Here is a 243,117-nt window from a genome sequence, read left to right on the forward strand (position 1 = left end):
TGTCTTCACTCTCCTTGTCTCAGTCCCCTAATTCTCCCACCAGAAAAACAAAAGAAGTTAATATACTCTCTTTGAGATATGTATAACCTTACCAATAGTAATAAGGACACTTAGGGTCTAGAAATAGGCTTCTAAATACCATTTGAGATAAACGGCTGGGCTAGCGCAAGGATAATACAAGATGAGCATCGAATAGCTTGTGGTTCCAGAAAGGAAAAAGTGCTCAAATAATTTGGGGAAAAGTCAGAAAAACAAAAGTTTGAATGGACTTCCACTAATCAGATAGCAGACAATATAATAATAGTAATACATTACAAACTACTGAATAAAATAGGAAACCTCGATTTTGTAACATGTAAATAAATGAATACACTGAATTTCATTAGTAACAGGATATTTACATGGTTTCAAATTACTTCACCATTAAAGTTACTAATTATAAAAGGAATAGATAAAATACAGGAAGAGCCTGGCAGACACCATCTTCACTTAAGATGATTCAAGTAATGTCATTAGCAATGGGACACATTGAAACATACATGATCTTAGTTGGCTCAGGCTGCCATAACAAAATACATAAACAGAGTGACTTAAACAGGAATCTACTTTCCCGTGTTTCTATAGGCTGGAAAGTCAAAGATAAGGGTTCTGGGAGGATTAGGTTTCTGGTGAAGGCGCTTTCCTGGCTTGCAGATGAACACTTTGTTCACACGTGGTATTTTCCCTGAGTGGGTGTGGATAAAGGTCTCTTCTTTTCTTCCTCGTTTAATAAGGTCACCAATTTTATCGGATTAGACACCCACCTAATTACCTACCTCTAATTAACTCCTAAAGGCCATATCTTCAAAGGCAGTCACATTGGGGTCAGGGCTTCAAGGTATGAATTTGGGGGTGGAAGGACCCAATTTAGTCCATAGAAACACCTGATAGGACACAAAGAAGGCAACATCACTGCTGTGGTTTCCTGACAGAGAGGCAAAACTGGAATCTAATTATGAGGAAGCATGAAGCTCAAATTGAGACATGTTTATAAAATAAGTGGCTAATGATCTTTAAAGTGTCAACGTTGTTTATGTCAATAAAAGACTGAGGAACCATTTCAGACTGACAAAGACTAAAGAAACGTGATGGGGCTCCTGCCTGGCTCAGTCAGAAGAGAATGTGGCTCTTGATCTTAGGGTTGAATTCAAGCCCCATGTAGGGTGTAGAGATTACTTAAAAACAAAATATATATTTAATTTTTTAAATATTTATTTTATTTTATTCTTGAGAGAGAGATACAGAGTGTGAGTGGGAGAGGGGCAGAGAGAAAGGAAGACACAGAATCTGAAGCAGGCTCCAAGCTCCGAGCTGTCAGCACAGAGCACGATGCGGGGCTCGAACTCACAGACTGTGAAATCATGACCTGAGCCGAAGTCAGACGCTTAACCAACTGAGCCACCCAAGCGTCGGATCCAGTTCTCAGAACCAAGCAAGGAACCATTATAAAGCTGTGACCTGAACCAATTGAAACACAGCAACTTCTGGACTGTCCTAAAATCATTTGGTTATATTTCTGAGAGCCGTAATACTAACATTTGAGGCTAAATCTAAGGTTGTGTGTTTCACTTCATCTTTAACCCAACCTAATTTTGATTTTCTGTTGCATTTTTGGTAATCGGTGCTCAACCCTGTGACAAATAGAAATTCCTTCTCCCAATGTCCTTTTGTCCACCCCACACATGGACTTCTGGAACATTGTACAGCTGGTAATTGGCTAAGGAGACATTCCCCACAGAGGCTTCTCACTCCTCAAATGGAAGGTCCTGCTTCTGCTTTTCTGCACAACCTTCTTCCCAACTATCACCTTAGTCCAAGAGGGCAGCCACCTTCCTCTGTACACCAATCAGGGCAAATTTGCTTCTGCCCTAGGTTGCGTGTTTTTTGACACAAGACTCACCTAAGATATGCAAGGGGTAGTTACCAAACGACTCCTTAATGTATATTGCACTCACATGAGAAATGAAAGGCAACCCATCCTCTCTCTGTAGCCCATCGATTGACAGAAACGTATCTTATGCACATAAACACTGGAGCACAGGGGAACAGAGAGCAAGGATAGGGGAGAAGCCAGAGAGGCAGGGAGAGATGGCTGCCTTGTCCACTTGAAAAAATGACCAACCTAGGGGTGCCTGGGTGGTTCAGTTGGTTAAGCGTGCAACTTCGGCTCAGGTCATGATCTCCTGGTTTGTGGATTCAAGCCCCGCGTCAGGCTCTGTGCTGACAGCTCAGAGCCTGGAGCCTGCTTCAGATTCTATGTCTCCCTCTCTCTCTGCCCTCTCCCCTGCTTGCACTCTCTCTCTCAAAAACAAATAAACATTTTTTTAAAAAATTTTTAAAAGAAAAAAATGACCAACCTGGATTGTCTCAGGTAAGAAATCAGTCCTTCTTTCCTATCAGCTAGTCATGTAAGCTCCTCATTGTGCCCACCAGTGTTACATTGGCTCAGAGGAAGGCAGATTTCTGTTGAGGGTCAAAGTCCAGGGTGCGCCTGGGTGGCTCAGTCGGTTAAGCGGCCGACTTCGGCTCAGGTCATGATCTCACGGTCCATGAGTTCGAGCCCCGTGTCGGACTCTGTGCTGACAGCTCGGAGCCTGGAGCCTGCTTCAGATTCTGTGTCTCCCTCTCTCTGACCCTCCCCCGTTCATGCTCTGTCTCTCTCTGTCTCAAAAATAAATAAACGTTAAAAAAATAAAAAAACAAAAACAAAAACAAAGTCCACATGGAACCACAGAAAAGGTTCCGCAGCTCTAGTAGATAGCTGCCTCTATTTGTATGAGCTAGGTTATGCTGCAGAAACACACGACACCAACACCTCAGTGGTTTAACAAAGGTTTATTTCTCATTCCCATAAAGTCCATCACAGGTCTGGGACATGCTCCAGAACAGCTCCTCACCAAGGGGCCAGGGGGCGCGGCGCGGCGCTCAGCATTCCAGACTACTTTGACCCTCTGGCCCCTTCCTGTGTGGGCTTCCACGATTGACGCAGAAGAGCACTACCGAGTCTTGCACCAACAATGAAAGGCTTCAGCCCACAAGTGAGGCTTCTGCTCACAACCCATTACCCAAAACTACCTCGTGACCCTAACTTCAAGTAGCAGAAAACCACAATCACTCTCTCTACTCTTCACTAGAATACGAGTCCCGTGAGAGTGGATTTCCAGCTCTTTTGTTCACTACTATCTTCTCAGTCTAGAACGGTGCCTGGGCCCACAAGAGATCCCCATCAAAGTGAATGAATGTAGCACCAGGAAGATGTCCACATGTATCCCGGGATGACACAGTACCAGTAGTCGAAGGATGAGGGCGTTGGGTAACAGCTATGCAGACGGGAGCTTCCGAGCTGGCTGTGCTTACGAAATCATATTTGAATCATCTTGAAGAAAATAAAGTCTCATTGAGGGCGCCAGACCATCACGAGACTTAAACCATAAAGCACTGGAGTCAAAGACCAAAGCAGCTAAGCACTATCACCACCAGCAGCGCTCAACTCCTCAAAGGAGATGCCAATAGCCATAAATGCACCTGCTTCCTAACCATAGTCAGTCTGCCCAGCATATCATGGGGAGCAGGGGAAAGGGAAAGAAACGCACGGTGAGCATCTACTACTGGCCAAGCTGTGGGGTGCTTTTCCTTCACCAGCCCCTCTAATCCCCAGAATAACCCTGAGTTGAAACACAGTTTTCTCTCTTTCACAGAGGACATGGAGACTTAAGTGTTTCAGTAACGAATCAAGCCACAGGAATGTCTTATAAGCTAGAAAAAGACACAACACATCATCCAGTCTGGCCCTGGAGGGATAACACACACATCCATCCTGCAAATCCTACCTTCAGGCCTGACTCATGCAACCAAGTGACAACCAACAGACTCACTAGCCGTAGGGTATCCGAACCTGAACTTCCTTATTTATAAGGTATTTAGAAGAAATCATTTAACCTCTTTCCTGACACCACCTAAAAGCTCTAATGGGAATACATGAGAGTTGTTGTAGATAAGAGCTCTAAGAAGATCCACAGCCTACAGAGATTTTCAGCCGTCTATCATGTATCACCCAAGGCTGTTGTTAGATGCTGTGCACAAAACAGAGACATATCTACCCTACCTGCTTAGTAACAGTTTACAGTTTAAGACATCCATCCGACGTGGATGTGGATTCATCCATTCTTACCCACCAGTCAGCATCAGTTCCCAAACGTTTTCTCTTGGGAACCCTATCTTCCGCCATACCCAGTGAACCACATCCTGCCTGCAGCACACATTCTAGTTCTAGTTTGTTCTTAAAAACAAAAGCCAAAGTACAGAGCAAATTAAAAAAAAACCTGAGAAGTTCATCCCGAACTTTCATTAATTTTCTTTAGGCTTCAAGAAAGTGCTAATTTTTATGCTTCATCATACTGAAATTATAAGAAAAGGACTAGTTTATTTCACTGCAGAAATATCTTTACATGTCATACACAATCCATGGCTAAACATTCCAACCCGTTTTCATATGATCTCATTAGAGATGTTTATCTTTTTTTCAAACACCACCAATGAGGTATAAGATAGTGCATCATTAATTTACCTGGCAGATTCACTAGTGGTGAAGTAAATAGCATTTCATCACAGTAAAACTGGCGCTAAAAGGATTCAAGAGCTAAAGTTGCTAAAATGTTCAGGAAGGAACTCAAGTGATGTCCAACTTTGGGAACAGTGTCCAATGACAAGGGAAAGGAAGAAAATCCAATTTAGTTCTTGGAAAACTTGACAACAGAACTCATTTTTCCCCACACGGGACTTAAAATTGTTAAGTCAACTACCTTGAAGGCAACTGAAGGCAATTAAATAAGCAGGTTATTGCTTTTTCTTTTGGGAGACCGTGCTACAAATGTTTCTGTTATATGTGTTTAAAAGTGACTGGGAATTCGATGCAAAATCAATAGAATTTACCCTCTGCTATCACAGAAGACGGAGTCATAGGCACATCTGCTAATTAAAGCTGGCTTTGTTACTTTGCCAGATACTACTGCAAAATGTTTCCCTAACTGAGAATGCTTTTTTCAATACCTTTCTTACTAAGGAATTCCCAGAAGGTCACGTGTAAAAATGTAAGTAGTACAAAACTACTTATAGAGATCCCTGCAGAGTCAACCTTGATTCCTTTCTGTGAAATGTGTTTTTATCAATTTTTCCACCGATGAAGAATTACTCGTGCTTCACAATTTTGTATTTTTTCATAAATGTCAAGGTCAACCTCTACTTGGTGAATTTCTTCACGCTGAGGACACAAGAAGAACTTCCGGTCAGCGGTGAAGTTTCTGGTGTCTAAGGAGGCTTGACCGCCTGCTGAAGTTTCTCCTGCAGGTGCTGCAAGTATATGGCTGCTCACCTGTGTGGGTTCTCCGATGCTTAATAAGGTGGGAGTTCTGACTGAATTTTTTTCCACATTCATGACATGTAAAGGGCTTCTCTCCAGTGTGAGTTCTTTGGTGTGTGTGTAGATTTGTATTTTGACTGAAGCTTTTCCCACACCAGGAGCATTTGTATGGTTTTATTCCTTGATGTGTTGTTAAGTGCTTATTAAGATCTGAACTCCATCTAAACCTCTTATCACACTGTTGACATTTATACGGTTTCTCTTCAGTGTGAATTCTTTGGTGCTTAATAAGGTCAGAGCTAACTCTGAAGCTTTTCCCACATTCTTGGCACTTAAATGGCTTCTCTCCAGCACGGGCTTTCTTGTGAAGATCCATAAGTTTCAGCAACTCTTGTTTCCAGCTTGAAAGTTTCTTTTTTTTCTTCACAGGAAAATCTCGATGCCACTTCCCTATCCTGTGTGTATCACCATGGTTTTCTTTGCCTGTTGTTTTCTGGGGAACTTTTGCTCGGGCCTTTTTTGATACTATGTCTCCTGGTGCTTGTATTTCTAAATCAGAAACACGTATAGGCTGATGGTTTTCAGTGTCACTTTTGTGCTTTATTCCTGTCAGAATAAACGTAACAGTCAGCCCACTGCACAGCAGAGCAAAACAACTACAGGAATGGAGAGAAAAATCCAATGATTATTGACTACAAAATACAGATAGACAGAATTGAAAACGTTAATCCCTGCAAAGGCTGCTATCAAGGCATTCATCCTGTCCCATGGTGTATTTACCTGTAGGCAGCTCTCCAGGACTGTCCTTGAGCTCCGTGGACCCTTGAACCCATGGCTCTTCCCCTTGCTCTAGATACGAGATCACCTTAGGTTTGGGGAGCACAAACAATGCTGTGAAATGCAAAAAGTGAGATCAAGGACTGGCAACTCAACACAGGTCCACCGACTCCGTACGACTCCAGGAAGAGTAAAGGGCAGTTTACAGCGCTTTAACCCAAGGGTCACATGGGTAGACTCTCACACCCGCTATCAGGTTAACATGGTCCTCCATCTGTGGGTGGTACACAAGTGGACACGGGGAAATAAACCTAAGCTGGCTCCACGGAAAGGCAAAAGGGCATGGGAATCCATCCACAACACCCCTCTCCTGCCACCGAGACCGCCCCATATTAAACAAGATGGCACCAAGCCCGAGGGGCTGCAGGGAATACAGATTCGTTCTATTAATTCTTTAGGATCGGCCCAAGTCTGGCAGAGCCAGGTGAAGGGCAGTGGGCTGCATTATCACACGCACCAGTGATTCCTGTCACGGGAACAGTCAGTGTTTACTTAGCTCTGGAGCACCACGCACCGGATAGGGAAGCTTTTTCCCACTCCTAGAGTTCACCAGTTCTTGTCCAGGTGGAAGAAACAGACCAGAAGCCCTCAGTGAAACTTTTCTAATTATACACTGCCAAACCGGGAAGTATGCATCACTCGGTCATTCAGGCAATGTGTACTGACTGCCTGTCGTGTGCCAGGCACTCTCCTTGGGCTGATGATACAGTGGTGAGTAAGTCAAAGCGCCCCGGACTCATGGAGCTTACCTTCTATTGGGAGAACAAGACAAGCAAACAGCAATAAACAAAGCGGTCAGCACGTGATATATGTTTTGGACAAAACTAAAGCAGAATAGCTCAGCATTTAAGAGTCTGCTTCTCTGGGGCACCTGGGTGGCTCAGTTGGTTAAGCATCCGTCTCTGGATTTTGGCTCAGATCATGATCTCACTGTTTGTGAGATCAAGCCTCTATGCTACCACAGTGGAGCCTGCTTTGGATTCCCTCTCTCTCTGCCCCTTTCCCACTCACACGTGTGCTCTCTCTCAAAATAAATAAACTTTATTAAAAAAAAAAAAAAAAAAGATTCTGCTTCTCTGAAGCTATTTGAGATGAGGTCGTATGGAAGGCCTCTTTGAGAAAGTGATATTGGACCAGAAAGGTAAAAGGGAGAGATTTAGTATGTGGCACAAAATGTGCAGAGAAAAGGGGAAGGTAGAAATGTGCGTAGCAAGTTCAAGAAACAGAAAGATCAGTGAGGATCAAGAGGGCTGAGCAAGGGCACAAGTAGCAGGAGACGAGGGCAGGGAGGTGAGTAGGGTCAGATCCTGGAGGATCCGAATAAGCACTTCAGTAAGGCTTGGATTTTATTCTGAACGTGATGATAAGTCATTATAAGGTGCTGACATGGGAAATGTCATGATTTGATCAGTTTTTAAAAGATTCTGGCTGCTGTGTGGAAAACACGGAGTGGGAGGGCAAGAATGGTGGCTGGCGACCCAGTCAGAAAGTACCAAGGTCAGTCTGGTTAGACATGCTCCTAGCTTAAACCAGGAAGCTAAGAGCACAAGGGAACGAGATGTGGTTGTACTCAGGCTACACTGCGAAGGTTGAGCCACAAGACAGTGATGCGATAAAATGGGGTATGGTGGCAAGATCACAGTCAAGAATGACTCTATGTTCCTACCTCTGAGGAACTGCGTAAATGCTCTTTACTAAGTTGAGAAAAATAGGACAGGAACAGATTTGGGGGAAAAAGAAAAAAAATCAATCAAGAAATCTAGACAGGGTATGAACACCTGGACAAAGCTCCCAGGTGATCCGGATGCACCTTTCCCCTGCCCATACACCATCTAGTTGAGAAACAACCAGTTACTAGAACAGAGCCTCTCACAGGAGTACATTCCGAGTAAGCAGCGACTATGACAGTTTACTTAATTTCTACCCAATGGGAAACGGAGATTCTTTACCTAGAGAGATGACAGTCTCATAGTTTTCCCGCATTACATCATTGTAGAGGGCCTCCTGAGTGGGATCCAGGAACTCCCATTCTTCCTGGGAAAAATACATGGCCACTTCTTCAAATGTCAACAAGCTCTAAAGAAGACAACGGGCTTCAGCTCAGTACTTGCCACTAGAGAAGCAGCCCTACCATCCAGTCCATGAACTACATGTTAGGTCAGGCAATGAACAAAATAAGAGCCAACATAAGTATACGTACATATATATATATGTGTACACATATATATATATACACATATGTATGTGTATATACACATACATATATATATACATATATGTACATATATATATATATATTTTTTTTTAAGTCAAAGGGGAGAAAGGAAAGAGGCAAAAGGATCAGCAAGAGAGTAGGAAGAGCCTGGTTCCCAGGAAGAACACTGGCGCCTGTGAGCACCTGCAGGGCAGTGTGGGTCATGGGCCCGGGGAAAGGCAGCCCTCAATGGCTGGACTGCACAGCTCACCTGGGACTCAGGCAAGACGAGCTCAGGTGCCACTGTCCAGTCTTTGGTGATTGTCTGCTCAGGAAAGGCTAGGATCTGGTGAGCAGGCACAGCTGTGGGTGGAAAAGAGCCAGAAGAAATGTCTCTCACTACTATGAACATCCTTAGCTTATTGCTAAAAGACAGACAATCCTGATTCTTTCATCAGAGATGTGATACCTTTTTTTTTTTAAACTTTTTTTTTTTTTCAACGTTTATTTATTTTTGGGACAGAGAGAGACAGAGCATGAACGGGGGAGGGGCAGAGAGAGAGGGAGACACAGAATCGGAAACAGGCTCCAGGCTCTGAGCCATCAGCCCAGAGCCTGACGCGGGGCTCGAACTCACGGACCGCGAGATCGTGACCTGGCTGAAGTCGGACGCTTAACCGACTGCACCACCCAGGCGCCCCAAGATGTGATACCTTTAAAACTGTTGCCTGTTACCTAGAAGTGGCCTTCTGACTGGACACAAGAACTGAACACCTACCGGCTTCTACAACAGGTTACCCAGTTGACGGTCTTTGGTTTGATGAGTGAAAGCAATAAAAGGAAATGTTTTTTGCCCTTATGTCATAAATTGTTCAAAATTAGGCCAAAACTAGAGGTTTACAATTGCAGAACTCAGTCCAGTGTGCCAAGGAATGGCAAGGGGAAAGTAAAAAAGAACGTGGTGAGTTCAAGAAACAGCAAGATCAGTGTAGATAAAGAGGGCTGAGCAAGGGCACGAGTGGCAGATGAACGGGTGCTAGATCTTGGAGGCTCCTGGTACCTTGGAAAAGAACTTGGGTTTTGTTCTAAATGTGTGAGAAATCATCTCAACATTTTAAACAGGGTAATCTCATGATCTGATCAAGTTCTTTAAAAATTTGGCTGCTGCGTGCAAAGTAGATTGTGGAAGGCTAAGAGCAGTGGCAGAAGGAGCCAGTTAGGAAGTACTGAGGTGAGCCTGGTTACACATTCCCCTGGATGAGACCAAGATGCTAACAGTCAGACTCAGGCTGTACTTGGCGTGCGGAGCCCGAGGACCTGGATACATCAGTAGTACGGCAAGAGAACAAGATCAGAGTAAAGGATGAACACACACGTTCTGGCCTCAAGTACTGGGTGAGTAGTGCTGCTCTTTACGGAGATGGGAAAGACAAAAGAAAAGCAGCTTAGGACAGACGGCAGGGAGCAATCACGAATTTTAGGGTAAGGAAGGAGCATATGCATTTGGAAAAGGCTCTCCAGGCAATCTGGATATGCCTTTCCCTGCTCACACCATCTAGTTGAGAAACAACCGGTTACTGGAACGCAGCCTCTCACTGAAGTCCCTTCCTAGTAAGCCTGGAACATGACAGACTACTCAACTTCTACCCAACGGGAGAGGGAGATTCTTTACCTAGAGAGATGACAGTCTCATAGTTTTCCCGCATTACATCATTGTAGAGGGCCTTCTGAGTGGGATCCAGTAACTCCCATTCTTCCTGGGAAAAATACATGGCCACTTCTTCAAATGTCAACAAGCTCTAAAGAAGAGAATGGGCTTCAGCTCAGTACTTGCCACTAGAGAAGCAGCCCTACCATCTGGCCCATGGTAGACCCTGGGCACTCAGCGAATTAACAGCATTTGATATTTTTTAAAGTGAGAGGGTGAAAAGAAAAAGGGCATTAGATCAGCAACAGACTCGGAGGTGCTCATTTTCACAGGGAGAACGCTGGGGCTAACATGCCTGTGAGCTGGGCAGTGTGGGTCATGGACCCGGGGAAAGGCAGCCCTCAATGGCTGGACTGCACAGCTCACCTGGGACTCGGGCAAGACGAGCTCAGGTGCCACTGTCCAGTCTTTGGTGTTTGTCTTCTCAGAAAAGGCTAAGATCTGGTGAACAGGCACAGCTGTGGGTGGAAAAGAGCCAGGGGAAATCTCTCTTGCTTCTGTCTATAAACATCCTCAGCTCATTTCTAAAATACAGATGATCCCGATTCTTTCAGCAGAGACAGGACACCCTTGCAAGTATATGTGGTGCCCTGGAGTGGTCTCATCATCATATACAAGAGCTAAGTATCTACCGGCCACTAGAATAGGTTCCTCAGCCTTCGAGCATGAATAAATGTAAGAAAAACCTTTTTTCCCCTCTCACGGTGTAAATTGTTCTCACTTAGGCAAAGTTAAACATATTTGAAAATGAAGTACTCAAGATAACCCGGTGTACAATAGATCTATTTTTTTTAGCATTTATTTGTCTCCTGGTACAAAAGTGTGTTCGTATTCTACCATCGCTTTCTAAAGAACAGAGTACTTGGTGTTATTACCAGGGTTCTGTAGTCTGGACGTTTCTGTATCCTGGGCCAACCCCCAAATTCACCCACAGCTGGTGCTCTACCGCCATCTAGGGGACATCGTAATTGCTACGTGGCTGAATCCGCCCATCCACATAGCTGGGCACCCAGAAAATGCTCACAACGTTCTGGTTCAATAAACTCTTATCATAGATCCCAATAAGGGAATTATCATGATGTGCCTTACCCCTCTCACATACAGGCTCAGATTCTTTATGAGTATTCCCGCTCAGCTGTTCTTGCAAACCTTGGTATGTATTCCAGAATTCTTCATCCTGGGCCAGGCCCACTGGCTGGGACTCTGCGGTTTCTCTCAAGAGCACTGCCTCCTTTCCCAGCTCTTGGATGGCAACCTAGAAATAATCCCCACCTCTGTTACCACAAAAGTTATTTTTGGTTTTGGGGTTGATTGTAGAAGGAGGAAAAAGTGAACAGTCCAGATGGTAGAAGATACACAACACCGAAGGAAATGACAAAAAGGCTTAAAGAAATAACGGGCGACCAATTTTTCAAAAAGAATTCTCCACAAAATGTGGCAATATTGGGACAAAAGGAAAAGAAATGTGGCTCAGGCCAGCCCTCCACCACAGCAGGCCCCACCCCTCTAAACACAGTGCAACTCAGACTACATAGGCCACCTGTTATCACGCTACTCTGACAGACCTTCTCTCTTGACTTTGATCCCTGCTTAATGTTTCTCTGTCTTCTCATTCTCTCAAAAGATTAAAGAACAAAGAAAACTGTCTCATCAACCAGATTATCCCCATGGCCAGGAAAGGCTTTCAGAGAATGGGGGACGAAATGGGAAAAGAGAGGGGAAGAGAGTTTGGCTCCAACCTACCTCCAGATCATTTCTGGCACCACACATATGCCTGCCTGTGTCTTCTTCCCAGTTGGCCTGACTGCCAGCTGGTGTTCTGCCACGTGGCTAAGAACACACCCTGGATTCCCAGGAACCAGCAGAGCCAAAGACCAACTGCGGAGGGCGACGTGGAGGCTCTCTCATTTGAATCAGAGGGCAATATCCCTCAATGTCTCTCTCCTCTCAGCTACTCTGCTAGGATTGCCAAATCTGTTTCCCTTTTTACTGCCTCCTTTTGTCTCCCTTTGCACTCTTCCTTCGATGTTTGGGTTTTCCTTCTCTTTACTATCACCACTCAACTTTTCGTTTCTAAGTGTTCTCCCTTTTTCAGGTCCTCCCCTTCCTCTCCAACTCCTTATTTCCTTTTATTCATTTGTAACTCAAAACCCATGTCCTCGGGCAAGCCATACTAGGCTTATGACTCTCCATTCACCCTGGCTCTATAGATCACAAATGCAGTCGTTCTGGAAGGCCAGGAAAGTATCTGTGAAACCTGAGACTACTGCTGTGGGTCTGTGGTTTCAGGCTTTGCCTCAGTTGTTCTAAAGGAACAATGGAACAGTGACCTAATTCACCTTATTTCTCAATGAAGTGCCCCCACCCAAATCCACTTGCACCCTATTTCATCACGGGAATCAGGAATCTTTCTTCTCACCCTATTCCTCGTTTGACCAGATTCCCTCTCCAAGTGTTCTACCAGGGTCACGGCCTCCTCAATGCTTTGTAGATGGTCCTTCCTTATCCGGCTCTGGGTGTCCGTGGGCAGAATGGTCACAAACTGTTCTAGCACAAGCAGTTCCAGGATCTGCTCTTTTGAGAGGATCTCAGGCCTCAGCCACTGACGGCAAAATTCCTGAAGCTGGCCAACAACTTCACGAGGTCCGGGGGCGTCATGATAGTGGAAGTTCCGGAAGTGCTCGCGCCAGCTTTCTGGACTGAGCCTGTCCGTTTGTGGGGTGTACTTCTTAATGTGACTGGCACTCTCTATCTCAGGTCCCTTGCACTCCCACAGAGCCCTGATCTGAGGGCTCAAACAGTCAGCCACCTTCAGATCTACCATCATTACTCTGCTGTAGGAACAGTTTTACTCCTGTGCTGGACACTCCGCCAGGACCACCTTCGGCAAACGAGGCCCAGTCAGCTCTGGAGCAAAATCAATAAAACGACCTTCGTCCTAGAGCAGTGAACAGAAAAAAGGTGCACGTCAGTGAGAGTGTCACAAGAACTTTGTTATCTCCTATTCACAACAACAGACAAATGAACAGAAAAATCCTGCCTTGCTTTCCCTTTAAAAAATCCACTGCCAAGGGCACCTGGGTGGCTCAGACAGTTAAGCCTCCAACTTCAGCTCAGGTCATGATCTCAAAGTTCTTGGGTCAGGCCCCCCCGAAGGGCTCTGTGCTGACAGCTCAGGGCCTGGAGCTTGCTTTGGATTCTGTGTCTCCAGCTCTCACTCTGTGCATGTGTTTCTCTCTCTCAAAAATAAATAAATATTGGGGCGCCTGGGTGGCGCAGTCGGTTAAGCGTCCGACTTCAGCCAGGTCACGATCTCGCGGTCTGGGAGTTCGAGCCCCACGTCAGGCTCTGGGCTGATGGCTCGGAGCCTGGAGCCTGTTTCCGATTCTGTGTCTCCCTCTCTCTCTGCCCCTCCCCCGTTCATGCTCTGTCTCTCTCTGTCCCAAAAATAAATAAACGTTGAAAAAAAAAAATTTTTTTTTTAAAAATAAATAAATATTAAAAAAATTTAAAAATCCACCACCAGACTCTTTGTCTCCTATTATTCAGGTGAAATAAGGCACAGCTCGTTGAGAGACAAACGTCCACTGAGGGCTTGGCCTTCCTAAAAATGGTCACAATTCAGGAAAGGTTGGACAGTGAGAACACTTACAGCTTCTGGCTGCGAGGAGCTTGTCCAAAGATTTCACTCTCGTGCTTCCTACCCCACCTTCCCCATGCCAAGGGGCCATCCGGAGAACATTCTGAGTTTCTCTTCAATCTTAACGTGTCATCCCGGTCTCCTGTCTATCGTAAGGGGGTACAACCTCTCTGACCCTTCATGCTGTCATGAAGATGGAAGCCCACAGTGCGTGGAACATTCCACCTTCTCAATTCCACCGTATGCCTACTGGCAGGAGACCTGGGACAGAGAAGCGACACCAGAGAAGGAAAGTAATTAGGGAAAAAGGAGCCTTAGCATCCCCCAATTAAGCAACTACACGCTCAACACTCTCCTTCGGCACCTCTTTGCAAGAACTGTAAAAGGGCGCCGTGCACGCGATTCGTTCCTGCATTTTTAAATCTCTCCCTACCTCACCCAGAACAGAAACGGCGGACCTTTGCTTACAAAATGTTTATCCAAAGGCAAAGTCGTAAAAGAGGAGAGGAGGGGAGTTGGGGGTGATGAGGGTGACCCTTCAGCCCACCTGCCCTTTCTTACACGGTCACTGAGACCTCCGGGCGAGGCTGGGCACAGTCTCGGGAGCCTCGCTTTCCCTGAGCGATCCCGCGGGAACGGCACCCAAATTCGTCCCGGAAGCCACGGTACTCCCCCGTGGACGGCTCCCGGCTGCCCAGCATGCTCAGCAGGCACGAGGACGCTCTGCGCAAGCTCGGCACCCGCGGAAGCAGCCGTCTCCGAGGCTGCACCGCCCGGGTGCCCGGCGCCCGGGGACACCGGCCCCCGAGGCGGGAAAGCCGGCTGCGCGCCCGCCCCGCTTCTGGACGCCAGGCCGGAAAGCCCGCGACCACAAGGCCCGCCCCGGTGACCGACGGGGTCCCAGCGCGGCCCCGGCACCGTCTGCGCAAGGGGGGACAGCGACGTGGCCTTTAGAGCCTGACGGCGGAGTTCCCCAAGACGGTCCGGCTGTCAGGCTCCCGCCGCCGGGCCCGCAAAGTGCCGCCGCCCTCGGACAATGGCTGTCTCGCCCCCGCCCGGCGCGCAGCGACCGGTGTCCCTCGGGAGCTCCGGGACCGACGCTCCCCCCGCCCCGGGCTCACCTGCAGGTCGCCGCCCTCCGCCCCGCGCCGCTCAGAGGCGGGCCCCGCGAGGCACAGGCCAGACCTCAGCACACGCCCTCAGGTCCCCGTCGCCGCCTGCCGCCCATTCGACCCCGCGCTCCGGCCGGAAGCGGAGTGACGCGCTTCCGGGGGAGGGGCTCCGAGCAGCCGCGCCGCGGCCCCGGGCCTCGCGCCGAGGAGGCGGCCTTCCGCCCGGGGCAGCCCTGGCGGCGGGAAAGAGTTAATGCTACCGAGTGTCCCGGCCCGCCGCGGCCTAGAGGGGCCCGTGCGCGGCTCGGCGAGCGGCTGTCGCCGCCTCGCGTCGCCGCTCCGGGAGGCGCTGCGCACCCGGCGGCGCCCGGTGCCCGGGAGCCCCTCCCGGCGAGGGTGCCCGCCCCTGCGCGCGCGGGGCCCCCGGCCTTCCCGGGGCTTCCGTCCGGGTCACGATCGGCGGCCCCCAGAGGGCTCGTCCCTTTTCCGGGCCGCGCGTCCCCCACGACGATTACGTTTTCCTCGTGAGGTAGGTTTCAGCCTGTGAAACGGGATCCAGGTGTATAGTTGTCCCTGACCGGGAAATGGAGGCGCGGCTCGGCCTGGGCCCCACAGGTGACCGACCAGAGCCCCTAGGCTGGGATTTGGGGCCCCTGCGGTCCTGGCTCCCGCCTGTGCGCTACGGCATGCTCCCTGGAGGCTGCGAACCCCCTTTTCATCTGGCCTCCCCCGCAGTCTCTGCCAGAGTTGCCTGGGTAAAATGGGCATTCGTTCCACGGAGAGTTCGGAGTTCGTGAATCCCACCGTTCAGGATCGCAGTATTTCGAGGTGTCGCTGCCTCCTAATCATCGGGGTTCTTGTAGTGTCAGCCTTCACCGGGCAGCGGGTTACTTACTAGGCGCACGACGTGCAGCCGGCGGTAGAGTCCGCAGGACCAGGTCTCTGATGCACGGAGTCTGGCCGAAAGACGGAGGCACTTTCGCGACCATCACTAGCTAGGAAGAGGGAGCCCTGAGCTGAGCGCTGCGGGATTCCAAGAAGTGAAAGTTGACCCGTGGTTGGGGAAATGGTAGAGGAAACGGGAAAAGGCTTGAGGGAGCTGCCCGCCCCAGGGAGTGGGGCCACGTCCACACAGAGGGAAAGGGAAGAGCAAAGCCTGGAAAGCTGGGAAAGATTGGGGTGTGCGAAGATCGGCAGTGCCTTTTCAGTAAGTGTGACTGGGCTACATTTGGAGGAGACTTGCCTTAGAAAAGAAGTTCTCGTGGACCTGCCGCGGAGAGTGCCTAGCACGGGAGTGGGGCGATGGCACTGAATAAAGTAACTCCCGGAGCATCCCCGCAGGCTTTCCGAGGGAGCTTCTTTCCGGGGCAGTTCGTCTGGAAGGAAGGTTATGGTGGGAATGAAAATGGGAGATCAGGTCCAGGCCATTATGTTAGTGGTGCTTTCAGATGGAATCGGGAGCCGCTCTCTGATCCTTTTTGTGTGAGAGAAAAGGATTAAACACAGGCGGTAAGAAAAGGCATCTAAGTCACTGGAATGTTTCAAAGCAGGTTCATTTCCTTGGAATCAGAGTCAGGTTGGGACTTAATTTTTTCAAAAGCAATTATTCTTCCCAGGCTTCCAGAACCCGTGGACAGCTCTGCTCTTAGTATTGAGGTCCTCGCCATCAGGCCCAAGGCTGAGCATATAATGGAACGTATTAAAGTGACTAAGTGAAGTTGTGCTGGCGGTGCCCTTGCACAGTATTGGCAGGTGTGATTCATATCATGGGTACGGAGTTGGTTGGGGAAGCTGGGGCGAAAAAGTGGGGAAAGAGATCCTGTGAAGCAGGAAGAGGAAACAAGGCACAAACTGGTGAACAGTGAACGAGGACCAGTAATGATTTTTGTAGTTTGGAGTCTGGGGCCCACGTTGCCCACTCTTGCTGCGGAGCAGCCCAAAGTCCCCTGAGATTCTCCTTGTGAAATCACATTCCCCTGTCAGTGCACCACCTGAAAAATGATGAGCGGGCAGCGATGACTGCAAATACATACACTTTATTCTGAGATACCACACAAGTGCCGTAGCGGGCTGAATGGTTTCGCTGGGTGACTGGCTGGAGTTAATAATGCTGCCACTGGCTAAAAAATTCTCTTTTTTCTCTTTCAATTTACAATAGCTATGGATGAATAGTTCCCTTACTTACTTACTTAGCCTTTTAGAAAGTTGCTTGATCTTAGTCTGCATTGGCCTCCACACTGATAACAGTCCTATTCTCTCATGATCCTCTCAGTGCTCCACAAACCAGTTGTCATTTCTCCCAACAAATGTTAGCAGATAACTAGCGGCCTGGACTCTCCTGGGTTTCTAGATGAGAAGCTTGTGATAATTCTTTGTGGTTGAAGAATGAACGAAAGCCAGTCGACCCGTGCCGTATAGGAGAGAAAAAAATGACTGAAATGCCAATCATTTTTCTCATTTCTCTGACATGCTTTTCTTTCTTCATAGCACCGGAAATGGATAAAAGTGGCAGTGTTTGTTACTTCTCATGAGTGTGTGTATCTGGAATGAAAACAATGAAATTAACCTAGAGTAGGACATTTGTAAGGACATGGAATGGCCCTGGGCATCGCCAGGAGGACCTGCAAGGAATATTTGAGTTCGCAGAGCTACCAAAGACTTTGCCAGCAGAAGGATTTATAGGAGACAGTTGATCAGAAACACCACAGAGAAACCCTTTAAATTTCTTCAAGCAGGGGAAAAAGTGAGTATTCGTTCACATTAAGCAAAATCTACAGTAAAGAGAAACCAAGTGAAGTCTCAAATATAAAAAATCTGTTACTAAGCACCCTAATATAAATCTAGAAAAAGAAAGGAAAGGTCGAATCTTTTAAAAAAATTTTACCTATGATATTTTTAAAACTTCTGGATTGATCTATAAGCAACGCCAGGATTCTGAAACTTGATAATTCTGAAAATGGAGAAGCGCCATTGAAAAACAAAACTTGTGAGTGTTCCAGATGTACACAAGGAAGGAGCTCTGAGAGTGGAAAAGTGCCACTCACCAGTTTTTACGTACTTGCAGATTGCCTTGGTGAACGTAGGAAGTTAAAACTCAGTCTCTGAGAATGCTATATTGAATGTGATAAATGTTGGATTTCTTCACATGGACGACGGAACCTCCTAACTTTCTTGTCCGCCCAAAGATACTGTACAGCTGTTCAGGAGCTTGAAGTCTTTATCCGGGCGGACGGACTGCTGCCGTCCAGTGAACACTACTTACAGAGCAACATGAGCACCGCTTTCTTTTCTGGCAGTGAGGTAAAAATCGGTCGTCCTGGAAGGGGAGAAGCCACGCTGCATCTCTGCAACACAAGACTGCTCTGTCTTTGCGTCTGAGGTTTTCCCACACCCTTCTCAAGCACCACCACTTTTTACGTAGACTTATCTCACCTGGGTCTCTCCCTGTGGCCTCAGCTCGCCTCTCCTCCTGGTGTCTCTTCCTGTGTTGAGTCAGGGAGAGTATTCCGGTATTCCTGTTATTCCTGACTGGTGCTGCTGTATCTATCAAGAAAGGAGGGTGGCGTTCTGAGAACTGATCACGGTCATTCTGAGAACGTGTTGCAGGAGCAGCAGCTAGATAGGGCTTTGACCGTGGTGGCTTTCTGAGTTCATAAGACCTTCTCTCTAGACTAGCACTTCAGTCATGAGCCTTTATCCCTTTTAGCCCGTCACCCCTCCGTACAAATGTCTGTGCCTGTGGGGGCTTTGAGCTAGTGTTTTGCTTTTAATTTTTTCCAGCTGTAAGGGTTTTTTTTCCCCTTCTTTCCTCCTGTTGGGTTGTTTGAAGTCAAATTCAGCATGAATAAAAGAGGGAAGTATACGACATTGAATTTGGAGGAGAAAATGAAGGTCCTCAGTAGGATTGAAGCTGGACGATCTCTAAAAAGTGTAATGGATGAATTTGGGATCAGTAAATCAACATTTTACGACATTAAAAAGAATAAGAAATTGATTTTGGACTTTGTACTGAAGCAGGACATGCCATTAGTAGGGGCTGAGAAGAGAAAGAGGACGACGGGAGCCAAATACGGTGATGTGGATGACGCAGTGTACATGTGGTACCAACAGAAACGCTCAGCTGGCGTCCCTGTTAGAGGTGTGGAGCTTCAGGCTGCCGCGGAGAGATTCGCACAGTGTTTTGGGCGCACGGACTTTAAAGCTAGCACCGGTTGGCTTTTTAGATTTCGAAACAGGCACGCAATCGGGAATCGAAAAGTATGCGGGGAACAAGTCCTAAATGCAGCTTCTGAAAACGTTGAGCCATTCCGACAAAAACTCTACACGCTTATGCAAGAGGAGAAACTGAGTTTGGCTCAGCTGTACAGTGGGGGTGAGACTGACCTCTTTTGGAAGTCGATGCCAGAAAACATTCCGGCATGCAGAAAAGAGATCTGCCTGCCTGGACGGAAAATAAACAAAGAACGGTTGTCCGCTCTTTTATGTGCAAATGCGGATGGAACTCATAAGTTAAAGTCCATCATTATTGGCAAGTCAAAGCTGCCCAAAAGCGTGAAAGAGGACGCGAGTACATTACCTGTGATATATAAACCTAGTAAAGATGTCTGGTTTACCAGAGAATCGTTCTCAGACTGGTTCTTTCAAAACTTCGTTCCTGAGGTCAGGCATTTTCAACTTAACGTTTTAAGATTCCATGAAGAGGACGTCAGGGCCTTGTTACTTCTAGACAGCTCTCCAGTTCACCCTTCCACTGAATCACTAACCAGTGAGGATGGCCGGATAAAGTGTGTGTTCTTTCCCCCTAACACTTCAACCTTGATTCAGCCAATGAATCAAGGTGTCATCCTGAGCTGCAAACGGCTTTATAGGTGGAAGCAGCTTGAAGAGAGTCTTGTCATTTTTGAAGAAAGTGATGATGAGCAAGAGAGAGGAGAAAAAGGAGTTTCCAAGATTAAAATCTACAACGTAAGAAGTGCAGTTTTTAACTGGGCAAAGAGTTGGGATGAAGTAAAACAAATCACCATAGCGAATGCGTGGGAAAATCTCCTTTACAAAAAGGAGCCCGAGTATGAATTTCAAGGCTTAGAAGATGGAGACGATGGAGAAATCCTTGAGAAATGTGGGGAGTTGGAAGCCACACTGGCCGGTGAGAGGGTATGGTTAAATGGGGATGATGAAGAAAAGGGTCATCCCCCAAAAGCAAAAAGTGAAATTACAAAGGAAGTTCCTCAGAAAGGAAGAGGAGCCAAAGAGCAGACTTCTGGATTTAAGTTATCTGCTGTAAGAGAGAGTTTGGACTACCTACTTGACTTTGTTGATGTCACACCTGAGTTTCAAAGGTTCCATTTCACACTGAAAGAGATGCAACGAGAAATAGTAAAAAAGCAGTTCCAGAGTAGAATCCATTCTAGAATTGGTAGCTTTTGGAAACCTAGACCTCGCATTATCAAGGATTCCTGCAATATGCCTTCAACCTCTAGTAATTAGGCTTTGTGTTTACAGATTTCTGTAGTTCTATGATGTTATACGATGTAGAATTGTTGTGAATTGTCATTGTGTTGATCAGCTGACCTCATTTTGCACAGCAATGCCCATTTATATATTGTTTCTAAAACATACGGTTTAAAAATAAATGTGTTTCTTTAAAGTATAAAAATATTCGTTAATCCATTTTTGCTTCTATTTTAGACAAGGATCTGCATAATAAGGAGTTTAGTGGTCCCAGATTATCTAAGGTGGAATGGATGGGAAAGCATTACATTCTGTCTCAGTCAGCACATATAACAAGGAAGGTATAGGCTATTTCTAGTTATTTTTAAAAAGACTAAAAAAGGAAAAAAGATAAAAGTAGATTTGGTTTTTAGTTTAATGGTGTGACATGCTCTGCTTTCTTTTTTTTTTATTTCTTTTTTTTTTTCAACGTTTATTTATTTTTGGGACAGAGAGAGACAGAGCATGAACAGGGGAGGGGCGGAGAGAGAGGGAGACACAGAATCGGAAACAGGCTCCAGGCTCTGAGCCATCAGCCCAGAGCCCGACGTGGGGCTCGAACTCACGGACCGCGAGATCGTGACCTGGCTGAAGTCGGAGGCTTAACCGACTGCGCCACCCAGGCGCCCCGACATGCTCTGCTTTCTTAAATCTGTACCACCTATTTAGTGTTTCCATCCTCTTGTGGAATTAGCTGATTAGAGAAGATATATATATATATATATATATATATGATGAAAAGCACCCAACTTCTATCAACTAATGATAGTTTAACATTTTGGTATATTTTACGTGTTTAAAAAATTGGCACATTACATTGTAAATACAATTTTATATCTTTTTGTCTGAACATACTTTAGGCGTACGCGTTAATAATACATTAGTGTTTGTTCTAAGCCTGGGGTAGAATGGATTGTGGAGGAGGTTGATGGGAAGGTCCGGTGAGCTTACTGTACAGCTTTTTAGTTCCTTTAAATTTAAGTGATGGCATCAAACGCCCCTCCCCCGTGGGTGATAAATTTCCAGAATAAGTGACCGGCGTTCACACCCTTTTGAAAAGTATTCACTAACTCTGGAAACGTCACGTTGCCTTTGCATGCTGTGTACCGAGCCTGGTATTGGGCATTTAGACCCGAATTAGAAACAAACCGAATAGGAGCACGGCCGCGTCCGATGTGTAAGAGCTAAGAGGAGTATGAAGAGGGCTTGGTGAGTGCTTGGGTAAAAGGGGACGCATCTGAGAGGGTCAAAAGTGTCACTTCTCAGCTGGGCTGTAAAGTTTAATGAGGGCAGGGGCGCCTGGGTGGCTCAGTCGGTTAAGCTTCGGATTTCGATTCAGGTCCTGATGTCGCGGCTAGTGAGTTCTCTCCCCTCCCCCCCCTCCCCCCCCCCCCCCCCCAGTCGGGCTCTGTGCTGACAGCTCCGAGCCTGGAGCCTGTTTCAGATTCTGGGTCTCCCTCTCTCTCTCTCTGCCCCTCCTCCCACTCGCGCCGTCTCTCTTTCTCTCAAAAATAAGTAAACATTTAAAAATAAATAAAGTTTAGTGAGGGCGGTGGCAGGGCAGTCCCGGCAAAGGGTAGCATGAGCTCAGGCTCTTCGATGTGAGTGCGTCCCTGGGAAGCTGCAAGGTCCCTGGATGATTGCCCTAGGGGCAGCTGGCAGAGAAGAGCAGGAAAGACAGGTCCGGGGCAGAGAGATTTTCAATGCCCTTCGGGGTCATCCTACGATTTTAGACTTCCTTCTGGGCCCGCCTGAAATCGGTTCTGCGGCCTAAACGGCTTACCTTTTGACTCCACTTGTCCCTTTCCGCTGTTCGGGTCCCGGCCCCGGCTGCCATCACCCCCTGCCTGGACAACTGCACCCGTCTCTAGTCTCTCTGCCCTCGTTTCTTGCCCTGTCCCCATCCTTTCTCAGCCGCTAGCCAGGGCGCGCGAACTGAAACCCGCGAGGCTTGAGGCCCTACTTGGGCTTCCCACCGCATTTAAGCAACGACGCCTCGCCTCGGCGCAGCCGGCAGGCCCGCCCTTCCCGGCGCCGGCACCTCCCCTCTCCCCGCGGCCACACCACCCAGGTCTGCGGTCGCCCCGCTGCCGGACGGCGGGAGCCGCGCCCGCCGCACACCTGAGATGCGCACGCACACCTGAGAGACCGGGGAAGTTTCGGGAGTGCGGTAGCGCCGCGGGTGTCCGCTGGGGAGGAGGGAGAGAGAAACCCTGCGGCCACTGGACCCGGCCCGGCCCTGGGGGCCGAGACCCAGCGGGGGAGCGGGGGTGGGGAGCGGCGCCGCGGCAGAGCGCCCGCCTGCGGGCCACGGCGGCCGGGACGGAGACGGGCTGCGGGAGGAGAGCGCCCCCGAGGGAAGGGCGCAGCCAGGAGCCGCCGCGGAGTGTCCGCCGGCGGGCCAGAGCGGCCGGGGCGAAGGGGGTGGGCGCGAGCGGAGGCGCGGCCCGGCGCAGCCGCGGAGCGACTGCCGGCGAGCTAGAGGGGCGCGCGCCCGCTACCTCCGGGGCGCGGTCACGGGCCCCAGGGCGAGAGCCGAGCGGCCCCAGAGCTTGGGCGCGGGGCGACGAAAGGTCTGTCGGGACGCGGCCGCCGAGCGCCCCCCCGGTCGGCACTGGATACCCCCGCCCGCTCCCGGCCCCGCGCGGGAGCGGGCCTCGATGGGACCACTCCGGCGGGGGGTTCTAGGGGCGCCGCGTCCCTTCCCCGAGGCGCGACGGGCTGGGCTTTGCCCAAGCCCAGGAAGGGACTTAGGTCTTTGCCTCTGGAAGTAACGTTTTCAGGATTAGAGCTCCTCCGAGAAACTCAGGCACTTCACCGCTGTTCCGGTGGCCGGGGCAGTCTTCCTAAACTTGAGCTGGCCCCCTCCCAGAAGAGCCGGGGCGGGTTGGGGGGGGGGGGGCGGGGAGCTCAAGGGCAGCTTCACCTTCGAGGTAGGGACTCACACGACGGTTCTAGCACGTTTTCCTGCCTTGAGGGCAGGTGGGGATGGAGAGGCAAACACGACTCCACATTGTGTCCAAAAACATACCAGGATTTCATTTTCTTTCCCTTCCCCTTTTTGCCTGGGGAAATCAGACGTGGAGCAGGTTTGGATCCCGGTGTGTTACCAGTTTTGACTTCTGACTCTAGCTTCTGGGACAGCTAAATTGAGGATGTTAACTGGAAGATTTGACCGAAGTTCTTGGTGGTCTGAGGGATTTTTCAATCAACCATTTTGTCATTGTTGAATATACCTCGACCATTCCCATTGTCTCCTAACTGCATACATCAGGCAGCACACAGCTCCTCTGGGTAAAAATTACACATCAGAAAAAGTTATCAGTCTCCCTTTCAAGAATGGGAGTCCATTCTTAAATCTAAAATCTAAATCTAATTCTTAAATCTTGCAAGCTAGATCGAAGGCTAAAAGGATAAATGCACTAATATTTTTTGTAATGAATGCACTTTTGCTTTAATTCACCTTGATATTTTTGAGCTCCTGACACCCAAAGACATTTGTTTACTAGCAGTAATATATTTGCTACTTTGTTTCTTGAAACACACATTAAGAACTTTTTACCTTAGTTGTTTCAAATGCTTGTGAAATATTTACAAAAATTATAAGTCTTGGGGCGCCTGGGTGGCGCAGTCGGTTAAGCGTCCGACTTCAGCCAGGTCACGATCTCGCGGTCCGGGAGTTCGAGCCCCGCGTCGGGCTCTGGGCTGATGGCTCAGAGCCTGGAGCCTGTTTCCGATTCTGTGTCTCCCTCTCTCTCTGCCCCTCCCCCGTTCATGCTCTGTCTCTCTCTGTCCCAAAAATAAATAAAAACGTTGAAAAAAAAAAATTTAAAAAAAAAAAAAAAAAATTAGAAGTCTTAAAGCAGTGGAGGGGATTTTGCACTTTCCAAAATCCTATCAGTTGACAGTGTAATGATTCACATAGTAAACTCTTCTTAAAAGGGCTGGGAGTACAAAACCTGGAAGTTCAGATTATGATATTGAGACCCATAAATTTCTTTACTGCAATAAAAATTCTTAGTGATTTCCAAGGAGTTTTTCTGGGGGAAAAAAATGTTTAGGGTTTCACTGTTTCCAGTCTCTGGCCTTACAAGCTTTGTCCTCAGTGACGTGTGGCCTGCTGCTTTTGTTGTTGCTTTAAAGCGTGAGCAAGCAAGAGAGCACGTGTGCGTGAGCAGGGCAGACGGGGAGAGAATCTTAGGCAGGTTCCATGCTCAGAGCAGAGCCTGACGTGGAGCTGGATCCCACAACTCTGGGATCACGACCTGAGCTGAAATCAAGAGACCGAACCACCCAGGCACCCCTGGCCTGCTGCTCTTAACCTGCTTCTGCCAGGCCTTTTCAGTGCTTAAATGTGGTACTGATCCTCCACCCAGGAGCCCTTCTGCTGGTCTGTGCTACCTTTGCTACAAGGACTGTGGCTAGTGCTCAGGGTCAGTACATTACCTCCCAGGTCTAGTCTGTACCCATACGGGCTGAGGGAGCAAGGGTCTTTATTGCCCCTGTGTCAGTCTCCCATTATCCTAAGAACCAGTTTGGAGACTGTTCTGGTTTCTTTTTCAAGGACTAGTGGGTAAGGGTCTAAATGTAAAATATGTGTGTGCAACATAAAAATATGAATATAGGGGCGCCTGGGTGGCGCAGTCGGTTAAGCGTCCGACTTCAGCCAGGTCACGATCTCGCGGTCGTGAGTTCGAGTCCCGCGTCGGGCTCTGGGCTGATGGCTCAGAGCCTGGAGCCTGTTTCCGATTCTGTGTCTCCCTCTCTCTCTGCCCCTCCCCCGTTCATGCTCTGTCTCTCTCTGTCCCAAAAATAAATTAAAAACGTTGAAAAAAAAATTAAAAAAAAAAATGAATATAAAAAGCACACACTTGGCCATCCCTTGCAGTGACCTCACGGGAGCCTATGCGGAGGACCTCTGACCTGCTGTGATACAACCACAAGGAAAGAAATCATCAATCCCGCCTCGCAGTTAACAGACTGCTCCCTGAAATTTCTGCCGGCAGGTCTTACGTTGGTAGTAGTGGCAGGGGGCTTAGAAGAAAGAGTCTTGCCAGGATTATCTGCCCACAGGTGACATGAATAGACGAGCACTTTCTATGTGCCAGATGCGGAGCTCAATGTTTTTACATGCCATATTCTGTGAGATCATCTCATTAAAACAGACAACAGCTCTGCTTGTGAATTTGTTGGAAGGGGAGCTAGCCTGGAGGCTGGGACTTGGGACTTTTCCTGTTGGAAAATCTTTTTAGTGCCAGGAGTAAACTCCTGGGGGCCCTCGCTGCTCTAGCCGGACGCTTCAGTGCTCCCAGTAGGCGCAACAGCAGGTGGACCACGTCGGAAGGTCTGCATGGGTGATATTACGGGAGAGAGGGGTGAAAGGGAGAGGTGCTTTCCATTCTCGTGAGACTGACAATCCACGTAAATGGCAACCTCGGCTTTTTTCTTTTGACAGAGTGTGCAGTGGGTACGTGTCTCGGGTGGGGGGGGTGGGGGGCGGCAGAGGGACAGGGAGAGGATCTTAAGCAGGCTCCCTGACCCACGACTCTGGGATCATGACCTGCCCCGAAATCAAAGTGTTGGACACTTAACCGACTCAGCCACCCAGGCACCCCAGTTGCAGTCTTAACCAGAGAGACTGCTTCGTAACATCAACCTGACATCACCCACCCAATTTCATGCCATCAGCAGCCCAGCAGCCCTGTCCTGCTCTTACAAGGGTCCTAAATTAAGCTCTCCAATCTTCATACTCTCCCCTGCCCCTCAACCCCTGCATTATCCCTGCCCTCTTGTGGAGAAAGGAGGAGAAATAACAAACTAAGATTTTTAAAAATCAGCTCAGGAAACGAAGGAAAAACTCCCACTAAGCTGAGGCAGGGCCGAGACAAGGCTGATACGGAAGTGCGGGAAAGGGGTAGGCAGGGTTGCTTCCCTCGCTTAAAATCGATAAATTTGGCAGCCAGTTGCCAGGTATTGTTCCATCTTCCTCTCCCAGAAAACAGTTAGCGATCTTCCTCCAGGGCCAAATCCTGAGAGGTTTTCCTACTCCTAGACTACTTCTGGTATCCTACCTCTTTCTTATGGCAACACACTCCTAGAATTCCCCGTTCTAAAACAGAATGCTTCCCCTAAAAAAAAAAAAAAAAGTGCCCTCCCCTGTATCTTCCCTCCATCAATGGGCATTAATTCACTTATATGCAGGCTCGGAAGAGCCAGATTTTCCTTCAGCTTCATCACAAGAAAGTAAATGCTCCCAACAAAGAATCAAAGACAATTTTACTGCTGTCCACCACAGAAAGGAAAGAAACCTTCTAGAAGACCCTTATGACCCCAAACAGCTACCAGGCGTGACCCTTTGTTACCACAAAGCGGTCCTCACCTGGAGCCCGGCCAGGGCCACGCCCTACCTTATCTGTCCTCGGCCAACCTCATCGGAACCTTCTTTGACCAACCCAGGAAGACAGAAAAAGCAGGTCCTCTAGCCAAAGCAGACAGGAGACAAGTCAACACTGGAGGCCAAGACAAAAGGTCCTCAAAGAAGAGTCACGCACTTTCTTATTTCCTGAAGACATTTATTACCGTCCAAACATATTTTCAACAAGGAAAAGCAAGATCCCTAATCTCCCCAGGATCCACACTTGCAAAGCCTCCCAGGGAACCCATCTTTCGTGGAACCCTCTGAAGACTCCAGAGCTCTGTTTCTTTCTTGGACAGAGGGGGGACTGAGTCTTAATCTCTGCAAGGGTGAACTAATCCACAGTCTGGCTTCCTCTGCCGACACCTGTGCCGAACTGCGAACTCCTTCTCACCACCTCCCTCAGGTCTCTGGTTCCTTTTTGCCTGAGGTGACGTTTACATGCCTGGCCTGGGCGAGGGCACTCCGGTCAGAGAGGCGCTGTGGTGACGGCCCCGGACTGCCCACGGCTTCCCAGCCAGGGCTCTTAGGGAGCCGCAACTCACCAACCAGTCTTCTGTTGCCTTGAGCTGGTTTCCAGAACACTCCGCCCTTCTTTTGTCCCAAGGGCCTCAGGAGCCCAAATGCCCCTGCTGAACATTCCAAGTGAGGAAGCAGCATCAGAAAATCACATGGATCCCCAAAGTTGCCGGGACGGACAATGGACACGGTAAGGCACCCAAGTCACAACCTAAGTATACCAAGGCAGTCAGTGTGCCCTGGGACATGAGACTTCACAGAGGACTCTGTCCGGAGCAGGTCACCTCAAAGACTTGACACCCTCAGGAGTTCGGACAGAATTGCATTCTAGTTCTATGCTAAGCCTTTGCTGCCCCTGCACCTCCCTCACAGTGACCCCCACCTTGATCCTCTTTATAGTAATTACCTTAAAAACAGATGATTTGGTCGGCTGGGCAAAGAATACCAGCTCTTAACAGGACCCTCTGAGTAGGCCACCTTCTCTGGGCCAGAAAGAAATGCCGCTGTTTCTATCCCGTGTGAGTTCTCTGGTGACTCATAAGGCGTGAACTCCGAGAAAAGCTCTCTCCACATTCAGAACATTTATAGGGTCTCTCTCCCGTATGGGTTCTCAGGTGACGAATGCGATTGGAGCTGTGAGAAAAACTGTCTCCACACTCATGACAGGTATAGGGTTTCTCTCCCGTGTGAATTCTCTGGTGCCTGATTAAGTTGGATCTATGAGAGAAGTTTTCCCCGCAAAGGTTACACTTATACGGCTTCTCCCCCGTGTGTGTTCTCTGATGTCTGGTGAGGTGCATGCCCTGCCGGAAGCTTTTCCCACAGGTCAAACATTCGAAGAGTTTTTTCTCTGCCTTGTGGGTTCCATGGTTGCTAAGAAAGAGGGTGCTGCCACTCACTGCTTCCCCACACTCCGAGAAGGGGTAAAGCCTCTCTTTCTCGTGAGTTCTTTCATGTATGACGAGGTGCGAACTGCGGGAGAAACTTTTCCCACACTCGGCACACTTATAAGGTCTCTCCCCCGTGTGGATCCTTTGGTGCCTAAGGAGGTTGGAACTATGAGCAAAGATCTCCCCACACTCGGGGCACTTGTAGGGCTTCTCGCCTGTGTGCGTCCTCTGGTGCCTGTGAAGGTTTGAGTTGCAAGAGAAGCTTTTTCCGCATACGTTACATTGGTAGGGTTTCTCCCCCGTGTGGGTGCGCTGATGGCGAGTCAGGTGGGTATTCTGACTGAAGCTCTTTCCACATTCCAGGCACTTATGCGCCTCCTCTCCCAAGTGTGCTCTGTGTAGTGACAGAAAGTGTGGGTTCCCACCAAAGATTTCGCCACACTCCACACCCACACACAGTCTCTCCGCCGCATGTATTCTCTGGTGCCTAATTAGGTTCGAGTTGTTAGAGAAATTTTTGCCACACAAGGGACATAAGTGGAGCTTCTTCGGCTGCGATTCCTTCGGTCGCCCCTGTTCTCTGCAACTTGTGGCCCCCACTAAGGACGGCTCCATCCCTTCCTCTGGGGGAGGCTCCCAGTGCCCTTCTGCCCTGTCCCGAGGCCTTCCCTGCTCAGGACTCCAGGGCACCTCCCCTCTGGCCTGGCCAGGCAGCAGCGCCTGCGGGTGGGCGCTCTCGGGGGAAAGGGACTGAGCACTTTCTTCCTGGTTCTCAAACTTCTCTTCTCCTGGCAGAGCGAGAGAAACCAAACCCCTACATTATTCCTACACGAGACAAAGGAAATCCCACAGATCTGCTCCTCCAGACGTCCAGACGTCTGGAGGGCAGACATCTAGAAAGGCTGGTTCTATCTCAGTTTCCCATTTTCCCCATGTAGGTAAAATACCCTAGAGAGGATAAAAGGTGGGGCCGTCGCAAAGGAACAGAGCTCAGACCAGTCCCGAACTCGCTTGTACAGGCCCCCGACTCCCTCTACAACTGAGCCTCTGGCTTCTGCCCTGTGGAAATGGGTGGGTTGGAGCAAGGCTGGGACTGGGGCGGGCCCCAGGAGTGAGTGCCCCCTTACACTGGGCACCGTGGGATGGAAATGGGCAGCGGGGCGACGGGAAGCAATGCATCTTCCTGGCAGCGGTGACGGGCTAGCCCTCCGTCCCAGTCCTTGAGGGCTTCCCTCCCAACAGTGGGAGTCTAGCTGGGCAGGCTGCTCACCTCCATTCCTTCTTACCTGGAGCTGGGCCTCTGGGACTCAGGCCTTCCTTGCAAGTCTGAACACTGGGATCCCATGGCTTTCCTCCTTGTTCCACCTGGGTACTTAGGGCCTCCCGACTGGGAACCTGAGCCTCTGTTCACAATGAAAGAAACAGATGTCTGTCACCACTCCCTCTACCAGGCAGAAGAAACAAAGATAATCTTGGCCCCTGCGCTTAGTGGACATATCCACACAAGGCACACGGAGTCTGACAGTAGTAAGTCTGACAATACACTAAACTGTTCACAGTGGTTATCTCCAGAGAAAGAAGTTGGAGGAGGGGGACTATGACTTTTTTTTCTTGTTACGCTTTTGTAGTACTTGGGATATTTTGCAGTGAGAATGTACACTTTTGTAATTAAAACAACCAAACATGATTAGAGTGATCAGTTCTTGAGGAATTAGTTTAATATTTAAAAGAGCCCCAACTCTCACAGATAAATATAAACTAGAACTACATTCCACAAGACAACTCCAGGATAAAATATAACGTGGTGGACCATCAGAAAGAAATCTGGGGTTCTGAGATGACCCGGAGGTTAAAGCCTAGAAGCGCCATTCCTGTGCGATGCTAAAACTAAAACCTCACACCAATCCCAACAAACTCGGACTTTAAACAGTTTAGTTCCAAGAACTCGTGACCCCAACTTCTCTTCCCATGAAGCACCGAGAGCTAGGCTCAGCTCAGGGCACCAAACCATGGCCTGGTGATGGACAGCCTGGAGAAGGTCCCAGTGAAGGGAACCAAACCCAGCGATGACCCCTATGCAGAGTTACTGCAAGTGAACTGCTAACTGTGCCTCTCTTTACAAAGACCAGATGTATGAAAACAAAGTGTGACTCTTTTCTACCACGTGTCAGTATGGCTACAATCGTAACGTACACAGAATCGCTGTTATTTAAGACTTCCTACAGCTTTCGGGGCGTCTGGGTGGCTCAGTCGGTAAAGCGTCCGACTTCAGCTCAGGTCATGATCTCACAGATAGTGAGTTCGAGCCCCGTGTCAGGCTCTGTGCTGACAGCTCAGAGCCTGGAGCCTGCTTCGGATTCTGTGTCTCCCTCTCTCTCTGCCCCTCTCCTGCTCATGCTGTCTCTCTCTGTCTCAAAAATAAATAAAAGCATTAAAACGAATCAAAAAAAAAAAAAAGACTTCCCACAACGTTTTAATGTTAAGAATTTTCATACATCCAACGTTGAAGGAATTACACAGTGTCTGTACACGCTCTACCTAGATCCAACTGTCAGTTTGTCATATTTCATAGGCATCTTTTTTAATCTCTGCATAACAGTTTAACACATAGATACATCTTATTTATCCCATTATATACGTGTGTGTGTGTGTATATATATATATGTATATGTTTATATATATATAAAAATTTTCAAATTCCCAAAAGGCCTCCCCCCTCCTTCCTGAATTTTTAAGGGCTGGGATAGCTGCTGAGCTGGAATGTTGATGCCAGTGCCCCCCGAAAGGTGGAGAAGGGCCTAGGAATACTAACGAAGCATAGAAAATATGAGTGGGACCAGAAGAATAAGCATCTCAAAATCGCAAGGCATCAAGAACGGAGAGTGTGTGCGATGGGGGGTGGAGTGGGGGAGGCTGAACGGAGAGTGTGTGTGACGGGGGGCGGGGGGAGAGGTTGTCAGCGGATTTGATTTGTTCTGCCCCGGGAAGTCCACTAAAACTCAAGAGTCCCTGCCTTTGGCTCTGGCGGCTGGGGGCCGTAAGTTTGCCAACTGTGCCAACCGCCAGATATTTAACGGATCCTCATCCGGGGTGCTTTAGAGAAAGGGAGGTCTTCTGGCAAAACTCAGAACCTATGTCCAGGAAGTGAGTGGCGAAGGGACATGCCCCTGGTCAGAAAGGGCGGAGTCTTCATGCCTGGAAAAAAAGTCCTTACCCAGTGAGTCCACATTCTCATAACTCTCCTGCACCGTGTCCCTGGAGAGGGCCCTCTTACTAGGATCCTGATGCCCCCACTCCTCCTGGGAGATGTACATAGCCACGTCCTCTAAGCTCTCAGGCAACTGAAAGAGCACAAGATCTCCTTTAGCCCTTGAGGCACCAAGAACAATTCAAGCAGAGTCATGAGTTACAGGGGCAAAACCCAGGGTGCCAAGGACACACTTCATGGGGGAGGAGGGTGCAGGCCCACAAGTGGGGTGTGGAGGAAATAAAGAAGGCGGGGAGGCGGCGCGTGGTGAGGGACAAAGGATCCTCTCCACGAGGCCAAAAAGACCCTGTCCCCACAAGAACAACCGGGGGGAGGGGTGCTGGGGGGAGACAACGAGAACTTCCACATCACCTGGGGCCCAGTCATTTCCTTGTCTTCCATGTTTCCTTCAGCAGGAAAGAGAGAAAGCCAGGGAGCAGACAATGCTGAAGGTGACAGAAATCATGATGAGAAAGGCATCTGTAATTCTCGGGAGCCCGAGGATTATTACAACGCGGTATCCGTTCCCCAACACCCAGTCTCCGCTCAGGATCGAACAATGAGCAAAAGGCGGCAACGGAGGCGTCATAAAGCGATATCCAAAATGGCGGAGGCGGGCAAAGAGCACCAGGCAACTTCCCCGCCGGCCTGCAGCAGTCAAGCCCTCGATCGTTCAAAGCTCGAAATGTCTCTGTTCTGCATACACAGGGGCTTACTTAAAGATCCCCCCGCCCCCGCTCCCATCCCCCAAAGAACCCAGACCACCATTTTTGGGTCTTTGACTCCACGCCTGGGAACCCTGAGGTCAGAAATTCCCTCACCTAGGCGGTGCTACTCCACCTGCTGGTGTCAGGGAACGACCCGGAAGCCCCTCCTCCCTCCCCCCAGCCCAGGTAACTGTTCCTCACCCCTCTCCTTTACAGCCTGGGGGTCCCTTTTGGGGCTGGGGCCTAGCAGCTCCTGCAGCCTGGGGCCAGGGCTTCGCTCAGTCTCCATTGGCTCCAGCTTGAAGCTCGGTGACTCTCGTGCTGTTTCCAGAGGCAAAGGCTCCTCCAAGAGCACTTCTGTTCCCCGCCTATGGTTTGTGACCTGGGAACCAACCCACATCACTCATCATCATAACAGGGCCCGAGAGGAAGGGAGATCAGTACAGAATTCTGAGGGCAAGCCTTCAACGGAGAACTACCGGCGATCCCTTTGGGTCCAGCAAGAGAGAAGCATGGTTTCCACTTAACGCTTTTCTGGTCCCATGAGTGCTGGAGAACATCGGAGCAGAAGACGTCCGCTCCGGGGGCACACCTTCCCCACACAGCTCTCTGACACACCTGACTCCCTCTTGCCTCCTCCCCCTGCCCCCATTGTATCTACAGGCTTCCATTCCTCACTTCAGGGTAAGTTCAACTTGACCGGCCCCAGGGACCAGTGCCCTCGGAGCCTCAGTGCCAAACCGTGTTTCTCAATCTACCGTTAACCCGACCGGGCTCCGCAGAGGGGACCGGGCTACTGAACTTAGCCTGACAACAGCTAACAGCCATGAAGCACTATTAGCCAGCAGTGGGGTCAAAACTACATGATACTCTCCCCGGAACCCTCAAAACAACCCTAGGAAGATGTTTTGCCATTCTCACTTTACTATGTGGCAAATCCGAAGCCTAAAGAAATTAAGTAATTTGCCCAAAGTCGCAAAACTGCTACAGACCAGGGTGAGGATTTGAACCCTGCGAATTAACTCCGGGGGGGGGGGGGGAATCACACGAATGCACACCCCCTGCCTCCATGTGGAAAGAGGGCATTCTTCACTGCTGGTTCTGTCCTGCCGGGGAAAACCTGGAGAATGAATCTTCCTAACTAAACTATAAAAAGACCTCTTGCCCGTGTAAAGTCTACTCAGGGCACCAAGTCCATAGGTATGGAGAACAGGGCGGCCGCGATGTCCTAGTCCTCGGGGCCAAACGAACCGAAGACAGCTCTCTCTCTCACCTGAAGTCTCAGTCTCCCAAGCTCTCTCTGCATGCCCTCCACAAGGGTGACCGCTTCCTCGCCGCTCTCCGGATGCAGCTCCTGCACCCTGCTCTGGATCTCCTGGGGCAGGATGGTCAGGAACTGCTCCAGCACCAGCAGCTCCAGGATTTGCTCCTTTGTGCGCAGCTCCGGCCGGAGCCACTCATGGCAAAGCTCCTGGAGCCGGCTGAGGGCTTCCCGGGGCCCGGCGGCCTCTTGGAAGCGGAACCTTCTGAAGCGTAAGTGGGAGGCCTCAGGACTCGGCCCCGGATCTGGCGGCGGCAGCTCCTGGCTCCAGGCGCAGTCCTCCTCCAGTTTCACTATCAGGAGCCCTTCCCGGTCTTGGGAGCCCGGGCCCGACGCCATCCTCAGGCCCCTCCGGAGCACCTTGGCCCCGAAACCAGCTGCACCCGCCCGAGAAGGCTTCCCGGGCCCCGCGGAGCCCAGCCTCAGCCCGGGCGCAGCCGGCTCCGGTGCCTTGGCCTCAGCCGATCACGGGCGCCGTCGCGCCGGCCCCCTGTCCAGGAACCGGCAAGACCACCCCACAGCAGGAGCTGAACACCGCGCTTTGACTCTCGTCTCCGACTCACGCAAGCCTAGGCGCTCGGCTTCACGCCGGAAGTCCCAGCGCGCTTAGGCGTCCACAGCCAACGGCGCAGGCTCAGGATCAACTTCCGGGCCACGATCTGCGAACTCTAGCGCCCATTGGGTCAGGTCTCGCCACAGACTTCACCGCCGACCAACCAGAGGGGAAGAGTTGTCTGCGGAGACGGGGCGAGCGACGGCCAATTGGAGAGGAGAGGCAGGGCAGCTAAGTTTAGAGGAAAACATGCCCGAGGCGGGCGTGACCGGCTGACTACCGGATCAGAATTCCCAGAAAGCTTACTAAAGTGAAAACCCGAGCCACGCGAAATCCAGCGCGTCAGTGTCGGGTGGGGCCAAACGACCCGAATTGTTAACAAGCTCTTCCCCCACAGGCAAGCTTGAGAATCACTGCCCGGTCATAACGGATTTAAAGGCAGTCCCCGCCCGCTCTGGTTACTTGGGCTGCACGAGAGAGCCCCTCCGGCCCGGCGGCCTCAGAAGCACGCAAGCCAGGGCTCTCTCCGCCGCCTCTCGGCGCCGGGTGGTCGGGAAGCGTGTAGACCGGCCCGGGTCAGCGTCGCTGCGGGGCTTGCCGGGAGATGTAGTCCGTTGCACGGCCCGCGCCTGCGCCCGAGGCCGGGGCCGGGAGCAGGGACGGAGAGCGGAGCGCCACGGCAGTGCTTCCGGCGCGCTGCTGGGGCCCTGGGGCTGGGCGCGCTTGGCCATCCCTTGCTCGGTCAGGGTCCTGGAGGCTGGGCGTCCACGAGAGCTCCTGGGGACCCGGGACGTGCTGCTTATTGTCCACCCCTGCGAGGGCGGGATCGTTATTCAGCTCCCTCCTAGATCTTGTGATGAAAGTTGTGAACTTCACTGCGAGCGGGGAACGGAAGGAAACCCGGAGAGTGGGCTCAGCTCCTCCCTTCCCTCTAGCGACAATCGGGCCCGTGGGCTCCGGAGAGTGTCGCAGGAGTGAATCGTGACAACCAGTAACCTTTTATCGAGCGCTTGCCTAATAGAGCTGGACCCTAACAGCACTCAAAACTGTTAGTTTGACGTAGATACTGTTATCATCCCCCTGTAACAACGGCACCGAGTGTCAGCGAACACCCTTGTCCAGGGTCACGCAGCTAGTCTGTCGCTAAAGTTGAGGCTGCCATAATAGTAAAAAGGGTGAAGTGGGGACAGAGAGGCCGGCTTTGGACGACTGGGTGGAGAGAGTCCTGAGTATTTCCATTTTTTCTTGTTCCACTAGAGGGAAAGGGCTCCACCGCTTTGTGGCAAATGTGACCTCAGCAGCCTCAGCACACAGGCCGGTATAGGTCCATCTCAGAAACCCTTGCTGAGACACGTGACCTCAGAGTCCTCTAAGGCCATTCTCCTGTTTTCGACATATTTCAGGAGACTACAGATTCTAACCTAAAAGTCACTTCGCTGGCATTTACTACGTCATCTCAGACAAGTTACTCAATCTCACTGACCCCCAAACTTCAGTTCCCTCATCTGTTTTGAGGGGATAAGACTATCTTCACTTTATATTTGGTGAGGATTAAATGAGCTAACGTGTAGGATGCTTAGAACGGTACCTGGCAATTAGTACGAACTCAGTGAATGTTAGTAATGCACAGTAAACTCCCGAAGTCTCACCCTATGTCACAGAAAAGCCACTTGGATTTTTATTGCAGGATGTGGGGGCATGAGAATGTTTGCGAAACTACACATACCTGGAGATGGGAAGAATGAATCATCTGCTAGGTTTAGGTTATTAATGGGGACTTGATGCAAGATGGACTGTTATTCAAAATTACTGTTAGTATTCTTCCTCCGTTTTTTGAGGCCTATCTATATTCAAACATAGAAAATAGCTGGTGTGTTACTAGGACTGGGGTTACAGGCCAGTAGATCTACAGGGGGTCATTTGGGGCAGGAGTTCTTAACCTAGAGTCCATGAAATTATAGAGCAGCACTGTCCAGTATAACTTGCGGGGATGCTGAAACGCAGCTCGGGTTGCTCAGTGCCACCTAGTGGCTACTGTTTTGGCCATCACAGTTCTAGAGGGTCCCACTGATGGATTTGGAGATCTTCTGAAGTTTCTGTTACTTTATACAATACTGCATGTATATGTGTATGTTCTAGGAAGAAAATCCATGGCTTCCATCAAGTTCTCAAAACCACCAAAAAGATTAAGAACCACTAGTTTAGGTCTTCGGTGAAAAGTAAGTTAAGGGAAGTAAGTATGCCCTCCAGTAACCATTTTACTTGCTTCTATTTTCTTGTCCTCAGTGATAGGGGGCTCCCTGACTATTACAGAGAAAACACATTTGAATCTCAGATAAAGAGCCCCTACTAATCCTGGCCTTAGCTCTCATGGGCACTAGATTCTGTCTCTGGAGCTGCTTTCAGGCCTTCCCTAGGCCTTCTAGATTCCCTTGCACTCAAGTGGGGCAGCTGTCTCTGTGTGTGGTCTGCAAACCGGTAAACGATGAAACACACAGTGTTAAGACTTTCCGGTCTGTGCTTGTTGGTGAGGGAGCCAACAGACAAGCAGCTCTTAGCAGTCTGAACTGCTTCTTGCCCTGCCTCTGGCCCGAGGGTGCCCTGGCCTCCAGGCCTCTGCCACCCTAAGCCTTTGCTTGCTATCTGCCACTCACCCTGGCTTTGGTTTCGTCCCACTTGACTAGACCACAGCTTTCTGTGATCGATGGAACGGGTGCACTTTTACGTATACCAAATCACTCTTTGATCTTAGTCTTAGCTTTGCAGTCCAATCATAAACAAAACGGTGACTTTAAACGGCATTTCATTTGAAAAGCATTTTCTTTTTTTGTTAATCTGAAATGTGTTGCTTCTCTTCATGGAAGTGTAAAATAAGGCATTTTGCTCCACTTCCTATATTTTGGTAAAGTGTTCTAGAATTTACATTTTTCTTCAGATTAACCTTAACTTGCTAATATTGTTTGGTAACATTAATATTTAAACATTCTCCTCCATGTGGATCATAAATGACTACTTACCAACCCACATTTTATTGCAGAGCAATAAACTTTGTTGGGGGGGGGGAGGTGGGGAGGGGAGGAGGGGGCACAGAAGAGGCGGCTCTCAGTGAGGGAAAGAGTGCTAGGATAGAGCAGGGAACTGAGCTGGGCACGATTTCACCAGCTGTCTCTGGACTGCCAGAAACACGGTTAGAGAGTTGTTTTAGTGAACTTCAAGATAACCCACTTCTAGGCTTCAGCTAAAAGAAACGTGTAAAGACGGCATTTGCCAGTCACCAGCCAACCCATCTCACATATCGATTTTTATTTGAAAATCTCTGAACTGAAATGAATCCAGGACTCAGTTCCCAAATTCCTGCTTTTACCGCTTTTTCTCTCTTCTCCTGAAACTCAATAAGAAAATGTTTCTCAGGTTTGACACAGTCAGAATTTTAGGAAGACTGACATCACACTTCAGTCCTAACTTCAATAATTCTCTTATCAAAGTATTCAAAAGATAACATAAAACTAAAAATTTAGTACACTGAATTTTTAAAATTTATTTATTTTGAGAGAGAGAGAGAGAGAGTAGGAGAGGGGCAGAGGGAGAGAATCCCGAGCAGGCCCTGCGCTGTCAGCACAGAGCCAGACGCAGGGCTCGATCCCACGTATCATGAGATAACATCCCGAGCCAAAATCAATAGTCTGCCACTTAACCAACCGAGCCACCCAGGCACCCTAGGGCATTGATTTTAACACAGAACTAATTCACTCCTTGTTCACAGATTGGAGGACAACAGCCTTGAATTGAACACAAAAGGAGTTTCCCTCGTTTTGGTTTTGTTTTAATATTGAAATACTGCTGACAGAGGCTTCAGGTGAAATGATCCTAAGAGGAAATGGATACAGAGAGGCCATCTGCCCTAGAAATCATCCTGAAATCACCCTCCCAATCAGTCGTGAGCCAAACTCTCAGGCTTCCTGTCTTTTTTGTAGTCAGGATATCCAGTACCAAAGCCTGGCCTGGGCTTCCCATGGAGCACAGAGAAGAGCCACAGGTGAAGGGACTGCAGAATTTCAAAGAAATGAGACAAGGATTTGGCTTCAAGATGAGGTGAGTGTTCACTGCATACAAGGGGAGAAAGAAAAGAAAACTTCGGACTCAATTGATGTAAAAAGCTTTGAGATGTACTTAGGACTTTCTGTCATCCCATTACTGGTTTAATAAACCCCTTTTCTCGCCCTCACTTTCTTTCCCCTGGGGACAGGGTGACATTTTCAACTTGCATTTCTTTCTCTCAGGTTTTAAGATCAGGAGAGAAGATAAAGAAGCTTCTTCAAAGCAGAAAAAAACCTGGAAACTCTGCATCCACTCACTGTAACTTTAGGGGGGAATGCTCTCCAAGGGTCTACTTTACAAAAAAGACTAAAAACCTTTAGAAAACCGATGTGGAAATCCTAAGACTTAGCAGAACTTATAGAGCATCCAACCACTCTATAGGAAGAAAGTCCTGAGAACTCCAACCAGGAAGAACCTCTCAACATTAGATTCTCTGAGCACCAGGGGACTTATTCAAAAAAGAACCTCACCGGTGCCTCAGTTGTGGGCAAAGCTCCCTTCGTTCAGACTTTTGTAAACGCTAACATCTCCCATCAGAGGAGAGATCCCGTGAATGCGCTACATCTTATGGAAAGCAGTGTGACTGTGTTTTAAGAATACTAAAATTTGGGGGTGCCTGGGTGGCTCCGTCGGTTAAGTGTCTGATATCAGTTCAGGTCATGGTCTTGCGGTCATGATATGGAGCCCCGAGTCAGGCTCCATGCTAAGCGTGGAGCCTGCGTGGGATTCTCCCACTCCCTGTCTGTCTCCCTGCCCCTCCCCCACTCATGCTCTCTTTCTCTCTCAAAATAAATAAATAAACTTAAAAGAAGCTTAAAATGTTTCTCCTCTTCATTTTTTTTTAAAGTTTATTATTTATTTTTGAGAGACTGAGCGAGTGGAGAGGGGCAGAGAGAGGGAGGGAGAGAGAGTCCCAAGCAGGCTCCGCACTGCCAGGGTGGAGCCTGATGCAGGGCTTAGAACCCATGAACTTCAAGATCATGACCTGAGCCAAAGTCAGATACTTAACTGACTGAGTCACCTAGGCGCCCTGTTTTTTCTCTTTATTATTTATTTATTTTGAGAGAGACAGCAAGAGCTTGTGAGTGGGGGAAAGGCAGAGAGGGAGGGAGAGAGAAAGAATCCCACACAGGCTTGGCTACGTCAGCACAGAGCCAGATGCAGGTCTCAAACTCCCACACTGTTTGATCATGACCTGAGCCAAAATCAAGAGTCGGATGCCTAACCAACTGAGCACCCCAGGTGCCCCTGTTTTTCTTTAATCAAGCAGTTCCACATCTGGGAAACTATTATGAAAGAGAAAAACAAAAGAGCAGCAACAAAAATAAAAGTCTTTACACACACATACACACACACCCCTCCTCCAGTGGTTCCCCACTGTCCTGATAATAAAGCACAGACTCCTCAACAAAGCTTTAAAGATCTTTGTGACACAGGCCCTGAACAGCTGATTCTGGCTCTCACCGCAAGTGAGAATAACTTTCTTCTGGGCTCCCAGGGTACTTTGTTTAGAACTTATTTTTAGCACCAAACACAGTTGACCTTAGCTGGGAGGCTTAGCTATAATCCTGCTCTGACCTGTGTCCTCTTCTGCTCTCCTGATATACCTACATCAACATCACACACATGACTGGGTCTTACAGGGTAGAGAACAATAAATATCAGTGTATTTTATTTCTAATCTCTGTTAAATGATAAAAGCATTTAAGGCTATGAGTTTTCCTCAAAGTACAGCTTTATTTCCCATAATTTTTACATACAACATTCTCTGTTGATCATTTCAAAATAGCTTGTCACTGCAGTTTTTATTTTACTTCCCCTTTAAGCCAAGAGTTCGTTAACTGGTCAAGAAAATTTTCCTTTTAAAACAAATTTCAGGGGGTGCCTGGGTGGCTCAATTGGGGAAGCATCTGAGTCTTGATTCTGGCTCAGGTCATGATCTCAAGGTTTGTGAGATCTAGCCCCATGTCAGGGTCTGCACTGTCAGTGTGGAGCCTGCCTGGGATTCTCTCTCTCTTCTTCTCTCTCTCTCTCTCTGCCCTGCCCCTGCTCGTGTGTGCACTCTCTCTCTCTCCGCACCCCCCCCCCCAGATTTTTTTCTGCATTGATTAGAACATGAGGTTCATTCTACTCTGCTTTGAAAAGTTCATATAGGTTTTCCTATAGAAAAGGCTTGTTAAGTGTCCCCAAAGCCCTAGACAAGAAGGGTTCTATTTGTAGGACACAAATGTACTCTTGGACCTCTCAAGTATTTTTGGATCTTTGGAGGCACGCTTGTGCTTATGTGAAGGGGAAGTGAGATAGAGGAGTTTGAGTGGCTTCCCATTCTGCCTCCCTGTGTGTGTGTGTGTGTGTGTGTGTGTTTACTTCCTCTTCCCTTGTTAAGAGGTTGTAAAAGCAAACAAAAACATTCTAGGGACTTTATATAGCAATTGTTAACAGCTTCCTAGGTATTAAAGGTAGCAGTGAGAACAGGAGGCCAAAGGGCCTTGGAGAGGCCTCATCCCTTACTCCAGCCAAGTTGTCTTCCCAAAGATGCCATAGCTGTTTATCTTCTAGAAAGCAGAAAAAAACCTGCAGGGACCACGTTAAGATTTTTTCGATTGTGACCTTCCAGAATCTGCAGGGATTCTTTCACAGTGTGTTGTCTAGGCTAAAATCAAGGAAATCAGGGAAGAGACTGGTGACTAGGCCAAGGGGCTCACGACATGGGAGGGGAGTGGCAAGAGACAGTACACCTGGCCCTCCTGCACCTGCAGTCACCTTCATGTTCCTCAAGAAAGGTCCAAAGGGCCCTCCTGGAAACTCTGTGATCTTTAATTCTGAAATGAGTACCTGTCCTGGAATCCTCTCTCCCTCCTAGCCTAGTGATCTGGGCAGAATAATCTCAGAAACACCCACAGCTCAGACTTAAGCTTCCAGGCCCAGCTCCATGCTTCCTCTCCCCAAGTGCCCGGTGAGGATGGAGAACAATGTGGAAAGGGGAGCTCAGCTCTTGGCCTCTCCTCAGCACTTAGGATCAGTTCCATCAGCCCCCAAGTCTGGGTGTTTGAACAACTCAGATGGGGGATTTTTCTATCCCCAGAATGAGACAGGTCCAACCTGTCTTTTCCAGTTGGTCAGACAGGACTTCTTAGAGGTCTAGCAAAGCCTATCCCCCCGCATTTTTCAAGGCTCCTAGAAAATTAAATATTATAAAAAGTGTGGTATAGTTTATGTGCTTGCATCTAGCATCTTTAACAGCCAACACAAGAACACAACTAGGTGTTTTGGTGGAAAGAACTTAAAAAGGTGAGACCTTTCATGAAGGTGAGACCTTAACCAAATGGCCCCCGAGAGGCCTGTCCATGCCTACTTTGCATTCTGTACAAACTCTTTCATCTCTCCCAAATGGGGGCCCTTTCCTGGGGGGCAGGGAGAGCAGAGGCCAGCAGGAAAGAACCAGTGGCCCCTCGCCGTGTGCTCGGGGATGGGGCACGCTTCCACTGCCTTGTTTCCTGGGACAATATAGTTCCCCCTGGGCAGGATGGACTCCCTCCTCTTCAAGGTTTCTCTCAGGGTTGTCCAAATGCTAGAGGGCCCCCAGCCAACCTGGTTGACCAAAGGAATGAGCTCGAGAAGCCCACGGAAGTAGTCTGGCTGCCTCAGGGCACCACATGTAGGCTCTCAACACGTGAACAGTCCGGAGGTGCCTTCTCACAAAATAGAAGTAACAAAATCAAGCAAGTAGAAATCACGTTTGTTAATTATGGGGGATGGTGACATCGGTATTTATGTTCTGTGTTATTAAAAATCTATCTATCTCCCAAGGTTATTCCAGCCAATCTGGCTGTTGGTTTGAAGCAGGGTGTGTGCTCCAGCCACAAGAAGAAGTCTCTTCCAACAACAAAGGGGAAGAAAGAAAGCTGTAGGTTCTGCTGCGGGGAGGGCGACAGGGAACACGAGAGGTGGGGACCCGGGGTCCTGGCCCTGGCACGGCTTCCTGTCCACCCCGCCTGCTCTGCGATGCTGGGAGTACCCCTCAGGCCTTTGTATTTTTTTTCAAGACCCTGCTGGCAGACAGACGAGCCATTCACATGAGACTTGTACTTCGCAAAGGCTCCCCTCTGTCTCCTCCCAGAAACTCAGGGTCTGCAAGTTCCCTCTGCAGTTCCATCAGGCAGCTCCAACAGCATAGAGCTTCCCCTGGGAAGCAAGCAGGCAGCTTGTGGGACTGAAGCTATTTCAGAAAGTGCCGTGCTTTCTGTCCTTACAACTGTTTTGTTCAACAAGGTCCCTGGGCAGAGGACTTAGAGAGTAGGCATCAGACCCAGCACAGACAGAAGCCGCTCACCAAGACGTTTCATCCTCGAGCTGGCTGTGGCCAGAGGGTGAAAGATGCAGAGCTTGAGCGGGCTCCGTGGCGCACAGCGCTCAGCCCTGGAAAGGGAGGACGCAGGCTCACTATCAGCCAAAGCTTCTCGCAATTCCATGGCCAGGTGCGTACAGCCAACCCATCGCTTTGCCAACGAGGACTGGTGGCTGACAAGTGCTAAGCAGCCGCTTCTGAAACCGCTGGTGCCGGGTCAGTTACTCACAGTCTAGACCAGTGGTTCCGATTCTTGTAAACAATGGATTCATCTGCAGAGCTTTAAAAACTTCTAACACCTGAGGGGGCGCCTGGGTATCAGTCAGTTAAGCGTCCGACTTCGGTTCAGGTCATGATCTCACAGTTTGTGAGTTCGAGCCCCGCGTCAGGCTCTGTGCTGACAGCTCAGAGCCTGGAGCCTGCTTCGGATTCTGTGTCTCCCTCTCTCTCTGCCCCTCCCCCGCTTGCTCGCTGGCGCTTGTGCGCACAGGCGCTCTCTCTCAAAAATAAATAAACATTAAAAAAAATTAAAAACTTCTGAGACCCGCTGTCTTAGTCCATTCGGGCTGCTATAACAAAATATTACAGCCTGGGTGTGTTATAAACAACAGAAATTTCTTTCTTTTTTTTAAAAGATTTTATTTTAAATAATCTCGATGCCTAATGTGGGGCTCAGACTCATAACCCCAAGATCAAGAGTCTCCATGCTCCACTGACTGAGACGGCCAGGCACCCCCCCCCAGAATTTATTTGCCATAGTTCTGGAGGCTGGAAGTCGCAGATCAGGGTGCCGGTATGGTCAGGGGAGTGCCCTCTTCTGGGTTGCAGACTGCTGACCTTTGGTACTCACAGGGTAGAGGGGGCTTGGGAGCTCTGTGGGGTTTCTCTTATAAGAGGTTTAATCCCATTAATGAGGGATCCACCCTCATGACCCAAGAAACTCCAAAGGTCCCACCGTCTAATCCCATCACACCAGGCATTAGGATTTCAACATAGGAATTTTGAGAAGACACAAACTTTCAGACCACAGCACCTGGGTGCCACCCCCTGGAGGTTCTGATGTATTTGGTCTGGGCATCAAGATTGTTTAAAGCTCTCCAGATGACTCTACTGTGCTGCCAGAGATGAAAACCACTGGCCTGGACATTAATTTGAGGAATGGCATAAGAAACTTCGAAGGAAGCAACAGGCCCAGTAGAGGATTTCCAAAGAGACTCCGTTTGCAGTGACTGGTAAAAAAAACGAAAGAGGTGGGTGTGCTCTGCTTTAATGAAGGTCACTATAAGTCATGGGTCACGTTGAATTTCCTGTTGAAAGTCTTTTAACATCACGTAAGTGTGGTAGGTTAAAAATGGCCGCAAATTCCTTATTACTTATTGACAAGGGGTGCCTAGACTGGCCTTGGTGACAAGCTTGGGCGACAGAATGAAGTGGACATGACCTTCTAGGCCTATCTAAGAAGTCTTGAAGCCACCACCTGGGGCTTCCTGGAATGCTACCTCTGAGAACACCTGCCGCCATTTAAGAAGGCTGATTATCTTGAGACCGCCATGCCGTGAGGAAGCCCAAGCTATACACACGGACAGAGACAGACGTGCAGCAGTCTACCTGTTCCAGACAGCCCAGCGCAGGCACGCCACATGCAGGTGAAGAAGTCACTTGGATATTCCAGTCCCAGCAGACACAAGGGGGGCAAGAACCAAGGAGTCACCAGCAGAGAGCCAGTACTGAAGCCAGAGATACATAACCCCAGTCAAGTATCCCATTCCTTTCCAGCAATCTCTGGACATGGGAGCCACCCCAGCTGAAGCTCCAGTCACGGAGCAGACATGAGCTGTCCCTGTTGTGCCCTGCTCAAAACCCTGACCACAAAACTGTGAGAGGAGAAAGGCTGTTTTTACACCACTAACTTCTGGGGTGTTGGTTATGCAACAATAGATAACCAGAACCACAGTAGTACATAAATAAACAGTCATTGTACACGATCCAAAGAATATAGATGTAACAAAGAAAATGGGGAAACTTTTCCATCACCCCCTCATTTCACTTTTTCTCCTTTTTATAGGTAACAGCTGACTGTACATCCTACCCATTTCCTGACGTGTTTACGCATGTATTTGTATGTGTTATGTGTACGTGTGATGCGATACACATTTTCCCAGTTTTTTAAAATAACAACAGTGCGTGTGGATCAAGATGCACAGGACTTGCATACTCTCATCAGATGCACGGTATGCCACAGGATGGGCATACCACACTTGTACTTACTATCTCTTCTACTGGTAGACATTTAGGTTGTTTTCAATTCTTGGTTTCATGAGCAATTCTGTGAGGGACATCTTGTAGTGCGACTTTGCATACATCCAGCCATTTCTTTAGGATAGTCCTAGAAATAGAATAACTGAATCAACGGGTATGTGCATTTTTTAGGCTTTTGGGGTGGTACAATGGAACCTAAAATTTACCATTTTAACTACTGTTAAGTGTACACTTCGGTGGCATGAAGTACGTTCACATTATTGTACAACCATCACCGGCACTCATCTCCAGAACTTTTTCATCATCCTGGACGGCAAGTCTAAGCACTAAATAACTCTCTACTCCCCTCCCCTCCCAGGCCCTGATCATGACTACTCTACTTTCTGTCTCTACGAACTTGAATATTCTAGGTACATCATATAGGTACAATCATACGTTTGCTCTTTTGTGTCTGGCTTACTTCATTTAGCATAACGCTTTCTAGATTTATCCATGCTATAGCATGTATCAGAATTTCCTTCTTTTTCAAGGCTGAATAAGTGGGTAGGTACATCACTCAGCCAGGGTCGCACAACTGGTTAACGGAAGGCACTGTATTCTCACTGAGGCAGTCTGGCCCTGGAGCCTGTGCTATGAAGGCATATGAGGCACTCACAGGATTCTTACATCACGCATAAATCTAGTGCTAATATACGTTAGCTTCAACCGTTAAGTGTCACCCGTGGCAGTTCCAAAGCTATGATTTTTGGTGTTTTGATACCCTCCTGCCACCACTAGATCAATCTTGGAAAATGTTCTGTGTGGTCTTTGATGTCTGATTTTAGCTTTGACTTACAAGGTTGTTTTCTCCTAACTACTGCCTGCAGCATTAAGAACTGTTTTGGGCGCCTGGGTGGCGCAGTCGGTTAAGCGTCCGACTTCAGCCAGGTCACGATCTCGCGGTCCGTGAGTTCGAGCCCCGCGTCGGGCTCTGGGCTGATGGCTCGGAGCCTGGAGCCTGCTTCCCATTCTGTGTCTCCCTCTCTCTCTGCCCCTCCCCCGTTCATGCTCTGTCTCTCTCTGTCCCCCAAAAAATAAATAAACGTTGAAAAAAAAAAAAAAAAAAAAAGAACTGTTTCTAACTGCTGTCTTCTGCAGATGGTCCTTGGGGTGGGGGTGGGAGGGGAGTGTCCACTGTGCTTCTACCGCCAGCCCCAGAGACCACGTGCGAGGGCACCCCCTCCAGGAAGCAGAAGTGCCACGTGAGCTTGGGGATGCACAGCTAGGTCACGCCCTGTGTGAAGGCTCTTGTGCAAATACTAAGACCTTCCTGGGCAAGTGGCCTTACCGTCATTTCAGCTCAAATTTTTTTTAATTGTGGCTTCTGTTGTGTGACATCAAGGGAGTCAAGGCTTGAGACCTTAAGTCTGTATCTGCATTAACCTGATGCCTGCAGCATGTGTGTGCGTGTGTGCGTGTGTGTGTGTTTAAGTTTAGAGGTAGGTTTGTGCTGTGCGTTTAACTTCAGAGGCAGGTCTGTTCTGTTTCTCCAGTATTGGCAAACCTCACATATTATTTGAAAATCTCACATATGTGTTTCTCTGGGGCACAGTCTGCATTTTAAAAATCATTTTCCTACTCCTCTGCATTGCAATGAAAAAAAAGCGTTCCAGTTAATGAGGTTTTATTTAAGTTTTTGTTATAAAGAATAATGAGCAGGGGCACCTGGCTGGCCCAGTCCTAAGAGCATGCAACTCTCGATCTCAGGGTCATGAGTTCAAGCCCATGTTGAATATATTTACGGACTATGTTTCAAGTGTCACAAAAAGTTTAAATGTTCATTGAAAACCACAAAAATGTATGGAGCACAGAGTGAAAACCACAGCCCCTGTCTCTAATTCTACTTTCTACAGGTGCCATGTTATTTCTTGTCTCCCTTCAGATACTGGAATTTTGAAAATATTTTTCATACTTTTTACAAACGTGGGATTATAGTGCCATATTGTACCACAAACACGCTTTTATTCAAGTTCTGTAGTGACCATCTCTGCACATGAGCACATGGAAAACCACGGCACATTTCCAACAGATGCAGCGCAGTCCATGGAGCAGATTCACCGAAATTTACTCGGCCAGTGGTCTGGTGATAGGCATTAGGTTGTTTATGACCTCTAACTAATTGCCAAGTGTGTCAGGCAAGGGAATGTTCCACAAGGTTGACGAGGATTTGAGTAAGAAGGTGCCCCTCACACTGATAGGGGAAAATCTGTTACTAGACGGCCGACAGGACTCACAGGGGAATTCCAGACCTTGCCCGAAGACTCTCCTTCTGGGTTCTTCTTCCCACCCCGCTTGCCCCGCTCCAACAGACTGTAAATTGTCCCCGCTGCTGATGCTCGGGAGAATGATCTCCTCTGAGCCTGCCGGTGTAAAATAAACCTCTGGCCTTCCAAGATCTCCACGTGCCGCTTGGTTCTTCCGCTGGTGATCCAGACCAGGTTATGTAATATTTGGTTCCCTGACGGGGAAACCCAACCGCGCTGGCCCACTGTTGCCACCGGTTTGGGAAAATGGAGAGGCGGTGACGGAAGGAGGAGCCGCAAGGGAGAAGGCGCACCCTGACTGGATTTCGGCAGTCTCCCGCTCGGGAGCCTCGGGCCAGCCTGCTCTGCCATTCCTGCCGGACTCGAGGAGACTTAGCAGGTGAGGCCCTGGACCCAAGGTCGAATACCGGAAGGCCTGGGACCCAATTCTGTCCTGTCCAGCCCACCCATAGTGGCGGAAGGGGAACCTGATCATTCCCCGGAGACCTCAGTGGTCTCACAGGGAGAAATTCTGTGGGAGGGAATGTAGCAACCTCTGGTGTGTACGTGAGTGTGAATGTGCGACTCGGTCCGGCTTGCCTGCTGAGTTCGATTCTGTGGCTCCACGGGCGGGCACCCTTAAGGTCCCCAAAAGCCCACGGAGTCTGAGTGGACCCCTCTGCAATTCCATGGTGAGCAGCACACAGTCTATGCCGGCATCGGAATAGTTTCCGATCGTAAGTCACAAAGCTGAGACTGCTACAGCTAAGTGTCACCCAAGTTCCTTCGGGACACGGCCAGACAGGCATCTGACTGGTCTCCTCATTAGAGGGGGCACCCTTACACCTCTTCTCACGGGAACATTATGGGGTCGGGACAGAGAAAAAAAGGTGTTTTCAGGAGACTATGGAATTAATATAACCACCGGCAAGTTAAGGACCTTATGTGAGTTGGTGTAGGATGGCCCTCAGAGGGAACCTTAGATGTCCCAACGGTCCGCCACATCTGGCATGTTGTCGCCACAGACCCAGGTTACCCTGATCAGCTCCCATATATCGACTCCTCATTAGAGACTGCCCAAACCCTTCCCCCTTGCGTGTGATCTACCTGCAACAAACAGGGACAGGCTAGGGTCTTCGTCACCTCGACAAAGTAGCTCAAGGAAGGTCAACAGAAGTCCCAACCTTCACAAGTTCTCACTGGCGATCCAGAGGAAGAACCAATCTTGCCCCCACCATATGAACCTCCCGGTTCCTGATACTCCACCGCCTTCGGTCTCCCCACCACCTCTGGACCCAGCAGATCTTCTCTCCCTTGGACCAGTGGCCAGATTGCGCCCTTGGCCAGGCACAGCACTCTCCAGGTGCCGGTCCACAGCCACCGGTACCAAGAGGCTCTCCTCCGGGGGATCCGAGCAGGGGCTAAGAAGCCCGTGAGTCTGCCCAGCCCAAGGGGAATCCCCTGGGGATTATTATGAGAGCCTACTCGAGGCTTACACCCGTTTGACCTCGAGGCACAAGAGAGCCACAACAAAAGGACAGGGAAGGTCCAGCTGCCAAAAGGGGGAAGCCCAAAACCTCCTTAGCAAGGGATCAATGTGCCCACTACAAAGAAAAAGGACATTAAAAGAATAAATGTCCCAACCAGGCAAAGGCCCTTGAAACCCAACCAACCGCTAGGCACAAGAACCCTGCGAAAAAGACTTCATAGGCCTGGCAGGAATAGATTCAGATTGAGGGGGACCAGGCTCACTTCTTCTCGGTCCCCATGAGCCCACAGTCAAAATAAAAGTAGGGGGCCAAACTACGACTTTTATGTAAACTCGGGGGCCACACGGTATGGGATGAGTTCCTCTACCTACCTGAGTGCCCTATCCCTCTCCTCGGCCAGGATATACTCTCAAAGCTGGGGGCTCAAATAACCTTTGGGCCAAAAGACGCACCAGCCTCCAACTGAATTAAAAAATGGAGGTTCTCCTGTGCCCAGGCCCAACCGAGCAGCCCACCTGAATTCAGGACCACCCTCCCCACTGTATGGGCCTAGGACAACCCCCGCCCTGCCCCCCACCGACTTGCCCACCAGCGGCCCGTCATTGTAGAATTAATCCCAGGGGCTCGACCGCAGAGACAGTGGCAATACCCCCTCCCACAAGAGGCAAGGGCAGGCATCCAAGAACACCTGACAAGACTCAAAGAAGCAGGCATGCTGGCTGAATGCCAATCAACCTGGAACACCCCACTTTTGCCAGTCAAGAAGCTGGGAGGAGGGTATCCACCCAGTTCAAGAAGTGACCATCCCCTTGCACGCAGTGGTCCCGAACCCATACCCCCTCTTCAGCCAGATTCCAGGCTCTGCCAGATGGTTTACCTGCCTAGACTTAAAGGATGTCTTCTTCTGCCTCCGCCTGCCCCCACCCCCTTCCCAAGCCAACCCTTGTTTGCCTTCAAGCGGACCGAAGCAGACACAGGGCGTCAGATGGAACTGACTTGGAGGTGCCTCCCACAAGGGTTTAAAAAACTCGCCTGCCCTCCTTGGGGAGGCACTGGCCAGAGACCTTGCTGGCTTCCAAAGGGAGGCCACACGCTGCACCCTTCTCCAGTATGCAGATGAGCTCCTCCTTGCCAGCAATACCCAAGAGAATTGTGCAGAGGGCACAGGGCCCTCCTCCAACTTCTGTCAAACTCAGGGTATCAGGTATCATGGAAAGAGAGCTCTAGAGCTAGAGAAAAAGAAGGTCATCACTTCCCTACCCCAGACCCAAACTAAGAGGGGGCTACAAGAATTCCTGGGGGCTGCGGGATTCTGCCAAATCTGGATCCCCAGATTCTCAGTAATAGCAAGATCCCTCTATAATCTCCTGTTAGGGCCAGATCGAGAATGCCCTGTCTGGCAGAGGAGGCCAAAGCTGTCTTCCTAGAGATAAAGGCCGCCTTGGGGCAGGAACCAGCCCTTGGCCTGCCGAATATAGAAAAGCCTTTATTCTCTTTGTGCAAGAGAAGGAAAAGGTCATCCTCAGGGTTCTCACATAGACTGCTGGCCCTGTCGAAGAGGATGGACCCAGTGGCAGCGGATGGCCACTATGCCTTAGGGCACAAGCGGCCACGGTTCTGCTCATTAAGGAGGCAGAGAAACTCACCCTGGGACAAGAACTAAGGTTCCCCATGCTGTCACATCTCTCACACCTCTCCAACTCCCAGCTAGCACAATAGGAGGGGCTCCTCTGCAAGAATCCACGGGTCACTCTCAAAACAGTGTGGACGCTGAACTGCACAACTTTCCTACCTTCCAAGAAAGAGAAACCAGATCGTGACTGCTCTGAGGTGACCAAGAAAGTTTTCGCAAGCCGCCCGTATCTGCGTGACCAGGCCCTAGAGAACCCAGACCTCACCTTGTTCAGGGACGGTGGCAGTTTCATCACAGAGGGCGTTCGAAAGGCAGGGTATGCAGTGACATGCCTTAATCCAAGCCCTCACCATTAGCAAGGACAAGCGAGTCAACTGACTCCCGGTACACCTTTGCTACTGTACACACACACGGGGCAATCTACAAAGACAGGGGCCTCCTCACCACAGCGGAGAAGGCCATCAAAAACAAGGAGGAAATACTAAAGCTCCTCGAGGCCGTCTGGCTTCCAAAAGAAGTTACAGTTCTACCCTGCAAAGGACACCAGAAGGGAGACGACCCTACAGCACGAGGAAATCGTCTAGCAAAGGAGCCAAGGTGGCAGCTAATAAGGAGGTAGACACAGCTCCCTCCCTTATCCGCGCCGCGACCCCCACCAGGAGTTCAAAGAAGAAATTGTCCCCCGGTTCGGCCTGCCGGCCACAATCCACAGTGAAAATGGACCTGTGGACATTATACAAACTTTAACCAGCTCCCTCAAAGCTTTACAATGCTTACCGGCCTCAAAGCTCAGGGAAAGTAGGGCGAATGAATCTCACCCTCAAGGGAACCTTAGCCAAGTTCTGCCAGGAAACAGACCTCCCATGGCCGGACCTGTTGCCCCTGGCCCTCCTGCGTGTCCACTGCACACCAGGAACTCAAGGTTTCTCCCCTTTTGAACTAATATACGGAAGGCCCCCTCCATGTTAGGGAGCCTCCCAGAAAGGAAATAAGAAAACAACTTCAAGCATTAGGGGCCACCCTAAATGAGTTTCAACGATACCCTCGAGAAAGCACCAATCTCTTTAGGATCCCCTGTACATCACTTCTCACCGAGGGACTCACTCTAGGTCAAAGACTGGAAAAAAGATTCTCTCAAACCACAGTGGACTGGGCCTCATACTGTTATTCTGGCCACCCCCAGTGCCCTCAGGGTCACAGGTATCACTCCACGGGCCCACCACTCCAGAGTCAAGAGGACCAATCCTGAGGAGCCTCAGACTTGGAAGAATGACCCAAGTCCGATCTTCAGCCCTGCTCCAGCCACACCCTGGAAGCTGGCTGGTCTATGCCGGGCAGAAGCTTGAGGACTCACCAGTCCTGTATAATAAATAGACTGTTCTTACTCCTTGCCATCAGATTGGCAGAGGTTGCCCCAGAAAGCTGGGGAAACAGTGAGAGGTTCCTGTCCGCAATCACCTTCCTCTTATGGATAGGCTGTTTTCTTGGTATTGATTGCCTCTAATCTGGGCCCCACTGTGGAAGAATCTGGGGGGTTTAAAAGCTTAAATGTGGTGTAACCTCCTTCAGTCTGCTGGTTTGCCTGCGAGTAAGGTTGCCAGTGCCATTTGGGGGAAGTGTTTGCACTAAAATATGTGCCTCGAGCTTCAGGAAAAAGAGATTAAAAGATTCTCAAGATAAAAGTTGGTGCTTAGATTACCCTTCAGTCTTAAGGCTTGGGCTAAACGAGCAGTGTTACTACCCGTCCTCCTAGGGGCAGTGATAGCCACGGGGATAGGGACATAGGCTCTTGTGTGGGACTAACGAGTGGCCAACTCCCTAGTGTCCCTACAGAGCCAAATAAGTTCCCTGGCAGGAGTTGCCCTCCAGAACAGACGGGCACTTGACCTCCTCACTGCCAAGAAAAGGGGCACCTGCATCCTCCTCAGAGAAGAATGCTGTTACTTTATAAACCAGTCAGGAACAGTCACAACCAAAGTCAGGGAACTGAGAGAAAGGACCAGCCTGAAATAAATAAAGATGATGCCCTCGAATACGGCCTATGTCCGTTTAAAGGGGCATCAAAGGGGGGAATGATAGGGGGAAACCTGTTATAAGATGGCCAACAGGACTGATAGGGGAATTCCAGTCCCTGCCACAAAACTCCTGTTCCGGGTTTTTTTTTTCCCACCCCGCTTGCGGTGCTCAAACAGACTATGAGTTGTCCCCGCTGCTTAAGCTCAGGACTCAGACCTCTGGAGAATGATCTCCTCTGAGCCCACCAGTGTAAAATAAACCTCCTGCCTTCCAAGATCTCCCAGTGCCGCTTGGTTCTTCTGCTGGGTGATCCAGACCAGTTTCCGTAACAACACTACCATGCAGGTGACAGTCTGGTTGCGCTTAACCTGAGACTAGAAAGTAGTCTCGATGGGAAGGACTTAAACAAATAGAATGTTGGAACTAGAAATACAGATACACCTAATGGAGTGTTCCTCTCTCGATTCCACTGCAGTACATACGGATCAAAGACCTTTCTTGAAGGTGAAATATGTAAGACAATGAAAAAGTACGGGCGCTCTGACTGACGTGAGCATCTATGCCTAGAGGTCCCTACTAGGTTCCCCCAGGTGGACTTCAGGAACTCCATGAACCCCCTGAAATGACACACGAAACTGCAGGTGCTGGTGTTTTCCTGAACAAAACCATTATCTCTATGGCTCACAGCACTTCCCTACATTTTTCAAAATGAATGATATAGAAGGGTTTAAGAATCTCTACCCTAGGGGTCTTGCTGTTTGAAAACCAACAGAACGGCAGTGCTGGCGACGGGCTGAGTGACCCATTCCTTTCAATGCTCCCATCAGGACCAGAAACGACGGTTTTCTCCCCTCTCTGGAAGCCAGGAGACAAGGGCCAGGGGCAAGGGTGCCCCACGACCTGCCCGTCCTCGGCCGGGCACGGCCTGGGGTACACAGTGGGCACTCGGTAAATACTTGCCGTAAACACGAGTGAACGAGGTCTACAGGCTCTTACAGAGTGGAGGGCTGGAGGAAGCAAAGGCCGCGGCGCAGCCCCCGCGCACCCACGTCCTCCAGCCTCGGGCCACCGTGGACCGCGACCACTGCCACTTCTCGGCGTCGTGCAGGGGATACCAGCGGCGACCGCCGCGCCTCCTTGGCGCTAGGCGCGGGCCGCTTCGGGCAGACGCAGGTATAGGCTGCTGAGGCCGCCAATCCCGACCACGGCGCAGTGCCCCAGAGCCCCCTGGGAGACGTAGGCCCCGTGAGCCCGCCCACCCGCCCTCCGATTGGCTTTGCGTACCCCCGGAGCCCCCTGGGAGACGCAGTTTAGGGCACGCTGGCCCGGCGCGGGAGACCCAGGCCGTGACCGCGCGGCCCGCGGGGCGCCAACCCCCTGGGCGGGTCGCGTCTCCTCCCTCCCGCTCTCCCTCCCTCGGGCCGAGCCCTCGGGGCCACGGCGGAGACCGCGTGCGGTGTGGTTCTCGCTCCCAGCGCCTGGAGCCAACACTTCCCTTTTATCCTCGGGCTGCTCTTCCCGTAGACACACCCCGTGCTGCCCAAGCAGCCTCCCTTGGGAGCGATTCTCCCACGGGGTTGCTGCCGGGCGTGAGACCCGCGGAGCGGGGTCTTCCTGCCCCCACGCGCCGAAGTGAGTGCGGCCGCGGGAACCGCGCGCCGTGGGCGGAGGGGGTCTCGGAGGTGATGGCTGTTCGGGGACGGGGATCTTCCGTCCGCCCCTCGGGCGCCAACCACGACAAGCCCGGCGCTGAAGGAAGGTGATACTGACTCACGGTGCCAGGCTCTTTTGCATACATTATCTCGCTGAAATTCCCAAACCAGCCATTTCACTTAGAGGAGACCAGCTCAGAGAAGTCGAATAACTGGCCCCGGTCACACAGGTCCTAGATCTTGGAGTCCCGTTTTTTCCCCCACTACTTTGTGCACATTGGAGACTCAACAACAGTTTCAATACAAGGTGCTGAATGACCGAAGCACTCGGGGCAGCTTGGCCGCGGGGAGGGGGGTGGGGTGGGAGGCGGTAAGGAGACAGGGAGGTGGGAGTGAGGACAGGATAATGTAAACCAAACCTCAAAGGATGCCAAAGAAGGGAGAGCAGTTGCCTTCCAGGCAACTGGGTTTTTCTCTTCACTAACCTGTAAGCCTTTGACGGTCAGGGACTGTACGCGCACAGCCAGCCTCCTAGTAGGGTCCCTAAAAATATTGTCAGAACAATTTTTTTTCAATGTTTTAAATTGTAAAATGTTTAAGTACAAAAAAAAATTGTAAAGAATAAAATGAATACCCTCTTACCCTCTATATAGATTTAACAATCAGAATAAATAATGTATAGCACTTTGTACCTTATGAAGCTTCTTACTTGGCATTAACACATTGCAAATGAAACTCATTGGTGAACCAACCAAGGAACTATTCGACACCACAACTGCACAACATCCACAGTTCAAGGCCACCCACAGTAGCCTACCTTGGGGATCTGGCTTGCTCTCCGTTTCCATCCTGCTCGGGAGGTTGTAGGCGGCCAAAGAACTTGGTTTGTTCTCAGAAAGCACAGTTACAAATATGTGTCTCAATGGGAGGTTCATTGCCTGGAAATTCACTTTGAACTTGAGAAGTTAGCCTCTCAAAGTCTCAGATTTCTCCCTTAAAATTTAATAGACTGGAGTGTAGGGAGAGTTGGGTCACAATGGGATCTATTCAGCATCGTATTAACACAGGAACTCACTCTTCCATGATCCTGCCAATGGTTCGTTCTTTTTCTCAATAACAGATATGTACCACATTTAAATACCATAAACCTTTATCATGATGGTTGGGGGGGGGGGGACAGGACTGATACCCCCTTGAAGGCAAAGCTAATTATAAAATACTTTTTAAAAATGTTTTTAATGTTTATTTATTTTTTTTTTTAATTTTTTTTTTCAACGTTTATTTATTTTTGGGACAGAGAGAGACAGAGCATGAACGGGGGAGGGGCAGAGAGAGAGGGAGACACAGAATCGGAAACAGGCTCCAGGCTCTGAGCCATCAGCCCAGAGCCTGACGCGGGGCTTGAACTCCCGGACCGCGAGATCGTGACCTGGCTGAAGTCGGACGCTTAACCGACTGCGCCACCCAGGCGCCCCGTATTTTTGAGAGAGAGAAAGAGATGAAGTGCCAGTGGGGGAGGGGCAGAGAGAGAGAGGGAGGCACAAAATCGGAAGCAGGTTCCAAGCTGTCAGGGCAGAGCCCGATATGGGGCTCTAACTCATCAACTGTGAGATCATAACCTGAGCCTAAGATGGGTGCTTAACCGACTAAGCCACCCAGGTGGCCCTCAATCAAACACTGTTTTTTTGTTTTGTTTTAATTTTTTTTTACATTTATTTATTTTTGAGAAACAGAGTGAGACAAAGTGTGAGTGGGGGAGGGGCAGAGAGAGGAGACACAGAATCTGAAGCAGGCTCCAGGCTCTGAGCAAGCGGTCAGCACAGAGCCTGACGCGGTTCCCGAACCCACAAACTGTGAGATCATGACCTGAGCCGAAGTCGGATGCTCAACTGACTGAGCCACCCAGGTGCCCCCCCTCAATTAAACATTGTAAAGACATTCCAAGAGGGGCGCCTGGGTGGCTCAGTCAGTTGAGTATCTGACTTTGGCTCAGGTCACGATCCCATGGTTCCTGAGTTTGAGCCCTCTGTGGGCGGGCTATAATCTTCTTTGCACGTTTTTTCATTAAAAAAAAAAAAAATTACTGGAACCTCAAAAAATGGAAGCTTAGTGATCTTCTCTTGACCTAGAGGCCTCAATGTCATCAAAACACTACCTTATAAGTCCATGATCCAGAAATGCCCGTGTTGCGAAATTATCACTGCAATTGCAAAATATCCTGCTGTGGACTGGAAAGCCCAACTTCCTACCCAATCCTGCGTATGTATGTGAGCCTCAGCTCAAAGGAGTTTCCCGGCAAGGGGAGACAGGGCAGGTTGTTGTACTATTTGGTTTCTGTCTCGGCAGGGGGAGGCTGCCTGCAACATAGCTGTGTTACTGCCTTCTGGAAGCTTGTACAGGTCCTGGTCCCAGAGATGCGCAGTCAACACCCTTCTTGCCCAACCTGAGAATATCACACATCTAACATTTGCATCACACGTATGCATTTGGATCCGTCCATTTTTTTAGAGAGTATGTTGGGTTTGGGGTTATTTTTCTGAGGAGGATCCAGAAAACCAAAAGCACTGGATACTCTGTAAAAATATGAAGTACGAGGACTGACTGGACAATAAGAAAAATTCAACTAAGCAGAACTCAATCTAAGAATGATCCCAGGCTGGTCACACACTGGCAGGTGACACACGGTGCTGTTTGTCCTGCCAGGCATCAGAATGTTGTAACGGACCTGTGGTCAGAATGACCATTTTGAGCCTCCTTGGTCATCTGGAAAAAGTGACATTACTGGTTAGTGAGGAATAGTAAAATAATAAATTATTATCATGCACGGGGCGCCTGGGTGGCTCAGTCGGTTGAGCCTCCGACTTCGGCTCCGGTCATGATCTCACAGCTCGCGGGTTCGGGCCCTGTGTCGGGCTCTGTGCTGACAGAGCCTGGAGCGTGCTTCTGCTTCTGTGTCTCCCTCTCTCTCTGCCCCTAACCCACTCGCATTCTGTCTCCGTCTCTCTAAAAAATAAGCAATAAATACATACATATATACATACATACATACATACATACATAAATATCATGCAGATGGACAATATTGCAAAGTGGCTAAAAGAGGGAGTTTGAATCCTGGCTGAGTCACTGGGCAAGTCGCTAAACCACTAATCCTGGCTGTAAATGAGGATGATGAATCCTGCCCTAAGGGGTGCTGCAGAGATTCCAGGAGATCATGCGTAGAAAGCAAGCCGTGCCTGGTACAGAGCACGCACCGTTGGAGGGGAACTGTGTTACCAACCAAACATCTGTAAGCCGAAAATTTCATGACAAAGACAGAAAGTTTAAACCAGGATTTGCAAATGACAACGACGAAGTGACAGAAAAGTCACCACTTTGCATATACCATTGTAGCAAATGATTTAGGAAAGGATTGCCGCCAAATGCCAAAATCATGGGGTGAAAGACATTTCCACACACTCGGGCTACTTATTAATTACAAAGAAAAAATAGAGACATCCCGGGGATGCCTGCATGTACCCTCAGTCTAGTAACAAGGAGACACCCAGACAGATCTAAACTGAGGGACATTCTGCTTGGAATGCACTTTTCAAAAACATTGTCTTCACAGAACTTTAAGAGGTGGGTAAGTGTGAGAGTGTTCTAGATACAAGCAGGCTACAGAGATGTGACACCTAAAAGTGATGCAGGATCTCTGATTCAGCCCCGGATCAGGAAGGGGGAAGAGCTGTCAAGGACATTATCACCATGGCAACTGAAGAAATCTGATGATGGATTCATTAAACTATGATAATGATGTTAATTTTGCAGAGTGTGATGACTGTATTCTGAGTATTTAAAATATCCTTGGGGCGCCTGGGTGGCTCAGTCAGTTAAGCATCCGACTTCGGCTCAGGTCACGATCTTGGAGTTTGCGGGTTCGAGTCCCATGTTGGGCTCTGCGCTGACAGCTCAGAGCCTGGAGCCTCCTTTGGATTCTGTGTCTCCCTCTCTCTCTGCCCCTCCCCTGCTCATTCTCTCTCTCAAAAAATAAATAAACATTAAAATAAATAAAATAGTATCCTTATATCCTCGTTCTTAGTACTTAGGGTATCTGGTATTTGGAGTAATATCTGATAATGTTTGAGATTCATTACCGAATGGTTCAGAGGGGGAAAAAATGAAAAAAAAAGTTCATGCATGTGTGTATGTAAGAGAGAGAATCACCAAGTACTGTAAGATGTGAACAGTTGGTGAATCCAGGTAACTCTTCTCAACTTTTCCATAGGTTTGAAATTTTTCAAAACAAAAAGTTGGGGATAAAAATCAGAAAGACAGAAGGCAGAAAGACAAGCAGTTAACTGTGGCAGAAGTCAGCTCACCACACATACGACTTGCGTTAGCTCTGGAGCGACTTCTAGAACCCCACACTGGGCCATGAGCTGCAAAGGACACCTATGCCTTTTTCACCCTTCTTTCTCCAGCATCCTGGCATGGTGTCCAAAATATGTGTTTAGGGAACCTGGCTGGCTCAGTCCATACAGCATGTGACTTTTGATCGCCGGGTTCTGAGTTCAAGCGCCGGTTCAAGAGTTCTAAGTTCAGCTGAGTTCAAGTTGGATGTAGAGCCTACTTTAAAAAAAAAAAAAAACTTGTTACACAAATGTGCATGGACCAGCACCCTCCCTCGGGGGTATGCCCTCAGGAAGCCGGGGCAGAGTAGGAAACAAATCAGTTTGACATTTCCACGCAAGGTGTTTTGAGGCCTTCACGATGCTGAAAGTACCAGACAGCTGGACCTACACCAGCAAGGGTGACACCAGGGCTTGTGTCCTGGCAGTGCCCTTCTGGCTTCGCCTCCTTCTTGGTGAGGGAAGGGCAAAGCTTGTGGGGCTGCATTTGTTGATTCCATCCCCCTCCCCCCACATTTGCTCTGGAGAGTCAATAAAATCCCAGGAGTCTGCAGGAGAACAACTGGCCAAGGGGACAGACCCTTTTCCTCTTCAGCGTGGGACCAGGGCTTTGTTCCTATTCCCCACGCCCGCCCCCATATCCTGGGAGGAGAGAGGGAAGCATCTGAGTGCCTGCTCAGGATGAAGGCTCTGGAATCCGATCCCAGACCCCCTTCCACGCGCACACATATTTACCCGATGCTCTGCAGGCCGGTATGTGGAGGTGAGGGGTGGGACATCTGGAGGACCATGTGTCTGGAAAGGCGTTGTGCCCTCCCAGCCCTCTCCAAACCTGTCAGAAAGAGAACATGAGCCAGTGATGACACTGGGAACAAACAAACAATGACACTCACAGATCCATTTTCACCAGAGTGCAGAGTGTTTCCTGTGCCTTTTCCGTTATTTCACAACCTGTTTCTTTTTACTCACCCTCTGGGCTCCAGGACAGAAGCTGTTTCAGACATCTGGCTCCGGCCTCTCCTGGTCAACACCATGATCAAGACCCCTAGTGACCATCTGCTGCACTCCCTGGAGGGGCTGGTGCCCAACGACTTTGAGAGGTTCAAGTTTAAGCTCCAGAACACCAGCCTGGAGAAGGATCAATCCCGGATCCCCCGGGGCCAGCTCCAGAAAGCCAGGCCAGTGAGGCTGGCCACCCTGCTGATCACCCACTATGGGGAAGAGTGTGCCGTGCGGCTGACCCTGCAGGTCCTGAGGGCCATCAACCAGAACTTCCTGGCAGAGGAGCTCCACAAGGCAACTGACCCAGGTAAGCAGGTCCCATGCCCTTGCACCCTGCAGCACGACTTCGGGCTGTTCATGGGGTGGGGCGGAGGTGCCAGAAAGAACTTGGGTCTGGACCAGTGTGTTGTGACCTGAGGATTAGGGGTCCCGGGTTTCCCAATGACCGCAGTGACACTGGCCGAGCATTTCCTTTCTGCTGCTCAGGTCTTTGGAGCTGGGTGAGCATAGCCAAAGCTCCCAAAGGCTTAAAAAAAAAAAAAAAAAAAAAGACTGAGATTCTGACTGTGGGACAGAATCAGAAGAGGCAGGAGCTAGATGCCTGATCTTAGAGGATCCTGCACTTCCTAAGTGCTTAACGCTTGTGGACCGACAAGTATCTTGGGGAGAGGACCCACCTAATTTCTTTTGAGCTCTCTGACCCATTTCACAACGGTATTCTAAAATTCCCAATCCTTTTTCTTCCTTTCCTCCATCTTTTCTCTTCCCTTGTTTTCCTCCCTTCTGCCTCTTGTTGTTCTGCTCCTGTTTGGTTGTAAGTTTCTGATTTCATTACACTGTGATCGACGAATGTGACCTATTTGATGTTTGCTTTTAAAGATTTTTTGTGTGTGAGATTTGGGGGGAGAGCTAATACGTGTTCGGCTTAAAAAAATATTCTTTCTCGCTTCTCAGCCTTTTGGCTAAGATCAAGTGTAAAAAAATACTCTTTAGTGTTTGAGTATTTCTTCTACCTCCAGACTCCAAGGACACATTAGAAATGCTTTCCATGTGTGTTTTTTGAGGTAGAAATGTTTAAATAACATGGAACTTCTTGCTTTTGAAAGAGTGATGGATTAAACCATAATCGGAGTCTAGTGTCATTTGATGAGAATTTTTTTTTTTTTTTGGATGAGGAGAATTTGTAAGTTACTTTGTTATGTTTTAAAACCTGGTTATTAGCATCTTAGCATCTTCAGGGCTTTCCCCCCAGTTCTGGAGCCAGTTCCAAGAACTTACCATTTTCCTAGGAAGCAACATGTTTTTACAACAGCCAAGTGTTTTTGTTTTTTTTTTTTCAACGTTTATTTATTTTTGGGACAGAGAGAGACAGAGCATGAACGGGGGAGGGGCAGAGAGAGAGGGAGACACAGAATGGGAAGCAGGCTCCAGGCTCCGAGCCATCAGCCCAGAGCCCGACGCGGGGCTCGAACTCACGGACCGCGAGATCGTGACCTGGCTGAAGTCGGACGCTTAACCGACTGCGCCACCCAGGCGCCCCACAACAGCCAAGTGTTTTAAACCACTCTGAGGTCATTTCAATAAGAGCTTCTTCAAACGAAATATTAAGGTGCTAATTACAAAAAATCTTCATTTCTTTACTAGAGTAGTGGTTTTCAAGTTACATCCCAGGAAGATGTTTCAGGGATTCTTTGGAATGTCAGCAAATACTTAATTCAAATTTTATTAACTTTTCTAACTCACAAAACCAACAAATTCATGTTAACATGTGTCATTAGGGGCGCTTGACAAACACCTTAATACTTCTTTATTGAGGGATATTATAAGTGAGCTTTGTACATGTATAATCATGCACACACTTATACAAGTAAACTAGGGTTTTTATGTATTTTATGTATTAAGAATTCTGTGTAAGACTTTATATTGGATGTTCTCCTGTCAAAGACGTTTGAAAAGCACCATTTGGGAAATATGTAACAACTAATTAGCATTTTCTTATTTAATGGTAATTGACTGCTGTTGCCTAGAACGCTCTGAACTTCTGTAATTTTTTTTTAGACAGAGCACGAGTGGAGGAGGGGGAGAGAGGGAGAGAGAAAATCTTTTCAAAATTTATTTGTTTTTTAAAAAGATAGAACACACGTGGGGGAGGGGCAGAGAGAGAGAGAGAGACAGGGAGACACATATTCGGAAGCAGGCTCCAGGCTCGGAGCTGTCAGCAGAGCCCGACGCGGGGCTCGAACCTGTGAACCACGAGGTCACGACCCGAGCCGAAGTCGGACGCTTACCCGACTGAGCCGCCCCGGCGCCCCAAAACCTCTGTAATTAAGAGGATTCCCCTTCTCTCCCTTCTCCCAACCCCTGGCCCCGAGCACCACACATTTTCATGCCTTTGCATCTTGCTGTCTTTGCAGAGTCTCTGATACAAGAAAGTGGCGCAGACGGTTCAGCAATGTCTTGTTCCTCCGGGGAGAATAAGCCCAAAGGCCTGAGGATACCAGATGTCCTGGAAGGTGATAGGCAGCGGCAAAGTGGTGACGGGGCCCCCAGTCTGCCATCCAGCCAGCCTGAGGCTGGAAGGGGGACCCAGAAGAAGCCTCAGGGAAAACGGAGAGATCAGAAGACCTCCGAAGGCCTGGATATGCTGGGCAAGCCAGGGGCTAGGAACGCGACTCTGTCCTCCAGGAAATGCCCATTCCCTGGCAAGCTGCAGGGGGACAGGGGGATCGATCCCAGTGTCAGGCTACGCAGGAATGCCAGCTCTTTAGGAAGGCTCCAAGGACTGAACTATGGGTCGCTTACTGGGTCCCTAGGAAGGACAAAATCCAAAATAAATGAAGCACATTTACCTTCTGGACAGAAGCGCCCCAGAAGTCTTGAAATGACCATTTTTTCAGGAGAGAGAGAAGTCCCCAATCCAGAAACTCTTCTGTCTCAAGAGAAAATGAGAAGTGACAATCCAGACTCAGCGGCCACCCTCAGTGAAGTGGCCACTCTGAATGTAGGGGCTACTGTGACTCCAGAGAAAGGCTTTAGGAATCCAGAACATTCCATGAGCCTGAAAGGGGGAGCATTCAGGAATACACTTCCCAATGTAACATTGACTAGAGCAAAGACGACCTGGGAGCATCCAGAATCTACAGGACTTTCTAAGAAAAACGGAATTGCGGGTCAAGAACCCCCTGAGGCCTTGACAGAGGTGGTAGGCAGTGAGTTCCATGAGCCTTCAGATCCAGAAGTTCCTCCTTCTTCAGGTGAGAAAGGACCCCAAAACTCACAAGACCTGGCATCCTTAGAGATGGTGACCAGTGCAGGTGTTCCCGCACAAACCTCCTTTTATCCCCAGTGTATTTATGTCACCAGATGCCTGGATTTCCCCTGACATCCCCGACCCTTTGGGAATCTGAGGTAGGATGTGAATCCTGAGAAAATGCACGTATGCACATCTTCACAAAATGCTGCATCAAAGTTCAACTAGTCAGTTCTTAGACACCCTGAAGTCCTTTAGAATTCCGAGGGATTCATGGACTCCAGCTTGAGCATCTGGGAAAGACTGGGTAAAAATACCCGCTTCTCACAATGACCCCATGGCAGTATGTCACGGGGCTGAGATTCTGCCATTCACCCCTCTCTCTGGGCAGCAAGGAGAGCTGCTGGCTAAAATGCTAAATGTCTTTCACTTAGGAGGCAGAAATTAGGATTATGTTGGGTTGTGGGTGACAGAAATGCCAACGTAATGCTAACTGACACAAGCTACAAGTTTGTTTCTCTTTCATATACGTGACTCACAGGTGGTTCATAACAAGGAACCAGGCTCCTGCTGCTTTACTGTTCCACCAAGCTGGCTTTCAAGCTCATGGTCTCATTCCGAGCAGCAGGGTGGAAGGACAAAGGAGAAGAGTATCACTTAGGCAAGATTTCCAGAAGTTTCTAGAAGCTGCTCGTGATGCCTCCATTTATATCCCTTTGGCCAGAAAGCAGTCAAATAGCCACACCTAACAGCAAGGGAGGCTGAGAAATGTAGGGGTTTGGAGGGAGGTTGGGGGTGGGAAGCAGCCATCAGTTGATGGGAAGCAATCAATTCTATCACTAGGGAAGGAGGGGAAAATGGTTACCAGGCAGGCCTCCCACAGTCTGGCTTACAGACGTGATAGGAATTCCTGGGACCTTGTGAGAGGGGGTGGGAGGGGACTGATGGATTGAGTGTGTTTCTGTTTCTTGTACCTCCTGTCATTTCTGCCTCGTGAAGTTGTGCTGTGGTCCTGGGGCACAGCTGGTCGCAGCTGTTTGCCATCATGGTGGGTTAAGCCCTTCAGCCTTATAAAGTCAAATCCCTTTCTTTACTTCTGCTTAAGACTTCCTGAACTGGATGGGAGGAGAGGTCTTTCATTGAACACACACTTCTCAACTCCTTACCATGTGCCATCGACTCTCCTAGGGGTCAGGCTGCGAGTAAATCCACGTCCTCAGGGAGATCCCGCTCACATCTTGAGCAGCCTGGGTGGTTTTCAGCGGCAGAGCAAACACTGGTCAGAATGTCTCGCTGCCTTTATATCACCTGCCAGATCCGCGTCTGTGTGGGAAGAAGGCATAGAATTTATAACAAAAGACCCTTCTTTAGCATAAATACCCAAGGATTGCAAGTCTCAGGACTGCCCTGAGATCTAGCCCTTAGCCCTCAGTTCCAGTGGGTGGTTGACTGCCTTGCTGGAGCGAAGTCAGGGGAGGACAAGCTAGAAGCGGCCACAGTCTAACCAGGAACTCATGTGTCCCAGGCGTAGGCTTGCTCCCTCTGCTGTGCTTGGTAGCACCCCTGCATCACACCTTGGCTTTGTCACTCAGGAACTTCTTCCACTGCCGTGTCTCCAGGGAAGCCACGGGATGAGGCTGTGTATGTCCTTGGCCGTGCCCAGGAAGGAGACCCGGTTGGTGGCACGCATGTGCGCGATTCCTGCAGACGCTCCGTGGCTTCCAGGGATCCCAAGACCTCAGACAGCTGCTCAACTAGCTGGCTCCAGAGCCAGGCCCCACTCTTGGTAAAGAACTCAGGAGACTGCAAGCAGCAGGAGGGCCTGCATATGACCAGCTTGAGCCCCAAGGCCCTGCCACAGTGTGAGCGACATATGAGACAGGCCCAGTTGCTCTTCTGCGAGGACCACAGGGAGCCTATCTGCCTCATCTGCAGGCTGAGTCAAGAGCACCGAGGCCACCGGGTGCGCCCCATCGAGGAGGCTGCCCTGGAATATAAGGTAGGGCTCCCTGTTGTGGCCGGGGGTGGGGGGCTTTCTCTGCTGGTCACTGGGACGTGCCAGGGCAGCTTTATTTTCCCAACAACCCTGGGGGGGTGATGCATTAACCAGCATTCTTGGGTTGTAAATGACAAAACACAACACAAACCAAACCAGCAAGGAGGGAATTTAGTGGTTCATGTAGCTGAGATCCGAGGGCACTGGCTTCAGGCATCGCTGAATCCAGGTGCTCACAAGTCTTTATGAATCTCTCACCACTTCTTGGCTCTGCTTCCCTTATGAGATGGATTCATTCTTCCTCTTTCCTGGGCACCCTCCCTATGCTCTTGGCTGCAGCACCATCCGCCTTTCTCCCTACAGCAGATTTTTCCCTCTAGAGTTGGCACCAACTCCAAGTTTAAACTTCACAAAGTGCCCCTTTTCCAGGAGCAAATTCAAAAGCAGCTGGAGTATCTGAAGGACTTGAGAAAATCTGGGGAGGAGCAGAGATCTCAGGGGGATAAGAAGACCGCGGACTTCCTGGTAAGGCCAGGGGTGTTCTGTGGCCAGTCCTTGCCTGGATTCACCCCTACAGAAGGAGGGAGGGGACCAAGTATGAGCAGGGGGGTCCCCAAATTATGTTCTGGTTCATAGGGAAACAGAACTGATCACATATTTCGAACCACCTGCTTTTGGGGCTCCTGGGTAGCTCAGTCGGTTAAGCATCTGACTTTGGCTCAGGTCATAATCTCACGGTTCATGGGTTCGAGCCCTGCATCGGGCTCTGTGCTAACAGCTCAGAGCCTGGAGCCTGCTTCGGACTGTGTCTCCCTCTCTCTCTGCCCCTCCCCTGCTTGTGTGCACTCTCTCTCTCTCTCAAAAACAAATAAACATTAAAAAAAATAGAATCACCTGTTCTTGACGGGGCAAGGAGGTGACAGGAATCCAAGGATGAGCTTGCCCCTGGAGAGGGAGACCCACCTCCAGCAGGGAAGGGAATCTCCGAGGACCCTGTGTTTCTCATACTCGCCGCAAAATGGTTCAGCGAAACTAACACCAGTGGCTGTTGCTGAGGGATGGGATTGAGGAAATGGGAGGTGATACTTTTCCATTTTGTTTTATTTTTTTAAATCTTATTTATTTATTTTGAGGGGGGAGGGGCAGAGAGGGGGGTAGAGAGAGAATCCCAAGCGGGCTCCAACCTGTCAGCGGGGGGCCCCACTCAGGGCTCAATCTCACGAACCGTGAATTCATGACCTGAGCCAAAATCAAGAGTCAGATGCTTAACCAACTGAGCCACCCAGGTGCCCCAAGACTTTTCCATTTTAAATTTTTTTTTTCAACATTTTTATTTATTTTTGGGACAGAGAGAGACAGAGCATGAACGGGGGAGGGGCAGAGAGAGAGGGAGACACAGAATCGGAAACAGGCTCCAGGCTCTGAGCCATCAGCCCAGAGCCTGACGCGGGGCTCGAACTCACGGACCGCGAGATCGTGACCTGGCTGAAGTCGGACGCTTAACTGACTGCGCCACCCAGGCGCCCCAAGACTTTTCCATTTTAAATAGTCCTCCTCATCGTTTTTATAATTGTTGCCCATTTTATTTTTTTTACAAACACCATATTGATTTTTAAAATTCAAATGGTTAAAGTCGACATTTTCTTTAAAACTGTCACTTTGTGGTGCCACGTATTTCAATAAATACACTTGTGGGCCTTCCTCTTTGGAACTTGGACACATAAGTTGCTTCCTTTTCCCTGCAAGCGAATTTGCCTCCCCCAATGAGCCTTAATTTGCCTGACGCATTTCTGTTGCCTGGACACCATCTCCTACCACACCACAATGGGGAACAGGCAAAGATAACAAAGGGCAGGAATGGGGACAGGCAATGGCATTGGCCCAGGTGTCTGACTTTTGGGAAACTCATGAAGTGTAATAAAAGAAAACCCTATAATCCTAAGTGGCTCGGAACGTGTGGGTGAAGGAGAGGTCAGGGATGCCCCTGTCATGAAGGTGAGGCAGAGCCTGGGTCGCAGGGAAACTCAGGTGGACAAGAAGGTCTGCCCTTCCCTTAAGACACTCACAATGACATGAGCCCCTGTAGAAAGGAGATGTTGTTTTCCCCTTCTGTTCTTCTTCCTTCTTTCAACAGTCAAAAAAAATTATTTTGTTTCATCATATGGAAGGGGGAAGGGGAAGCTCTTTTTTATAGCACAATGCCAGCTAAAACAAATATAGAAGAATAACTGAATTAGAAATTTTCCAGGGGCACGTGGGTGGCTCAGTCAGTTGAGCGTCTGACTTCGGCTCAAGTCATGATCTCACAGTTCATGAGTTCGAGCTCCACATCAGGCTCGCTGCAATCAGCGTAGAGCCCACTTCAGATCCTCTGTCCCCCCCCCCCCCCGCCCCCGTCTCTCTCTCCCCTCCCCCACACCCTCTCTCTCAAAAATAAACAATAAAAAACAAAACATTTCCATTATATGAGCACCAGTATAAGAATTGACACCAACAGGGATCATCAACAGATGCTAAAATTTTCAGCAGGAGATAGTAAGAGAACTGGATACTGACTCCTCCAATTACTTGATAATTATAAAGGAAATAATGTATATTTACAGTGGAGAGATGTGATAGACCCCTCCTCAACCAAGTGACCGATCTCAGTCTCACAATAATAGTGAGGGACAAAGTGGACACTCTGCCTCCCCGTGCCATGTGCTAGGGAAGCCAGAGCACTAAGTATATGGTATTCTTGTCCACGACATGTAGCCGAATTTAATCATGGGCAAAACTATCAAACAATTTTAGAACAGTAAACATGACAACTGGCCTGTCCTCTTTAAGAAAGAAAAAAGCCAGTGTTGCTACCATCAACAACCACCACCAAAGGTAAGGAGACATTTTTGGTTCAAAAGGACCAACTATGCTTTTGAGCCAAAAATGAAATGACTTTTTTTTAAAGTCCAGATCCTAGAGGATCCGAAGGGGCTTCTCTCTCCATGGAGGAAGGGGAAGGTGCCCTAGAGCCACTTCATCTCTCTGCAGGAACTCTCTAGTGATGAGGAGAAAGAGGGTGGTAGAATATGGACCAAGGGCTGACCTCTGTGCAATGGTAGTGGAGGTCAAGTTCACTTCACATGAATGGACGACGGCCTCCATTCAGAGCCACACTGAAGACCTTCTACATGCCAACACTTTGACAGGGAGTGAGGTCTCCCTCCTGGACGATTTGGTAGTTATAACCTCATCCATTTATGACCCCAGGGAGAGGCCATCCGCACACTGGCTTTCAAGGAAGAAAGAAGGTGATACCGGGTATCTTAGTGTCCTGTGGCTGCCGTAACCAAGTGCCACGGACAGAATGGCTTAAACCACAGAAATATATTCTCTACAGTTCTAGAGGCCAGAAGTCCAGCATCAAGTTGCTGGCAGGATTGGTTCCTTCTGAAGGTTTTGAGGGAAAGACACATCCCGGGATTCTCCCCTCAGCTTGTTCACCTTCTGCCTACGTTTCTTCACATGGCGTTCTCCCCGTGTGTCTGTGTCCCAACTTCCCCACTGCAGGATGACCTCATCTTAACTAATTGCATCTGCAATGACGCTGTTTCCACACAAGATCATATTCTTTACGTAGTAGAGGTTGGGATTTCAACATAGGTATTTGAGGGAATACAAATCAACCCATGATACTAGCTTTCAGGGCATTTTACGAGAGCCAGCCCCTGCCACTCTCAGTCTGTTCTGGAAGGTTCTGTCCATTTTGCCTCCTGCTCTGAAATGCAGGCCTCCAAGAAGCTGAGGAAGCCTGCCTCTTATCCATCGCCAGGAGGTGGGCTTCTGGGGATTCTCTGGGCACACACATCCAGCACACTGCACAGACCCCCTACACCTTTCTGTTCCCCAGAAACAAATCGAAACCCGGAAGCAGAGAATCCGGCACCAGTTGAAGCAGCTGTACCATTTTCTGGAAGAGCAAGAGAAGTTCTTCATGGCCTCCCTAGAGGAGCTGGGCCAGACCCTTGGCCACGTCAGGGAGTCATACAGCACCCGAGCGTCCAGAGACATCGCCCTTCTCAATGAGCTGATTGAGGAGATGGAGGTCAAACAGAGCCAGCCAGAATGGGAGCTCATGCAGGTGAGTGTGGTTGGACCCGGCCTTCCCCTGCCCGCTGTGCCCAGCAGGACGACATGGGCTCCCGGCACTGCAATAGTTCTACCCAAGTCAGTACAGGACGAGAGTCTTACGCCCAGATCCCCTTGATGAGCTCTCAAGAGCCCAGGGTGTCCCAGCATTCAAGGGATCCCCTGGCATCTCCGAGAAGAGAAAAGCAGGGCTTGGGTGTGGTTCTGCTGCAAGCCCCACTGGGCGATGAGAATTAGAACTGGGGAGAGGTGCCCACTTTTACTGATACCCTGGGGCTGAGAGATCAGGAGGAAGGGCCAGGAGTCAGCACAGCCCCTAGGAGACCGGTAATGGAGAGCTTCCCTCTTTTCTCTCCTAGGACATCGGAGTCACCCTGCACAGGTACCGAGAGGCTCCCTCCTGTTTCCTTGGGTGTGCTACAGGAAGCAGTTGGGGAGGCATTCCTAGGAGGGAGATGCTCCCAACCCCGGCTCTGTGACTCCTCCTGGGCTTCTCCCATCTCCTGCAGCTTGCAAAGGCCTTTTTGGATTTGTGTAGGGAAAATGGGAGTGTGATCAGGAGGAAGAGCACGGGCTGAAGACCGGAAGGAACAAACACAGCCTGTGGTGCTAACGGTGGTTCCTAAGAAACCTCCCTAAAGGCGAACTGCCTCACGAAAACTGTTCCTGCAGAAGTGCCTCCCTCCCTGAGCCCACAAGTGCTTATGGGGAGGGAAACCCCTGCTAAGGGTGGATATGCTAGGCCCAGCCCACAGGGGAAGGAAGAGAAAAGGAGAGAGGACGACAGGGGAGGGAAGAGAAAGGGAGAGAGGATGCTAGATGTTACAGTCATTCTGGGAGCTTAACAAAAGCCTGACATCCAGGCCCTGGCACACAAATTCAACCCAAATCTCCAAGAGTCTGACCCTGGCATCATTTTTCTTGTCCTTTCCCCGGTTTTTTTTTTTTTTTTTTTTTGGTGGTAAAACATATCTTACATGAAATTTACCACTTTAACCATTTTTAGATGTACAGTTTAGTGGCATTAAGTGCATTCGTATTATCATGCAACCGACACCACCATCGTCTCCAGAACTTTTTCATCATCCCAAATGGAAACTTCATACTATTAAACCTTAACTCCCCACTGCCCCCTCACCCAACCCCTGGCAACCACCAATCTACTTTCTGTCTTTGTGAATTCGACTACTTGAACTGCTTCAGAGAAGTAGAATCATTCCGTATTTGTGCTGTTGTGCCTGGCTTATCTCACTCAGCGTAATGTCTTCATTATAGGATGTATCCGAATTTGGTTCATTTTTTTAGGCTGAGAAATACTCCATTGTATGTCGACACCAATATTGTTTATCCTTTCATCCATCAGTGGACACTTGGATTGCTCCCACCTTACAGCTATTGTGAATGATGCTGCTACAAATACATCTGTTTGAGTCTCTGCTTTCAATTCTTTGGGACTTCTACCCAAAAGTAGAATTGATGTGTCATATAGTAATTCTATGTTTGGTTTTTTGAGGAACCATTATACTATTTCCCACCATGTCTGCACCATTTTACGTTCCTACCACCAATGCACAAGGGTCCCAATTTTTCCAGGTCCTTGCTAATACTTGTGATTTTGATTTTTTTCAAAATAATAATAGCCATTCTAATGAGTCATATCTCATTGTGGCTCTTTGTTCTTCTTATCATTTCTATTTCAACAGCAAAAGACCGAAGAAGTGTAATTAATTTGACCTAGCTAATTCTGGGCTGAACATTTCAATATCAGCACCATTTTCAGGCCACTATTAAAATTGATTGTGGTTTTGATATCAGCGTTTTTTAAAACCCCCTAGGTCATGCCAATCTGTGGCCAAAGTTGAGGACCAGTGTTTAAAACTCAAAGTCCAGAGAAGACTTTCTTGGCAAAACCCAGGCAGACTGGGTGTGCCCTGTGGAGGTTGCACCTTACTTCCAGCTCATGGGAACTACCCCTAGGCTCCTGCCTTCTCTGGCCAACAGTCTTTTTTTAATTTCAGAGAAAGAGAGAGTGCTCGTGAGGGACGGGCAGAGAGAGAGAGAGAGAGAGAGAGAGAGAGAGAGAGAGAGAGAGAGAAATCTTAAGCAAATTCCAAGCTCATTGTAGAGCCTGACTCGGGGCTCAATCCCACGACCCTGGGACCATGATCCCAAGATCATGACCTGAGCCAAAATCAAGAGCCAGACGCTCAACCAACTGAGCCACCCAGGCACCCCAACAATCTTTTGTCTCTAGGGCCAAGATGGTGACTGTCCCTAAGCCATGGGCCACTCCTCCAGAGGTGGAAAAAAAGATGCACTTGTTCTACCAGAAATCAGAGTTTGTGGAGAAGAGCATGAAGTACTTCTCGGGTAGGTGGGCTAGGAAGAAAATGGGAGGTACCTGCTGACTTCCTCCCTGAGATCCACATAGCCCAGAAGCCCCTGGCATCTCTTCCCCATCGCCCACGGCCATTCTGACGCCACCTTCAGCCTCTTCCGGATCTGTCCCTAGCCACGGAACCTAACTCAACCTCCCTTTCTTCTTTTAGAAATTCTACATTCAGAAATGGACACCATCAATGGTGAGTATAGTGGTGGTATAATGTGCTTGCCAGGGGCTACTGTGATATTCCCTACGCTTGACTTCTGGGCATTATTTAGAAGAGAGAGAAACACGCGTATCAAAGGCAGAAGAAAGCCCTCATAGGCTCTGTACTGGACTTGTTGGTCGGGTCGTCTCATCAGACCACAGAGTCTCCAAGGCAGACCCTGGGGTCTGGGAGGAATGGGGTTAATCCAAGCAAAGGAAGCAAGGTCCTGAGCTGGGATGGGGGTCCTTGTCTGTCCTGGTTGCAGTGACCAGAGTAGATTTAGCCTCTCTGAATTGGGATGCTCAGGGTTCCCCCCTCTCCCATTTTGTTTTTCTCTATAGTTCCAGAACTCATTTGCGCTCAGACACATGCCGGTAAGTGCCCAGACCAAGGCAAGTGGCCTTCACCTGCTGGGTCCCCGTGCTGACCTCCACTGAATTCTAGAAGAATGTCCCTTTGCATGTTTCCTGGAGGTGGGGAGGACCCTGTGGGGATGTTGCCCATGGACCCCCAGCTAGGTATTCTAATTCTCTCTGCAGTTAATGTGATTCTGGACACAGAAACTGCCCACCCCAATCTCATCTTCTCTAATGACCTGAAAAGCGTGAGACTTGGAAACAAGTGGGATCGTCTGCCTGACAGTCCAGAAAGATTCGACAGTTGCATCATTGCCCTAGGCCTTCCAAGCTTCCTCTCTGGCCGCCATTATTGGGAAGTGGAGGTAGGAAACAAGACAGGGTGGATCCTGGGTATCTGCAAGGCATCCATGAGCAGGAAGGGGAACATGACTCTGTCACCTGACAATGGCTATTGGGTGGTGATGATGACAAAGCGAAGCGAATTCCAGGTGTCCACCATTCCCCCAACGCGCCTGCAGATGACGGAACCCCCCAGACGTGTCGGCATCTTCCTTGATTACACCACCGGGGACATTTCCTTTTACAATGTAACAAACAAATCCGTTATCTACACATTCACCAGCTTCTCTTGCTCTGGGCCCCTTCAGCCTATCTTCAGCCCTGGAACACATGATGGAGGGAAGAACACGGATCCTCTGATCATCTGTCCAGTGGGTGGCCAGGGGCCTCCCTGAATGCCCAACACTTTGCATCTCTCTTCTGGCTCCCAGCCTTGTATCTTGAATCCGTATACTCAACTGTCATTATCGAACACTTACTGGGTTTCAGCTGCTGTGGGTAATATATTGAATAAGAGAATAGCGTCTATGTCCAAAATGCCTATGGGATGGTTGCAGAAATAAGCTAGGTACACAAATATTGGTAAAACAAGGGTGAAGAGAGCACATGTACTGATGATACCTCAAAGGAGGAAGTACATGGCTGTTGCTTAATAAAGCCTTGTATGAATTAGCACCCTAAGATGCCCCCGAGACAGAGACCTCACCCTCAGGTTCCCTCAGAACTCTATGGCAAAGATGTGTCCCTTCATTCCATCCGCCTCTTTTCTTGAGGACTTGGAAAGCTGAAAAATCAATCAAGCAGACTGGGCCTCATAAATAAACCGATTCGAAAATTTGGTCATAATTGCACTCGGTTTGCACTCAATTTGTTGTCACTTAGTCGATCACTGTGAGATCCCACTTCCCTACTGAACACCATGAGAAAGACGGAGCTGCTCGAGTGGGAAAAGAGACACACGTTTCAAGTGTCAGCTTTTTAAAAAAATCTGTCCTGATCCATGGAGAATCTGTGGAATATTGGGTGTTCTAGTTCAGGTACTCCCTCTGCCATCCCCCATTTAAAGAGATGCAAAGAAAAAGGATGTAAGAGGGAGGGAGAAAAGAATCAAAAGAATATTAGACTCTAAACCTCTCCTACTCCGACTCATCTTTCCATTTTCACGCTAGAACCTAGACTGGACTCAAGTTCTCCACAGTTGTGGCCAGAACATGAAACAAGGCCTTGGTTCCTTCCTGGAGTTTGGTTCTATGCACACAATTGATACTCCAACACAGTTCATGTGTTCTATTTGCTTAGCTGTTCCCAATTTCCCCTTGATGAAACCTTTCCGTGAACATCTTCCTGTATTTTCTCCACCACCTCCCCGTACATATATATTTTCTCCTGTTATTCATAAAATGGCTTCAGAATGTGAACTATTTGATGACACTTGTTACAGCTGGCCATACAACCCTTCAGAAAGATTAAATAATGTTTCACGCCCAAAGTAATGTTTGTCATTTAAGCATTTTTTTTTTGCGAACTCCGTAGAGATGTAATGGGGTTTTACCTATGTATTATTATGTATTACCTATGTATTATTAATGTATTTATTTCATTTATTTCATCACCTGTTAGTGAGGCTGTGAATTTTCCATATGAACTCCTACTTTTCACTTCATTCTACAGGAACAGCACAGTTCCTTTAACTACTTGCTATGTAGAATCTAGATAGGGAACTCAGCTGTCTGTAGTTCCATAAATATTTTTATGGAACTACATAAATATTTTAGGTACTAAACATTTGTATTTGTAAGATGAAAATTTCCCTTTTTTTTTTTCATTGAGATAGAATTCACATACCATAAAATCCACCCTTTCAAAGTGTATATTAAGGGGCACTTAGGCATGCAACTTCGGCTCAGGTCAAGATCTCACGGCTTGTGAGTTCGAGCCCCGCGTCGGGCTCTGTGCTGACAGCTCGGAGCCTGGAGCCTGCTTCGGATTCTGTGTCTCCCTCTCTCTGCCCGTCCCCTGCTTGCACTCTGTCTCCCCCTCTTAAAAATAAGCATCAAAGTATGTATTAAGCGGGTTTTAGTATATTCACAATATGTACAAACATCAGCACTAAAGCCAGAATATTTTCATCACCCCCAAAACAAGCCCTACATCCACTGGCAGTCACTTGCCATTCTGTCCTATCCCCAGCCCCCGGCAACCACTACCCACTTTTTGTCTCTGTGGATTTGCCCGTTCTGGACACTTCATGCCAGTAGAATCATACAATATGCAGGATTCTATGACTGGGTTCTTTCGCTTGGCATGTTTTCTAGGCCCATCCATGTTAAATGATGCGTTAGTAGTTCATTCCTCTTTTTATTGCTGAAAAATAATCCATTGTAGGGACATACTACATCTTGTTTAGCCACTCATCAGTTAATAGACATCTGGATTGTTTCTTTTCAGCCGTTATGAATAATGCTGCTATTCCCATACAAGTTTTTGTATGGAAATATGTTTTCATTTCTCTTGAGCTTATACCTAAGAATGGAATTGCTGGGCCATGGTAATTCTGTGATATCATTCTGCGAGACTGACAAACTATTTCCAAAGTGCCTAAGCTTCTTTTCAAATATTAATGGCCATTTACTTTTCGTGACTTCATAGCCTTTGCCTTTTGTCTTTTATCAGTTGGCAGGAGTTCTTTGTATGTTGGGAATGTCTAATTCTTTATCTGGTCTTTCTTTTACAATTGCTTCCCAGTCTATTCATTATTTGACTTTATTAATACTGTTTTTTAAAGTTTTTTTTTTTAATGTTTATTCATTTTTGAGAGACAAAGAGAGACAGAGCATGAGCAGGGAAGGGGCAGAGAGAAGGAGACATAGAGTCTGAAACAGGATCCAGGCTCTGAGCTGTCAGCACAGAGCCTGATGCGGGGCTAGAAGTCACAAACTGCGAGGGCCTGACCTGAGCCGAAGTCGGATGCTCAACCGACTGAGCCACCCAAGCGCCCCCAAAGTTTTTGTAAAATACAGTTACACAGGATTATATTTTACTTTAAGGCATTTCAGTTTCTTGTTTTGCGTCTACATTAACGTTCTTTTGTGTTCTTTTACTGGTTATTAAATTCCATTTTTTTGTGTACAGTATAAGGAAATGAGCCTCACTTTCTTTCCAGAAGAAGAGACAATTTTTGCTTAGCATCATCTATTTTACGCTAAGTTGAAATGCTACCCTTCATACAGGTTCACAGACATTCAGGTCAATTTTGGTATTTACTATTCTTTTCTACTGTTCTATTTATTGACTCCTAGTTCAAATCATACTGATATTATTTATTTTGAGAGAGAGACAGAGAGAGAGAAGGAACGTGAAGGAGGAGCAGAGAGGCAAGTAAAGAGAGAATCCCAAGCAAGCTCTGCACCGTCAGCATGGAATCTGATGTGGGACTCAAACTCACTAACCATGGGATCATGACCTGCATACTTTTTTTTTTTTTTTTTTTGAGGGGGGAGGTGACAGAGAGTGCAAGCACACAGGAGGGGCAGAGAGGGAATCCCAAGCAGGCTCCGAGCTGTCAGCGTGGAGCTAGATGCAGGGATGGAACCCACGAACCACAAGATCATGACCTGAGCTGAAATCAAGAGTCCCCCACTTAACTCACTGAGCCACTCAGGCCCCACCAGCACCCTTTTTTTTTTTTTTTAGTTTATTTATTAGAAAGCACACGCCTGAGCAAGGGAGGGGCAGAGAGAGAGGGAGAGAGAATCCCAAGCAGGTTCCATAATGTCAGCACATAGCCCAACACAGAGCTCTGCCTCACCAACTGTGAAATTATGACCTGATCCCAAATAAAGAATTAACCGACTAAGCCACTCAGGTGCCCCCAAACCATACTGCTTTGCTTGAAGCAATTTTTGTTGCTGTTTGCTTTGTTTTGTGTTTGATGCCTGGAAAGCAAGTATTCTTTATTTTTACAAAAACTTGTGGTAGGGGCGCCTGGGTGGCGCAGTCGGTTAAGCGTCCGACTTCAGCCAGGTCACGATCTCGCGGTCCGGGAGTTCGAGCCCCGCGTCGGGCTCTGGGCTGATGGCTCGGAGCCTGCAGCCTGTTTCCGACTCTGTGTCTCCCTCTCTCTCTGCCCCTCCCCCGTTCATGCTCCGTCTCTGTCCCCAAAATAAATAAACGTTGACAAAAAAATTTAAAAAAAGAAAAAAACTTGTGGTAGAACACAGTTTTGACACTACTCTGTAACATATTAAAAAAATTTTTTTTAACGTTTATTTATTTTTGAGAGACAGAGCACGGGTAGCAGAGGAGCAGAGAAAGAGACGGAGAATCTGAAGCAGGATCCCGGCTCCGCACTGACAGGCTGACAGCAGTGAGCCTGATGTGGGGCGTGAACTCCCAAACGGAGGGATCGCGACCCGAAGTAGGACGCTTAATCGACTGAGCTACCCAGGCGCCCCTTCTGTAACATTTTTTAAAAAATTTTTTTTCAACGTTTTTATTTATTTTTGGGACAGAGAGAGACAGGGCATGAACGGGCGAGGGGCAGAGAGAGAGGGAGACACAGAATCGGAAACAGGCTCCAGGCTCTGAGCCATCAGCCCAGAGCCTGACGCGGGGCTCGAACTCCCGGACCGCGAGATGGTGACCTGGCTGAAGTCGGACGCTTAACCGACTGCGCCACCCAGGCGCCCCATCTGTAACATATTTTAAACCATGGCTAAGTGAGTCACCTACAGTCAAGGTTAAGAAAAAAAAATTTTTTTATTTTTACTTGTGTCATCCAGCCGGAGGCTGGTGTTGCTCAGAGGAATAAGGCAATCCCTGCCCCGAGGTTGTCACAACCCTGAGCAGTGCCTCACTGGGGAATAAACCGAGTACAGGCACAACGCAAGGAGAAAGGATGCTGAGGCCTCCGTGAGAGGCTGAGCACGGAAACGAAGGCGACTGGAGAAGGACCACTAGGATTTCTCTGAAAACAAGATGACCCGTTCAGAACGCACAGTAGAAGCTGGCAAGCAGGGAAAGGGAGGGTCGCCCGGCTCTGACCTACGGGCCGCCCCCGTCAGGAGGGACAGCTGTGACAGGACCCGGAACCCGGTAAAGACCTCGACCCACCACCCACTCACCGCCTCTGCAGTCCTTTGACCCACACTGGACGCCCTGGAGGAAACAGCCGCCGCCTCGCGCAGATCTTCCGGTCCGAGAGACAGCCCACATCCGGCCGAGCCGCAGGGGTGGCGTGTGGGTGGGATGGGAGTGGGGCTGCCCCGTCGCAACCGCCGGGCCTGGCGGTCACCCGTTGGCTACTTGGAGCCGAACTACATTTCCCAGCAGGTCATGGAGCTACACCGCCAGTACCTGGAGAGGTGCCAGTCCGTCATGGAGGCCTGGGGCCAGCTTTCTGCCTTTCGTCTCCCAAACAGGGCCCCAGACACAGCGGCTGCCGCCAGCCTAACCTCCCTCTGTCGCTGAGAGGTCTGTCGCCGGCCTCGAGCCTCGCCTTCACAAGCGCAGACTGCTCGCTCCGAGCGGGGAGACCAGGCTTCCGCACCGGAAGCGAAGTACCGGTCGTGACGTAGCAGCTGCGGGGGCACCCGGTCTCCCAGAAGGCACAGCGCCCGGCCGTGCTCCTGAACTGACGGCGGCGCTCGCCAATAGTCGCCGGCGGCCTGTGAGGGCACTCCGAAGGGCGAGGGGAGGGCTTGGCCTCTCGCGCCTAGTTTCCCCGTGTCTCTGCGCCTGGGTCTCTGGACCGTCCCCTGCAAGCTCCCAGAGGCGGCACAGCCCCCGAGAGGTGAGGGGCTCCGCGAGGGCGGGAACCAGGCTGACGCGGTCTCTAGGGAGCAGAGCTTGGTCCGTTGCTGGGGGTGCCTGACCGGCTGGGGAGCCGGGAACATACCCCGGGCAACGCCGCTGGCTGGTCGTTGTGGTAAAGGTGCCCCTTGGCCGGTGGGAGAGGCTCCAGAGTGGGCCTGGCCTGCTGGCCCCTACTGGGATGTCCCTTTCCGCTCTCAACGGGGCTCTCACGGCGGAAGAGAGTCAGCAGGCCATGCATGGACAGCTCTTGGGGCCTTGCGATTGCTCCTTGAGCCATCAACTGCCCCCCCGAAGGGCATCTGAGGGACCCGGGGTCCTAGGTGCGCATTACGGCTTGATTCAGTGGCCAGGCCAACTTATAAGCAGATGCCCTTGGTGTCGGACCGCAGGTGTCCTGTCTTCTAGCCCATCGCTCTTCCTACCTGCTTGAGTTCACCCGCTCTTCCCAGTGGAGTTTGCATCTCCTGTTTCTCGGGAGGATGACCCTTGAGGTTTGGACATCGTCCGGCTTTCATTCTCAGATCTTCCTTTCAGGCCAAGCCTGTTAAGAGTGTCTAGTTCAGGGGCCTTCCGTTTCAGTTAGGAGTCCCCCCCACCCCAGCTTACCTTTCCTTCTGCTTTCCATTTCGTGTGGCCTCACTCTCCGGGCCGTATACTGGGGTGCAGGCATGCCTACCTGGTTTTGTGGGTAACCCATGGTTTCTCTTGTCTGCAGCTTGGCTATCTGACAGACTTCCTTCGGTAAGAGGGGACTCCTGAAGCTCTGCAAAACGAGTGTGGTGTGTGATTCCAAGGCGCGATGGCCGCAAAAGTGGTTCCAATGCCCCTAAAGCCAAAGCGGTCCTTTATACTGAGAGTTCCTCCGGACTCCAAGCTGGGCCAAGACCTACTTCGAGATGCTACTAGTGGGCCCAAGACCATCCACCAGCTAGTTCTGGAGCACTTCCTCACCTTCTTGCCCAAGCCAAGCGTGGTGCAGCCCAATCAGAAAGTCAAGGAGACTTTGGTTATTATGAAGGATGTGAGCTCAAACTTTCAGAACAGATGTAAGAAGTATATGCTGTTTCACTAGAAGAGAAGAGAATGGTATTGGGGTCTGAAATAGGTTTTCATGTTAGTAATGAATTCAGGTTAGGATATACTGGGGAGAGGGAGTATTTTTTTTTCTCAAGCTGGCGCTTGAGTGGATTGCTGGGTGTGAGTAAACCCATGGAATAAACTGTGTGTAACTTTCCATAGTGGAGGGGGAGTGTATATCTTTTTACCATAAAGAAATTTGGATGAATTGTTTAATTGACTGCCGTTTATGTGGAATTTTGGAAATTTTGTGCTTGTTATGGGCATCTCCAGACTTTACCCTCCCCTTTACCAGTGAAGAGAATTTAAAAAACCCTTAAGGGAATCATCCTTTTCATAATGAGGAGACCCTAGATACAGGTTCAAGACCCTGTGATTTATGGCTTGAGCTCTTCCCTGGGCTCACAGAAGCTGAAAAAAACCATGAGTTGCCTTCTGAGGGAGTGAGGACAGTGTGGCCCCAAGGTGTGGTTAGGGTTTCCATATTAGAGTCACTGACGTTTCCATTAACTACAGCTTCCTCTTTCCCCAGTGCAACCTCATCCCATAGTGAAGCTTCTACCCAGAGAAGGAATCCAGCAGAAACAGGACACATTGTCTCTGTATCTGAAAACTGAGCCTGAGGTGGGTTCGGTTTTCCCGTTCACTGTTTTGAGTACATCACCTTCTCTGCTCTTACAGCCCTCCCCGCTCAGTCAACGCATATATATATATATATATTAAACAAAAAAAGACATACCCTTGTAAGGAGAGTGGGCTTGTTTTCATTGCCTCTTTGGATGTTTCTCTTCTGCTTATCCTTTGGCTCCTGTCTGAGCCTGGGTTTCCTGTCTGCTGCATCTGCGTAGGATTTATAGGTCCCTTTCACCTTCCCTTCCCTGATCCTTGGGTTCCAGCCTATTTTACCAGCAAGGATGTCAAACAACCTCTGTTCTTAAGAGGAATGGGGTCTATTGCTCTTTCAGGAACTGGTGGTCTTTGAGGATTTGAATGTATTTCACTCCCAAGAAGAATGTGTGAGCCTAGATGCTACTCAACCACCCACCTCAGAGAAGGAAGACGGTGTTGGGGAGATGATGTTATTGGGTAAGAAATCTTGTGTGTTCATACTGAATGCTATGGAAAAAGCATGTTCTTCTATTTCATCAGACTTTTTACTTATTTATTTTTTAAATGTTTATTTTAATTTTGAGAGAGAGAGAGAGAGTGAGCAGGGGAAGGGCAGCGAGCGAGGGAGAAAGAATCCCAAGCAGGCTCCGTGCTGCCAGCACAGAGCCCGATGTGGAGCTCAAACTCACGAACTGTGAGACCATGATCTGAGCTGAAATCAAGAGTTACATGCTTGGGGTGCCTGGGTGGCTCAGTCAGTTAAGCGTCTAACTTCGACTCAGGTTATGATCTCACAGTTTGTGGGTTTGAGCCCCACGTTGGGCTCTGTGCTGACAGCTCAGAGCCTGGAGCCTGCTTTGGAGTCTGTCTCTCCTCCTCTCTCTATGAAAAATAAACACAAAAAAAAAAATTGGATGCTTAACTGACTGAGCCACCTAGGCACCCTTCATCAGACTTTTTAAAGACCTGATTAACACACCAGCTAACGTACATGTTCACACTCGTTTAATTTTTATTCCATGTGGCAGAGCTTGCACCAGCTGTGGGTGGCCATTTTTTGTGTATCTTTAGGGCAGCAATGGTGGAGGGGACTTCTCTTGGTAAGCAAGACCTAGAGCTAATGTACTGACATCAAATATTCAAACAGATAAAAAATGCAGCCAGGTTGTTTCTCAATCCATTTTCTGGATCTAGTGCTAATCTCCCAACATGTGTATTTTAAATTGTGTTTTCATTGGGTGCATGAGTCTTTTTTTCCTTGATGTCCAAAGGCTAAGAAGTCTACTAGTGTGAATGAAAATATATCACACCATTGGTAGAAATGATATCTAGCACTTAGTACTTGTGTGTTATTATGTACTAGGCACTAGTCTAAGTGCTTTGCGTGCATTTATTACCTCATGTATTTCTCACAATACTGTAGGACGTAGGAATTACTACTATTTTAAGATGGTGAAACTAAAGCAGAAAAATGTCAATTGCTAAAGGTCACACAGCAGTATTTGGCAGAGCAGGGATCTGGACTCAGGGATTCTAACACCAGAGTCTGCAGCCTTAGCCCAGAGTTGTACCACCTTCCTGATGCATTTCTCACAATTGTTTCAGTGAGTTTCCTGTATGGTTGGTGAATGGATCCTTCTTCATTTCTGCTTATTTCCCAGTAATGGTTAAGCAGCATTCGCAAATGAGAATACTGCATACGCACTCATGTGGCAGCAGTTCTCTGAAGCTGTTGAGAGATGATTCAGCCTTTCTCTACAAATACACTGCTACCCAAGAGTGACCAGCCTTCAAAAATCGCTTTGCTGAGCGCCTAATACTTCTTACTTTGCCTTCAGGGCTGCTTGCTTCTGAGGCTGAAGCAGAGCAGAAAGTGGATTTTGTGAGTTGCCTGGGGTGACAAAAATCCATGGCTGTTGAACTCTAGTTGTCTTATGCTGTATGGTCAGGGTAGTATTACATAGTGAGCCTGCTTAATTTTCCACAAGTTATTCTATGTAGTATTTTTTGTTAAGCATATACATATTTATAATAATAATAATAATAATTATTATTATTATTATTATTTAGAGAGAAAAGAAAGCTCACGAGGAGGGGAGAGGCTCAGAGGGGGAGAGAGAATCTTAAGCAGTCTCCATGCTCAGGACAGAGCCCGACATGGTGTTCAATCCCATTACACTGGGATCATGACCTGAGCTGAGATCAAGAGTCAGACACTTAACTAACTGAGCCACCCAGACACAGGCACACACACACGTTTTCTTAAAGTAAATTCTGTGCCCAGAATGGGGCTTGAACTTATGGCCCTGAGATCAAACATCGCATGCTCTACAGACTGAGCCAGCCAGGCGCCCCTGTTTTTCTTTGCTTGTTTTTTTTAATTCAAGTTAACATATAGTGTAGTATTGGTTTCACAAGTAGAATTTAGTTATTCATCACTTAGACATAATACCAGAGCTCATCCCAGCAAGAGCCCTGCTTAAATGCCCATCACCCATTTAGCCCACCTCCCCTTGACCAACCCTGTTTGTTCACTGTATTTAAGAGTCTCCTAGCATTTGTCTCCCTCTCTGTTTTTATCTTATTTTTCCTTTCCTTATCCTGTATTTATTTGTTTCTTAAATTCCATACGAGTGAAATCATATGATCTCTGTCTCTGACTTATGTTGCTCAGCATAATACACTCTAGTTTCATCCACGTTATTGCAAATGGCAAGATTTCATTCTTTTTGATTGCTGAGTAATATTCCATTATATATATTTAATACTCCTATATATGTATTATACTACATCTTCTTTATCCATTCATCAATAGATGGACATTTAGGCTGTTTCAATAATTTGGCTATTGTTGATAACGCTGCTATAAACATTGGGGTGCATGTGCCCCTCCAAATCAACATTTTTGTATCCTTTGGATAAATACCTAGTAGTGCACTGCTGGGTTGTAGGATAATTCTATTTTTTAACTTTTTTTTTTTTTTTCCTAAGTTTACTTATCTATCTTGAGAGAGCAAGAACACACAGGAGGGGCAGAGAAAGAATCCAAAGCAGGCCCCGCACTGTTAATGCAGAGCCCAATGCAGGGCTTGAACTCACACACTGCAAGATCATGACCTGAGCCATAATCAAGAGATGGATGCCTAACTGAGCCACCCACACGTCCCTGTTTTTAACTTTTTGAGGACCCTCCATACTGTTTTCGAGTGGCTGCCCCAGTTTGCATTCCCACCAGCAGTGTAAAAGGGTCCCTCTTTCTCCACATCCTTGCCAACATCTGTCGTTGCCCAAGTTGTTCATTTTAGCCATTCTAACAGGTGTGAGGTGGTATCTCATTGTGGTTTTGATTTGTATTTCCCTGATGATGAGTGATGTTGAGCATTTTTTCAGGTATCTGTTAGCCATCTGGATGTCTTTGGAAAAGTGCCTATTCATGTCTTTTGCCCATTTCTTCACTGGATTATTTGTTTTTTGGGTTTTGAGTTTGATAAGTTCTTTATAGAGTTTGGTTACTAACCCTTAATCGGATATATCATTTGCAAATATCTTCTCCCATTCTGTCGGTTGCCTTTTAGTTTTATTGATTGTTTCCTTCACTGTACAGAAGGTTTTTATCTTGGGGCGCCTGGGTGGCGCAGTCGGTTAAGCGTCCGACTTCAGCCAGGTCACGATCTCGCGGTCCGCGAGTTCGAGCCCCGCGTCGGGCTCTGGGCTGATGGCTCAGAGCCCGGAGCCTGTTTCCGATTCTGTGTCTCCCTCTCTCTCTGCCCCTCCCCGGTTCATGCTCTGTCTCTCTCTGTCCCAAAAATAAATAAACGTTGAAAAAAATAAAAAATAAAAAATAAATAAAAAAAAAAAAGAAGGTTTTTATCTTGATGAGGTCCCAATAAGTTCATTTTTGCTTTTGTTTCCCTTGGCTCTGGACACTTGTCTAGTAAAAAGTTGATGCAGCCAAGGTCAGAGAGGTTGCTGCCTGTTTTCTCCTGTAGGATTTTGATGGTTTCCTGTCTTACCTTTAGGTCTTTCATCCATTTTGAATTTATTTTTGTGTTTGGTGTAAGAAAGTGGTCGAGTTTTCCCAACACCATTTGCTAAAGGGACTTTTTTCTATTTTGTCAAAGATTAGTTGGCCATATGTTTGTGGGTCTATTTCAGGGTTCTCCATTCTGTTCAATTGATATATGTGTCTGTTTTTGTGCCAGTACCATACTGTCTTGATGATTATAGCTTTGTCATACAACTTGAAGTCTAGAATTGTGTTGCCTCCAGATTTGGTTTTCTTTTTCAACATTACTTTGGCTATCCGGGGGATTTTCTGGTTCCATACAAATTTTAGGATTGTTCTAGCTCCGTGATGAATGCTGGTGTTATTTTGATAGGGATTGCATTGAATGTGTAGACTGCTTTGGGTAGTATCGACAGTGTAACAATATTTGTTCTTCCAATCCATGAGCATGGAATGCTTTTCCATTTCTTTGTGTCGTCTTCAATTTCTTTCATAAGCTTTCTAAAGTTTTTAGTGTAGAGATCTATTACCTCTTTGGTTAGGTTTACTCCTAGCTATCTTAAGGTTTTTGGTGCAATTGTAAATGCAATCAACTCTTGATTGCTCTTCGTGATGCTTCATTATTGGTGTAAAGAAGTGCAACAGGGGCGCCTGGGTGGCGCAGTCGGTTAAGCGTCCGACTTCAGCCAGGTCACGATCTCGCGGTCCGTGAGTTCGAGCCCCGCGTCGGGCTCTGGGCTGATGGCTCAGAGCCTGGAGCCTGTTTCCGATTCTGTGCCTCCCTCTCTCTCTGCCCCTCCCCCGTTCATGCTCTGTCTCTCTCTGTCCCAAAAAAATAAACAAACGTTGGAAAAAAAAAAAAAAGTTTAAAAAAAAAAAAAAGTGCAACAGATTTCTCTACGTTGAGTTTATATCCTGCAGCTTTGCTGAATTTATGTGTCTGTTCTAACAATTTTTTCCCTGGCATCTTTTGGGTTTCCACATAGAGTATCTTGTTGTCTACGAAGAGTGAACATTTGACTTCTTCCTTGCCAATTTGTATGCCTTTTATTTTTGTTGTTGTCGTCGTCATTGTCTGATTGCTGAGGCTGGGATTTCCAGTACTACGTTGAACAACAGTGGTGAGAATGTACATAGCTGTCATGTTCCTGACCTTAAGGGAAAAGCTATCAGTTTTTTCCCATTGAGGATATTAGACTAATGTTTTCTTATTGTAGGGAAGAACATAAAGAGATCGGATTTATTACACTGACTTTTTCTTCAGTCTTGGGTAAAACTAGCATTTATTTTAGGTGACTGGTTGGTGGGTAGGTTGTCAATTCCAGGAACACTTTGGCCATAGACCTTGAGGCCCTGAGGCCCAGTTCTCACCCTTTCCATTCCCCTCCCTTGCCTATACCACAAAGCTGAAGATTTAAACTTAGAATCATTCACTAACATTTAATAAATGCTACTTGCTTTTTCCTTAGGGTTGAATTCTGGAGTTATCAGTGAGTTAAAATGATAGCACATAGTGTCCTGTGTCCAAAATGAGCACATAGTGCTCCATTCCTGCCCTCCAAAGCTTCCGGTTAAAGAATAAACTTATCTTAAAAGATAAGTCATTCACCTAAAAAGATAAGCAGTATGGGGGCACCTGAGTGTCTCAGTCAGTTAAGCGTCTGATTCTTGGTTTTGACTCAAGACATGATCTCAGTTTCGTGGGTTTGAGCCTTGCATTGCGCTCTGTCTGCACTGGCAGCACAGAACCTGCTTGGGATTCTCTCTCCTTCTCTCTCTGCCTCCCCACCTCATGCTGTCTCTGTCTCTCTCTAAATAAATAAAGTTTCTGAAAAATTAAAAAAAAAATTTTTTTATGTTTATTTTTTGAGAGAGACATAGAGTATGAGCAGGAAAGGGGCAGAGAGAGAGGGAGACATAGAATCTGAAGTGGGCTCCAGGCTCTGAGCTGTCAGCACAGAGCCCAACATGGGGCTTGAACTTAGAAACCATGAGATCATGACCTGAGCCAAAGTCAAACACTTAACCAACTGAGCCACCCAGGTGCCCCTAAAAAAATTTTTTTTTTTTTTTTTTTAATTTTTTTTTAACATTTATTTATTTTTGAGACAGAGAGAGACAGAGCATGAATGGGGGGAGGGCCAGAGAGAGAGGGAGACACAGAATCTGAAGCAGGCTCCAGGCTCTGAGCTGTCAGCACAGAGCCTGATGCGGGGCTGGAACTCACGGACCGTGAGATCGTGACCCGAGCGAAGTCGGACGCTTAACCGACTGCGCCACCCAGGCGCCCCAAAATTTTTTTAATAAAAAAAGATAAGCAGTGTGAAACCATTTTAAATATAAAGAGCTATAAGAAGGTCAAGGCCAGATTTGGAAGTAGGAATAGAGTTTAGAAAAAGATGGATTTGATTTTAGATGAGATTGAATCCATGATAGGAAATAAAATGAGATTATTTTCTGGGTACTTGAACATTAGAAATTGGAGGTCACATGTAGAGATCTGGGAGTCAGTAACATTTGGTCAGTTTGGAAAGGGAAAAGTGTAATGGAATGAACCTTGTGGGTAAGGAATCACAGGAGTGTCCTTGACCGAGGAGAACAGAATGTGTGTCTCAACTCAAGTGAGCCACATAAAACAACTAAAAATGTAGAAAAAAATTCTTAAACACATTCTCAGTGAGACAGTTCTTATGTTTGTATCTGACGTCTCCTGTGGCAAGAGAATATAAACCTTTTCAAGATTGTCTACTTACTATGGAAGAAAGAAAGATTCAGTAGATTCCAAAAAGTAGAAATAACACAGTAGGATCTATCACAATGTGATACAACTAGAAGGTAAAAATGAAACTTGGGGGGAAAAAGTCCCTTTCACCTAGAAATTTTAAAACTATTAAGTAACCTTGGATTAGAGGGGAAGTACAAATTAAAGTTACATAACGTTTGGAGACTATACTCTGTGTCAGCATCTACAGTATAACCTAAAGTGGCACTCAGAAGAAAATTTACGCCTGTATAAACACACACATTAAGTTAGAAAAATGAAAGTAGGGGCACCTGGGTAGATCAGTGGGTTGAGCATCCGACTTCGGCTCAGGTCATGATCTCATGGTTCATGGGTTCGAGCCCCGCATTGGGCTCTGTGCTGAACGCTTGCTCAGAGCCTGGAGCCTGCTTCAGATTCTGTGTATCCTTCTCTCTCTGCCCCTCCCCCACTCATGCTCTGTCTCACTCTCTCAAAAAAAATAAATAAATGTAAAAAAAATTAGAAAGAAAGAAAAATTAAGCCTCTGGTTCAAAGTTAGGAAAACAGTACAATGAAGGAAAACAGAAAGAAAGTATTAGTAAATACAAAATTGGAAATCAGTAAGTTAGAAATAGAGGCACTAATACGTAGAAAGATTTAAACAGAAGTAGATAAACCAGTTTCCATAGAGGAAGTTGGAATTGTCAAAAAAAACTAGCCCCCAACCCAGGGAAAGGACCCTCAGTTTCATAGGAAATTCTTACAAAGCTTTAACAATTGCACAATTTAAATGCTACGAAAATTTTCAGAGTGAAAAAAAGGGAAAACTTCCAAATTCTTCTTATGAAACTAGTGTGACAAAGATACTACAATCTGATAAAGACCATCCTGACCAAGGAAGATTTATTCCAGGAATGCAAAAGCGATTTAATAATAGAAAGCCTATTATATTTTATAGTAAAGGAGAAAAATCTTATGATCAATTTCATAGTTACTGAAAAGATATTTGACAAAATACCAATGCCTTGTGCCTTCTTCGCAAAAACACTGAACAAAACAGTAACTAATGGATACCTCCCTTATGGGATATGCATCCTTTCGGTCTGGAAGGACTGAAACACTGGAAACACTGGAAGGCATTCCCACTAAAATCAGGACAACAACAAAGCCCATTATCACTACTGCTGTTTAATACTGTGTTTTAGGTATTGGCCAGAGCAGTTAAATGACAAAGAAATTAAATGTTTAAGAATTTAAGAATCTATTACATATGATATAATTGTGTAACTAGAAAACCCCAGGAAGTGTCTGAAAATTATAAATAATAAAAGCATTCAGTAAGGCAGTGGGATGAAAAATTATTGTATGGAAATCATTAACTTTCATATATGCAGTCATTTAGAAATTATAAAAATAGGAACAAACAAGATTAAACACCTAGAAATAAACTGAAGAAACATGCAGAAATTATGAGGAAAACTTCAAAACATTTCTAAAGGGCAAAGAAGTAGATCTGAATGAATGGGAAGAAATACCATGTTGGCCAGGAAGATTTAACATTAAAAGGTCAGTTCTCCCCAAGTTCATTCATGAAGTGAAGGTAATCCCTTTAATAATGCCAGTACGATTTTTTGCCCTGGTACTGCACAATCTGATCTCTAATTCAAATGGAAATAAATAAATACAATGACCAGGAAAATTGAAAAGAGCAGCGAAGCAGAGGAGCTCATAAAAGGTGTTGGGGCAACCCAGCCATTTGGTGCATCATACTTTGTACCCCAAGAGAAAGACCAGCAGATTCGCTTAGGAATACAAATGACCCATAAACACATGAAAAGCTGTCCAGCCCAACTCATAATTAGAAATGCAGATTAAACCATTGCCAAATTACCATCTTTTTTCATCCATCAGATTTCTAGAAATCCAATAACAACACAGTGGTGGTGAGTGTGTTGATAAATAAGTATAATACTGGCCGACATGCAGAATGACTCCCTATATATGGCAGTCTAATTACCAGTATTAAAGATGCATTCACCGGGGCACCTGGATGGCTCAGTTGGCTAAGTGTCGGACTTCGGCTCAGGTGATGATCTCGCGGTTTGTGAGTTCGAGCCCCTTGCGGGCTCTGTGCTGACAGCTCGGAGCCTGGAGCCTGCTTCGGATTCTGTGTCTCTCTCTCTGCCCCTCCCCTGCTCATGCTCTGTTTCTCTCTGTCTCAAAAACAAAACAAAACCAGATGCATTCACCTTCGAAAACAATCCAGGTGTCTCTGGTTGAATATGATGTGTCCACATAGCATACCAAGGTAATCTCTATGCACTAGAATATAACGATCAAAATAAAGCAAGTACCAGACATATACACAGTATACTACCTTTTATATAAGAAAAGAGGAGAAAGGAAAATATGTCACCTAGATAAACAACGAAAAAATAAAAAGAAACTAATAAAACTGGTATCTGTCTGGGGGGCTGGTAGAATGGATGGGGATAGGGACTAGGGGAAGGCTCCTTAGCATACACCTTTTCACATTGAGTTTTGTACCATGTAACTATATTAGCTACTAAATTTTTTTATCATAAAAAATAGTACACTAAAGGAATATAAGATATATTCATTGACACTCTCAGGAAAATCAGAAAAATTTCTATGAGTTTTGATGAATTGTCTTCAAAACAGGTAGCCCTTTACTATAACATGACATTTATGGTCATTCATCAAACACTGATGGTAATTCTTTAAAAATGAGAATAACGGGTGCCTGCGTGGCTTAGTCAGTTACAAGTCCGACTTCAGCTCAGGTCACAATCTCATGGTCATGAGTTCAAACCCCACATCAGGCTCTCTGCTCTCAGCCCAGAGCCCACTTCGAATCCTCTCTCTCTCTCTCTCTCTCTGTCCCTTCCCAGCTCGCTCTCTCAAAAATAAACAAACATTAAAAATAAAATTATGAAAATGAAATAAGGAAACCTGCCATCACTATTATTAACTAGATAAGGCAAAAAGATAAGGGGTTAAGAAGAATAAATATTGGAACCAAAATATGGTTTGTATTTAGAAAATCTAAAAGGACCAACAAAAACACTATATTTAATAGTTTTAAAGTAGGTAAATAGGGAATGTATAACAATAGCATTCTTTTTAAAAAAAATTTTTTTTTGACGTTTATTTATTTTAGAGACAGAGCATGAACGGGGGAGGGTCAGAGAGAGGGAGACACAGAATCTGAAACAGGCTCCAGGCTCTGAGCTGTCAGCACAGAGCCCGACGCAGGGCTCAAACTCACGGACCGCGAGACCATGACCTGAGCCGAAGTCGGCTGCTTAACCGACTGAGCCACCCAGGCGTCCCAACGATAGCATTCTTAAATTAACAAAATGGGGGTGCCTGGGTGACTCAGTCGGTTAAGCATCCAACTTCAGCTTAGGTCATGATCTCATGGTTCATGGGTTCGAGCCCCTCATCAGGCTCTGCACTATCAGTGCAGAGCCTGCTTGGGATTCTCTCTGCCCCTCATGCTTTTTCACTCTGTCAAAATAAATAAATTTTTAAAAAAATTAACACGGGCACCTGGGTGTCTCAGTTAAGCATCCAATTTCATCTCAGGTCATGATCTCACAGTTCGTGGGTTTGAGCCCCTCATCGGGCTCAAAGCCTGGAGCCTGCTTCGTATTCTGTATCCTCCCCTACTCTGCCCCTCCCCACTCATGTTCTGTCTCTCTCAAAAATAAACATTAAAAAAAATTTTATTAAAAAATTAACAAAATGATGGAAGCTGTCGTTCAGAATGGCTATAAAATAGGAGTGAACCACAGATGTTTCATTGGTAAATATAAAAGATTCTTTTTTTTTTTTTTTAAGTTTCTTTATTTTTGACAGAGACAGAGTGCAAGATCATGACCTGGGCCGAAGTCGGATGCTTCACCGACTAAGCTATCCAAGTGCCCCTATAAAAGATTCTTAAATATCGGAGAGACACGGATGTAAATGGGAAAACAAATCGTGTAAAGATATTGGTGCCCTCCAAATTTATTTACACTGTAGGTAACAGAGTCAAAATTTTCAAAAGGATATTCTGGGTGGTTTTACCAATATTAGACATGTTACAAACAATAACATACAGTGTGATACTAAACTCCAAATGTATTAAAAGTTAACTGTAGGGATGCCTGGGTCGCTCAGTCGAATAAGTGTCCAACTCTTGGTTTTGACTCAGGTCATGATCTCACAGTTTGTGACTTCAGGCCCCGCATATGGCTCCACACTGTCGATGCTTGGGATTCTTTCTCCCTCCCTCTCTCTTTGCCCCTCCCCTGCTCATGCCCTCTCTCTCAAAATTAATAAATAAACTTAAAAAAAAAGAGTTAACTGTAAAAGTAAGTCATAAAGGAATGGCTAGAGAATAGAACATTTATCTGATTTTGAAAGACTGATACTTTTTGATGGTTTTAAGTTGTGGAGTTACAGAGGTAGGCTTCAGTTAAATAGTTACATTAGTAGTGACTGCCTACACAGGGATTAAGATTTGCAAAATGTAAAATTTATTTAAATTTATGAGTCTCTCAGCCCAATAAATTAGTGGTTTGTGGTAACAAAGTGCAAAATAAAGCTACAACGAGAAACCATTTTATACCTATTAAATGCTGACAAGATTAGGTAAAATTGATACCCATATCTTGATGCTTGTGCTGAAATTGGTACAGCCTCTTTTGAAAGAAATATGGCAGTCAGTGTCAAGGACTGTGATAAAAATTGCCATATGCTTTGACTCAGCATTTTCATTACCTAAGGGAATAAATGAAAAAGAAAACGTTAGTGTGAAACTACTAATCCAGCAAAGATTCATATCACAGATCTGTGGTTAGCTGTCTATCTAAGAGGTTGACTTAGCCCTTTAATATCCATAAGTTGCCCAGAGTTTAGGGGGTCCCTTGTTGCTCTACCTTTTCACAGCATACTTTTCTTTTTTTAATTTGTTACTTAATCTTTGTATGTTATTTTACACAGACTTCCTTCGGAGGTAATAAATACAGAAAACCCTACAGATCAAAAGTGTACGCCTCACAGCTTCACAAAATGTACACATCTGTCTGACCATCACTCAGACCATTCCTGGCATCCAAGAAGTCCCTTTTGTGCCCACTGCCCAGTTACTACTCCCCTTTCTCCCCCAAAAAGACCACTATGGGTTTCTACCATAGTTTAATCATTTGTAATCACCCTAATGCCCAAATAATCATCTACTGAGTGAACATGATAGGCCTTCATTATTTTTGGTCATTTGAATTATTCCCACTTTTTCCCTATTATATAGGATATTACAGTATTACCTAATTCCATACTATTGTAATACTTAACGTAGTGAAAACCTAGAAGTAACTCATCGTACCTTTCACTTACTAGCCTCCTAAAGAATGGGATGATGTACCCTTGAGTATTGATGTCTTTCATCCCCTGGTCCTTAGCTCACTGTTCTACACAGAATATAAGATCAATATGAACTTCTTGAGGAATTAGTGCTTACTCAGAAAGCAAACCTATAAAATCTTTCAGTGTAGTCCCCCTCATTTCATTAAAAAAAAAAAAAAGAAGAGGGTAACTGGGTGGCTCAGTCAGTTGAGCGTCCGACTCTTGATTTCTGCTCAAGTCATGATCCCAGGGTCATGGAATCGAGCCCTACATCAAGCTGCGCACTGAGCATGGAGCCTACTTGGGATTCTCTCCCCCCCCACTTTGTCCTTCCCCCACTTGAGTGCTCTCTCTCTCTCAAAAAAAAAAAAAAAAAGGACTGTGTGCTTGCAATGCATTGCATAGAAAGATTTATCAGTCATATATTCCATCCACAGAGTGGAAAAGGAGTGTTGGTAACAATTATCTGCTAGTCCTCAGATTTCTGATACTCAAGATTATTGTTTGATGAGAAATCCAACTTGCTTTTTTCCTGCGGTATCATATCCCTCAAAAGTTACTCAATTCTCTTTGTTTCCACAGACAATGACATTAATCCTGAGAGTGATGGTCTTCAGAAGGAACCTGGAGAGAGTGAAGATCATAGAGAAAAGACTTCAGATTGTGATGAAGTGGACTGTTCTATGGTCTCTGAGCAATCTCCATATTGCCATAAAGACAGACTAAGTACATCCACTCCAAAACAAAGGAAAGTGAGAAATCTTCTAGTTACTATTGAAAATGATACTCCACTAGAGGAACTCTCAAAGTATGTGGATATCAACGTGATTGCACTTACCCGAAATCGGAGAACGAGAAGATGGTACACTTGTCCATTGTGTGGGAAACAGTTTAATGAAAGTTCTTACCTTATATCCCACCAGAGGACTCACACTGGTGAAAAACCCTATGACTGTAGTCACTGTGGGAAAAGCTTCAATCATAAAACAAACCTTAATAAACATGAGCGAATCCATACAGGAGAGAAACCTTATTCATGTTCTCAGTGTGGGAAAAACTTTCGTCAGAACTCTCATCGGAGTCGCCATGAAGGAATCCATATAAGGGAGAAAATATTTAAGTGTCCAGAATGTGGGAAAACCTTCCCAGAGAATAAAGACTTTGTGCTTCATCTGCAGAGTCATGAGGCTGAGAGGCCGTATAGTTGCAAAAAATGTGGGAGAAGATTTGGTCGGCTTTCCAACTGTACCCGGCATGAAAAAACCCACTCAGCATGTAAGACACGAAAGCAGAAATGGGATCAGGAAAGGTCTGATGGTCCTGCCTTGACCTGAAATGTTTAGTAGGGAATTCTAAATTCCCAGGCTTCTGAAAAGATGCAGATATGTGAAAACCTCATTATAGTCAAAATTGGGAAAATACCCATCTTGGCTGAAACCTCAAAGTTTTAGAAAATTTCACAGGGAAGAAGACATTCTCAAGGGCTATACCTCAGTCAGCATCCACATTTTCTGGATTAAGGAGCTCTCTTTTGTGAACTTCTACAACAATGTACAGGCCACAGATCCCTTTTCCCAAAAAGGCTTTGAATAGGAGTCTGGAGGCCACTTACCTGCAAGGTGAACAGAGTGGCTCATGTGTACGGAAAGTGTATCCTTTTTCCCCCCACATAGGAATTCACACTTGTGAAAAAAAAATAATAATGATGATGATGCAAAAGTCCTTATCTGGAACTGTGTTCCCCTGCGAGAACCAAACTACTGATTTATTAAGCCAAGAGCTTCTATTAGCAGTTCACATAACCTTCTAAGAATACCCTGTTGAAGCTTGAGTGTTGAAAGGGATTGTTTACTTTGGAATATAGGAAAATAACAGCAAGTGAATGTCAAAGACTTACTCTGTCATTTGTATGTGATCTAACCATCGATGTGAGTAACATTTGCATTTTGCAGTGAAAAGTGACTTTTACAGGAATACTTTTCACAACATACTTTTAAAGTGTCTGTTGTTCTTACTGCATTTTTTGTCCAGCCCTTCGTCTCTTAGATAGCACTCATGCCTTTCCATTGCCAAAAGAAGTTTGGATCACTCAGGCCCAGCCACCCAGCCCTACTACTGGTAAAGCTCTTCAGAATCTTGTCCCTCTGCTGAGCCAAGAAGAAGGCCTGCTAGGAAGGAAATCCAAGTGCTGGAAGAGGAAGACGTCGGCTTGGACACATGACTGGCCAGTAACCTTACCATGTGCTCACTTCGCCTCCAAGCTGTCTTCAGATCCTTGGCAATGGGTGGTCACTACCTCACAAGCAAAGTGTTTTATTTTTAACAGTTGTCTCCAGTGGCTAGTTCACATTGCCCCTCGAGAGGCAAGATTCCAGAGTCTTCATTGTAGTGGATGTTTGTTCTCTTTGGCCTCCTGATACCCAGACTTTCCTGACGTGTCCACCCAGAGGCCAGGCCAGCGGTGCCTTCACGGGACCGATCCTGTGGTGTGTTATTTTAAAGATTCTTGATCAGTTTTGCTTTATTTTAGGTTTCCTGGAAGTTTACATTGGTATTTTGATTGAAATAGGTTAATCCTATAAACTATTTGGGAAAACTTGTTAGCTTTACAAATTTTGTTTCCCATGCCTTTATTAAAGTATTGTATTCCTGAGTAAATGTTTCTAATTTTCTTAACGTAAATTGTATACGACTTTGTTATTGCAAATAGTTTTTTTTCCATTGTATTTTTCTAGTTGGCTCTTGCTTTTACATAGGAAAGTTATTTTTAATTGTATATTTGTGAAACTAGCCACTTCATCGAATGTTAATTTTCAGTAATTTCTCAGTTCTGTTACAATCTGTGGTTCAAAATTATACCATCTTCAAATAATAGTTTTGTTTCTTTCTGCCTGTTGCTCTTTTTTTGTTATTTTGTTATTTTATTTTATTTTTTTAATGTTTATTTACTTCTGAGAGAGACAGCATGAGCCAAGCAGGGGAGGGGCAAAGAGAGAGGGAGACACAGAATCCAAAGCAGGCTCCAGGCTCTCGGGTGTCAGCACAGAGCCTGATGCAGGGCCTGAACCCACAAATCCCAAGATCATGACCTGAGCCAAAGTTGGACACTTAATTGGCTGAGCCACCCAGGCGCCCCTTTTCCAATTATTTTTTAAACCTAAACCTGTAGTTCTAAGTTTTGTTTTGGTTCAAAGCATACTAAAAATGAAAGACATCTGATGATACAATTCAGTCCTGAGTCCTAATTCAGACACTTAAAGGCCACACACACAAAAAACTGTCCTTTATTGATTTTGTATTTCAAGCCTACAGTACCCTTTAAAAACCAGGGACAAAACTGGATGCCAGCAACATTCTTATTCCTCAGGAAGACTGGCTGGGGTCTTCCTGGTTATCACACCTAGAAAACAAAGCCTAAGTGGCTGCTGGGCAGTAACTGGAGAGGGTGGGGTCTATGGGGCGAGACTGTCCCCATAGGGACAAAGGATGCAAGGGTCAGACCACACAGTACTCAAGGCCGGTGGGTGTGTGATACTCCCACAACGCAAACCCCTCCCCCCGGGAGCTGCTCTCTGCCGTGGGCTGTGGTGTAGGCGAGGGCCCAGCAGTCAAAGTCCTTGTCACCTACTGTCCCCAGAGGATGGGGCCTGGGCCGCCTGACTTCCCTACACCTACTCCCTGGACCCTGGAGGGTCTGGAGCAGAATGCTCCTCACCCCTGCTCTGGAGCTCAGAGGCAGGATGCCCAGGGTCCACACCCCTGAACAGGAGAGCACTAGGAAGCCACTTAGTTGGACGACTAAGTGCTCGATAAGGAGCTGACAATTAGTTCATGAAAATCAGCAAACACTCAACAACGAATGGTTTTCCAATAGAGCAGCAAGGGCCAGTTAGCACATCTGAAGGCCTAAGGTACCCGGGTGGCTCAGTCAGTTGGGTGTCTGACTCAGTATCAGCTCAGTGGGTTTGTGATATCGGGCTCCTCGAAGTGACAGTGTAGAGCCTGCCTGGGATAGTCTTATTCCCTCCCTCCCTCCCTCTCCCTCTCTCTCCCCTTGCTGCCTCACGTGCACACGTTCTCTCTCTCTCTAAATAAATAAATAAACTTAAAAAATCTGAAGGCCCAGATATCCAGTTAGAGTAGCAACTTCAAATTGAAGGCATGCATCCCCTAAAGACACAACACAAGGACCAGGGGTTGTAAAGGGAAGCAACGCACCCATGGAGTTTCTTGGGATGGAGGATGGGGAGAGGGGGTCAGAAATTCAATAAAACTAAAAAAACATATACAGCTCCAGAATGACAAGTGCTAGGAAGGGAAGAATTCTAGAAGGATGTTATAAGTGGATTTTCCAGGGAGGACCCTGGGGAAGTGGCCTTTAAACTGAGACCAGAAGGATGAGATAGGGGGAGGAAGTGGGCAGCGAGGGAACATTCCAGTAAGACATGAACAGATAACTGTTAGGTAAACTTGAATGGCTACAAGAAGTCTGAAAGAATGTTGAGGCTTACCAGTAATCTAAGAATAGTAAATTGAAAGAACAAGGTGTCAGGTGTATTAAATGACCAGGCTGTGTGTATGTGAACACGTAAATGTTTGGCTTGGCAAAAGAGGAATAATGGTATCCATCTATTGGGACAATCTTAAAAAAATATATTACTATTAGTCCCATCAATTACATTCTCAATACAGGCAAAAATACAACATTGTAATACTGAAAATTAAAAACAGCCCAAATGAATAAATATGTAGAATATTAGATAGCTAATAAAAAAACGAATGCTTTTCATCAAAAAAAAATTTTTTTTAATGTTTGTTTATTTTTGAGAGAGACAGACCCTGAATGGGAGAGTGCCAGAAAGGGAGACACAGAACTTGGAGCAGGCTCCAGGGTCTAAGCTGTCAGCACAGAGCCTGACGCAGGGCTCAAACTCCAGAACCGTGAGCTCATGACCTGAACCGAAGTTGGACGCTTAACCGACTGAGCCACCCAGGTGCTCTGCCCCCAGTGCTTTTCATTTATTTTTGTTGGTAGGGTGGGTCTCGTCCTCTCTTTCCATTCTCTCAAGCCCACACCGGTTTCACCTTCAATTCCAACACTTCCCTGAACATTTATAGAATATTTCATCCAAGAGCAGCAGAACACACATTCTTCTCAAGTGCACGAGAAACATCACCAAGACGGACTGCATATGGGCCATGAAACACACCTTAGCAAATTTTAAAAAATAGAAATCATACAGAGTATGCTCTCCGATCACAGTGAAACTTAACTAGAAATTAATAACAGAAAAGATAACTGGAAAATACCAAAATATATGTGGAAATTTAACAACACCCTTGTAAATAACAAATGGTTATTTAAATCTCAAGAAATGTAAAAATATTTTTGAACTAAATGAAAACGGACATACAACTTACCAAAACTTGTGGGATGCAGTGAAAGCCATGCTTAGAAGAAGATTTATAGCCCTGGATGCATATATTAGGAAAGAAAGACCTAAAATCAATCATCTAAGTTTCTACCCTGACATCTACAAAACAACAGAAAATTAAATCCAAAGTGAACAGAAGAAAACCCAAATAAAAATTAGAACAGAAATCAACGAAATTAAAAACAGGAAGCCAATAGAGAAAACTAACAAACGAAATCAAAAGCTGGTTCTTTGAAAAGATCCATGCATTTGATAAACCCTTAGCCAAGCTAACCAGCAAAAGAAGAGAGAAGGCACAAATACTACTGTGAGAAATGAGAAAGAGGTCATCGCTGTGGATCCTTTGGACATGAAAAGGGCACTAAAGGAATATCATTGTGAAAACTGATAAAAGGAAACTTCACTTTGAACGGAGTAGGGAGGCTTAACCTCCCCACTGTGTGAGAATGACAAGCTCTCACAAGCTGCCGTTGGCCATCAACCGTAGACCGCAACAGGAAGACAGGCCTCATGAGTAGATACCACCGCCTACCGCAGCAGGAGAAAGAAAGGTTTTGTCCTTGCCTAGAAAGAACCAACCCTTGGGGCGCCTGAGTGGCTCAGTAGGTTGGGCGTCTGACTTCGCTCAGGTCATGATCTCACGGTCCGTGGGTTCGAGCCCCGCGTCGGGCTCTGGGCTGGCAGCTCGGAGCCTGGAGCCTGTTTCGGATTCTGTGTCTCCCTCTTTCTCTGACCCTCCCCTATTCATGCTCTCTCTCTCTCTGTGTCTCAAAAAGAAATAAATGTTAAAAAAAAAAAATTAAAAAAAAAAAAAAAAAGAAAGAAAGAACCAAGCCAGTGACAATCACAACTCAGCCAATAAGGAAGCACGACACTTCAGAACGCCATTTACTCCAATGGACTTTTTGCTTATGACGGCCCCTCCCAACTCCCCATCTTGCTCTATACAAGAGCAGTCCTCTTTGTCTTCTGGGAATGCCTGTGGTTTCGTCATTGCATGCTCCTCACTAATTGCAATTCTCTACTAGTTCCAGATAAACCCATTTTTGCTGGTAAGATAACTGACAGTTTTATGTTTAAAGTCAACCATATGAACAACTCTATGCCCATAAATTTTATTTCTAGGCAAGGACAAAAAGGATAAAAGGACGAGACAGGAATAAATAAAAATTATAAACATATATGCATCTAACTACAGGCCACCAAAATACATGAAACAAAAGCTGGGGGATTCCTTCAAAATTTCAAGGAACAGGTACTTTCCATCTTATTATGAAGAATTCCTGGATAGGTAGACTAAAAATTGAAAATGTTACCATATATTCCATTTGGCAAACATATGGAGATGCAAATATGTAAATATAAAAATTACATGATAAACTCAGAAATACCCCCTGATTCCGAGTTCTGTCAGTGTTTATGCAAGATGTCATTTTGCCTCTCTCTCTGAAATGAAAGGAAACTACCCTATTTTCCTCTTCGTTCCTCAAAATCCAGAGCATCCTTTTCAGTGATGTTTTGACCAGTTTCAATATTGGTCAGGTTATGTTCTGCAATCACTTTCAAAATAAATTGAGTTATAATTTTATAATAAACTTTCCTTACGTTTTATTTTAGAAACAGAATTACTACTCAGCATATTTTGCTAGAACAACTTGATGGAAATATATCAGTATAGCAAAATAAAATTGTGGAGACTATACAGCAATTTTGAAAAGCTTTATTATAAAATTATAGTGGGAAATCAGGATACAAATTAGTAACTATGTAAAATATCTCAGCGCATTGACATAAACTGATGGCAGTGTGGAAAAAAGATGCAGTTCATTGACACAGTGGAGATTTTCGAAGATATTCTTGTGTATCTCACACTTATTCCTGCTGTAATGCTGTGTGACCCAGAAAGCTCAGATAAGAAAATAACAAATAATTAGCTTGAATTCGTGGCAGAATTAGGGCTTCTTGGAGCCCTAAATGAATCCTTCCCTTTCCTACCCCCACCGGTATGAGCTTCCCATAAGATGTACTCTTATCTCTGCGTCTCTGTTGTGAGAAAGACAAACCAGTCCTGACACCCAGGAGATGGCCTGGCACTCACAGATAGATGCCATGTTCTCAGGATGAACACAACCACAGTACCACACACGGCTGCTCTGTGACCATCATGGAGCAAGACAAAGAGAGACCACTCTGTAATCATGTCCGAACACTGTCCAAGCCACAAAAATGACCAAACTCCCCCTATGTTGGCTGATACGAATTAATGCTACTTCTCTGCCAATCACAGTCTTGCCTTAGTCTAGTCTTCCCTCCTAGATAAAATATTTTAAGATACTCCATCAGAATCATCCCTACTATGTGACAGTGTGAAATCCAGAGCACAGACCCATTTCCTTAAATCCTCACTAAATTCACCTCAGACAACAAGCCTTTTATAAATCCTGTCTAACACCTTCCTGCTAAGATGCCTCACAACTCCCGATGGTATGTATTCTCCCCTCTGAGCCTGATAAACCACACTCATTCAACAAGACTGTGTTGCTAGTGGGTTTTAGCTGCAGGGCACTAATAGGTGCAGTAAGTTATTTGGTAAAAGGATCTTGCTTTCCATCCTTAGCTGAAGAGACTGTATCAAATCTGGTCTCCCAAGACAGACACTAGATGATTCTCTCACACATGACAAATGGTGAGCTTTGCACAACAGAAAAAGCAAATATGGTCTTCTTAGAAACTAGTTCCCTGCCTGATTTTCTTAGCCCATTTGATTACCAGGTAGAAAAATATTCAGAGCAACCACTTTTCCAAGAGCCCCTTTTATGTCCTTGTTCCTCAGGCTGTAGATGAAGGGGTTCAGCATGGGGGTCACCACCGTGAACATCACAGCAGATGCTATATCTGCCTCAGCTGAGTGTGAGGCTAAAGGGTTGAAATACACAGCAATGATGGTGCCATAGAAGAGGGAAACCACGGCCAGGTGTGAGCCACAGGTGGAGAAGGCTTTCCATCTTCCCTTCGTGGACGGGACTCTCAGGACAGCGCGGGTAATATGGACATACGAAGCCAGGATGCAAATAAGCGGAGCGATCATGATCAACCCTGCTTCGATAAGAACCATCATCTCATTGAGATGGGTGTCAGAGCAGGACAGTTTCAGGAGGGGAGTCACATCACAGAAGAAGTGGGGGATGACATTGTCTGCACAGAACGAGAGTCGAGCCATCAGCAGGGTATGCAGTAGGACATCCAGGTTGGCAATGACCCATGACCCAGCAACCAGCAGGGCACAGAGCTGGTGGGTCATCTTTGTCGAGTAGTGTAAGGGGTGACATATGGCAACAAAGCGGTCATAGGCCATCACAGCCAGGAGGAAATTGTCCATGTCCATGAACATGAACACAAAATACATCTGTGTGAGACACCCAGAGAAAGAGATGGTCTGGGTCCCAAGGATGTGGTTGGCCAGCATCTTGGGGACAGTGGTGGTGGAGAAGCAGATGTCCACAAAGGACAGGTGGCTGAGGAGGAAGTACATGGGGATGTGCAGGCGGGGGTCCATGCTGATGGCCAGGAGGATGAGCAGGTTTCCCAGGACCGTGGCCAGGTACATGCTCAGGAAGAGCACAAAGAGGGTCTGCTGCTGCTGGGGCTGCCTGGAGAGCCCAAGGAGGAGGAACTCGGAGACACTCGACTGGTTTGCTCCTCTCATGGGGCTGGACTCAGATGCAGAGAAGAGAGGCAGAGCTCAGAAACCTAGAAGTTCTGGGTTTGGACACATCGATCTAAGCTCCATCCAGCCACATGGTCACGTTAACAAAACCTGCATTAGAATTGCTCAGTCGGGATCCACCCCTGGTCTCTACACCCTGAGCTTCCAACTCCCAGTACTAGATGATGCTAGTCCCATTGCACTAATCTTTAAAATTGTATCAAATATAAAAACAACAAACAGGCACAAACACAGCCCTTCTCTGCCATTATGTAATGTTTCTTCTAACATTGCCAGGCTTTCTCCCACTTCTTAGCAGCTCACAAAGATAAGTGAAACAGTTGATTATTACTGGGTTTATCTCAAGCTCCAGCTGATGGATTCAGGACTCTTTCTATTACTCCTTAGATCTGTTTTTTTTTTTTTTTTTTAAGTTTATTTATTTCAAGAGAGACAGAGAGAGCAAGTGGGAGAGGAGCAGAGAGAGAGAGAGGGAATGAGAGAATTCCAAGTAGGCTCTGCATCGTCAGTGCAGGGCCCGATGCAGGGCTACAACTCACAAAACGTGAGATCATGACCTGAGCCGAAACCAAGAATCAGATGCTTAACCTACTAAGTCACCCAGGCACCCCATTGGATCTGGAAGGTTTGATAAAGAAAGCTCTTCGCATTAGTGGAAAAAATACACACACACATACACACGTATATATGTATATGTATATATAATCTGTTATAATCCTACCTGGAAGAAGTTTGTACTGTTGTTATCAAGGGTTCTTTACCTTTGAGGAACCAACCAATGCTCCTCTTTAATATAAGGATTGGAAAGTAGTGGAAATATTGGTAGATCCCGAGTAAGTGAGAAGCGGAGGTTCACGGTCTGAGCCCTCTGTGTAGAGAAGGATGTTGGGGAGGATCTAGAAACAGGTATTTACAGTGGCTTCCAAGGCCATTGGGACCAGATTCCCTGAGAGCCTCGTTAGAGACAAGCAGAAATTAATTGTCCCACCTATTTCCTGGTCCCTGTGGACCCAACAGTGATGACAAAGTATAAGGATTTAACCCCTGGGTCAGAACTTGGAGACAAAACAATCTGGGCAGAGATAAGTCTCAGAGAAAATTCCCTGAGACCTCAAATTGCATCCCCTTGCTGATCTGGGCTTATGTCTGTGGATGTGAAAATCTTATTGTTAAAAGATTTTTCTTATTTTCGTAGGTCAGAAACTAGGGTTATTGCAGTGTTACCTGAGTGAACCCCTTTTTTTCTTTCCTATCTGGTCACATACAGATAGGGATGCTGGGAAGGGGTTCAGGGTGGCATTACGGAGTTGTACTAAATCCTTTAAAACATTTGGTATAAAGGATAACCTGTTTGTAATTGGGGGGTGGGGTGGGTAACAGATCTATCAGAGATGGCATAGCACACCATGACTGAGAAACCCCAGGCTCCTGGAGTAGATTTTTTCACAATGTATTCCCAGCTCACAACGGATCACCCTTTTCTGAAAATGGTCCCCTAATCCGAGCATCACAGGGGTGTGGAATCCAGCAGCCCAACACCTCCTGTCCAGTGATGATTCGTGAATGGATTAGGGAACCTGGAACTGAGACTGAGGACCTGTGGGTAATTCTCAGTTTTTCCTTCTTTTTCCTTTTCTCTTTTCTCTCCTTCCTTCCCTCTGTCCCTCCCTCCATCCTTTCCTTCCTTTACTTTTTCTCTCTGCCCCCTTTCCTTCTTCTTTCCTCCCCCCCCCCCCTTTCTTTCTTCCAGAAGTAGCTAGGGGAGGGAGGACTTGGCCTAAATATGTAAATCTAGAAGCTTGCAACTCTTTCCTGACTGCCTCACAGATGCAGAAGCAAAGTCTATAGAGAAGGGCAAAGAATGCAAACACAGAGAAAAGTAGAGATGAGCTGGAGAGATGGCTATCCAGCTCAGAGTTCAAGACCTTTTCTGATGATTGGCTACATCGTAGCCTTACTCACAGTTCTTAGTTGCGAATGACAAAAATCAAGTCTTACTGGGGTAATCAGAAAAGGATTTCTTGAATGGATATCCTTCAAAAACACTGAGCAGGTGGAGAACCAGGCCCAGAAGGTCACACACCAACTATAATGGCCCAAATCACACCACAGAACTGGTTTGATTAGCACGGGTGTTTCTGCTGACGCCAAGCCGGAATGTTACAGTTCACGGCTCTGACACAGCTATCACTGGACATGGGATGCCACCAGCAGCACTTGGGAATCCACTTCTGGCAACGACTGCCACTGCTGGAAAAGGTCCTCCTGGTCTCCCCTTCTTCCTGTCAGAGGCAGAGTCAGGATACCTGATGGGTAGTCATATGCCCACATCTTAGCTGCAAGAGCAGCTGGGAAATAAATTATTCAGGGTGTCCTGTTACGTAGGAAGAAGCTGGCTTTTTCTCAACCAGAATTATGAAGTGAGAAATTACCTAAGCTTGAGAAACGTCACAGAAGTTGGGAAGCCAAAAAGCATGATAAATGCCCTCTAGAATCCACCCCTCCAGTTGCACACAACATTAACACATATCCCTCTTACCAATTTATGCTTCAGGAGAAGAGAAACTATCTGGCCTAAACATAATGCAACTATACTGCTCACAGTATGGAAACAACTCAAGCCCATCAGTTACTGTATCCAGGCCCATAACGGGATCTCTGCTACTCCAATCATGTTCCCAGCGTGACATTCTATTACTTCTGAATCAAACTTGAAAGCTAACCAGTAACTACATATGCTATGTGTACGTAAAAGAGAGGAACGAAGGCAGAGAAAAGAAGAAGAAAGCCAGCTGGCAAAAATACATAGACGAAAACACAACACGGGAAGGAAGAAAATATGACTGGAAGTTGTAGTGTTCATTTCCACAGGTAGCCATGAATCCTTAGTTGATATTAGTAATTTTCCTTATCCACAATTTAATTCACGTTCCCTTCGTCTTTAGCCAGCATCTTGGCTGTTCAAGTTTCTAAAATCTGATACAGTAAAAAATTAAAATAATAAATAATATTAAAAAATAAAAATAAATAAATATAAAATAAAATCTGATATAGTCACCCAAACTTTCATGTCAGAGAGAGTTGACCTCTTTATGACCTTGCCCACACAAGATTATCTTAGTCTTTCATTAGCTGCCATCACACGTCACGGCAATTCCAGAATCCTCTCCAGGAGATCTTGCCATCCATATTCCTCTCTGCTACCATCGTGTAGCAGCAAAACTATTTTCTAGTCATCGTCAAATTCATAACAATATTAGAATCTCTTTCTTGGTCAGTTTATCCAGCAGCAAAATGAGTCCAAATTGGCCGGCAAGAAGTCTCTTCAGAGCCCAGGGTTGCTGGGATAAGAAGCAAAATTGTGCCAGGAGATCATCGGGTGCGAGTCTACTCCTCCTACCTCTTGTTTCCTTGCCCCATAAATTCCTGGTTGGCAGAAAGTTCAGCAGATATTGTCCACTGGGATGGAACTTACACTGTATACTGAAAAACAAAACATTTACCTTACACAATTCCTATAGGTCAGGAACCTGTTAATGGTTTAGATGAATGGTTGTTCTCGACCAGGACTTGTCATGAGACTGCAGTTAAGTTGTCCGTAGGGACTCAGTCATCTGAATGCTTGACTGTGGCTGCAGGATGGTCTTCCAAGGCGGTGCCCTCGTGCTACTTTTGGCAGGAAACTCAGTCCCTCACATGAACTTCTCCATAGAGACAACTTCATATGTCCTTGCAACAGAGTTAATCGGCTTCCCACAGAACAAGAGATTCAAGAGAGCAACATGGAAATCACATTATCTTTTATGATGGAGCTCTTACCATCACACGTCATCGTTTCCACAACATTCTGCTGTTTGCACGGTGCTAAGGGGAGAATGGTTATGTCCCCAGCAAGTTCATATACTGAAATCCTAGCCCCAAGGTGATGGTAGGGTCCTAAGGAGGCAGGGCCTTTGGGAGGTGATCCAGTCATGAGGGCAGAACCCTCACTAAGAGTATTAGTGCCCTTATAAAAGTAGGTCCAAGAAAGTTCCCTTGTCCCTTCCACTGTGTGAGGTTACACTGAAAAGAAAAGCCATCTAGAAACAGGAAGTGGGCTCTCACCACACACCAATGCACCAGCACCTGGATCCTGGATTTCCCAGCCTCCAGAACTGTGAAAAAAAAAATCTGTTGTTTATAAACTACCCAGTCTAGGGTATTTTGTAATAGCAGCCAAAATGGGTTAAGACACAAAGTCAGGGGCACCTGGGCGGCTCAGCCGGTTGAGCATCCTTCTTTGCCTCAGGTCATGATCTCACGGTTCCTGAGTTTGAGCCCCACTTTGGGCTCAATGCCGTCAGCACGGAACCCACCCGCTTCGGATTCTCTGTCTCCCTCCTTCTCTACCCTTTCCCCGCTCCCACTAAAAAATAAATAAACGTAAAAAAAAAAAAAAAAGACACAAAGTCAGCCCAAGTCAATGTGGGAAGGGACTACACAAGACCAGGATCACTGGGGGCCATCTTGGCAACTGGTGACCACATTCCTTTTATTATAAAGTGAATTCCTTGCCTAGAAACTATGTTTGTGGGACGCTAAGCAGATGGAATAGATTCATTCCTAATACACATCCTATCGGTCTTTAAACCTCAAGTTGACTAATGCCTCATTGTGTATATTAGTTTCCCTTTCCTGATTGCTTCTGTACACTCCCTGATACCTATGCTCACATAGGTTATCTACTTGTATCATATCACTTTCATTATACCACCTTAAGTGACAAGTGATACCTGGAATGCATAAAGGTCCTAAGTCTGACGCACAAGACTCACACCTTAACCTCTCCTTTAGGTCTGCAGTATAGGCCACCGTCCCCAGAACCAAACGCATTCATCAACATTGCCTTCTACACCAGAAATCATGCGAAGCTTAAAGCAGCAATTCTCAAACAGTAACGTGCACACAAATCACCTAGGCATGTCGTTAACGTGAAGATTCTGATTCAGGAAGTATGGGATGCAGCCTGAGATTATGCATTTCTAGCCATCACCCAGGCTATGCCTGGTCCTCGAAGAAAGAGGTGCCCTTACTCTGAGAAGGACCCGAGCCACCTGCACCCGTTCGTGCGCCGCTGGCTCCTCAGCCAACCTTGCCTTTTGAAAGGATATTCAAAATCGAAGTCAGACCTTGACCTCCCACACTCCCAGCCTGTGGAAGTAGGAGATAGGAGTCGTGAACACCTGTAGCCCATCCCAACTGGGAAGGGCAGACGATCCCGCACAGCCCTAAAGGACTGGCGCAGGTGGGCTGAGGAAGGCTCATGGAACCCGCCAGTTGCCCAGGTTTGGTAGGCACCAACCCCAGAGTACCTCTTCACGCCATTTCCGGGTAAAAGAGTCAGAGCCACTTACGGCAGCGCACAGCCCCCACTCCACGCTGGACTTGCCAGCCCGCTGCGCTTCGGAGAAAGACTACGCCGCAACTCCCCTCGGAGACTGCACAGAGCGGAGGCTGCGCAGAGCGGAGGCTCCGCCCCTCCTGTCTAATTGGGCAAGAGCCCGGGGGGCGGGAGCGACGCATCCTCTGATCGCATCCGTTTGAGGGCGTGTACAGCGCTTCCGGGAAGTGATACCGCCTGGTCCGCCTCTCCCGCGCTGCGCCTGCGCAGGGCCTAGGGAGGTGCTTTTGGCGCGCCTGAGTCTCCAGACACCCCGGATTGGGAGGCGGAAGTGCGGAATGTAAAGGGACCCAAAAAGTTTAGTAATCAAAGTAAATAATTCACCAGTGCAGTGTTGTTGTTTTTTTCCAAGCAAAGTTAATCGTCTAGCAAAGTATCAGAATTTTAAAGATACGATCAGTAAGCTGGCAGTTAATCTAATTTAAGACCTTCACTTAGTCAAGAGAAATTATCAAATAGGGCATTTCTCTCAGTTCAAACAGAGATAGACAAAGGTTTTGAAAGCTTTACTGATGAGTTCACCTCTACTAAGTTAGTGTCAAAGATTAACACAGCCAGGCATTAAAGCTGTGAAAAACGATTTTATTCAGTAAATACTGACGGTAGGAGAAGGAGCTGAGCTCCATTCCATTCTCTGCAGAGGTGATTGGACATTTTAAAGGGAGAATGGGGAAGTAGGGAGAGGGAATGGCGGGAGCTTGAGCAGTCAAGGAAATGAAAAATTACAAAAAGCTGGGTAACGGGGTTGGTCCTTGTGAAATCCAAGCGACTATCTTCAGGTGTTTCTTGAACTAGTTCATTCTTATGGCAGCCTTGATTTTTCCGAGGCAGGCAGTAAGGGTACCTAGGGTGATACTAGGAATGTGGCCTTGAGATGTTAGATGCTGTGTTAGTGTTTGTTCAAGTCTTCTAGGTCAAAGTTGAGCACAATCAAGGAGAGGGAGAAGTCTGACTGGAGTTTGGTCAAGGAGGGACTCTGTCCTTAGAAAAGTAAAATTGTAAAAGATACTGGTTTGGGTGTAATAAAATATTGTGGTTAAAATAATGTGAGTTTAGGGGCACCTGGCTGGCTCAGTTAGTAGTAAAAAAATTTTTTTAATGTCTATTTATTTTTGAGAGAGAGAGAGAGAGAGAGAGCTAGCCGGGAAAGGGAAGAGAGAGAGGGAGACAGAATCCAAAGAAGGCTCCAGGCTCTGAGCTGTGCTCTGAGCTGTCAGCACAGCTCAGAGCCTTCTGAGCTGTCAGCACAGCTCAGAGCCTGAAGTAGGGCTCGAACTCACAAACTGTGAGATCATGACCTGTGCCAAAGTCACGCTCTTAACTGACTGAGCCACCCAGGTGTCCCAGCATGGAGCCCACTTCACATCCTATGTCTCCCTCTCTCTCTCCCCGCCCCTTCCCCACTTTTGTGCATGTGCACCACACTCTCTCTCTCTCTCAAAATAAATATTTAAAAAATTAATATACCTACTTTTAACTTTTTCAATATTTTTTCAACCACTTTAAATGTAAACAATTAACCATTAACACCTTAAACCATTAACCATCGAAATACATTAAAACATGCATATCAGGCTTCATTAAAGTCTGATGTGATGTGGCAGAGAGCTGAGCCAAGCCCATCAACTCCTTTAGAAAACTTTTTCATCATCCTCTACAGTAACCTCCCCATAGTAATTCATTCATGTAATCATTTATTTGGGTAAATAATTACTGAGCAACTCCTACATTGCAGATACCTTTGAAAAACCTGGTCCCTGCACTCACAGACTACAGCCTAATTAGGGCAGGGAGAATAGGAAGAAAAACACAAAGTAATTCCCTGAGGGTACTGACTTTTGCTACTCATTATTCATGAAACATGCACTTTATATGCACCAGACCCAGGACCTAACACTGTGTATAAATGTGAATAATGAACCATTTCTTAATTCAAGGACCATATATATTCATGGTGGAAGACCCCAGAAGGATGCAGACACCTGCAGTAGAAGGTTGTACGGTCCTATAGGAAGGATAAGGCAAGCAGTTCGATTGTGGTGTATTGGTTTTCTAGGCCTGCCATAGCAGAGTACCATAAATTAGTACAGAAATTTATTCCCTCACAGTTCTGGAGGCTAGATGTCCAAAATTAAAGTGTTGGCAAGGCTGGTTCGTTCTGGAGACTCTGAGAGAGAACGTGTTCCATGCACCTTTTCAAGCTTCAGTGGCTGCCATCAACCCTTAGTGTCCCATCACTTAGGATTGCCTAGTGTCAACAATCCTTAGTGATGCTTGTAGATGTACCACTCCAATGATTGCCAGTCTTCACACGGCAAAGGGTGAAGACTTTTCCCACCCCCGAGGGTCTTTGTGTCTAAGTGTCTTCACATGTGTTCTCTCTGTGGGTGGCTATGTCCAAATTTCTCTCTTCTTAGGAAGACACCAAGTCATTGCCGCATGGCCTACGCCAATTCTGTCTGACCAAATCTTAACTTGATTACATCTGTCAATACCCTACTTCCAAATAAGGTCATATTCATAGGTACTGGGAGTTAGGACCTGAACATCTCTTTTGCCGACTGTGGGACACTATGGTAGGGAATAACATTGAGGAATGATAGGGAGGTAGAATGCAGAGGACTTAGTGACTGAATGGACCTGTGGGATTATGGGAAGCATAGGAGGGTTGCAACATTAATTGGGAACCATTCAGTGAGATAGGCAGTGCAGGCAGGAGAGAAATGTGTCTGTGCTTGGTGGGATGGATCATGGTGTGGAAACCACATGTGGTGCCCCATGGTGGCAGTGGAAACTTGATGGGTTCCACTTAGGAAATGTGGGATGTGAAGACATCCAGGTTGGACACTGGATACACAGGTCAAGGGGAGGTCAGACCGATATGGGTTCGGAAGTCACCAGAACATAGAGGTGGTTAGACACAAAGTAGATGTAATTTCCCAGGGACAGAGTATAGAGTGAAAAGAAACCCAAGTATAAAACCCAAGAGGAAAACAAATGCTTATGAGATGGTAGAAAAGGAGGAGGTGGCAAAGCAAAGGGGGCAAAAAGACACAGTCAAAAACAAGCCTTTTGGGGCGCCTGGGTGGCGCAGTCGGTTAAGCGTCCGACTTCAGCTCAGGTCACGATCTCACGGTCCGTGAGTTCGAGCCCCGCGTCAGGCTCTGGGCTGATGGCTCAGAGCCTGGAGCCTGTTTCCGATTCTGTCTCCCTCTCTCTCTGCCCCTCCCCCCTTCATGCTCTGTCTCTCTCTGTCCCAAAAATAAATAAACGTAAAAAACAAACAAACAAACAAACAAAAAAAAACACAAGCCTTTTAAGGAGCTAATGGAGTAGTGAGTTTTAAAAAGAAACAAATGCTAAACAAGGCCACATGCACAGAAAAATCAAGCAAAATGACTCAATAGCAACACTGTATTTTGTAAAATTATATCTTCAAATTAAAAAATACTAAATGTTTCAATAAATGGTTACTAATGTGGCAAATGGACTAGACCCTAGTGCTTAACCTTTTGTTACACAACATGGTAGATGTGTTCTTTTCCTTTGTTGTCATTCTGCTACAATTATTAAAAGATGTCTGGGGCGCCTGGGTGGCGCAGTCGGTTAAGCGTCCGACTTCAGCCAGGTCACGATCTCGCGGTCCGTGAGTTCGAGCCCCGCGTCGGGCTCCGGGCTGATGGCTCGGAGCCTGGAGCCTGCTTCCGATTCTGTGTCTCCCTCTCTCTCTGCCCCTCCCCCGTTCACGCTCTGTCTCTCTCTGTCCCCAAATAAAAACGTTGAAAAAAAAAAAATTTAAAAAAAAAAAAAAAAGATGTCTCAGGTTGGGTTCTCAGAAGGCACATGCTTTTTGTTGACCTATTCAATGTGAAAGGTTTGCTTGTGTAATATGTGTCAGGAGCCAAGATTTTTACGGTGTCCAAGGTGAATAGTTTCTCTATGTGATCCCTGAACATCCACAATTTTTAGAGGGCCCTAAGGGCAAAGAGGAAGGAGAGGAAGCAGCAATAAACAGACGACACAGAATCACGTACATAATAAGTCAAAGAGGAGTTTCCTGTGGGAACTCAGGAGAATGAGAATCTGAGCCTAGAGGAATCATCAAAGGCTTCCTAGGGGAAATAGCGACTTGGATCTTGAAGGTTCAGGGAAGGCTTGGCCCTCGGATAGAAGGACTAGGCGCCCTGAACAGATGACATAGCAAATGTTAATCTGTTTCTCCAAAATCAAAGGAACATCTCATGCTAAATATACTCCCATAAGGCAAGGCAACCAAATTGGATGATGAGACACTGACACAGATTGTTTCTACCCACCCCCCCCCGCCAAATTAATATGTTGAAACCTAATCCCCCAATGTGTAGTATTTGGAGGTGGGACCTTTGGGAGTTGACTAGGTCATGAGCTGCAGAGCCTTCATGAAGGGATGAGTGCCTTCATAAAACAGACCCCAGAAAGCTCCCTCACCCCTTCCACCACATGAGGACACAGAAAGAAAAACCAGGAAGCCGGCTTTCATCAGACATGAAATCTGCTGACACCTCGATCTTTGAGAAATAAAAGTTTGTCGTTTAAGCTACCCCAGTGTATGGTATTTTTGTTAGAGCAGACTAAACAGACTAGTGAGAGCACTAAAAATTATGAAGTGTTCTTTGGATTCTATGTGACGCTAAGAAATGTACCTTGAGCCAAAGGACAGGCTGTCTCAGCACAGGAACACTTGAGCCCAGAGAGAACCTCAGTGAGTGGTTTTCACCTCTATTGTTATTACCCTCAGTAGACATCAGATTTCCTTTTGGGGTTTCTAGGCTCACTCTTTTTTTTAAATGTTTATTTCTATTTTTGAGACAGAGAGAGAGAGAGAGAGGAAGCACAAGCAGGGGGAGGGGCAGACAGAGAGGGGCATACAGAATCCCAAGCAGACTTCAGGCTCTGAGCCATCAGCAGAGAACCCAACAATGGGGCTCCAACCCATGAACTGTGGAGATCATGACCCCAGCTGAAGTCGGATGCTGAACCGACTGAGACGCGCCAAGGCTCACTCTTGATAATGAGCAATCATACAGTAACTCCAAAGCAGCATGATGGTCAACTCAGAAAATTACACTAGAACCTCCTGCAGACATTAAAAGGGGAAAAAATACCAATGCCTGGATCCCACTCCAGAAAATAAGATTTAATTGGTCAAAGTAGGGCCCAACATCTGTATATATGCTGTCAAAGCTCCCCAAGTGATACTATCATGTATCCAAGACTGAAAAAACGCTGCCTTATTCTGAGAGCATTTCCAAAAAAGGAAGTGGGGAAAAAATTATTACACGCAACTTTTTAGCATGATCACCCAGAAAGGAAAAACTTGTCCTTAGGCAAAGCAATATGAAATACAATAATTAGAAACAAATAAAATTACCTATTTAAAGGAACAGGGTTGTACTTAAGTCTGAGTTCATTCATAACTGTGTACTGAGAGTGTTCTAAGTTCCTTGCAAACACTTTGATTACTACATTCAGTGAATTGGCAAAGATTAAAATGCTGGGAATGATAGGTCCATTCTACTGTCATCACTAAGAGCATGTCTTCCTGTCCACCATTTTTCGTAGGGCCCCCTTCAAGTCCTTGTTCCTCAGGCTGTAGATGAAGGGGTTCAGCATGGGGGTCACCACGGTATACATCACAGTAGCTGCTGTGTCCTTCTCAGAGGAGTGTGAGGACAAAGGGTTGAAATACACAGCAATGATGGTGCCATAGAAGAGGGAAACCACGGCCAGGTGCGAGCCACAGGTGGAGAAGGCTTTCCATCTTCCCTTCGTGGACGGGACTCTCAGGACAGCGCGGGTAATATGGACATACGAAGCCAGGATGCAAATAAATGGAGAGATCATGATCAGAGAACCCTCAGTCAGAATCATCACCTCATTGAGGTGGGTGTCAGAGCAGGACAGTTTCAGGAGGGGAGTCACATCACAGAAGAAGTGGGGGATGGCATTGTCTGCACAGAACGACAGTCGAGCCATCAACAGGGTATGCAGTAGAGCATTCAGGTTGGCAATGACCCATGACCCAGCAACCAGCAGGGCACAGAGCTGGTGGGTCATCTTTGTCGAGTAGTGTAAGGGGTGGCATATGGCAACAAAGCGGTCATAGGCCATCACAGCCAGGAGGAAATTGTCCATGTCGGCAAGCTCAAAGAGAAAATACATCTGTGTGAGACACCCAGAGAAGGAGATGGCCTGAGTCCCAAGGATGTGGTTGGCCAGCATCTTGGGGACGGTGGTGGTAGAGAAGCAGATGTCCACAAAGGACAGGTGGCTGAGGAGGAAGTACATGGGGATGTGCAGGCGGGGGTCCATGCAGATGGCCAGGAGGATGAGCAGGTTTCCCAGGACCGTGGCCAGGTACATGCTCAGGAAGAGCGCAAAGAGGGCCTGCTGCTGCTGGGGCTGCCTGGAGAGCCCGAGGAGGAGGAACTCGGAGACACTCGACTGGTTTGCTCCTCTCATGGGGCTGGACTCAGATAAATAGACAGCAGTGAAATCAGATACCTATACAGGGATCGTTAACAAATCAGACTCCAGGCACGATCACATTTGCAAATCAGTTCATAGAATCGCCAAAAGGATGTGCCCGTCCAACCCACACTCCCAACTTCCGAACAGAGTTCTGATGTTTTTCCTACTGGATTCACTAATCCTTACTTTGTATTGAGAAACACACAGTAGGGGTGCCTGGGTGGCTCAGTCAGTTAAGCGTCCCACTCTAGGTCAGGTCATGATCTCACAGCTCCTGAGTTTGAGTCCTGACTTAGACTCTGTGCTGAGAGCTCAGAACCTGGAGCCTGCTGTGGATTCTGTGTCTCCCTGTGTGTCCCTGTCTTGGGCATTCTCTCTCTCTCTCTCTCTCTCTCTCTCTCTCTCTCTCTCTCTCTCAAAAATAAATAAACATAAAAAGAAACAGAAACATTAACACTTAAAAAGAGACAGATATCCACACACCTGACTCTATGTGTCTCTGCTTACATTTCCTAGTTCTCCCCCTGACCCACTCAACTCCTATATAGTTCATAAAGAGATGAGAGAAAAAAACTGATTATTACTGGGTTCTTCCTAAGTAACATAGGATGCCACTCCTGGCATTAACTTCCTCTATTTGGAAGATAGAGGAAGTTTCTAAAAAAAAAAGAAAAATTTCTATCTTGATAGAAACCAATGTCTCTATTGCTGTCATCTTACCTGAGGGAGTTTGGGGCTATTGCTGCCATGTGTTATTCACCTCTGCATAACTGGTCAACACCTCTCTTCATTGTAGGGATTGGAATGTCTTGCAAACAGGTAGGTACTGAGTGACTGAAGAGCAGGGGGTTCATGGTCTTAGTCCTCTGTTTGGGAAAGATGTTTGGGGCAATCACAGAGCAAGCATTTACAGGAGCTTCACATCCACTGGGACCAGATTCCCTGAGAGCCTCATTAGAGAGGAGCAAAGAATGATGGTCTTGCCAACTTTTGGCCCTTTGGACGAAACAGTAATGACAAAGAATACTATCTCAGGTTTTATTGGTAACCCTCGAGACAGAACATGGAAGATACTAGAAATGAAACCAGCTTGATGGAGACAAGTCCCAGACAAAATTCTCCTGGATCTGAGTGATCTGGGCCTGTGCACATATATGTGTGAAAATTCAGTTATTAAATCCCTGTCCTTCTTACTTCCTCTTTTAAGACCCTGGGCTATTCTTTCGTTTCCATATAACTCTGGTTTTCTTAGGCCTACTTATCTTCAGAGAAGATGAGTGATGCCTGATCTTCTCCATTTTGCAGATGGGAATGTTGAGAGCACATTCCAGAGCTGAGCATAATCCATCATGGCATCATGGATAAAGGATAGCCTGATTCTAAGGGATGTTGTCTCCAGGAGAACTCAGCATGCTGTCATTTGCAAACTCCAGGCCTCAGGGGCAGATACCTTTGGGATTTCAATCCAACTTACATTGTTTTACCTTTTTCCTGAACAGAAGCCCCTAATCCAAATAGTAGTAACTGTGGGGCCCCAGACGCCATTTTTGTTCCATATGCCCTTTCCTTCACCATAGCTGATTGGACCAGGGTATTTGGAACTAGGATTGAAGGAGAGCCAGTCCATCCCATTATGTGGCTTGGCTGGAATGTATAGATCCAACCATCTTCTGCCTGCCCACTGCCATCTGATGGACTGAGAAGCAGAGAAGGGTTGAATAAATGAATATAGAGAAAGAAGACATTCATTGGAGAAAATCTTCATGGTGTTCCAATTCTGGGATCGAGCGTTTTCCTGACGATTGGTTACATTCCAGCATGTTTCACTCTGGGTTCTTGCTTGCAAACAAGAAACGGCAATAGTGGTTAATTTTAGCAGAAAACGAATATTGATTCCATCAGTGAATGAGTGGATAATCAACTCGTACTCTATATGACCTGAGCTGAAATCAAGATTTGGCTGCTTAACTAACTGAGCCACCCAGGCACCCCTAAGTGACATTTTCAAAGTATATAATATGCAATACAGCCTTGTGGTTGAGCATATGTGCTCTGGTCAGCCAACATGGCTCAGCCCTCCTTATTGTTGTCAGAGCATCATCATAATTAAAATGATAAATGAAGAAGTAGGAAACAAAAACATTCAGAATTCAGGTTTTCCTGATACTTTTTCTTTCTTCTTGATCATCTTCTGCATTTTCCAAAAACTTTTTTCAATAAGCAGTGTCAAGAACTATAAAGGGTCTGAGACTTTACCCTGCTTACAAGCTAACAAGCTAGTCTGCAAATTTCACGGAGAGTGGCAGAAGACACAAAACTCTTGGGTCCGAGACAAAGGACTTTATTACTCACATGAATAATAGGACCCAGCGTATCAGCATTTATACCAGTTCCCTAAGCCCCAGTTCCTACGGAATGACATGAATAAGGCCAGGCAGCACCTGTGTACATAGTGGGCGATTTAGAGGAGAGGACCCCCAACCTTAAAAAATCAAACCTTTGTAATTGGCAATAAGCCTTCCTGATGTTTCCCCAGAAGAAAACATTATATTTATTAGAGTGGACAGTGAAAAACCCTCCCTTTGCTCTGGAAAGGCACCATTTTCATCTTCCAAGGCCATTCATTATAGAAACATTCTTGAAGAGATTATATAGAACAGAAGCACTCACTGTCACTGCTCACAAAATGTACAGAAAAACAAGAGACCCATGGAATATTGTCTCGCATCAAACATGTATTAATTTTATACTCAAAGTTTTATTTGTTTTTTAACAGTGAATAGGAGACGGAGGCTTTCGTAGTTGAGTAATTTCAGGTGAACTATTGTATTCCAATTTTTTCTCATGTACCAGAAGAAAAAATAAATAAAAAGAACAACCTGACAAGCAGGGAAAGAATCCTTCATCCGAGTCAACTATTTCAGAAAGTCCAAGAGAACGAGCCAACACAGTCCAAGAAAAAGTAGAGATAGGGATTTCATATTAACCTTAAGGAGTATTTGATTAATATTAAAAGGATTAAAGAGAACAAAGACCTTTCTGTTACAAAAAGATACAATCCATAATAAAGGTACAACCTTCATGAACCTCTATGGCCTCCAAAACTTTACATCAAATAAGAAAAGTAAAAGTTATTAATAGATAGAAAAATAGTTGAAATGTTCATTATAAAGCCTTACAGATCAATCCATAAAAACACTAAGTATCAGAATATTATCATCTTCATATACACGTATTTGAATTCTATCTTACAGATATAGCTATATCTTAGAAACAAACCAGATTGAAGTCCATGTCATATAAAAAGACAGACCCCCCAAGGATTCAGAGAGGGTATCAAAGGTAGAAGGGTAAAGATGAGCTGGTGCTCTTGGTTGACACAGTGGAGCGGGAAGCCCCTGTGGGTGTAGTCTGACCATGGCCCAGAGTCAGACTTCAGTGGAGAATAAAGTAAATTTGTGCTCGGAGAGCTGCAACCTGAGGCCATAGGAGGGTGCAAGAGTTGCCCCCAAAGGGATGTGAGCCATAATCATCAATGCTGCAGCAAAAAGGTCTACAGCAGACCACACAAGACTGAGATTCAGGAGCTGCACTGTTTGCTAGTCATTCACACAATCATGCCAATGGACAGGTCCAACTTCTGGTTCTCTCTCTTCACCTGGGTGGGGAAAGGAGGACTGGCTGATCCCTCTGAATGAGCTTCTGGGTGCTTTGACACCAAGAAGGAAGGACTGGATACCCCTGATAATAAGTGACAGGTAAGGTGGGGCAGAAATAATGAAGACATAAAGAAGTGATGACCTTAATTTCTATTGCAAGCTGAAGAAATTGGTCAGGGAGGCTACATGTGGGATTAAGGGACACAAACAGGGAATTATGCACCAGGAACTATGTGGCAGCATTTCTTATAGTCCCGAAACACTTGAAATTGTTCAGAGTCAGGGAATGCATTCGTGAATGGATCAAGTATTACGTGGCCATTAAAATCACATTTCTAAGACTTCTACTGACATGGTAAGAAGGAAGTGGAAAATTGGAACACAAAATTATATGGAAAGATTTCAGCCAACTTTTCTAAAATTATATCCACAGGTGTATAACAGCAGCCATCTTGGAGCAGCAAGACTGCAGGTTATTTTTGCTTTATTCTTTATGATTTCTGGTGCTCCATATTGTGCAGGTATTACCTACACAGGTATGTTAGGTATTACCTAACATTGGTTTAAAATGAAGCAATTTTTAAAACTCCTACTCAAGAAATAATGTCCAAATTAAAAGCTAAGGCAGTATGCATTCACCCTTTTATTTTTTTCCTTTCAGCTAGGCTTTGGTCTGGGAGCAGTGCCAGGCACTGGGGTACAGGGCAAGTACTATGTGAATTGGGGTATGGAAGAGTTCATAATCTGTGGAAAGCACTTGTTGGAGTGGAAGAATAAACCAAAGGAAAAAAGAGAGAGCTCAATAATCAGAAGAGAGAATCAGGAGCCATCATGGATGACAAGGTGACATTTGACTTGCTTCTTGAAAGTGCAGGAGGGTGTCGTTAGGGGGTGTGTGTTCCTTCATGCCACAGAGAAGAAAGTAGGGGAAACTGGTCCAGGCAGAGGGAACAGGAAGTGTTGATTTGCTCCCCTGGAATCAAAGACTGCCCTACTGACCCCACGCTCCATGGTATGAAAGCCAACCAGGATCCTCACCATCGAAATGTTTCCCCATTCTGTGCTGCTTTGCCTCTTGAAACTCTGGGCCACATGCCCACCTGGGCCTCTGAGCCTCACCTGAAATTTTATTACCCACTTTAGTCCTCATATTTTACTCTATTCTTTTGTCTGAGTCTCAAATCTTTTTTTTTTTTTTTTGAGTAATCTCTACACCCACGTGGGGCTTGAACTCATGACCTGAGATCAAGAGTTGCGGGCTCTTCTGCATGAGCCAGCCAGGCATCCCTCAAAACTAATTTCTGTTATCATTCCTGTGACCCAATTTTTATGACTGACCAAGACAGAGGACATGTAAGGAATACAACAAGGACCAAAGATTCTCCACTCTGACTGCACATTAGAATCATCTGAGGCTTTTTAAATCTCAGTGTTGTGGCCCCACCCCCAGAGATTCTGATCAATTTGGTCAGTGTTGGAGCCTGGACATCAGTGGACTATAAAAGGTTCCAGGTAATTCTAATGTTCCAAAATATGTGTCACCTGTATCCTTCCAGACAGACCATTTAAAAAGGAAACACTTGACTTAGGTGTAAAAGAATTCAAAAGTTAGTCATTAAAAAAGAAATCTCATTACTGGTAGATGCAGCAGGAGTACAGGTGAATTCAGGCCACAGGTAAGTAAGTAAGTAACAATTGTCATCTACATTCCCCTAGCACAGACATGAATAAGTTTGTTTCCAGACTCCCTTTGACAAAACATCTGCTCTCTGATACTCAGTCGATTAAAAAAAAAAAAAAGTTTTCATGAAAATAAGATTCAGCTTTGATTCTCTCATCGGACAGAAAATGTCTTTCTTCCAACCACTTTTCCAAGAGCCCTTTTCAAGTCCCTGTTCCTCAGGCTGTAGATGAAGGGGTTCAGCATGGGGGTCACCACGGTATACATAACAGTAGCTGCTGTGTCCTTCTCAGAAGAGTGTGAGGACAAAGGGTTGAAATACACAGCAATGATGGTGCCATAGAAGAGGGAAACCACGGCCAGGTGCGAGCCACAGGTGGAGAAGGCTTTCCATCTTCCCTTCGTGGACGGGACTCTCAGGACAGCGCGGGTAATATGGACATACGAAGCCAGGATGCAAATAAATGGAGAGATCATGATCAGAGAACCCTCAGTCAGAATCATCACCTCATTGAGGTGGGTGTCAGAGCAGGACAGTTTCAGGAGGGGAGTCACATCACAGAAGAAGTGGGGGATGGCATTGTCTGCACAGAACGACAGTCGAGCCATCAGCAGGGTATGCAATAAGACATTCAGGTTGGCAATGACCCATGACCCAGCAACCAGCAGGGCACAGAGCTGGTGGGTCATCTTTGTCGAGTAGTGTAAGGGGTGGCATATGGCAACAAAGCGGTCATAGGCCATCACAGCCAGGAGGAAATTGTCCATGTCCACGAACATGAACACAAAATACATCTGTGTGAGACACCCAGAGAAGGAGATGGCCTGAGTCCCAAGGATGTGGTTGGCCAGCATCTTGGGGACGGTGGTGGTGGAGAAGCAGATGTCCACAAAGGACAGGTGGCTGAGGAAGAAGTACATGGGGATGTGCAGGCGGGGGTCCACGCTGATGGCCAGGAGGATGAGCAGGTTTCCCAGGACCGTGGCCAGGTACATGCTCAGGAAGAGCACAAAGAGGGCCTGCTGCTGCTGGGGCTGCCTGGAGAGCCCGAGGAGGAGGAACTCGGAGACACTCGACTGGTTTGCTCCTCTCATGGGGCTAGAAGCTGGTGCCCAGAGGCAGACAATGCAGGAAAAATTCAAAAGCCTTGAAAATGATGGTCAAGGTTGTGCAACTAAGAAGACTCCTGGGAGAAAAACTGAGTGACATAGGTGAGACATTAGAACCCTGCTCCCTGTGTGTTTTGGCCACTGATGGCCTTTTTGTGCGTGCATTCTTTCAATATCAAAATGAGGGCCATGCCTCTGGAAGGACATTGAGAGATTGGGACAATGGTTTTGTCCGGAAATTCTTTGTATGTTTGAGTTTTCTACCATGATCACGTATCTTTAAATAGTGTCATAAATCACTCAAGATATAAAAATATTAATAGAGACATTAATATTCATAGTACTGGAGAACACACGCTCTGTGGTTACCACAGAGACTGAAATATAGTAAGCATATGCCTTAATAGAGGATATTGATGTCTTTGTTGTCATTAGTGGTGTTGCCTTAGAGAACATTTTTCAGTTGCATCATCTCTAATCCGGACATGCTACACATTGTGAAGATGTTTCCTCTGTAGATGTTATCAGTAATCACTCAGAATGGTAACATTGCTGCCGCTTCTTCCTGGGCTCACATTTTCTGAGCAACTTATGGAGCTCTGAGCCAGTCCTTCTTGGTTATATCCACTGAGCTCCCTCTAGTCTAACTTGTAAAATGGAAATGGAAATAATCCAGACATATGGGAAGACACTCGGCCAATTGTTTTTCCTTACAGTTCAGGTCTCATAAACAGACAAGGCATAGATGGTCATATATGACCGCAAGGGATGATTGATGATCTCAGAACTGTTTCCTTGGCTCCACTTAAAAGAAAGATGTAGCGAGGCGTGCCCCTGCAAAGGCTTCCACCTTAACAATCAGTGATTGGTAAAGCCCCACTGATCTGACTCTTACCCGGAAAGAAGGGCAGTTATGACAGTCACCAGGAGTCCCAGGCTTGCTTCACTTTTCCAGACCTGGCCAGAGATTATTGGTTTGAGGGGAATGGACTTGTCACTGGGGTTTTCAGGCTAAGTCTGTATGAACAAGGGCTAAAGCACAGAGACTCAACCCTTGGTGCAGGAAGGATGTTTGAGAGAATCAGAGGGCCAGCTCTTTACGAGAGCCACCATGGCCACTAGGGCCATATTCCCTAAGAGACTCATTAGAGAAAAGGAGCAAGTAATTGTCCCTTTTTCTCCTCAGGCTCTTTTAGGTCCAACACTGGTAATAAAGACCTATTGTCGGAGTTATGTAATTACTGCTTTAGGGCTTGGCAACAATCTTGGGGGAAATCATCAGCAAGAACTTGCCTAGTAGAGAAAACTTACGGTCCTATATTTTATACTCCACTCCCACTGGGGTAGTGTCCTTGTTATGAAATATACATGATGCTACATATTAAGAGAATAAACTTTGAATTCACACAGCTGTGTCCTTAATTCCCAGATCTGCCATTACCAGTTGTGTAATCTTGAGAAATCTATCAACCTTCACAGAATCACAAAATAATATTCACCTTGTACAGTTGTGTAAATGAAGTAATTTGAGTTAAACATCTCATGACCCTTAACCTCATCGATGCACTGGGCTCGAACCATGTCCACTACGTAGAAGCTAAAGATGTTAAGTGATATTTACATCTATCGTCCTCTGCTCAATCATCTGCGTTCTGGATAAGTATCATTTGTAAACAGCGTCTTGTGTTTCTCTTCATATGGCAGTAGTCATTTTTATACAGGGTCAGCTGACAAGTTTTTTATCCTATATTCTATATTTTTATTATGTATTTAATTTGAGGTAGACTATGAACCATTTTTGAGTCCATTTATAAATTAATATAACATGGGTGCCAATGAGGAACACAGAATTTCTGAGTCCAGGAAGTATCACTACATAGCACTGAAGGCAAGATCTGGCTTTAAGGTGCCCATTAAGCTCTTGGTCTTATGCACTGTAAAATTTACTTTCCTAAGTTGATAATATTAAAGAGTTACTCTTAAAAACTATCCACCTCGGGGCGCCTGGGTGGCGCAGTCGGTTAAGTGTCTGACTTCAGCCAGGTCACGATCTCGCGGTCCGGGAGTTCGAGCCCCGTGTCGGGCTCTGGGCTGATGGCTCAGAGCCTGGAGCCTGTTTCCGATTCTGTGTCTCCCTCTCTCTGCCCCTCCCCCGTTCATGCTCTGTCTCTCTGTCCCAAAAATAAATAAATGTTGAAAAAAAAAAAACAAAAAAAAAAACAAAAACCATCCACCTCAATCAGAAGTGCCAGTTGAATCACTAAAAAAAGTCTTCTGGAGACCAGTGTTACTCTAAGTGATCTTACACTTAGGTTATTTATAAAGAATGTATTCTTCATGCTGATTATGATGTGTTAGTAAATATCATTCACTTGTTCCCAGTAACTCAAGGTAAGAACTTCAGGGCCATAGGAATCCCCATGTCTCCATAAGATACATGTTATCAGATATCAAGTTCTGTACATTCTATCTCCAAAAATTGGCCTAAAAACACCTCACCATGTGAATTATAAAAAATCTGTGGAGGAAGGGAAAGTAGTCACTGGATTACTAAAGACACTGTTTGCAAGCGACAGAAAACCAACTCCTACCAGTTTAAGAAGTGGAATCTATTGGCTGATGTAATTTCAAAGTCCAAATTTCTTGCAAGTTTCAGGCAGGGCTAGATTCAGGGACCCAAATAACGACATCAGGACATGTATTTCTTATCTCTCTATTCTGTTAGTTTCTGTTTGACTTTGTTCTACAGACTGTGTCTCTCCATGTGGCAGACAAGATGGCCACCAGTACCTCCAAACTCACATCCTCCTAAACTAGCAATCGCTGGGCACATAGAACTTCTCTCTGCCCATGGTTTTTTTTTTTTTTTTAATTCTTTAAAAAAATTTTTAAGTTTACTTATTTATTTTTGAGAGAGAGGGAGAGAGAGAATCCCAAGCAGGCTCTGCACCACCAGCACCAGAGCCTGGTGTGGGGCTCGAACCCATGAGCCATGAGATCATGATCTGAGCCAAAATCAAGAGTCAGACACTTAACCGACTGAGGCACCCAGGTGCCCCCTTTTAAAATTACTTTTTGGGGCACCTGGGTGACTCAGTTGGCTGGGTGACCAACTTTGGCTCAGGTCATGATCTCGCGGTTTGTGAGTTTGAGCCCCACATCGGGCTCTGTGCTGACAGCTCAGAGCTTGGAGCCGACTTTGGATTCTGTGTCTCCCCCTGTCTCTGCTCCTCACCTGCTCACGCTCTGTGTCTGTCTCTCAATAATAAATGCATGTCAAAAATTTTTTAAATTATTTTTTAATGTTTTATTTATTTTTGAGAGAGAGCATGGGAGCAGAGAGAGGGGGTGGGGGACAGAGGATCCAAAGCAGGCTCTGTATTGACAGCAGCAAGCCTGATACGGGTCTTGAAGTCACAAGATCATGACCTGAGTCAAAGTCGGTGCTCAACTGACTGGGCCACCCAAGCACCCCTAAAATTATTTTTAAAGATTTATCCCCTTTTCGGTGTAGGCACCGTGGAGTGGTTCAGAGGTTTGGAATGAGGCTTCACAATTTTTTTAAATATGGAAGCTTCACGAATTTGTGTGTCACCCTTGCACAAGGGCAAGGGTGGATCTCTGTATCATTCCAACTTTAGTATATGTGCTGCCAAAGCAAGCATGTGATTTTGTTTAGTAAACTCTACCCCCAACATAGGACTCAAACTCAAGGACCCAAGATCAAGAGTTGCCTGCTTTATCGACTGAGCCAGTCAGGTGCCCCTACCAGTGTTTATTTATAACTTCAGGTGAGACCATGATAATTTCTTCTTGGATCATATGCCCAAATCCGAACTAATCATTCTGGATGGGAGAGTAGGATGTTTTGGTAGTCTTGGGTCTTAAGCCCAATGCATTCCATGTGGGAATCCAGTGATGTACATTATCATCATGACTAAATGTAGGCAGGGAGGAGTTTCCCAAACAGATACAAAGAATGGGAATGGGAAGGAATGTCCTTGAACAAAAAATCTAGTTACTAAGATCCACTCTTTGCTCCAACAGCTGAGTTGTACAAAGCATTGGAGAATGAACACTTAAGACAAAAGGATAAATTAGTAAGCTGTTCTAAAAGGTGAACTAAACAAACAAAAAATCTGCAATTAATGATAACCCAGTATCAGTGAGCACTCCTAGCACCTAGATCTTGGCTTCTAAACACCATTTCCTATTAAAAAGAATTAGTATTCCATAGAGAAAGGGCTGATTGCAAGTTCGGGCAGGAATAAGATAAGGTGAGTTTAGGACATTATATGTATGTAAGTAAATAAGCAAATACTCAAAGTTCAATGAGAACATTTCTAAACTGCAAATGACTTTCAAATGAACCACTATATCCATACATTTTTCTTTTTCTTTAGGCTTGAAATTTTTCAAAGTAAAGATATGTGAATAAATAGAGATCTTTAAAAAGGAATAAAGATGTGATATTGAAAAGACTCCCCCCCCCCCACCACTGGCCAAATTCGAAACAATTTGGGCATCAAATAAATAAATAATAACTATAAGTAATTACAACACTTTAAAATATTAAAATCTAGGAATCAGTAATAATAGTATACAAAAGAGAAAAATATAAGGTAATTTGCTATAACTGGAGGTGAAAATCAATAATTAAAGGGAAAGAATTTAGCATGTACTCTGTCTTTTAAAAATGATCTGAAGTTCATGTTGGGTTCATTTTGGGGGGAAAGCTCTTCTTTACAGAATAATTCCAATTAAGAAATATAGAAAAATGAACCCACAAACATATGGCCAACTAATCTTTGACAAAGCAGGAAAGAGTATCCAGCGGAATAAAGACAGTCTTTGCAGCAAGTGATGCTGGGAAAACTGGACAGCGACATGCAGAAGAATGAACCTGGACCACTTTGTTACACCAGACACAAAAATAAACTCAAAATGGATGAAAGACCTAAATGTAAGACAGGAAGCCATCAAAATCCTGAAGGAGAAAGGAAGCAAAAACCTGTTTGATCTTGGCCGCAGCGACTTCTTACTCAACACGTCTCCAGAGGCAAGGGAAACAAAAGCAAAAATGAACTACTGGGACCTCATCAAGATAAAAAGCTTCTGCACAGCAAAGGAAACAATCAGAAAAACTCAAAGGCAACCAACAGAATGGGAGAAGATATTTGCAAACGACATATCAGATAAAGGGTTAGTATCCAAAAATCTATAAAGAACTTCTCAAACTCAACACGCAAAAAACAAACAATCCAGTGAAGAAGTGGGCAAAAGGCATGAATAGACACTTCTCCAAAGAAGACATCCAGCTGGCCAACCAACACATGAAAAAATGCTCAACATCGCTCATCATCAGGGAAATACAAATCAAAACCACAATGAGATACCACCTCACACCTGTCAGAATGGTTCACAATAACAATTCAGGCAACAACAGATGTTGGTGAGGATGCAGAGAGAGAGGATCTCTTTTGCGCTTCTGGTGGGAATGCAAACTGGAGCAGCCACTCTGATAACAGTATGGAGGTTCCTCAAAAACTTAAAAATAGAACGAACCTTCAACCCAGAAATTGCACTACTAGGTATTTATCCAAGGGATACAAGTGTGCTGTTTCAAAGGGACACATGCACCCCAATGTTTACAGCAGCACTATCAACAACAGCCGAAGTATTGAAAGAGCCCAATGCCCATCGATGGATGAATGGATAAAGAAGATGGGTTATATATATACAATGGAGTATTACTCGGCAATCAAAAAGAATGAAACCTTGCCATTTGCAACTACGTGGATGGAAATGGAGGGTAGTATGCTAAGTGAAATTAGTCAGAGAAAGACAAATATCATAGGACTTCACTCACATGAGGACTTTAAGATACAGATGAACACAAGGGAAGAGAAGCAAAAATAATATAAAAAAACAGGGAGGAGGACAAAACAGAAGAGACTCATAAATATGGAGAACAAACTGAGGGTTGCTGGAGGGGTTGTGGGAGGGGGGATGGGCTAAGTGGGTAAGGGGCATTAAGGAATCTACTCCTGAAATCACTGTTGCACTATATGCTAACTAACTTGGATGTAAAAAAAAAAAAAAAAATGAAATGACATGAAATGAAACATTCCATGTAAAAAAAATAACGATCTATCTTATGTTGTCTAATTTTACATTCACATAAAAATAAAAAAAGAAATACAGAAAAATGATAGAACTAAGAAACCTTCATTCTTTAATTCCCAGTGAAATAAGTGATTGATACAATGATTATGAAGGAATGTTAAAAGCAATATGTCATAGAGGCATTTGGGTGGCTCAGTCACTTGAGCCTCTGACTCTTGATTTCAGCTCAGGTGATGATCTCACAGTTCATGAGGTCCAGCCCCATGTCAGACTCTGCTCAGACAGCGCAGAGCCTGCTTGGGATCCTCTCTCTTTCTGCCCCTCGTCCACTTGTGCGCGTGCTCTCTCTCGCTCTCAAAATAAACTTAAAAAATTGTTTTTACAAACTCACTACCACGACCATCTTTCCCAGTGACGCAACCTTTACCAAGCTATCACATAAAATCACTAATACCTCCAATTCCAATACAACACCATAGGATTAATGGAAGCCTTCTCTTTCCCCATTTCCATCACTGAGAAATCTGGTTCCCATTAACCTCAATATATTAACTTATTTGTTTAGCTCCCTGTACATAGCCCATTTCCTGACCCCACCAAGCTGCCTTCTAGGTTGGCCACAGCAGGCTGATTTCCGGCCAGCCCTGTACCTGGCCCTGTGCCAAACTAGCTCTCCTGTCTGATCTCAAATGAGAACTGTTTGCACCAACTTTTATGGGCTTGATTCTCTAGACAAGTGGCTCACAACCATACGACACTGGACATAGGAGGGTATTTTTAGTTGTCATAACTATGGGGGTGCTACCAGCATCTAGAAAATACAGTGCAACAATGCTGTTAAACATTCCACACTGCACAGGAGAGCCCCCTACCACAGAGAATGATCTGGCTCACAGTGTCAAAAATGCTAAGGTTGAGAGTATAATACATCTAATTTAAATGATATAGGACTAGGCACATCAAAAGATCTGAGTCTTGCCAACTTAAGAAGTTTCATTCGAGGACATCTACTGGGCATGTATTTGAGGCAAGTCGGCTTTCTCGCCCTCCTCTGCTGCCTAGTGTGCAAGCCTAGGGACGTGGACATGCACACGGCCCAGCAGGATTCGACCCAGGTCTCCTGGTCAGCAGGTGGCTCAGGGACTCCAAGGCCCAGGATCCTGAAGCAAGGGCTCAACAACAAAACCCACCCAGCAGGAATACGTCCCCACGCTGAGAGCTTGTGTCTTCCATAAGCTGTAGGTCCCAAAGGTGCCCGAACATACCCAAAGCCACTCGGCTAAGAGAGTCTTCATGCACTCAAGTGTTTATTGAGCACCTACTATAAGCCCCTACTGGTAATACAGCAATTGGCAAAATGTTTTGTTGTTGTTGTTGTTGTTGTTGTTGTTGAAGTAGGCTCCACACCTGGTGTGGAGCCCAATGCAGGGCTTGAACTGATGACCCTGAGATCGAGACCTGAGCTGAGGTCAAGAGTTGGTAGCTTGACTGACTGAGCCACCCAGGAGCCCCCAAAATTAATTTTTAAGACAGAAGAAGAAAGGGAGTCGGATTCCAGATCAGAGGAAGTTGCTGCTTTTCATTTTTGTTTTCTTCCTCACCAGGCTCCAGGTCTGCAGCTTAAAAGAGCACACCCACATTTAACCTGAACACAAAACACACTAGTCATCTTCTCAGGGGCCATTGATTGTCTCTCCCCCGTTAGGATACTAGCCCTGCTCACTTTCATTATTTAAAAGGGGATAAGGGGGTGGCGCCTGAGTGGCTCAGTCTTTGAGTTCCCAACTCCGGATTTCCGCTGGGGTCATTGATCCCAGGATCGTGGGATTGAGCCCCTTGTAGGGCACCACGCTGAGCATGGAGCCTGCTTAAGACTCTCTCTCTCTCTCTCTCTCTCTCTCTCTCTCTCTCTCCCTCTCTCTCTGCCCCACTGGCACACTCTCTCTCCCTCTAAAATAAAATTAAAAAAAAAAAAAAGAGGAAAAGGAAAAGTAAAAGGAAAATGAGGGGGGAGGGGAGCACTAGAGGTGGCTAGTCTGAGATTCAATTCCGGATGGGGCACCTTAGCAAGCTCAAAAGCCTGGCGTGGTATTTCCGGGGACACGGGGCTCACACTGAGATTCTAACACTGAGGCCCTGGAGGAACTATAAAGAGTCACAGAAGTAATTATATTGAAACAACAGAAAGTCACGCAGAAAGTCACCCATAATCTTAACCCAGATCAAGACAATGTCATTGCTGGCCTGCATCACCTCAATTCTCGCCAAGCGCCCATTCAATTCTGACATTTATATCACAGGTGCAACGTCTGTTCTCCACATTTTCTGTGTACCTGTTGAGTTCCATACTCTGCATTTTGCTAGAGTCTCTTTTCTCTCCCCTCCCCTGTGTGTTTCTGCGTGGTCACCGTTTCTTTCTTGGGCAGTCCTGCAAAAGGGCTGAGGGTTGGGAGTTGCCATTTTAGGGAAATAGGATCACATCTCTCATCATACTGGAATCTTTCAGGCCCCTGCAAGTTTGAACATTGGAAGCATGAGTTGATTCCCCGATTCTCACCTCGTTCGGGATACGGTTCCTAGAACCTAAAACGTCCCTCTAACATGTAAAGGTTAGACCCACCCCACTACCCCAGGTGGGACTCGAACCCACAATCCCTGGCTTAGGAGGCCAGTGCCTTATCAATTAGGCCACTGGGGCAACCGCCAAGATGCTTGCTTAGTGGCTAGAAAGTGATCCAGTGATTGGTTTGGGTTTTTACTCAAAACCAGGCCGAGTCCGTAGTGTGTATTCCAGCCTCCAGGAAGAACCGCCCTCCTGGAAACAAGCTCCCCCTCTCCGCGGAGCTCCCGCGCAAGGGGGCGCAGTCGCCACCCGCAGCGCCCTCCTCTGCCTGCGTTCCTGCAGCTGCTCCACAGGCCTCGCGGAGTCTGGCTCTTCCGTTTGCTCCAGAAGGGGTCCCACGCTCAGAAACGTACTGGATTCTCCTTCGGATGAATGGATTCAGAGTGCAGTAGGGGGCTCCGGCTGGGTCAGACGGTGGAGCGTTGGGCCTGGCCACCGGGCTGTGTCGTTGACAAGTGTTCGGTCCTCTCCGGGCCCAGCGTGACCAATGACCCCGCAGAGCGCAGGGCTGGGAGGTAGACGGTGCAGGGCCGTTACAGCGTGCAGGGAGGAGGCGACCCTCCGGGCTCTCCGAGGCTCCCCCGCGGGCCGAAGTCAGAGCCTCCTGCGCTGCGGTCCCGCGCTGGGCGCCACACCTCCGGGCTTGGCTGACATCCAGGGGATGGAGACATCCCGGAAGATTCTACCCGGGACCTCACCTTTCCAGGCTCGCGCGCGAGAACTGGCACCGAGCGCCAGACCAAACCCCTCCGCTTAGGGCTGCCTGGAGCCGAAGGTCCGGGTATCGTGCACACACCCCCTGCAATTTTCCTCGCAACACTCCCCCCAGTTATTCACTGAGGCTTGTAATGTAGCCAATGATTTAAAAAAAAAAAAAAAAATCAGCAGAATCTGGAGCCGCTCATGATTCTCTCTCCCCATCGCCCTAAGATCTCCGGGACCTCAGAGCCTCCTTCGCCACACCTCCAAATGTATCCTTTATCATTTGTGCAACAAAATTCGGGGGAGAGGGGGACCTCGCCCTTCCGGTGAGAGAGGTCTCCGCACTCGCTCGCCTTTTATTTAAAATCATCTGCATTTTAGCAGGAGAAGGCGGAGGCCCCCTGAAACGCGCTGTCCAGCCTCAGCTGGCGGCCCGTGGGGGCGGGACAGGGGTCATCCATGCATTCTCCTCTCTCGGGGCCACAGGTTCAAGGCGGAACTCAGGAGCAAGTTCTGCTCTCTGCCTTCGCCTCGCCTGTTTGCGGAGATTGGCAAATGCTCTCGGTGCGTCCCGCAGGTTTGGGGATCCACGCAGCCCGGTGGTTTTCCACATCCGTGTAAATGTGGCCAGGAATTTTTTTTTTAACTCTCTCGAAAGCTCTTCATCGCTTTTATGTGTGTTTGTTTTGAATATCCAGCATTTCCCGTTGTTTTTAGCCAGTGGGTTGGTCCCCCCCAAATCCCGCCCATTTGTGTTACTGGAAACTCTAAGTCTCTCCTGGTGGTTTTCTTTGTAGCAATTTCCTCAAAACTACTAACAATTTTTTAGAAACAATAAATAAAGGTTAAAAACAAACCAACAACAACAACAAAAAACTTTGGGACAGGGATGACTCCCCCCAGCAAATCTGATTCGACGGACAGCCGTGGGGGCTTGCATGGGCTCTGGAAGAAAGAGATTTGGCCTGAGATCTGCCCACAGTTGCCCAGAAAGCGGGACCCTTCACCCGTGGTGGAAAGCAGCTCTCAGGGATTGGAACTCCTTAGGGGTCAAAGTCAAACCCCACCTGGGTCTCCAATCGCCTGGACCTCACAGCCTGACGTTCAGAGAGCAGCACAGGACCCTAGTCGTGACTGCACTCGGTCCCCTGGTGGGCTCTGGGACCAAGGCAGGGGAGGGACAAGGAAATGGAGGGAGGAGGTGGGGGAAGAAAGGAGAAGGGAGAAGGGCCCAAGCGCCTCCCCAAGTGCGCACCCCACTCTGCCCCCGCAGTCGTGCCGGCGTATGAAATCCTGGATGCTCAGCAGCGGGCCTCTGAATGCCACCCGGGCATTGCTGGCTTGAACCTCAAAGTTATGATTGTGGGGAGCGTTGCCTCTCACGGATTCCCCTCCCCCAACTACTGGCCTTGCACTAAACCTGACGCAGCCGCGGGAGGAGCGCCCTCCCCGGGGAGGCCTGCACGTCTGGAGCCCCAGGATTCCAATCTAAAAACTTTTAAAAAGCACCCGGGGTCGACCGTAGGCTTTCAAAGATTCTCTTTTAATTCTCTCTTGCAGTGTCCTGTTCCCACGCCCAGTGGCTGAGGTCCCGGGACAATTCCTCAATCTCTGAGAGGGCTTTGCACAAAAAAAAAAAAAAAAAAACCAGGGCTCGTCCGGGATTTGAACCCGGGACCTCTCGCACCCTAAGCGAGAATCATACCCCTAGACCAACGAGCCGCAGAAACGCTTTCCTCTGGCTCTCTTTATGACTTCGTGGCGACCCGGGGTTTGGGGCAGGCGGAACTAGGGAAGTGACGCGAGAAGGAGCTTCGGGTTTCAGACCCGCGGGGAAGGGCTGAGTTCAGAAGCGGGCCCCTCACGCCCCCCCCCCCCCAATCCGGTGGCCTCAGCGCTGACGCAGTAAGGAGCCCGAGGCCACGTAGACGGTCCGTGCGTCCCGGCGCCTCCCAAGTCACTTTGCAGACATTCCTCGCGGCCAGGAGCACCCTGACGGCACCCTGGGGCAAAAGCCAGAGCGGGGCTCCCGGTAGGAGGGGCAGCGTTGCGTGTCTTTCGATTCTAGGTCAGTGGGACACGTTGCTGGAGGCGCAGCCCCCGGTGTCCGTACGACTTCCTAAACTCCTCCTGCAGGGTTTTATGACCCAAACCAAGAAAACAAGCCGCCCAACGTGGGGCTCGAACCCACGACCCTGAGATTAAGAGTCTCATGCTCTACCGACTGAGCTAGCCGGGCGCCCCTTGGTCGTAACTCTAGATGCTAAAGTGATCTGAAGTTGATGGGAACCAGGTAAAGTAATGAATTGGACCTGAGCACCAGGGACGTTCAGTAGCCAAGACCCCCGGGCCCCACAGAAATTCCCCACTGCAGCAAGGGTGCTGCCAGCCCAGGACTTCCCTCCCGTCCTCGGGGCCTCTAGCTGGGGAACCCGCCTGGGCCCTGTGCCCGCGGAGGCCGACCTGGCGTCAGGCGCAGGAGGAGTAGCCCCCGCAGCTGAGTGAAGGGGCCGGAGCCAGCGGCGGAGAGAAAGCCTAAGACAGGATGTACCACAGTTAGTTTAAACACTGACCCCTTGAGAGACATCTGGATTATTTCCAGGGTTTTTTTTTGGGGGGGGGGGGCTGTTACAAACATGTAACACCCAAATAAATACCCAAAGGTGCAATCGAGGTCATATGGTGGTTATCTGTTTCGCTTTTAAAGACACTGCCACATTGTTTCCTAGCGTGGCCAGACCGTTTTCCTTCCCCATCGGCAGTGTATGAGTGGCCCAGTTTCTCCAACAAAATGTTCAATAGAAAGAGTGGCAGCATCCTTCTATCTCCAACCTCAAAGACAATATTGCCAGGGATTCACTATCAAGTATGAAGTTTGCTGTAGTATTTTGTAGATAATTTTGGTAATTATGGGTGTTATCTCCTTTTGCTAGTTTGCTAAGAATTTGTTTAAATATTTATTTATGGGGGGGGGGATGAGCAGGAGAGGGTAGAAAGAGGGGGAGAGAGAATCCCAAGCAGGCTCTGCACTGTCAGGGAAGAGCCCCAAGCAACATTTAAACCCACCAACCAGGAGATCTTGACCTGAGCCAAAATCAAGAGTGATACACCTAACCCACTGAGCCGCCCCTCCTAAGAATTTTAAAAGTCATAAATGGAAGTTAGATTGTATTGAGTACTTTTCCTTGAATTTGTTGCATACATCAGATTTGTCTAATGTCAAGTAAACTTCGCGTTCCCTAGGATAAACTTGACTTGGCCATGGAATATTATCCTTCTTACATGTCATAAGATTTGGCTTGCTAGTATTTTGTTTTAGAATTTACATCCATTTCCATGAGATTATAGATTATGTGCTTTTAAAATTCTTTTTCGTGCTGTTTAGTTTTCATATCAGAGTTGTGCTGGCCTCGTAAAATGTGTTGTGGGATTCCGTCTTCTACTCTGTGAAAGATTTTGTGTGAGATTAAAATTTAGTTTCTTGAATGTTTGGTAGCATGCCCCCACTGAAGCCATCTGAGTCAATAATTTTCTTTGGAGGATAATTTTTGACCATTGATTCATTTTCTTTATTAATTTAAAGGTCATTTACATTTTTATTCCATTTTGATCCCATTGAGGCATGTTTGTTGTTGTTGTTTGTTTGTTTTTTAAGAAGGCTTTCTGCCCAGCGCAGAGCCCAACACGGGGTTTGAACTCACAACCCTGAGATCAAGACCTCAGCTGAATCAAGAGTCAGATGCTTTAATTGACTGAGCCACTCAGGCACAAGGCATGCTTTTCAATTCAAAGAATTATGTATTTTTCTAAGTTTTCACAAAGCTGTTTAGCATATGCTTTTAAGTTATGTGATGACTGTGAAGTCATTCTTATCCCTGATATGGGATGTATGTCTTCTTCCTTTATTTTGTAATCAGTTTTTGCAAAGTTTTATCAATAACTTTTTTTTTCAAGATCTGCTTGAGGATTTGTCATTAATCTCTATAGTATGCTTGTTTTCTAGTTCACTGATTTCCTATCTTATTATTTTTTCCCTTGTTCTAACTTCTTTGGGTTTATTTTTGCTGTTCTTTTTCTAACTTCTTGACATTACTATTCAACCTTTCTTTTCTATTATATGCATCTAAGACTATCAACTACTGCTTTAGCTAGGTCTTACAGGTTTTGGTATACAGTATTTTCACCATCATTTATTTCAAAGTATGTATTTCTTTGAACTTTCTTTGTAATTTGTTCTTTAATCATGGAACTTCTAAGGTGTGTTGCTTAATCTGTAATCATATTGGGATTTTTTGGGGTTTTGTGGTATATATTTTGACCTATTTTTCATTTACTATTTCTGCACCTTTTTAAGCTGTTAGATACATCTATTGAATTTTGTTTCACTTTTTGTGTATTTTTATTTTTAGAGGAATTTACATCTTTTTCAATCTTCTAGAGCATTTTACATAGCTTCTGTTCTCAAAGATACTTTAATTAGTCTTCCATTAGTTTATGCATAGTAAGATTAGTTGTATTATGATCTGTGTCTTACAATCTTAGCATCTGAAATCTTGGCAATTTTATTTCCCTTGCTTGTTGTTCACTGGTTGTTGCTCATGGTGCCTTATTTCCTTGTTGTTCTTGTTTGTTTGGTGAGTTGCCCATTTCCCTTGTAAATTTCTTGATGTATGGAATTCTGTGAGACCTAGAATAAAAGTGTGTCTGCACAGAAAATTGTTGTTGATTTCTGCCAGGGGCTCAAGGACTTACCATTCATGGGTCACTTTAAATTAAATCTTCTACTTGAGGGTTTTGGGTTTTTTTTCCCCCAATCGGTCCTCAAGTACACAGAATTGGATTGTTCATGATCCTTGGTTCATAGTGCGCTCTCAAACTCACCATCCTCAACACAAAAGGAAGACCAACAGTTGTCCAACACCATGGTCCTCTCCACCGCCATGTTCTTTTGCTTCCTTCTCTCCGGTGTAACATCCTTCAGATCCTCTAAGAGGCAGAAGGTCCTGGCACACCATGGCACTCTTGTTTCCACACATGCTGAAGGCATCTGCTGGGAACTTGCAACTCCACAGAAGTGCTTTCCCTGGGCCCCGGAGCCCGACGACGAGCAGGGAAAGGCTGGAGGAGTTCATCCCTGTCCCCCGAGTCCCACTTTCCTTTCAGTTCCGGTACTGGGAGGAAAGGTGCCTTCCCCCCTGAGGGAGTGTTTTATAGGAATTTGGCACCTGGAGGCATCCCCGCCTCAAGGTTCTGCAGAACAGCGTCCACCCTTGTAGAGCTCTTGAACGTGGTCGGTCGGGCTTAGTCGCACGTGCAACATATTATTCTCTAATACAGTTTTAAAGTGTTAACATCTGTTTGACCTTTTAGCTAGTGGGGCAACGAGTTCACGGTCTCAGACTATGAGACCCACTATTCTTCAAATGCTTAGGTTTTCAAACTTCGTCGTGTTGGCAGGACCCGGTCGGTTTCTCACGCGGCGAAGGCGACCCCCATCCACACACAGCCGGAGCTGCAGAAAAGGGGGGAGGGGACCCGACCAAGGCAGGGACCAGGGCAGGGGCTGCGGGGAGAGCCCCAGGAGGCCACGCCCATGGGGGGGGGGGAAGGGCTCGGCGTCTGGGGGTCCCTCCCGCCACGCTGCAAAAACCAGAAGTCCATGGCTAGTCCTCAAGCTCCCACACTCCTGAGCCCGGGACCGCGCTGGGGGCCCCGCCTTGCCGCGCCAAAGGTGTCCCGGTGCACCGGAAGGACATCTTTCTCCCACCCCGGTGCCTCCAACTCCGACCGACAAAGCAGCATTTAGAGACGTGGCTCTATCAACGCTTTGGCGACTGGGCCCCAATTAAATTTTAAAGGCAGCGGTGGGCGGCACTGAGCCAGCTTGAGGCCTTTTTAAGCTTCCCTCCCCCGGTGGAGCCTGGCTCGGGGGTGGGGGTGAGGGTCTCGGGCCAGCTCTCCGATCCACGGGGAGACAAAAAGAAGGGCTCGTCCGGGATTTGAACCCGGGACCTCTCGCACCCTAAGCGAGAATCATACCCCTAGACCAACGAGCCCTGCTGCAGCTCGTGTCCAATCTCCTCTTTGTGACCGATAGGGCGTCCAGGGCGGGAACGGCGGAGCAGCGCGGGGAGGGGAATCGGTTTCAGATCCGTGGAGAAGGGCTAGAGGTTGGGATCCACGGCCGTGGAGGGAACCTAACACTCCCTGCGCCCACAAAGTGGGGAGCGGTTCCTGCGTGCCCCCAAAAAGGTGGCCTCGCCGATTCCGCTCCGCGCTCCGCCCCTGATGCGCAAGGGCGGCCAGCCGGGCAGGGGGTCCGTGCGTCCCCGCGCCGCCCTGCGGTCACTCTGCAGGAGCTCCTCCCGGCTGCTCTCCCCTCTCCCGCCCCTGGCAAGATCAAACCACGACATCGAGTTTCCGACGTGGAGCCTACAACCCACGAAGCTGACTAAACCAGGCGGCCAGCGACCTTCCTGCCCTAGGGTGACCTCGGCCCGGAGGGGCTGGCCCCTGGAGGGGGGTGGATCAGACCATCAACCAGACCCGCACCGGGGCGGCTCAGGGATGCCCTCCCCGGCTCAGCACGGGCGGGAGGAGGGTCTTCAGGTCCTCAGGTGGTGGGGAGGATGAGGACACTGCCCTTGGGGCAGAAGAACTGCGTCCAGGGATCGGGGGTCGGGTTCCCGGCACTCTGCTGTCTCTGTGTCCCTCCCCGTGTCCAGGCGCGACCCATCCCCCGAGGACCCGGCAGATGTGGGCTAGCGGGTTCGCTTTGTGCTGTCTGACCACCTAACCACCACCCCTCCCCATCCATGGCGCGCATTTCCTTGAGCTCTCATCTGGGCAAGCCCGGGGGAATGAAATTCTGCCCACGGAATCCGGGGTGTCGCTCCCTCTCTCCCCTCCTCCCTCCCACCCCCCTCAAAAAAAATCAAGTTAAGGGTAGGACTCACCTGAGACTCCAGCGGAGATCATCTGTACCCCCAGAAGAACCAACGATGCACTTTGCCTTACTTTAGATAACCTCCTCTTACTCCCCGGAGCGGTCTCCTTTAACCTCGGTGCCGCGGATTCCCAGCCACGGGAGATACAGACCACGGGCGTCTCACGACTCACGGTGCCCTAGGTCCCACGCGGGCTGTGCCATCGGGAGCCTCCGCCTGGTTGGTGGGTGCCGTCTCCGCTGAAAACGCGGACGGGAAAACGGAGGGGGGCTCGTCCGGGATTTGAACCCGGGACCTCTCGCACCCAAAGCGAGAATCATACCCCTAGACCAACGAGCCACCACGACGCGTCTCTCCCTCCTTCTTCTGCCGCCGACGCACGCGGAAGCGCTGAAATCACCCCGATAGCTCAGTTGTCAGCGCGTGCACCTGTGAAGCCGGCCCTGTGGGTTCGCGGGTTCGCAGCCTCTGTCAGATTTCGGACCGAGGGTTAGTTCTAGGCTCATCAACGGTCCACGAGCGGCCCCAGCGGCAGGAAGACCGAACCGCGGCCGCTCCCCAGCCCACCGCTTCCCAGCTACGCAGCTGATCGCCGCAGCGCGCAGGGCAGGGCTCGTCTCCGGCCCAGGCTTGCATCCGGCGAAGGAAAGAGAACTGCAGCTGTGCCCAGGGTGGACTGCGAGGGACACAGCTCACCCGCAGTTGGTCGCAAACCGGGACCGATGCTCTGCCTCCAATCAGCGGCGCCTGTCTTCCTGGGCTGGAGCGCTCTACATTGGCCGCGGACGGGAGTGGGCGGGGGAAGACGGAACAGATACTGGAAGTCACAAACTACTGATCATTGGGGCCCCTTCTCAGGGGCGGGAAAACAGGCCTGACCCCTCGATTCCTCATTCCCTTGAAATACTTTGCTGAACTCTGACACTGAGTTCGGGCTTTGAGATCCAGCTCCTTCGCAGGGAGTAGGGCAGAGCCAGGGTCTGCCAATTTGGGACAAGAGGCTGTTCAGGTTCCTGCCCAAAGGGGTCCGGAGGAGTGTGAAATGGGAAAGCAGAAGACGCAGGAAAGGAGGAACTAAGAGGGGCCTCAGAGAGAAAACCTGGGCTTCCACCAGCCGGGAGTTGCCCGGTTCAGTCAGGAAGGAGGACTGGGGCCGGCAAGCAAACTTGAAGCTGGGACAGGAGTTAATGTCTCAGGGCAGTGTTCTAAATACTTTACAAAAACAACAACAACAAAAAAAGTTAAGTAAGTTAATATCCCAAACAAATCTTTGAGTCATGAGCTGGGATTATCCCCACTTCACAGCTGGATAAACTGAGGTCCTTGAGAGGCTCGGTTTTGGGGGCCCAGATCTGTGGGGCCCAGATGGAAAATAGTGGAGTCTAGTCCTGTAGCTCTCCTGCAGCCCTAAAAGAACTGCCCAGAATGTGTGTTCTGCACGTTTCACATCTAGGGGAAGGCTCAAGGCCCCAGCCCACAAGCCAAGGAAAATCCCCCCACACACACACACAGGATCTCTCCAGAAAGCACAGAGTTCCCCTGAGGCTGAGGCTGGGGGTACAGTGAGTACCAACCTGCTAACAGTTTCCCAGCGGCAGGAGGGCTGTGAATAGGGTCTCAGAGACACTGGGAGGGGTCCCTGCAGGGAAGCACTGCCAGGCTGGAGTAAGGAAGGCAGGCACAGAGGGAGTAGAGCCACCTGCAGTTGGGTGGGGAGAGCAGAAAGCCCCAGAAATTGGCCCCTGTCACTGGGGTCAGGTTTAATTCTAAACGTGTCTGTTCCTCATTCCCTCTGCTGTCTTCACCATCACCTGGGCTCCTGGCTTTCTCTGTCCATCCCTGCAGGGCCAGGGTGTCCCAAAGGGCTACTGAGGGCAGGGGAGGCATCTCACTCCTGGGGGTCTGAATCGAATGTGTCTGGAAAGTGCCAGGAGGCCACATCTTGGCGTATCATCTGGGTTATTCTCTTTTATGGGTTCCAGGTTGGTCTGAGCCTCACAACAGATAGATGGTAAGATTTGTTCAAGCTGGGAGCCCCCAATGTCTAGGTGAAGGCCTCACTTACACCCACAGGTGTAGGGCTATAAAAGGTGGGCCCGGGGCGCCTGGGTGGCGCAGTCGGTTAAGCGTCCGACTTCAGCCAGGTCACGATCTCGCGGTCCGTGAGTTCGAGCCCCGCGTCAGGCTCTGGGCTGATGGCTCAGAGCCTGGAGCCTGCTTCCAATTCTGTGTCTCCCTCTCTCTCTGCCCCTCCCCCGTTCATGCTCTGTCTCTCTCTGTCCCAAAAATAAATAAACGTTGAAAAAAAAAATTAAAAGGTGGGCCCACGGTGGACTTCAGGCCATGTCCCTGGGATAAGAGCCTCACCTCATCCTCCTCAAGGACAGCAGACTGAATGGGGAGAAGAGTAGAGTCTGAAAGGAAGCAGAACCGTAAGCAGGGGGACCAGGGAGGATCCTCGGCCCCTTCACCTAGTTCCCACACTGTGGAGGCCTCCGGGATCGGTGTTCCCTTCCTGCCTGACCCCGTGCCCACTCCCCTTCTCTGGAGACAGATCATCTCTTGTTCTGGGTTCCCAGGTGCACAGATCTGATGCTTCCCCCTCCACTACCCCCATCTGGGCCTACCCTGCGGTCTGACAACCTCATCACCCACCCCTGGAGAAGGTGGAGGATGTGAGAGCCATCTGGGATGAGGGGTGGAGAAGGCCCCACGGACTGATCCTGACTGACCCAAAGCCGACTCACGCCTGTGAGTGAGGCAGGGGGACCCGGTCCGTAGGGGAAAGGACCTAGACCCCACCTATAGGGACCTGCCCCTGTAGACTTGGCTCTGCCTTTCTAGGCTTAAGCCACCACCGCCCCTAAAAAATAAAACTCTAAAGATAAAGTGCCTCAGAATGTCTCCCTTGAGGGTAAAGGTTACACCCACGAACCGCGTTCCCTTGTCATAGAATGAGCAACCAGAGGTTTGTTTTCTCAAGATCTCAGGGTGGGGATTAGGAGTTGTTGAAAAGCCTGCTGAAGCCCAAAAGGTACACCCGCCCAACGTGGGGCTCGAACCCACGACCCTGAGATTAAGAGTCTCATGCTCTACCGACTGAGCTAGCCGGGCGACAGGCACACACCCTGGGCGCTCTGTCCTTTGTATTGAAGCCTCCGGTGACTTGGCTGCAGAGGTTCTGGGGGTGCGGCGGGGCGAAACGGAGGAGCCGCCCCTCCAGGACTGGGGACGAGGTCCCAATCTTTGAACGTGAAACGACCCGCTGACGCCCCCGCGGTGAAGGAAACGAGCCACCTCCTGCGACCTCAGGTGGCAAGGCTTGGGATCTGGGCTCCCGGAGTCCGCAGGCACGGCGCCCAGAATCCGGGGGAGCTGCGGCCGCCTCTCCGGCAGCAGGGTCTCGGGTCCGAGTCCCGAGGGCGTTGTCGGAGGACAGGGGCCTGCGCGGGTCCGAGTGCGAGTGCGGAGGGTCCCGGCTCTCGCCCCACCTCGTTCCTTGTCCTCAGGTCCCGGGGTCCTTCCCAGCGGGGTCCCTCTGCACGACGCGGAGTGAGGGACACTTCTCCCCAGCAGGAGAAAACCGCAGCCACCACCTGTCCCTATCTGTGCTCGCACTAGAAAGGCGAGACACCTTCTTGCCCTCCCCTCCCCACCCCCCGGAACCAGAAGAATCTGGACACTCGGGGACGCCCAAGGCTCCGGCGCAGGGCCGCTCGTCCCCCAAACCAGCACCGTACCTCAAACCAAAGAACGAAGACGACGGGTCGGGCCCTTAGGGACTCTGATCGCCCACCTCGCCGCAGGAGAAGGGACCCGAGGGATGGTCCCCCCAAGTGTCCCCCGATACCACAAAGGGGAGGGGGGATTCGGCTCGGGCCTCTGCGGTCCATTCCCGAGATGCACGCGCGGGGACGCTTCCCTCGGCCGCCCGGCCCCCACCTTCGCCCCCGCGAGGCGCGGCGGGGACTCGGGCGGCTGCGGAGCGGGGGCGGCACCGGGACCCGACGGGACGGGGTGATGCCAGGACTCCCCGCCCGCTCGCGGCCCGAAACTAAGAAGCCGCGCAGCAACATGCGGGGGACAGACGTCGCCCTGAACGCGGGGCCTCCGGCAGCATCGGCGCGCGGGCACCTCCACGGGTCTCGCGCGCCGATGCTGCCCGAAGCCCGGCGTTCAGAGACCCGTGGAGGTGCCCGCGCGCCCGCGGGGAGTGAGGAAGGGGGCGGTGCTGGCCAGGGAGCCTGCGCCCCAGGGGCACGCCCCGGTGGCCTAATGGAGAAGGCACTGGCCTCCTAAGCCAGGGATTGTGGGTTCGAGTCCCACCCGGGGTAGGGTGGTCGTGTTTTTGACATTCCTGCGCTGGGGTGGTTTCTGTGGCCAGACTGTTGTCAGCCACCCCTGGGAGCGGCGCCTCCTAGGACCCCGAGGTCGGGGCACGGGTGTTTTCTTTAATACCCGTGAAGGTGAGGAAAGAAGGGACTGGAGCTAGCTGGGGGGCGGGTGAGGGGTGTCTCACAGAGCGGAAAGCACACCTGCGCTCAGCTGGTTTGGGTGCTGATGGGTGGGGCTGAGGGCAGAACTTTTTCTGGGCCACCACCTATTAGCCCTTTGGTTAAATTCCTCTAGCTTTCCTGGTAAGGGGGTGAGGGTGGTCCTGATCCCTGGAACCTGTGTGCGGGGTGGCTCTTCTTAGCTTTTGGCAGGGGTTGGGGGGAATGGAGAGCTGAGAAAGTCCCATGGACCATACCTGGCATATCGTCCCAATCTGGACCCACGTGCAAAAAAAGACAGAAACATCTAGAAGAGAACGATCACACATACCTTCAAATACTGAACCCTCCGGGGTCCGGGAATAACAATCCCAAGAGCAGAATCCTAGTCTCCCTTCCCCCAAACCCCACAATTCCTGGAGGAGGGGGATCCACCTCCGGAGGCAGGGGCTCTCTTCCTGGAGAAACATGACAACCTGCCCTGGGGGGGGGGGGGGGGGTAGGGGGGGAGTGTTCTTCCTCCAACGGCCTTGCCTGTTGGAGCAGGACCAGGCTCTAGCGTCCCCTAGCGGAGCTGTGTCCCTAAATCTCACCGATGGGGTGGGGTGAGGCCGTGGATGCCGAGGTCCTGAAGATGCAGATGTCCACTGCAGGGCAGGACCCCGACGGTGGCAAGGAGCAAGAGGGGAAAATGATATTTGATATTTTGATATTTCAAAAGAAGCCTGGAGTGAGTCATCCTGAGAGAAATCAAGGCTGGAACTCACACTTATCGTCCAGTTAATATGACTTATTTAAATCAAGTGTGAGAGTGGGAGAGCCTTCGTCTTTTCTTCACCTCGGGCCTGGGGACCGAGGTGGCCACAAAGCAGCCACAGAGCCCATCCATGAAGTGGATCCGAGTCCACCGCCCGAATGTCAGCACGTGCTCCAACCCTGTTCGCCCCCCTCACCGGACTCCCCGGCAGCTCCAGGCCAGGCTCCGCGCATCTCTGTCCACACCAGCCGCGGGTGGCCGATTTCCTTATACCTTGTCGGCGATGATGGGCATGATGGGAGGTGCCGGATAGGAGGTCCTAGAGCCACCTGTCCATAAACCCAGACCTTTAAGGCTGCACAGAGTGCGCTCTGTGCCTGGAGGGGTAGATCCCAGGACGGGCCACGCCCCACTCAGGGCCTGACTCAACCTGGACATTTTGGCGGCTCCCGAAGTCCTCTGATGGACTGGGGCTGGGGGTAGGGGGAGGCTGCTGAAGTTTCCTGGCTAGGCTCAGTAAAACCCTTAGTTTCAAGACTGTAGAACTGAGCCCCACCTTGGACATCAGATTTGCAGGGACGGTGCTGCTGATCAGCCGACGTTAAAGTTGATCAGCCCCCCTCCCCCCACTGCGGATGCTGACACCTTACATTTGGTGCTTCTGTGACCGACTGGATCCCCCTCCTGCGCGTGCCCCGGGCTAGAGAGGGCCTTCTGCTTTCCCCCCCACACCGCCAAGACCCTCACAGCTGGCTGAGGCCAGAAACGTTCACGTGGGCCTCTGCCCTTGGTTCATTTTATCCTGAACAAAGCCTACATTTTGAGAAATCTGACCCGGGAGAGGGTACACGAGGGGGACCGCACCGGCCCGGCAGTGTCACGAAAGCTGGCAGGATTTTGCATCCTCCCTGAAGATAGGGAGCACCGCTCTTGCTGGCTGTCAATTAGGTCCTCACGTCAAATAAATCCGGAGAGGAGCTGGGGGGCGGGGGCGCGGTGAGTGTGGCTTCTGCCATTGGCTGATTTTCTCGGCGATTCCCTAGCATTCCCGGCAATAAATGGGCCCAGCGTTGACACTGCAGATCTTTGTGCAGCTGCCTGGAACTGAGAACCCTTTCTGAGACAGGGGGACCTTTCTGAGGTTGGGCGAAATGGAACAGGCTGTGGCTAATGAGCCCAGGACCAAGGCCAGACTGGAGCTCCCAATCCAGACTGGGAGAGGGCTCTGTGCTTTGCCAAGTAAGCTAGCCAACACTGGGAACTTTCCGTGGTTCTCCAGGTCCAGGAGGAACCTCAAGCCCTCCAGGAAAGCAAAGTCCCGGAGTCAGACTCAAACCCAATACTTAGCCCTTAGCAAAGCCTAACCAGGGGACCAATTGTGTTTATGGGTGTTGAGGACACCTGCCCTCTGTGGACCCAACACTGAGTGTCTGGACCCCTGCTTGCTGTGGTTTTCATCCCTGCAGGGACTATGAAGTACCATGATACTAGCTGTAAAGAAAAACCCCCTCGTGGGCCAAGTCAGATTCCATCTACCTAACTGTAAAAGCAAGACCCCGGGGGTGCTTGGCTGGCTCAGTCCATGGAGCATGGGACTCTTGATCTCGGGGTCATGAGTTCAAACTCCATGTTGGGTGTGGTGTGCCTAAAAAAATAAAATCTTTAAAAATAAGTAAATAAAAGCAAGACCGCCCCAAAATAAAACTGTTTCCAAGAAATTTAACCACACATCCTAGAAAAATGTCCAAGAATGTGTATAGGAATACAAAAGTATCCAGCACCCCCCAGAATAAGATTGTAAACATCTGGCATTCAATTAAAAATTAGCAGACATGAAAAGAAGCAGGAAAATATACCCATAGTCAGGAGAAAATAATTAATAGTGACTCAGACATGAAGCAGATAATAGCATTGGTAGACAAGGATATTAAAACCCTTATATATTTTTTTTTAATTTTTTTTCAACGTTTATTTATTTTTGGGACAGAGAGAGACAGAGCATGAACGGGGGAGGGGCAGAGAGAGAGGGCGACACAGAATCGGAAACAGGCTCCAGGATCCGAGCCATCAGCCCAGAGCCCGACGCGGGGCTCGAACTCACGGACCGCGACATCGTGACCTGGCTGAAGTCGGACGCTTAACCGACTGCGCCACCCAGGCGCCCCCAAAACCCTTATATATTTAAGAAGCTAGAGAAAAAACTGAATATGTAGAGATGTGGAATACACAGAGAAAAACAGCCAATTTAACTTCTATAGATTAACTACAACAGTTGAGGTAAAAAGTACACTGGGTGAGATTAGTGGCAGATTAGACATTGTAAAAGAAAAGATTAGTGAACTTGAAGTCATAGCAATAGAGATGATTAAAAATAAAATCCACAGAAAGGAAAGACTGGAAACATAACATCAGCGGCTTTGGGACGATTTCGAGGAGACTGATACGTGCACAGTTGGAATACATGCAAATGGGAGAAACAGAAAAATATTTGAAAAAATGATAAAATTTCCAAATTTGACCCAAACTGTAAATCCACAGACTCCCCCCCCCCCCAAAAAAAATGAACAAACTTCAGGCATAAGAAAATTTGAAGGAGGAGCTCCTGGGTGGTTCAGTCGGTTGAGCACTGACTCCTGATTTCTGCTCAGGTCATGATCCAGGGTCGTGGGATCAGCCTTACCTCAGACTCTTCCACGTGGATGATGGAGCCTGCTTAGGATTCTGTCCCTCTTTCTCCTACTTTCATTCTCTCTCTCAAATAAAACAGATAGATGATAGATAGATAGATAGATAGATAGATGATAGATAATTTAAACAGAAATATGAAGGAAACTATATCATGGCATATCATAATCAAACTGCTTAAAATGAGTGATAAAGAGGGGCGCCTGGGTGGCTCAGTCGGTTGAGCGTCCGACTCTGGCTCAGGTCAGGATCCCACGGTTTGTGAGTTCAAGCCCCGTGTCGGGCTCTGTGCTGACAGCTCTGAGCCTGGATCCTGCGTCGGATTCTTTGTCTCCCTCGCTCTCTGCCCCTCCCCCACTCACATTCTGTCTGTCTCTCTCAAAAATAAATAAGTATTAAAAATTTAAAGAGGGTGAGGGGCGCCTGGGTGGCGCAGTCGGTTAGGCGTCCGACTTCAGCCAGGTCACGATCTCGCGGGTCCGTGAGTTCGAGCCCCGCGTCGGGCTCTGGGCTGATGGCTCGGAGCCTGGAGCCTGTTTCCGATTCTGTGTCGCCCTCTCTCTCTGCCCCTCCCCCGTTCATGCTCTGTCTCTCTCTGTCCCCAAAATAAATAAACGTTGGAAAAAAAAATTAAAAATAAATAAATAAATAAAGAGAGTGAGAGACAGGTTCCATCTTGTTCCGTAGAACATGCCTGTGGGGGTTCCAAAGTTGCCAGGGACAGAATTCAACTAGCCTGGAGTTTCCGCGCTGTGAGGAAGGCCAAGCCACATGCACAAGTCACGTGTAGAGGTCCCATTCCACAGTCCCAGCTGATCTGTTCATATAACAGCCGTGTGAGTAAGGGGCCTCCAGATGCTGTTAGACACGAAGTCGTCCCAGGCAAGCCCCAATTTAACAGATACAGGTTATGCCTGCCCTTCCCTGTTGAATTCCTGACCCACAGAATTGATAAGTATAAAACCATATTGTTTTCACGCCACTAAGTTTGGCATTGTTACACAGTGACAATAGCTGTCGAATGGTAACTATTAAAATAAAAGGCGGCAAACATTCAGTAGAAGAATTTGGGGGCCGCCGGGGTGGTTCAGTCTTAACCGAGCCTGGAGCCTGCTTGGGATTCTGTCTCCCTATCTCTCTGCTCCTCCCCTGTTCCCATTCTGTCTCTCTGTCTCTCTCAAAAATAAATAAACATTGGGGCACCTGGGTGGCTTGGCCGGTTGAGCGACCGGCTTCGGCTCAGGTCGTGGTCTCAGGGTTTGTGAGTTCAAGCCCCCGCATCGGGCTCTGTGCTGACAGCTTAGCATTCTGTGTCTCTCTGTCTCTCTGCCCCTTCCCCACTCATGCTCTGTCTCTCTCTGCCTCGGAAATAAACATTAAAATAAATGTTTTTAAAGGTATAAATAAAGATCAGAAGTAATTAAGTGATACTGCCATTATTCACAGATGACGTGCCTGAATATGCAGAAAATTCTGTAAATTAGAGATGACACGAGTTTCACAATGTTACTGGATCCAAGACTGATACGTAAAAATTGGTTGTATTTCATACATATCTGCAAAAAATCACACATTCTATCCAAAGGGATGCCATTTACGATAGTTTCAACAACATCAAATACGTAGCAAAACTTCTAATGGAAGATATGCAAGACGTATCTCAGAAAAATATAAAACGCTACTGTGAGAAGTTAAAGAAGACCTTAATAAATGAGGGGACATCCCATGTTTATGAGTTGAAAGACTCAATATCGTAATGGCGTCAAATGACCTGGAAATGCCCTACGGAATCAAGGCTGTACCAGTCAAACGCCCCATCGCCATTTCTGTGTAAACTGACAAGCTGATTCTCACACTCACGTGGAAGTGCAAAGGGCCAGGGATCACCAAAACATATCTGAGAGAGTCACACGCCTGGATACCAAGGCTTGCCCATGAAAGCTAAACTGGGTTGGGCACGAGAGTAAACAGACCGCGGTAGGAAGCAGCCAAGTCTTAGAACCACATACACTCAGACTCTTGATTTGTGAAAAAGTGGACGCTAGGAACCAGGGGCGGAAAGGACGGTCGTTTAAATAAATCGTTCTGAATCAGAACTGTTCCCATTTCACAGATGGGGGAAACAGCGTCTGCCTGGCCGAGTGTCTCGTCCAGGGCCCAGAACCCAGGCGGGGAGGGACGGCCACCCCCGGCTGCGGTGCCGAAACCGGAAGGGAACGTTTTTTTTTTTTGACCATCAAGAGGTCGATCCGCATTTGGAGCTAGGACCTCTGCGTCCCACAGTGAGAGTCATGCCTCTGGCCCAGCGTGGTGCGTTCTTGCCGGCCACAAATACGAGCCACGCCTGCCACTTAAAATGTTCTAGTGGCACACGAAAACGCACAACAGTAAGTGAAAAGAAATAGGTAAAATTGATGGAGAAAATATATTTTACGTAACCTAATATATCCAAAATGTCACTGCCACACGTAGTAAGAGCCCTTACTTTCCTTGAGACACGTCAGCGCATCTCAGGCGGGCCCGCTGGAGGAAACAGGTGTCCCGCGGGGGCGGCAGAGAGGAGAGCAGCTGGGCTGGCCACCAAGTGGACTGGCCGACCGCGCCCCCCTCCGCGCCCCAGCCTGCAGCCCGAAGCCCCGCCACTCTCCCCCCCCAACCCCCAAGAGCACGAGCGGCCCAGCCCCGCCAGGTCCCCGGGAAGGGCCTGAGCGGAGCGCAACACGCTTCCTGAGCTCCATATTCCCCTTGTAAAAGGGTAGAAAGCAGAGGCGCGCGCCCTGGGCTCGTCCGGGATTTGAACCCGGGACCTCTCGCACCCGAAGCGAGAATCATACCCCTAGACCAACGAGCCTCGCACGCATGGGAGGCTGCTTGAGCTTCGCACACAACTGTTCGCGTCGCGCGTGACCCCCCCGGTTCAATCCCAGGCTGGCTGAACGGCGCCGTCCCAGGAGGACGGCTCGGCTGATCCCCCGGAACCGGGGGCCGATTCCTGCCCCCGGGGGAGTGGGGAGCATACTGTGGGGGAGGGGAGGACGAGGGGCTCGGGTGAGCCGGAGGGCCCGTGCGGCAAGAGCACTCGCTCTGCGGGGGACCCCGAGGCTTCAGGCGGCCACGGCGGTGGGGACTATGGAGGCTGGCTGGGGGGCAGACGAGAGGAAGGGGACCGGCACCAAGTAGGCCTGGTCCGGTAAGACGGGGTCGAGGAGGAGGAAGAGGCGAAGGAGGAGGTGACCGGTCCATTTTATGCGCTCAGCGCCAGGGAAGCCAGTCTGGGCGCGGGAGAAGGGAGTGCCCGCAGCGGACCCCGCTTCTCGCTGCTGATCCTTAAGCCCCGCGGGGTGGGCGACGGCCCCCTTGGGGAACTTCCCGCAGTTCGGGGCGAACCGTTTCGGTGGGAAAGGCAAACCAAGGCAGGGTGAAGAGTTGCGGATCGGCTAGCTTGACTAATTCAGTGAGATGGGGGACGCAGGGGCTGTCCCTCGTTGTCTGGTATCTGCTGCGGGTGACTTAGGGCGGGGGTCGTGCCAGAGCCGGGTGAGGAGGTGGGTAGGAGTTTGGACGCAGCGTTGGCTGGTTTGCCTACGAAAGGCCTGTTGGCCGGCAAATTGTTTCCTCTCTCTGGGAACTAGCCCTGGGTGGAGGGGCTTCGCCTCAGCCGGCAGGGCCCCCAAGAGGTCAAACCGTCATAAAATACAGAAACCAGAAACCCTGATTAATACAGGCGTGAATTGAATCCGGGCGCTTTTACCAACATTTCTGAAGACCACGTGACTGTTCTTGGTCATTCCCTCAACATGAGTAACTACTTCGATCGATCTTGAACATAAAACCAACCCGGGGCGCCTGGGTGGCGCAGTCAGTTAAGCGTCCGACTTCAGCCAGGTCACGATCTCGCGGTCCGGGAGTTCGAGCCCCGCGTCGGGCTCTGGGCTGATGGCTCAGAGCCTGGAGCCTGTTTCCGATTCTGTGTCTCCCTCTTTCTCTGCTCCTCCCCTGTTCATGCTCTGTCTCTCTCTGTCACAAAAATAAATAAACGTTAAAAAAAAATTAAAAAAAAGAGGTAAGGGAATGATGGTCCTTTCTTCCCAGGACATGCCCAGATACCCAGGCTGGCTAATTTGAGACGGGGAGGGGCGGCGGCGAGGGGCGGCGGCACTGACCTCTAGCTCTGCAAGTCTCAGAGGCCAAGGACACAAGCGACCCCCCAGCTCCATTCCCCATGTGCTCCTGTGACACAGGGTCACGCAAGTTTCCTCCTTGGTGAATTCCAGGTAGAGACTGTGCTGGGGGGAGGCGGTCACACAAGGGGAACTTGATTTGCAGCAAATAAGGAGATCGTGGGGAATACTTTGCAAAGCTGTTGACTCCCCAAGTGGGGGTGAGCGGGTTTCTTTTGTTTAGGGTTCGGATGACTACTCAGAATGGGAGTTTTGTCCTCGAAAGTAGAGGCGGGGGGGGGGGGGGGGCGTAAGTTTGTGTAGGAGTGAGTACCCAGAAAATATGCCTATGTATGTGTCCTGCGTTCCGCTAACGAACCTTGCGCTCCTCGGGCGAAGAGTGTAACATTCTAACGAAGCACAGGTAAATGCCAGACTCGCCAGGCTCCATCTGCACAGGTCACACGTTGGCCGGGGACGGCTCCGTTGGGTATTTTAGAGGGACTGCGCATGCCGCCTGGGTAGCGTGAGACAGAGAACCTAAAGGGACCCCGTGAAGAACTGCCTTTTTTTGTTGCTCCTTTTTCCGCTTCCGTTCCCGCTACGTCCCACACCCCTGCCTCACACACACCTCACGGACACAGATGATGTATGTCCTCCTGGTAAAGGTCAAGGGATTAATGGTTCCTTTGGAGTCTTCCAGCAAAACAGATGACATCTAAGGAGTGACGGGGCGGGAGTCGTCCCGAACGTTTTCCAAGACCACCGACTCATCAAGACCCCTGGCTCAGAGCAGGGACTTAACGGCGAACACCTAACCCCTCTCTGTTCTGGATGCCTCGGAAGACACGTGCACCGAACCGCCACCCTCCGCAAAAACCCCAGGCCCCAAGCAGACATGAGACTCTTGTTCCCTTTCCAGGCCTCCTAGACATTGTCCGCGTCTGTCTGTACGTCCTCAACAAACTGTGCCCACTTCCTCTCCACTCACGCCTGATTTCTCTGCTGCATGAGGCCCAGGACCCTCTTGGCTGGCTGGTCCTGTGGGACCCCTCTGGGTCCACCTGCCGGTAATCGGCTACACCCGCACACAATGACACGCCCGGCTGTCCACAGCCCAGGTGCCACGGCAAGGACCACCGCCCGAACGGCGAGGAGGTTAGGACTGAGCCAAACTTGGCTTCTAGAGCCCTGATCTTTCTTTCAAAGGCAGCGGATCAAGATTCGGTGCTCTGTCCCCTGAGTTCGCCGGGGACTGTGGAGCAGAGCGGAGGTGTTCTGTCCGTGCTGATCCAGCTTCTGCTGAGCGAAGCCCCTCTCCCTTCTCTGAACATCCCAGCTGCGCGGCCACCTTGGACACCAGCTACCCTGGGACTGGGTCTCCTGGGGCGGAGGAGGAAGTTCCAAGACTTGCGCTAAAGGAAGGGCTCGGGGTTTCTTCTCCCAGTCTAGGGATAAGCAGACAGACCCTCCCGGGTGCAAAAACTCCTGTTCCCTCCTCCCCCCCTCCCCGCCCCCCGCCCCGTGGGCTCTGTTCTATGACCCTGAGCCTGAGAGCTGGTGTGGCACTCTCGCCTCCATAGCCCCAGCCCCTCCCCCGTCTCTCCATCCCATCCCCACCACCTAGTGTCCTGGAAAAGCCAGGCGCTTATCCTTGGTCCCGGCTGGGAAGGACTCCCCTCGGTCTGTGAGTGAGACTCAAGGCAATTTTCACAGGATTGAATTCCTGGCTCTTCTAAGGGAATCGGGAGGAGGAGAGAACTGTAGCCCGTGGATCTCTCATGAACTCAGAAGCCCGGGCTCAGGAGGCGAGGGACCTCACTCCTTTATCTTGAATTCACATCGGCACGCACTCTGGGAAAGTCCAGGGCGTCAGATGCGAGGACCACATCCACCCCAGGGGTCCAGACAACCGGGCAGTCCTGGTGTCCTCAAAAGAGTTAGGAAACATGCTCAGAGTGTGCTGCGTGAGATCACAGAACTGCAGGAATGACTCCCCTGAGCTATGCTACTCCTGCCCCCGTCTCCATGGACTAGATACACATTTAAATCCCAAAATGCAAAAGCAACTCGGTCCACCATCTCTGTTAGAAGGGACTAGACCTAGAGGTAGAGGCCTGAGCAACTCTAATGCGTCCCCTTCTCCCGTCCAGTCTTCCCGCAGCTCCAAATCCAGCACAAGGATGTGGTCTTTGGGTCCCCCTGAGAGTCAGACCCTGAAACGTGAGTTGTGGTAACTGCTTACTCTTAAGGGCGGGAAAGCATTCATTTTCTTCGCCCAGGCTTGTAAAATGCACGCCCAACGTGGGGCTCGAACCCACGACCCTGAGATTAAGAGTCTCATGCTCTACCGACTGAGCTAGCCGGGCATGGCACCTGCCGCCTGCTTCAAAGGAAAAGGGAGGCAGCGCTGGGGCAAGACGGCCTCCCCCTCGTCGCAGCCCCGCCCCTGTGACCAGTGCCGCCTCCGACACGATTCCTCTGTTCCAGCCCGAAACTGACCGAGAACCTCAGAATTGAAAGCAGCAAGGGAGGAAGGGGGGGTGGAACCCGAAATTCAAGGCCGCGGGCAGGGATCGGGGACACTCTGACCCAAAAGGACAAACAGAAGGAGGCCCAGGGGGCCCGGGCAGCGCTGGGAAGCCGGTGCCACGCAGGCACCGAGTCCCTGAAACCCCACGGTCGCTCGCCCCGGGAGGCAGCACGCAGGCCTCAGCAGTGCCAACCCGCCTCCTTCCCTCCCAGCTCTGGGATGGGAACCGAGGCTCCTCCCCCGAGCCCTCCCGCCCTCCGTCCCTCGGGACCCTTTTGCAGACTGGGAGCACGGGATCGTGGAGGTCAAGGTCACTGGTGTTGAGTGGGAAAAGATGGCCCTGGAGGATGAGTCCGCTGCGCCGGCGAGCGCTCGGGGTCCAGATCCCCGACCGGTCTCTTTCAAATTCTCAACTGCCCCCACGCCGCGTACCCTCCACCGCGTCCCACACCTCGCTTTAGGGCTGGCGGCGCGGCGTGGACGGGGAGACCCAGAGAACCCGCCGCAGGACGGGAGGGGGACCCCCAGCGCCCCGGGGGCCCCGCGCAAGGTCGGGTCGGGCCACCTTCTTCCTTTCCGGTCGGTTTCTAGAATCGTCGCCCATCCAGAAGGGAAGATGAGCGCGGCGCCTCGAGGCCCCGCGCGCGCGTCCGTCCAGCCCAGGGATGCGTCCGCGGGACGGTGCCCGGCGCCGCGCCGGGGCAAAGGGGAGCTTCGTGAGACCCAGAGTCCCGCGGGGGCTTTGGGGGTTGGGCCCAGAAGAGGGCGGGCTTGGCCGAGGACAAGAGCCTCTGGGTCTGCCCCGGACCCTAGTTCCCCTTTCCGCAAACAGAGGAGACCCGGCTTTGGCCAGAGGCCCACGGCCCGGGCTGGGGGGTTCGAGGCGGGAGGCCCTAGTCTCGGGTTTGAGTCCCCTCCCCCCGGGAACCCCCCACGCGGTCCTGGAGCCGGCCACAGTCCAAGGCAGGAGGGAGGTCCTGGTGACAGAGACTGGACAGAGACTGGGGGGGGGATTGACCCCTGAGCCTCTAAGACCCCTAGTGTCGAACCTCACGACTCTCTGGACGGTGACCCAATCCTCTTTCCTTGCGGTAGGCATCTGGGACACCACCGCAGCCTAAGGAGGGGGAAGCCAGGGGACAGAATTAACAAGACAGGGCAGGGCCAATTTGGCTCGTTGGTCTAGGGGTATGATTCTCGCTTTGGGTGCGAGAGGTCCCGGGTTCAAATCCCGGACGAGCCCGTGTCTCTGTTGTTTTTTTTTTTTTTTTCCTTCTCCAGATGGTCAGGTTATTGCTGACAAAGGGACCAAAGTCCACTCAGGGCCAGGAAAGAGCAGGGACCCAGAGACCCATCACTCCACATGACAGTGACTAAAAGACCTTCCAGCCTTCAGAGCAGGCCTGGACCTGCACTCACTCTCTGCTTAGGCTGTCCTTGTGTCCTCTGCTGTGCCCAGCACTGGGGGCCCCTTGGGGGGACCCGTCTGAAAACAAGGTCCAGAGTTAGCATCCCAGACTCCAGGTATGAGGGCATACTCCTCCCTGGCCAAGGGAAACCGAGTCAGTGCGTCAGGCAAGCGAGGGAGAGAAGTTGGAGCCACCAAGGATCACCAACCAAAGGGACTTTTTTTGGCCAAAGGATGTTTGTCTTGCTTTAGATGTGAGGTCTCAGATTCAATCCAGGAGGCCTTTCTGAAGTAGGCGGTGTGGGGCCTGGCTGTGCTGTCTTTTCAGACCAAGAGAGAGGGATACCCCCGGCCGACCTGGGGTCTTGAGCCCTCGGTGTTGCGGATGGTTGAAAGGCTGGGCTGGGTCAAGGCACCACTCAGTCATAGACAGGACCCTCAAGTGGGACTGGGCTCAGGGTACAGCCACTTCCAAAACAATCACCCCCAAACCTCCGCCCCGAGGAGCCACCAGCATGAGTTTCCTGTGACGCCAGCGACTTCTGCTCCTAAAGCACGCAAAGGTGGTGCTTCAGGCTTGAGTCTGCGATGTGCGGAGGCACCTTTAGAGTATGTAAAAATGCCCAGGGATATTTAAAAGTTTTGAGGGAAATATCAATCCTCAACATCCATCAGACACCGCACTCTCTGAACGCTGACTTTGAACTTTCGACGATGCTGTATTTTTGCAACGTTGGATTTCCCACAGTATCTGCGCGAGCAGGGCAAGAGAATCAGTGTGGAATAGGAACCGTGCGAGGCAGTACGCAATCTCATCCCAAGGTTGGAGAAGCCGTACAGGGCCCGCCCACTGCACATATCCCAGTAAAAAAAGAATTATTATTTAATAAGAAGATAGGGCGGATGAACATAAGGGAAGGGAAACCAAAATAATATCAAACAGGGAGGGGGACAAAACAGAAGGGACTCATAAATATGGAGAACAAACTGAGGGTTATGGGGGGGGGAGGGGGAGGGGCTAAATGGGGGAGGAGCACTAAGGAATCTACTCCTGAAATCACTGTTGCGCTATATGCTAACTAATTTGGATGTAAATTTTTAAAAAATAAAAAATAAAATTAAAAAAAATAAAAAGAAAATGGGGTATCGGGCTGGCTCAATGGGTAGAGCATGTGAACTCCTGATCTTGGGGTTGTGAGTTAGAAAACTAAAAGGAACATAAAATTTTTTGGAAAAAAAAAGAGTGTTGAATGGTGTCCCCCGACTACCGTGGCCACCCAGAACCTCAGGAGGTAGGGTCTTTGCACATATAATTAGATACAGTGAGATCCTGGAGTAGGGTGGGCCCTGACCCAACGACAGGTGTCTTTATAAAAAGATTATATGAGGACACAGAGGCCCGTGGAGGGAAGAAAGCCATGTGACAGTGGAGACACAGACCGCAGTGATGAGTCTAGAAGCCAAAGTTGGCCAGAGCACCAGAAGCTGGAAGAGGCGAGGAGGGGTTCTTCCCTGGAGCCTTTAAAGAGAGTGGAAAAAATAGCCAGCTGGCACCCTGACTTTAGACTCTGGTCTCCAGAAGCGTGAGAAAATATATTTCTGTTGTTTTAAATCGCTCAGATTGTGGTAACTTCTTTTTTTTTTTTCAACGTTTATTTATTTTTGGGACAGAGAGAGACAGAGCATGAACGGGGGAGGGGCAGAGAGAGAGGGAGACACAGAATCGGAAACAGGCTCCAGGCTCTGAGCCATCAGCCCAGAGCCTGACGCGGGGCTCGAACTCCCGGACCGCGAGATCGTGACCTGGCTGAAGTCGGACGCTTAACCGACTGCGCCACCCAGGCGCCCCAGATTGTGGTAACTTCTTACGGCGGCCACGGGAAGCTAATAGAGACACTGAGTTGGTAAGAATTTTTTCCAAGAAGCGACGAAGGTGTATGGAGCTAAGTCCCTAATAAACTGAGTTTCCTTTTCCCCTAGGAACACCAGGAAAGATTACTGAGACTAAGAGTGCCCTGAGTGAGAAATAGAGGGGGCTCTGGCAGAACCCAGGGTCCAGAGGAGGGGTGTCTCCCAGCGTAACCTGGGTCCCCACCACAAAAGAAAGAAAACACAGTCCTGTCAAACACTTAGCAGGGTCTTTTCACGAGCCTAAACCGTTGCAAGAGAACACAAGAAAGTCAGCTGATGGGAAGGGAAGCGCAAAGCCTCCTTCTCCCTCTTCCCCAAAATAGAAAACGAAATGCCTCCTGTCTGTTTCCCTTTCATTGGGGAGAAGTGAAGGAAAGCGGACAGGCCACCAACCTCGGGGTGGGGGTGCGGGTGGGGGAGGGAAGTTCTGCGCAGTCCCTCCTCAGGCACTGGAGTGGCCCCGATCAGGAGCCTCCTCCTGGGAGCCCCACTCGGGACCTAGAGAGTCACCCCCAAACCCACACAGACACCGAGCTCTGGGTTTGCACCCTGTTCCCCAGTCAAATGTGATAGCGCAGGTCACTGTCGGGTTACTAATCTAAGAAAAGATACAGCTATGTGTCTTCTTGGGCCAGCATCCAAAAGCTGGCTGGTAGGCCCAAATATTTACATTGCTTCACAGGAGCACAGAGACCGTGCAAGGCTTCGGAGGGCCACGCAGCCACGCGGACGCCTCCCTGGTAGCATCTACCTGAGATCGTTAAAAGCCTCTTTAAATGGCGGATCTGCGACATACCTTCCCTGCGTTGAGTTGTCTTTTGGCCTCTTTATCAGGCAAAAGCGCACGCCCGACGTGGGGCTCGAACCCACGACCCTGAGATTAAGAGTCTCATGCTCTACCGACTGAGCTAGCCGGGCAAGGACAAAAACTGGTCCTACCTCCCTGCTACTCAAAGTATTAAAGGCAGGTGCTACAAGCCGAGGCAAAAGCGCATCTTGCTTCGGGAGAGGCGGTGCGGGCATGGCTGCCCCCAGAGAAGGAGACCGCAGGGAGGTGGGCACCTAGGGCGTGAGGATACTAGAAATAAGGAGAAGTAGACAGCTACCAGGGGTGGCTCGTTGGTCTAGGGGTATGATTCTCGCTTAGGGTGCGAGAGGTCCCGGGTTCAAATCCCGGACGAGCCCCATCCTTTTCCTTCTCCTTTCTCAAATCCCCCCAGGGCCCTGCTGAAGTTCTGGGTCCCCAGCCCAGAGCCACGTGCAGGAACAAACGCCACCTGATGAGCTCGACATCGAATTGAGGGAGCTGGGGCCTACAGAGAGAGAGGTCCAGGAGCAGCCGCGCCACACAGACGTGAGAGGCCACGGCTTCAGCCAGGGACTCGGCCCTTCACCGGCCTCCAGCCGCTCCTGCACTCCCAGGTGATTCTCCTCCCGGCCGCCAGGGGGAGCGCTGAGCCAGCACGGCGGCTGGGCTGGGTGGCCCGGGTCCTGCGCCCGCGGGAGTGGCAAGGGGACCCAGACCCGGCGGGGAAGCCCCGCCCCCCAACTATGTTCCCGAGGAGCCAGACTCTGGCTGACGGCCAGCATTGCTTCTTCTGTTAATTACCAGGGCGGGCCCAGGGAGCCTCCGGGGACACTTCCGACTCCAACCCCCTCCCCCGCCTCCCTGCGGTCACCCTGCCCAGCTCTCGAAATGGACACTTTGACTTCAGCCCCGGGTTCCCCTCACCTCCCTTTTCCCTTCCTGGGACTTGAACAAAACCTGCAGGGCCCAGGACCCAGCAGCAGCCCCGGAAGCCTTGCTTTACTAGAGCCTCTAACGTTGCTCCAGCCTTCTCTTTGTCTGGTGGGATGCCCCACCTCCCCCCAGCCAGGGGGTGACAGCAGAGGCCTGGTGGGGAGCCTAAACTCTCGCTCCTGCCCCGCAATAAGGACGCCCCACCTTGCGTGAACTGCGCCCCCCAGGCAGCAACAAGGTAGAATCTTCTTTTCCCATTGGGGGGGGGGGGCGCGTTGTCAGAGGAGCCCGCTGAATCAGAAGATGTACATGAGATCTAGGGTTTCAAAACATAACACCAAACTTGTCCAAACATGACGGAGCTGCAGACCACTGGTCCTACTAGGAACCAGGAAAATCCCAACTTGAAGGAGAAAAGATGAGTGAAAGACAGGGACACAGATTCTGGAACCATCTGAAAAGGAGAGGTAGAAGGCAGCCATCCTAAAAATGCTGGAAGGAGCTATAAAGAATGCACGTGAAACAAAATTAAAACTTGGAAGTCTCAAAGATATAGAAGACATAAGGAATAACCGCATGGAAAACTTAGAGCTGAGAGATGTAACAGCTGAAATAAAATAGCGTAATGGTTGGGCAACAAATGAACGAACGAGACGGAGGAAAGACTCACTGAACAGGAAGATAGAAAGGGAGGGAGGGAGGAAGGAGGGAGGGAAGAGGGAAGGAAGGAGGGAGGAAAGGAGGGAGGGGAGGAAGGAAGGAAGGAAGGAAGGAAGGAAGGAAGGAAGGAAGGAAAGAAAGAAAGAAAGAAAGAAAGAAAGAAAGAAGCCTTAAGGTTTTGCTGGGATTTTAACAAAATATCTAATGGAGTCATTGGAGACCCAAAAGAGAAGAAATATGGGGCTAAATGCATTAGAAGAAATAGCAGCTCAAATTTATCTGTGTATTTTTCATTCTTATTTCTAACTAGGCTCCACACCCAACATGGGCCTTGAACTCACAACCCTAAGATCGAGAGCCACATGCTTTACCAACTCACTTAGCCAGGCATCCCTGTTTATGCCTTTTTTTAAGAACAGACTTTATTTTTTAGAGCAATTTTAGGTCCGCAGCAAAACTGAGCAGAAATACAGAATTCTCAAACCTCTCTGCCCACACCCCCACACAGCCTCCCCCATTTTTGTATATTTTGAAAACCTGTCCTCCTCCACTTTTTAATTTTAAAGCACATACCGTATAGCCTCAACCATAAAAGCTTTTCGTTTTGGGGTGGGGAGCAAATACCTCTGCGAGTAAAGTCCTTTTGTTTTCAAATACCCTCAGTGCCTTGCACACACCCAACACCATTACACCATGCACTCCGTGTTCTGTCTTCCCCAGTCTGTGTGCCAGCTCCCTGCTGCCTCCTTCCTCCTGTCTACACTGGTGAGCTGTATTCAGGATGCGGGCCAGATCCGCACACGCAGTTGCGGTGTGGAGCCTGGAATCTCAGTGGATCCTCAGCAGAGTCGCTGAGCCACCCCGACTCCAGAGTTTGGGGCGGGGGACGAGCAGAGAACTGCTGGGTCCTACTCCCGGCCTACTGTTTACCTAAAATTCCTCCTTGCTCTGGAGAGGGGGGTGCGGTGGGGGCTGCCCCAGCCCCAACCCACCTGGGGCTCAGGCATGCAGACACACTAGGACCGAACCTCTGCGTCCAGGGACACCTTGCTCTTGGCCCTGAAACCTGGAGACTGGATCCGGAGGCAGCGAGCAGGAGGCAAGCATCCTGGGGTCTCCCAACACACTCTCCACCCACCCCCACCTGCAGCCGACCATGGTGGGGGCAGATTCAGCAGCTCAGGGTTGCCCAAGGGCAGACCAAGAAGGTTTGGGGGCAAAATATATATATTTTTTTAATTTTTTAATAAAAATAAATTGATTTTTGATAATTCAAAGGAAGCATAGATGGGAATTTTCCCGCGAATGAGTGGAATCTGGTGGGTCTAATAATTATTTTAAGTTCGCAGGTTTGTCTGATTACGTGAGGGAGGACGGGGCCCGCTGTCACCTCCCCATTTCCTGCCGCCTGTCCATGTGTGGCGGGGTCAGCTGGCTCGGGTCCGCTGAGTCCCGTCCACGCCTCAGGGCTCCCTATGGCTGCCCGCCAAGCCCATCTATCTGTGGGGGGGGGGGGGGGGGGGAGGGTCAGGATGGCCCCTCAGCCTCCACCACTCGGCTCCCCGCTCCCCACGCCAGGCTGGGGACACCGCCCTTTCTGAGCAGTTCCCACACGCAGAGTGCCCCGAGGGACTCCAGAAGTGGCCACGTCCCCATTGTCCCCAAGACCTGAACTGCTTAGCCATTTTGACTTACTTGTCTGCAGCCCAACAAATTCAGAAACTCAGCCGCAGCACCCTGGTTACAGCTGCCTGGCTAGCTCAGTCGGTAGCGCATGAGACTCTTAATCTCAGGGTCGTGGGTTCGAGCCCCATGCTGGGTATCCTTTTAGAAAGAGACCGCTGAGCAATTCCTGGCATATTCAGTTTAGGTAAAACCTCTTGGACGCACCAAAGCCATCAGAGGTGATGAAGGACACCCACTCCTTACACCGGCTTCTCCAGCCGCTTTATTCCTCAACTTCCTCTTTGAGCAAAGCAATCTTAGAAAGCGGTTCTTCAGAGATTTGGACCTGGCTACAGGAGAAAAACCACCACGGTCACAGTTTTCTCTCGGGTTTAGTCAAGGGAAGGAGCCACAGCTATCACCTGCACGGCCGAGGGACGCCACGGAGGATGCCACTGCGCAGTGGTGACAAGCTCAAGTTTTGGCTAAGTTGTCCCTTTGGGGGTCAGGGTGTACGTGGGACTCCAGGGCACGATCATCACTCAGTGGGGAGGCGCTCAGGGCAGAGGGCCCCGGACCACTATGAGTAGGGGAGGGTGACAGCCTGGGGGGGCATGTCCACGCGTCCTGGTGATTGCAGCGCGCCCACTGCCAAACACTCTCAAAAGCAGGGCTCGGGTAGGATTTGGGCCTGGGACCTCGTGCACCCTAATGGAGAATCAAAGCCCTAGACCAAGGAGCCACCCCTCTGGCTCTGGCTTGTTGGTCAGGAACTGTCCCCACTTCCTGTGGGTGTCAGAGAAGGGTTTGATTCAGGTCTCTATGGACAGGAGAATGGCAGGGGGTGGGGGGCAGCACTGCCACACGCTAAGACTCCAAGGCAGCAAGTCCCAGTCTGGGTTTTGGGGTGGCCGCTCTTCCTGCCAATGGGAAACTGAGGCTATCGGCTTGGGAAAGCTCCCCCAGACCCCCTTTCTGTCACCACGCGCAGGGCCGGGCTGTGGAGTGGAGCTGAGGACAGGTTTTGGACCCCGCACCCCTGGAGCGGGACCGTTCTCTCTCCCATGGGGCCCCACCCCTCCCAAGCCATACACTGGAGGGACCCACCGCTCTGACCCAAGTGTCACCTTCTGCCCCCAGGCTCCAAGATGTGCATCTGCACCCCGCTCGGACCCAGATGGAAGCTGAGTGTCTATAGGTGGAGAAAGGATGAGGAAGGACGTTAAGAAATTTGGGGAGCCCTCAGGGGAAACCGCTGCCCGTAACCAGGGTCCAGGCGTCCCCTTGTCCACTGAGCACACCTGGACACTGGCCTCGGGGCCCAGACCTGATCCGGCCATCGGGGTCCAGGTGCGCTCTGGGTCTGCCGCGCACCGGGCCCGTCTCTGGTCCGTCCCTACAGGGATCTGCTGGGGCCTCCGTTCATGCCCTGAAAAGACTGCCAGGAGGAAAGTGTGGAGTCCTCAGGGACGTGAAGCAGAAGAGAGAATGTGCCCTCCTCCCCAGGGACCTTCCCCGCGGAGCCCCGGCCAAAGCTGCCTCCAGGCCTGGGTGTGAAGGTGGGGGGCAGACCCTGAGCACTGGAGTCAGGAGGGGTTAAGGCAGGCCAGAGGGAGGGATGCTGCTGTTTCCGAAAAGAATTTGGGGGAGGAGCTACTGGGCCGCTGGGGGTGGTAGTGGTTTCCCCATAAGCGACGGGAGTCTTCAAGGGTTCTGGGCCTGCTCCCCTCAGGGACACCAGCAACAGGGGGCATAAAAGGGGCAGCCAGCACACACCGCCCTGGGGCTTGCGTGAAGAAAGCAGAGGCTGCCTGGGTCAAAGGGAGGCCCACCGGTCTACACATGCAGAGGGCCCTGGCCCCACTGCCGCTCGCCTGGTGAGGGCTCCGGGCCACAATCCCCAGGCCGGACTTGATTGAGATCGGGAAGCTCTTCCCAGACTGGGGGGCCGCTGAAATGTCCACCAAAACCTCCCGCCCTGCCTTTATTAACCAGGTCTCTTCTTTTCTATATTCTGAAACTTTGACGTCCGGGGCCTTGCTGACCCTGGCGGGATTTTTCCTTCCCAAGGTCAGCCAATGCCTAGAGATTAGCAAACGACTCTTAAAGGGTGCATTTCTGACGCAAGCCAACTGGAGACCACAGCGCCCCCCCCCCCCCCCCCCCCCCCCCGCTCCGTCGCCTTTTGCATGGGGTTCTCAGACTGGGGGTTACTATGCACCTTCCAGAATCACCCCAAGGCCAGGAAACAGACAACTAGGGACAGCGCCTATGTCCCAGAGGCAGCTGAAGTTAATTCAAACCAGCTTCACCGAAACCAGGAGAAAGGCTCTTGCCCACGCGTTCTCCTCACTTCCTGCGCTGCCTGACTACCCGGTGCCTCCCCTGTGCTGTCCCCACGCCCGGGGGCCAGGCGTGCCCTTCTCAGGAGCTGTAGGGAATAACCCGATTTTTCAATGGCTGCATGCGCCGGTCCCACCATACCTGAATGGGGTAATAAAACCTATTGAAACCCTGCGGTTCTTCCAACGTGGCGGAAGTGCCTGTGGGGACCCGCATGGGGATCCGAGGCGTCATGTGCCCCGCATGGCCCCACCACTAAGGCCCAGCCCCTCCCCAGGCCCAATTTCCACTGTGGTTTCCTTCCTTCCCTTGTCTGTGGAAGGGCCTTCTGGTAGCCCCTCAAGAAAGAAAAAGATGTGTGCAAACAAGACCTTTCACACGCCAAGGCAAAAGGGAAGAAGGCGCCCAGACTCAGTCGGGTCCTCGCCCCCCATCCGGGGACTACCTGGCGTGTGCAAACACGCACAAGCACGCACACCAGGTCTCCTGCTCAATGACAGGTGAGACTGGCCTGGGGGGAGGTGAGAGGGCGACCGGTTTCTCTGATCCCGGACCTCCTGAGGCTTCACGCATCGTGACCCTCCGAAAAGACAAAGACGGGCTCGTCCAGGATTTGAACCTGGGACCTCTCGCACCCAAAGCGAGAATCATACCCCTAGACCAACGAGCCGTCCCATGATGCAAGTTGTGAGGGCTCTCCCTGGAGGCCTGTGTCCTCGGCTCCGAGCTCCCGTCCCACCAAGTCTCGGCTTCTTGGTCCCTCGGAAAGGTGCGCGGGGCGAGGTTTCGGTTTCGATTCCGGAAGGGGAGAGGGTGGGGCGAGGAGGGAGCGGGGGACCCGCCGGCCCCCGGACCCTCTCCCCACCTCCCCTCCCGAGCACAACGGCCCCGCCCCTGCCAGCCCCCCCCCCCCCCGCCCGGAGCCACCAGAGAAGCGAATCTGCGGGGCCCAGGTGAGCACGGCGATGTCTCACGTGGGCCCCAGCCCAGAAATTTCCCCCAACGTGGGACCCAAGTCCGGGACCCTGCGAATGAGGCTCGGCCGGCCAGCCCCGCCAGGCCTCCAGCCGCTCGGGAAAGGACCCCGGGGCTCCTGTGCTCCGCCGAGCCCCCTCTGGACCCGGGCTCAGCCCCTCGCAACTGGGGAACCCCGAAGCGGGGGTCAGAACCAGGGTCGCCGGTCACTTCTTCCCATCTGCAGGTGCGCGAACGCTCCCAACTTTTCTTTCCTCTTGCTCTAACACGGGGTCCAGCACCCACCTGGGAAAGAGGGTTTCCCCGGCTCGTCCCCTCGGCGAGGCCCCGAAGTCTTCCCGATTGCTCCTTGCCACCAGCCCTAAAAAGGGCCGAGGGTTTCAAAACGAGGGAGCCTCCGTGATTGGAACCTGGCAGCTCTCCACCCTAAGCGAGGATCACAGCGGGCTCCTTACCGGCCGTCTCCAGTGACACTCGTCCCATGCTCTTGCTCCAGACTTGCCGGCTCCCCTGAGCTACTGGGCCACACAGACGCACTGACAGGACAGGACGGCACACGGTGACCTGGCGGCGGCCTCGCTCCTGGCTGAAAACAATCCGCCAATTCTGCGTTCCACTGCCCGGGGTGCAGCGCGCAGAGGATCCAGAAACTGTCCTTACCAATTTTAGAACAGGAAAGTTCTGGAGTACCTCAATCAGCCTGTGGAATAGTGGCCCCTTATGGCTGCCCGGCTAGCTCAGTCGGTAGAGCATGAGACTCTTAATCTCAGGGTCGTGGGTTCGAGCCCCACGTTGGGCGCAACTTTTGTTGAGCCAGCTTGACACAACAGAAACAGGTGACTGGGTCTGGTCTGTATAATATAAACTAAAACTCTTCCAAAGTGGAACATGCGGATGGCCCGGGGAGGCTAGCACAGCAGAGGGACCACGGAGGAACCTCACAGAGGCAAGATGCATTCGTGTTTTATGTTTTATTTATATATATATATATATATATATATATATATATATATATACTATATATTTATACTATACTATTTATACTATATATTATATATACTATATATATTTATACTATATATATAGTATATTTATACTATATATATAATATATATATTTATACTATGTATTTATTACTATATATATGTTATAGTAATAGTATAAATATATATACTGTATATAGTATAAATATATATACTATATATTATATATAGTATATATAATATATAGTATAAATATATAGTATATGTAATATATATAGTATAAATATAAATAGTATAAATATATATATATAGTGTGTGTGTATATATATAGATAGATAGATATAGATATAGTAATTTTAAAAAGTTGCCATTTACACAGAAGTTCCATATACAGCACACACAGCGGGGAGAGCCTCTCTCAGTAGTTTCCCTGCTAGGAACCTCCTTGAAGTTTGGAAAGATCTGGGCAAGGGCTAACCAGGCCAAAATAACATAGCTCCCAACCTAGGACTCGAACCCACCGCTTAGGAGTTTAAGTCTCAGCTCTAAAGGCTGAAGGAGAGCTATGAAAGAGTACTTGGAGTGGATTTCCAGCTAAAGGTGGAAACTCACTGACTCTGGGCCTGAATGGAGGCCTGCATGGGGCCCCCATTCTGTATCCCCTCGAGGACCCTCCCTTTCTCCAATACTGTGGCCCCTGCCTTCCGAGGCTTTCCCTCCTGGTGCAGCAGGGAAGTGACAGGGAAGAGACCGTCTGTCCAGCCCTGTCCCAGCTCCTCTCCCCTTTCTAAGGTAGAAAGAAAATTGGAAATCGCGGGATACTCCGAGTCCACGTCGGTGTCCGGCTCCCACCAGAGCAAGCAGCCAGGGAAGAAGTATGGCTTCCCTTCTGTGAAAGGGTAGCAGAACCCAAAGGACTGACGATGCCAGTCCTGATCACCACGTCGGGTCGTCTGGGTATCTGGGGTTTCCGGGGGTCCGTTCCTCCGGGTGCCTATGCTGCTCTGGCATCCAGCCACCCCAGGTCCTGGCTCAGGAAACCGACGCTGCCGTGGGGGGTGGGGAGTGGGCCGGGTATCACTTGGCGCCGGGCTGGGGCGCCCTACCCGTCCCAAACAGACTGTATGTATCAGAGTTCTCCGGGGAAACAGAACAGAGTGGGGGCGGGTGGAAGCCTGGGCCCAGAGACTTCCAGGTTGTCCACGCACCCACCCTCAGCTACCCCCACTCCAAGTCTCTGGGTCTCACGTCTTCCCTCCCAGCACTCTGACATTGGCCTAGGAGGGTCACCTTTTCCTCAAGATCTGCTACTTTCACACGGAGGCCCCCAGCCTGCTCTTGGGCTTTGTTGGCCGAAGGGCACGTGGGTTGCTTTGGGTTCTGCCCAAGTGCTTTGAACGGGTGATTAGTTGACATGGGTCTGTCGTTCTTTTGTGTCCGTGCGGTAAAGCTACTCAACAACAACCTAACCGAAGAGGCGAAAAGACCTGGAGTCTGAAAAGTATAGAACACCGATGAAAGACATTCAAGATAACACAAAGAAATGGAAAGAACTTCCATGCTCCTGGGTAGGAAGAACAAATATTGTTTAAATGTCTATACAGCCCAAGGCAATTGACACATTTAAGGCAATCCCTGTCAAAATACCAACAGTATTTTTCATAGAACCAGAACAAAGAATCCTCAAAATCCTAAAAGGCTCTGAATAGCCAAAGCAATCTTGAAAAAGAAAAACAAAGCTGGCGGCATCACAATTCTGGACTTCAACTCATAACACAAAGCTGTAGTGATCAAAACCATATGGTACCGGCATGCAAGTAGACAGAGATCAATCAAACAGAATAGAAAACCCGGAAATAAACCCACGATTCTATGGTCAGTTAATCTTCGACAAAGCAGGAGTGGATATCCAACGAGAAAAAGACTGTCTCTTCCACAAATGGTCTTGGCAAAATTGGACCACTTTCTTACAGTATACACAAAAATAAATTCAAAATGGATTCAAGACCTAAATGTGAGACCCGAAACCATAAAAACCCTGAGAACACAGGCAGTAACGCTTTTGACATGAGCCGTAGCAATTTCTTTCTAGATACATCTCCTGACCAAAGGGAACAAAAGCAAAAATAAATTCTTGGGACTTCATAAAAATAAAAACTTATGCATAGCAAAGGTAACAATCAACAAAATTAAAAGGCATCCTATGGAATGGGAGAAGGTATTTGCAAATGACATATTTGATAAAGGGTTAGTATCCAAAATACATAAAGAACTTATACAAGTCAACACCCCAAAACCAAATAATCCAATTAAAAAATAGACACAGGGCAGCTGGCTGGCTCAGTCAGGGGAGCTTGCGACTCTTGATCTCAGGGTTACGAGTTCTAGCCCCATGTTGGGGGTAGAGATTACTTAAAAAACAAAATCTTTAAAAAAAAGATTTTATTTCTTTATTAATAATTAATAAATTAATACATTTATTTATTTTTTATTTTTAAATTAAAAATGGGCAGAAGACATGAACAGACATTTTTCCAAAGAAGACAAAGACATGGCCAACAGAGACATGATGGGATGTTCAACATGACTCATCATCGGGAAATGCAAATCAGAACTGCAATGAGCTATCCCCTCACACCCGTCGGAAGGGCCAGACTCAACAACAACAGGAACACCAGGTGGTGGCAAGAATGTAGAGAAAAAGGAACCCTCCTGCACTGCTGGTGGGAATGCAAACTGGTGCAGCCGCTCTGGAACACAGTATGGAGGCTCCTCAAAAAGCTACAAAGAGAACTACCCTATGACCCAGCGACTGCACTACTGAGTAGTTACCCAGGAATACAGGAACGCTAATTCAAAGGCATACATGCACCCTGATGTTTATAGCGGCGTTATCTACAACAGCCAAATTATGGAAACAGCCCAAGTGTCCATTGATGGATGAACGGATAAAGAAGACGTGGGGTAGAGGCACCATGGAATATTACTCGGCCATAAAAAAGAATGGAATCTTGCCATTGCAATGACCCGGATGGAGCTCGAATGTATTACGCTGAGCCAGATCAGCCAGTCAGAGACAGACAAATACCGTATGAGTCCGTTCACATGTGGAATTTAAGAAACAAAACAAGCAAAGGGAAAAGGATAAGAGAGAAATCAAGAAACAAACTCTTAATTATAGGGGACAAACTGAGGGTTACCAGAGGGGAGAGGGTGGGGGCACGGGGCGGGGGGGGGGGGGTAGGTGATGGGGATTACCACGCGCACTTGACCTGATGAGCGCAGGGCGATGTATGAAAGTGTTGAATCATGATATCGTACACCTGAAACTAATATTACGTTGAATGTTAACTAAGTGGAATTAAAATTGAAACTTACCAAAAAAGACAACAACAGCCGCATAATCCCACGGTCTCGACCAGATCTTTCCCGCTGTGTCTGTGAGGCACCCGGAGACATGGGCAGTTCACTTCCCAGCTCCTCTGGTCTATCCCCGGTCAGCACAGGCCGGAAGTCTCGACACCTGCTCTGCATTTCTCAAAACCCTCCCACCACGGGTGCTGTGTCCTCCGGGCCAGGCGGCCAGCGGGTGGTTCAACTTTAGAATCTCATTCTTAGAGTCCGGCTCCAACCGTTGAAGGACAAGTTTCCCAGAAGCAAGCCCAAGGCAGGGATTTCTGAGTAATGGGTTCATTCCTGAACACCTTCAGGAAGCAGGACAGAGCAGGTGTGCCGATTAGAACGCTGCTATCGCCGGCTTCCAACTCACCCTTCCAGACCCTACTTGGTGATTGCTTTAACAGCCGATCCCTGTTAGCTTTGGCCCACAGGAGGCATAGACTGGAAGGCTGGAGGAGGAGGGAGTCCCTACTTCCTGTTTTCTGTTCCCACCACCACCACCCGTTCTATCCAGGCAGCAACGGTTCATTCCAGGAATAACAACTGAATCCAGTTTGACATTTCCCCACACTCACAGAATCAGCCTCGTCACGGCTCATTAGAGACTCCGGCACAAGCTGCCTGAGGTCCACAGGACCCTCCTCTGAACTCAGAGACACCCATCCCAGCTGAGAGGCACTGTTTCTCCAACACCTGCTTTTCAGCTCCTTAAGGCCCCCTCCAAGCTTCGATTTTTAATAATCCCAACCTCTTCCCTTGCCCCCCACCCCAGCCCTATAGGTGGCAACTGCTTTCTGCCTTCTTTACTGCCCCATTAGCAGCTCTTTATATCTAGTGAATCATCATTCATTCAATCATGGTTCATTAAAATAATAGATGGCTTTTCTCCCCAGGTTCGTTGAGATATCATTGACAAAAACCGTGTATACTGAAGGTGTCTGATGTGATAGTTTGATATGTGTATACATTGGGAAATGATTACCATAATCAACACAGGGTAATCGTGAATGAACACATGCATCATCTCACGTGGTCACCGCGCGCGCGCGTGTGTGTGTGTGTGTGTGTGTGTGTGGTCAGAACACTGAAGATCCACTCCCTTACAAATTTCAAGCATACGATACAGTATTAACCATCATCGCCATGCTGTATATGAGATCGCCTCACCCTATTCGTCTCACAATGGAAAGTTTGTGCCCTTTAACCAACCTTCCCTCTTTCTCCCCAACACCCACGGATGGGTTTTCTGACTGCTGCCTGGACCCTGATTTGGTAGTGAATTTGGGCTCAAATGCCACTGAGCTCCTTGCCGACGGGAAAGGGGTTGCTGGTAATCCACAGCATGTGGTGGCATCGAGATCGAGCCGCACGCCACCTGGTCGGTAGTGATGGCGTGCTGACCAAAGCATCGCCCTGAAGGACCCTGCGGCTGCCGTCCTATACTGCCGTGGCAGTAAAGGTGATTATGAGGATAGTGGCGTGAAAGGGGTTCTTCCGGGGGCGCTGGTTGGCTCACTGAAAGAAAATGACAAAACCAGACCTTTCAACCTTCAGCCCAAATCGTCTCTTACAGCTGCAGGGCTGACTGATGATGGCTAAAGATCAAACACATAGGTTGCAGAGTGACAATGGGAGTTGGGTTCCCAGCCTCCGGACATCTGTTGTGTGAAAGAAATGGCGACGGTGATGCAGAAGTGGAGCCCAAGGCACGGAGACCTCTGGGGGGTCTCGAATGCCCCCAGCCACTTGGAGCTTCCTTGCCAGCAAAATCAGCCTGGAATCTGCGGAGAGTAGCCTTCCTGCGCTTGAACGTGCTGTAATCATCTCAGCTGGAGCGGCGGTCTCGCAAGGGGAAGCCACGCCTCCGCCAAGCCCACGCCCACCACCCTTGTGAGCCGGGCCCCATAACCGCAGTCAGACAAGCACGCTGTGGGCGGTGAGGACAAGAGCTGACCCGGGAGGAAATCCCTTAGACACCAAAAGAATTGGCAGTGGTGTTCCTTTAGGCCAGCAGAAACCCAGGGGATCTGTGTGGGAATGAAGCTAAGGGTGTTGGAGCGAGCAGGATGAGATCCGATTTGGCTTTGCGGCTGGTGAATTTATTGACCTGGGGGGGGGGGGGGCACTTCCCAGAAAGCCTGTATTTAACACGTTACCCTGTGCGGCTGACTGTGGCTCTCTTAGGTTTCTTGGTTGGTTGGCTCAGCGTTGAACTCCGTGGTAGCCTATGTTTAAGGAGACACGTGTGAGAACTTCATCAAGCAGAGAAAGGAAGCCAAAGACAGGGAGACGGCAGTGCTGGCGGGGATGTGTCACACACGACGGGCACAGCCGCCCCCCGCCCCCGAGCGCCCGGAGAACATTCCTCTCAGTAAGGCATTGAGAAATGTCAGCGAGGGAAGCGGGAAGCAGCAGCACCCTCGGATAGCTCTGTGGTCCCCATTCTCCTCAGGTCGCCCTCGATGATGGGAGACACGGCACTGAGATGAGGTCCTTGACTCCAGTGGGGACAACGGGGCCCCGGGTGTTTGGGAAAGTGGAAGAAGCAAGGCCGAAGCTGGATGAACAGAAGAGTCTCGTTCGTGGTTTCTAAAGGCAAAAGAGAACTGTATTTTATATGTGTTTATAAAGCTCCAGTGGTCATCCTTTCTACGGGCACGTGGAACAGGAGGCTGATGTTACTCTGCTTCCTGTCCCGAAGCTTGGGAGATTCTTACCTCGGGATGAAGACAGAGAGTGCATGGATTAAAAGGAGAGAAAACTTCATTTTTATCTTTTTTTAAATGTTTGCTTATTTTTGAGAGATAGAGACAGAGCATGAGCAAGGGAGGGGCAGAGAGAGAGGGAGACACAGGATCCGAAGCAGGTTCCAGGCTCCGAGCTGTCACCACAGAGCCCAAGGCGGGGCTTGAACTCACGAACCCTGAGATCATGACCTGAGCCGACGTCCAACGCTTAACTGACTGAGCCACCCAGGGGCCCCGAGAGAGAAAGCTTTATTATGGTCTATTTCAAACATGCACTAAAGTAGAGAAATAGTATAATGTGTCCTGCCCCTCAGTTTAAGCCATTATCAATTCACAGATAGGCTTGTTTCGTCTACACCTCCATCCAACTCATTATTTTTGCCTAGCTTTATTGAGATATAATTGACAAATAACAATGAAATACATTGAAGGTGTACAATGTGATTGTGAAATATTTACCAATTATTTACCAATACGCTTGTGAAATATTTACCACTGTGAAGTCAACACATCCATCAGTTCACATAGTTACTTTTTCCGTGTGCATGGTGACAAGGCTCCAGATCTCCTCTCACAGCAACTTTCAGGTATGCGGAACATATTACTAACCATAATCAGCACTCGGTCCGCTGTTTTAAAGCACAACAGTTGTCATATAATTTAATCTCTAAATGATTGGATCTGTTTATAAAAGATAAGAACTCTTAAAAATATATGAAACCACAATAAAATTAATACACCTGGGAAAACGAACAATTATTCCTTTATATTACGAGAAAAGGATGCTAGAATGGATGGTTATTTGAAAAATTTGAACGACGCAAAGTATTCTTTTGTGAAAGCTGGAAACGCGCACCCCTTATTAGAAAATAGAGTTGCAGTGAATTGTCAGTAGCTTAGGTCTGCGTCTGGAAAAACTCCAGGAACTTGCTTCCTCCACTAGGGAATCGATTCGATTTTTTCTCTGGCAGAGGTCTAAAATCTAACCCTTTGTACCCCGGGTGGGACTCGAACCCACAATCCCTGGCTTAGGAGGCCAATGCCTTATCCATTAGGCCACCGGGGCCGGCGACAGGTCTGTCGTAATGGTCCTAAGCCAGTCTCTCGGTCACCTCCCCGTGGTTCCCACAAATGACGCACAGCCTCCCCGCTCCGTCCCGGTCTCCGTCCTGCCCCTCAGCACCCGCATTCACCCGGCGCTCGCCCGCTCCTGAGCGTCCTGGGACCCCGGAGGGACCGCGCACACGCAGATGGAACCTAAAGAACCGGGGCCACAGGTGTCAGCTCAGCTCTTTGGCCTACGGTGTGATCCTCGCTTAGGGTGCGAGAAGCCTGGGCATCAAAGCCTGGGCGAGCCCTTTCCTTCTCCTTGCGGGAGAATCCGGGCTCGTTGGTAACTATCTATTAGCAAGAAGGAGCTGGCTATGCAAAACGTCGGAGAGGAGAGGACGGGGGGTGCCAGCCGGGAGAGTGGGAAAAGCGCCGCCCCTGTCCTTGTCCTCCTCCCTACACTGGCCCGCAGACAAGAGGTGTTCCTGGGCTCAGGTCTCCACGGTTTTAACAGAGCTCAGTGGCCTCCCTAGTGGCCCCGTATCTGATCGGCTGGCTGTGCCCGTGAGGATGAGAGCCCAGCGTTAGCTTTCCCACCAGAGGATGGGTGTTCTTTCTCACCTCCAAAATGTTGGTCCTAAAGAAGCTTCAAACCACCGAAGCACCACAAACACGGTAACACCCCACATGACCCCAGGGTACCTGCGCGCACCTTCCGGAATGTGGGCTCCGGCTGCCACTGCCCCAGCGGTCACCAGGTGGGAGGAGGTCAAGTCACCTAGGTGAGCTGGCTTAGCCAGAATCCTTTGGCGAGAACACGGTTCCTCAAGTGGAGACATTTTTTTTCCCAGGTAAAATGATAACCCAACCCTGGGCATATGGTTTATATTTAAACGTTTAAATATACACCCACACTAGTCATTTAAGGGTACACTATCATTGCAAGAAATCCAAATAATCTATTAGATTTTTAAAACATTTTATTCTGTTAAAAATGTGTATATAACGCTATAGCCAATTTAGCCATTTTTAAGCGTACAATTCAATTCAGTGGCATCAGTTACATGCACAATATCATCCAACCGTCACCAGAATTTCCAAAACTTTTTTTTAATCACGATAATCTATTATAGTTTGGAACGCACTTGTCTCCTGGGCCCTTGGAACAATCCCCGCGCCTCCCGCGCCCCCCGGTCCAACCTCTCATCTGTTACAGCTCTGGTCCTCAGGACTGTATTCGTGCAGCCAGTCCCTAGTGGGCCCCAGGACTCGCGGCCGGTGGCTTCAGGTTCCGGCCACCCGTGGGCCTCGCAGCTCCTCGGGGGCGCGGGCGTGCGGACCAGGCGCTGGCTCCTGAGCTCCGCCCTTGCAGGCGCGCGGCGGCTGCCGAGGTGCCGGAGGGCGGGGCAGCGGGCGGGGCACGGCCTAGGCGACCTAGGGTTTCGCGGAGGGCGCAGTCCCGACCGAGGGAAAAGGCAAAGCGGAGGGAGAAAAACAAGCTGCGTAGCGACCACGAAGGGACTCGAACCCTCAATCTTCTGATCCGGAATCAGACGCCTTATCCATTAGGCCACGCGGCCCCGCCGGTGGCGCTCCCACCGCGTTTCTCTTAAAGCTGATTCAGGCGTCTGCGTGTTGTACCGTAATACGCATGCTCCTACTGGCAAGGAGCTCCGCCCCCTCGGGCTTTATGTGGGCGGAGCCGGGGCCCGGCGCCGAGAGGAGCCCAGGCGGCTCCGCGAGAACCGCCGTCCCTGACTTGTGCTTACGAGTTCGAGCCCGGGTGAGGCCGCGCAGGCCCTTCCTGCCCTAACAGGCGCCTTTGGAACTCTTCCCCCACGTGGCCCCGGAGCGCGTTGAGTCGGGAGCTGCCCAGCGCTCCCCAGGCCCTGTTTCCCCTCATTCACAGTACCGATCCACCTGCCAGGCTCGGTCCAGAGTGTCATGGCTCCAGACTAGACTCTGACCGCGTCTCCTGCATTTCCGCGGCCTCGGCGCGGGGCGCCGCCGGGGTGCGGGAGCTGAGACCGCGACGTGGGCCCCGGCTGCCCCTGCTCGGAACATCCAGCCCAGCCTGGCCCGTGCTGGGCTCCTCAGCCCCTCCGCCCGCAGGAAGGGGGCCCAGCCTGGCTCCCGGGAGCACAGATGCACCCTTACCGGGTGCCGAGCACCCTGCCTGCAGTGTCCCGCTGCCCCGCCTCCCTGCGAGCGGACGCATTCTCGGTCATGCACAGACGCTTCTAGCACGCCGGCCGAGCCCCGCGCCCAGGCTGTCTCCCCCACTGACAGATGAGGAACGGGGGGCCGCGGGTGGAGTCGGCGGCGGCGCCGGGCTGTGGCTCCCACCGGCCGCACCCCCGGGGCAGCGGCGCGCGGTCAGGCCTGCAGGCAGAGCCGGCGCCTCAGCGAGCTGCGGATCTCCAGGCAGGCCTTGCGGCGCTCCGGGCAGTCGGGACCCAGCACCTCCAGCTGACACACCCGCCGGTTGACCTGCGAGGCCCACGCCAGTCAGACCCAGCCACGCTCCACTTGGCCTCAATCTGAGGGGCTTCAGGGGCGCCCGGGGGGTTCAGCCGGTTGAGCGTCTGACTCTGGTTTCCCCTCTGGTCATGATCTCACGGGTCCTGAGATGGACCCTGCGTGGGGCTCTGCGCTCACAGCTCAGACCCTGCTTGGGATTCTCCCTCCCTCTCTCTCTGCCCCTCCCCCGCTCGCTACTCTCTCTCTCAAAATAAATACATAAACATGAACTTTTTTTTTTTTTTAACCTGAGGGACTTCAGTTCCCTGCAGGTAGTGAAATTATTCAAACAAGCCAATCAGCTCCTCCTGCAGGAAGCAGGGGGCACCCCCCCCCCCATAAAGCCTGCGGCCCACAGCCCCTGCAGGTTCACTCTGCGCCTGACTGCAACTCCCAGGGGCCCCGCGTGACAGGCAGGTTCTCTCCACCGTCTCCTCGGTGGCGGAAAGGGAGTGTATGTGGCTAATAACTGCCGTCCATCTCGCCCGGCCAGCACCCAGCACCGAGGGGCGAGTGTGGCTGACGGACAGAGTTAAGAGATGGTGAGAAGGATGAACCCAGCCCCCCTCCCCAGGGCTCTGCCTCTCCCCCGACACACCTCAGTCAGCAGCTCCAGAACTTCTCTCCCAGGGTCAGCTCTGAAGACCTCCACCAGCGTCTGGATAAAGTCTGAGCCTGTCTCATCCCGATAGGCTACACAGCCTAGGCCAGAAGACCAGGGTCAGAGTGTCAGACTCGGGACAGGACCGCGGCCTTCCAATCCCCAGGGGCTCTTTGTTGGGGGAAAAGGCAGGGGGGGGGGGTGGCAAAGAGACAGGACCCCAGGGGTCTGGCAAGGGGATGGTGCAAAGAGCAGGAACTTCTTGCTTCTGGGAACAACTTGTCGCTTGATATTTGTGGACCGAATACACAATTGCATTGAACGTGGAACACATATTCACTGTGAACCTACCACCTTCTGGGCACCGGGCAGAGCCCTCACGGAACCTGCAACCCTCCGTACAGTCAGCTCTCAATATACGCTCACCATCATTACTGTTATTATAAATAATAGACATGGGAGGAAGATGGCCTAACTGAAAAGGGGCTAGTGCCCCTGTGCCCCAACTGCCACGCCCTGGCTGTCCCTCAAGCCACTCCAGATGTCCAGCCAGGATGCAGGGCCCCGTGTAACAGGGCTTCTTGATGACCCGTCCCCTTACCCTCGGCAGCTGCATAGACCGTCAGGATGTCTGCTTGGTCAGAGCTCCCTGCAGTGGGGAAGGGAGAGCTGCCTGCAAGAAAGACCAGCATTTACCCAGCACCCTGGGACTCTACCAGCCCCGGGGCTGCCCCCTCAGTCCGGCTCAAGGACACCCAGGGCAGTGGAATGAACACAGGGCGGAAAAGGCAAATCAGAACTGCAGTCTAAAAACAACCAAACAAAACCTCAAAGCTCAGCCCCATCACGTATCGGCTCTGTGACCTTAGAAGAGCTATTTCACCTTCCTGACTCCGAGGTTGTTTCGAGGCTCAAGTAGGGGAAGAAGCCCTCGATTTTCAAAGGCCCTTGCAGTTTAGGAAGGTTTTCCTTCCCAACCTCTTGGCAAAGCCAAGAGAATGCTGGGGGCAGCAGACCCCCAGCTCAGAGCCCTGGAAATGCAGGCCAGAGAGGCCACCCAGTAGCCCCTGGCCAAGCCCAGCCTCCAGAAGGAAGGCACGCCCACCTTGGGCATCAGCATAGATCTGGAGGACATCGGCATGCGAGGGGGTGGTGGGTGATGCCCGAAGCCAGCGCCGGAACCAAGGGAGACCTGTGGGCCCCACACCGGCGTCCCTATGCCCTGGAAGAGGAGGGGACACACAGGCCCTTTCACTGAGCAGACACCTGGGGGGGGGGTCTCCAGGGGCCCATAGCCCACCCCCCAGAACTCCAGGGCAGCCCCATGAGACTAGAAAATCCAGAGCAGTGAACAACGAGAGCTGAGGGTGAAGTGCTCAAGTTGGTGGACTTGACTTCTAGGAGAGGCCCGGAGAGACCCGGAGATGGGACAGGTAAAGCACCAGCGCTCAGGCTTCCTGAAGAAGGTGGACAGCAAGTCCTGGGTCGCCGAGGGCTGGGTGTGGGAAGCTAGGACGGGAGGAGGCAGGTGGGGGGTAGGACCCCACTCACCCCCACGGCAAGCCTGAAGCAGAAAGATCTTGGGGCAGCCGCACAGGGCCCTGCAGCGGCTCAGCTCCTGCACCAGGGCCTCTGGCCGTACCTCCCGCCCGTCGGCCCCCAGCAGCTGTCCCTGTGGCCCCCCGTGGGCCATCAGGGCCACAAGGGCACAGCTCACTGGGGCCCTGTGGGCGTCTAGGCACTCCCGGAACTGGGCCAGCTCCTCCTGGAAAGCCTGGGGTGGGGACGAGATTGAGGCCTGGGCCAGGGCCATGGCCTCCCCAGTACCTGGTGGCCCTCCGGGGAGGCTTCTCCAGCCCCCGCCCACCCTACTTACCACCTCCTGCCCACCTCAGGCCACAGCGGAAGTTCTCTTTCTAACCCCCCACTGCAACACAAGGCATGGCCCAACTGGAGGTGACGTGTGGCTCTAGCCTCTTACAGCTGGGCCTTTGGCCCCAATGGGGAAGCTGCTCCAGAAAGTTAAGACGCATCAGGGGCAATGAGCTGACGGGTGTCGGGGAAGGAACCCGAGACCCTCCCAGGAAAAGCTTGACAGGTGCAGCTGGGGCCTGGAGCAGAGGAGTAGAGGGTCAGCCAGTGTGGGAGGCTGCAGGAGCCCTGGAGACGGGGCGCCCAGAGGCAGGGGAGTGAGCTCCCCACGCACGCAGCAGGAAGGACTGAAGGCAGACAAGGGGCAGGGGCCAGGGAGAGAGTCGCTGGAGTCCTGGGGTTGGGGGCGCCCTTCTTTTAGGGCACCACCAGACCTCACCTGGGCCGTGGGGTCTGTCCTTAGCGTGGTCTTGAAGCTCAGGGCCTGGCACAGGGCCCCCAGCGCCTCCACATCGTGCTGGGCCCCGGGCCGGCCGTGGATCACGGACAGGAGGAGGGCAGCCCTGGTCCCGGACAGGTCATACCGAGCAGTGGGGCTGGGTTCTGGCTACGGACAAGCACAGGAACGTTCGGCGTGGTCTGCGAGCTTCCAAGCTCCTCACCTCCCCCACCTCAGGTCTCCCGGACCCTCTCTCCCACTCGTGACTGCTGCCACATGGTTCACCCCACGCCGTCCCCCTCACCTCGGGCCCCCAGGGCTCCACATCACCCAGGCACAGTGCACCTCGCAAGGAGCTCCGAAGGACTGGACAGTAGGTGGCCTCGGACTCTTCAGCTGTCCTGCAGAAGACCTGGGGGCGGGGGTGAGGCCAGAGAACGCCTCAGGGGGCTGCTCCACGGGGGCACGGTTCTGGGAGGGAACAGGACGCTGGCTTCAGGGAACAGCATGGCCGGCTCGCGGCTCCTGCAGTCTCTTTGGGGTCCCCTACCAGAATTAAGGGAGGAAAAGACAGACAAAAGAAAGGGAGGGCACAAAGGGGAGGTCCTAGTTGAGGTTCAACATCAGGGGCGTCCTCAAGTGGAGAGCGGCCGTGCCATCCACGGCACCACTCCCGGCCCAGAGATGGGTGCTCTCTAGAGCAGGTTGGAGCCTGTCTGGGAAGGCTCACCGTGGGGAGGTACCACGTGGGGAGGGTGCCAGGCAGGGGGAAGCTGTGGGGCAGAGCCAGGGGCCACGCCTCACCTCCAGGGTCACCCAGCGGCTACCCAACTGCCCAGGGAGACCTTTGGGCCTTGAGCCCAGACCAGACCTGGATCATTCCCAACTCTGGCCTCCAGGGACCCCCAGTCTGACAGGACAGTCGCTGTGCGAGTGTGAACAGGGGTGGGCAGAAGTGCAAGCCAACTGATCTAACAGGCTCAGGACAGTACAGCAGAGCCAGGGGAAGTGACTGGCATAGCCCCCCTCCCAGGGACTCCCCCTCCTCCCGACCTGGGCCCCCCGACCTCTGTCAGCAGCTGCAGCAGAGACCAGTGAGGAAAGCGGCCACACAGCTCGCTCAAGCCAGTGAGGAAGGCTCCGGGCTCGGGGGCAGCTGGGTGGAGAAACAGCACGTTGGCCTGAAAGGTGGGTCTCGGCCCCCCTGCCCTCCCGCACCTCTGCTTTGCGCTGTCCCGCAGCCAGGGTCCCTGCCCAGCCCACTCACCCCCAGGAGCACTTGAGAGCAGAAGGAAAACTTTGGGGCGGCCCCAGAGGGCCCCACAGCGGCTCAGCTCCCGGACCAGCTGCTGGGGCTGCTTCAGCTGCCCACTGGGGGCCACCAAGGCCACTAAGGCACAGCCCACAGGGCCCCCGAGGGCATCCAGCTGCTCCCGGAAAGCGGCCAGCTCCCCAAGGAAGCCCTAGGGCAAGAGCAAAGGCCGGGCCTGAGTCCAGGGAGGCCCAGCAGCAGGGGTGGTGGTGGTGTTGGGGTGGGAGTGGAGGCGGGAGGCAGGTGAGGACTCACCTGGACAGAGGCCTCCCTCCTCTGGCAGCTCTCAAAGCCCAGGGTCCGGAACACGCCCTCCAGGACAGCGACTATAGAGGCTGAGACCTCAGGGCTGCTGAGGGTCAGGGCCACCCTTGGGCCCCGCATGCTGTACTTCCCCTGGGGAGGCAAGGCCAGAGTTGCACCGGGGTGGGGCTCCGCTGAGAGCCAGGAACACGCTAGGCCAGGCAGTGCCCCGGCTACCTTTCTTCCCAGGCTCTCTCGAGCATCTGCGATCTGTGAGGCCACCTGCAGGGTCCCAGCCACCAGGAAAGCCATGGGGGCCGGGTGGGGGCTTCCTCTGAGCACAGAGCTTACCCCCTGCCCCCCATGCCAACGCCCTGGCTCCCAATCCTTGCCCTCCCCCCTCCAGCCCTGTCCTATCAGCTCTGTTTATGAGCTGAGCCGGACTCTGCCCCTTTCCCTGGAACCCTGGCTCTCGGGCTCCACCGCCCCAGGGCCTGCTCTGTCCCCTGGCCCCAGGGGGCTCCTCTCTGGCTGGCATTGGCACACCCTCACCTGAGCCGGGAGCATATGCCCAATCCTATTCTTAGCTCCTGGCCCACCTCCTATCTGATCTCGTTACATGGGAGCGTCTCCCTTCGGAGCCAGCCACCAGCACCAAAAACGTCCATGCCCGGCTTCCGCCAGCCCCCACTCTCTCGTGCACAGCACCCACCCACGTGCACACTGCAGCCTTGAGCACAGGGGTGGGAGGAGGGGTGAAGGGCGCCGTACCATAGGGAGAAAACTCTGACCGGAGTCATGGGCCCACCGTGAGACTCCAGTCGCTTCATCTGGGAAAAGGGGTCCATCGCAGTGACCACAGGAGGAAGCAAGTGTTACATGGGCAGCTGGCTGAGGAAGTGCTCTCGGGCCAGAGGGGCTGGCACACAGAGTAAAGGACAGAACATTCTGTCTCCGCCCGCCCCCACCCCCTTTTGGGAGGGCTCTGCTGGGGTAGGATGACCTCTGACTGTGCACCCCCCACTTCTGTGTGGGCTCCAGGCTAGGGAGGGGAAGGGTCAGATGTCAAGGGCTGGGTGGGGAACAGGCAGGGCCCATTCTGACCCAGCAGGCCCCTCTCACTAAGGGATCTGAGCACTGAGACGGCTTGAGTCCTGCTTCCCCACACACCCCACTGCCTAAGCCCCTTTCTTCATTTCACCCTTGAGGCCTGGCGAAGACCCACTCAGCTCCCCCACTGTCCTGCTGGGGTAGTGGGGGGTGCACGTGACCCCAGTTATCCCATCCTCATCTGTCCCCGGTCTAGGGCAGGCGCTGCCTGATGAGGGATGAGAGTCCGGACACTCGTGGCTGTAATTTGGGACCCAGCCGTCCCGGAAGCCAAGAATGTGGCTCCACCTGGTGACCACCCAGTACCAGTACCACCAGGACAACTGAGCCAGGAGGCCCAGAAGTAGGAGTTCCAGGTCCCCCCCACCCCTAACAACCACATAAACAACAGAACAGTCTGAAGGAAGTTTCCACATTTATTCAAAGTCCTCTGCTGCCCTTTTGAGAACAGCAGGGCCCAGCTCCTTGAGAGAGCCTGTGGTCTGTCCCTGGGAATGCCAATCTGCAGACAATGCAGGTGGCGCCGTGGAATGCAGTGCTTAAGGAGTCAGCGACAAGTGCTGACAGAGTGCTAGTGTTAAGTATTACAAAGCCCACACCTCTGGAGAGGGGAGCAGCGGGGAGCAGCCAGCCTCCACAGGCCCCGTCCTTGTCTATACTGTCAGCCTCCTGTCCCTGAAGCCACCACCACCCTCACTAGATTGGCAGGGGGTGGCCCTCAGGGACTCACTGGGGGCAAGTCAGCCAAGTGCAGAGGCGGGCAGTTCCCCACCTCCGGACAGGCAGTGGTCAGGGCCTGGCCGCGGGAGGGGGTGTAGGGCCAAAAGCCCCTGCGGCCACGCCGGGGACCCAGATCCTCACAGGTCTGGGCTGTCCCTCCCAGAGCCTGGCAGCACCCTGTGGGTCAAGGCTTGTCCTCTGCACCCACCGAAAGGCACAGCTTGGCAGGGCAGAGGGCCAGGCCCAGGGCCCCAGCAGGGTGCAGGGAACATGAGTCACGGGACAAACAAGGCTGGGGGGCGGGGACCCAGAGCCCTGCCAACGAGGGATGTCCTCACACATCCCTGACACCCTGGCCTTCCGCCCCCGCCCCCCACCAGGCCAGGGGCCGGGAATGTGCTGGGGCTTCAGGAAGCCAGAGGGGCAAGAGAAACCCCAGGGGCGAGACAGGGAATGGCCAGGAGGTGACAGACAGGGGAGTGTCGGCCAGGCCCAGGGGCCGAGACGAGCAGGGGCGCAGGGATGGCGGCCGCCCACGCCCACGGGTGGAGAAGCCCGGAGTGGGGGGAGACACCGCCCCGTCCCCGGCCGGGCCACGCGGCCCCCGCCAGCCCTCAGCCCACGGGCTGGGCCATCTTGGCGTGCAGGCTCTGGTGGGCGATGAGGTGGGCGCGCTGCTTGAAGCTCTTGTCGCACTCGCCGCAGCCGAAGGGCCGCTCGCCCGTGTGCACGCGCCGGTGGTCCAGCAGGTAGGAGCGCAGCGAGAAGCTCTTGCCGCAGTCACTGCAGCCGAAGGGCTTCTCGCCGGTGTGGATGCGCTGGTGGTCGGCCAGGTAGGCGCTGCGGCTGAAGCTCTTGCCGCACTGGGCGCAGGAGAAGGGCTTCTGGCCCGTGTGCACGCCCTGGTGGCGCACCAGGTCCGAGGAGCTGCGGAAGCTCTTCTCGCACTCCTGGCACTTGTGCGGCTTCTCGCCCGTGTGCGTGCGCTGGTGGCGCGCCAGGTCCGAGCCCCAGCGGAAGCGCTTGCCGCACTGGCCGCAGCTGTGCGGCTTCTCGGCCGCCAGGTCCCGGAACTGCCGCCGGCGCGTGGGCGGCCGCCCCCTCCGCGCCCCCGCGGCCCGCCCCAGGGGCGCCCCCGGCCGGGCCTCACCCCGCCACGTCTCGGCCTCCTCGGGGCTCCAGGACACAGTCACGTCGCCGCCACGGCCCCCGCCACCGCCGGCCTGGCCCCGGAGCGCCGTGGCGGCCTCCTCCAGCCGGGACTGCTCGCTCTGGCTCTCGGGCCCCAAGCCTGCAAGCCGAGAGGGGGCGGCCTCTTCGGTTCCACTGGGTTCTGGGACCAGAGCTGGGGCGAGGCAGAAACGGCACTCAGGATCAGAAAGCCCTGGGCTACAGAGACCCAAGCCTCAGTTTCCTCGTCCATAAAATAGGGGCCTGATAAAATGCCCGCAGAGAAACACTTCGGAGGCAGAGGCAAGGAAGGAGGCCGGCTGGGCTGATCTGCCTGCAGAGACACTTCCTGATCACACCCCTGACTTTTCCACCCCCCCGTGTCCGCACTGGGGCCCGGTGTCCCACGGTCTGAACCCTGGCTTTGCAAACTCTAGAACTGAATCGATTTAGGTAGTTTGCAAATTATCCAAGCTCTCAGGGCTTCTTACCAGAAACTGAGGAACCACACGGGTTCGGCCTATGTGGCTGCTCTCACCCCACCAGCTTTTGTCCCTTGACTCAAGAACAGAGTTCAATAGGGAGTGATCCTCCTCTTCCCATGGGGTCAGGTGGATTAAATGAGATGATCCCCAGACAGTGCTCAGACAGCCTCTAGCTTGGAGAGGGGCCCCAGGAGGGTGGCCCCTGAAGGGCGGGGCCCAGGCGTTGGCACATATCCGGCAGCTGCTTTCGCTGTCAGCACCTCTTGTGGGGCAGGCGAGGGGACCTCACAAACTACTTCAGAGTCCCTTGGCCTCTCTGAGTCTCAGATCCCTTGTGTGGGAGCCGGGACAACACTTCTATGCACCAGGCTGTGAGAATCACAGGAAAATGCCCGTATGAGAGCTCAGCACAGTGTGGGCACGCTGCAAGCACCCCTCACATGGTAACACACCCTCACAGGCAAACAAAAACGAACATTAACACAAATAAGAAATCATCCAGTGTTCTTGAAAAGACCCAGGAAAAGCCCACTTTCGAGCCAGCTCGAAGACTGGTGTGGGAAAACTGAGGATTCCAGCGGGACACACGGGAGTGTGTGGCCTGCTTGGGCCAACCATCCAGTGCTGGACCCCCCAGGAAGGGTGCTGCCTCCAGTTCAGAAGAGCCAAGGACCCCAGGGATCCTGGCTGCACCTGCTGCTTACCCAGGGCAACATTCCGGGAGTTTTCCCGCTTTATGTCCCAGAAGAGATCCCTCTGAGCAGGGTCCAAGGACCCCCATTCTTCCCGGGAGAAATAGAAGGGAACATCTCCAAACGTCACAGGTCCCTGGAGTGAGGTGAGAAAACCTGGCTCGGCACTGCCACTCAGGGCTCCCCAGGCAAGCCATGGGTGGGGACAAGATGGGAGCTGGGATGGGGAACAGGACAGGTCCAGGCAGGACCAAGATGGATAGAAGAGGTCTTGATGAGAAGACGACGCTCATTTTAGGGACGTGACAGCACAGAGGGCCTCAGAGGGGACACAGGGACTAGTAACTCACGTGGACATCAGAGGCAAAGCTGGTGCCGGTGTTCTCTCCGCTACTCCCCTCTTTAAGACCAGGCAGCTGGGCTGAAGAAAAGCAGAGACCCTCAGAGAGGCCAGCCCAGGCCAGGGTCCAGATCTCGCACATGTACACACACACACACAAGCACCCTTTCCTAGGCTCCTTAGAACAGAAATAACCTTCCCGCTACCCTCAAGGCAACAAGCGGGAAGGAGCCAGGCCCCTGCCCAGCCACCTGTGGCCCACAAGCTTACTCACCGCCATGGCTGTGCTGCTCCCAGAGTACAGGTGGCCAGCTTCGTGCCCCCACTTTCACGGGAAGCCCCTTGGCCGGGGGTCCCTGGACTGTGGCCTCGGGTTCCACCTCCTCTGAGGGCACTTCCTGTGCAGGAACCACAACATGCTCATCAGCACCGAGATCAGACGGGGGAGACAGAGCTTAATCCCTGGGAAGGAGACACAGGACACGTCCCTCAGGAGGAAGGGGCGTGGGGAAGGAGATCAATATGGGTCCCGGGAAAATCCAGAGGAGAATGTTCTGTGTGCCCGAGGGCACTCCCCGATCAAGCGTGAGGCAAGAACGGCCCCCAAAAGCCAAAATCACAGAACCACTTACTAAGGGGATGTGGGGGCAGATCTCCAGGCCAAGGGCGAGCCCCACACCCCAGCCACTCATTAGCACCTCCCCAAGGGTCAAAATCGAACACCCCCCAGACAGCAGGGTTCACACGGACAGCTAGCTTCTCACATCCACTCTGGTGCTGTCATGACACATACCACTGTACCCCCAGGGCCCGGCCGACAGCGGAACACGGATGAACATTTGCAGAACCTGTGTGGAGCTAACATCTGCCTTCCTGGAACACGCCCACTTTGATCCTGCCACCGCCCTCCAAAGCCACCAAAACTAAACGACTCATTTGGACAGTGTCTTTCAGAACCACAACACCTGTTATGATGTACTCCTGCGGATGCTCCCTCTGGCCCCGCATCCCTACCACCCCTGGAGGACTCGTTTCCAGGGAGGACTTCCTCTAGGAGAGGAGACGGCCACCTCCCTTCAGCCAGGAGCCATCCAGGGGCCCTGGGTGTGGGAGGGGCCCCTCACCTGTGGCCACGCTTTCGCCGGCTGCTTCTGCAGGACCTCCACCAAGGCGACGGCCTCCTCCCCACTGCCGGGACACCGCTCGCGCACCCAGTCCTGGACGCCTCCGGGCAGCACGCTCAGGAACTGCTCCAGCACCAGCAGCTCCAGGATCTGCTCCTTGGTGTGCAGCTCGGGCCGCAGCCAGCGGCAGCAGAGCTCCCAGAGCTGGCTGAAGGCCTCGTGGGGCCCGCCCACGTCCCTGTAGCAAAAATGCCGAAAGCGCTGGCGGCAGGCCTCAGAATCCCTGCTGTCTTCTTGCGGGGCGGAGTCCTGCTCCCACGAGGAATCTTCTACCTTTACGATCAGCAGCCCTTCTCCCTCCCCAGGAGCCTCATCCTGAGGCTCTGGGGGTGCTGCCATTCCCCTGGCCTAAGGACTGGTTGGCCTCAATCTGGGCCTGCGAGCCTGCCCCTCAGTCTCCCAGAGGAATCTCCTGTGGCAGCCGGGTGGGCATCTGGACGAGGACTCCTGGGGAAAGAGCAAAAAGGAGGAGGGAGGCAGTTCATGAGCAAACACCAGCCTGCTCCTGGCCTTTCCTGGCCTTGAAATCTTTTTTCGGCTGTTCTTGATCTCCTTGCTCCTGTGACTCTCTTTTTTTCTGCCCAAACAGGTCCATAGCTCCTTATCCTCAGCTCTGAAATCCCAAGCTCCCAGGCTTTTACTCCCTGGCCTACTGATATGAGCGTATTTATAGTCTCCATTTATCTCACTAAATGGAAATGTTCATATGTTTTACAGCAAAAACATTTTTGTATGGATTCAGTTTGTAAATATTCATCAAGCTGTACGAACCATGTGTATTTCTGTAGGTGTCCTACACCGTGAGAAAAAATGTAATTAATACGTTTGATTATTATCTATTGCTGCAAATTTTGTTGGTGGGGTCACTTGATATACCATGTGTACTGTATTATCGTTCTCAAATTTGAAAACTTCCGAATTCCAAAACACATCCCGGACTTTGGGTGCCAGCGAAGAGCTCACAGAGACACCTGTCTAAGCCATTTATCCACAGGTACGTATGAATGAATGACACAAATTTATCCCTTACATCACTACTCTTACAATACTCCCGAAAAGTATGGATTTTGAAAATTTCCTTAATTGCTCTCTGAACAAAAAAATGTGACACAGACCATCGAAATAAAGGGGGGAGGGAGATTTAAACAATACAGAAACACAAAAAAGAGAAACTCCCGTAATTCAGTTGCACCCTCCCATCAACAGCATAACATATGACCTCCCAGACTTTCCCCTGTCCATCTACTGAAAAGGTATCTATAGAAACGGGGAAAACCAAGTGTGTGTGTGGGGGGGGGGGGGGTGTTTACATAAACGAGGTCTTAATGCACATACTATTTTGCAACTTGCTTTTCCACCTAACAATGCTTCTTCGTTAGCCGCTCTGCGAGATTCCACGGTACGAATGCGCTCCAGTAAGAGATTCACGTCGTTTCCAGTCCTCTACTACACGCTAAGCACTTTATTTACTTTGTTCTTACACTCCTCGCAACGCCACTGAAAGGTACGCGCTCCATCCTCATCCTCCAGTGACCATGGAGAAGGCTGCGCTCGGAGAGGGCCAGGGACTCACCAGGGTCGCTCGCAGGACGCGGCGGGCGAGAAGGCGGACCTGGTCGGAGCCCTGCGCTCCGACCCCGGCGGCCTCGCCTGCGCGCAGCTGAGAGGGAGCGGGCGGGTAGTGGACACAGGCGCGTCCCCACCCCCGGCACTTCCCAGAGGCACGCGCCCCCTTCGGCCTCCGTCTCGGGACGCCGACCCCGGCCGCCCGGAGCCCCGACGTCGATCTCGGAGCTCGGCGGCCCGCGTCGCGGGTCCCGCCCCCGGGCTACACACCGCCCACCACCGCCCAGGGTTCCTAGTTCCGCCGCCAGGTCCCTGCGCCGGAAGTTCGCGCGGGGCTCGCCGGGAAACAACAAGGCGCATGCGCCGCAACAAGCCCTCGAACTACACGCCCCAGGAGGCCGTTCGCCCAATTGAGTCCGCCTTCTCCCCGATGGATAGCCAATGAACGGGGAGAATTTCCAAAGTTGGCCAATCAGGAGGCGGTGGCGCCCTGCGCCTCACCACCAATGCCCCCATACTCGGGTCTGTGTCTAGATTCGTGCTTTCAGATTTCTCTGAAAATCTAAAAGGCCACTTAAGGGCGAGAAGGGAAAGAAAAGCCCGGTCTGGTGGGCCGAGCCGGCGTCTGGCCCAGCCACGAGTAGAGCTCCTGATCCGCCGGAAGGGATCCCCTGAGGACGAACTCTTCCTTCCGCCCTCCTTGAGTCAGACGAGGGCGGAAGGCTGAAGGCCCGCGCGCGACCCAGGAACTGGAGCTCGGCCCCGGGAGACTCATTTCCAGCCCCTTGGGTCCCGCCCTCGCCTCAGTCTTTACCGCCCCTAGAGAGGCGTGGAGCTTCCTGGGAAATGCAGTCCAGTGAGGGACGCGGAGCCTCCTGCGGCGATTCTCTCCCCCCACCGTCCTCCCCCCGCCCCCAACTTTAGCCTGGGTTGTGCAGCGGGACGCGGCAGGCGGGGACGCTGACCCCGGGGAGCCCCGCCTCGCTTTCCCACCGGCAGCTTCATCTGCGGGGCAGCGGGGTCCTCGGGGAGGGGAGCGCTGGGTTCTTCTTTCCATATATTTGTACCTGCTCCTACACTCTACGTCTCTACCTGGAGATCTGAGGCTCCAGATCTTTTCCTGAAATATAAAGAGCTCTCTTGGTTTTTTTTTTGTTTGTTTGTTTGTTTTTTGTTTTTTATTTTTGGGACAGAGAGAGACAGAGCATGAATGGGGGAGGGGCAGAGAGAGAGGGAGACACAGAATCGGAAACAGGCTCCAGGCTCTGAGCCGTCAGCCCAGAGCCCGACGCGGGGCTCGAACTCACGGACCGCGAGATCGTGACCTGGCTGAAGTCGGACGCTTAACCGACTGCGCCACCCAGGCGCCCCAAGAGCTCTCTTGTTTTGATTTGTTTTGATTATGCAAGTGTTGCATGCTTAGTGTAGAAAAAAGAAAATAAAGTATGAAAAATTATAAAGTTATTTATATCCACAAGGCTAGCTCCCGCAATCTGCTCCAATGTCACTCCCTCCAAGTGGCTTCCCCTAATCCTATGTAAACAGCACCCCCGCCATGCTTCTGTCCTGCCTTGTTTTTCTTTTATCGCTGCCTGACAGACTTGTGTAATATTTGTCTCCCAGTACTCGAGTATAAGCTCCGTGAGGTCAGAGTTTTCACTGCCCTACTTCCAGCACCTGGATTTGTGTCTGGCACAATATTTGTTGAATAACTGAGGACAAAAATAATTGAAGGTGAAAAAATATTCCCAATAAGGCCATTCAGAAGGGAGTATCATTAATATTTTAGCCTGTTCTTATACATCTATGGATATCTGTACTGTAGATCCGGAATCCTTCTATGTAAGTATTGTAGGTTGACTCAAAAATCCATCAAGGATATCTTTGCAGGTCACCCTATGTAAATAAAATGCATCTCTTTTGCAGACTGCATAGTATTCCATAGCATGCAAGTTCCATATTTTATTTTAAATCGCTTCCTCTTGGACAATTAGAATTTTTCCATTTTTCCGTATGTGCAGATCGTTTATGCAAACACCCACCTTCCCCTATTTGCTTGAACCATTTGCTGGAGAGCAAATGCCAAGCCTGCTCTGTGAAGGCTGCTAAAGTGGCTGCTGCTGCTGCTTTCTTCCCTCCCTCTACTGGCCCCGTGGAAAACTGCCCAGGGGAAAAAAAACTTGAAAGTCCCCTTTTCTAGGTGTGGATTTGGGATTTACAGTGTTCTTCCATCGCCCTCTATTGGCAAAGACTAGCATCAAGTTGACTAGCGAAGTAGAAAGGTCTACAGGCTGTAGTATCTCAGCGGGTGACAAAATGTGTGTGTTGGGGGCTGAGAAACAAAACACTGGCACATTTACCGTATATATTATCGGGCATTGCTGGCAGATGACAAGTCATTTGTATACGATTACATTGAAATTAATCACCCAGTAGCACTTCTTTCTAATTTTAGTTTATTTTTCTAGCTAGGAAGTATAATCTATAAATAATGAAAAAGTCAACATTCTCTTTCCAGAAAATTTATATTCATTTCCGGAATTTATACTCATCATTTTCTCAGTCTTAGTCCAGAACCCTCGAAACAGTGTCAAAAACTGAGGACAGGGGCGCCTGGGTGGCTCAGTCGGTTGAGCGGCCGACTTCGGCTCAGGTCACGATCTCGCGATCCATGAGTTCGAGCCCCGCGTTGGGCTCTGTGCTGACAGCTCGGAGCCTGGAGCCTGTTTCGGATTCTGTGTCTCCCTCTCTCTCTGACCCTCCCTCGTTCATGCTCTGTCTCTCTCTGTCTCAAAATAAATAAACGTTTAAAAAAATTAAAAAAAAATTGAGGACAGTAGGCATCATTGTCTTGGTTAATAAACAGTTTTGTGATTTATAACTGTCCATTGTTTGTCTCTGATATATATTCATGCTCATACTAAGGAGCATCTATTCTCATTTGCAGCAGAAAAGCTACTAGCTGTTCCCCAATATCTGTTTTCTCCCTCTATAGTAAGAATTTGGGGGGCACCTGGGGGGCTCGGTTAAGCCTCTGGCTCCGGTTCAGGTCATGATCTCACGGTTTGTTGAGTTCAAGCCCGTGTCAGGCTCTGAGCTGAGCCTGCCTCAGATTCTACCTCTCTCTCTCTCTCTCTGTCCCTCCCCCGCTCACGCTCTGTTGTGGTCTCAAAAATGAACGTTAGAAAAAAAATTAAACAATTTTTCAATGGGCACATGGCCGTTCAGAATAAGGAGTATACCTTCCCAGCCTCCCCTGCAGCTAAGTATGGCCATGTACTTAAACTGAAGGCAAGGAGATGTGAGAAGGCACGATTTTTTTATGTATCTTGTTCGAAAGGGATGGGTCATGTCTTCCTATTTTCTTTCCCCCAGCTGCTAGCAGAAACTTGGACCTAAAGGCACGGGCCATGCCAATGAAAGTAACCCCCAGAGGTATCAAAGCAATGAGATGGAAAGTGTCTGGATTCCCGACGATTGTGGAACGCACCAAACTAGCCCTAGATTTATACCCAAGCAGCGATGTGAGAAAGAAATAGATCCGGCGTTTAAGCCATTATTGCCTACTAAGAGGTTTTTTTTTTCATTAAAAATAGATGATAAAGGAGCACCTGGGTGGCTCAGTCAGCTGAGTGTCCGACTTCGGCTAAAGTCTTGATCTCTCAAGTTGAAGCCCTGCGACGGGCCCTAGGCTGACAGCTCGGAGCCGAGAGCCTGCTTCAGATTGTGTGTCTCCCTCTCTTTCTGCCCCCCACTCACACGCATGCGCGCGCACACAAACACCTCTCTCAAAAATAAACACACACCAAGAAAAATGTTAAAGAGATACAAATAAAAATACTTATTTTTATTATTTCCCCTATGGGATACTGGCTATTCAGAATTTCCATGTCTTCCTGCCTCCATTTTGACAGTTTTTAAAGTTTCTCTAGGAAATCATTCCTTTCATCTGCAATTTGTACATGGTATTCCCATTTGATAAAAAATGTTTAAATTAGCATGTATTGGGGCGCCTGGGGGCCTCAGTCGGTTAAGTGTCTGCCTCCAGTTCAGGTCACCATCTCAACGGCTGGTGGTTTCGAGCCTGGCATCAGGTTCTCTGCTATCGGTGCACAGCCCACTTCGGATCCTGTCTCCCTCCCTCTCTGCCCCACCCCCACTTGCCTGCAGTCTTTCAAAAACATACATAAAAACATTTAAACATGAGCATGTATGGTTCAATGCTACTCCTTGTTTTGGGATGGTGAGGTGAGGGCCTGGGTCCGTGCTGGCTCTGCAGGCTAGGCCCGCCACACTCGTCCTGACGTAGGCTGCCTACCTCCAGCCCACCTGCGCATGTTATCGTGAGAAATACACTTACATCTTGGTTAAGATCTTGCTCTTTTGGATCCGTTATTCGTAGTTGAACTGAATCCTAACTGATTCACTACCTCCTAAGATTGTGAAAGGATTAAATAAGTAAGAGAATATATATGTAAGACCACTTAGCCCAGCACTAACTTTTAACACACAAGAAGTGCTCAGTAAAGAGTGGTTTAGTCCCAGGGAGTTCAGCATCGCCAGGAACCTGTCACCTGGGCATGCCCACAGGAGTGTGGGGTACTTAAGAGGGTGCAGGATTTAGGCCCTCCAGGCCTTTTTTCCATTTTCTCCTTAAGATTTGAGCCAAACTTGTTCTGGTCAGTGGCCTGTGGGGACTGTAGTACTGATCTTCATGACTAGTCCAGAACTTTGTTAGTTGAGGAGAGAAAAACAGGTGCTCTAGGAGGTGACAGAGGTGCAGGCCACAGAGTGCTGTCTTTACAACCCAGGCAAGGGATCGTGTCTGACCACATCCCACAGGACGGCCAGAGGAGGAAGGGTGAACGATCCTCATAACCTCCTTTCTCCACCCTCTGCCACACGCCAAGGAGAAACTTCAGACCACAGTCCTGGGCACTGTCACCTTCTAGCCTCCCCTCCTGCAGTCATCTCCTACCTTCCCTCCCAAGAGAGGTGTCATTTCAGTCTCTTCCTGGTGGCCGGGCCTTTATTCATTCTGTTTCCTGTGCATGAAGTTCTGCCCCCAAATCCTAGTAAAATGGCTTCTTGTCTTTTCCAAGTCTCAGTTTAAAACTTCCCTCCTTGAAGAGGCCCTTTCTGACAATCCGTTCCTAATATTGTTTCACCCGTTCCTTTCTTTCTGATATTTGTCACTACTTGAAATTAATGTTTGTGTCACTTATCTGCATGTCGGTCTCCCTCACTAGACCGGAACCCCGAGAGGGCAAAGATCTTCTCTGGCCTTTTCACCGCTTATTCCTCAACGTTTAGCAAAGAACGTGGAACACTCGCGTTCATTCCGTATCTGGAAAATGAATGAGTGAATGCAGCAAAGCCCCTATTTAACGTTTCCCCGCCCTTTACCTCCCTCCACACAGCACCCAGAGCCACACCCACACCCCTCGCACTAGCCACCTCAGTCTCCCCGGCTCCCCCCGGAAGAGGACTGAGCTCTCCTTCTAGGCCGTTCCCGCCCCCGCGCCCGGCTCTCCCTGGCAGCACCGTCAGGCCCTGCTCCAAGGCTTGGAAGGTGCTAGAGCGCCGGCCGGCGGGAGGAGCGCAGGCGGCCACCGAGCTCCAGTGCAGGGGTCGTAGGTGCCTGATGAATGCGGGGTCCCGGAGTCTCCCGCCAGCAACGAGACGAGAGGACTGAGGGCGCCAAGCCGGAAGTGGCTCTGGCCCAGGCCCTCAGCCCTCTGCCCACGTCCAGTCTAGGACCGCAGGAGGCTTTGCATCTCGGTAAGCCCAGGCCGGCTGTGAAGTCTCGCGGGTTGGCGAAGCCGGTAATCCAGCACCCGGTCGCTGGACCCTTCTGAGCCCGACGCGTGGCAGAGAAAAAAAGGGAAATTGTCAAAGCGGAGATTTCCGGCCATTACCTGGCAATCTTGCGGCCCGGGGAGCGGAAGGGTGAGAGAGACGGTCGTGATTGGCCGGGTCCACCGGTGCCCGCCTCTTGCCCCGTCCAGACGTCTGATTGGCTAAGGGCAAGGGTGGGGGCGGGACATTCCGGAACCCATCTTCCTTGCTGTGAGGGCGCCCAGTGAGCTTGTCCCGCTTACGAGACCCTCGCACGCGTCCCGCCTCCCTACCCCGCGGAGTCACCCCAGCAAGGGAAGAAATGCCCCCAGACCGAGCTGGGCCCTGAGCCCCTTCGACCGGACTGGGCCTTGCCTTCGGGCCGCACAGGAAGCGGGTGGGGAGCCCACACGGAATATTCCCCGCCTCCGCGTTCGCCCTTCTTTTGACCGCGCAGGCGCAGGTAAACGGTGAGCACCCAGGTGGGGCTCTCCCGAGCCGAACCGAGCAGCTGGGCGGTCAGGTGTGAGCAGAAGCCAGAAGGGAACAGGCCACATCCGAGCGGATACCCAGAGACACGAAGGCCCTTCCCTGGCGTCCCCCCGCCTGGCCAGCTGCCTCTCCCTCACCAAATCACGAACACCCTTCGGCCTGACATTCTAGGCCCTTCCAAGATACCTCAGCTGCCTCTGCCGTCTTAGTTGCCCTTGTCAAATACCTAAATTGCCAAGTTCCACTCTTAAAATGTTCCCGACAGCTTTGTCCCAGAATGGTGGGCCTCTGGATGGGTCTCTAGGGAGAAGTGGACTGAGACCCACGGAGCCCTTGGTATCATGACCCTCCACATGGTGCTGTGAAAAGGGGAAACAGTTTCTCCTGGAGAGCGTGGCGTCCGAGTCCCTCAGAGGCCAGAGTGAAGTCTTTAAATGAGCCTCTGGCTCACTCAACAGATCTGAGTGGTTCAAGTCCTGGCACACTGGTCATGAAGCCCCAGGAAGCAAATAAATATCCACTCTGTGCTAAGCTTGCACCAAATGACCCACGCTCTCAATAGCGTTGTAGTAAGTGTCTTTCCCGCCTCTCTCTTTCATCAGAAAACTCGTTCCTGGGAGCAGCAAGTCTGCTTTATGGGTACAAGTCCCTCTTGCCCCTTACACTGAGCCAAGCGGAGAAATCCCATTTATGACTGAGCGACCAGATCCCTGAAGACAAGCTGAACGGAGGAAACAGCTTTCCTTGTCGCCTTTTCAAGAAAGAGCCATCTAACTCAACCAGTCCCGTAGCAACCCAACCCTAGATCCCACGGAGACCTCCCAGACACAACCAAGTTCTGCCTGGGCCTCCGCTAGTCAGCAGCTTTCTGGCATGCCGCTGATTACCCACCCCCCCACCCCACTTGCCATCTCCAGCTGGGTTCAGCACCCCTGAAAGTCAAGTTTACAGTCTGTCTTACTCTTTTTAGACAGCCCTACCTCATAACATGCATTAGACAGTCAGTAGTTGTCAGGGTGCATGGAAAGAGGAGTATTCTTTACACAACAAAATTCCTGGACCTGAACCCCAGCTCCCAGCTCACTGGTTGTTGGCTAAGTTATTGGATTTCTCTCTCAGCCTCAGTTTCCTCATCTACAGAACTGGGATGGAATCCACTGCTCAGAGCTATGGAGCGTAGAAGCGACATACATACACGGCACTTGGTCTCACACCTGGCAGGCAGCCACTTAACTGGCAGCTATTACTATTCTCAGTCCAGTCTCCTGTCCAAGCTCCCCTAGAGCTTGATCCATGGAAGCAGGTGGAGCCTCAACAGCCTCCCTCAAGCAGATGTCCTCAAGGTCAGCTGATGACAGAAGTGAATGTTATCTTGGGAGCTGAGCTGCAAATCTTGGATAATAAGTGGCTGAGCCCACTCCTCCCCGGGGGGGGGGGGGGGGGGATAAAGAATGGGAAATAGAAGCTACAGAGGTCAAAAACCAGAAGGCCAAGAGTAGAAGACCCAGGCAGAGGCAGATAGGGCAAATTATAAAAGACATGTACGAAGAGGCCAAGGAGGTGAAAAGTAGCAGAGGGAGCTGGCGGCAGCCTTTGAAGGCACCAGGAGGACCAGTGGTCCCTGTTAAGGGAGGAATCCTCACTGGATTGCGGCTGGGCCCCAGTGGAAGCAGATGGAAAACGTTCAGTCACAAAACAGGCTTCCGGTGCCTGAGACAGGAGACAGAGCACCAGACAAGGAACAGGAGTTTCCATGCTGGCTCAGCCCTGCTCCAGCTCCCAAAGAGAAGAGCCGGGGGAGGGTCCAGGGCTCAGCAGTCAATGTGCCTGGGACAAGAGTGATGGCAGCAGGAGCAGACCGCCCTGGCAGGGGGACCCACGGTCTCAGAAGTGGCTGGTTGGCTTCAGGTTTCTGTGCCCAGAAGCCTTTGCTTGTAGCCTTAGGGTCCTGATGCTTTGGAATGGCCCCAAGCCAGGTCAAGGCTGGGGACGGGAGTACCCAAGCCCCACAACCAGGATTTCAGGGACGCCTCAGCCACGTTGGCGCCAACGTGGCTGACCCGGGAGCCCCGGGAGTCGGCGTCACCACCGGGGCCCCCACGAGACAGAGCATAGGCAGTGGCTGGAACTCCAAGGCCTTTAATTCGCAGCTAGCTAGCGTGCCTGCGCCTCGCCCCAGCTCCTCCCCACGGTCATGCTCCGCCCCCATGCCAGCACCTCCCTCTCCCTGCCCACACCCCCTCTCACGCAGCCCCCGCATCTCCCCCACGGCCACCCCCCCACCCCGCCTCCTAAGTGGGAGCCGGCGGGGGTGCCGCCAGGGCCCCCGCCGCCCCCAGCATCAGCACGGCCAGGGCTTTGGGCCCCGTGGTGTGGATCTTCTCGTGCCGGTGCAGGTTGGAGCGGCGGCTGAAGCTCTTGCCACAGAGCGGGCAGGAGTAGGGCCGGACGCCGCGGTGGGTGCGCTGGTGGGCGGTGAGGTGCGAGCTGTGGCTGAAGCTCTTGCCGCAGTCGAGGCAGTGGTAGGGCTTCTCGCCCGTGTGCGTGCGGTTGTGCGCGATGAGGTTGGAGCGCTGGCTGAAGCACTTGCCGCACTCGGGGCACGGGTAGGGCTTGACCCCGGTGTGCGTGCGCTGGTGGGTGACCAGGGCCGAGCTCTGCGTGAAGCACTTGCCGCAGATGGGGCACTTGTGGGGCTTGGCGCCCGTGTGGGTGCCCTGGTGGGTGACCAGGTCCGAGCGGCGGGTGAAGCGCTTGGCGCAGCGGTCGCACACGTAGGGCTTCTCGCCTGTGTGGATGCGCTGGTGCTGGATGAGCGTCGAGTGGTGGCTGAAGCTCTTCCAGCAGGACGGGCAGGTGTAGGGCTTCTCGCCCGTGTGGATGATCTGGTGCTGGATGAGGTGCGAGCTGCGGCCGAAGCGCTTGCCGCAGTCCGTGCAGGCGTAGGGCTTCTCGCCCGTGTGCGTGCGCCGGTGTGTCACCAGGTGCGAGTGCCAGCTGAAGCCCTTGCCGCACTGCTCGCACGTGTACGTCTTCTTGCCCGCGTCCCCGTCGGGGGCCAGGCCCTCCTCGCTGCCCTCGGGGGTGGCCGTCCGCCCCTCTCTGGGTTTCTCTGGGAGGCGGCCCTCCGGGGCTTTCGCCAGGCTGGCATCGGGCGGGGCCGGTTTCGCCGGCCTCTCGTCTGGGGGGCCCGGCTGCGCATCGTCTCTGGCTGCCCCTGAGCTCTGGCCGCTGGCCACCTGCTGCCCGCGCGGCAGGCCGTTCGCCTGCGCTCTCCCCACCCTGCTTCGGAAGGACTTCGCGTCCCGGAGGGCTGCGGGGGATGGGGCCGGCTCCTCCTTCCCCACCTCAATGGCTCCTGGAGAAAGAGGGTTTCCGGCAAGAGAGAGACTTTGGTGAGGGACCCAGCGTGACTCTGGAGATGGAGGTAAGAGCAGGGATCCTGGAAGTAAAAGCCACCCCCTGGAGAAGACGGGGAGCTGAAGGCCCTGCCCTGGAAGGGCTGTGTGCCTGAACCCCAGGGGAAACGGAGAGTCCAGGCTGAAGAGGGGCACCTGGGAGTGACAGCAGTGACCCCACCGCCCCGCCCACCTGCCACCCCTGCACGCACCTGTCTTCTCCTCCTCTCCCATCTGCCGGCAGGAGCCCGAGGCCTCACCCTTGCCCTGTCCTTGGGAGGCCCAGAAAGGTCTGCTGAAGGGAAACCCTGGCCAAAAAGAGACAAGAGATGCTGCGCTCAGTCACCAGGTGGCACAGCAGGGGACACCCCCTCCCCACCCCCACCTGCCAAGGACACAGCTCTGCACAGGTGGGGTGAAACTAAGCGAGTTCAAACATCACTTGGGGTCGGGTGTCCACCCGTCTCTAGGAAGCAGGTTCTGGGGTAACTGCCAGACACACTCCTCTCAGGGCTGAGCTGGGCCCCATCCAGTATCCCTGAACGAGCGCCAGGAGTAACGGGAGACGGGGTGCGTGAGGCCAGCTGCCCATGACCCCCTTATGGCACACAGGCCCCCAGCAGTGGCCCAGCAATGTTTCCCGCTCCTGCACCTTCCCGGACCGTGAGCAGAAAGGGGTCCCGGGGGAGGGGCGGTGGGGGACAGGAAGCCAAGTGGGAGGGCCTGGGCGAGGAGGCCGGCTGTGGTGACCACCCAGAAGTCAGGGACCAAAGGCGAACTGGCCAAGTCTCCTGGGGCGTGAGCCTGGGGATTCTGGTCAAGTCAGTAAGAGAGCGGAGGAGCCCAGCCTCCACGCCCTGACCCCAGCCCTGCACCGGGGAAGGAATGCGTTGGACCAACCAGTGGGTAGGGCATCTGTGAGGCTTGCCATGGGCTGCAAATGGGTGCTGGGTTCCCTGTGATCTCCCAGGACTTGCCTGGACCTGCCGGTCTGTGCCCCGGGCATGGTTAACAGTGGGTGGTGAGCAAGCCTGAAATAATTAAAGGACTGAGCTGCCCAGACCCAGAGGCCCACCATCAGAGTCAAGGGGGGATTCCCAAGCCCCTAGCTCCACTGGACTAGCCAGTGTGCAACTGACGTGTACTGACAGACAGACAGACAGACTGGATGAATGAAAGAATGAATGACAGTCAATGAACGGGTGCTCTGAGTTTTCCATCCGACCTCGAAGAATTCTGCCAAGAAAGCCAGAGTCTGAAAAAAGTGCTGGGACTTTACTTACCGTGAGAAAAATGTCCTCTCCAAGAGGACAGGCCCCTCGGGGTGGATGTGAGACAGCAAGGGGTCTGGGGGCCTGGAGAGAGGAGCTGACCGTGGCCCGCCCCACCCCGCCCCGGCCAGCAGCTCCCGATGCGGAGCCCAGACACCGGTGTCCGCGCAGACACCTCTCACATGGGGCTCGGAGGGGCAAAAGCTGGAGTGGAGCGAGCACTTCCGAAGAGCCAGGAGCAGAACCCCCAGGTCAGTCCTCTCCCCCCCCCCCCCCCGTGCAGCCACTAGCCAGATGGGGCTACCTCAATTCAAGTTTGTGCTGATTAAAGTGAAATAAATAAATAAATAAATAAAAAGTAGCTCCAGCCACATTTCTCGTGCTGAGCGGCCACATCTGGCCCAAGGGCTCGTGGCTACCACGTCAGCACAGCTGGAGCGCACGTCCTTCACCAGGAAGATGCCGTGGAACAGCACGGTCCAGAGGAGCGGCGAGAGGGACTTCGTGACCTGGAAGGGGAGGAGGAGGCAAGGGTGGGAGGGCCCCACCTCGGGCACGACCCGGCCCTTACCCAAGGACAGCCCATTCCTCTTCTGCAGGACGTCCCTGTAGAAGTTCTGCTGCGCGTGGTCCAGCCGCCCCCACTCCTCCCGGGAGAGGTACAGGGCCACGTCCTCGAAGGTCACCGGCATCTGCAACAACACAAAACGCCCACTCTCCAGGACACGCCAGGACCCCCAGAGGGGCACCATGGCTCCAAGAGGAAGGCGACCCGGCTCCCGACCCACTGCCCCGAGTGAGCCCCGCCCTCGCGTCTGCTGGTGAAGCAGGACGGCCGCCCGAGGGTGGCTTCGCGGGGGCGAGAACGAGGCGGCTGTGTACAACCCGGGAGACAGAAACAAGCGTCCCTTTCGGGCGCCGCAGCCGAAGCTTGGGGTCTCCACGCACGCTCCCCTGCAGCCCCCACCCTCCGGGCTGGCGCTCGCATCCAGGGGACGATGTGGTTCCTCCACATCCCTCTGCTGTTCCTCCAGCCCTGGACTTGGACGGAGACACTCACCTGGGACCAGGCGGTGAGGAGCGCCGCAGCCATCTGCCGGTCTCTGGTCCTCCCCTCACGAGAGAGCACAGGGATCTGGGGGGAGGGGAGGGCTGAGAGAGGACAGAGGTGCTCAGGGCGGCCGCCTCGCCCCGCCTACCAGGGACACCCACCGCTGCCTCAAACTGCACCCCGACCTGACCCAGGAAGAGGGTCAGTAGCCTCTGTGCAGTCAGAGGCTCCGAGGCTGTGCGGGAGAGGCGTGTCGGGGGCAGGTGCGCCCACGTGCAGGCCTCTCCGTGGCAGGAGAGCTCGTGCCCTCCCCGCCTCTGCACCAGACTCCACCTCTCCCCACAGCTGCCACCGAGAAGGGGCCCCTCTCCGCGCCCCTCTCCATCCCTTTCCTCACCTCCTCCGGGCAGGAAAAGAGCTTTGTCCTTAGAGCCCTGGCTTAGGGACACCCAGCCCTGCTCTCCTCGGGCCCCGGCCCCCTGCGATGCCCCCTCAGGCTGTGGCTCTTCCGGCTCTGTCTTGATGTGGGGAGACTCCTGAGCAGCTCCCAAAGGCACCGTCTCCTCTGACTCAGAAAGCATTTCTTGACGAGGATGCCCATGACCTGGAACCTAGGAATGACAGCCCCCATCAGCACCTGGGCAGAGAATGGGAGACGCAACCGAGCCCCACACCCGAGGGGCCTGGCAGCGGCCGACACCCAGGTGGCCAAACACACCCGAATGCAACTCACTGCTGGCCTTGCTTCCTTCTCCCGGCCCTGGGGCCCCGCACGTGCCTGGTTCGCCCCCACAAGGCCGGGACAACACGGGAAGGAAGGGAGGCTCAAGGCCGGGCCAGGGGCGGGCTGGCCAGGTGCCCACAGAGCAGGTGTCTCCTCCCCGTTCCAGCCTCGTACCTCCCACAGCTGTGTGGATGGTTCCTCTTTCATGTTAGAGGACACCAAGTGCAGTGGGCTGAATGGTGTCCCCCAAATTTCACGTCTGCCTGGAACCTCACAATGTGACCTTATTTGGAAAAAAAAGGTCTCTGCTGATGTAATCAGTAAAGGATCTTGAGATGAAATCATTCTGCATTTAGACTGGGCCCTAGATCCAACGATCAGTGTCCTTAGAATGAATTCTAGTTGTTTTATGCCATCCAGACATAGGAAACGAACACACCCAGGCTCAGAGATCGACCATGGCCCAAGATTACAGAGCCTGTGAATTCTCAGCCAGCACTTGAACTCCGAGTGTATCTGATTCACAAGTCAGCCCCAGAGCCACCATTTCCTGAATATGACAGGGAGGTATCATGTGGCCCTGGGCCATTTCTAGCCTGACTCAATTTGGTCACAGAAGTTGGAGGTTTTTTTAGTTTGGAGAAACAAGTCCAAGGGTACCTCTAACTGGGCCGAGGCCTGTGCCCACCTTCGTCTGACAGAAGGAGACCTCCTCCCGGCTCACCCCTGCAGCACCACCCACCGCAGCTCGTCCAGGGTTCTCCAGGGTCCTCCTAACTCGTCCCTTCTTCACATCAACCTCGGGTGGGAAGGTCAGGCAACCGGGGCTTGATCCAGACCAGCCCCTCGCTCGCCGCTCAACCCTGAGTGGGCACCGCCTTCCCACAAACCTCGAGAGCTTTGGGAAAGTCACTTCCTTTGCATTGGGGGGCTCCTGGTGAGGCCTTATCATCACCCACAGCACAGGGACTGGCCAGGCTTCTGCTGAGAACTCAGACTTCTCTCTCCACACCGCCCCCACGTCTGTGTATATCAGAGCCCCAAAGGGAAGACCCTCAGGCCAGGAGTTGGAGGGACTGGGAGCCACACGAGCCAGGCAGCCTCCAAAACTCAGCTACTCTGCCTCACACACAGATCCCCTGTGAGAAAGAGCTGCCTACTCTGGAACATTCTGGATAAACACAGAGCGGTGCCAGAAATAATTACTATAACTGTACTGTGCGAGTTGACAGAATCCAGCAGGAGAGAATGTCAGGGGCGTGCGAGGCCCAGTGGGTGTTACAAAGGCACCGTGGAAGCAAAAGCACGCAGTGTTGACACGTCTTTGTACCTCCTACTGTACGAAAGTGCGAGACGTAACGCAGATGGTCCCTGACTCTCAACAGCTCAACTTAACGAGCTTTCGACTTTATGATGGTACAGAAGCGGCACACATTGGGTAGAAACCACACTTCGAAGTCTGAATTTGCCCCTTTCCCTGGGCTAAGCGATGTGTACCACGGTCCTCGCCCAGGACGCCAGGCGGCAGGAGACATGGCTTCCGGTCAGCCGCGTGGTCACGAGCGTCAATGACCACAAACTGGTGGCCATTCTGTTTTCCTCCTTCAGCACGGTGTTCAGTACATCACGCGAGATACTCAGCACTAAGTTACGAGATCGGCTTTGTGTTAGGTGGTTTTACCCAATGTAGGCTGCTCTGAGTGTTCTGAGCACGTTTAAGGTAGGTGAGATTAGGCTCTGATGCTCAGTAGAGCATGTATTCAATGCATTTTCCACTTAATAATATTTTCAGCGTACAGCGGGTTTATCAGGATGTAAGCCCATGGTGAGCTGAGGGAGATCTGCTCTTGATTTGTGCTTGTCCTTACACCTGCTCGCTGAGGCGATCTGTTTCTCTGATCTAGGTTCTGGTTGCTGTGGGTGTTGTTATTGCATATGTTACAATAACGATCTGGATGAGACAGGTGGCAGCAGCAGGCAGGCACAGGGTATACATTTTATGGACGACACACCTGCTTCCCAGAAGCCAGGGGACTTGCCCAAGGTCACACACCTGGCTGCAGCTGACTCATATTCCTTTGATTCCAAGCTCAGGGGCCCAGGTCCTCCCGCAGGGTGTAATTACACACATAGGCAACAGGTACAGGAAGGAGACAAGGTGCTCAGACCCAGGGAGAGAGGAGATGGGGTGCTAGGCAGGAGGGAGCGGAGGGTAAACCGAGGCTCCCCCACGTGCGCTGGGCACAACCTCACCAGTAGGATCCCCACGCAGGCTCCCCGCTATTTCATGTAGCCTTTGGCCGACAGACTCGTGAACTCAGCAGGCAGAGCCGAGCAGCTCTCTGGCTGTCAATTCCCAGTGGAAGAACTTTCTCGTCATAGCACCAAGTCCTCCCATCACCCCCATCCGCCCCAGTGAGTCTGTCTTCCACTGGCGTAGACACCCTACCTTGAAAACCCCCTCCCGCTCCAATCCCTTCCAGGGCATGCATCCCTCGCCCAGCGCCCCGTCCATACCTCTCGGGCTCTCTCCTTGTCCTGGGTAGCCTGGGCGGCTCTGCCGTCTGCAGACATTTCTATCTCAGAGGTAGAAAGCACAGCTCCGTCGTTTCTCCTTCTTATTGGCCAAGCCCCCTCCAGCTTCTGGCCGGGAGCCTACCAGAGCAGAAATGTAAGTCAGCCATCGTCTCCTGGACACCTCCAAAGCACCCTGGAAATCCCCACGCAAGCCCAGACCCACGCTTGGTCCCAATCAGAAATAAAGCCTCCGCAGATGCCCTCCGGTGACCTCATTCTCTCTGGTGTGGTTTGGTCCCTCACTTGACAGAATGCTGTTTTGTATCATCCCCTTTGTCGCTGAAGCCAGAACTCTGCATCTCAGAGCAACCAGTTAGGGAAAGCCAGAGCTGACTCGGCATCTGGATCTCCTGTCATCAGGAGCCGAAAGGTCTGCAGAGACTGTACAGAACAGGTGCTGGGTGTGACCCCACCCCTCACAGCCGGCTCAGCTGAGGAATCTGGGCCCCCCTGTCTCCCAGACGCAGGGCACACACAGCCTGCGCTCAGCCTGACTCCGCCGCCTGGGATCCAGAAATTGAGCTGCCCGGTCTCAGCAGCCCTCCCTGCAGCGGTAACCACCCGACGGGGACAAGAGTCCATCCTGTTCACGGGCCTGGATGGCCCACGTCCTTCCCCTTCCCGAACCTGGGTCCGGGCCCCCTTCTCTCCCCACCAGCCTGAAGCCTTCCACCTTTGACCCCGTCCTCTCCCACCAGCTGGCCACCCGCGTGGATCTCGGGATCCAGGCGCCCTCCCCAGCGCCCCTCTCACCGAAGTGGAGGTGGAGGGGGCACCTCGGGCGCTGGGGGCCCCCTCCCCCGGGAAGGGAGACTCCACAGCCTACACCGGGCCGGGGAGCCGGGTGGAGACTGGGATTAGGGACAACAGGAAGTCCCTCCCATATCCCGTTCCCCACGCAGCTGCAGCCCTACAGGGTTCCCAGCTTCGAGCGTTCCGGGGCTGGGGTCTGGAGCTGGGCTGCACCTGCGCTAGGCAGGGACCTGAGTCCTAGATCTGCACCGCCAGCTGACGATCGCTTTACCTGGTACGTTCTTGTGCTACCAGTAGAGCAGGATGCAGAGATGGGAAAACAAATTCTGTGGAAGGACCAGATATTTGACGTTTCAAAGAAGGCACTGCGGCTGTCCTCACAGGAGTGAGGGCACTTTTCTGCTAGAGGGGCACGATGGTCCTTCACAACACACAGGGCCTCTGAAGGTCTTAAGGTCTCTCACGGTCCTGGATTTCACGCAAGGCGCCCAGGCTGGTGAGCAGGTCAGGTCGTCCGGGCTCTCCCCAAGACTGGCACGGAGTTCTCTCTCCCTCAGAGCAAACTTAGGAAATAGATAGGCCCAGGAACTCTCCTCTCCACCACCCCCCACCCCATGCCCCACAGCTTGAAAAGATGTGGGACCAATCTGATTTTTCTAGATCTGCTCTCCCCCAGCTCCCTCTCAAGGCCAGGGACAGCAGGGGTAAAAGGGTCTGACCCAGCTATATCGACAGGGGCCCGGACTGCATACCCCACCACTTAGTCTCTGTTTTCCATTTGGACCTGAGAACTAAGGCTCCCAAAATGGAGGACAGAGACTGCGCTTCACTTTCTAGGGTGAAGAACCCATCTCTCCTCTGAGCAGGGCACATGGGTCAGAGGAAAGGAGTGGGGCCAGCTCTGGGGTCAGATTCCAGGAAACATTTCCATGCCCGTGGCCTGCGGCCATCAGAGTCCTCTGAGACGCGTCCTTTCATCCAGGACCAGGCACAAATGGCCCCTGTACCAGCCTGTAGGCGTGCTGTGGGCTCACAGGGGTTTAATTTCCTTAAAACTTTGTTTCTAACATTTAAAAATGAGTAGAGTTCTCATAAAACCGATTTTCTTGAAAACAAGCAGATCATTGGGCAACCCTGGACTCGTATTCCCCACCTTCAGGGCCTGCTCTCATGTGGCTGCATTTCATCTACACTTGCCTCCGCAGCATTTTGAATTTGCAACCCTGCTTTTGGAGTTAAATGTGTTTTAGGACTCTGATCTAGTCTACTGTCACTCTGATAAACAAAAATGTTACCCCTGGGGTTTGTCTCTGGTCATTATTTCCAGGCATCTTAATCTTCAAGGTAAAGAGGGATGTACGCAGTTGTAACAAAAGCCAGGAGTATTTTCAAGCCAGGGGCCCCTGGGTGCCCCAGTCGGCTAAGCGTCTAACTTCGGCTCAGGTCATGATCTCGCAGTTTAGTTTGTGAGATAGAGCCCCGCGCTGGGCTATCTGCTGTCAGAGCGGAGCCTGCTTGGGATTCCCTCTCCCTCTCTTTCTGACCCTCCCCTTCTCGCACAAACATGCATTCTCTCTCTCTCAAAAATAAATAAACTTAAAAAAATTACTATTTTCAAGCCAGCGAGCTATAAACTGGAAAGTGACAGGGGGCTGTGGAAAAGATGAACTATTCATTCTGTGAGTGTTTCTCCATCAACAAGGAGCATGACAAGCACCCGGAGTAAGGGAATTCACTCCTGAGGCCATGTCAGTGGCAGTTCCAAGAGTGCACTGAGTCCCAAAAATGTGGATACGTCTTGACTCTTGGGCAAATGTTTCTCTACCAGACAAAAGGGGCCACTTCAAGGACTCTGGGGAAGCCGAGCGGTTTGGATACTACCACGGGCTCACGTAAACTGGACCAAATGAAGTCTCAACATTTATTTAACGGTTCGGAAAATATTTATTGAGCACCTACTATATGACAGACATTAGCCCCTTCTTGAACGGGAGAGGAAACGCTTCCACAGTCTAGGCTCTAGGATTGAGCAGGTCTAGGGGGAAGCAAATGTCATATTTGCTGTGTGGGAATTGAAGTCCCTAAAAGACTTCAGAAAAGCACCACGGAAAGGCGGGTCAATAAGCAAAGCAGAGATCAAAACTCTAAATGCCTCCAGCAAGCAGGCAGGACAGCATATGACGAGTGGCTTGGATGGAAGATGGCAGTCAGAGCCTCAAGAAATCATATTGTATTCAAAGGGAGCAGTTGGGGGCTCAGCATTGCCAAAGCTTAGAGACTTTTTAAGAGAAGCCGAAAAAGAATTAGATTTCTATGTGAAATGTCCCAACTTTTAAATGTTCATGATTAAAATAAAAAATTTAAGAACTCTGTACAACCCCAGCAGAAAACACCTGCTGTCCAGCTCACAGGGCACCAGTCTAGAGATGTACTCACCTCAGAAGCCTGTCACAAGGATAACTACCATGGATGGAAGTGCTTATCTGAGCTTCAGACAGGGAAAACACTCAAGGAAGGCCAACTCCAATGTCTGGCGGCTTCACTGAGCTTATGAAGAGGTCACCTTCAGCAAATAAATCATGATCGACCTTCAGAGATTGGCCTGAGAACTGACTCAGGTCTTACAAAAGCACTCAGAATAATAAAAACTAGAAAAAGAAATCATCTGAAGTAAGAAGAAAAACGTTTCGTTAAAGGAAAAAAAAAAAAAGCTTGTACTAATTAAGGCTGATAAGTCAGGCTGGAGACAGGGTAATGGCTAGATCAAGCCTTAGGAAGGAGAGAAGATGGGGGGTGGGGGTGGGGGGAATAAAGGAACGTGAGAAAGGCCAAGAAAAACAGGAATCATCGAGTAAACAACACAGCAAATGTTAACCATTGAATAAGAAGAAAAGGAAAGCAGATAGGTGGGGCCCCAGGAGTAAAAATATTTTAAAGAAGAAAATAACGAAGAACCCCCAGGGCCACTAAGAGCAGGGCGTGGGCGCTCACGCGGCCAGCGGCCCTCTCACCCCCGGAGGGGCGGCGGCACGCCCGTGACCCCGTCCCTGGACGCGAGGCGGCCTCACAGGCACTCGTCCCAACCAGCTGGAGGCCCAGGAGCCCCGCAGTCTGCGGAACACTGACGCCGGGAGCCCGTCGCCGAGGCAACGACGCCGCCCCGCCCACGCGCTCACGGGACACACCTTTGATTGGCTGGTTCCCGGTGGCTCCGCCCATCATGCTCCCCAGGGCTCCGCCCCGTCGCCTTACCCGCGCGCTCCCGTCCGCGCCCCCGAGGGACTGGCCTGCGGATGGGGGGAGGGTCACCCTGGTGCCGCCTGCCCCTGGCCGGTGTGCCCGCATTTCCCGTCCGGCTGCCCCATCCCAACTTCCGGTTTCCCGGCTCTCTGGCGGCGCCCGCCTCTGGGCACCGTGCGTGGGGACAGCCGGCGCGGGTGAGGACCGCAGGCTGGACACACACTGCGGGGCGGGACACATACGGCGTCCCCTGTGGGGAAACTGAGGCTGTCTGTGCGCAGGCCCTTGCTGCTGACCCGCTCCCTCTGTGTGACACATAGCTCATTAAATATAAAAACACAAAGAAAACATGCAGCGCATTAGCACCAAACAACCATTCATCAAAGGAGGGGAAGCAGGTTTCATTCGGTAACTGCTGACAGCAGGAAAAAGAGCTGAGCTCCCTCCGACTTGTGCAGAGGTGACCGGGGTTTCAAAGGGAGACCGAGGGAGGGGAGAACAGGGCTCACTAGAGTCAGAGAAGTGAACGATCACAAAGAGCAGGCCAGCGTGGGTGCGACTAGGCCACGCGTGTCCGCTGGCAGGTATGGAAGTCAGGAGTCTGGTATTTACAGCCCTTCGTCCTATGGCAGTCTCCCCCCTCACTTCCCAGCCCTCAGACTCCCTCCTCTGCGTGCCACGTGGTCCCTGCTCAGAATCTTTTACATTCTTTTTACTTCACTTTGTATGAATAAAATGTAGAGCTTCCATTTGTTTTTACTTTATCTCATCCTTTTAAAAATTCAATTTTTGTGAATGCTTTGTTTTATTTATTTAAATTTCAAATCCAACTTAGTGAACATAGAGTGTAATAACGATTTCAGGAACAGACTTTAGTGATTCATCACTTACATGTAACACCCAGTGATCATCCCAAAATGTGTCCTCCTTAATGCCCCTCACCCATCCAGCCCATCCCCCCACCCAACACCCCGCCAGCAACCTTCCGTTTGCTCTCTGTATTTAAGAGCCTCTTATGCTTTACGTCCCTCTGTTTTTATCTTATTTTTGCTTCCCTTCCCTTATGTTCTTCTGTTTTGTATCTTAAATTCCACCTATGAGTGAAATCACGTATTTGTCTTTCTCTGACCCATTTCGCTTAGCATAAGACACTCTAGCTCCATCCATATTGTTGCAAATGGCAAGATTTCATTCTTTTTGATTGCCGAGTAATATTCCTTTGGACGTATACACCACATCTTCTTTATCCACTCATCAGTCCATGGACATTTGAGCTCTTTCCATACTTTGACTATTGTTGATAGTGCTGCTATAAACATTGGGGTCCATGTGCTCCTTCGAATAAGCACTCCTGTATCCTTTGGATAAATACCTAGTAGTACAATTGCTGGGTCATAGGGTAGTTCTATTTTTCATTTTTTGAGGCGCCTCCATACTGTTTTTCAGAGTGGCTGCACCAGTTTGCGTTCCCACCAGCAGTGCAAAACGGGTCCTCTTTCTCCACATCCTTGCCAACGTCTGTTGTTGCCTAAGTTATTCATTTTAGCCATCTGACAGGCGTGACGTCGAATCTCATTATGGTTTTGATTTGTATTTCCCAGATGATGAGCGATGTTGAGCATTTTTTCGTGTCTCTTGGCCATCTGGATGTTTTCTTTGGAAAAGTGTCTATTCATGTCTTTTGCCCATTTCTTCACTGGGTTATTTGGTTTTTTTGGGTATTGAGTTGGATAATTTCTTTACAGATTTTGGATACTAACCCTTTATTGGATATGTCGTTTGCAAATCTTGTCTCCCATTCTGTCGGTTGCTTTTGAGTTTTGCTGATTGTTTCCTTCACTGTACAGAAGCTTTTTTATCTTGATGAGGTCCCAATGGTTCACTTTTGCTTTTGTTTCCCTTGCCTCCGGAGACGTGTTGAGTAAGAAGTTGCTGCAGCCGAGGTCAAAGAGATTGTTGCCTGTTTTCTCCTCTAAGATGTTGATGGCTTCCTGTCTTATGTTTAGGTCTTTCATCCATTTTGAGTTTATTTTTGTGTATGGTAGAAGGAAGTGATCCAGGTTCATTCTTCTGCATGTTGCTGTCCAGTTATCCCAACACCATTTGCTGAAGAGACTTTCTTTATTCCATTGGATATTCTGTCTGCTCTGTCAAAGATTAGTTGGCTATACATTTGTGGGTCCATTTCTGGGTTCTCTATTCTGTTCCATTGATCTGTGTGTCTGTGTTTGTGCCACTACCATACTGTCTTGATGATTACAGTTTTGCCATACAGTTTGAAGTCCGGAATTGTGATGCCTCCAGCTTTGGTTTTCCTTTTCAGGATTGCTTTGGCTATTTGGGGTCTTTTCTGGTTCCATAAAATTTTAGGATTATTTGTTCTAGCTCTGTGAAGCATGCTGGTGTTATTTTGATAGGGATTGCTTGTGAATGCTTTATAGTGTAGGGGGGAAAATCAGCTAATGATAAGAATCAGGGCCCTTGGAAAAAATGGCTGGTCCTAGCACCAGAGCAAGAAATAGACAAGATGAATCTATAGATGGTGGGAGGGGAAACCGGACAGGCTCTCTGGAAGTGGCAGAATATTCTAAAGCTGAAATCTACATATGCTGTGACAGAGCGATTCACTCCTGGGTAGAACCCAGCAGTAACTCACATTTATGGTCACCAGAGACATGTAACTCCAAACCAAAACCCACCAACTGTCTAGCCACAGTAGGATGAACAAATAATGCACCAGGAAATACCGTTCAGGGAAAAAGCAAAAACATGGATTGAGTCTCCCACTGTGGAGTAAGGCCAGATGAAGAATTCCTTGGGGCACCTGGCTGGCTCAGTTGGTAGAGACAATGTTGTAGGGTCAATGCGACTCTTGATCTGAAGGTTGTGAGTTCGAGCCACGTGTTGGGTGTAGAAATTGCTGAAAAATAAAATCTTAAAAGAAAAAACTTCTTATTGTGTGACTTCATTTACATGAAGTTCAAAACCAGACCAGACAAACCTGCTGTGGTGGGAAGTCAAGATGATGATTATGGGGGAGGGAAGTGGCCAGGAGGGCTGGAATGCGAGGGCTGTTTTCACCTGATGCAAACTCATGACACTCTACATTTTTGGTTTGGGTACATTTCTGTACGTTACACCTAAAATTTTTCTTTAAAATAAAAACAAAACCAAAAACAAAAAACGGGAAAATGGGTGCCTGGCTGGCTCAGTCAGTGAAACATGCAGCTCTTGATCTTGAGGTTGTGAGTTCAAGCCCCAGGGTGGGTGTGGAGATTACTTAAAAACAAAATTATAAATAGGGGCACATGGGTGGCTCAGTTGGCTGAATATCCAACTTCGGCTCAGGTCGTGATCTCATGGTTCATGAGTTCAAGCCCCACATTGGGCTCACTCCTGTCAGCGCACAGCCTGCTTCAGAGCCTCTGTCCTCCTCCCTTTCTGCCCCTCCCCGACTCAATATAAATAAGCATTAAAAAATTAAAAAATAAAATCAGGGCACCTGGGTGCCCTGAGCCACCTGGGTGGCTCAGTCGGTTGAGCATCTATCTCTTGATTTCCACTCAGGTCATGATCTCGCAGTTCCTGGGTTCGAAACCACACTGGGCTCTGTGCTGACAGTGCAAAGCCTTCTTGGGATGCTCTCTCTCCCTCTCTCTCTGCCCCTCCCCTGCTCGAGTCAGCTATCAAAATAAATAAATGAACCTAAAAAAAAATGTAAATGAGGGGCACCTGGGTGGCTCAGTCAGTTAAGCATCCGACTTCAGCTCAGGTCATGATCTCCCTGCTGCCCCCCCCCCCCCCGACCCTGCTCCCGACCCAGTTTGTGAGTTCGAGCCCCGTGTCAGGCTCTGTGCTGACAGTTCAGAGCCTGGAGCCTGCTTTGGATCCTGTGTCTCCCTCCCTCTCTCTGCCCCTTCCTCCACTCATGCTCTGTCTCTCTCTGTAAAAAATAAATATATGTTAAACAAAAAAAAAGTAAATGAAGCGAAACCAGTTAGGCCATTGCTATGGTCCAGGCAAGTGACGATGGAGGCTTGGACTCAGATGACAGCAGCAGAAGTCAAGAAACGGGCAGATTTGGAAAACGCACAGAACTTGGCGACCGATGAGATGTAGGATGGGGTAACTCAAGGGGATCCAGGATAAATCCCAATTCCTGGCTTGCGTGACCAAACGGGCTGTACTACATTTACCGAAACAGAGAATACCAGAAACAGAGATCTGATGTGAAAGACGCATCGGATCCACATTTAGTGAGGACGCAGCGGAGCATGACAACAAAGCCACTGTCGTGGAGCGTGCGTTTCAGTGGCCGTGTGAGTTTGGCCTTGAAAATGAAGACTTTGGGGGCATTTATGAGACACCCAAAGAGTTGAGAAATAAAATATAAATACAAGGATATTGGCATTGAGAATGGTTATTGAGGCCACAGTGGCTACGAAACCAAAAAGGGAGGTATATTAGTTATTTATTTTTGTGTAACAAATGATCCCCAAACGTGGTATCTCAAAATAAATACTTATCATCCCATGGTTTCTGTACCCTACAGGGCTTAACTGGGTGCCTCTAGCTACAGGTCAATAGCTATGGTCAACTTGTCTGCTTGACTGTGAGGAGAGGGTCCAAGGTGACTGGCCTTGGTCCCTCACCACAAGGGCCTCTCCTCAGACATGGCTCCCCCAGGGTAAGCAAGCAAGAGATTGAGAGAGCGCACATCTGAGGGCCCCCAAGACGAAGCCACGGTCTGTTTACAACAGAATGTCAGAAGTGACACCCCTCCCTCCTGCTGGATTCGGTTTCTTAGAAGTGAATCACTAAATCCAGCTCCCCCCCCCCACACACACACACAGGCAGTGGATTACACAGGGGTGGGTCAGAGCAGACCCAAGGTCACCGGAGGCCCCCAGGCCGGAGCCGTGCAGAGTGCCAATATTTAATGCTCGGGCAAAGAAAGCGAAGCTGGTGAGGAAGGCTGAGAGGAGACAACGGGAGAAACAGGGAAAACAGAAGATAGAGGATAGGTAAAAAGGAAGGAAGACAGAAGATCAAATCCACTGAGCAGTCAACTGGGAACCAGTGACCCGCTGAGACACGCTGTGTGGCTGACAGTCCCGTGCGGGGACAGACAAGAGCCAAGCAGACAGAAAAGCAGCAAGTGAATCACAGTCTGTGGCAGGTACTGGGAAGGGAACAGAGCGCGCTGGGAGGAGACACTTTAACAAGGGTGGTTTCCACGAGGAGACGGCCGTTGAAGATTGAAGAGGAGGTCTTTGCTGAGGGTCACGCTGAGCTGCGAGGCGCTTCGGGGGTGTCTTTAGGACTCAGCACCACGGCAGAAGACATCAAGACCAAAGTCAAGAACGACCAGACCGCCCCTTTCGACAGCCGCTTCCCCAACCGGAGCCAGACCCGGAACTCCTGGCAAAACTACCTAGACTTCCACCGCTGTGAGAAGGCGATGACTGCTAAAGGGGGTGAGGTCTCCGTGTGCGAATGGTACCGGCGTGTGTACAAGTCCCTCTGCCCCATGTCCTGGGTGGCAGCCTGGGACGACCGCCGGGCGGAAGGCACGTTTCCCGGGAAGATCTGAACTGGCTCCACCCACCTCTCCTCCGTACTCCATCCTTCTCCCAGGGCAGTGAAGGGGGGACCTGGGTACATGGTGATCCCCACCCTGGGATCCTGAAGCATGGCTTAACTAATCATAAATACTCGCTGGAAAAGTTAAAAAAAAAAAAAAAAAAAGGAAAAGAAAAAGATTGAAGAGAAGCGGACAAAGGGCGAGGGTGGGAGCCTCCTTTCCAGGCCAGCATGGCGAGGTGGGATCGAGCTGGTGTGTCCAGAAACAGAAAGGCAAAGGAAAAGAGGGCAGAGGATGTGACCATGGTAAGAAGAGGTTTTAACAGCCATCTTTCCCTGAGCTGGAGAAGGATTTCTCCCCTTTGCCCTGAATTATTCTAACTGGAGGAATCCTACAGAAATAGAAAATACAGGAAAACGTGTCTTTCTTCTGCAAGCTCTGTCTCTTTTTAATGGTTATTTATTTAGTTTTGAGAGAGAGCAAGCGAGTGGGGGAAGGGCAGAGAGAGAGCGGGAAATAGGATCCCAAGCAGGTTCTGTGCGGTCAGCGCAGAGCCCGACATGGGGCTCGAACCCACAAACCGTGAGATCAGGACCTGAGTGAGAAGCAGATGCCCAACCGAGACACCCAGGCGCCCCTGAAATCTCTTAAAAGATGAGAGAGGAAGGTTCCATCAGTCAGGCGCTCTTACTGGCCTGGCTGATACTAGACCTGAAGTCTTTTTCACATTTAATAAGAAAAGTTGTACACCTGAAACTGATTATAACACCGTGTGTTAACTATGTTGGAATTAAAATTTAAAAACGTAGTTAAAAAATAATTATTAGCGGCATCTGGGTGGCTCAGTCGGCTGAGCCTCTGACTTCAGCTCAGGTCATGATCTCCCCATTCGTGAGTTTGAGCCCCGCATCAGGCTTGCTGCTGTCAGCTTGTCAGTGAAGAGCCTTCCTGGGATCCTCTGACACCCCCCCGCCCCGTCCCTGCCCCTCTCCAACTTGTGCTCTCCCCTCTCCAAAAAATAAATATTTTTTTAAAAATGTAATTTGGTGTGAACTTTAAAAAATTCCAAGGTAACAACTAGAATAGTTTATGTGTGCATTTTCAAGATAATTTTAGGAGATATTGAAATATACCCCAAATAGGTAGATTTTCATTAAAAATCTCTTTTGGAGGTTTATCATTCACTAAGTGGAAATAGGTAACAACTCAGCAATTTCACAAGAATTTTCGTCTATTACTGAGTAATGCTGGGAGAGGGGAGTGTAGGGGACTTCAACGTTCAATAAGCCCTTTTTTTCCTGCAAAGTAACTTTAGTTAATGAGAGGAGTCCAAGGAATCCCAGCTTTGGTGACCCGGCGTTGCCCAAACTGTAAGCCTCATGGGGGCAGCACTTGTCTGTTTAACTCGGCACTGGGTCCCTGGGGTCAAGGACAGTACCAGACACAGGAGGGAAGCAAACATTTCCCGCAGGAATGAATGAATGAATGAATGAATGAATGAATGAATGAATGAAATGGTGCACAACCGCGATGGGCCAGCAACAAACAGGATTGTTAGCCAAGCCCATACTCGGCCACAGGTTTAGAAATGGAGCTGGTCTCCACCTCTCTGACATATTTCCAGGAGAGGTAGCATGTCTGAGTCGGAGGCCTGAAAGTCAGTGCTAACAGCGAAACCCGAGCCTTCCGGCTGAGCCAGTTCCCCAGGCCCTCCCTGCGCGCCCCGATCCTTACCCGTGGAGGCCACGTTCTAGCAGTTCTTCCCAATCATATCCATACAGGCCCGGTTGTCCCCACACCCAGGGCTCAGACATGGCCACGTCCTCGAAAGCCACAGCCACGGGGAAGCAGGTCAGTGTTGGGGGAAGGGGCAAGGCAGGGACGGCCGGGAGGGGTCCAGATCTGGGTGTGGGAGGTGCCTCCACCCGGGGGTTGGCTTTTGCGGCCCCTGCCCAGGAGGTGGAGTTTCTGGGCTCCTCCCTGGGGTGGGGTTTCCCGACCTCTCCCAGGAGGTGGGCGGTCGTGGAGCTCCCGGCCCCGCCCAGGAGGTGGAGTTTCTAGGCTCCTCCCTGGGGTGGGGTTTCCCGACCTCTCCCAGGAGGTGGGCCGTGGTGGAGCTCCCGGCCCCGCCCAGGAGGTGGAGTTTCTAGGCTCCTCCCTGGGGCGGGGTTTACCGACCTCGCTCAGGAGGTGGGCTGCGGTGGGGCTACCGGGGCTGGGCGCCTGCACACTCTGCGTGCTGTGGGTCTCGCGGGCCGCCTCCTAAGCCATTTCGTCTGTTTGGACACGTGCCAGCTCTGGGCCAGGTGTGGAGGACGCGGAGCAGATAAGGGAAACACCACTTGTCCAGAGGGAGCTTGTAGTCCAGTGAGGCCCACACTAGACAGTGAAAATAAAGGAACAAGATTAATCCCAGGTGCTAAGTGCAGGAAGACAACCACCTGGCTGAGGAGCCAGAGCGAGCTCAGGTGTCCCCGGGTCCCCAAAACAGGGCACCTCGAGAGTGCCCGCGGGCTCTGAACCGCAGGTTCCTACGAGGAAAACGCCCTCCGGGCTGCGGCCGCCCAAGAGCACGACCCAAAAAGACACCTTAGAGCAAACGCAGTCTTGACTTTGGAGGTCGAGTTGGGCTCAAGGCCAGTGGTGAGGTCACTTCCCTTCCCGGAAGCCCCTGCTTCGTGTTTGGGAAACCTGGGATAAAAGCCACCCGGCAGGATTCTTGGGAAGATCTTTGTTGGTGTCGATGGCGCCCTTTCTTCCCCCATCACGTGATCCTGTTGTGTTATTCTTAGCCCGGGACTGCTCGGCACACGGGCGTGTAAGCCCTCTGAACTCAGGGCCGGTGCCTCCAGCTTACCCCAGCCCCTGCAACTGTGCCTGGCACAAAACTGGCCCTTGGCAAAGATTTGTGGCGTGAATGAAATGCCCAGCAAAGAGCCCCACGACACAATAGGCATTTTAAAATGGCAGCTCTGGGGACGCCTGAGTGGCTCAGTCTGTTAGGCTCAGGTCATGATCTCACGGTTGGTTGAGTTCCAGTCCAGCGTCCAGCTCTCTGCTGTCAGTGCAGAGCCCTCTTCGGATCCTCTGTCCCCCCTCCCCCTTTCTGCCCCTCCCCCGCTCGTGTTCTCTTTCTCTGTCTCAAAAATAAATAAACATTAAAAAAATTTTTTAATAAAACAAAATGGCAGCTCTGGTCACCTCAGAAAATACAGGGTGACAGACACCCCCAAGAAGAACAGGACAAGTCCTGATGAGGGGGGGTGAGTTCTTACCTGGAGGGGGAGTTAGACTCTCCTCCTCAGTCCCAGGTTGGACTCTGGATTAGCCGCTAAATCCTCATTTCTCTGGCCCCTCCCTCTCCCCACCCCACTCCCAAACTGGGAGGTTAAGGGTTAACTCTAGGAAGCCCCCTCATTACCTGGAGGGGACCAGAGCTGGGAACTTCCTGTTCAATTTTCCGGGAGCCCTTTCCCAGTCTGGCTGAGGCTGACTCTGGCCCTGGGGCCCTCAAAGAACCCTTAGCAACCCCCCCCCCTGGAGTGGGGACCCCGAGTGGTGAGTTGCAAGGAAGCCTGGGGTAAAGGCTGCCAGGACAGACACAAGGGGTTCCTAGCAGCTTGGAGGGAAAAGAGGGATCTGGGCCTCAGCGAAGGGATGGGGGATTGGGAAACTGGAAAAGAAAAATGTCTTGGAAGGATGTGGGTGGTCTATGCTGGGAGCCCAGTGCCAGCCAGCTCTGGGGCCATCGAGGAGGGTGGCGGGACTTCCTGTAACATGGGCTTGCTGTACCCACTGGGGAGGGGAAGGCAGGCAGGCTCCATGTGCCCCCAGGTGGACGGCCGGCCTCCTGGACTCAGCTCACCACCCGGAGGGGAGCCTGGCCAACAAAAAGTAGCCTGTGACTCTCCTGCCAGCTGTGTCCAGGGAGAAAGGGAAGGTCCCCGGCCAAGGATCCGGGCTCGGGGCTCTCCCGTTGTCTGGGTGGGTCCTGCGGCCGCACTGCCACCCCGGGCTGGTCCAGCCCTTGCCTCCCACCTCGCTGCGCTCCAGATTAAGCTGGTCGAATATCGGAGGGTAGCTGGAGAGCTCTCACCCCCCACAGATGCGCATATGAACAGAGCTTTTGTCCTGGAGACTGGGGGGTGGGAAGGTGAGGCTCTGCAGCCAAATTCCCTTAAATTCCTCCTCTTTCAAGCCTTACCACCTCACCTGAAGTTTCCGGGCACCCCTGCCTGTGTCTAGGCCTGAGGGCTAGAAACTCAGAATCTCATTTTTTCTGAATCGCTCCGTGATAGTCTGGCTAAGACGAGGCAAATCGCCCCGGGAGGGAGGGGAACTGGGTCCTCTTCTGTTTCCGAGCTTTTGCACCCTGGTCAAGATCAGTGTTCTCACCCTAAAGAAAATCTTGGCTCCCCCTGCTGTGACCTTGAGCAAGGCACCCGTCGGCTCCCACTGTGGCCTCTGCGCTTGTCACATGGAGAAATTATAACCCACCCCCTGGGCTGGGGGTGGACGAAGCAAGCCTGAGTTGAGAGCCCCTCCAGATCAGCACTCAGTACCTGCCAGCTATTATCACGAGGCTGCTGGTCACACGCGATCGGTTCTATCCTTTCGCTCCCGCTGCCCAAAGAGTGAGGCAAAAGCCCATTCTCTTCAACACTTATCAGAGACTTTTTCTGCACCAGTTTCGAGTGCTTTCCTCAGTAAGTACAGCTGCCGGGCGGCCATCCTCGCTGTGTTACTTCTAACACACACGGAAGCCGCTTCAAGCACGAGGCGAACGGTTGTGCTCGAGCCGCAGCGCCTACTCGCAGGCGGAGGGGAGAGAGACCCTCAGCCGTGATCGTGGCCCAGCGTGACCACGGACGGGTAGATGCAGGTTGCTGGTGTGTCGGGGGGGGGGGGTCCCTGAAGAGAGACGTCAAGGGGTGAGAGGCGCCCCGTGGGGTCGAGCGAAGGAGGGACGGGAAGGGGGGCTGGAGAGAGGCTGGAGCCACCATGGCTGCCCCGGGGCAGGTGGCCAGGATGTAACCCTGGGCCTTTGTTTCAGCATCCCCGGGCTCTCCCTCTCTGAGGTGGAAGCGCTGGGCCGGGTATAAAACCCGCTCTTCCTCTGTTCTGTCACACCGCGCCTCACTCCCCCCACCAGAACAGGAGGTCCCTTCCGCCCTCAGCCCCGCAACAAGGAGGCTCCTCCACAAACCGTCCAGAGCTCTTGACGAGGCTGACTTCCCCCCCGCCGCATTGCCAAGGCGGGCCCGTGACGGGAATGACTGTTAGCTGCGCTCACTCGTGGTTTTGCCCAGCAGTAACGAGAACAGCAGTTGTAGCGCCCGAGCACCCACCGGGTGTGGTCTGTAGGTGGCGGGCACCTCTCTGCTGTCTCTAGGTGGTGGGGAGTGATGTCCCTCTGCCTGGGATGTCCCTGGCGTGGGGCTCGGGGAACAGGTTTGGGAGAAGCTCGTCATCGGTAGCCCTGAGGCCAGAGAGCAGGGAGGGCAGGCGGATGTTGGGACTTGGGTTTTTGTGTCCGTAAAGTAATTGCAGCCCAAATTAAGAGAGGAAAGTGCTTCAAAACTCTGGATCCGAGGTGCTGGCCTGTGCCGAACGACGTAAGCCTTCCGGGTTGTGCTGAAGGACTGAACTGAGTCCCCTGGGGGTGAGGCTGAACTTGAGGCATCTCCCTTTTCGTAGATCTGGGTGACCCCAAAAGGAAAGAGTGGGCGGCCCTACAGAACCCTCTGGGCTGAGAGGAGAGATGGGCCCGTGGTCAGTCCTGTGGACCCAGTGCCCCCTGGTGGCCAGTTAGAGCCACTTTTTATTGCTATTTGGGGATGGATACCTTCCAGAAGGGTAGACCAAGGAAGAATCCAGAATTAAAAAAAAAAAAATAGGAACGAAAGAAATGATTGCCTCTCCTGCCCATCACCCAGCTCCCAAGGGTGTATCCACTAGAGGTCTCGGAGGTGGACAGGGCAGCTTTGATTGGCCTTGCAGACCCATCTGTCACCGATCTCTGCAAGTTCTCTGCAGATCTCTGCAAGCCTTAGTCTCTCATCTGGAGACCCACGCCCCCATCTCACCTCTCTGGCTCATCCTGCCCTCAGTCTCTGGTGGAACCTGGGAGGGGAGGAGATTGGTACACCAAGTGGGTGCTCAGCCCTGCCCTGATCAGCTGGGTGGTCGTGGCCTTGACCGCTGAGAGCCACCCCCAGAGCCATAAAGTGAGAGTCAAGATGTCTGGTCAAGGAGAAATCCCATGCACGAATTCCCCACTCCCCACCCAGCCCCCACCTTTTGCCTTTAAAACTGCCAAACTTCCGGAGACTTTGAGAGAGCAACGCAGTGGACGTCAACACATCCATCTCCCAGATTCAAGAGTTCTTTTATTTTCCCCATTTGCCTTTACTATCCCTAAGTATGGCTGAACCCTCGGGCCCCCTTCCTTCCAAACCCTTCAACATCTCCCCCAAAGAGAGGCATTTCCCACAAACCACAAAACTGCAATCCTTTCTCAGAAATTAATGGTCAGCTGCATTGCAATCTAGTGTCCCATCCATATTCCAATTTCCCCAGCTGACTCCAGAATATCTTTTAGAGCATCCCTACTTCCCCCTCCACCCATCCCCTCCCCTCTTTAAAAACATCGGGCTCCAGTCAAGGTTCCTTCATTCGGCCATGGGGCTGTTAGTTTCCTCTAGAGCCGTGCGCCCCCTACAGGTGCTTTTAAAAATAATGCTGAAGGACGGGGGCCAGTTTGTGAGAAATATTCTGCATTTGTAATTCGTTCCATTGTTTCCTTGAGGGATCATTTCACTTGTTTTTTTTTTTTTCTTTTAATTGAATAAATCTGACGTGTGACATTGTGTCAGTGAAAGGCGTACAGCATGTTACTTCGATACGTTTGTATATTGGAATACGACTGCTGAGGCAGTGATATTTATCGAATTACATAATTACCCCGCAATAGTATTGTCTATATCCATTATACTGTGCATTAGATCTCTATGGGTTATTCACTATGAGTTACAAGTTTGTCCCCTTAAACACCATCGCTCTCATCCACTGCCCCCCCAACTCCCCCGCCTCCCACTCACTCTTATTTCTGCAGTGCAAAGTGGGGTCTAAAGGCTGGATAGCGTTGCGATGGAACGTTTCTGCCAAGAACCCCTCTTTGGCGGTGCCGTGTCCTCCCTGGGGCCTCAGGAGGCGGGGAAACCAGGCGGTCCTGTCTCAGAGATGCCACTTTTGATCACTGGGGTGAAGTGACGTGAACTTCGAAATGCTGCAGGAAGGAGTGAAGACACGGAACTATCAGTTTTCTCTGCCTTTTAGCGTTTGGGGCTGTCCTGCCGTCCGAGCCGTTGCCTAGGACCAGCGAGAGAAACATGATCCCTCCGGAGGCCACATCTTTAGGCATTTCTTAACACCGCAGGTGTGGGAGCAGAGCGGGAGAGACCTGACAGTGGGACCAGCTGCAGTGAGCCGTGCCCCGCCGCCCCCCCCCCTTGGCTGAAGGATGCTCGAAGAACCCGTCCCGGCCGCCCGAGAGCCCGAGCAGCTCGGAGCAGTCAAACTGGAGGAAGAGGAGGCCGTCGGTCAGGAGGACCTCAGGCACACTGAGGCCAGGCCCCGGCCCGAGGTGGCTCACCAGCTCTTCAGATGCTTCCAGTATCAGGAGGACATGGGGCCGAGGGCGTCCCTGAGCCGGCTCCGGGAGCTGTGCTGCCGCTGGCTGCGGCCGGCTCTGCACACCAAAGAGCAGATCCTGGAGCTGCTGGTGCTGGAGCAGTTCCTGAGCGTGCTGCCCCCGCACCTGCTGGCCCGGCTGCAGGGCCAGCAGCTCAGGGACGGCGAGGAGGTTGTGCTGCTGCTGGAGGGTGTCCAGAGGGAGTCCAGCGCCGTGGGGCCACTGGTAAGGGGGAGGGGGGGGCGGCCGGGCGGCAAGACAGGGACTCGGGTGCCCCGTGAAGACATCACCCGACACCCCATTTTCCTCCCTCTGACAATTGCTTCTTAACCTCCTAAGTCCTGTGACCCTCCCGTTTCCGCGGCCCCCTTTCCCTTGGGAGTGAGAAGGACGCGCATTGTCCCTCTGCCCTGTTCGCCACCTGACACAGATGCATTCTGCACAGGATTTTAGTTTTAATGCTGGCAAGAATTGTCCCCGTGCAGACGTCACTTCGGAGGACCAGGGGGGCTCTTCCCAGGTCTCCAGCCACAGCCCCAAAAAGGAAGTGCCTTCAGAAGGACTCCCGGCCCCGGAGCCAGCCATGGAGCCCCCAGCATCCCAGCCAGGGCCCTCCAAGCCTGCTGAGCTGGGGACCTGGAGACATCCCCCAAGTTCAAAGCAGCCACCGAGCCCAGGCCCCAAGAGGACATTCCAAGCCCTGCAAGAGTGTGGTGAGCAGCTGGTACCCGGGCAGGTGGGAGCCAGGAGGCCTGGTACGGGAAGACGGGGTGAGACGTAGGCACCCCCCTCTTTGACAGGGATGGGAGAGCGCCGAGATGTCTCTCCCAGGGCCCTGACCACGGGTGCGCCCCCCGCACGGCCGGGGGAGGGTAAGTCGGCCCCCTAACGGCTCTCTCTTTCTCCCCCGATGCTGCCAGCCCCCCAGGGCCCTGTCCTGTGGCTGGAGGAAAACTCCCGAGATCAGGAGCTTGCAGCTGTGCTGGTGAGCTGGCTCTCTGCCCCTGCTGTTGTGGCAAATCTGTGTCTTCCTTAATTTAAACCCTCAGAGTCTTCCATCCCCCTCAGCTCACAGCCCCATTCCTCTCTCACCAAGGGTCTGGCCCATCCTTTTGTTACAGGAGTCCCTGACCTTCGAGGATGTCCCAGCAAAGAAGGCGTGGCCTGTCCACCCCCTGGGTAAGCGGCCCTTCCTGCTGGGGACCACTGAAGGCTCTCTCCTTGTGTTTCCAGAGTGGTCTCTAAAGCTCCAGACCCTACCTGACTTTTTAGCCTCTTTGGCTAAAAATGGGCTATGTTAACACGAATTCCTTCCTTCCTTCCTTTCTTCCTTCCTCCATTCGTTTACTTATTTTATACTTTTTAAAAAATGTTCGTTTACTTCTGAGAGAGAGAGAAAAAGCAGGAGCGGGGGAGGGGCAGAGAGAGGGGGACGTGGGGCTGGAACTCACAAATATGAGATCATGACCCGAGCTGAAGTCCGACGCTCAACCCACTGAGCCACCCAGGTGCCCCTTACTTACTTATTTTATTTAAAAAAAAATTTTTTTTAAATTTTTTTAACACTTATTTATTTTTGATACAGAGAGAGAGCATGAACGGGGGAGGGTCAGAGAGAGAGGAAGACACAGAATCTGAAACAGGCTCCAGGCTCTGAGCTGTCAGCACAGAGCCCGACGCGGGGCCCGAACCCACGGACCTGATCCGATCATGACCTGAGCCAAAGTCGGACGCTCAACCGACTGAGCCACCCAGGCGCCCCTAAAAATTTTTTTTAATGTTTATTTATTTTTGAGAGAGAGAGAGATAGAGCGTGAATGCAGGAAGGGGCAGGAAGAGAGGGAGACACGGAATCCGAAGCAGGCTCCTGGCTCTGAGCTGGCAGCACAGAGCCGGACCCAGGGCTCAAACCCACGAATCGTGAGATCTTGCCCTGAGCCGAAGTCAGTCGCTTAACCGACTGAGCCACCCAGGTGCCCCTCTTTTTTACTTATTTTAGAGGCTTACTGTGTTCGATGTAATCATCAACCCCGTTAACTTTGAGCTTTTAAAATGGGTGGTCATGGGAGTGCTTGCTAAGGGGTTTGGGGTTTCCATCCAGGGGAAGGACAGAGTTCTGACACTAGACAGACAGTGGTGACAGTTGTGCAACACTGGGAATGTACCTGATGGACCTGAACTGTGCACTTTAAAATGGTTACTACAGTAAATTCTATGTTTTTTACCGTCACCTTCTGCCCCCCCCCCCCCGCCCCCCTCCCGGATTTCGGGATCCTGGGTTTCTTTCTGCTTTGAGGCAATGAGGCCCTGGCAATTCCTGGGGGCCTCTAAGAATAGGCCTGCCCACATACCCCCCCCTTTTCCTGCTTCTTCCTCAGGACCCGGAAGCAGAACCCCAGATGAGGAGTTCAAAGAGGAGCCCAAGGCGGTCGCCTGGCCTGCGGCCCTCTCAACAGAGCCTGAGGCAGACGGTCCTGCGGCGGCGGAAGAGTCCCAGGTCCAGGTGCTGGGGCCTGGCCCCGAAGTGAGTGGCACCGGTGGAGGAGGGTCCCCTCCCAGCAGGAGTGACATTCTGGAGGTCAAAGTGGCCGACGGGCCTCCCAGGTCGGAGGCAGAGATGGAATTCATCTGCACCGACTGCGGGGTGACTTTCCGACAGCTGGCCCGCCTGGAGGCGCACCAGCTGCGGAGTCACCCGGGCGCCCGGTCCTTTCCGTGCGAGCGCTGCGGGAAGAGCTTCGGCCGCAGTTCCATCCTCAAGCTGCACATGCGCACGCACACGGACGAGCGGCCACACGCCTGCCACCTGTGCGGCCACCGCTTCCGCCAGAGCTCCCACCTGAACAAGCACCTTCAGACGCACTCCTCCGAGCCCGCCTTCCTGTGTGCCGAGTGCGGCCAGGGCTTCCAGCGGCGCGCCAGCCTCATGCAGCACCTGCTGGCGCACGCCGAGGGCCAGCAGTCGCCGCGCGCCCCCGAGGCCAAGCCCGAAGCGCGCGAGCTGGCCGTGGTCCTGTGCTCTCACTGCGGCCAGACCTTCCAGCGCCGCTCCAGCCTCAAGCGCCACCTGCGGATCCACGCCAAGGACAAGGGCCACCAGTGCTCGGAGTGCTCGGGCAGCCTGCGCTCGGGCCCGGAGCGCAGGCCGTACGTGTGCAACGACTGTGGCAAGGCGTTCCGGCGCAGCGAGCACCTGGGGGCCCACCGGCGCGTGCACACGGGCGAGCGGCCCTTCTCGTGCCAGGTGTGCGGCCGCAGCTTCAGCCAGAGCTCCCAGCTGGTGTGCCACCAGCGGGTGCACACGGGCGAGAAGCCCTACAGCTGCCCGCACTGCGGGAAGCGCTTCGTGCGGCGGGCAGGGCTCGCCCGCCACCTCCTGACGCACGGCGGCCCGAGGCCCCACCACTGCACCCAGTGCGGCAAGACCTTCAGCCAGACGCAGGACCTCGCCCGCCACCGGCGCAGCCACACGGGCGAGAAGCCGTGCCGCTGCAGCGAGTGCGGCGAGGGCTTCAGCCAGAGCGCCCACCTGGCGCGCCACCAGCGCATTCACACCGGGGAGAAGCCCCACGCCTGCGACACCTGCGGCTACCGCTTCCGCAACAGCTCCAACCTGGCCCGCCACCGCCGCAGCCACACCGGCGAGCGGCCCTACGGCTGCCAAACCTGCGGCCGGAGCTTCCGGCGCAACGCCCACCTGCAGCGGCACCTGGCCACCCACGCGGGCGCGGGGACCGAGGCGGCGTCCAGGCCGGCCGAGCCCCCGCAGGAGTGCCGGGAGTGCGGCAAGAGCTTCAGCCGCAGCTGTAATCTGCTGCGCCACATGCTGGTGCACACGGGGGCCAGGCCCTTCTCGTGCGCGCAGTGCGGCCGCAGCTTCAGCCGCAACTCGCACCTGCTGCGCCACCTGCGAACCCACGCCCGCGAGACCCTGTACTAGCCTCGCGCAGGTTCCGCCGGGCCCCGCTCCGCCCCTCGCGCGCGCGCGCGCGCGCGCCTCTGCGTCGCCCGTGTCCTGGGCAACCGAGGCCTGCGGTGGGCGTCCCTGGCCTGGCCCCGCCCCGCTCCGCCCCGCCCCGCCCCGGCCTCCCTCTGGCTCCGCCAGACCTGTGTGTTAGTTTTCCCCTACCCCGGAGGCAGGTCTCCCTGGCTTCAGGGTTGTATTTCAAAATCCTAAAGTAAAACAGCTTTCCTGAAAATGACTCTGCTTAATTTTTTTGTGAGGTCCACCAAAACGCTGTTACCCTCCTACTGTGACAGTGACGCCTTTTTCCCTTCCCTTCCCCAGCACCTTCCATAGCAGGCTGGGGGGAGCAGGCCCAAGGACGGGCCTCCTCCCCCACCCGCAACACACACACCCCGAAAGGGCCAGGGTTGGGGGGGCGACAGAGGGGTGCCATCTGTCCCAGTCAGCTGTGAGGAAGGCCCGGGAATCTCACCCGGAATTCTTCCTTCTCTGGAGTCTGCCCCTAACCTGTGCTGTCCAGTCCAGTACCCTCTAGCTGTATGCGGCCGTTTAAATTAATTAAAATGGTGGGACGCATGGGTGGCTCAGTCATTTGGGCGTCGGACTTCAGCTCAGGTCATGATTTACAGGTTGGTGAATCCAGCCCTGCGTCGCGCTCTGCTCTGACAGCCCAAAGCCTGCCTGGGATTCTCCTCTCTCTGTCCCTCCCCTGAATTCTGTCTCTCAAAATAAATAAATAAAAACCTGAAAAAAATAATTACTTTAATAATGGAATATAATTTAAAATCCCAGATTCTGGGTCATTCCAGGAAACCTTGCTTTTGGCATGTAGGTAACTGATTCAAATCGAAGCTGCCAGCAGATGAAACGAAACCTGCCTGATGGCCAAGACAGGTTGCAGGCTGGGGACCCCTAACGACCCATAATCCTGTAAACCCGAAGGTGGTTTGGGAGAGTGCCCACCTTCTCCGACCTCTCAGGCAATCTTGGCAATCCGGTGGACAGGTTTCGTTTTCTCCCAGTCTAGTGGACAGATTTTTAAAATCATGTGACTTGTGGTAATACCGCAAAAAAGAAAACAGCCCACCCCAGCTGTAGGGCGTGTGCACACACACTTCCTGCTCTAGTCCGTGGCTTGTTACCTACAACCTTTCGGGTTGTCTTTGTCCCTCCACCAGCCTGACACACGACTGCTCTTTGGCAAATGCTTGTGGACATACAGTGAACTTGTCAGCCAGCGGCCAAGGGACTTGGGAAAGATCTGTCCCCAGATCTAGAGGAGGTCCGTGTTTTGGGGGGTTGGGAGGAAGATGAGGTGGGGTACAGAGAGTCACCAGATGTCCCAGAACAAATTAGAGCCTTGGAAGACCCCCCGAGGAGAAATTTTCAAGAAGGAAGCTTTTTTGATCAACTAAATGAGTAAGGAAGTTGGGAGAACCCATAGCATTTGAAGGGTTTATTTCTTGAGCACCTACTATGTACCGGGGAACGTGCTGGGCTATTGCGGAGAACAAAGTTGAAATAGAAGAGGGAGACCACCTCAGAAGAACCGGGGGGAGGGCACCCTCATTGGAGGGAACAGCAGGTGCAAAGTCCCTGAGCAGAGAATACTGTCCCTGAGGGAGATCTGTAGGAACCTGATGACACAGACACAGCCTCAGAGGCCCAGGTCAGAGTGTATTTACGATGGGAAGATGGGAGGGTGTTAATCAGGCAGTTACTTCATTTTGCCATGACATTGATTTGACCTCGGCACTGGAAAGATTTGGCTTGAAAGAGGCAAGACCAAGGCGACCAACTAGGTTTGGGATGACGGTGACCTTGATGGGGCCGTGGGGTCATGAGAGCCCCTGATGGCTTCAACAAGGTAGGCAGGTTTTCTCAACTTCTCACCGGAGTCAAGCGCAAAGGCACAAGGAGAAGTAAGAGACAGTCTGACCACAGGGTCACGTGAAAATGCGGGTCAGGGGTCTAAAAGAAACTGAATGTTGACTGGCCACGGGAGGAGAGGACACGACGTCCAGGGTGTCAGGCCCTGGCGGGGGACGGCCCCTTGGAGCTGGGGACTCAGGCCTGAGATGGGCCTCCCAGTGTAAAAGGCTCTCAGAGAGATCCCCTGGGAATGAAACAGGCTGTGGGCCAGCACAGGGCTCCCCAAAGTCCACTCCCTCACCGGGCAGGGGCAATGAGCAAGCAGGGCCCCTCAGGATGACCAGGGCCACCATCAGGGTCTGGCTTAGCCCTTGCCCACTCCTGGTGGACTCACAGCTGTTCCCCAGGGAGGTGATTTTTCTAAGAATTAAGAGTTCATTCGTATGACCCAAAAGGGTCTTTAAGAAACTGGCAGATGGCGGGGGGGGGGGGGGGGGGGGGGGGCACCTGGGTGGCTCAGTCAGTTGGGCAACCGACTTCGGCTCAGGTCATGCTGTCCCAGTTCGAACCCCGAGGCCAATGTCGGGCTCAGTGCTGATGGCTCGGAGCCTGGCGCCTGCTGCGCATTCTGTGTCTCCCTCTCTCTGCCCCTCCCCTGCGCGCGTGCGCTCTCTCTCTCTCTCTCTCTCTCTCTCTCAATAAACATTAAAAAAAGAAAAAAGAAAAAACAAAGAAAACGCCACAGGAGTGAGTGATAGAAATGCCCCCAGCTGTGAGGCCTCCCGGCTCCCAGTCACCTCCCCACATCCCTCTCACCCCTAGGCACACCTCCCTGGTCCGGAGCCTCTCCTTTGCTGGCGTGTTTTCCCGCACCCCACCCTCACCCCACCCCACCTGTCCCCTTTCCTGCTCTGTCCTCAGGTCAGGGCCCCGGAAAACGCGCCCCCCCCCCCCCCAGCTCTATCTCAGCAGCTGCCGTTTACGGCTAGACACCCCAATGCAAAAATCTGTGTGCAGCTGCAGGAAGCAGGAAGTCAGTGGGGGAGGGGGGAGCTTCAGGGAAGCGGCCTCAAAAATGGTGAGCTGGGCCGACCCCCTCCCTGCCCTGGCCTTGCTCCTGGCTCCCCTCCCCCCACCCCCTCCCCAGTTTCTGCATTTGCAGGCCCCCGGGAGGCCTGAGCCAGAGATCTGAGTCCCGTCCCGCCCTAGGCTGCCCTTCTCTCTGGTCCAGGTAGGGGTGAACCCTCCTCCTCCTCCCTACTCCTCCCTCCCCCGCCTCTGCCCCAACCTCAAAGCCAAGGAGTTTCCATGGCCTGGTGAAGGATGAAGACCCAGGTCAGAAGAACAAGCCAAGGGGCAAATGTGCCTCAGGCCTGAGCTCCCTGCTGCCCCAGCGTCAGGCAACGCGCAGGCCAGAAAACTTCCAGCCCTTTCCACAGGCCAGTTGTCACCCGTGTCCATGTACAGATTATAGAGGTCAGGTGGAACCCCCCCCTCCCTGGGGTCCTGCCCCCTCCCCAGCTACTGGGGGCTCCTGCCTCCCGTCCAACAGGCACTCAGTTTAATTCAACCAACTTTTTTTTTTTTTTTTAACGTTTATTTATTTTTTGAGAGACAGAGACAGAGCAGGAGCTGGGGAGGGGACAGAGAGAGGCGGGGAGTCACAGATTCCGAAGCAGGCTCCAGGCTCCGAGGTGTCAGCACAGAGCCCGACGCGGGGCTCGGGGCTCATGCCCATGAACCGTGAGATCCTGACCTGAGCGGAAGGCGGACGCTCAACCGACTGAGCCCCCCGGGCGCCCGCAGCCAACTCTTATTAGGACGCCACAGCCAGCGCGACGGGCTGGAGCCGGACAAGGAAAGCGGCCAGGGAGGGCTGGGCTAGGCCTGGACGGCGCTCCTGAACACCTGAGCCACTGAGGTGCAGAAACTGTTAAAGGCGCTGCAGATGGCCTCCACCGCGTTGCAGAAGGCCTGAAAGCCGGCGGCCACCTTCTCCCTCAGCCACGCCAGTGCGGCCTGCCACTTGAGCTGCAGTTGGTAAAGCAGCCTTCGGAACAACCTCAGGGCTCTGTCACAAAAGCTCTCCTCCGTCTTCTGGACCACGGGGTGCTCCTTCTCTTCCAGGTCGAGGACGGAGGACCTCAAGACTCTGGAACGTAGCTCCTGCCGCACTTCGGGAAGTAACGGACTGGATTCCTGCGAGGGTGGGGGTGCCGTTCGGGTCGGGGTCCCACCTGGAGGACGCGGCCCAGGTCCTGGCCCCGGCTGAGGCCTCCCCACCTGTGTGAGAGTCTGGGAGCCAGAAGGCCGGCTCTCCCGCCGACAGCTCCACACTCGAGAAGACTCCATCCAGGGGCTCGGCCCCTCCGTGCCTCCCCACCGGCAGGGAGCAGCGTGGTGCTCGCGGACGGGCGTCTGAGCCCGGCACCAGCCCCGATACGCGGAGGCACCCCTCCACCCTCAGCTCGGCCGGGGGGGGGGGGGGGTGGCAGGGGGGGGCACTGTGCACACACGTGACCAAGTCAAGACAGAGAGGGGGGGAAGGAAAAGCAAGCAGGGCTGCGATGGGCGTCTCACACTCACCTCGTCGTTGTTCTGATGATGGTGAAGGTCCAAGGCTTCCAGCATGATCTCGTTGAAGCCATCCTGGGGAGAGGGGACGGTTCGGAGCTCCAGATCTGCTCCTGTCTGTGGCCTCCATGCGTCCAGGGGAGTGTCAAGGGAGCCAGGAGCCCGGACCCGATAACGATAACCTGGCTGTAGCCCTGGGGACTGAGCTTTGGTGGGGGCGGGGGGGGGGGGGAACTCACCTCCACCTCTCCCAGCCTGAGACTCTGTTGCTGCGGGGGGGGGGGGGGGGGGGGGGCGGAGAATCACTTGGTTTAAAATCCTCCCAGCCTCTCCCGCCCGCAGTCTTCTCCCCCAAGTCCCCACCTGTTCTCTGCTCCCCAGGCCCCCATCACTGGGTCCAGCCCAGGGGCCTGGGGACCAGGTATCTGACATCCCTGCTCTGTCGTCAATATGCACAGTGACTTGATCACCTTCCTAAGCCTCCCTGGGCCTCTGCATTTCTCCCCTGTGCCCTCACCTGCACACGGGTGTGAACTAGGAGAGTGTGCCAGGAGGTGCCCAGGTGTAAGCAGTGAGCAGACCCGAGGTAGCATCTCCGTCACCCTCACCGTCATCGTGGTCATTGTGAAACCACCCACCCGACCCCAACTCTAGAGCTCATGGGAGTGGGGGGGCGCGGCGACGCACCGGTGCTCCTCGGGATTGGTGTTGGGTCCTGTCACAGAAGATGTCCACCAGCTGGTGCTGCGCAGAGAGGAGAGGCGGAAGTGAGAGAGGCCTCATCGTTCCCCCTCCGGGGGCCCTGGGTGGCCCAGAACGTTCTCAGCTCCACACAGCAGGACCCAGGTCCCCCTCTCTCCCCCAGACACACACTGGGAAGAGCTTCTTACCATTTGGTGCCTCATAAACTCAATAGGATTTCTGCCCACCTGTGGGGGTGACAGTGATACTCAGACACGTGTGACCTTGCCACCCTCCACACTTGCTGTACACACACACACACACACGCACACACACACACCCTCACCACGCATGTGCACACGCATGGGTGAGCATTGCCCCAGAGTGCTCAGGATCCACTGTGTTACCAAATACCTGTCCCTCTCCGTCCCGGCTGACGGGCTGGCCAAGGGACGGGCTCTCGAAGGCGGTGACAGGTACGCAGCTCTTGACAGCTGGCTCTGCAGACCCACCTCCCCTGCCCGGACCCTCGGCTTGCCCCACAGAAGCGCAGGGCAGCCCGGACACGGCATCACGGGTCTCCACCAAACCTGGTGCCGGCTCCCTGGTCACTGGGCAGTCCCTGCCACACGCGGAACGTCCACGGCTCTGGGCAAATATCTGTTGTGAGGCACCCATCTCCACGCTTCTTGAGTCCCTGATGGCACCAGCCTGTCACCCCAATCGGGGGCGCTGGCCGCAGGGAACGATTTGCTCTCCAACTCGGGCTCCCAAACTGGGCGTGGCCACCGAGCCTGGGGTCATTCCAGAGTCCACTGTGACAACCCCCGCAGGGCCCTGGAGCCTGTGGCCAACCTCACAACGGGGGTGGGGGAGGTGACCGGACACCCCAAAAGGGAGGAACAGACACCAAGGTCCTGGGCTGCAGGCCCAGGCAGGGAGGAATTTTTAAACTTGGCAGGAAAGCACGACCTCCCCACCCCCAGGTTTCCAGGGTATCGGGACCGGGTCTACCCGGGATCGGCGCCTCTGGCCCTATAGACCCTCATACACAGCGTTCCTCAGTATCCTTAGCAGACACACACGCAGACCCTCTCCCCGTAGTTTGCCCCCAGACCGGAAATCTGGCCCCACAATCGGGACCCACTGTATAAAGTGAATGACTCACAGCAAAACTAAACGGTGAGGCTGTCTGTCAGTAATTATTCAGAATTTCAGGCAGTGAGAGAGCATTCAACAAAGTGAGCCGGGGGTGGTTATGAGCCTGGGGCGCTGTTGAGTGCACGGGTCACATGCCTCTGACCCCCTGCTTCCCCAGTGGACTCCCCCATTGGCCTAGGAGAATGGGACAGAGCCAGGTGCACGTGGAGAGATCAGGGGGTCTGGGGGCCAGCGCGAGCGGGAGAGGGGGACGCACAGCGGGGAAGTGGAATCTGGCCCCCCCTCCCACCCCTCCAATTGCTCTCACTCACCTTGGAGGACCACATGGTGGCTCAGGGCTCTGGGGGCTGTGGCCTGGTGGGGAGGAACAGGTGTGAGTTAGAGGGTTCAGGGAAGCGGCCTCCCCGCCAGCCCACCCCCCCACTGGAAGTCGCTTTGGCTGCAGCCTCCTCCCCAGGCTGCCAGGTCACCTCACAGATTCTCCCAGCCTATGCTTCTGCTCCAGAGAGAGCTTCTGATTTAAGAGGGAGGAGGGAGGAGGGAGGAGGGAGAGGCTGGGGGTGGGTGGAGCCTGGCTTGGAGGCAGGATGTGAGGCTGTGTGTGTGTGTGTGTGTGTGTGTGTGTTTGTGTGTACGCATGTGTGTGGCACATGGAGACAGAAGCAAGGACAGGGAGACCGCCTGGGAGGGGGTGGGCAGGGCCTCTGGCTGTGCCCCCTCCACTCTCTGAGCTGGGGTGGGGAACTTCAGAGCCCAGGAACAAGCCTCTTTCTCAACCTTACTGGCCCGAGACAGGGAAAGACAGAGGGAAAGTCCAGACTGGTGAGAGCAGATCGGGGCACTCCCAGGTTCTGGAAAATGAAGTCATCCTGTTGAGGGTCAAGTAAGGTACTGGGGAATGCTGACTAGGTCACTTGGAACGGAGCATACCCCAGCTCCAAAGTCCAGAGAATGTTCCAAGCACCTCCAGGCCCAAGGCAGAGCAGGGCTGGCAAGATCCCTAAGGTGGGCCCACCGGGAGGGGTGGGGAGGGGAGCTGAGCAGACTGCCCCATGGGCCCCTGCAGGGGAGGCTGGAGGTGATGCCTGTCTGCCACGGGACAGGGTGAAGCCCTCAGGAGGAGCTGAGGGCCTAGGGTCAGCAGGCCAGACTATCCTGAGCCCTCCTGGGGCCGAGGGGCACCATGTCCCGGCCGGCCCTGTGCAGTTCTAGGGTCACCCCCAGTTCGGCTCGCCCTACTCTGGCCCAGAGTCCCCCCGCTCCACCACAGCCGTGTCTGCCCTCTACACTGGGGCTGCCCGGTGCCTGGGGCCGCGAAACCGATCAAGGCCTCGGCAGGGTGGGCAGGGTGGTGGCTTCGAGGGCCGTGGGGGAAGGGTCTGTTCCAGCCTCTCTCCCAGGCCTGTGGATGGCCTCTTCGTGCTCATGTCATTCTCCTGGCATGCGCGTCTGTCCGCTAACTTCCCATTTTTATAGGGACACCACTCTTACCGGATTAGGGCCCATCCAATGACCTCTCATTACCTTGATTCCCTCTACAAAGATCCTATCTCCAAATAGGTCACCGTCTGAGGTCCTGGGGATTAGGACTTGAACACGAGGACCTGGGCTCCCGAGGGGCCCCCAGAAGGACAGAACCGTAAAGCAGATTTCCTTGGCGCAAGCCTCACTTGCATTGACTAGACCCCACCAGGCGTCTCCTGGCCCCTTAGGAGCCCATCAACGGTCTGAAACGCCCCGTGCACACCTCGGAGTCCAGATCCTTCCCTGAGCCATCTTTAAATTCCAGGTGGGGAGAGAAAAGGTGGCGGCTGCAGGTAACAGTCCTGGGCTTCTTTCTTGGGAAGCACGGCCCCCTGACCCCACGAGACGCTTGGCCCCTCCGTGACGGTCTCGCAGACCACCGTCTGCAAGCATTTTGAGTCTCGGCAGGCTGCACCATTTTCTATACAGCTTTGGCGAGAAACAACTCACACGCAACTCCCCCACTGAAGCGTATAATTCAACGCACAGAACCGTGCACCCGTCACAGCCAATTTCAGAACATTTTCGTCGCCTCAGAAAGGCGAGCCAGCACCCCCCGATCCCAAAGCCCCGCCCAGACAGCCACGCATCTACTCTCTGTCTCTGGAGTTCCCTGGTCTGGATGTTTCATATACACGGAATCACATAGAGATGGTCACGCTGTGTGACCTTTTGTGGCCGCCTTTTGCACTTAGCACGGGGCTTTCAATTCTTCAGGGTTGTAGCACGAACCCGCGCTTCAGTCCTTTCGAGGGCTAAAGAACGCTCCGCTGTATGAACGTGCCACTTCCCGTATCCACGCGTCTGTCCGTGGACTTTCGGGTTGTTTCTACCTTTTGGCTCTTACGAATCACGCTGCTGTGGACGCCCGTGTACAAGTTTCTGTGCGGATGTCTGTTTTTAGGTCTCTTGGGTTCACCCCTAGGAGGGGCATTGTTGGCTCCTATGGTAACTGACTAGGTTTTCCACTTTTTGAGGAACCACCAGACGATTTTCCAAAGTTACTGCGCCCTTTTCTATCCCCAGCGGCAGCGCGTGATGGTCCGTTTCTCCACATCCTCGCCCACGCCGACTATGTTTTTGATTCTAGCCGCCCTGGCGGGTGTGAAACAGTATCCCCGTGTGGTTTTGATTTTCATTCCCCTTATGACGAGTGACGTCGAGCGTCTTTTCGTGGGCTTGTCGGCCACTTGTACGTTGTTCTTGGAGGGATGTGCATTCTGATCCTTTGCCCGTTTTTAAATTGGGTCATTTACCTTCTGCTTATCAAGCTGTCAGAGTATTTTATATATTCTGGATACGAGCCTCTCATCAGATATGTCCTTTGCAAATATTTTCTCCCGTTTTGCGGGTGGTCTTTTCATTTTTTTAATGGTGTCCTTTGAAGCACAAATATTTTACATTTTGATTATGGGACCATTTTAACAATTAAAGTGATCAATTTGACCTGGCATTTTTCTGTAGTATACTTAAGAGTATGTGTGTGTGTGTATGTGTATATATATATATTTTTTTTCCCCCTAAGATTTACTTCTAAGTAATATCTACACTCATTGTGGGGCTGGAACTCACAACCCTGAGATCAAGACCCTCAGGCTCCACCAACGGAACCAGCCGGGTGCCGCAGACAAAATGTTTTGTTTTAAAGTAGGCTCCGTGCCCAAGGTGGGGCTCAAACCCAAACCCACAACCCTGAGATCAAGAGTCACATGCTGTTCTGACTGAGCCAGCCAGGCACCCTTAATATATTTGTAAAGGCTGGAGAAGAAGTCTCTGTGTAGCACTAAAAGAAGCCCCAGATTTCACATTGGATGGCCCTCCTCTGAGGTCCCCTAGCTGACTTTTGAGTTTCTCTCTGTTCCCTCCTCCCACTCATTCTCTTTCCGTCTGTCACCCCACTGCCTGTCAACTCTGAATCCCAAGTTCTTCTACAAGACAGAGCAATTCAGGTCTGTCAAGCTCCTGCCACCAAACTCACCCCGGATCCACCTGTGCTCAGGAGAAATGAAGGGCTTTCTCTCGGGTCACTTTCATTGTCCTCCTGTGTGGGGCTCATAAGCTTTTAAAATATAAGTTTCCAGGGGCGCCTGGGTGGCGCAGTCGGTTAAGCGGCCGACTTCAGCCAGGTCACGATCTCGCGGTCTGCGAGTTCGAGCCCCGCGTCAGGCTCTGGGCTGATGGCTCAGAGCCTGGAGCCTGTTTCCGATTCTGTGTCTCCCTCTCTCTCTGCCCCTCCCCCATTCATGCTGTGTCTCTCTCTGTCCCCAAAATAAATAAACGTTGAAAAAAAAATTAAAAAAAAAAAAAAAAAGAAAAAAAAAAATATAAGTTTCCTCCTCCACATATTTTGAAAGGATCCTGACAGAGGCCCGGGTTTCGGGTTTTCTGGTGGCTTGGAATGCTCAGGTCACGGGTTGGCTGAAGACACCTGGCTGTTGCCCTCCGACTGGTCAGCTTGTCCTGACCGAGGGCCCTGCACGCTGGGACAGCAGCCCGCAGCCTCAGCCCCAGGCAGCACTGTGGGAGGACGGCAACCCAGGAAGTGGCCCCTAAGGGGCTCCACCCAAAGGGGATAGATCCTACACGAGCAAGGCCATCAACCTGATTCTGCAGAGAATGTGCTCAGGTTGGTCCCTGGCAGGGAGAACACTTCAGAGACACAGAAAAACCACAAGACAGAGATGACAGCTGTTGTCCCGGCCCCCTCGCCCATCAGGGCTGCTCCCCCAAGCTTACTTGAGTGCAGACTCCTGGCCCCAACCCCCAAGTGATTCAGGGTGAGGGCAGGGGATCCGCATTTTTAAGTTCCCTAGGTGATTCTGATGTGGAAGATTCCAGAAGTGCAGTTCCAGAGGCACTGATGTAGGTCCTGAATTCGGGGAGGAGTGGGAGGTGAATGAGGTGGCCCTCCCACTCATCACCCAGGGGTGCTGAGGAAGCAGTGGCCCCTGGATGGAGAGGGAACTCAGTCCACTGTCTTCACAGCACTGAGCCGCGGAGAACCCAAGAGTTCTCCCTGAGGGAAGCGGTACACACTCCAGTGTGGAGGGACTGAGCGGATTTTTAGGGATTGGAGGGTGTTCTGTTGAACCGGGACTGTTCTGGGTCCAAGATGGTGACCAGAAAGGAGGTCCACAGGGGCCTCTGTTGTGGAGGGTCGTCTGGGTGGCCACTGATGTCACCCAGGATATGGGACACTCGTGCTGAGGGGTAACTTGAGGGCTGGGTCTGGGGTCCCCATCCACATGGCATTGCCTGGGACATTGCAGAAGCAGGACAGTGGGACACTTCTGGGAAATTCGGAGCAGCGGGTGGAGAGAGGGGCTGGGGTTCAGTTGCCCCAATCCGTCCAGTCCTCTAAAGCCCCAAACAGCCAGGAGCCGCTATGGGGAACCGCTGTTGCCAGGTGGGGCCAGGGCTATAGTCACAGGCTGCTGAGAAGCACCAGCTCTTCCGGGAAAAAGAGCTTCCTGTAGCGGCAGCGCGTGGCGCAGCCAGGACAACGGTGGGGGTGGGGGTGGGGCTGGGGGGGGGAGGGTGAGGGAGGGGGTGCTGGAACGGCGAGGGTGAGCACATGGCCGGTCCAGTCTAAGGGCTAGCCATTTGTCCGCGTCCCCAGGGCGAAGCTCCACCCGCATGAGCCCCGCCCCGGGACCGTCCCCCTCAGCTGGAGGCGACGCCCCCCACCAGCGGGGGTAGAAGGGACAGCAGGAAGGCCAGCGACGGCCGCCCCGAGGCCTGATTGATCTCGCACTGACAATTGCAGGCTCCGGGCTCCCGGGTGGCTTTGGGGGGCCTGGGGGCGCGTGGGTCGGCGCTGGGGGCCGGGCAGTCCAGCCACTTGGGGCCCATGGGTTGGGGGGAGTCGGACTCCGCCTTGACGCTGCCCTTGGGAAAGCGCCAGTAGTGGGCGCCCTTGAAGAAGTAGGTGTCACCTGCGGGGCAGGGAGGAGACACTTCGGGGGCCGGTCCAGGCTGCCCCTTCCGCCGCGCCGCGTCCCTCCTGAGGGCTCCCCGAAACCCCCAGGAGGGCCCCTCTCCCCGTCCCCGGGGCCCCCAGCCCCTCCCCGCGCCCTCTCCCACCTGCGTTGCTGACGGTGACATCGTCGGGGGCGGGAGGCGCCCCTTCCCAAAGACTCAGGTCGCGGGGGTAGCCGGGGTCCGGGCGCGCGGCCGCCTCGTCGTACCGCCAGTAGCGCCCGCCCCGGATCAGGTAGGTCTTCCCGTTGAGCGGCCACGAGAACACGGCGTCCACCTGCTCTCCGGCCGGCAGCCCCAGCTCCGTGAGCGGCCGCGGGGCGCCCTCTAGCTGCCGCTCCTGGAACACCCAGAACTGGGGGCCTGGGGGGCGTGGGGGGCGGCAGGTGAGCAGGGGCGCCCCCCGCCCCGCTCCCGGCGTCACCCCGCCCGCGCCCCGGCGCCCGCTCACCGCTGAAGAGGAGGATGCCGCCGTCCCGGGGCCGGGCGTAGGCGGCCTGGATGACCTTCACCCCGGCGGGCAGCCCCTCCCAGAAGCGGTGGAGCCTGGCGGGCCGGGGCGACACCAGCTGTCCCGAGGGTTGAACGCGCCAGAACCAGGGGCCTGTGGGGGGGCGGGAGGGGTGGCCACGGGGGCCCGAGATGACCAGAGTCTTCTCCCTCCAGGGGGTGCCTGGGGGACTCAGGTCATGATCTCAGGGCTCGCGGCATCGAGGCGGGCTCTACGCTCTCACCGAGGCGCCTGCTTCGGATTCTGTGTCTCCTCCTCTCTCTGCCCCTCCCCTGCTCGCTCCCTCGCTCTCTCAAAAATAAATAAACATTAAAAAAAAAAAAAAAAAAAAAAAAAAGTCTTCTCGCTCAGAGTGGGTGCTGGGACTCCCTCTGGCGGCTGGGCGAGGAAGTCCATCGGGATTTCACGGGTGCAGGGGTTCTGGAGTGACCAGCTCTCCCAGGACTTTCCTTTTTTTTTAAGTTCTTTTTTTTTTAAGTTTATTTATTTATTTTAGAGAGAGAGACAGAGAGACAGAGAGAGCAAGCTGGGGAGGGAAGAAGAGAGGAGACAGAGAGAGGATCCTAAGCAGGCTGGCTCCAGGCTCCCAACCAGCGGCACAGAGCCCCATGTGGGGCTTGAACTTACCAACCATGAGATCGTGGCCTGAGCCCAAACCGAGAGTCAGACACTTAAAGGAACAGGCTGAGCCACCCAGGCACCCCCAGGGCTTTCCTTTTTTTTTTTTTTTTTTTTTTTTTTTTTTTTTTGTCAGCACTGAGAGTCCCGAGTCCTGGGAAACCCCACAGGACTGGTGGGTCATCCTAAGGCGGTAGGTCGCCAACTACATGGCGTCAGGGGAGATCTAAGATGACTCACCTTTGAAGAAAAAGGTTTCACCACGGATGTTAGCGATAGCATCAAAATTGCCTTCACATCGGTCAGGGGTGGGGAGAGAGGGGCTACAATGGAAAGGAGAGGTGAGCAGAGAGGGGTCGGGGCTCCTAGTGTCTTCACTTACCCTTGAGAAGAGCCCCGTGAGGTAGGGACTCTTACCAAGCCCACTTCACCAAGAACCACGCCGAGGTAGGGAGGTCACCCCCCTCACTCACCTGTCTGGGGGCAGGGCAGGGGGTGGGGGAGGAGGAGCCAAGGGTCTCCTTGTGGGCTTATCGTAGGGGGTCTGGGGCACCTTCCCTGTGGAGAGAGAGCCGGAGAGGCATGAGTCCCCCAACTCTGCTGATGAGGCCACAGGGCAAGCCACCGTCCCCGGTCCCCAGCCCCTGTACCATAGAGCTGCTGTAGGCCTTCCCGGTCGTCCTGGGACAGGCGGTACTTGTGGGGGTCGCCCACCGGGCCCTGGTAAAAGGGCCTCATGATTGAGTCCGGTGCCGAGGAGTGGCCCAGGCCCAAGGCGTGGCCAAACTCATGAACAGCCACAGCAAACAGGTCCGTCCCCTCACCATCTGGGGAAGGAGGGAGACTGGCCTCGAGCTCTACCCTTCCCCCCACGCCAGACAAGAAGGCGGCCAGGAAGCCCCCGGAGGGGAGCCTGCTGGCAGAGGGACAGCTGGACAGCGGGAGACCCTCCAGACACGGCCACACCCAGACCCCTCCCCGAGTCACCGTCCTTCCTGGGTGCGTTCACTTACTCGGGAGGTTTTTTCCTAGTAGCCTGGTCTGGCAGTTCTGGACACTTGGGGACAGGACCGGAGACCCGCAGAACGGGTCAGGGAAGGGGCAGGAGGAGATGGCCTTCCTGCCGTAGTCCTGGCCCCCAGGAAAGGAAGCCCATGCACTCGGAAACACTCTGGGGAAAGCGGGAACCTGGGGGTGCACGCGGGTCTCCGGAGGAAGCCCCAGCCTTGGAGTCTCCCTCTTTCGGGCTGCCGTCTGGGGCCAGACGCCCCCACCCACAAGGAATGTCGCTCAGTCTCCTTGGCCCGGCATTCCCAAGACGTTCGCCCCTCTCCCACGCTCATGATGCTCCACTCCCTCCTCCCATGCACGCCCCGTCTAGTGCCCACACCCCCATCCACCTTTCCGGGAGCCTCCCCCCCTCCCCAGCTTCAGACGGCTCCTCAGGCAGGCTCTCTCGGCCCTGGCGGCCGGCCTCGTTCCCACCCTCTCTGACCACAGCCTCGTCCTCGGGGACCCAGCCTGGGCGCCAGGAGGGAGCCTGTGTACACTGCCAGCTGCTGGCCGAACCCCAGCTCCTCATCGACCCAGCGGCTGCCCGCCGGCTCCTCCTCCAGCCCCGAGAGGCCGAGGGAGCGAGACAGCAAGAGAGGCGAGCAGCTGCCCAGATGTTGATGTGCCGCGTGGAAATCCCTAACCAGGGTCAGCAGTGTTGAAGGCGAAAGTGACCCGGTGAGTCGGAAAGCAAATTTCTCTCAGCCCCTCAAGGCTGCTGGACGAGAATGTGGGCGTGAAGGGGTGAGCGAGGGGTGACACGGGCCGTCATTTACGTGTCGTAAACCTCTTCCTTCCAGCCTCATTTTACGGGTGGGAAACTGAGGCACGGGGCGGTCAGGTTAAATGACAGTACGGCCAGTTAGTGCCTTTCAGCGGCGACTTCACCTGACCTTGGTCCAAATGCATCCGTACTGACAGGTCTCCGTGTGGACTGTGGGTTTTCTTACTGCACTGAGTCCCTTTTCTGAGAAACTGGAGGAAGTTGGGTGTTTATGACAAGTGGATCTCTTTCCCCCTCCTTCCCTGCTTCGCCTCCCCCTTTGGCCACACCCATCCTTGCACCCTTCACCACCCCCGTCCCATGCAGCTGGGGGAATTGCACAACCGCAGCCTCAGCAGCCTCAGCCCTAGTCCACAAGACTCCCGGTGGCCGTTCTCCGAGGGTCATCGATACCTCCTCCCAGTCCTGCTCTAGACCTCACCAGGCAGTTCCTTTGAGCTCTCCACTAGCCTCAATTCCAAGCCCACAGCCCCTCAAGCTGCTCCCCAGCTCCAGCCTTAACTCTTAAGAGGACAAGTAGGTCAGATGTGTTTCCTATTTCATCAAGACACGCCGGCCGATATAATCTGTAACTTCCTGTGCACCCAGGCAGACAGCTGTATCTCCCCCTCTCCTATCTCCTGCCCTGCCCTATGTGAGGCCCCTGCTTCGCTCACCTCCTGTAGGACAAGAACCCATCCATCCATCCCTGCATCCCTGTGTATGTCTGTCCATCCATCCTTCCATCCTTCCATCCATCCATCCATCCATCCATCCGTCCATTCATCCATCCATCCACCCATCCATCCATACATGCATGCATCCATCCATCTGTCCATTCATCCATCCATCCATCCATCCATCCATCCATCCATCTGTCCATCCATCCATCTGTCCATCCATCCATCCATCCATCCATCTGTCCGTCCATCCATCCATCCGTCCATCCATCCATCCATCCATCCGCCCGTCCATGCATGCATGCATGCATGCATCCATCCATCTGTCCGTCCATCCATCCATCCATCCATCCATCCATCCATCCCATCTGTCCGTCCATCCATCCGTCCATCCATCCATCCATCCATCCGCCCGTCCATGCATGCATGCATCCATCCATCTGTCCGTCCATCCATCCATCCATCCATCCATCCATCCATCCATCCATCCGTCCATCCCATCCATCCGTCCATCTGTCCATCTATCCACCTGTCCATCCATCCATCCATCCATCCATCCATCCATCCCATCCATCTATCCATCCATCCATTCATCCATCCATTCATCCATCCATCCATCCATGTGTCCATCCATCTGTCCATCCATCCGTCCATCCATCCATCCATCCATCCATCCATCCCATCTGTCCATCCATCCATCTATCTGTCCATCCATCCATCCATCCATCCATCCATCCATCCATCCATCCCATCCGTCCGTCCATCCATCCATCTGTCCATCCATCCGTCTATCTGTCCATCTATCCATCCATCCATCCATCCATCCATCCGTCCATTCATCCATCCATCCGCCCATCCATCCATAACATGCATGCATCCATCCATCTGTCCATTCATCCATCCGTCCATCCATCCATCCATCCATCTGTCCATCCATCCATCTATCCGTCCATCCCTCCATCCATCCATCCATCCATCCGTCCATCCATCCATCCATCTGCCCGTCCATGCATGCATGCATCCATCCATCTGTCCATCCATCCATCCATCCATCCATCCATCCATCCATTCCATCTGTCCGTCCATCCATCCGTCCATCCATCCATCCATCCATCCATCCGCCCGTCCATGCATGCATGCATCCATCCATCTGTCCATCCGTCCGTCCATCCATCCATCCATCCATCCCATCCGTCCGTCCATCCATCCATCCGTCCATCTGTCCATCTATCCACCTGTCCATCCATCCATCCATCCATCCATCCATCCATCCATCCATCTATCCATCCATCCATTCATCCATCCATTCATCCATCCATTCATCCATCCGTCCATCCATCCGTCCATCCATGTGTCCATCCATCTGTCCATCCATCCATCCATCCATCCATCCATCCATCCATCCATCCATCCCATCTGTCCATCCATCCATCTATCTGTCCATCCATCCATCCATCCATCCATCCATCCAACCATTCATCTATCCATTCATCTACCCATCCATTCATCCATCCATCCATGTGTCCATCCATCCATCCATCCATCCTTCCATCCATCCGTCCATCCATCCATCCATCCATCCATCCATCCATCCATCCATCCCACACCTCTTTCTTTCTGTTGGCTCATCCAGCATCGATAAGTGCTCAAGACCCTCATCCTAAATCACCTCAGTACCTCTCCGTATCTGTATCTGCCCCCATCCACACCCCTCTCCTTCCCTAGCAAGTTCTGTGGTCAGTGGTGTAAACTCAGAGTTCACTTCCTCAACCCCTCTCATGTCTGACTTCACTGTGGTCGGGACTCCTCCCCCACCTGCCAAGGCTGCAGGCAACTGAGGTCCCTTTGTCCCCAGACGATCAGATCTAGGCCCATGTAACTTACTGGACTGGCCTGCTGCCCTGCCCACTGCTGACCACTTCCTTCTTTGCTCTAGTTCTTGGTCACCTGTGGGCCCGTTCTTTCTCCATTTCCTTTGATCCCCACCCCCCCGCTACCCTCCCCTTAACTGTGGGGCTCTCCACAGCTCCATACTTGACCCTCACCTTCTACACTTTCCTCCTGGAGCCTTAGCCACCCCCCGAGTACCACTGACTCTAATCTGCCACGAGGCCCAGCTCATAGCAGCTGGCAATGAACAGAGCGTTACTTCCGGCCGGCCCTGTGCTGACAGCCGTAGGTCAATTACTTATTAGATCCGCAAGCCCACCCTGCCAGCAGGTACTGTTGTAACTCCCATTTCTCAGACGAGGAAACTGAGCACATCGAGGTCAAGAAACTTACATGCGTGGCAAGCAGAGGAGCCCGCACCTGAGTTCCGCTTCAAGCCGGCATGCTTAAATGCTGTGTGACACAGCCTCAGGTCTGTGCATGCCGTGGGCACCCCGCCCAAACCCTACAGAGCCTATGCGCCCATCCTCTGGCTGCCCCCCTCCCCAGAAGATGGCTCTCCCTTCTGGCCAGCCTCCAGGCCACAGGAAGCTCGCAGCCAATGGCGGATTGCTAAGACTGGAAGAGCTGGAACCCTAACCCCCAGGCAGGACCGACCCTGTGAGCTATTCATGCTCCTGAGCTCAGGCTCCTCTCAGCTGAGACCACGTCCTGGCTAAGCCTCTTTCCCCAGCCCTCTCTTGCTTCCCTTTCCCCTGAGAACATACCCTGCGAAACTGCTTGCACAAGACTTTTCAACTCGAGCTCCACTTCTGGGGAAACTGACCTAAGCCAGAGAAGTCCAAGTTCTAAAGCAAGACACTCAACCGCTAATGCACCGCCTGCACGGAAGGGCCCGCAAGCAGTGCAAACCCAAAGCCAAGGTGAAGTCACCCTGCCCTCCAAGGGCCGGCTCTTCCTCCTGCGGCACCTCCCACGGCCATGAACAAGACCCCTTCCTGTCCGTCCCCTCTGCCGCCAGGATCCAGTGGGATCCCAGTCCCTGCCCATCCGACTAAACCCCCCTCCCCCCCCCACCCCTGTGCCACTAGCCCTGACTACCCTCTGTCAGCCAGCTCAGTGGCTTGCGCGTTGTCCTCTGCGCCCACCCCGCACCCCCACGCACTCGGGAACAGCGGGACCTGGTGGGCTAGTTGGCACGCGGTACACGTGTGTGGAATAAACAAAGTCACCACTTCTAGGAAGCCCCGTCTGTCAAAGGTTCTGGGCGGGCCTCCGCTCGAGGCCGTGGTCCTCCGGGACTTCCTCTGCTATGATTTTCCGCAGCCGCATCACCGTGTGTAGCAACTGCCGGTTACCCTTCTGACTCAGCTGCTGCGCACGGCTGCTTTCCCATCTCTCGGTCCTCAGCTCCAGCTTGGAGCTGGACACCCGAGAGGCCTCTGTGATAGGCGATTTTGTGTGTCCGCTGAGCCAGCCTGTGGTGCCCAGTTGTTGAGCCGAGCACCATGCCAGGTGTGGCTGTTTGGGGTATGGTGTAGATGGGCTCTGCCTCTACGATCCGTTGACTACAAGTAAAGTAGACAGTGTTCCACGGTGGGCGGGCCTGGTCTGATCAGTTGAAGGCCTTAAGAGCAAACCTGAGGCTTCCCAGGGGGAGAAGGGAATTCTGCCTCCAGACTGCAACACAGAAATCCTGCCTGGGTTTCAGGCGAGCCGGCCTGGCCTGCAGACATCGGACTCAGGATTGCAACATCAACTCTCACTTGAATTTCCAGCCTGCAGGACTGCCCTACAGATTTAGGCTCGCCAGCCTCCCCCATCCTACGAGCCAGTTGTTTAAGATAAATCACTTACACACACGCGCGCGCGCACACACACACAAGCATCCTACTTACTGGCTCTGTCGCTCTAGAGAAACCCAACGGACACAGCGTCCATCGATACGTGTGATTTCATAGGGACAGACAGACTCGGGGAGAGGACGTCTCGGAAGGTCGTACCTTTTGACCCGTAAGTCCAGATCTCCTCGTCGTCGAAGTGCGTGTCCCCAGAGATGGAGTGTTCCCCGGGGAAGAAGGCGTGGGCTAGGGTCCCTCCCTGCCCGTCGAAGGGGTAACTGTCCTGGTGGTACGCCCGGGCAAAGTCAATGACGATGTCGGGCTCCGTCGGGCTCTGAAAGCCCACCTCCTGGAATTTGAGGCCTGACTCGACGCCCCAGGTGGTCAAGGCGTGGTGCATGAGGGTCCTCACCATCTCCTGGCTCAGGGCCGAGCTCTGGGGGAAGGAGTGCACCCTGGGGAGACAGAAGGCAGCCCTTGGAGGCTGGGCCCGGCAGGCGGCGGGCCAGGGTGGGGAGGACACCGTCTCCTACCTCCACGTCAGCGTTCGCTTCTTCCACACGCTGCCGCTCAGGGCGTAGCGCCGGCGCCGGCGCCGACGTCTCACCAGCTCTGCCGCCCCCAGCACATCAGGCAGGGAGCAGCGGGGCCTGTGCATGGTGGCCATGGTCACCGGGTCTGTGGGAGGGGTTGCGGGGCAAGGGGATCAGCAGGAGGACAAACGGCTCTAGTCACGGACCAACAGGCTCAGAGAGGCTGAACCGCGGGCCCAGGAGGGCCCCGCGGCCGCTTGGATTTGCACGCAGGCTGCCCATTCCCGGAAGCCAGCTCGTCCCAAAGGGCAACACAGCTCTTCAGGACAGCGCCCCAGCCTTCACCAGGCCCTGGACGGACTGCTGCCTCCATGCGGTGCTCGGATCTGGGGTCTGGGGTCCTGCTTCCCTGAGCCCTGGTGATCGGACGCGGCGGAAAGGAGCCACGGGGTGCCGTGTGGACTCGTCTGAGGCTGGAGCCCCCTAGGCCACACCTGACACCATAGGTCCCCAGGCCTCACCAGGCGGGCTGGGTCTCTGGTCTCCCAGGTTAGACCTGCCTGGAATCCCCTGTCCTAGCTCGGCTCCCTTCCCAGCTGTCCCCTCGTCTTCAAGTGAAGGTCAAAGCTGACCACTGGTCAGGTGACAAAGGGTAATTGAGCACGTACAGATGCAGACACTACTCGGCGGGGAACAGGGCACACAGAGGTCCTATGTCCTCCTGTGGCCGGCCAGCGCACCCTCGGTTCCCTTCTTCCCCGTTTTACCCAAGAGACGAGCGTCTCGGCTCTACCTCCAAAACATGCACCTTGAATTCAGCTCCCTCCTTCCTGGTCTCCATTCTCCATCAGCAACCAGAGGAAGCTTACAACTGTAAATTCAGTCCAGTGGTCTCCCTCCTTCAAATCCTCTGGTGGTTGCTTATCATGCTTGTAATCAAACCCAAACTTCTTTCAAGCATCACACCCCGCCCCCCATCCCCCAGTCAGGCTCTTGCTTAGCTTTTCAATCCTCCTCTCATTACAGGCACACCACCTTGTGGCTACCACAGGGCCTTTGCACTTGCCTGGGACTCTTCTCCATCTTCCCATGGCTGGCGCCTCTTATTTGTGTCCCCTGCGTTCTTTGTCTCATATGAGCTCCCTTCGACTCATGACCCCTTTCAGAGGGATCTTCCCTGACCAGCACTTCATTCTCTTCAAAACACGAATCACCATCTGAAATGACCTGGCATATTTCGAGTCTTGATCCGTCTGTCTCTCTTCTCTAGAGGGATGAGAGCAGGGACCTTTTCTGCTTTGTCCATCACTGTACCAGTAGAGCCAGAAACGGCCTTACACATTAGAGACTCTTAGTAACTATTTACTAAAAAGAAATGCCTGAGAACCTCCTGGGTTGGTCCCGCGGAATCAGCATTTTCATAGCTCCCGGGATTCAGGTGTGTGGGGAGGTTTAGAAACCTCTGGGTGCAGGGGCAGGGCGGGGACGGGGGGGGGGGGTCTACCTACCCAGGAGGCCTGTCTCAGGCAGCCCGGCAAACCTCTGCATGACCTTGATAGCATCCCTCAGCTTCGCAGGGCTCTGCAGCTGTGCTTGGGCAGGGTGGGGTGGTGGCAGGTAGCCGTAGCGGGTCAGCCAGTCCTAGGCCGCAGGAAGGAACAGGTGAAGGGGGAAGAGTGCCAGAGACTCCCCCTTCCCGTCTCCATCCTGGGAGCCCCACCCTCGCCAGCCACCCAGGCATCCGGAGCCCAGGGGTCCCAGCCCCGGCCACTGCCTGCTGTCCCTCTCAGAGTCCGGTCTCTCCAGCCCTGGGCTCTGCCTAGATCCATCGGTCCTGGTCTCCACCTCCCCACCCCAAGCCCTTTATAGATCTTCAAATCCCAGCCCCAAACCTCATGGGTCCGAGAATCTGGGTCCCCAGACCCCATCCCCCGGCGCTCTGACTTGGAATCAGCCCCCAGCCTCCTCCTCAGGACCCAGGAGCCATCCCCCCCCCCCGCCCCCCTCAATCCCCAGGGGCGCGCAGACCCCGCGCTCACCACTCCCAGGCTCACGTCCTGCGCGGAGGGCTCCTGGGCGCGCGCGGGCGGCGGCAGCAGCGGGAGCAGCAGCGCGAGCAGCCGGAGCATGTCCGCGGGGCTCGGGGGGCCCGACCGCGGCGGCTCCGGGGACCCGGGGCAGGGGGTCGGGGGCCGGGAGAGGCCCGGGGAGCCCTGCGCGAGGTGGCAGCGGTGGGCGGGAGGACGGGGCGCTGGGACCCAGGGAGGCCCGACGCGGGGGACCCGGAGGCGTCCAGAGGAGGGCCCGGGGGTGGAGGGGGGGGCTGGGGTCGCTGCGGGTCCCGGGAGGCCGGAGAGGGGACGGGAGGGGCGGCGGTGCAGCCTCTCCGGGTGCGCGGCGGCGGCCTCTGGGTCCCGGGCCGGCCCGGCCCCTCCCCCCGGGCGGGGCAGGGCTGTCGCACCGGATGAGCCCAGTCTTCGGACGGCCCGCGGGCAGCGACCAGCCGGACCCCGAGACCCTCCTCCGGGCGCTTCCGAGAGCGCGGGCGGCGCGGGTGGGGGGTGGCGGCGAGGAGCCCGTGCCGAGCGCCCCCTGTGCCTCCCCCGGCCGCGGCCGCAAGTTTCTCTTCCCAGAAGCCGGCTCCGCTGGGACTCTCCCGGGCACGGCTCGTTTCTCCTTTCTCCGCACGCCGCGGCCGGGCCCGAGGGGGTGGGGGGGAGGGGCGGCTCCGCGGCGACCCTCCCCCTCCCGCCCTGCCCGGAGCCCCCCCCCCGCGGCGGGGGGCTGGGACGCGCCCCTGCTCCGCGGGCGCCCGGGGGCGCTGGTCCCCCCGCCACGCGGGCTGCGGGGGTCTCGGCGTCCGCGGGCCGCGCCCCCCTCGCCGCAGGTGCCAGACGTTTAGGATCCGGGGGCCCATGCGGAGGCTCGGGCGCCTAGGACCCGGGAGGGGGCTGGGGGGAGGGGCGGATCCCGCAGAGGCTCGGGGACCCGCAGGGCCACGCCTCACCCCTTCCCGGGGAAGCCCAGGGAGAAATGGGCGGGGGGGGGGGCTCCCCGAGAGGGGCGAGGGGCGCGCGAGGGCCAAGGCTGTGTCTCTGGAGCCGTGCAGCGACCGGGCCCCACGTGTTTTAGACAAAATAAATAATGAGCAGGATTAGCGAGCTGGAGACGCAAACTCAAACAGTGAGATCCCGGCTGCGCTCATCAAACACCACACACCGGGTGCCGGAGACAGCGGACATGTATTTGTCCACACAGTTCCGGAGGCTGGAGGGCCGAGACCCAGGTGGCGGCCAGGTGGCTTCCTCCTGCCGTTTCCGTCCCTCTCCTGGGCTTGCAAAGGTGGCCCTGGCGCGCCCTCTGTGCCCGCGCAGCCCTGCTGCCTCTGTGTGCCCACATCTCCTCTGTGAGGACACGGGCCACCCTGACGGCCTCCCTTTACCTTCGTCGCCTGGGTAAAGTCCCTGCCTTTACAAACTGTCACCGTCTGAGGTCCTAGGGATTAGGACTGGACACAGCACTTGGGGAGGGGGGACCAACACAATGCATGCAGTCCGTGGCAAATCCCACAGAACCCTGCACTCCTCCTCCCGAGTTTCT

The 243,117-nt window shown here is 51.3% G+C and overlaps 14 protein-coding genes, 4 long non-coding RNA genes, 17 other non-coding genes and 1 pseudogene across 60 annotated transcripts; 10 read left to right on the forward strand and 26 right to left on the reverse strand.

Annotated features, from left to right (window-relative positions):
* Positions 1 to 449: 449 nt before the first annotated feature.
* Positions 450 to 21,808, reverse strand: LOC125154194 (zinc finger protein 75A). 5 transcript variants are annotated; one of them, XM_047838033.1, is made up of 10 exons: positions 14,899 to 15,040; positions 13,790 to 14,038; positions 12,557 to 13,075; positions 11,227 to 11,392; positions 10,504 to 10,595; positions 10,102 to 10,228; positions 8,701 to 8,792; positions 8,185 to 8,311; positions 6,179 to 6,289; positions 2,860 to 6,004 (listed from the first exon to the last, which is right to left on the reverse strand). In XM_047838033.1, the coding sequence occupies exons 3-10, from the start codon at positions 12,962 to 12,964 to the stop codon at positions 5,325 to 5,327; spliced, it is 1,803 nt and encodes a 600-aa protein (XP_047693989.1). In that variant the 5' UTR covers positions 12,965 to 13,075; positions 13,790 to 14,038; positions 14,899 to 15,040; the 3' UTR covers positions 2,860 to 5,324. The 5 variants fall into 5 exon arrangements, with proteins under 5 accessions (XP_047693991.1, XP_047693989.1, XP_047693988.1 ...); XM_047838035.1 differs by lacking the exons at positions 2,860 to 6,004; positions 13,790 to 14,038 and adding an exon at positions 450 to 923 and having other exon boundaries at positions 14,899 to 15,049; XM_047838032.1 differs by lacking the exon at positions 13,790 to 14,038 and having other exon boundaries at positions 14,899 to 15,049.
* Positions 18,075 to 34,230, reverse strand: ZNF263 (zinc finger protein 263). Of its 4 annotated transcripts, none has more exons than XM_047838031.1 (7): positions 33,431 to 34,230; positions 32,359 to 32,539; positions 31,823 to 31,896; positions 31,418 to 31,544; positions 29,490 to 29,606; positions 18,322 to 18,432; positions 18,075 to 18,205 (listed from the first exon to the last, which is right to left on the reverse strand). In XM_047838031.1, the coding sequence occupies exons 1-7, from the start codon at positions 33,815 to 33,817 to the stop codon at positions 18,144 to 18,146; spliced, it is 1,059 nt and encodes a 352-aa protein (XP_047693987.1). In that variant the 5' UTR covers positions 33,818 to 34,230; the 3' UTR covers positions 18,075 to 18,143. The 4 variants fall into 4 exon arrangements, with proteins under 4 accessions (XP_047693987.1, XP_047693986.1, XP_047693984.1 ...); XM_047838030.1 differs by having other exon boundaries at positions 18,148 to 18,233; XM_047838028.1 differs by lacking the exons at positions 18,075 to 18,205; positions 18,322 to 18,432 and adding an exon at positions 26,935 to 28,991.
* Positions 34,231 to 34,247: 17 nt separating this feature from the next.
* LOC125154200 (uncharacterized) lies at positions 34,248 to 38,347 on the forward strand. Of its 2 annotated transcripts, none has more exons than XR_007147715.1 (4): positions 34,248 to 34,383; positions 36,171 to 36,250; positions 38,006 to 38,123; positions 38,312 to 38,347. It is a non-coding gene; the product is annotated as an uncharacterized LOC125154200 (long non-coding RNA). The 2 variants fall into 2 exon arrangements; XR_007147716.1 differs by lacking the exon at positions 34,248 to 34,383 and adding an exon at positions 34,670 to 34,772.
* Positions 38,348 to 40,853: 2,506 nt separating this feature from the next.
* Positions 40,854 to 77,421, reverse strand: LOC125154199 (uncharacterized). 2 transcript variants are annotated; one of them, XR_007147714.1, is made up of 5 exons: positions 76,989 to 77,421; positions 63,619 to 63,775; positions 58,936 to 59,032; positions 57,396 to 58,417; positions 40,854 to 40,867 (listed from the first exon to the last, which is right to left on the reverse strand). It is a non-coding gene; the product is annotated as an uncharacterized LOC125154199 (long non-coding RNA). The 2 variants fall into 2 exon arrangements; XR_007147713.1 differs by lacking the exon at positions 40,854 to 40,867 and having other exon boundaries at positions 56,762 to 58,417; positions 76,989 to 77,412.
* On the forward strand, positions 59,041 to 73,433 carry MEFV (MEFV innate immunity regulator, pyrin). 3 transcript variants are annotated; one of them, XM_047838024.1, is made up of 10 exons: positions 59,041 to 59,509; positions 61,617 to 62,456; positions 64,045 to 64,451; positions 64,878 to 64,973; positions 68,338 to 68,568; positions 68,936 to 68,958; positions 70,831 to 70,946; positions 71,126 to 71,158; positions 71,509 to 71,541; positions 71,707 to 73,433. In XM_047838024.1, the coding sequence occupies exons 1-10, from the start codon at positions 59,083 to 59,085 to the stop codon at positions 72,258 to 72,260; spliced, it is 2,760 nt and encodes a 919-aa protein (XP_047693980.1). In that variant the 5' UTR covers positions 59,041 to 59,082; the 3' UTR covers positions 72,261 to 73,433. The 3 variants fall into 3 exon arrangements, with proteins under 3 accessions (XP_047693980.1, XP_047693981.1, XP_047693982.1); XM_047838025.1 differs by having other exon boundaries at positions 64,072 to 64,451; XM_047838026.1 differs by lacking the exon at positions 64,878 to 64,973.
* Positions 77,422 to 77,478: 57 nt separating the features above from the next.
* Positions 77,479 to 94,339, forward strand: ZNF200 (zinc finger protein 200). Its single transcript, XM_047838037.1, has 5 exons — positions 77,479 to 77,656; positions 78,395 to 78,725; positions 79,289 to 79,380; positions 79,722 to 79,842; positions 92,109 to 94,339. The coding sequence occupies exons 2-5, from the start codon at positions 78,479 to 78,481 to the stop codon at positions 92,858 to 92,860; spliced, it is 1,212 nt and encodes a 403-aa protein (XP_047693993.1). The 5' UTR covers positions 77,479 to 77,656; positions 78,395 to 78,478; the 3' UTR covers positions 92,861 to 94,339.
* On the reverse strand, positions 88,273 to 106,243 carry LOC125154197 (olfactory receptor 1F1-like). Of its 5 annotated transcripts, none has more exons than XR_007147712.1 (3): positions 106,082 to 106,243; positions 90,751 to 90,902; positions 88,273 to 88,327 (listed from the first exon to the last, which is right to left on the reverse strand). XR_007147712.1 is itself a non-coding variant. In XM_047838047.1 (3 exons), the coding sequence occupies exon 3, from the start codon at positions 100,665 to 100,667 to the stop codon at positions 99,714 to 99,716; it is 954 nt and encodes a 317-aa protein (XP_047694003.1). In that variant the 5' UTR covers positions 100,668 to 100,671; positions 104,800 to 104,842; positions 106,082 to 106,243; the 3' UTR covers positions 98,664 to 99,713. The 5 variants fall into 5 exon arrangements, 4 of the variants coding, with proteins under 4 accessions (XP_047694003.1, XP_047694000.1, XP_047694002.1 ...); XM_047838047.1 differs by lacking the exons at positions 88,273 to 88,327; positions 90,751 to 90,902 and adding exons at positions 98,664 to 100,671; positions 104,800 to 104,842; XM_047838044.1 differs by lacking the exons at positions 88,273 to 88,327; positions 90,751 to 90,902 and adding exons at positions 98,664 to 100,671; positions 103,747 to 104,842.
* Positions 106,244 to 111,164: 4,921 nt separating this feature from the next.
* LOC125154196 (olfactory receptor 1F1-like) lies at positions 111,165 to 135,619 on the reverse strand. 4 transcript variants are annotated; one of them, XM_047838038.1, is made up of 3 exons: positions 135,496 to 135,619; positions 113,359 to 114,473; positions 111,165 to 112,633 (listed from the first exon to the last, which is right to left on the reverse strand). In XM_047838038.1, the coding sequence occupies exons 2-3, from the start codon at positions 113,385 to 113,387 to the stop codon at positions 111,694 to 111,696; spliced, it is 969 nt and encodes a 322-aa protein (XP_047693994.1). In that variant the 5' UTR covers positions 113,388 to 114,473; positions 135,496 to 135,619; the 3' UTR covers positions 111,165 to 111,693. The 4 variants fall into 4 exon arrangements, with proteins under 4 accessions (XP_047693994.1, XP_047693996.1, XP_047693997.1 ...); XM_047838040.1 differs by lacking the exon at positions 113,359 to 114,473 and having other exon boundaries at positions 111,166 to 112,671; XM_047838041.1 differs by lacking the exon at positions 113,359 to 114,473 and having other exon boundaries at positions 111,166 to 112,633; positions 135,496 to 135,603.
* LOC125154198 (olfactory receptor 1F1) lies at positions 116,916 to 135,603 on the reverse strand. Its single transcript, XM_047838048.1, has 2 exons — positions 135,496 to 135,603; positions 116,916 to 119,077 (listed from the first exon to the last, which is right to left on the reverse strand). The coding sequence occupies exon 2, from the start codon at positions 119,071 to 119,073 to the stop codon at positions 118,132 to 118,134; it is 942 nt and encodes a 313-aa protein (XP_047694004.1). The 5' UTR covers positions 119,074 to 119,077; positions 135,496 to 135,603; the 3' UTR covers positions 116,916 to 118,131.
* Positions 122,649 to 122,749, reverse strand: LOC125154872 (uncharacterized; annotated as a pseudogene).
* Positions 127,840 to 127,912, reverse strand: TRNAR-CCU (transfer RNA arginine (anticodon CCU)). The gene has a single exon. It is a non-coding gene; the product is annotated as a tRNA-Arg (tRNA).
* On the reverse strand, positions 130,190 to 130,261 carry TRNAP-AGG (transfer RNA proline (anticodon AGG)). Its single transcript has one exon. It is a non-coding gene; the product is annotated as a tRNA-Pro (tRNA).
* TRNAK-CUU (transfer RNA lysine (anticodon CUU)) lies at positions 130,706 to 130,778 on the reverse strand. The gene has a single exon. It is a non-coding gene; the product is annotated as a tRNA-Lys (tRNA).
* TRNAP-AGG (transfer RNA proline (anticodon AGG)) lies at positions 134,524 to 134,595 on the reverse strand. The gene has a single exon. It is a non-coding gene; the product is annotated as a tRNA-Pro (tRNA).
* A 134-nt stretch (positions 135,620 to 135,753) lies between the features above and the next one.
* Positions 135,754 to 135,825, reverse strand: TRNAP-UGG (transfer RNA proline (anticodon UGG)). Its single transcript has one exon. It is a non-coding gene; the product is annotated as a tRNA-Pro (tRNA).
* A 2,702-nt stretch (positions 135,826 to 138,527) lies between these two features.
* Positions 138,528 to 138,600, reverse strand: TRNAK-CUU (transfer RNA lysine (anticodon CUU)). The gene has a single exon. It is a non-coding gene; the product is annotated as a tRNA-Lys (tRNA).
* A 1,147-nt stretch (positions 138,601 to 139,747) lies between these two features.
* On the forward strand, positions 139,748 to 139,820 carry TRNAR-CCU (transfer RNA arginine (anticodon CCU)). Its single transcript has one exon. It is a non-coding gene; the product is annotated as a tRNA-Arg (tRNA).
* A 6,380-nt stretch (positions 139,821 to 146,200) lies between these two features.
* TRNAP-CGG (transfer RNA proline (anticodon CGG)) lies at positions 146,201 to 146,272 on the reverse strand. The gene has a single exon. It is a non-coding gene; the product is annotated as a tRNA-Pro (tRNA).
* A 1,109-nt stretch (positions 146,273 to 147,381) lies between these two features.
* Positions 147,382 to 149,051, reverse strand: LOC125154202 (uncharacterized). The gene is made up of 3 exons (XR_007147717.1): positions 148,213 to 149,051; positions 147,961 to 148,121; positions 147,382 to 147,438 (listed from the first exon to the last, which is right to left on the reverse strand). It is a non-coding gene; the product is annotated as an uncharacterized LOC125154202 (long non-coding RNA).
* Positions 149,052 to 149,877: 826 nt separating this feature from the next.
* Positions 149,878 to 149,950, reverse strand: TRNAK-CUU (transfer RNA lysine (anticodon CUU)). Its single transcript has one exon. It is a non-coding gene; the product is annotated as a tRNA-Lys (tRNA).
* Positions 149,951 to 151,285: 1,335 nt separating this feature from the next.
* Positions 151,286 to 151,357, forward strand: TRNAP-UGG (transfer RNA proline (anticodon UGG)). The gene has a single exon. It is a non-coding gene; the product is annotated as a tRNA-Pro (tRNA).
* A 2,921-nt stretch (positions 151,358 to 154,278) lies between these two features.
* Positions 154,279 to 154,351, reverse strand: TRNAK-CUU (transfer RNA lysine (anticodon CUU)). Its single transcript has one exon. It is a non-coding gene; the product is annotated as a tRNA-Lys (tRNA).
* Positions 154,352 to 154,546: 195 nt separating this feature from the next.
* TRNAP-AGG (transfer RNA proline (anticodon AGG)) lies at positions 154,547 to 154,618 on the forward strand. Its single transcript has one exon. It is a non-coding gene; the product is annotated as a tRNA-Pro (tRNA).
* A 2,965-nt stretch (positions 154,619 to 157,583) lies between these two features.
* TRNAK-CUU (transfer RNA lysine (anticodon CUU)) lies at positions 157,584 to 157,656 on the forward strand. Its single transcript has one exon. It is a non-coding gene; the product is annotated as a tRNA-Lys (tRNA).
* A 2,784-nt stretch (positions 157,657 to 160,440) lies between these two features.
* TRNAP-UGG (transfer RNA proline (anticodon UGG)) lies at positions 160,441 to 160,512 on the reverse strand. Its single transcript has one exon. It is a non-coding gene; the product is annotated as a tRNA-Pro (tRNA).
* Positions 160,513 to 161,543: 1,031 nt separating this feature from the next.
* On the forward strand, positions 161,544 to 161,616 carry TRNAK-CUU (transfer RNA lysine (anticodon CUU)). The gene has a single exon. It is a non-coding gene; the product is annotated as a tRNA-Lys (tRNA).
* A 7,323-nt stretch (positions 161,617 to 168,939) lies between these two features.
* TRNAR-CCU (transfer RNA arginine (anticodon CCU)) lies at positions 168,940 to 169,012 on the reverse strand. The gene has a single exon. It is a non-coding gene; the product is annotated as a tRNA-Arg (tRNA).
* A 946-nt stretch (positions 169,013 to 169,958) lies between these two features.
* Positions 169,959 to 176,887, reverse strand: LOC125154302 (caspase-14-like). 2 transcript variants are annotated; one of them, XM_047838412.1, is made up of 11 exons: positions 176,755 to 176,887; positions 175,996 to 176,136; positions 175,696 to 175,891; positions 175,496 to 175,584; positions 174,733 to 174,840; positions 174,429 to 174,596; positions 173,669 to 173,891; positions 173,223 to 173,339; positions 172,719 to 172,790; positions 172,115 to 172,218; positions 169,959 to 171,486 (listed from the first exon to the last, which is right to left on the reverse strand). In XM_047838412.1, exons 1-11 carry the CDS (start codon positions 176,755 to 176,757, stop codon positions 171,373 to 171,375), a joined length of 1,335 nt encoding a protein of 444 aa, XP_047694368.1. In that variant the 5' UTR covers positions 176,758 to 176,887; the 3' UTR covers positions 169,959 to 171,372. The 2 variants fall into 2 exon arrangements, with proteins under 2 accessions (XP_047694368.1, XP_047694367.1); XM_047838411.1 differs by having other exon boundaries at positions 174,774 to 174,899.
* Positions 170,504 to 170,576, reverse strand: TRNAR-CCG (transfer RNA arginine (anticodon CCG)). The gene has a single exon. It is a non-coding gene; the product is annotated as a tRNA-Arg (tRNA).
* Positions 176,888 to 177,496: 609 nt separating the features above from the next.
* On the reverse strand, positions 177,497 to 183,551 carry ZNF213 (zinc finger protein 213). 2 transcript variants are annotated; one of them, XM_047838409.1, is made up of 6 exons: positions 183,258 to 183,551; positions 181,625 to 182,131; positions 180,775 to 180,898; positions 180,511 to 180,581; positions 180,173 to 180,296; positions 177,497 to 179,158 (listed from the first exon to the last, which is right to left on the reverse strand). In XM_047838409.1, the coding sequence occupies exons 2-6, from the start codon at positions 182,021 to 182,023 to the stop codon at positions 178,428 to 178,430; spliced, it is 1,449 nt and encodes a 482-aa protein (XP_047694365.1). In that variant the 5' UTR covers positions 182,024 to 182,131; positions 183,258 to 183,551; the 3' UTR covers positions 177,497 to 178,427. The 2 variants fall into 2 exon arrangements, with proteins under 2 accessions (XP_047694365.1, XP_047694364.1); XM_047838408.1 differs by having other exon boundaries at positions 183,020 to 183,551.
* A 3,516-nt stretch (positions 183,552 to 187,067) lies between these two features.
* LOC125154303 (uncharacterized) lies at positions 187,068 to 188,883 on the reverse strand. The gene is made up of 2 exons (XR_007147748.1): positions 188,795 to 188,883; positions 187,068 to 188,597 (listed from the first exon to the last, which is right to left on the reverse strand). It is a non-coding gene; the product is annotated as an uncharacterized LOC125154303 (long non-coding RNA).
* A 2,980-nt stretch (positions 188,884 to 191,863) lies between these two features.
* ZNF205 (zinc finger protein 205) lies at positions 191,864 to 210,118 on the reverse strand. Of its 3 annotated transcripts, XM_047838406.1 has the most exons (8): positions 201,791 to 202,321; positions 199,626 to 199,680; positions 198,542 to 198,679; positions 195,698 to 195,911; positions 195,310 to 195,401; positions 194,821 to 194,941; positions 193,191 to 193,286; positions 191,864 to 192,938 (listed from the first exon to the last, which is right to left on the reverse strand). In XM_047838406.1, the coding sequence occupies exons 3-8, from the start codon at positions 198,596 to 198,598 to the stop codon at positions 191,872 to 191,874; spliced, it is 1,647 nt and encodes a 548-aa protein (XP_047694362.1). In that variant the 5' UTR covers positions 198,599 to 198,679; positions 199,626 to 199,680; positions 201,791 to 202,321; the 3' UTR covers positions 191,864 to 191,871. The 3 variants fall into 3 exon arrangements, with proteins under 3 accessions (XP_047694362.1, XP_047694363.1, XP_047694361.1); XM_047838407.1 differs by lacking the exons at positions 199,626 to 199,680; positions 201,791 to 202,321 and adding an exon at positions 209,913 to 210,118; XM_047838405.1 differs by lacking the exons at positions 199,626 to 199,680; positions 201,791 to 202,321 and adding an exon at positions 199,355 to 199,590.
* LOC125154053 (cytochrome c oxidase subunit 6b-1-like) lies at positions 206,624 to 208,248 on the forward strand. Its single transcript, XM_047837715.1, has 2 exons — positions 206,624 to 206,709; positions 207,707 to 208,248. The coding sequence occupies exons 1-2, from the start codon at positions 206,624 to 206,626 to the stop codon at positions 208,185 to 208,187; spliced, it is 567 nt and encodes a 188-aa protein (XP_047693671.1). The 3' UTR covers positions 208,188 to 208,248.
* Positions 210,119 to 215,865: 5,747 nt separating the features above from the next.
* Positions 215,866 to 219,951, forward strand: ZSCAN10 (zinc finger and SCAN domain containing 10). Its single transcript, XM_047839063.1, has 5 exons — positions 215,866 to 216,096; positions 216,317 to 216,584; positions 216,792 to 216,856; positions 216,993 to 217,050; positions 218,250 to 219,951. The coding sequence occupies exons 1-5, from the start codon at positions 215,866 to 215,868 to the stop codon at positions 219,809 to 219,811; spliced, it is 2,184 nt and encodes a 727-aa protein (XP_047695019.1). The 3' UTR covers positions 219,812 to 219,951.
* Positions 219,952 to 223,384: 3,433 nt separating this feature from the next.
* On the reverse strand, positions 223,385 to 226,881 carry IL32 (interleukin 32). 4 transcript variants are annotated; one of them, XM_047838789.1, is made up of 7 exons: positions 226,597 to 226,881; positions 226,438 to 226,480; positions 225,175 to 225,213; positions 224,972 to 225,028; positions 224,524 to 224,553; positions 224,297 to 224,359; positions 223,385 to 223,909 (listed from the first exon to the last, which is right to left on the reverse strand). In XM_047838789.1, exons 2-7 carry the CDS (start codon positions 226,450 to 226,452, stop codon positions 223,592 to 223,594), a joined length of 522 nt encoding a protein of 173 aa, XP_047694745.1. In that variant the 5' UTR covers positions 226,453 to 226,480; positions 226,597 to 226,881; the 3' UTR covers positions 223,385 to 223,591. The 4 variants fall into 4 exon arrangements, with proteins under 4 accessions (XP_047694745.1, XP_047694748.1, XP_047694747.1 ...); XM_047838792.1 differs by lacking the exons at positions 226,438 to 226,480; positions 226,597 to 226,881 and adding an exon at positions 226,134 to 226,431; XM_047838791.1 differs by lacking the exons at positions 226,438 to 226,480; positions 226,597 to 226,881 and adding an exon at positions 225,556 to 226,431.
* A 2,994-nt stretch (positions 226,882 to 229,875) lies between these two features.
* Positions 229,876 to 242,075, reverse strand: MMP25 (matrix metallopeptidase 25). The gene is made up of 10 exons (XM_047838788.1): positions 241,557 to 242,075; positions 241,026 to 241,158; positions 239,518 to 239,662; positions 239,147 to 239,439; positions 233,408 to 233,584; positions 233,231 to 233,315; positions 232,998 to 233,080; positions 232,080 to 232,232; positions 231,734 to 231,991; positions 229,876 to 231,585 (listed from the first exon to the last, which is right to left on the reverse strand). Exons 1-10 carry the CDS (start codon positions 241,644 to 241,646, stop codon positions 231,314 to 231,316), a joined length of 1,689 nt encoding a protein of 562 aa, XP_047694744.1. The 5' UTR covers positions 241,647 to 242,075; the 3' UTR covers positions 229,876 to 231,313.
* Between the last annotated feature and the right edge of the window lie 1,042 nt (positions 242,076 to 243,117).

The sequence above is a fragment of the Prionailurus viverrinus genome, chromosome E3, assembly GCF_022837055.1.
Source record: "Prionailurus viverrinus isolate Anna chromosome E3, UM_Priviv_1.0, whole genome shotgun sequence".
Classification (NCBI taxonomy): domain Eukaryota; kingdom Metazoa; phylum Chordata; class Mammalia; order Carnivora; family Felidae; genus Prionailurus; species Prionailurus viverrinus.

Coding starts and splice junctions, on each gene's coding strand:
- LOC125154194 (XM_047838032.1), bottom strand. CDS start 12,964: ATGATGGTAGATCTGAAGGTGGCTGACTGTTTGAGCCCTCAGATCAGG. Junction 6,290..8,184: donor TGAGACTGTCATCTCTCTAG/GTAAAGAATCTC, acceptor TGCATTTCACAG/CATTGTTTGTGCTCCCCAAA. Junction 6,005..6,178: donor TCCTGGAGAGCTGCCTACAG/GTAAATACACCA, acceptor TTATTCTGACAG/GAATAAAGCACAAAAGTGAC.
- ZNF263 (XM_047838028.1), bottom strand. CDS start 33,817: ATGGCGTCGGGCCCGGGCTCCCAAGACCGGGAAGGGCTCCTGATAGTG. Junction 32,540..33,430: donor TTGGGAGACTGAGACTTCAG/GTGAGAGAGAGA, acceptor GTTGGTTCCCAG/GTCACAAACCATAGGCGGGG. Junction 31,545..31,822: donor AGGAAATGACTGGGCCCCAG/GTGATGTGGAAG, acceptor GTGCTCTTTCAG/TTGCCTGAGAGCTTAGAGGA.
- MEFV (XM_047838024.1), top strand. CDS start 59,083: ATGACACTCACAGATCCATTTTCACCAGAGTGCAGAGTGTTTCCTGTG. Junction 62,457..64,044: donor AGAAGTTCCTCCTTCTTCAG/GTGAGAAAGGAC, acceptor TTTGTCACTCAG/GAACTTCTTCCACTGCCGTG. Junction 71,159..71,508: donor AGAAATGGACACCATCAATG/GTGAGTATAGTG, acceptor TTTTCTCTATAG/TTCCAGAACTCATTTGCGCT.
- ZNF200 (XM_047838037.1), top strand. CDS start 78,479: ATGGCCGCAAAAGTGGTTCCAATGCCCCTAAAGCCAAAGCGGTCCTTT. Junction 78,726..79,288: donor CTCAAACTTTCAGAACAGAT/GTAAGAAGTATA, acceptor CTCTTTCCCCAG/TGCAACCTCATCCCATAGTG. Junction 79,381..79,721: donor ATCTGAAAACTGAGCCTGAG/GTGGGTTCGGTT, acceptor TTGCTCTTTCAG/GAACTGGTGGTCTTTGAGGA.
- LOC125154197 (XM_047838046.1), bottom strand. CDS start 100,667: ATGAGAGGAGCAAACCAGTCGAGTGTCTCCGAGTTCCTCCTCCTTGGG.
- LOC125154196 (XM_047838038.1), bottom strand. CDS start 113,387: ATGGCAGCAATAGCCCCAAACTCCCTCAG. Junction 112,634..113,358: donor ATAGCCCCAAACTCCCTCAG/GTAAGATGACAG, acceptor ATCTGAGTCCAG/CCCCATGAGAGGAGCAAACC.
- LOC125154198 (XM_047838048.1), bottom strand. CDS start 119,073: ATGAGAGGAGCAAACCAGTCGAGTGTCTCCGAGTTCCTCCTCCTCGGG.
- LOC125154302 (XM_047838411.1), bottom strand. Junction 173,340..173,668: donor GCTTCAGGCTTGCCGTGGGG/GTGAGTGGGGTC, acceptor CTCCTCTTCCAG/GGCATAGGGACGCCGGTGTG. Junction 171,487..172,114: donor TTCTGGAGCTGCTGACTGAG/GTGTGTCGGGGG, acceptor TGGGCCTCGCAG/GTCAACCGGCGGGTGTGTCA.
- ZNF213 (XM_047838409.1), bottom strand. CDS start 182,023: ATGGCAGCACCCCCAGAGCCTCAGGATGAGGCTCCTGGGGAGGGAGAA. Junction 180,899..181,624: donor CGGCGAAAGCGTGGCCACAG/GTGAGGGGCCCC, acceptor GTTCCTGCACAG/GAAGTGCCCTCAGAGGAGGT. Junction 179,159..180,172: donor CTCCCGGAATGTTGCCCTGG/GTAAGCAGCAGG, acceptor GCCTCGCCCCAG/CTCTGGTCCCAGAACCCAGT.
- ZNF205 (XM_047838407.1), bottom strand. CDS start 198,598: ATGTCTGCAGACGGCAGAGCCGCCCAGGCTACCCAGGACAAGGAGAGA. Junction 195,912..198,541: donor ACAAGGAGAGAGCCCGAGAG/GTATGGACGGGG, acceptor TGTCATTCCTAG/GTTCCAGGTCATGGGCATCC. Junction 194,942..195,309: donor TCCTCACCGCCTGGTCCCAG/GTGAGTGTCTCC, acceptor GTGTTGTTGCAG/ATGCCGGTGACCTTCGAGGA.
- LOC125154053 (XM_047837715.1), top strand. CDS start 206,624: ATGGAGGCTTGGACTCAGATGACAGCAGCAGAAGTCAAGAAACGGGCA. Junction 206,710..207,706: donor AACTTGGCGACCGATGAGAT/GTAGGATGGGGT, acceptor TGTGGCTGACAG/TCCCGTGCGGGGACAGACAA.
- ZSCAN10 (XM_047839063.1), top strand. CDS start 215,866: ATGGGGCCGAGGGCGTCCCTGAGCCGGCTCCGGGAGCTGTGCTGCCGC. Junction 216,097..216,316: donor CCAGCGCCGTGGGGCCACTG/GTAAGGGGGAGG, acceptor CATTCTGCACAG/GATTTTAGTTTTAATGCTGG. Junction 217,051..218,249: donor GTGGCCTGTCCACCCCCTGG/GTAAGCGGCCCT, acceptor CTTCTTCCTCAG/GACCCGGAAGCAGAACCCCA.
- IL32 (XM_047838789.1), bottom strand. Junction 225,029..225,174: donor AGTTTATGAGGCACCAAATG/GTAAGAAGCTCT, acceptor CTCTCTGCGCAG/CACCAGCTGGTGGACATCTT. Junction 224,554..224,971: donor ACCAATCCCGAGGAGCACCG/GTGCGTCGCCGC, acceptor CCCCCCCCGCAG/CAACAGAGTCTCAGGCTGGG.
- MMP25 (XM_047838788.1), bottom strand. CDS start 241,646: ATGCTCCGGCTGCTCGCGCTGCTGCTCCCGCTGCTGCCGCCGCCCGCG. Junction 239,440..239,517: donor AAGCGAACGCTGACGTGGAG/GTAGGAGACGGT, acceptor CTGTCTCCCCAG/GGTGCACTCCTTCCCCCAGA. Junction 233,585..239,146: donor CTGGACTTACGGGTCAAAAG/GTACGACCTTCC, acceptor CTCCTTCCCCAG/ATGGTGAGGGGACGGACCTG.